Genomic DNA, 288358 nt, shown 5'->3' with positions numbered 1-288358 from the left:
TGCTTTTCTTCTACACCTCTGTCTTTCTTCACATTATTATTTTAACTGCTGCAGATCATGTTGTTGGAGCTATAGTTGCATATTGGTAGACATTGTCCCAAGGCTCAGTCCTGCAGGATGCTGAGGACTCAACTACCCTTGCACTCAAGGGGAGCAGGGTACACCCACTGATTTTCAAGTTCAGACTCTTAGACCATTCATGAGGCTGTGAAAGCAAATGAAAAGTTGCAGGCTATTCAAGCTGCTCATGGGCTGCTGGGGTATAGAAGGGCATGGTGACGGTAGGATCAGATCGCAAGAGTGAAATATCAGGACACACTGGGAGAGCGTGGCGAGGGTGGGAGGGGAGAGAAAGGACAGACAGACATAGGTGCACAGCCCCGACCAGAGCCCTGAGAGGGTGAACATGGGGGTGGGCCCATGCTGCGCCACACAGCTCCCCTGCCCAGTGCCCCCTGGATCCACTATGCCCAGAGCCCCCCCACAACCTTTCCACCACAAATGCACAGTGCTGTGCACACACATCTCTGCCCAGCGCTCTCCTGCCCACAGCCCCACCACAGCTGCCCAGCACCCCACACAGAACCCCCCACTCACTAGTTTCCCAATACACACAGATTTCCCCTCCCTCCCTTCCAGTGCCCTTCCCCACAGCCCCACTGCCACAACTACGCAATGCCGCACACAGACTGCCAGTGCCCTGACACACACAGATCTCCCCCACTGCCCAGCACCCTCCACATACCTCCCAGACACTCACCATCACACCCTGTCCCCTTCCCTGGCTGCACTCACCAGTCCTGCTGGGAGGTCTCTGGCTCCTAGGGTGAGAGTAGCAAGGGGAGACTCCAGACTCTCCATGTGCTGCGCCCAACACAAGCGTGAGCTCCGTGGCTCCCACTGGCTGGGAAAAGCGCCAATGGGAGCTGCTGGAGCCACGGAACAGGACTTGCAGGTGCCGGCAGCACGCAGAGCCCCCACCCTAAGAGCCAGAGGGACCTGCCGGGGTGAAGTGGGGAGTCCTGGCAGTGCTTACCTGGGGCGGCTCCCGTCCCAGGAATCATCCAGCAGGCAGGTTCCTCTGGCTCCTAGGGTCGCGGGTCAGGTTGAGTCGGGTTAGGTGTGGGGGTGGAGGGCTCTCTGCTCGTTCCCGGTGCCTGCAAGCCCCACCCCTGCAGCAAGCGGTGCTCCTGCCAGTGGGCGAGCGCCAGGAGCTGCCCCAAGAAGTGGTGAGCAGTGGCACTGCAGCTGTGGTCCAGACCGTCCTGATATTGGGACAAAGAGCGTCCCGACTGATGTAAGGTCAGGACACAGGACAAATCTTCTAAAATCAGGACTGTCCTGATCATATCGAGACATCTGGTCACCCTAGGCGGTGGTGAGGAGGAGATGTATCAGGTAAGATAAATATGACAGCAATAAGCACCTACAGTGCTAGTGATTTTAAAGGGTCCAGTTAACCGTCCCCACACCACCATAAGGCCCCCCACACATCTATAACCCAGGCCTAGAGAGCTATCAGGCAGCTGGCATCTCTAGGCTGCCTCCCAGCAGCAGATGCAATAAGCTTGTGCTCCACTTCCCATGACCCACTGTGGACACAGGCCATGGGAAGTTCTGCCTCAGGGGTTTGACGAATAGCAGCCTCATGGTTCCTGATTGGCTACCTGCCCTATATAAACCCAACGGGCATTTCAGGAACCATCTAGGCAACAGTGTGGATCTTCCATAGTTGCCATGACAGTTCTTGCCCCCGAGTTCCTGACTTTGACCTTGTCTTGGTCTGGACTTTGCCTCCTGACTTGGACCCAGACCCTTGGGTTCGAACCTGGCCTGGAAACTATGTACTCCTCCACCACTCCCAGCCTCAGGTTTGCCCCTGCTCTGACCCTTGGCTCTGACTGCCCTTGTTGGGATTCTGACAACCAGCAGGAAGCTGCACCAGCCCCTTTAAGGGTTTCCTCCCACTTCTACCCTCTTTCTGTCTCCATATCCCATGATCAACTGTGGCCAGGAGCTCAATCCGAGCACAGTTTTAATGGGGATGTGGGGGTCAGACTCTTTACAGGCACTTCCTCCCCATCTCCAGCAGTGGGCAAGGCAAGGAGCCACTGCAGTAAGGTGGCTTTGGCCTGGCCAACACTCTCCTCCCCAATGAAAGTAAGTGATGGTGATGCCTAAGGCAGCAAGATGTCTATCCTCAGCCATGGGGTTAGTTAATCCTCCAGTACCCTGAGGACCATGCCTCTTGATTAATAGTCACTCTTACTAAATCCATCTGTGACACCCATAATTTTATATTGTGAGCATGGCAAGCATCCATGGAGCTTTTACAGAGCTGTAATACAGCACATTTGTTGTATTCCTGTAAGAACATCCTACTCCTCTAATTACCTTATAAAGCCAAACAAAATAATACAATCTGAAACACAAAGTAAAATGAATGTCTGATGCTGCAAGTTGGTTATTTTTAAACCAATACCCTACATAAATACACTTCATCACTCTTAAGTATCCACATGGAGAGGCAAGAGTTGCACAATACAGCCTTGTGCCTGAGGCCCTGGTGCCTACTGAAGCAAGTCAAAATATTTGCATCAAACCCCAAAACCCACTTGAACAGAGCCTTGGATTTGCTGTGTGTTGCTTTTGTGCACCTCAGCCCTTGGTCATGAAAATCTGGCAAATAGGCTGATGTTGTTCCCCCACCTGGGAGGCCAGTGGTGACCATTCTGCCATGCTGGCCCCTCTTCCTTTCCTCCAATAGCCATTCCTGCCCTATTTCAATTCAAGCACCCTCCTGAAAACATCTGAGCTAAGAGAGGGAATGCAGGGGCCTGTTGGAGAGACAGAGAACACCTTTCTATCTTCCAGGTGTCCAACACCATAGCATTCGAGCAGGTCCCAGGTTGATTAGATTGGCAGTGAACCTTGTGGAGTCTTGGTGCTCCTGCTTATAGGAAACTTGGCTTACTGTGATCTATTTGCTGTTGGTTTTAGATATTCTTGGTGGGGAAGGTTTTGTAGGGAGGTGGTTTAGTGGTAAAATTTAATGCAGTTGGGAGCAGAATCCTTTCTGTACATGCACAGTGCTGCACTCATTCAGGTCAACCTCCTTGTAATAGCAACTGTGGGAGGACTGCGGAATTTAAACCCCTACTCATGCTGTAAAAAGTGGATTCTATCTGGATTGTGGGTGTTTGTTAGTTAACTGGCTGCTACCTGATGCTCCACAGTCAGCATAGGAATTATAAAACTCTGGGCCAACTTAATTCCTGGGATAACCTCCAGGAATTATACCAGGATGAGATGGCCATTTGTAAAATCCACAAAATGAGGGAGTATTGCTTTCTTTCAAACTCTCTGTGATGGGTATAGAGTTTGTTAGTTAACCTTTGCTACAGAGCCTCTGAAGAAGTATGAGCATTGCAATGTCTTTAGGGTCTGCAATGCTGGGGACTATTGCTTTTTTGTTTTGTTTTAATAAATGACTACCATCTGTCTAATGCACATTGAAGCAATAGGACTAAATTTGGGCTCAAACTTGACAATGTTCAATGGTCTATTCACCCTCACTATGGTCTTCAGCCCCAGCTCTAGGTCCTTTAAATTCAGCCCTTTGTTTGGGCTCCCAGATAAACTCTATCACCTTCTCAGGGTTGCCATAGGGTTCCTAATTCCTAATCACACAAAACCCCATGCCTTCCCTGAGGCCCTGCCCCTTCCCCAAGGCCCCACCCACTACATTTTCCCTCCCTCGGTGGCTTGCTCTCCCCCACCCTCACTCACTTTCACTGGGCTGGGGCAGGGGATGAGGGGGTTGGGGTGCAGGAGGGGGCTCCACGTTTGAGGAGGCTTAGGGCTGGGACAGAGGCTCAGGGTTGGGGCATGGGCTTACCTCAGGTGGCTCACAGTCAGTAGCACAGTGGGGCTAAAGCAGGCTCCCTGCCTGTCCCAACTCCACACTATGCCCCGGAAGCAGCTCCATGCAATGCTCTTGCCTGCAGGCACTGCCCCCCCGCAACTCCCAGTGGCTGTGGTTCCCAGCCAGAGGGAGTGCAGAGCCAGTGCTCAGGGCGGGGGCAGCATGCAGAGCCCCATCGCCCCCCCCCCACCTAGGAGCCAGACCTGCTGGTCGCTTCTGGGGCACAGCACAGCACAGTGCCAGGAAAGGTAGGGACTAGCCAGCCTTAACCCTGAAGCACTGCCGACCGACTTTGACGCAACCATCAAAAAGGGTCCCTTTTTGACCGGACATTCTGATTGAAAACCAGATGCCTGGCAACCCTAGGTTGACACTTTACTTGTAGGGGAACCCAGGCTCACCCACTACTCCAGGGTCCAACCCAGGGCCCTTGTACACTGCAGCCACATACTGCTCACCTCAATCTTTCACTGCTGCTACTTGCCTGGGTCTGTTTTATCTCCAGCTCCATCTCAGGGCCACCCTCTACAGGGTCTTCTTTCTCTGCAAGGCCAGTGTAAGTGCAACCAGTCATAAATGCTTCTGTAGCCAGAAAGCAGCACCTACCTTCGCTTCTCTAGGCCCAGCCAGGAAATGACCTGCTAAGACCAGGCTCCTCCTTTTATCTGGACCAACACAGTCCTGACTGGCCTAGTCCTTGGAGGACCAGGTCTCTGTGGTTTCCAAAATGTCTGCTCTGGAGAGTTTTTTCTAAGCAAGCTTGCAGGACTCACCTTCACTGATCTGTTCCTGCCCACTTGCTCCTTCCTGGGACAGGGCGTAGTAGGACCATGTCCCCCACCCCAGGGAGCCACAAAGGTCAAATACACTCCATCACAGGACCAGATATTTAAAGGTAAACATTCAAGTAGGTGCCTGGTAAGATTTTTCAAAAGAGCCTAGGCGCCTAACTCAGATAGGAGCTTAGGTGCTTTTGAAAATTCCACTACATGCCTATCTGCATCTTTAGTGCCTACCTAGCTTTAAAAATCTAGCCCTAAGTCTCTATACTTTGGATCATTGGTGAAATCCTGGCCACAGAAATCAAGGAAGCAACTCCCATAGAATTCAGTGTACCCAGGATTTCACCCTACAACTTCAAAATTTGTCATTGGGCAACTGCCTTTTGTTGAAAAGCTTTGATGGAGGCTAAGAAATGTATGCAAAATAATTTAAAATTACAAGAATTACCAGATCCTTGGACCTCACTAAGTGCCTGTTGCCTGGAGCCAGTGGTGCAAAGTGTTCTTCAAACTACCTCAAGCAGGCAGCTGAGGAGTCTCCCAGAACAGGGGAATCCTTGGATAGCAATAGCACAAAGACAGCTATGCCTTTCTGCCCCTTTCTTGACATGGGAGGTGGGGAGCTGCATGCTAGGGTGGAAGCAGCCAGGGCTGGCCTGTTAACTATAAGTTATTCTAGGAGCTATTTCTGCCTCAGGTTCAGGAAACAGAAACATGGCTTAGAGCCACCTCTCCTCTCCCTCCCCCCAGTTGTGTTGAACATGAACTCAGCACAGCTGAGGATCTAACCCTTAATCTTATTTCTCTAGTCGATTGATGAGGGCTATACATCATTCTTTTCCCTGGTCGCCTTTTACTTCTTCCTGCCGTATTTGTTTCCATTTCAATTTAAGTTCAGTAAGAATTGTCTTGGGCAGAAATGACTTAATAATTCCAAAGAAATGAAAGAGATAATGTGATGCTGCAAATAGGTCTTGGCAACCTGCTAGCTCGGGATGATTGTGGATCAGATTATTATATAATTATTATGCTATTGTATATATTTCTCAGGCATTCGTCATCTTAGTGGCTCAGTGCCACATACTGTAAGTAAATGTTAAGGTACCACAGATACTAAATAGTCCCTTATATTCTGAAGAAAAATATTTTTCAAGACACTCAGTGCATTGTGTTGTGCAAAATCCTCCAAAAAATGGAAAGGCTGTGATATAACTGACTCTTTTAATACTATCCTCTAACCAAACATTCCAAAGGACAATATACTCTGATGTTTAATCTGAGTATATTTATTTTTATTACAGGAGTAACTAGTTTCAGAGTAGCAGCCATGCTAGTCTGTATTCGTAAAAAAGAAAAAGGAGTACTTGTGGCATCTTAGAGACTAACAAATTTATTTGAGCATAAGCTTTCGTGAGCTACAGCTCACTTCATCGGATGCATTCGGTGGAAAATGCATCCGATGAAGTGAGCTGTAGCTCACGAAAGCTTATGCTCAAATAAATTTGTTAGTCTCTAAGATGCCACAAGTACTCCTTTTCTTTTTTTAGGAGTAACTAGAGGCCACAACCAAGATTGGTGCCTCCCTGTGCTAGGCACTCTATAAACATTTAGTAGGAGATAGTCCCTGCCCCAGAGAGCTTACGTTTCAAGTAGACAAGATTGACAAAGGGGGATATGAAATAATTATACAAAGTGATATACTCTCCCAAGGTCAGTGGCTGAGCTAGGGACAGAATGCTGGTCTCCTGCCTCCCAAGCTACTGCTTTACCAGTGAGATCACACTGCCTCTTTTATGGGTCTCAGTAGATTGGCTTGGGTATTAAGTCTTTGTGGGTAAGTCAACACAGCCAGTGAAAGTGAGTGTCCCTGCCCAGGCTGACAAACTTGGGTCAGTGGGGCTCATGCTAACACTGTAAAAATAGCTATGTAAGCAGCATTTTGAAGTTATGGCTCAGGCTGGAGCTCAGGCTCTGAAACCTAGGGAGGGGAATGACCTTCCAAGCCCAAGCTCTAGTCTGAGCCATGACTTCAAAGTGCTGGCTATGCAGTTATTTTTAGAGCACTAGCATGAGCTCTGCTACCACAAGTCTGTTGAGCAGGGCTGGGAGGCTGACTGCCACAGGCTGTGTAGACTTACCCTCTGTGTCAGTTCTCATGCTGTCCCACTTCCATGAATTATTTTTGTTCAATTTTTTTAAATTATGCAAATAACAAATTGTTATCTGCATAATTTAAAAGAATCATTAGAAATACATTCAATTAATATTATGGGATCATCATTCAGCCTCAAACGACATCTTTAACTTATACTTCTGATCCAACTAAAAAGATATTTATCAACATGGATAACCAGGAAGAAGAGGTGGATGACCCTTTTTTTTTTTCAAACAGCTAAAAAAATCATCCAAAGCACAGGACTTGGTGGTGATGGGGGACTTCAAATACCCAGACATCTGTTGGGAAAATAACACAGCAGGTCACAGATTATCCATCAAGTTCTTGGAATTCATTGGAGACATTGTTTATTTCAGAAGGTAGAGAAAGCATCTAGGGGAGAGGCTGTTCTAGATTTAATTTTGACAAATAGGGAGGAACTGGTTGACAGTGGAAGGCAGCTTAGGTGAAAGTGATCATGAAATGATGAATTCATGATTCTAAGGAATGGAAGGAGGAAAAACAGCAGAATAAAGATAATGGATTTCAAGAAGGCAGACTTTAGCAAACTCAGGGAGCTGGTAGGTAAGATTCCATGGGAAGCAAATCAAAGGGGAAAAACAGTTTAAGAGAGTTGGCAGTTTTTCAAAGAGGCATTATTAAGGGCACAAGCAAATTATCCCATTGTGTAGGAAAGATAGGAAGTATGGCTTAACCAGAAGATCTTCAGTTATATGCAACTCAAAAAAGAGTCCTACAAAATGTGGAAATTAAGTCAAATTACAAAAGATGAATATAAACAAACAACACAAGCATGTAGGGACAAAATTAGAAATGCCAAGCCACAAAATGAGATTAAACTAGCTAGAGACATAAAGGCTAGCAAGAAAACATTGTACAAATACATTAGAAGCAAGAGGAAGACCAAAGATGGGGTAAGCGTGTCACTCAATGAGGGGGAAAAGACAATAACAGAAAATAAATGTAATAATAATAAATAAATAAATGTAAATGACAGAAGTGCTAAATGATGTTTTTGTTTCAGTTTTCACCAAAAGGTTAGTAGCGATTGGACATCTAACACAATGAACACCAGTGAAAGTGATGTAGGATCTGAGGCTAAAATAGAGAAAGAACAAGTTAAAGTTAAGTTCTGTTTGCCAGAAGCTGGGAATTGGCGAGAGGAGATGGATCACTTGATGATTACCTGTTCTGTTCATTTCTTCTGGCGCATCTGGCATTGGCCACTGTCAGAAGACAGGATACTGCTCTAGATGGACCTTTGGTCTGACCCAGTATGGCCATTCTTTTGTTCTTATGTAAAAATTACTTAGACAAGTTAGATGTCTGTGCATCGGCAGGACCTGATGAAATATATCCTAGAATACTCAAAGAGCTGACTAAGAAGATATCTGAGCCATTAGTGATTCTCTTTGAAAACTCATGGACGATGGGAGAGATTCCAGAGGACTGGAAGAAAGCAAATATAGTGCCAATCTATGAAAAGGGGAATAAGAACAAGCTGGGGACTTACAGACCAGTCAGCTTAACTTCAGTAACCCGGAAAAATAATGAAGCAAATAATCAAGTAATCAATTTGTAAACATCTAGAAAATAATACAGTGATAGGTAATAGTCAACATGGATCTGTCAAGAACAAATCATGTCTAACCAACCTAATACCTTTCTTTGACAGGGTAAAAAGCCTTGTGGGATGCGGGGGAAGCAGCAGATGTCACATATCTTGACTTTAGTAAGGCTTTTGATACTGTCTCGCATGATCTTCTCATTAACAAACTAGGGAAATAGAACCTAGATGGAGCTACTATAAGGTGGGTGCATACCTAGAGAGTAGTTATCAGTGGTTCACAGTCAAGCTGGAAGGGTATATCCAGTGGGATCCCACAGGGATTGGTCCTGGGTCCGGTTCTGTTCAATATCTTCATCAATGATTTAGATACATAATGGCATAGAGAGTACACTTGTAAAGTTTGCAGACAATACCAAGCTGGGAGGGGTTGCAAGTGATTTGGAGGATAGGATTAAAATTCAAAATGATCTGGACAAACAGGAGAAATGGTGTGAAGTAAACAGGAGGAAATTCTATAAGGACAAATGCAAAGTATCCACTTAGGAAGGGACAATCAATTGCACACATACAAAATAGGAAATGACTGCCTAAGAAGGAGTACACCACAAGCTAAATATGAGTCAACAGTGTAACACTATCGCAGAAAAAGCAAATATCATTCTGGGATGCACTAGCAGGAGTGTTATGAGCAAGACACAAGAAGTAATTCTTCCGCTCTACTCTTCACTGATTAGGCCTCAACTGGTGTATTGTGTCCAGTTCTGGGTGCAACATTTCAGGAAAGATGTGGACAAATTGGAGAAAGTCCAGAGGAGAGCAACCAAAATGATTAAAGGTCTAGAAAACACGACCTATAAGGAAAGATTAAAAAAACTGGGCTTGTTTAGTCTGGAGAAGACAAGACTGACGGAGAACATGATAATAGTTTTCCAGAACATAAAAGGTTGTTACAAGGAGGAGGGTGAAAAAATGTTCTCTTTAACCTCTGAGGATAGGACAAGAAACAATGGGCTTAAATTTCAGCAAGGGAGGTTTAGGTTGGACATTAGGAAAAATTTCCTAACTGTCAGGGTAGTTAAGCACTGGAACAAATTGCCTTCGAGGATTGTGGAGTTTTTAAGAATAGATTAGACAAAAACCTGTCAGGAATCGTCTAGTTATTACATATTGCTATCTTAAGTGCAGGGAACTGGACTAGGTGACCTCTCAAGGTCCCTTCCAGTCCTCACTTCTATGATGTGGCTATCCAGACTATTTCTTTAAAACTGCAGCAAGAAACTGTGCAGGAGTGGTTTAGGGAAGGGTCAGGTCAGGAGCTCTACAGTGAAGACAAGACAGAGCAACTATAGGGATAATACTGTCTTTTATATTCAAATAAAGCCACAAGGAAGTGACTTTCTGTGATTTTTTTACCACTACCACAAGATGTTGTGTCAGACACTGACTCATTTTGAGCGAGCATATATAAGAAGAACAGAAAACACCAACTTGCAGTCCTTGAGGGGACTTTCAGTTTGATAGGTTCATAGGACGGCCTGAGAGGAAGGCCTGCTGCACTGGATTATAAATTGCCATGAAGCATGACACACAGAGTGGAATAGCACAGGCCAGCCGACTCATTTATTCAATGGAGAGTGAAAATGAAAATATTTATAAACCATTTGCCTTCGCTGAGGAAGGAGAGAAGAATAACGAATACATCATTCTGTGAAATGTGGTGTATATCATTCCCGAACATAAAGACAAATGGATGAAGGATGCAGAATGAGGGCCAGAGAAAGCATGGAAGACTTTCAAAGGGCCCTTTATGAACAAGTCACCCATTGTGTTGTTGGTGTCAATAAGGATGAATGCTTAAGGGCTCATCTAGAAGTTGAGATTTAAAACAAGGAATTTTGAGAAGAATTACTGTTAATATCTCAGGTAACTCTGGAACAGGCAGTGCAACTGTCACAGCAGCTGGAGAAAGTGAACACACAAGTCACCCTGCAAGAAAGTGGGAGAGGCATGATGCAAGAAGTAGAAAAGAAAAACTATCCATGGGAAAGAGAAAAGAGCCATGAAAAGGCCTCCTTAAGAGCATGGAGATCTCTGGGTAGAAATGTGGTAGGTTCAGCACAGGAGATCTTAGACCAGATGAGGTCTGGCCACCTGGCAGAAACACATGCAGCAAATGTAAGCAAAAAGTGTGTCTTTTGAAGCAAAAGAACTAGGGAGAGATCCCATTTGTGGGTAGTAAGGCCTATGCAACCCACCCGCCTCCACAGGTGGGAAACTTGATGGGATCAGCAGTGACTGGGGCATCTCCAGTAGAAAGGAGAGAGGAGAACACACACACAGGGGCATGCAGGGATTGCTCTTTTCCTCTGGAAGCTCTACCCATCCATTGGCCAGCTAGAGAAGATGGTTAGCTGATTGGTCCCTCGCTCTCCCATTTCATTAATTTAAACCCAGTCTTGATCCTGAGGAGCCTCTTTTTGCTCCATTTCAGGTATTCGCCCCTCTCTCTGAAACTATATGTCCAGAGTTATGTTTTGCAGATTCTGTGGATCTAACCAATAACCTATTTAGGGGGTTGTCAGGATATAGATATTCAGGCCTGTCTGCAAGGCCTATACATTAAGAATTTAGGTGTATTCTTATCACTTAGCTATTATAGAGGTAAAAAAGAAAGAATCAAATTCACTGTCTGCCTGTGTAAGGGCCTTCTCTCACTATGATAGTCTAAGGCAGGGGTCAGCAACCTTTCAGAAGTGGTGTGCCAAGTCTTCATTTATTCATTTTAATTTAAGGTTTTGTGTGCCAGTAATACATTTTAATGTTTTTTAGAATGTCTCTCTCTCTCTAAGTCTATATATTATATAACTAAACTATTGTCATATGTAAAGTAAACAAGGTTTTCAAAATGTTTAAGAAGCTTCATTTAAAATTAAATTAAAATGCTGATCTTATGCCACTGGCCTGCTCAGCCTGCTGCCAGCCTGGGGTTCCATTCACCTAGGCCAGCAGCAGGCTGAGCAGGGCCTGCGGCTGGGACCCTGGCTGGCAAGGGGCTGGCAGCCAGAACCCCAGACCGGCAGCAGGCTGAGCGGGGCTGGTGGCCAGGACCCCAGACTGACACTCAGCCCGCTGCCAGTCTGGGGTTCAGTCCACTGGCTCCTGCCTGCCGGCCCCACTCAGCCTGCTGCCGGTCTGGGATCCCGGCCCTGCCCACATAGAGTGGGTACCTACCTTCTCCCTGGTTCTAGCCCAGTCTCTTCCTCTCTCTCTGCACTGAGCTGAGGGTGGGAGTGCACGGAGCACAGGGCTGGGGGCGAAGGAGCAGGTTGGGGTATATGGTCTGGCCAGGAGCTAGAATGAGGGAGGGGGCTCAGGGTTGGGGTTTGGGTGTGGAGTGCTTACCTGGGCAGCTCCCATTTGGTGCTAGGGGTGCAGGTGGGAATGTGGGAGGGAGGGTGCAGGAACTCCAGTTTGGTGCTCAGAGTGGGGGTGAAAATGTGGGGGGTACAAGAGTCAGGACATGAGGTCTGAGGGGGCTGGGTATGTGTGGGGGGTGCAGGAGTCATGGCAGGGGGTATGTAAGGGGGGTGCCAGAGTCAAGGCATAGGGTGTGGGGGGGCTGGGTATGTGTGGGGGGTACTGGAGTCAGGGCTGTGATTGTGGGGGGGTGCAGGGGTCAGGGCAGGAGGCTGGGGGGTGTGGGGGTCAGGGCAGGAGGCTGGGTGTTTGTGAAGTGGGTGCAGGGGTCAAGGCAGGGGGCTGGGGGGATGTGGGGGGGTGTAGGGGTCAGGGCTGGGGGTGTGGGCTGGGGGTGTGGGGGTGCTCCAGCCCCTGCCCAGAGCGGCTCACGGCAGGGGGCTGGAGGGGATATGCCCTGATTGCACACCCCTTCCCCAAGGCCCCATTCCCACCTCTTCTTCACCTCCTCCCCAGAGCAGCGAGTGCGCTGCAGCTTGGCTTCTCCCCCTCCCTCACAAGGGCCATCAGCTGATCAGCGGCAGGGAGGGAGAGAGGAGGGGCAGGAATGCAGCACGCTGGGAGAAGAGGCGGGGAGCTTACCTGCCCTGCAGCAGCAGGCGGGACGGGTGGGGCACATGGAGAAGAGCTGGCTGGGCAGGATTTTTAATGGCTCGCTGCTGCCTGCCGGGGTCCCTGGGCTGAGCGGGGCTGGCGGCTGGGACCTGGCAGGCAGCAGTGTGCCGTTAAAAATTGGCTTGCGTGGCGTCTTTGGCATGCGTGCCATAGGTTGCCGACCCCTGGTCTAAGGCCTTGTTCTTAGGCTAAGGCCTTTGGCTAAGCAGCAGAGGCAGCCAGAAGCTGGGAAGCAAATGGTCACATCCTCACATTCCAAACTAGCCACATTGAAATAAGGCAATATGGGGCTGTTAGAAAGGCTATCCGATCTATCACCTCCGGAAAAAGGGAAGAGCCTAAAAGATTTAAAGAAAACTTAGTTTGATAGCATCCTGTCTGGCAAGAACTCACTTATCAACAGCTGGGGTGTAAAATCCTCATTTCTGTGTTGTTCTATCACTGTAGTCTCCACTTCCCTATTTTTTTTCCCTTATTTCCCCATTTTTTCCACCAAATGCATCCGATGAAGTGAGCTGTAGCTCACGAAAGCTTATGCTCTAATAAATTTGTTAGTCTCTAAGGTGCCACAAGTCCTCCTTTTCTTTTTGCGAATACAGACTAACACAGCTGCTACTCTGAAACACTTCCCTATTGTTTGTCTGAAAAATCTCTGTCTGGTTCTGTGATTGTTTCTGTCTGCTGTATAGATAATCATGTTACAATATGTTAGGATTGGATAGTTAAATTTCAGTAAAATGACTGGTTAAGGTATAGCTAAGCAGAACTCAAGTTTCACTATATAGTCTGCAGTCAATCAGGAAGTAAGGGGGTGACTGGGATCAGGGAATTGGGGTGGGGGAATTGGAATCATGTTTCACTATGGGGGGGGAATGGGAACGGGAAAGGGGAATGGGAACAAGGACACAGCAAGGCTCTGTGGTGTCAGAACTGGGAAGGGGAACACTAAGGAAGGAAATTGGAATCATTGCTTGCTGGAAGTCCACCCCAATAAACATCTAATTGATTGCACCTTTGGACTTTGGGTATTGTTGCTCTCTGTTCATGCAAGAAGGACCAGGGAAGTGAGCAGGTGAAGGAATAAGCCAGAGGGCTTATTTAGTAATTAGTGTTAGTACTTGGTAGGGATATTAGCTGATGCAACTTGAGGCCAGTTTCCAGTGCAGTTAAAAGGCTAAAATGACAGTTCCCAGAGGTAAAAACACTTAGGATTTTGCTGATAGGCCTTTTGCCCATGCGATGGGGGAAACCTTGTGGCCTTCAGAGGCCAAGGTCCCCCTTTCTGTACCCTCACTCCCCCTTGCGGGGGGGGGGAGCAAAACCATTCAGAAGAGTGAGCTGAGTCCTAAGGGCTGAGGCTGAGGAGAGTCTACCGCAAATTATGGATTATATTGTAGGATCCCTATAACCTCTGCACTGGAACCACTTAAAATGCCTGGTACGTGAGAGTCTGGGTGTAGCTCCCCTCCCCAGTGTTAAGTACAATAAAATTAGGAACTGTCTCCTAAAATCCATTGCTGTCTGTGTCATTCCTCATTCACAGCTGTGTCCAGATCAATTTCCTGGTATCTGTGTACAGACACAGCATTCATGAAGAGACCTGAATCACCACTGCCTTTCGTCTTGAGTAGTCATTGACACTTGTGCAAAGTGAGTGCAAAATGCTACCTCTTTGCACAGACAGAACTTACTACCCAAGGTACAAGACAATGAAGAATCAGGCCCTTAGTGTCAAGATTTGCAATAGTGTTGATAAATTTAAAATTGATTCAGAAGCAAAAGAGAAACAGTGTAGCTTCAGTGATAATATTGTCTTCCTTATTCTAATAAAGTTCCTTGTTCTCTTACAAGAAAGTCTTCAGTTCTTTACCATTGTCATTTGACAGTATTCACAACCTCCTACTCTATAGTAAAAGGATACAGTCCTCTTTAATTGTCATCAACTTCTACCCTTCTCATAAAAAGAACAAGGAGTACTTGTGGCACTTTAGAGACTAACAAATTTATTTGAGCATAAGCTTTTGTGGGCTAAAACCCACTTCATTGGATGCATGCAGTGGAAAACACAGTAGGAAGATATATATATACATACACACAGAGAATATGAAACAATGCGTGTTGCCATACACACTATAATGAGTTGACAAGAACGTGAGAGTAACAGTGGGGGCGGGGGAAATAAGCATGGAGAAATAGTTTTACTTTGTGTAACTGTTGGAAATGGGCCATCCTGATTATCACTACAAAAGGTTTTTTTCTCCTGCTGATAATAGCCCACCTTAATTGATCACTCTCATTATAGTATGTATGGCAACACCGATTTTTTCATGTTCTCTGTATATATATTGTGGTAAACCCAGGACAAACAGCTATGGGGGAGGGAGGGTAGTAATTAGTCCCAGGGGATTTAAAGGCCCCTCCCTATCCACTGAGGAGAGAGAACCAGGGGGCAATAAGGTTCAGCTGGAAAAGGGGTTGTTAGGGAACCAATTAGGTTCAGCTGACTCCAACTATTTGGGACCTTTTTAAACCCTCCCCTGGGTTGTAGGAGGGGGAGAGTTAAGAGAGCAGGAAAGTTGTTAGTAGGCTGTTTACAGCAAGACCTCAGACCTTCCTAATAGGGAGGCTGCACTTGCTCCCCAGAAGGGAAGGAAAACAAGCACAAGGGACTGACAGAGGAGAGGAGTAGCAGGACCCTGTGCCACCTATAAGGATTTGTCTTGTCCTAAACCTGAGTCTCCAAGGCTAAAAAGGACTGAGCCTACTGAGGTGAACAAGGTATTTTGCCACAATATATATCTGCCTACTGTATTTTCTACTGCATGCATCTGATGAAGTGGGTTTTAGCCCACAAAAGCTTATGCTCAAATAAATTCCTTAGCCTCTAAGGTGCCCCAAGTACTCCTTGTTCTTTCTGCTGATACAGACTAACATGGCTACCACTCTGAAACCTACCCTTCTCACAATAATCCAACTGAAGTCTGATATAACTAAGCATAATCCAAAACAAACAAAGAATACGGTAAGGAACTAATTTTGTGTTGTTTTACAGATTTAGGAGTAGCATCTAGTTGCAAAAAGAATCTGTCTCTCCATGTGATCCATCAGCTCAGCTGGTGGAATGCCTGAATACTAGCCAAAGGAACTTGGATGTATTCCTGCTTCTGTGTGGGGTTTTTTTTTTTCCTCTTTTCATCTAAACATCTGTTTTCCTGTGTTGAGACATGAGCTCAAAGCTCCTGGAACAAAGAGAAACTATTCCTTACAGCAAGTATGTGGAGGTAGCATTAGGTCCTCCCACATAGTTATTAAAAATACCCATTCTCCTCTTCTCCCTTTAGCACAAACCCCTCTATGCCAGCTGCCATTCTGTAAAGAATTGGCAATGGACTTCAATGTGGGCAGAGGCCACTCAAGATGTTCTGCTGTTGTAGGCAAAACTTTAGTGTGCTTTCCCCCCTTCTTCATGGGTCTAGGGATGGCAGATGTGGCCTGGCCATGACAGAAGAACAGCCAGGCCAAATTTAGTGAATGCCATTGAAATATGTGAGCTCAGAATGCCACTCAAATTTGGCCTGGCTGCCCCTCTGTCATGATGGAGGGATTGCTGGGTCAAATCTGCCATCCTAGGCAGTTGGCCAAAAATCTGCCACCTTCGGCAGCTGTCTAGTCTGCCAATAGGTAGGGTGGCCTCTGAAGGTTGGCTGATTTTTTTGAAAGCATATCCAGGGGTTATGGCATGATTTTATGGAAAATATCAGAGAGAAATGTAGTTTTACAAGGAAAACATAATCTTGATAGCAGCTCCATTACAAGTGTCACAGATTATATTTTTATTTATGTATAAAATACACTTTAAAGACTAATAGAACACCCATGTCTTGCCCTGAAGAGCTTACAGTTTAAGGCCCTGATCCTGCAGACTTATACATGTGTTTAACTTTATACATTGTGAGTAGTCCCATTGACACCTCAGTCCTGCAGCCACTTACACAGGGAGTAGTCTTATTGCGGTTACAATCACAACATTCAGTGGCACTATTCCCCCGTGTAAAGTTACTCGCATGTGTGTTTGCAGGTTCAGGGCCTAAATTTAGAAACGACATGAAAGAGAGTGACTGACTAAGGACTACACAGACATGACCATGTGTTGATTTGGGTTGTAATGCATGCTTTTGATAGTCCGCTAATATTAGCGTTTGTTCTTTCACATATTTGTATTGAGACATTAATATACAAGTCCTTTCATCCATATTTTACATATATCGTAAGTGTAGAAGAAGGTGGATCAAGTCAATAGCAGTTATTCAAAATATTTTAAAAGGTCCAACAGTTTCTAATATTTAATTCCAGAACATTTGCTTTCACTAAATCCAACTAATACTTTCTTTATACAGACAGATAATACATACACAGAGCATCAAGCCTGTAATTGTGACATAAAAACAAAATTACATTTTATTTTATTTCTGTTCCTTTTTCTTTGACCAGAACTTGGAGATAAAGAATCAAGAAGTCAGAAGGGTAAAGGGAGACAAAAAGATGGTGAAGGGGGAGTAGGTTGTGGAGGCGAGGGAGTCAGTGAAGGAGAGAACCTGGAGACATGAATAAGAGGATGAACGCTGGTGACCTAGTAATTGAGATTTGGCAGTTGGTTAGTAAGGTGAATCAGGTGGTGATAGAAGCCAATAGATTAGTGTCAACGTGGGCAAATTGATTAGGAAAATCCAGAAGAGTAAAAGCAGTTTTGGATCAGTCTTGAGTCCCCCAAGTTAATGTAAAGAAAATTTGAAAATGTCAGGAGTGCAGAGAACTCCAATGATGAAGTCAAGCTGCAGCTGGAGACTGAACCTTCTGCTGAGAGCTGTCTTTGTTCCTCAAGTATTTTCAGGAGTGTGGTAGGGAGAGTGATCACCTTCATGTTGTCATTGTCCTTCTTTTATATCTTCCCCACTTGCTGGAAAACTTTTTTGCTGTGACCTGGGTCAAATAGATCCCATTGTATAGAGCTATCTGACCTAGGTCAAACAGTTCCCATTGTGTAGAGCTATCTCTGAGATGTTGCTATTGCACACAGTTCCTGGAGTAATTTTTATGCTTGTGTGCATTTCTTCAATAAGCCACTAACATTGTTTAGCCTCATCCAACGTAGCACATTTGAAACACAGAGACATGGTCAATATTCCCAGATTCAGACACAAAAATGATACATGCATACAAACTGGATAAGCACATTCAGTATTTCGTAACCTTACCTGAGCCAGCTTGCATAAAGAACATCTGTTATCATATTCATATCATAAGCATATTTTCATAAAGAATATGGAGTGAAACATCACAGTGGGTCTTGAGAGAATTTGAAGAGAGTCCTGGCCTTGTGGATCGGTGTGGGAAGGACATTCCATGTATAAAGAAGTGGACAGCCATGGCTAACACCATTGGCAGAGCGGGAAGACGAGGGATAAGGCATCCCAGACACGGGTGGCAGAGTATGGAGGTGCAGAGTTGTGAAGGCCCTTGGAGATGAGCACAGAAAACAGCCTCGGCAATCCTTGACAACATTTGCAAAGCTATTTTCACTACGTTTCCACCAGCTGCATTTACACCTAAAGTGGATTTAAGCATCCATTGAAGTTGCCATACAAATTAATTGTTGACATACTGTTTCAGCTATTGGGCTTTGATTTAAAAAAACACAGAAGTAACCAAGGAAGACTGTTCAGTCTATCTATCCTTGTAAGGTCCTCATTACTTCAGTACCTGAGCATCTCACAGGCTTTAATGTATTTATACTCACAATACCCCGGTGAGATAGGGAACTGCTATTACTCCATTTTAGAGATGGGAAACTAAGGCATAGAGAAGCTAAGTGACTTGTTCAAACTCGCATAGGAAGCCTGTAGCACAGTAGGGAACTGAACCCATCTCTCCAGCTAACAATCACTGGACCATCCTTTTTCTTCAGTTGGTGTTGCACTGGATTTAAAATGCATTGTTCATACAATGTGTTTTGTTAGTTTTAGGCCTGTCCCTAAATCCTTACTCCATCCTTCTGCACTATTGTGTGAGTTCTGCCTGTAAGGACTGGGGCCCCTTTTGGAGGTGCTGAGCTTCCTCCACTCCTACTGAAGCCTGAGAGCTGAAGGCTCAATGCATAGCAGGATTCAAGCCTCAGTAAGGAGTTCAGGACTAAGCCAACATTACTTGGCTAAATTCTAGGGGTGTAACTCCAATGTGATGTGACAGTGGTCCATATTATAGCATCTCATATATAGTGGCATAAGTAACACATTGCATATGTGGCTTAGATATACCTTTCTCATTATTATTCATCCTCAAAGTATGACAGTACAATGTTACTGATGGAGGCACAATTAAATACACCATGTTATATTTATTTCACATTGGTGTGAAAGCTGGACTTTGTTCAGAGTTAACAAATTTTTTGTTGGAAATCGTTTATTTCAGTTAATCAGCTTTATGATTATCTAAATTCTAAATGGCTGCTTTTGCATTTACCTAATGGGAAACTCCCTCCTGTAGGGTCAAGTCCTGCAGCCTGTACATGGGTTAACCTTCCTTTGACATTAATAGAAGTTAGTGCGCCATTCAGGCTTATGCTGAAGTACAGCTTAAAGGGGATTTGCAGAGGAAAATTGGGTTTGTAGGGAAAAAAAATCCTTTTGAAGGAAGGCCTGGACATTAATTGGGGATGGATTTCTACTTGTTTTTATTTATATTTTATTTTATTTTACATTAGAAACACCAGGGAAGTCCAATCTGGTTTTATGTGGCTTTACCAGGCAACTTCCCAAATTGTGAGCATTCACACCTTAACTGAAAGGGAAGCAGAAAGCAATCTTTACCTTAAGAGATTTGTTTCTTCCAGTTATTTGTAGAGCATTTTAGTCATAAACTGTTAACCAAAAAAAAAAAGCCACTTCCCATCTCATTTAATCAGGTGCTGCTCTGATCCTACTGGTTCTCAAAGGCTGTCCAGAGCGCACACGAACTGAATTATTATTAATGTAAAAAAACAAACTTTAAAAATGCTTTTAAAAGCCTTTATACACCCAAGAATTCGGGGGTGGGGGGGAGAGCCCAAACCCAAGTTTGTTTTCCTTTGCATGTCATCTTTAAGACCCCAAGCGAGGGTAATTTTGGTCTTCTCAACTGAATTCCTAATGAACAAAAGTCTAGACATCACAATCTCACCCCGCAGAAACTCGAAGTTTCTGCTGAGAAGATGTCAGAGGTTATGAAAATTGAATCTGATGCAATCTCTAAAAAAGATGGCCTTTCCAGGTCCAAGTTGAAATCTGAATAGAACTGTTTGTGTATTTGTATACAGTGTTGTTGTAGCCATGTTGGTTCCAGGATATTAGACAAGCTAGAAGAGGTAATAGCTTTTATTGGACCAACTTTTGTTGGTTAGAGTTGGTCCAATAAAAAGATATTGCTTTATCCACCTTGTCTCTGTATATATTTTGTGGCTGTTCAGGAAGCAATCCCTATTCCTCCCTCTGTCTCCACTATCCAAAACCACAATTTCTCTCTACTTCTTTTCTTCAAATGTAGACATAATAACAGTGAAATCAGGTCTATATTCCAGTTATTACATTTCACACTTCTTACAAAGAAGGGACAAATTAATCCCTGGTTTGGATGACCATACGTCCCATTTTGGCTGGGACAGTCCCTCTTTTTTTTTTTTTTTTTTTTTTTTAAGCTCTGTCCTGGCCATCCCAACATTTTTTTTCAAAAGGAGGCATTTGTCCTGTTTGCTCTTGCTGACTTGATCAGCTGGACCTTTGGGCAGGTCTTCTCCTCTCAGGTAGGTCTTCTGTGCTGGACCTCGTAGTCTCTGCTTGACCTTGTAGTCCACTGTGTGTATGCCCACAACTAATGTGATGTAGCAGTTGTGTACAAGTGACTGTTAATGGGACCAAGGGTCCAAAGTCCTAAAAGTCCTGATCCCTCTAGGGCTCTCCTAGCAGCTTGGCTGATCTTGTGGGACACTGGCTGACACTCCGATGGACAGCCCTAAGGGGTGCACCACCCTTAAGTAACTTGTGGTTACTAGGCAGATTACGGCTGTCACATGACTTAACTGACCTAGCCTTTCCTGCCTTGATTTGAAAAAAGCTGGAAGGACGTCAAATCCTCTGAGAAGAAGGGTGTCCAATATGGAGGCTTAACTGTTCTTTTACAAATCCAAGATGGACATTACATAGAAACAGGTCAGAACAGATTTTACCGAGCATCCCGAGGGGTCCCCTCCGGTAGGGTTCTAGCTGCAGGCAATAACCTCACTGGGTGTGGGGGGGCAGGGTTCCGGCCAGGGGCAAAAACCTCACGTGGGGTGGATGACGGCCCTCAGGCAAGCAGCTAAGGATGTCCCATTTTCTCCTTGAGAAATATGGTCATCCTATCCCTAGTGTTACTCCATTGACTTCAGTGGAGTTACACTAGGAATGAGTTTAGTTCAATGAGTCCAATTTAAGACTAATTACAATAAAAACAGACCAAAGTGCAAGATTTACTGTAAAGTATATCAGGATTTTAAATTTGTGTTTATAGTAGTCAGATTTGTATAAACTGGTCTCCCTGATAAAAGGCTTAGTTCACTTCTTGTCTGGAAGAATTCAGATTCATTAATTCACATTATCAGCAGCAATTAATGTGATTCAGTCCCAGGAAATGTTACTCCACAGATGCCTTGACCACATTTCCAGATAAGAAAAGAACTCCTTGGTTTTTAATCAGCTATATCATTACTTCACATCATTCGTAAGTATTTTTCCAGAAAGGCCTTTTTATAGGAAACCATGCATCTAATGTTTTGTCAGCTATTAAATTGTATAAAGAAATAAGGCAATTTTAATAATACTAATTCTGATTTATGGCAAACATATTACTGGGTATTGTTCAGCTGGTTAGTTCTTGTTCGTATTGCTGTTTCAGGCTCTGTGGTTGAATTATAAATTGAATGATAGGATTTTATTGGATAAGCAATATCTGCCATCTGCTGGAAGTACATAGTGTAGTATCAATGTCAGTGTGGTGTTTTGGCCAACCAGCCCTCCAGTAAACCACAGTCTCGAACTCTGAACTTCCAAGATTTTGGAAGAATCTCTTAAAAGATTCCTATCTTCAGATAACTATCTTAGCTCTAAAAAGTAGCTTTTACCACTGAAAAACTTATCCTCTGTGGTAACAGAGATCCCCTATAATAATGACAACTTGCTCCTAAATAGCACTTTTCATCAGGAGATCTCAAAGCAGGTCACAATCATCAGCCCCATCATACAGATGGAAATATTAAGGCACAGAGAGGTGACTTACACAAAGTCACTGAGCAGGCAAATAGCAGAGGGTCTCCTGAGTCCCACTCCAGTATGCTATGGATTAGGCCATACTGCAAGAAGAGCTTTGATCCTAACTCCCAAAATTGTATGATGTTCTAGGATTTTGACAGAACAGTCTGCCTCTACCAATGATGCAATTGTATGATAAAACCAATGCTAACAACAATGGAGGGGCTGCACTCACATATCTTCATTTATACTATTGTAAATCAAGAGTGAATTAATTGAAACCAAAGGCGTTAACACAAGTGTAAACCCAGTATGAAAGAGAATCATGTTAATTTGGCCATGTAACACATGTAGATTTCTGTATTCATCTTTATATAGGCTTTGAAGTGGGAAGAGTTCACTCCTCAAGCTGATAAACAAGTTGCCTATGCAGTCTTAATTTGCCCCCCTTGTGAGTATGCCTTATGAGACGGTCTTTAATTACATGATTACACTTATTTTTCCACTGAGCACAGGATGGATTTGCTCTGGGGATGAATCAAGGATGTGTTGTGAAGGAGATTGTTGTATGTAGGACTCTGCTTCATTTGTTGCCAAAGTTGGAAGGTGTTTAGTGAACAGAGCTGATTTGGAACATTTGATTTCAGTGAATCATGTTTTGTTGAAACCAAAATGTTTCACGGATACATATTGGTTTCCACAAAATTTGAATCAGGAAGGTTTGATCGGGGTGTGTCTCTGAATCTCTCTTCCTCGGGGAATGGAAGGGGAGACTGCCAAGGGAGAATATAGATGGCCCTCATGCCTCACATCTACACTTACGCAGTGGCTGATTAACGCATGGGTCCATTGGCCCGTGACCAGTGGCCCTGGCCAATTTGGGGGCCCCTGGAAAAATCTCATGATGGTAGGGCAGGATGATTTAGCGGCTGTGCCCTCTGCTCTGCTGGCTGGGCAGCATGTGCTTGTGGCAAGGCTTCTTGGATGAGCCGCTGAGGGGATCAGCCAGTGAGTGAGGGAGCAGCAGCAACCACCCCCTTTTCTTCTCCTGCTTTTTGTTTTCATCACTGCTGCCCATGGCTTCTCCCTCCCGCAGGTGATGGGCTCCCCCTGCAACCTCCCTTGCCTGGCTGGGTAGCTGGGGCCAGGCAGAAAGGAAGATGGGGAACACCACTTCCTGCTGCGTCTCCTCCAGCCCCAAGCTGGGCAGGACTGCCCACTCCCAGCTAAGTCCTACCCCCCCTGAGCTGAGCCGCGAGGACATGGGCTGTAACCTGCAGCACACCAGTGACTGGGAGAACATAGACGGTGGGAGGGTGCTGGGATGGGGAACTTCTGCAGCCAGAGGAGCTAACCCTAACCCACTACCTCAACCCATAGAGGCAACCCCCAGAGAAATGCAACTCCCACAAGCACACAGGAGAGACTCTGCTGTTCTGATCAAAGGGGAAAACACAGAAATCCAAACTGTCCCCCCTCCCACACACACCATGGGAGTCCCCATCATCTCTTCCTTGCCTCTCAGTGTTCAATCACTTCTCTCGCCCTGGTATGACCTATTCTCTCCCCTCCTCTTCCAGTTTTTTTTCCCTATGTCTTTTGGTGATCGCTAAATATATGGTGAGACAAAGGCTTTGGGTTTTTTATGCCTCCATCCACAGTTTCAAGGCCTTTGGATGCCCCTATTTCACAATGCGGCATTATTTATCCCATTCTAATGTCATGATGTAGCCCTTTTTTTACCCCCATCTACACTCCAGAGACCTTTGTGGATCCCACCTCCCCATGCATGTGGCTCACAGACTTGAAATCTTAGTGTAGATTCTTGCCATGTACATTGTGATATGCCATTATTTACCTGCTCAGCTAACATGAGACCTTCCATAGTATGGTTCTCCCACCTTAGCATTGGATGAAAGACACACCTTCAACATGCTGAAAAGGTAAAGAACTATCACCATTCATTCAACTATGGGACAAGAGCATTTGAATGGGCTTGCCATGCTTAATATCAACTGTGCCATTGCACGAAAACTAGATTTTTTTTTTCCTCAGTAATTGGTGCATTTGCACAGAAAGGCTAGAAAAGCATTGAATAAATAAAAAAAATATTCAAATTGTCTTTTTTTTGATGATGATGACAAAATTGTCTTTATCTTTATTAGGGCTGGGGCCTCAAAAGCTGGAAGTTGCCCAGGCCTCTCTGGACCTGTAACTTGGTGGGAAAATGCTATATTGATTCCAGAGATGCTCTAATTACTTTCAGCCTAATAGCCCTTTATTTTTGAATCTTCTTAATCATACTTACAATAGGAGTGGCAATCTTAACTGGAGACTGGCTGCCACCACTTTATGAAAATGGGGGGGCAGAAGGACTAACAAGTAGACAATATAAGAGGCTTTATACTGTTTCCACTGAAGACAATGGTGAAACTCCTATGAACTTTAATAAGAGCAGAAGCAAACCTACAATAAAAATCTGACTAAAAGAATTTTATATTCAGCTGCATGGCATTGTAAATGGGTGGATTTTAAATGTATACCAATTTGGCATGCCACAAAAAATTACATTGAAAATCTCTAAGATCCTTTACATGTTCATGCTCTACTAATGAGTCCAACTGACAACATGAAACAAATATAGGTTCAAATTCTGGAAATATTTCATGTATATTTGGGTAGAATTTTAATAGATTTTTTTCTTAGTAAATCTTCTAGAACTAATCTTCACTGCTTTTGAGATTGGATTTGAGAGAGAAATGAAGGAATAACCCACTTTATTCAGTCTCAGTGGTAGACAAAATGTTCTTTTGAACTAAGCTGGTGATGTGTACACGTGAAGGCCTGCATTGCTCTCTGGTGGCAGACACCAAACTTTTCCTGAGTGGTTGAAAACAGATGTTTTCAACCTCCTCTAAACACTGAGCCTTTTTCTGTAATCTTTTCACTCTGCCACTGTCTGTTCCTGTCTTGGGTTCATGTGAGTGGAAGCAGGGTTTTGTGGTATAACTGCCTAGTGCCCAGAGGAAATAGAGTGCTGTGCAATCACTGCTCTTTCAATCTCTGTGTTGTGTGCTGCTGCTAACTGGTGTCAGGCATAACAGAACTAAATATAAAAACAAATCATAAAACATTTAAAGTACTCTTTTAATTTTATTTTAGGGTCATACAATGATTTCATTTTGCCTACTTACTGTCAGTCATAGTCCAAATAATGGAAATATACCTTGTGGTGGTGGTGTATATTTATTCTTTTAATCTCCATACATCTTCCAGGCTGGCTACATATTTAAATAAATGAGTTCAAGAAAATCTTTGGGACTCACTTTGAGCTTTCTCTTGTTTCTCAGATGCTCCAGCCTCAGTTCACATACACATGCCAATACACAACCCCATCCTGGACTCAATGAGATTGTGACACTTTTCTTCTGAACCCTACTTCCCCTTTCAGCAAATCTTCAAGCTTCTCCTTTTAAGAACTGTTTACATTCCTAGGCTCTGGGTGGACCTCTTTCCCTCCTTTTTTTTTTTTTTAATCCCATTTCTTTCTCAGCTTAGGATGTAAACAAGGGAGCCAGAATTTTCCAAGTTGCATAAGCTCATAAGGGGCATTCTTGCACCATGAAAATTTTCAGAAAGCTGACATAAACATAGGCTGGGGTATGGAGGTTGTATACACTCAGATGTGATACCAATTTTTGTGCATTCTGGATATGGCCAAGAGGTTAGGCATCCAACGTGGATTTTCAAACTAAACAGGGGTTGGGAGAATCGTATAACAGGATTTATTACGGAAATAGTAAGCTCTGTGGGGCAGGGTCTGTGTTGTCCATGACTAGGGCTCCTAGGTGCTATTGCAGTACAAATAATAATGTGCTGTGGAGTTAGAACATCTGAGCATACACCAAAGTGGTTGGGTGCTCACCCACTTTTCTCTTTGGAACCTGCTCAGTGCAGCAGAGGCTGCTCTGGGGAACATCCAAAGATTTGGAGGAAATAGGGCTAGTGGGAGGAGCTACACAAAGGGGTGTGAGGCTAAAGTGAATTTTATTTAAGACTAAGTTGACAAGATGAGAATACACAATTCCTAAATTTTCAGCCTTGTGAAACCAGAGTAAAAGAGCACACCTGCTGCATACTCATCTGATGGCTAATGAGGGTGGTGTAGCAGGCCAGTCCCCCTACGCTGCAGATGACCTCTGGCTGGACTGGAGCACTACAGTCTCCTCCTGGGAGAATGACACTTCTCCCTCACTCTGGCCTGAGCTCCCTTCCCCAGATACTACCTGTTTGACTGGCTTCTTGGCACCATAGTGGAGTGTCCTCCATTTTAATCATTATGTCCTCCAGACGCCTCCCCAGGCCTGCCCCAGCATTCAGCAGCACTAGAAGCAGCTGTTGACATCCTGGTAGAACCTGATACTCTCATCAGCTGAGTACCACTTTGGAATTCCTATTTGCTAAAGCCTCATTATAATATGCTAATGAAAAAGGAACAGAGATCTGCCCAAGTTCCCTGTCGCAAGCAGCCAAATGTAATGCCTTTCTTTTGAAAATCTCACATCTAATTGTGCAAAAATGTCTTTAGGCAGCTCCTCCTGGCTGTCCAAGCTCTACCACACAGTGCCATCCAGTATTGCTCGGTGTCTTATCCAGTGCCCTAAGACTGCAAGCACTAGCCACATTGTTGGTCATAGCAGCATAGTGAATTAGGAGGATCAGTGGCAAGGTTCTGTAAATTGTCTGGGGTTACAGGTCCCTGAATCCACTTGATATTTCATAATCTCCCCCAAATTTGATTTCTTCTGATACTGTAATCCTCTTTGCCTCTTCTTTCCTGAGCATTAACTGTTCCTGTTCTAACAGTCCTTTGGAGAAAGCAATTTCAAAAGCTGCTTTTATGTCTCCTATAACTCCAAGGTTTGGATAGTTATCTGATTATACAGGCTGTTCCACTGAGTCAGAACTGTGCCAGGATTTCCTTGGCAGACAGTGAGGATTTGATTCTATCTAGGACAGAGCCAAAACACAGCTGTAAACAAGATAACGTTTTCTTTCCTTATCTCATGTCTGTCTTCACTTTCTGGGACAATCCACATTCAAGACCTGTAGCATAGGAAGCAACCTTTCACACGTACTCTAACCAAAAGGGCAGCTCCAACTGAATGTTTAGGTCTTTATAATTATTATTAGTCGTAACAATATTACAGTAGTGCCCAAAGCCCCAATCAGGATCACAACCCTATTGTGCTGGACACAGAACAAACCAATGATAAGACACACAGAGGAAAAAAGAAAAGGAGTACTTGTGGCACCTTAGAGACTAACAAATTTATTTGAGCATAAGCTTTCGTGAGCTACAGCTCACTTCATCGGATGCATTCAGTGGAAAATACAGTGGGGAGATATATATATATACATGGAGAACATGAAACAATGGGTGTTACCATACACATTGTAACAAGAGAGTGATCACTTAAGGTGAGCTATTACCAGCAGGAGAGCGGAGGGGGGGAAAACTTTTTGTAGTGATGATCAAGGTGGGACATTTTCAGCAGTTGACAAGAATGTCTGAGGAACTGTGGGGGAGGAATAAACATGGGGAAATAGTTTTACTTTGTGTAATGACCCATCCACTCCCAGTCTCTATTCAAGCCTAAGTTAATTGTATTCAGTTTGCAAATTAATTCCAATTCAGCAGTCTCTTATTGGAGTCTGGTTTTTGAAGTTTTTTTTGTTGAAGAATTGGAACTTTTAGGTCTGTAATCAAGTGACCAAAGAGACTGAAGTGTTCTCCAACTGGTTTTTGAATGTTATAATTCTTGACGTCTGATTTGTGTCCATTTATTCTTTTACGTAGAGACTGTCCAGTTTGACCAATGTACATGGCAGAGGTGCATTGCTGGCACATGATGGCATATATCACATTGGTAGATGCGCAGGTGAAGGAGCCTCTGATAGTGTGGCTGATGTGATTAGGCCCTATGATGGTATCCCCTGAATAGATATGTGGACAGAGTTGGCAACGGGCTTTGTTGCAAGGATAGGTTCCTGGGTTAGTGGTTCTGTTGTGTGGTGTGTGGTTGCTGGTGAGTATTTGCTTCAGGTTGGGGGGCTGTCTGTAAGCAAGGACTAGCCTGTCTCCCAAGATCTGTGAGAGTGATGGGTCATCCTTCAGGATAGGTTGTAGATCCTTGATGATGCATTGGAGAGGTTTTAGTTGGGGGCTGAAGGTGATGGCTAGTGGCATTCTATTACTTTCTTTGTTGGGCCCGTCCTGGAGTAGGTGACTTCTGGGTACTCTTGTGGCTCTGTCAATCTGTTTCTTCATGTCAGCAGGTGGGTATTGTAGTTGTAAGAATGCTTGATAGAGATCTTGTAGGTGTTTGTCTCTGTCTGAGGGGTTAGAGCAAATGCGGTTGTATTGTAGAGCTTGGCTGTAAACAATGGATCGTGTGGTGTGGTCTGGATGAAAGCTGGAGGCATATAGGTAGGAATAGCGGTCAGTAGCTTTCCAGTATAGGATGATGTTTGTGACCATCGCTTATTAGCACCATAGTGTCCAGAAAGTGGATCTCTTGTGTGGACTGGTCCAGGCTGAAGTTGATGGTGGGATGAAAATTGTTGAAATCATGGTGGAATTCCTCAAGGGCTTTTCCATGGGTTCAGATGATGTCATCAGTGTAGTGCAAGTAGAGTAGGGGCATTAGGGGACGAGAGCTGAGGAAGCATTGTTCTAAGGCCAACATAAAAATGTTGGCATGCTGTGGGGCCATGCGGGTACCTATAGCAGTGTTGCTGATTAGAAGGTGTATATTGTCCCCAAATGAGAGATAGTTATGGGTGAGGACAAAGTCACAAAGTTCAGCCACCAGGTTAGCCGTGATGTTATCGGGGATACTGTTCCTGATGGCTTGTAGTCCATCTTTGTGTGGAATGTTGGTGTAGAGGGCTTCTACATCCGTAGTGGCCAGGATGGTGTTTTCAGGAAGATCACCGATGGATTGTAGTTTCCTTAGGAAGTCCAGTGTCTCGAAGATAGCTGGGAGTGCTGGTAGCACAGGGCCTGAGGAGGGAGTCTACATAGCCAGGCAATCCTGCTGTCACAGTGCCAATGCCTGAGATGATGGGGCGTCCAGGATTTTCAGGTTTATGGATCTTGGGTAGCCGATAAATACCCCAGGTCAGGGTTCCAGGAGTGTGTCTGTGTGGATTTGTTCTTGTGCTTTTTTGGGGAGTTTCTTGAGCAAATGGTGTAGTTTCTTTTGGTAACCCACAGTGGGATCAGAGGGTAATGGCTTGATTATCACTACAAAAGGTTCCCCTTCCCCCGCTCTCCTGCTGGTAATAGCTCACCTTAAGTGATCACTCATTAGTGTGTATGGTAACACCCATTGTTTCATGTTCTCTATGTATATAAATCTCCCCACTGTATTTTTCACTGAATGCATCCGATGAAGTGAGCTGTAGCTCACGAAAGCTTATGCTCAAATAAATTTGTTAGTCTCTAAGGTGCCACAAGTACTCCTTTTCTTTCAACATACAAGCAGAGCGATCAGGATGAAAACTGGCAAACATCACGTTAATTACATGTTATTTTACAGTTTGTTCTTTGCTTTGTTCTCATGTATTATATGGAGGATGGGCTTATGGGGAAAGTGTCACAAATGAGTTAATAGGAGCACAGGATTAGGAAAAAGGAAGGAACAGGAGGATGTATATAAGTGGGAGGGATGGTGGGAATTGAGAGAGGTGGGAGGAATGGATAGAAGGGAGTAGATAAATGAGAATTGTGTAGTAGAAGCACAGTTAGGAGGAGAACCAATCAGGAGCAAGGGGAAAAAATGTCCAACTTCCAAAGTGAGGCAGTCTGATTATGTCACTTGTATCCAGGGTGTTCTGAAGGTGATTGAACCATTGCCTTCTCCTAAATTTCAACTCTCAATCACTGTGCAAGTGCTATCTACCTCCTACCCAAAGGTGACAGTATTTCAGTGGGGTTTATATGTATATAGTTTTTGAGAAGCTTCAGTATAAAACATTCTACATAAATGGAAAACATCTTAGAGGATTACCCAAACCTCAGGACCAGAAAGAATGTATGTGCCAATGGGATTTTGGCATCTGCAACAATTCACCTTTTTGATTTTAACAGCATCTTGTTCTCCTGTAAGAATTTTTTAATCAGCAGCTGCCTGCTCCCCCATTACCATGACACTCAGACAATACCGGTATACTATTTATAGTATTCTCGTTAGTCTTCATCCAGAATTCCCCAGTTAACATCTGCACACATCTGGATGGAATCTGGCAGGATGATATTAATGCAGAAACCAGAATGTGCATCTTTTAAACATGGCTAAAAATGGAGTTGCAGTTATTGAAGGATTGTCTCCATGAATGGTACCTAGTAAAACAGATACTCAGAGTTCCTCTTTGGTTTACAACATTTAATATTTTGCTGAATTGCTAAGAGACTTTTTTAAAAAAAAAAAAGGGCAGAAGAAATTCAGAATATTCATTAACTCTATTAAATTCAATGGTATAAGCAACTAAAATGTGCTGATTTCATGAAACCATGTGAACATATAAATGCTGCAATGTTGTGTAGAACATTGCTGTACTTTCTTTATACCTTGTATCATTCCAGTTGGTGCTCATCAGGTGTGTTTTGAATCAGTAGGGTGTGGAATTAGCTCCTTCAATTTTTTTTTAAATGTAATTAAGTGCTTAATGTTTGTACAGCTTTTGGAAGCTGTAAAGTGCTAAATGTTTTACTAATATTTTTTTCAGCCTCTAGTTTCATTTTTTTTCAGCTTATTTTAAACTTTGTGCAGTTTGAGTATTTTGTTTAGGAGTGCTCTGATTCAAAGCAGGACCTTCATGATGGCAAACATGCTTGTACTGATAGAGCATCAGCTTGTAGGTTAACTAAAATAGCTTTGGTAAGAAATGTTGTATGGTCAAGGCACATAACTGCCTAAGAAGACCAAATGGGCTGTTTTCCAGATTCTACCTCAAACTTCTAGTGTGACTTGAGCTAGTCAATAATATGATGTATGGAAAACGGAATTAAAATTGAAGAGATATCACTTAAATGCTATGGGGTTTCCTGGCCCTCCTTGCAGACTAGGGGACTTTGCTGGGAAGTATGCAATCGGAGTCAGTTTTGCAGATAGACAGCCTGGAGTAAAGTGGGCTGAATTGTGACTCTGTTTTAGGGAGAACCTTGTTTTCTCTCCCTGTTCTGGGACTTGTGTGTTGTTCTAATGCTAATGTAATTATTGCGGCTACACCGTACCCCAAAGCCCTACAGTGCCACTAATGTGCCGGGGTACCGTGACTTAGAGGCAAGCACTATAGGAGCCAATGGGTCTCAAAAATAACTTGTGGTAATAACTAAGTGGTGGTATTCCCTTTTTACAGATAGGGTACAAAAGCACAGTGAAGCCAAAATTACCAAAAATGTCAAATAATTTTAGATGCCCAATATGAGACACGCAGGATCACACAGAGGTTTTTCAAAGTACTTCCCATTTTGTAGCACTTCATGTATTCAGAGCACGATCCTCTTGAGCACCTCTTCACAGGAGTGGCCACTCATGATACCCCTTCTTCCTTGGTGCAGTCATTCCTCTTCCTCAGCACAGTCCCTCCTCTTCCACCTCCACACAACCTCCCCCAATCCCTCCTCTTCCTCAGCATGGTCCTTTTTTCCCACCTCTGCATGAACTCCTGTGGCCCCTCTTCCTCTGTGCTTTCCTTTGTAATCCTTCCTCTGCTTGACCACTAGTCATCCCTCCTCCTCTTCCCTGGGCCATCCCTTGTGGATGTTCTTCCGTCTTTTTCCATGCACACTGTCATAATGGCTCCTTCTCTGCAGGGTCCCTCATGCTCCCTGCTGTTCCTTCCTCCATGCAGTCCCTCATGGTTCGTTCCTTCTCTTTCTCCAAATGATCCATCATGAAGGGGCTTTCTTCCTCCACACAATCTCTCATGGCCCCTCCTCTTCCCCCATGTGATCTCTCATGGCCCCTTCATCTCTGCATGTTCCCTCATAATCTTTCCTCTGCAATGTCCCTCATGGCCCCGACTCATCTTCCTCTGCACGACCCCTTGTTGTGGCCCCACACAAACCTTTGTGACTTCCCCCTCCATACAATCCCTCAAGGATCCTTCTCTTCCTCATCCTTGTGGTCTAATCCTCTGCATGATCTCTCAAGGTCCTTTCCCTTTCTCCTCATCAGTGCAATCCTGTACAGCCCCCTCCCCACTTCCTCCTCTGCACAATCCTTTGAGCTGAGCTAGTTGGAAAATTTTAAGAAATAATTCTTACATTACCCCTTACTAGGGGAGTGGATGCCTCAGGGAATTGCTAATAAAATATGGAGCCTTTCATCTGTAGGTCATTGGGTTTTAATCCAGCTCATTTCAGAAGGGATTAAAAATTGCCCCCTCTGATATTTGGTGGCTCCTATTTGAGATGAGTTTCATGGGACTGTTCTAGCTCCACCATTCCAAACTCACAACTTCACTTTGCACTTAATGGTAGACTCAGCAGAGAGGCCAAGAACTGCATAGGGCAATAGAGACTAAACTGTTCCTGTTAGTCTGAGAGGAAGGCCCCCCATAGATCAGGACTGAGGTATGATGACTGGCCAGATTATATGGAAAGCTTGGTGTCTGCTGCTGTGTAGATAAAGAGAACTTCATTCACCATGGCTTTCTAGACAATGCCTTTCACCAGCACTAAATTCCCATAATCTTTGGAAGATGATGTTTTTGATTATATGCTAATTAACCAACTAAAAGTATATAATTTCACACATAGGCCACACAAAACTTGGCAGGTATGCCAACAAAAGAGGGCTTCGGTCTGCCTAGCTAACGTCATTAGAAGACGTGGTGTTCCTATACTGTAGGAACTCCTTGTTCTGTTGGCGTATGCTGCATCTACACTAGGCAGCTACGCCAGCATAGCTATGCTGGCAGAGGCTCTGTGGCCTAGACAATGTTTTAGACCGGAAGAGATGGCAGGAGGCATTCTCTCACAAATGTATTACTAGCTGAGCAAGAGCTACATTTAAGGAACAAAAATTGTCCTTAACATCCAGCCTGAATAGCAGATATGAAAGAGAAAATGGGAAGGCACCTTCCGTCCCCTCCCCCCCCAGCCTATAGAGCAATTGCAGCACTGCTGTGATAAGGCTATCGGTCTACTGGCTGAGGTAGCCATGCACTCTTGTGATGAACCCACCTCCTCATGAAATGGGTATCGGAGGATCCACATAGCAACAGACTCCCTGCTGCCAGTGGCACTGAGCTCCTTGCCAGATGTGCAGTCCCCCAGGAATTTTGCCCCAACTCTTGGTGCACCAGTTCTGTTTCCAGGGGAGCATCTGCAGCCTTGGAAGAGGGAACAGTAAATTGTGAAAAAAATATCTGAGGGGTTGTTTGACAATAATCATGGTGAAACAGAGAACGTCAACAGGGAGAGGAGAGATGATACAGGAGGGAGCAAAGAAATATGTTCATGAGATTCCATGTTTCAATCCTGCTCTTTACTTTAATCGCCTGCTTCTATTTTGGAATGCACAGTCCTGTTTTCTTCTGCTGCATGCCCTGGGGAATGCTATACTGAAGAGGTGAGATTTCCAGGGGACATTTCCATTTTCCCTGAAAAATGCAATTGATATGGGAGATCATCTTAGCAGAAAGAGGCCCAGATCCTCAAAGGTATCTAGGCACCTAACTTGCAAAGATTTTAATGGGAGTTTAGGTGCCAAATCCATTTGAAGATCTGGGCCAGAGTCCTTGAAATAACTTGGGTCAAGCCTATTAACAGCTTTGAAGAATAGTATGAGAATATTACATTGGACTTGGTATTCAGGGGATAATCCAGGTAGTATCTGGAGTTCTGAGGTACTCATTCCACCCTGTAAAGCTGAATGTCACAGACTTGCACTGAAATAACAATCTCAGTTTTAATTCACACCTTTTGTTGTTATCGTGGAAGGCATTGTGTTTTGGAATAAAAATCTCCTATTTTGATTTTTGTTCTTTTATCAATTTAAGAGAACTGAACAAAGACACTCTTCAAATAGGGTTGGCTAGCTAAGGCAGCTAACGTGGCTTTAAAACACTTTTTTTTTTTTAATCCCCTCGAATCTAGATAAATCTATTTCCCAGAACTGTGCTGTTATCATCAGTGCTGCTTGGTGGTGTCAGTGCTGCTTTTAAATAGCTCTGGTCCTTGTCAGGGTTCAATCAGTTATATTTTGGAATTTGGCCTTGGCATGAGTTCTTGCAATCTTTTCCTGCATATGCTAATTATAATAGTACTAATACCTAGCTCTTGTATAAAGTGGACTCCATTTATAAGAATCACTAAATTAAGAATAAAAGAAAAGGAGTACTTGTGGCACCTTAGAGACTAACAAATTTATTTGAGCATAAGCTTTCGTGAGCTACAGCTCACTTCATCGGATGCATTCCAAGTGAAGTGAGCTGTAGCTCACAAAAGCTTATGCTCAAATAAATTTGTTAGTCTCTAAGGTGCCACAAGTACTCCTTTTTCTTTTTTGCAAATACAGACTAACATGGCTGCTACTCTGAAACCTAAATTAAGAATCAACCGCATAGTTATCAAAATCATTCCTATACTAATAAAATACACTGCCTGTAAAAATCAGCCACTTATATGAATCAAATCATCCAGGACAGATGTGACTCTTAAAAAAGGAGTACACTGTAGTTTGTGTGTTGAAAAGTGTGTACATTTTTATTGCCTGAATGGTAACCTCAGAGTCAAAGAAAATACTTTTCTCAAGTAATTACATTGTTTATTTTGTATTTAAAATGTGTGTCACTTCTGCAAGTTAATGATGCACAAATTCCACCATTGTTGGCTGATCATTTTCATGTATAGGGCCCAATTCTGCCACCTTTACACTCAGAGTAGCACTTTAATCAATGGAACTACTCATAGGTCCTACTCATCATGTTAAGGGTGGCTGAACTGAGTCTATAATGAACACTATATAGTATTCATATCAAAGCCTTTCATTAGATGTGTACAGTGTATCCTAAAGCACCCAGGGGCTATATACCGCCAAGCTTTCTCATTTTCAATTAAATCAACATTTACTCATAAAAGCTTACCAAAACTATGTTAAATAGTTACTGGTAAAAAGCCCCAATTTTTCTGCTTGTGATCACCATGAACTCTCTTGGCAATCTGTAAATTACAGATAATGAAGCAGCACTTGGTGCCAGTCTACAGAGTTGGTAACATGGAGCAAGATATTTCACAAAAAAATACTGCCAGAACTTTTATTGCCAATAAATATTTGCAAATGAAATTTTTTTTTGTATTCACAATATAAAAGCAGAGACATCAGTATTCAATGTCATCAGAGCTGTAATTATACTATTAAAATAAATGAAAAGTTTATATTTGTATTATGCCCTAATTTCTTGACTACTGATGTACCCAATGCATTTTTAATAAAAATATGATGAGATGACTGCAGGTAGTATATGATGACTGTAGTTATGAAAACCATTGATAAATAAAGATACAGATGGAAACAGTGGGCCAAATTAATCTGTGGTGTAGCCTCATTGACTTCAAAAGAATTTCATCAGAAAAGAATCTGGCTCATAGACAGTGGAATGCAATTGTCAGCAAAAGCCAGGAGTTAGGATCTGAGGGTTGAAATCCTGTATGAACTCGAGCGTCAGATTTCTCAAGTGTCCAGCAGTCACAACTGGGGTCAGATTTTCAAAAACTCAATTTAGGCACAAAAATAAGGGCCAGATTTTCAAAAGAGTTTAGCACCTGACATGATGACCTTGTTTGACAATTTGGCCGATTGTGGGTGCTGAGTCCTGTTGAAAATCTGGCACTTAGTAACTAATTAGATGTCCCACTAAGTAAAAACATATAGATGTTACTTTTAAACCAAAAAAGCATCATGCACAAATACATTAAGGTGTAAAGAAACCCACCCCAGCACTTAAGAGAGCTGCTGATCTAACCCTTAAAAGTAACGATGGTCTTTCTCACAAAATTCAAGAGATTTAGAAGTATCCATTATTGCTTTCAAAAGTACAGTGTGAAATTACTAAGAGCATAAGAACAGACATACTGGGTTAGACCAAAGGTCCAGCTAGCTTAGTATCCCGTCTTCTGATACGGGCCAATGTCAGGTGCCCCAGAGAGAATGAATAGAACAGGTAATCATTAAGTGATCCATCCTGTCACACATTTCCCAGCTTCTGGCAAACAGAGGCTAGGGATACCACCTCTACCCATCCTGGCTCGTAGCCATTGATGGACTTATCCTCCATGAACTTATCTATTTCTTTTTTTAACCCTATTATAATCTTGGCCTTCACAATGTCCTCTGGCAAAGAGTTCCACAGGTTGATTGTGTGTTTGGAGAAATACTTCCTTTTATTTGTTTTAAACCTGTTGCCTATTAATTTCATTTGGTGACCCCTAGTTCATATGTTATGAGTAAATAATGCTTCCTTATTTACTTTCTCCATACCAGTCATGATTTTATATGCCTCCATCATATCCCCACTTAGTCATCTCTTTTCCAAGCTGAAAAGTTCCAATCTTATTAATTTATTTTCATACGGAAGCTGTTTCATACCCCTTGTATTTTTTTTTTGCCCTTTTCTGAACCTTTTCCAATGCCAATATATCTTTTTGAGATGGGGTGATCACATCTGCATGCAGTATTCAAGATGAAAAACTAATCAAAGTCTGATTTGTCTGTCTTATTTTGCAATTACAACAGATTTTCCCAAGGTCTCGTCTATACACCAAATTCAGCTGCGGGGACAGGAACGAGATGGTTACTACGGTGACTTTGCTCAGGTGTAATTAACTACACAAGATGAAAGGCAATCAAGCTCTACACACAAAACTCCCACAGCTGTTATCCTGAGCTCTGTGTGTACTTGTGTCTGAAAGCAGACTTTGGCCTACTATCTAAGATTATCAACAGAATAGAATACACAGAACTACTAAAAAAAATTCTTAAAATCTGTGAGGTAGTGACTGAATTTTTCCGTGTTCAAGTTGTGCCATCTCTTCCTCATTCAAATGGAGTTTGACAAGTTGCAATCTGAAATAGAGATTACAAGTACAGTACTGTTAACTCACTAATATACATATATTCTTTGCAGCATGAGGGGCCATGATGATCTCTAGCCACTTGCCAGCATAATATACAAGCTGGTACTGCCCATACTGGCAATCTCACCATGTCATTCATTCAGGCACAAAAATTCTTCGTAATGAAGAGCAATGGTCGATAAGAACTTTTGATCTGAGTTGAATTTATCTGGAGAGGAGATATTACTGACAGGCTAGACATCGCCCTCCTTACTTCAACAAAAATTATTTTTCCAGGTTTTGATTAAAACAAAGGCAATTTAACATTTAAGGCCCAACTCTGTCCTCAAAGTCAATGGGAATTGTAGGCTCACAATGAAGGGCAGCAGACAGTTAGCAAAGAGTGTGGCAGGAGGAGGGCTAGTGGAAGAGCCCCTCAAAAAGTAGGGATACATCCTGGCCCCCACAACAGACGGGAGGGGCGGCTGAGAGTCGGCGGGGCACTGTGCTTCCCTCTCGAGCAAGCAAGGGGCTACTGGAGTGCCCCACCCTGTCAGTGTGTAACTCAATGCCAGCCCCTCCTAGCGGCAGCGTGGGCTCCAAGGCTCCTCGGGAAGAAAATGCTTCAGTGGCTCGTGGTCACGCCCCGGGCCCCCGCACCAGCCGGGGCTCGCGGACCCTAGGAGCATGGGGCAGGCGGCAGCCAGAGCTCTCAGTGCCACGTGGAGCTGGCGACTCGCTCCGCCCCGCTGGAGAGGGGGGGGTAGATTGACAGCTCTAGGGAGGGAGCGGCTGGAGCCCTGGCGAGGGGGAGAGCAACAGCGCACGCGCCCGTAACTCCCCGCTAGACGGGACCTGAGGAGGGTGCACGCGCCACTTTCCCGCCCCTACGTCGCCCTGCGCCCCGCGTGCGGCGGGACGTTGCGCGGCCGCCGTCCGCCGACGTTCAGCGGAGCCCGAGAGGTGACGTTGCACTCCAGCCGGGGGCGGGGACAGAGCGAGACGCCGCGGAGCTGAGCGGGCAGCTCCCAGCGACTCCGTCCTGCCCTCAGCCGCAGCGGGCGGCCCGGCTGCGGGTCCCGGCTGTGCCCCTGCGGGCCCGGCAGCGGGAGATGCGCTCGGCTTGAGCAGCCGCCCCGCGCTCGGTTTCGGCCCCTCCAGGGTGGGAGCGGCGATGGCTGCGCGGAGCTGGCAGGAGGCGCTGGCCCAGCAGGCCGAGGAGGCGTCGGCCCGGGTGCGGGACGCGCTGTCGGTCGGGCTGGGCCTGCTGCGCACAGAGCTGGGTCTGGAGCTGGGCCTCGAGCCGCAGGGCCTCCCGAGCTGGCTCGTGCTGCTCACCACAGCCGCCCTGGGGCTGCTGCTGCTGCTGGGGCTGTTCTGGGCTGTGGTTTGCGCAACGGGCTCCCGCAGGAAGCAGCCCCGGAGCCTGGCTGGCCGGGAAGAAGATGACGAGGCGGCAGCCCTGGGCCTGACAGGCGGCGGCGTCCCCAACAAGGCGGCTCCGGCCGCGCTGCTGCTGAAGGCTGAGGAGCAGAAGAAACGGAACAAGAAGAGACTTGTGGAGAAAGGGGCGGCCAGGGTGAGCGAAGGGGCGGCGGTGGGGAGGGGGTCTTGCTGGCGGGGGAGGGGGTACCGGGAGGGGGCTCACTGACGTGGGGGGCTGGCTTCACAGTGGCATTTGGAGGTGGAAAGAAGCATGATCCTTAATTTGAGCAGTTTGTTTCGGATTAAAGTAAAACTGCCACAACATTCTTGTTTTAGATGTTTTGTTTATACCGAGAGTTTGAAAAACTTACCATAGTTCTGCAAGGTAGACGCTGGTGTGAGAGAGGGCTGCTGGTGAAGTCCAGGGGCAAGCAGTCCTAGTGCTGTAGGTTTCCTAAGTAGCTGCAGGGTGAAACTGATTTGGTATTTGCATGTTTCTTTGGATTATGACTAGCTCATGTGAGATTGCCTATTTCTTGTCAATTGCTTTACTACTTGGAAAGCTTTGAGTAGCAGTAAATGCATTGAAGCTTTTTGCCGGGAGATGGGACAGCATTCGTTCATCTTCAGGAATCTTTCTAAGAAACCCTGAGGTCTTGAGATTTAATTACCTTTTAATTTAATAAAGCTTTAACTTTACAGAAGTTAGCGGTTTACCCCTCTTCACTCAACAAGCTTAGGTTTTATTTAGGTTAAGTTTATTACGGAGTCCAAACAAGTGAACTGTAAACAGTGGCAATAAGCAACAAACTTCGAGATTGAGTTGACAACTCAAAATTTTGCACGTCTCATTGAAAAGATAGAGCAAAATCAATAATCCATAGAGGAACACACTTTAATAATCTAAAAGCGATTTCTAAATGAGGAAAGGAGTATTTGTGGCACCTTCGAGACTAACAAATTTATTTGAGCATAAGCTTTTGTGAGCTACAGCTCACTTCATGGGATGCTGTAGCGCACAAAAGCTTATGCTCAAATAAATCTGTTAGTCTGTAAGGTGCCACAAGTACTCCTTTTCTTTTTTCTAAATGAGGGAGACTTGGTGGGTGTGATAAGTACACTAAGGATAATCTCAGGTAAGTAAAGCTGTTTCTTAAGAAACCACTTTAAAGTTCAGGATTCCATTGCATTTTTTTGAGTCTTTAAATATCACAGTGTGTAGGTAACTGTCTGTTTATGATATTGTAAAATAGCTGTAGCCATGTTTCATCCCAGGATATTAGTGACAAAGAGGGTGAGGTAATATCTTTTATTGGACCAACTTCTGTTGGTGAGAAAGACAAGTTTTCAAGTCACACACAGTTCTTCAGGTCTGGGAAAGGTGTTTAGAGTTTCACAGGTAAATGCAAGGTAGAACAGATTGTTTGGTATAAATAGGTAGTTCATATTCTAAAGCACCATTCAAGGTTGAGTGGCCAGTTAACATCTCAGTCATAGGACAAAAAGATGAGGTTAGTGGGTTATGGATTGTTGTAATCAACCATTAATCCAGTGTGTCTGTTCAATCCATGATTTTTAGTGTTTAGCAGAGTTATGAATTTAAGCTCCCAGGCTTGTCTTGTGAAAGTATTGTGCAGATTTCCCTTGAGGATGAGGACTGATAAGTCAAACATAGTGATTGCTTTGTGAAAAGTGTTCATCTACAGGTGTGTTTTGTCTTTTATCATTTTCCTCTGCAAGTTCATTTGAGAGCATAGTGATTATCTGGATTCACCCATGTAATTGTTGAAGCATTTAGTGCACTGGATAAGGTATACAACATGTTGTGATAGGCGTGCGTACAATCCATGGATCTTGAAAGGTGTGTTGATCATTGTAGCAGTGGAGATAGGTCTTCAGGTTTTGCATCTCTTGTGGCAAGGTCTGGTGCTGCTTTGAGTTGGTGTGTCCTGGTTTCTGGGGAGTTTGCTTCAGACAATCCCCCACCATCATCATCAGAAGACCAAAAGTGGGGGTTCAGGAAAGATTTCTTTCAGGATGCGGTCCCCATCAAGTTTGGGTTGTAGTTTGTTACCTACCACCTCAAAATGGAACCCATGTGGTGCATCATCAATCTCCTCCAACCATACACCCCTAGTTATTTCTGTATTGAAGCAAGTTCTCTCTTGGGGTATTGGGGTGGTCTGTTCCTTGAAGTGATCTACTTCTCTGGTGGAGCGTCCTTGTTTCGTGAAGGCAGTTTTAAGTGACGTTTTTCCCAGACCTGAAGAAGAGCTCTCTGGGGCTTGAAAGCTTCTCTCACCAGCAGAAGTTAGTCCAATAAAAGATATTACCTCATCCACCTTGTTTTTGATATTGCTTGCTTTGCTGTACTTTCACCTAGAGAGCAAACTAATCTCATGCATCTAGTTACTGCACACCCTTCTAAAGCTCTTCCTTTTTTGTCAGAGGTTTGGGTCTTAGACAGGTTGGTCTGTAGCTTTCTGCTTTGGCTAAATAGTTTTAATACTGTTTTTGCCAACATAGGATGGAAGAAAGTGGAGTAGATGTCATTTGATCTGTTATAAACTTGCCTTTCAGTTGTCTCTCATAAGATCTAAATAAGTGAGAGTGTAACTGATGATCTGCAAAGTGGAAAATTGGGCTGCTTATACCTTTTTCCGGTTCTTTGCTATGTGAAGAAGAATGGATAAGCGGGTATTCCTCCTTTTTTTAGAATTAGAAATTAAGGTCTTCACTCCTGGAAAACTCTATGGTGACCAAGAACCAGTGAAATTATTACCTTTTAGGAATCCAGAGTGTGAAAGCTGAGAAACTGGAAAGGGAGGGTATTTATTCAGACTGTTTAAAACTTTGATTAATTACCATTTTAGAGAGAGGGTATATTTGTTAATGATTCAAAATCCTGCTTATTCAGTGAAGGCACACGCATCTGAGTCCACCAGGATGTCCCCCAGCAATCAGGAAAGAATAGACTTGACATTCTTTATATATCTAAGGAAAAGCAAAGCAAAAATAATTAACAATGTTTGAGGCCTTCTTCATCAAGAAACAAAAGGGACCAAGCCCACTTACTAATTCAAACACGCATCCTTCCACCGAAGTACTTGAGTTTTTAATAAGTGTATTATCTTCTATTATTTTTAATTCCCGATGAACATACATCATTTGTTAAAGAAAATGCACATACTGAATCCATAAATATATACACACACACAATGATGCATGTAATTAACTATGTTGTTCTTTATTATGCATCTAATCCAGTTAACCCTATTTCTCATGAAAAAAAATCATCAGGATCTGTCCCAGTAGTTTGTTAATCCTTCCAGGGTTGTCAAATTTTAAATAAGGTTAAATATTTTAAACTGTAGTATCATTTTAAAATTTAAATTTAAATTTAAATTTGTTAGTCTCTAAGGTGCCACAAGTACTCCTTTTCTTTTTGCGAATACAGACTAACACGGCTGCTACTCTGAAACCTGTCATTATGCAAGGCACTGAATTTAGCCGTATAGAGTGGAAAAATTTGTTAGTCTCTAAGATGCCACAAGTACTCCTTTTCTTTTTGCAATACTCCTTGCAACTTAAAGGAATAAAACAGTTGTGTACTACTTACCAGTATGCTAGTCAAATAATATCCAATCTAAAGTTTCTAATATAAATTAATGTTAGTTAGTCAAATAGCCAAAACTATTTAGTGAGTATATTTGATTGACAGTAGTAATGTCCAGTAATACCTTTGCTACTAGCCAGAGGACCAAACTTACTAGCCATAGATTCAAAAGATGGGGATAGCTCACTGTTTGGAGTCAACATCCAGTGGAGAAGTCAATCTCTGCCTCTGCCAGGTGCTTGAAAGAGGAGTCTATAGGGATTATTACCAAGGTATGCTGTCCCTGGACCTTGCTTGTGAGGGCTCCATCTTTCGTCTCCTCTGCTTATGAGATGAGTAATAATCCTGAAGCACATGCCTTCTCTTGCTGCTGGCAAGGAGCACAAGCATTCTCTTTATCTCCTCTTAAGACTTATTTTTTTTTCACCTCCGATCCCAGAGCCTCCTGGCTCCTGCAAGGTTCAGTGGGGTTCTTTGCTAACACCGCTCTGCTTTCTAGCTGGTGCAAGGGGAGTGTTACTCACTTTCCCATAGCCTTCAATCTTAAACTCTTTTCTCCACTGAACAAAGCTGGGCTAATAACTGACTTTTCAGTTCACAGGCAGTTTTGAAAAAAAAATTCAGTTTGAATCAAATCCAACAATATTTCAGAAAATTGAAGAAAAAAATTGTCCAAATGAAACACTCTGTTCAACCCAAAAGGAATTTTTTGATTCTTTTTAAAAGGTTAGATTCACAAATCAGCTGGAGGATGAGGAAGTAGTAGTAGTGTCGCCTTCATCAGTGTCCAGTGATTAAGGCACTCCCGTGTGATGTGGAATTCCCCCTGTCTGTCTGATGTTGAACACAAGTCTCCCCCATCTCAGGAGAGTGCCCAAACTACTGGACTGTGGAATTTATTGGTGTGGGTCTCTGTTCCTCCTCCAGAAGCTATTCCACTTTGTATAAATAGTCATTGGATCAGGGACTTCAGCTTGTCTCCCCCATATCCTAGGTCACCAGGTAATAGTCATTCATTGTGGCACTTCATAGGCATTTATAATGACTATTCACTGTTATCCCTTTTTAAATTATTTATACATTGTAGAATAGTTTCAACAGGATACATTGATAGAGACCACCACACCAGAGTATACCATAGGCCGTGACTATACCATAGTCCTGTGGTTTGACCGTGTACCAACCCTAGATGGATGGAGGGGTTTGTTTAGCTAAGTATATGAAATAATGCTGCATATTCTGCTTGTGGGAAGGTTCTAGATGTGTCATGGGCCTGGTGCAGAGGGGAGGCCTTGCGGGAGAGCGGGGATATTGGATAATGAACTTGTCCCACAGCAGTGGCTACTGTCCTCTGCAGGACTAAGTCTAAGGCCATGTCTACATTACCACCAATGTCTGCAAAACTTAGGTTGCTCTAGGGGTGTCATAAATATAAAGGGAAGGGTAAACACCTTTAAGTCCCTCCTGGCCAGAGGAAAAACCTTTTCACCTGTAAAGGGTTAAGAAGCTAGGATACCTTGGGGAAGTTTTAACCTAAGCTGGTAAAAATAAGTTTGGGGGGTTTTATGCAGGTCCCCACATCTGTACCCTAGAGTTCAGAGTGGCGAAGGAACCTTGACATGGTGAAAGGGTTTTTCCTCTGGCCAGGAGGGATTTAAAGGTGTTTACCCTTCCCTTTATGACAAGGGGTATGAAAAAGCCCACTCCTCTGAGTGACACAAGTTTTGCTGGCATAAGCACTCATTTGCATAGCACTGTCAATGGGAGAGCTTCTCCCGCCAACATAGTTTCTTCTACTCATTGAGGTGGTTTTATTATATTGACGGTAGGGATGTAAACTATTAAACAGTTAACCAGTAAGCTTTAATCTTACTGTTAACCCCCTGCCCCGGATTGGTCAGAATGGGCCCCAGAGCAGCTCCCCCCCACAGTGATGCGGCTGCCTCGCCGGAGCTGCTGGTGGTTGGTGTCCCCTTGGGAGGCTGAGGATGATGCTGGTCTCTGGTTTTTGCTCCCCCATGAATTTGGACTGTGGGTGGGACTCAAAAAAAGACAATGCAGTTGATGGGTTGCCTTTAGTTTAAAAATAATAATAGGGAACCACTGTTCTATGCTATAGAAAGTGTCATGGGTTCTGTATAAGAATACTGTAACATAGCAGATTTTGATACTTTTTTACTATTTAAATGAAGGATCAAATGTAGTAATCTTTCATAAGTAGGAGTTGATCCAACCGCAGTCTTGTTCTAAAACAATCATTTAAGACTTGGAAAAGGTTCCACAATTTGAAAACTTAATTGTTGTGATACAGGGCTGAGTTTGAGTATTAGTAGTAAACTATCTCAGAACTGAAAATAATTTTTTTCAGGATGTATTTAAATGTGAAAAATTACAACTATTTTTAAAAATAATTTGAATCCAAAATTCCACCTTTCCATTTGCAGTTAAGGCTGTATACTTCTAGTAACAGTTTTTTCAGAATTTTTTTTTTTTTAATCTGGAAGTTCCCTAAATTGTTCAGCTGACCGTTGGAAACTGAGAGGAAGGCAGGATAGTCTTTAAGCCACCACAAGGCAGAATAGCACTTTTCACTCTTGTCACTTCAGAGCCCACAAAAAATGCACTCTCAACAGTTGGCACCACGTCCTGTGTGCAGACAGTGTGTTCACCCTTGGGCATTAAATCAGTTATAAGGGACAGCAGTTCTATATTTTTGGCTTTCCAAATAGACAATGCCTAACGAATGAAAATCTGAAGAGTATGTATCTAAGTCACTGAGGAGGCAGTGACTTAAAAAGCTACAACAGTGCAGCTGCAGCGCTTTAGTGAAGATGCTGCTATACTGATGGGCGAACCCCCATTGGCATGGTTAATCCACCTCCACAAGAGGCAGTAGTTTTGTCAATGGGAGAAGCTCTCCCATCAGCATAGCTCTGTTCACACCAGTGGTTAGGACTGTATAACTGTGTTGATCAGAAGTGTGGATTTTCACAACCTGAATGACGCAGTTATATCAATGTAAGTTTGTAATGTAGACCTGGCCTTAGAATAATTATGAAGGCAGTGTAATAGCTAGATACACTAAGTACTAATAAGTAGCAGCTCTTCCATCTAACAAATGTTTCTTGTTGAATCTGTCAGCAGGTATTAAAGTAGTATACCATTTAACATACAGTTTGACCTATTCTAAAATTAAATGCAACAACTTTAGTTTTAGCGTTTGAGATTAATATTAAACATGATTTTTAATTCTTAGTTAAAATTGTATCCTGTAAAAGAAAATATATACTCTGTCAAGAGTATATTTGGTACTATCAAATAAAAATGAAGATGCAGCTCCTATCCCATGGAGATGAGTTTAAATAAGATGCCATGCAGACTAAACGCATCATGGAAATGTAACTTAAATGATATATAGGCAGGCGATGAAATCTTCATAAGAATGGCCCTGCTGGGTTAGACCAATGGTTCATCTAGCCCAGTATCTTGTCTTCTGACAGTGGCCAATGGCAGATGCTTCAAAGAGAATGAAAAGACCAGGGAAATCATCAAATGGTCCATCCCCTGTTGTCCAGTCCCAGCATCAGGCAGTCAAAGGCTTAGGGACACCTAGAGCTTGGGATTGCATTCCTGACCATCTTGGCTAATAGCCATTGATGGACCTGTCCTCCATGAACTTATCTCATTATTTTTTTTAATTGTTATAGTTTTGGCCTTCACAACATCCCCTGGCAACTAGTTCCACAAGTTGACTGTTGCATGAAGTACTTCCTTTTGTTTTGTTTTAAACCTTCATGCCCCTTTTTTCTCTCTGTGCCCCATAGGTGGGAGAAGGAGGTTGATGTAGGCTAATAATTATAATAAGTCTCTGGTTCTAAGTGGAAGCAAGAATGTCCTTTATTACTACTTTGTACTAATATAGCACTTAGGAATAACAGTCTGACTGAAGACTGTCAGAAGAGTGGGGAAAAGAGGTAACGGGTATTGCAGAAATATTTTAAATAAAAGTGCAGAGGTCTTTATTTCAGAGTTGGTTTTTTTTTAAAAAAAAATCCAGATTTAAGTGGAGCCTTGCAAATTACAGATTTTTTTTTCAGTTCACTGGTAGTTCCAAAATATTTAAAAAAACAAATAAAAATTCAGGTTGAACCAAATCCAAAAAATTTGAGCACATCAAAAAAGTAGACACAAAATTAGTTTCAAGTCGAAGAAAACGTTTGGGTCAACAAAAACAATATGGCTGTTTAGTTTCTGGGCTTTTTTTTTCCACCTGAAAGCAAAATAAATAAGACTAGATTCCCAAACTGGCTGGAAGCAGGAAGTGGTGTTCCCTTATAACTTTTAGCACGGTGGTTAGGGAAATCACAGACTAACACGGCTGCTGCTCTGAAACCTGTCACTTGTGAACTGGGGTTCATTTCTTCCCTCTGTCTGATGTGGACAAGAGATTTGAATTCGCAGGTGAGTGCTAGCTGTTCGGCCATGGGTTATTCTTATATAGGTCTCTCTCTTTCTCAAGTTGAAGCTGTTCTGCTTTGCATAAAATACTTGAATAGTCGCCAGGTCAGAGTGTGAGATTCCTATAGCCTAGTGATTAGGGTACTTACCTTGGAGGTGGGAGACCCACGTTCATGAGCCTATTCCAATGACTATTTAATTATGTATACACAGTGGAGCAACTTCAACAGGAAAGCTTGAGAGAGACCCACGCCAGAATATCCCATAGCCTGGTTGCTAGGGCGCTCTCCTGTAAGGTAGGAGATCCAAATTCAAATTCCTTCTCCACATAAATGTGACAAAAAGGGTAATTAAAACCCAGGTCTCTCACATCCCAGGCCATAACAAGTAGGCCTAACGTTATATGTGCACCTTCTTCTCCTCTTACCATCTTGTGACTGGTTCATGAGGGGCCCTCCTTCAGAAACATTGGCTAAAATGATTTATTTGAGTCACATTTTGAGAATGGTTTTGGGTTGACCAAAACTGCTTTTTTCAGTGAATAATATCTTAAAAATTTCACCCAGCTTCAGATTTTTAATAGTGTACATATCCATGTGTGTATGTGTGGTTTATTTTTGTTTTTAATTTAAATAGGTAATCCACTACATTTGCAACTTGTAGTTTTAAGAACTTGGTGTCTGACAAAGTTGATGTTTTGAAAAGTAGTCACTGGTTTGAGGGGAAAACATTTCTCCATTTTCTCTCTCCCTTTCTTCCTCCCTCCCCCAAATACATTTGGCAAAACAGAATTGTGGCTGGCGCTCCAGAGGCTTAACTGGAAAGTAGTTTGCTATACTTATGCAATTATTGCATTACAGTGAGATACTGCAGAGGACACTGCTCCAACTGAGTGTTGTGCAGTTGCTCACGTGGACTCTACGTATACTTCTGTGTCTGTACATGTGAGAAAACAAATGCACGTGCCCATTCACTTATGTGTATTAAAGTAATTGCTATCAATATACACAATCCTAAACCTCATCAGGAAGAATTTTTTAAAAAATTGTAATGTTTAGCAAAACTTATTTGGAATCCAAGCTACAGTTGTTTAGATCAGACCTAAAGTTCCTGAAAGTTTTACAGGTACATATTTTGTTGTCTAGGAGCAATTATATATTTAATATCCCTCAATATGAAGATTGATAAAATACTTCAGATGTCCTCCACTTTTACTTCATGTTTGTTTACATTAAAAATAGTAAAGCTGTATAATATTCCACTACATAATTGGTTACAGTGTGGTATAGATATTACTGTAAATGTCATGGCTTTCCTTCACTCTTAATCTACTTGTTTACGATATGTAAGACAGTTGCTGTTCAACAGACTAGCTGTAGAAACTACTAGTCTGATTTTTATCTAGCTGCATTTAGAATATTTACTAGTTCATGTACTTGTTTCTTGACTCCATACAGTATATACAACCACAGTAGCAGACTTCAGAAATTTTGAAAATAAGTTTTGAAAATGTTTCTCATAACACTAAATTGCTTTACATTAAAATGTAATTAAGCTAGCATTTGGGTTCTTTCCCCATAGTGCATAAAACTATAGTTGGCTTCAAAGAAAACTTCTTATGCTGTTTTTGTAATTATGTAACTTACATTCTATGGTTTGCTTCACCTGCCCTCTCAGATTTAATCTGATTTAAATTTTTGATTACATATGCAGCCTAATGGACGGCCTGTTCTTGAAGTGTCTGAGGATGAAATAATTCAGACGGCTCGAAGAGAAAATCCAAAGCAGCCACTGGATGCAGAAAAGAAAAACGAGAAGGTTATTTATGGCTTTGAAACTATAGTAAACATCTTGATGAGATTAATTTTTATATATTTGTATTACGTGAAGGTCTCAACCAGGATTGCATTCCATTCCTATCCAATTTAAATTATTTTAAAAAATAGTAAATTTTCCAACTAATTTTTTTTTGAAAGACAGCTTTAAAGATACCAAGATCCCACATCAAGAATTAAATGTTTGCACTTCCTTTTAAAACAAAGGAATTTAAAATACTGAATAGCAGCTCTTGTACATAACAAGGCCAAATTAGTATTCCATTGTGTGTACTCTCTGTAGGTGCTCAAAAGGTGATCAATGTAATCTTTCAAATAACTTACAATAATTGTATCATCTAACAGCTGAGGGAGTGCTGTTTTAAGGCCAAATCCTACACTTGCAAACTCCCTTTTACTTGACTTAACATGTACCATAAATCACTGAGCAAATATACCCTCAGTTCACCGGACAACTTTTATTTATCTGATTAAAATAGGCATATGACCAAAACTGACTTAATCTTGGCTCTTTTGCTCACAACTTTATGTAATTGAAAATACAGGTTACATCTGCTGGTTGAAATTATAATATGTCAAGTAAATTGCTGTGCAGCGATTCTCTGATTTGGAAATGATTGTCACATTGGTTTTGATTCTAGCTCTAATACGCGTACTCATTCATACAGGGAATTTTTAAAATCTCTCTGTGATGGACAACAAAGTTACTAGGCTAAAACTGTTCTCATGACACTGTTGGGGATTCATTGTGTACTAGCAGAAGATATATTAAACAGCATAAACGGTTAACTAAGTATTACTGAAAAGTTGTTGAACATAGGAAACAATTCGATTAAAAAAACATATCTGGTCCTCATTAATTTCACAGCTATTAATGGTTTTATAGCTTAATTGAGTAAATAAGTTATTAGAAACTCTTGTAGTCTTAGTTAATTCTGCATTTGAATAACAAGAAATGTTCCAATGTTAGATGGAAGCCTGAATTCTAAAGTTTCATAGGTGTTTGTATTTGGAAGTAAAGATAACTTTTTTTTTAAGCTAAGAAATAAACGTATTTATCTCGCTGCTCATTTTTCTCCTTCCCTTCCTCACAAAACAATACCAAGCCTAAACTGCAGTACCAAGTAATTCTAGCCACTAAATGGCTGTTTTTATTAGAGTAGTGTAGTCCGATCATTTTGGGGAAATATAAGGAGAGAATCTAGTAGGGCGCCTCTAAGTAAATCAGTGAAAAGGCTTGATTATTTAAATAATTTTCCCATTTGTACTTCTGTTACTTTCTAAGAGAGGTATATTATTACTGGTTAATATAACCATTAAAACATGTTAATTTACAATTAAATAGAGCTTTTACACAAGATTTGGTACATCTTTTTGCTGCCTGGGGGGTATGCTATAACTGTATATGTTTAATTTAAGCAAATATGCCTCAGTGAAAGGGACTGGAGCTTAGATTCCTACTCACCTAAGTCTACTGAAAACTGAAGACAGCCTTCTAAATTACATAGCCCTGGTCAACACTAGGGGGGTCGACCTAAGATGCGCAACTTCCGATTCGCAAATAGCGTAGCGGAAGTCTGCATATCTTAGGTCGACTTACCTGGCCGTGAGGATGGCGGCGAGTCAACCGCTTCCACTCCCCTGTCGACTCTGCTTCCGCCTCTCACAAACTGGAGTTCCGGAGTCGACGGGGAGTGTGTTTGGGGATCGATTTATCACGTCTAGAGGAGACACGATAAATCGATTCCCGATAGATTGATCACTACCTGCGGATCCAGCGGGTAGTGAAGACCTGCCCTTAGGCTGTTCTTCGTATTTTTCAGACTAGTAGATCTCATCCCTCCCTCCTCATTTTTATTGATAGGCTGGAAGAGAGACAAGTTTTCCTGCTTTTTCAGCTCTCAATTGATTTATCAACTTTGAATGAATTAGTCCAAATGAAGAAAATATTATTTTTGTGCCTGCAGAAGAGGGGATCGTGCTGTCAAAAACTGGTTTCACACGTCAACAAATTCTTGTTCCAGGTGCTTAGCTAGTGACTTCCACCAATTCAGTGGTGTCACTTGATTTTAAATATCAGCAAATGTGTACTGCTTGAATGGTTCACCTTCAGGCCCTGAAATGTATTATGGTTGGCATGATTGATGGGTAATTTAGATGCCCATGTCATAGCAGCATCTTCTTCAGCAGTTAGACATCTACTTAGTACTTTGGGTTGAGAATATTAGAAAAAAATGAGGTGGAGTAACTGCTTGATCCATCTGTTTCTTTACTGCTTGCAGTTTAATTTTGTTGTTGGGTATTTCTTGCTTCAGTGCCTCAAAGTTCTTTCCAAATTTCAACAGCCTCAGCAATACAGCAGCAATCTTGCTGCAGTTTGCCAAATAATGTGGAAATAAGTTTCTGTACATTCAGCATATCTTCTATATTTCTCTTTAGTCTGATTAGGACCACTTTGGCTGGTTATAGTTCCATTTATTTTGTCATGATTCCCTTTGCAAATTATCATCAGAATAGACCAGTTCTTTATAAATGGCTCAGAACAGTCTACCACTGAATTCAAGTGCATGTCTTGGATAGAATTAGTTTGAATCCTTTTTCTCTCTCTAGTGAAACTGAAACAAAGTGGTTGGAGTTGTATTTTAGTCAAATGAGCATTGAATCAATATGTTGTAAGTTTTCAGATTGCCTTTGTTTTCTTCTTCTAGATTTCTTCTCATCTTTGCTACATTTGCAGCTTGTCTGTGAGAAAGGTCTATACTGGAATTTTATTCTGTTACATCCAAAATACAAATTTATGACAATCTAAGTTATCATTTACTAGCATAGTAAGAAATGGTAGGCAGACCTTAAGAATGGTGCAAAAATAAATGTACTAACCAGTTGATCCAGATTGTTCAGACGTGTCCATATCATCTTCAAAGTCATTGCCTTTGAGGAGCATTTGTCATAATCACGTTCATTCTCACAACCAGGACTTGCATTTTTTGTTTCGCAGTTTACATTAGACGTGTTTATTTTTTATCCGGAGGTACAGGAATTTCTTGAAAATATTCCCAAATAGGGTCCTTTTTATGACCTGCAGCCATGGCAGTTTTTCCCTCCAATTCTCAGGTCTTGAAATCAACACTAGAGGCTGCAGTCAGAAGAATGTCGTTCGTTCTTTTCAGTGTCCTGCTTTGACACCAGTGTTGTTCCTTTCTGGTCGAATGCTCAACTCCTCCTTTGTTACATAACTCCACTTTCACCCCCTATCTCTGCTTCCAGGAAAATACAAGAACTAACAGCAATCCATGACTTCTGCTCATGTAACCCACATGCCTTTTGCATTGCAGTATTTTATTTAAAGAAAGAGTGAGGCAGTTGAGAAATTAATGGATTTGTTTGTTTGTATCTCTGTATACACTTGCAAGGAAACGGAACAAGGCCATTTAGTTGAAGTGCCCAGAACTGTCCAGAAACAAGGGCTGGTAGTTCCTGTGCAGATTAGTGCTTTTCTATAAGCTGGAGAGTAAGTTTCCATGGTGGCTGGAGTCATAAATATTTGTAATTTGAGAGCTGAGCCAATCAGAGCTTGGGTAAGGAGAAGCTATAAAGAGGAATATGGGGCCACCCAGATGAGCTCAGTGGATGATCATGATGAGATACGTGATGGTGTCTCCTGGAGTCAGAGGCAGGTCCCATCCCCTGTGATGACTTTGCCAATCTGTTGCACCCAATACCGCAGAGCATAGATCCCCTCCTCTACAGGATCAGGCCCTTAATACAGTACATGATCCACTATGCCATATTTATAAAGCTTGACTTCAAAAGTTATTTTTTTCCCTGATTAATTATTTATATAGAAAAGCAGCCTTTAACTCAAAGTTTATGATTGAGGCTCATGGATTCAGCACATTTATTATTTAAACGTTTTAAGGGATTGTAATAAGTTTAGGCCTTAACATATTTTGTAGTAAATTCATATTTCATTTTAAACAGGTTTATTTTTAAAAAAGAAAGTTATAATTTAAATAAAATCTAAAACAGCTTTTTTAAATTAAAATAGATTTTGAAGTGGATATAAATATGAAGTCTGGGTATAAATTGGTGCCCTTCAGTGTCAACTAAAAACAGCTCCAAGCCTCTCTTTAAACTTAGTGAGGATAGTTAGGCAGCTATGTTAGGTTTTGAAGTGAACTGTAGCTCACGAAAGCTTATGCTCAAATAAATGTGTTAGTCTCTAAGGTGTCACAAGTCCTCCTTTTATTTTTGCAGCTATGTTAGTCACTCTGGGAAATCACCCTCTTTCCATATGCATTGCATTGTTAATAGCTTGAGTGCACGGAGTAGAATCTCCCAAGGCCCTGCGAGAGTGCTCTTTCTTTGTTCGGCTTAGAGAAATAAACTGAGACTACAAGTTAAGTGTTTTTTCCATATCTAAAAATTACCTGGCGTACATTGATTTTTTTTTTTGTATTGGTGCTCCTCTTGTGTTTCTGCGATTCTTTGCTATCTTTCTCTTCAGAGGCCATGAACCTCACTTATTCCTTGAAGATGTTTACAGTTTTCTGTTTGTCATCGCTGTTAGCATCTCCAGTATGGTCTTGTACTGAAGATGCATGTGTACGGTCTGCAATTTTGCCACTTCCCTCTTCATTCTTCTCTGCCTTGTTCAGTTACACAAGAGCAAAAAATAAGTGATTCAACTTAATTTGCCATACATGTCTGCCATTCACTGGAAAGTGACAATCTAGAGCAAATGGAAAACTCCTTAAAACTTCATAGCTAGTTTTATTTGCAAGCTTGAAAAAAGCATGTATCCTCTTGGACCAGTACTTTCTTATGGTGGGGAAGGAAAGCTTATTTTTACATTGTCTTTATTTTCCTCTGTATAGAGGCCCACACATCTGCTTGATTTTAAGGGTTTTTTTGCTAATCTGCCAAGTTCTTAATGTTTCATTCAGCTGATGGTAGAGCCAAGATTGGCAGCCTTCTGTGCACAGAAGGTGATCATTTAGAATGAATAGAACCCGTATTTTGTACAGTCATGCACCTCCTGACAGTTTTAGTCAGTGATATAATTGTAATAGTGACTGATGTTAGAAACCTTGACTGAGCTTGGCAGGTGTGAAAAAAGTAGATATGTACCGTGTTCCAGTAATTGATATTAGGAAAGCAAAGAAGATAAACTTCTGGTTTATTTATTAAATCCTTGTGTACAGCAACATAAATTCCCTATTTGTAAGGCTCTATAAAAAACATTTAATGTGACTTTTTCATAGAAAAGCTGGATGTAAAATTTGGATTTCTAATACTCTAATCAGGTTTTTTAATGGAATTGTAGAATTTGTATGCAAGTTCTTGTGACCGTGTAGGCCTTTTTATTATTAATGTTTGTCATTTAACTTTTCATGCTGTATTTTGAAGGTCAGGGTCAAGCAGAGGGGCAGTTGGGTTTGTGCCCTCTTTTGGAGGTGTGGGGGAATGATGATGGTAGAGAGGGAATAGGGGACTGTTAAAGCAAAGCAGAAAAAAGCCTTTTTTTAAGTGTTTAGGTCCTCTTTTGCCTGGAAGATTTTGTTCTCTAGAGAACTTCTGAAATAATGACCTTACAAAAGCCAGCAGTGGAAGTTGAGCAGTTAAGGGGAATTGGTTTATAGTCTGTTTACTCCCTTTTTTTGGAACACCTGTTGGTGCTCACTAGAACTGGCTAGTCAGAGTTTTCAAGTGTTTGTATTTTTGTTTTTGGTTTTGTTTTTTTTTTTTTGGTTGAAAAGGAATTTTTTTTAAAAGTTGGACATTTTTAAAAGATCCCCTTCTGTCAGATGCAACAAGTTGTAACTCTTTTTTGTTCCTTAGTTATATGCTTTCTTATAAAATAGTAGTTTTTCACTTAAATAGTAGTTTAAGAATATGTACAGTATTCTCAGTTGTGTAGGAACTAGTCCCCTAACCCAGCTGGGTTATTTTTCTCTATACCTAATTTAGTTTAGTTTTAGTTTACTACCGAAGCAAATGCAAAGAAAAAAGAAATGTTTGAAACTTACCCTTGTTCTTTTGTGGGGAGAGGGAGGTTATGGAGAGGAGTCAGTAGCCTGCCCATACTCAGTGCTTGGTGGCCAGTTACTGAACAAGTGATCCTTCTGCCTTATAGTTAAGGCTTTGTTTTTGTCAGGGGTATTTTTAGTATACGTCATGGACAGGTCACTGTCAGTAAACAAAAATTCACTTCCATGACTTCTACTGTATATCTTGGACTTAATCTTGGTGGGGGAGCAGCATGGGCATGCGTGGCTTGGGACCCCCCCCCCACTAGTGCTGTGTGGGTGGTGGCGCGCGGCCCGGGACCCCTGATGGTGTTGGGTGGGAGAGTGGGGTTTGCTGGGGCCAACAGGCTACATACCTGGCTCCGTGCCTCCCCAGAAGTGAGGACATCCCCCCCTCACTCAGCTCCTAGATGGAGGCATGGCCAGGCAGCTCTGTGTGCTGCCTCTGCCTATAGTGCCAGTTTTGCAGCTCCCATTGGCCAGGAACCATGGCCAATGAGAGCTGTGGGGGCGGTGCCTGTACACGGAGGCAGCGCGCAGAGCCTCCTCGCTGAGCTCCTAGACAGAGGTGTGGCCAGGCAGATGTTGCCGCATCTGAGGAGCCCCTTAGGTAAGCGCTGCCCAGAGCCCGCCTCATCCTGTACTGTGCTCCAACCTCCTCCCACACCCAAACTCCTGCTGCTGCTGAGGGAGGGGGGTGCAGTGGCCTGAGACTGGCCCAGCAGCAGCCAGTGGGCCTGGCACAGGGGCTGCTTTAGCTGCCCCCAGGCCAGGCTCCCTAACCACTGAAGAAACCACAGAGGTAACAGAAAGTCACAGAATCTGTGACAGGTTTCAGAGTAGCAGCCGTGTTAGTCTGTATTCGCAAAAAGAAAAGGAGTACTTGTGGCACCTTAGAGACTAACAAATTTATTAGAGCACAAGCTTTTGTGAGCTACATCTCGCTTCATCGGATGCATTTGGTGGAAAAAACAGAGGGGAGATTGATATGCACACACAGAAAACATGAAACAATGGGTTTATCATACACACTGTAAGGAGAGTGATCACTTAAGATAAGCCATCACCAGCAGCGGGGGGGGGAGGAGGAAAACCTTTCATGGTGACAAGCAAGGTAGGCTATTTCCAGCAGTTAACAAGAATATCTGAGGAACAGTGGGGGGGGAGGGTGGCTGTAGACAATGGATCGTGTGCTATGATCTGGGTGAAAGCTAGAGGCATGTAGGTAGGAATAGCGGTCAGTAGGTTTCCGATATAGGGTGGTGTTTATGTGACCATCGCTTATTAGCACCGTAGTGTCCAGGAAGTGGATCTCTTGTATGGACTGGTCCAGGCTGAGGTTGATGGTGGGATGGAAATTGTTGAAATCACGGTGGAATTCCTCAAGGGCTGCTTTTCCATGGGTCCAGATGATGAAGATGTCATCAATGTAGCGCAAGTAGAGTAGGGGCATTAGGAGACGAGAACTGAGGAAACGTTGTTCTAAGTCAGCCGTAAAACTGTTGGCATACTGTGGGGCCATGCGGGTACCCATCGCAGTGCCGCTGACTTGAAGGTATACATTGTCCCCCATTGGTGATCTTCCTAAAAACACCATCCTAGCCACTATGGATGTAGAAGCCCTCTACACCAACATTCCACACAAAGATGGGCTACAAGCCGTCAGGAACAGTATCCCCGATAATGTCAGGGCTAATCTGGTGGCTGAACTTTGTGACTTTGTCCTCACCCATAACTATTTCACATTTGGGGACAATGTATATGGTCACATAAACACCACCCTATATCGGAAACCTACTGACCGCTATTCCTACCTACATGCCTCTAGCTTTCATCCAGATCATACCACTCGATCCATTGTCTACAGCCAAGCTCTACGATATAACCGCATTTGCTCCAACCCCTCAGACAGAGACAAACACCTACAAGATCTCTATCATGCATTCCTACAACTACAATACCTACCTGCTGAAGTGAAGAAACAGATTGACAGAGCCAGAAGAGTACCCAGAAGGTCACCTACTACAGGACAGGCCCAACAAAGAAAAACAACAGAACGCCACTAGCCATCACCTTCAGCCCCCAACTAAAACCTCTCCAACGCATCATCAAGAATGTACAACCTATCCTGAAGGATGACCCATCACTCTCACAGATCTTGGGAGACAGGCCAGTCCTTGCTTACAGACAGCCCCCCAATCTGAAGCAAATACTCGCCAGCAACCACACACCACACAACAGAACCGCCAACCCAGGAACCTATCCTTGCAACAAAGCCCGTTGCCAACTCTGTCCACATATCTATTCAGGGGACACCATCATAGGGCCTAATCACATCAGCCACACTATCAGGCTCGTTCACCTGCGCATCTACCAATGTGATATATGCCATCATGTGCCAGCAATGCCCCTCTGCAATGTACATTGGTCAAACTGGACAGTCTCTACGTAAAAGAATGAATGGACACAAATCAGACGTCAAGAATTATAACATTCAAAAACCAGTTGGAGAACACTTCAGTCTCTCTGGTCACTCGATTACAGACCTAAGAGTGGCTATCCATCAACAAAAAAGCTTCAAAAACAGACTCCAACGAGAGACTGCTGAATTGGAATTAATTTGCAAACTGGATACAATTAACTTAGGCTTGAATAGAGACTGGGAATGGATGAGTCATTACACAAAGTAACACTATTTCCCCATGTTTCTCCCCCACCCCACCCCCCTGTTCCTCAGATATTCTTGTTAACTGCTGGAAATAGCCTACCTTGCTTGTCACCATGAAAGGTTTTCCTCCCCCTCCCCCCCCCCGCTGCTGGTGATGGCTTATCTTAAGTGATCAGTCTCCTTACAGTGTGTATGATAAACCCATTGTTTCATGTTCTCTGTGTGTGTATATCAATCTCCCCTCTGTTTTTTCCACCAAATGCATCCGATGAAGTGAGATGTAGCTCACAGAAGGTTATGCTCTAATAAATTTGTTAGTCTCTAAGGTGCCACAAGTACTCCTTTTCTTTTTGCGAATACAGACTAACACGGCTGCTACTCTGAAACCTTTTCTTTTTTGAGAATCTGTGACCTCCGTGACAAACTTGCAGCCTTACTTATAGTTAGACTTGGCAGGACTCTATTTAAATCCACAGATGTCAGTTAATGTCAATTTCAGCTTACACTGAAATGGATGAAGAAAAAATCCATCAATAACAGTTGATGTGAGTGCAGCTCCCCCTACCCCCTCACCTAGCGCCTGCAGGGATCAGGTGTCAGCAGTCATGAAGGGAGCCCTGCAGTCACAGGAGTGAGGGAGTAGGGCCATGACAATGGAGCTATCAAGGGTTCCCTGTATGGCTAGGGACACTGGATCCCTGCCACCCCAAGGTGAGGGGAAGGCTCTGGCTCTAGCAGAGCAGAGACCCTGGCCAAGACTGCCAGGAGTAGGAGAAGCAGCCTCTGGCTGTGGGGAGGCCACCTTGCTGCTCAATAGCTCCTGCCCAGGGACAGAGCCATTCAGCAGCAGGGTGGCCTTCCCCATGGCAGGGAGCTCATCCTCTTCTTCCTCCACTCTGCTACACCAGAGCCTTCCCCACACCTTGTGCCTGCAGGGATCATGTGTCATCAGCCCGATGGTAATGGAGGGAGCCCTCTGCTGTCATGGCCCTGTCACTCACTCACTCAGCCAGAACTGAGAGAGCCATCCCCAGGCAGGAACTGTACAGCAGTGAGGTGGTCTCCCCTGTGACCAGGGGCTCGTCATCCTCCTTGCAGGTCTGTCTTAGGGGTCTGCTCCTCCCGCCAGGACTGCAGCCTCCCTTGCACCTCACACCCAGGTGTCCTGGGCCTCTCAACCATGCTGAGAGCCCTCTGTAGCCCCACGGTGAGTGCTGCAGTAATCCCAATACTACACTCCTTAATTTTCCACAACTGTAAAAATAAAAATTATTAAATTTAAAAAATCTATATTATTGAAATTGCAAAAAATAAAAATGTAATTCTGCCAAGCCTATATACAGTTTACTTTCTGGACCCATTACGTCTTTGCTCTGATAACAGTGGAAGTTTAGGGCTTCCCTGGTGGAATGCATCAGTTAACTCAAGGTGCTTCTTTGCATAGATTTATATAGTTTGAGGCAAAAAGGGACCATTAAGTGACGTGATCTGACTTTTGTATATCACAGGCCATAAAATTTCATCCAGTTTACATCCAGTTTAAATTGTGTGGCTCAACACAGGTATTTGGCTAATGCATGTTCCAGAAAGTCTCAATTGGAAGACTACAAAAGATGAAGAAAGTGTTTGTCTTGGTAGTGTGTACAGTATTTACTCTTGGGGGAATTCTGCACCACTGTGCAATGCAGAATTTTGCAGAAATTAATGTGTGCGCAGAATTTCCTTTCTCCCACAGAAATGGACTTCAGTGCTGTTGGCCACCACTAGGGGCCGCTGGACCCCACAGAACCCAGCTTGCACATAGAAGACACTGCCAGGGAGAGGGGAAGGGAGCTAGAGTGTTCCTGGCAGCTGCAGTTCCTAGCATGCCCTGAGGGAAGGAGACAGGCTTGCATGGAGTTTCTTTTTTCCCTCTGGATGCCTGGGCTCTGGGGGGGAGATTTGTGTGTATCTGGGCAAGGGGAATCCCACTGCTGGACTCTGGAGGGGAGGGGTTTTGGGTGTATTAGCTGGAGGAGCACCTTGGCTTGGCCCTGAGGGGAGGAGTTGTGGGTGTCTGCCCCTCCGGCTGGGCTCTGCAGGGGGGAGGAGGCAGAGAAACAGGAACTAGGTTGTCATAGGGGTTTCTTTAAATCTATTCCTGGGGGAATTTTTGTGTATGTCTGTATTGTTACAGACAGACATACTTGCTGACAGGTATTTTGAAATAAATTCCCAAAATAATTGAAACTGGTGTGATTTACGTAGTGTTCTGAAAAATAAAATTTGCAGATTTTTAAAATATTGTGTGCAGAATTTTATTTTGCAGAATGACCCCAGGAGTAAGTGTTCCAAAAAAAAATAAAATTGTGTCTGCTTTCTAATTTGAATTTGTCTGGCTTCAGCTTCCAGTAGTTGGTTCCTGTTATGTGTTTCTCTGTGATTAGAGCCCTTTAGTACGTGTCATTTTCTCCCAGTGAAGGTACTTAGACGTAATCAAATGACCTCTGTCTTCTTTGACCAACTAATCACTGTGCTCTTTAAGTCTCTCACTGTAAAGCATTTTCTCCAGCCCTTGAATCATTTGTGCTCCTTCCTGATGGTCCAATTTTTGCAACATTTAAAATGAGGGACAGAAGATGCACGGGATTCCAGTATCGGTCTCACTAATGCCATATCAGAAGTAAAATCACTTTTCTGCTTCTGCTGACTATGTCCCTTGTGTGGTTATCTGAGAAAGTGTTAGACCTTTTGGTCACTGGTTACACGGGAGCCCATTTTGAGTTGCTATGCACGTGACCCCTAAATCAGGGTGTTCCAGGATACAGTCCCCCATTTGTGAGGTAGGGCCTGCACTCCTTTTTCTGGTGTAAAACTTTGCATTTAACTGCATATTAAAATGCATTTTGTTTTAATGGGTCGTCTTACAAGCAGTCCAGATTGATCTGTATGACTGGCCTATCCTCACTTGCCATTCCTCCAGTCTTTGTCATTCAAGATTTTGTCAGCAATGGTTGGGGGCTTTTGCTCTATGTAAATATAAAAAATTTAGAGCAAAAAAACAATTCTTCCCCCCTCCGCTCTTCATACAGAAGAATGTTTCAAAGCCACTACTTGGAAACTAAAAATAGGGTAATAGTGCAAAGTAGATTTTCCATTCTAATTATTAAATATCTTTAAATTCTACATTTGTATAAACAATATATTCTTAATACCTGTAATAAAACATTTAGTCTCTTTAATAACAAGACGGAATTTTGCTTTTTAGTTTAGTCAAAAAAGAATAAAAAGAAATCAAAGGGAGATGCTAAAACAGTTCAGGACCTGTCACGTCTGAGTGGTAAGAAGCAGATGAAGGTACTAAGAACAGCATTGATAAGGCAATGCAGTAGGCTAAAAAGCTCAACAGAGATAAGATTACGTGCTTAAATAATATGTAACAAATTAATTAGCTGATGTCTAATCTTAAATTGGATATGGGGGAAGGTAGGGGTAAGACTACCTGGTGAAATGTTCTTAGATAAAAGTGTTTGCATGCTGAAATATGAAAAATCCAGGATTGGACAGAAAAGTTAAAGGAAAAAGTAGCTTCAGAAATGGGGTTTGGCAATTTGATCTGTGAATGCTGATATAAGGGTTGACAAATACGAAAATGTTCATCGAGGCAATCAGCCTACATTTTGATCGACCTGAAGTGTTGTGGGTCAGGGTGTTGAGTGGTTGTAAAAAACAAAATACTACTACTTTCACATCTGGAAAAGGAGATACTGACTTTCAAGCATGCCGTTCAAATTCTAACATGTAAACGTTCAGTCATCTTACCGTTGTCTCACCTTTACCTGTTGGTTTCAATCGATTAATTACTAACTCTTAAAAAGAAAAACTTGGTAGTTACATTGTGTGGGTGATTATTACCATTGTAGTATTCACTTAATGCCATTTTGATTTATGGGAATATTTTAGGAGCTTGGGAAATAAAATCAGAACGTGAGAAAAGGCAGCAGGTAAGCGTGACAAGGTGACTGACTGATGCTGGGTCCAATAGAAACCAAATCCGGGGAGGGAAAAAAGTTACAGTAGCATGAAAAAAATACCTACTCTATCTTTTCCACTTGGTCCCAGAAAAAATAAAGGTATGATGTTGAGAAAGAAAAACTGAAAAGTAAGCAGTGTTCACTTTAGAAATGCATTAGAATAAGGAGGAGGATATTGTAATACTTTGTGTGGATTTAAGTAAAGGGTGAAGGAAAAAGAAAAACAGCATTTAACAGAAGCTTGGGTCGTGCTTTCAGCTGGAGCAAAGTGAGAACTATAAAGCCTTGTGCCTCTTGGAACTATGAAGCATCCCTCAATCGGTACCTAGACTGGCCCCTTTCCACCATTATCTGTGTTCTTTTCAGACTGTATTGGGGAAGGTTTTCCTTGTTTCACAGATCATCCTGATTTTTTTTTTGACAGATCCCAATGGTTTTTGAGCAAACCTCTTCTCACCCTTTTCCCTTCCCGGTCAGTTTGTTTCCTATTAAACTGAAACACAAACTTTTTTTTTCTTTTTCCCCCCATGCCAGTTCCACTTTGTTTGGGCATTGTTTGTATAACTGATGGTACCACAGTTTCATCAGTTTCCCCAGCCTCACAAGAAGAGCGGAAGGGCATCAACTTTTTTAGCCAACTAGATAACAGATTTCCTCTAGGCAGTCTGGTACTGTTGATGCACTGAGTGCCTAATTAAACAAGAAACAATGCATCAAGTGTTTGACATAGCAGCAGAAAGCTTGAGCCTAGGTGCTCTCTAGTGTTTGCTACATTACATTCACATTCTGACTTCGACTCCTTAAATCGTTGATGCCTCAGATCCTGTTCTTCTTTGATCAGAGTTTGTTTCCATCCTGACTGAATGCACTGTCATTGCCCTTAAGTACTATGTCAGTTGTTTTCACTTTTTCACTGCAGTCATGTAGGAAGTAAGGCAGCCAAGCAACTTCAAGAAATGTTGACTGTAATTGTATTGTGATCTTTATGGACATAGATTACAGCAGTCATTAATCTGAGCAGGGACCATGGCAGTGTGTAGTGCACCATCAATTCTCAGATGTCACCTTGCACCAAGTTAATTTGAAAGGAGTTCAGCTGCATCTACGGTGCTGCCTGGGTTAGGTAAAATGTAGAAACAGCTGTTTCCTTTTGTAGTAATGTCTGGAAGAGGCTAGTGGAGGGTTTGCAATGAAATGACCTCTTCCATGGTCTGGACATGGCACTCATGGGCACTGGAAAAACAGCTGGGCTCCTTTCAAATTAACTCTTTCTTAAACTGAATTAAAAGCTGATTAGGGTTCCTTGATTAAATTTAGGTATCTAAACTGGCTATAAATCAAATAGCCTTTGAGGTTAAATGCCCATATTTTTGGTTTTAAGATGGTGTCTAAAAACTTGCTGTATTTGCAAATTTCTCCTTTGGTTTAGGATGTAGATATTTTTGCCTGTTAATGATTGTTCAAGAGCTGATCTGAAGTATAATTTGACACTTGGTAACAAATACTTACTATAGATGCATGTAATGAGATGTACAATGGTTTGTAAAGACTTTCTCTTTAATCAGGTGATACAATTCTGAATGTTCAAGTTAGCAGCTCTAAATCTGCAAAGGGAGATTCAACAATTCAGCAAGGTAAAAGGATTTATGACTAGTGTGCATGCTAACGTTAATTGAGTAATAGTTTCCTAATACAGAACTAGAACTCCACCTGGTCAGAGAGCAGGATGCTGTGCAGTTCATGATTTAGAACTTTTTTCTCAGTTATGCAATTGCTTGCTCTTCAGTTGTGGGTGTCTGATTTGCACAATCATTGTACAGTTATTTCTCAATAACCGTACATTGGCTATACGGACTCTTTACCCCTAGTTACTCTAATATTGCTGTACTGTACCTAGAATTTTTACTGTTTATACCTAGTATAAAAATGACTACTGAGTAAACCACAAACATGCGTGTCTTGGAACAATATTTGGGGACTGCCCAGACTAGCCTTAACAGTGTTCACTTTCTCAAGTTAACAAGTTTCCTAAAGTAAATAAATAAATTAAAATATAAGCCTCAACATATTTGCTTTGAGTTAGACACACAGGTCCTGATTCTAAGGAAATCTGATATGCAGTTTGGCACAAATAGGTCATTTGACACCTAAATACCACAATAGTGGGCATATGTAGATTTTGCACATGCAAATACCTGTTGGTGCATGGAATTACTATAATTTTAGCCCAACTCTCTGAAAATTAGGCTCAAATGAAGCCTAAACACTCAAACACAAGATTTTATGTAGTTAGTCTCTCTGGTAAGAGAAGATGATCCAAGAACATTTGGGAAACTGTTTGGCATTGTCAAATCCCGATGGTAACTATTTAAGTCTGTAGTATAACTGACTACATTTACAGGAGAATGTGAAGCTAGCTGGAGGATGTAGCTGTGACCAAATATAGTCCATGTAGTTTGGCAGATCAACATTATGTTGAATTATAAGAAATGTCATCCAGCAGAAAGCAGTTCTGTTGCTGTCAATCCTTCAGAGCTTTGCTTCACAAGCAAACTGCTGCTGCTGTGCAGCACTGCTAGAGAAGAAGATATATATGGGATAAAAAATTATTTGATTAAGGTTCTGTACTATATGCATTACTGTCCACCTTCTTGGCACCCATAGCTTTCCAGAAGGGCAGCCTGTTGCAGTAGTGACTGTGGTCATCTTCAGGGCTATGGTATTTCAAAAAGCTGTGGATATTTTTATGCTGTACTAGACAGGGAAGAAAACAAAGTTTAAGGGGCAGAACATGAAATATTTGTCCCTAAGTTTTCAGATTTGATGAGACCAATACTTATTTGCCCTTTTCAATTTGGAAAGCTCCTGACTATTCATATGGGATTTTTTTCACGAGGCTTACTTGCTGAATAAAATGGAAACCTTCCTCCATCCAGCTCTGAACTTCCAGAAGGGGCTTCTCACAGCTCTCTCAATTGCTGCTTCCCTGGTGGAAGGGGCAAGGGAGATGACATGTTGTTGTTTTTCTCAGAGACACAGCTCTTGACAGGGCTAGAGGTCCCCTTTTTTAATGTATGAGGGACAAGAAATAGTGGGCAGGAAGTAGCAGCCGTTTAAGGGAGCGAAGAGCACAGGAAGGGAGGCACAGCCTTCTGATGTTGCCTCCTATTTCTCCAGCTATGAGAGTGAAGGGGCAGTAGTCATCAGAACCAGAGGACCAAGAGAGACAGAGTAGCTGCCCCTCTTCCATGCCCCATGTAGAGAAGCTGCCTCAATGTCCTATTTTGGCTCTCCATGCATGTCCCTCCTGGCTCCTGCAGTGGTTCCTGACATCAGTACTCCCTCCTCTCTCATTCCTTTTTCAAAAAGAAAGAGTACTTGTGGCACCTTAGAGACTAACAAATTTATCTGAGCATAAGCTTTCGTGAGCTACAGTTCGTTTCATCGGATGCATCCAATGAAGCGAACTGTAGCTCACGAAAGCTTATGCTCAGATAAATTTGTTAGTCTCTAAGGTGCCACAAGTACTCTTTTTTTTTTTCTTTTTGCGAATACAGATTAACATGGCTGCTACTCTGATTCCTTTTCAGTATTCTTTTGATCGCAAACAGTGTTGCAGCATTGTTTAAAAAGTTCATTTTTCTGCTGTCAGCAGTTCATCCAGAATATAGTTCCTTTTCAGTTGTGTACATGCAGGTTAGGATGTTTCTGCTTTACTGGTTTTATTCTTATGAGCAAGCAAGAGTATTTAAATACTCAAGAATTGGGCCGGTTCATAGATTTGCAACTAACCTTGTTAGAATCTAAACACTTAATACCCAGGATTCTCATTTGTTTAGCATACTTTGTTGTAAAGTGCCATTTTTGCTTATGGCAATATGTAAATATCACAACACTGCCATATTGGGATCAGAGTTCTACACCTGGGCCTGTTAGAACTATGCACTGCTGTCTCTTGTGCCCCAAAAGCTGCCTGAAAGAATGATATTGATTGACTTTGGAGAGAGCAGTGTTTAGCCACCTCCGCTAGGAAGAAAATGAAGCAAAAGAATGGCATGGAGCAAAAAAGGATATACAAGAGGCCCACTAGCCAGGAAGGGGGGGAGGGGAAAAAAGGGCAAAAAAATAGAATCCTGTTCTCTAACATTTCAGGAGGAAGGCAGAATGTTAAAACATTTCCGTTTCTTCACAGGAATGGAGCATACAGGCAGAGGTGAGGGACACATGATAGAAGTGTTAATATATGAAACATGAGTGGTACTGTAGATCTAACTTTAGATGTTTCAGCCTTAACAAGTTCACCTCTTTTAGAGGCTAAGAGATTTATTGTAACAATTCGTAACTTGTGTTAAAACGGTCTTGCAACTACATATGATTCTGGTATCTAATATTTAGTTGTTCCTGACCTAAATTCAATAATGAACTTGATTTCTTTATTTTCAAGTAATATTTTAGCTCTTCATCCAGTTACTTTTTTTAATCATGTTTTTATTTTTTAAGTTTCTTCAGGGTTGAATGAAAGCCCTACTGTAAATGGAGGAAATTGGAATGAGAAGTCTGGAAAAATCTCCTCAGAGATCAGTGCAGGTGAGGAGAAATGGACATCTGTTCCATCAACTACAGCAGGGAAGAGGAAGACTGAGACATCTGCTTGGGGTCAGGACACTGGAGATGCTAGTGGAAATGGAAAAGACTGGAGTGTATCCCTTGTGAGCAGGTCCTGGGGAGAGCGTACTTTGTTCCCTAGCATTGGTAAGTATTGCTCCATGCGAGCATTCTTGCACCTTTTAGTAAAGGTAAAACAATGCTAGGATTCTTACAAAATGACAATTGTTTTTAATCTTGTTGCTGTTTAGTATAAAGTTATTTCCATGGTTAATGATTGAGTCCTGGTGTTTAGGAAAATAATCTGGTTCAGCTGCTTTGAACTGCTATATTTTATATTTGTAACACATTTAATTTGTTACAGGTTAATTATGGGGAAATGTGTTTTCTGTACAGTCATGTAGAAAACTGCCTACCCTACCCCAAAGTAGAACTAAAAATATGTAGTGTAAAAATGTAGAAGTACTTGGTTGAGAACCCTGTGGATATATTTTATTTTCAGTCATTCATATTTTTTAAAGTGGTGTCTAATGAATTCCGAATCCAAGGCATTTTTCAACTTGATCACAAAGAAATTCCAATTTCATTTATGTAAACATTTGTTTACTAACGTTCATTAAATGTTTGTCTTTACTGGGATTTGTTGAGACTTGTATTTGAGGTAAATATTGAAGACTCTTTTTCTAAGAAATAAACACTGTAGGCAATTCAGCACCAGTGAGCAACTCTATGGCAAAAGCATTTTTTAGAAAAGTCTGAATTTGGAAGGCACGGGGGAGCAAGCCTCTCAAAATTGGCTGGATATTGCAAGCTGATGGAGCGAGATGAGATAATGCTTCAATACAGAAACACCCCATGCCTCTAATAGTCACCTACCAACCTATACTGGAACCTATATAGGGTATAGTTAAATAATTACAATCCATACTCAGTGAGGACAACATCCTGAAAGAGAGAGCTTTCCTAAGCCCCCCTTTCTGGTGTTCAAACAACCCCCGTATCCTTACCAAACTGATGATCAGAATCGCCACAGACCAGACCCTGCCAACTCAAAGCAGCACCGGACTCTGCCATAACAGATGCAAAACCTGCAGACATATTTCCACTGCCACGATGATTAACACCTCCCAACACAAAATCTTTCAAGATCTATGCCTATCACATGTGGTGTACCTCATCCAGTGCATTAAATGCCCCAGTAACAACTATGTGGGTGAAACCAGACAATCACTAAGCTCTCAAATGAACTCATACAGAAATATAAGACAAAAACATCTTGTCACTGTAGACTAACACTTTTCATAAAAGGATCACTTCATATTTGACATCTCAGACCTTGTCCTCAAAGGAAACCTGCCAACAACTTTGGTCAGGTGTATACTACAGACTTGTATTGGTATAATTGTGTCGCTTGGGGGTGGATAAGTGACATAGTTATAATGACCTAACCCCTTGTGTAGCGAGCATTATGTTGTTGGGAGAGCTTCTAATACAGCATTTTAAGTGTATATCTGCCCTTCAAAAGATGAACCTGGGAACTTAAATTCATAATTTTGCTAGACATTAAAAATATGGTCTCAATAAAGACACTGGATTATTACAACAATCTGTAACCCCTAACCCTCCCCACTTTGTTCTATGATTGCAGAGGTGTTAACGGGCCATTTCACCTTCAATTGTTCCTTAGAATAGAGGTTCTCGACCATTTTCTTTCTGAGGCTCCCCACAACATGCTATTAGAAACTCCACGGCCCAGCTGTGCCACAACTCCTCTTTTTCTGCATATAAAAGCCACGGCCGGCATTAAGGGATAGCACCCTGGCAATTACCCAGGGCCCCATGCCACAGGAAGCACCACAAAGCTAAGTTGCTCAGGCTTCGGCTTCATACCCAGGTGGCGAGGCTCAGGACCCTGGGCTGCAGTCCTGTGTGGCAGCGCTTTGGCTTTCTGCCCTGGACCCTAGCAATGCTAATGCCTGCCATCCTTGGCTGACCCCCTGAAACCTGCTTGCGGCTCCCTAAGGGGCCCCGGACCTCCAGTTGAGAACCACTGCCTTAGAATATGTTATCATGCTAAACAATCTTTTCCATCTTGTATTTACCTGTGACCCAGAGGCCACATCTAAACTTAAATCAGTATAACTATGTTGCTGGTGTCTCGCAGAGGTGGATTAAATACGCTAATGGGAGAAGCTGAGCCACTGAGGCATTTTAAGCTAGACCTGCCCTGAGTACCTTTCCCAGGCCTGAAGAAGAGTGCTGTGTAGCTTGAAAGCTTGTCTTTCACCAGCAGAAGCTGGTCCAAGTAAAAAATATTACCTCACCCAGTTAGTCTTATAGTTCTCAGTAAGCAAGAGTAAACTTAAAGCCACAGGTAATATCTTACTAGGATGGGACTTTGTCTTGTGGTTGGAATTTCTTTTGATTTTTTTGACCCTATTCCTACAGCTTTAGACAACTGATTTTAGATGCCTTCAACATGGCAAAATAAAGTGTGACATTATCAAGCTTTTTCACTTTTTTTTTTTTTTCAAGCTGCCTGGAATGTAGATGGAAGGATCAAGGCCTCCACCTTTTTTTTTTTTTTTCAAGCTGCCTGGAATGTAGATGGAAGGATCAAGGCCTCTGAACAAAATTCTGCTTCTTTCACTTCCTTAGGACTAAATCCTGCAATTTCTGGTATGTTAAACTTTTCAAAGCTTTTTCTACAAGTGGAAATAGATCATCCTAACTATACTTAAATTATAGGCAATAATCATTCTGCAGAAATGTTATAGTTTGTGCGTTCAAGACTGAGGGCTTGTCTACACTTAAAAGGCTGCAGCAGTACGGCTGCAGTTGCACTGCTATAGTGCTTCAATGAAGGCGCTACGTATGCCAATGGGAGGGCTTCTCTCATCGGCATAGATAATCCACCTCCCCAGGAGGCAGTAATTATGTCAACGCTCCCATCAGCATAGCACTGTCTACATCGAAAGCTAGGTCAGTATTACTGTTGCTCAGGGGGTGTGGATTTTCCTCATCCCTGAGCAACGTAGTTATACCGATGTAAATTGCTAGTGTAGACTAAGCCTAAGTTGTAGAAAAAGAACTTGCCACATCTTTAAGCGTAGAATTATGTATGTATTATACATGTAAGTGTTATGCAATTAGAATAAATACCTCATTCTCCAAAATGATAAATAAAAACCCCAAAGCTAGACTAAATGAGATTGTCGCCTCAATGTCTTTTCCAGATCCTTCCTGATCTGCTTATCATTCATCAGAAACAATCTGCGTTTAGGAACACTTGGCCATTGCTGTAGATGTAAATTTCAGACTTCTGATGAAGGAGCATAAACGTAATTTCCTAAAGATGCCATATATCATAGAATATCAGGGTTGGAAGGGACCCCAGAAGGTCATCTAGTCCAACCCCCTGCTCAAAGCAGGACCAAGTCCCAGTTAAATCATCCTAGCCAGGGCTTTGTCAAGCCTGACCTTAAAAACCTCTAAGGAAGGAGATTCTACCACCTCCCTAGGTAACGCATTCCAGTGTTTCACCACCCTCTTAGTGAAAAAGTTTTTCCTAATATCCAATCTAAACCTCCCCCATTGCAACTTGAGACCATTACTCCTCGTTCTGTCATCTGCTACCATTGAGAACAGTCTAGAGCCATCCTTTTTGAAACCCCCTTTCAGGTAGTTGAAAGCAGCTATCAAATCCCCCCTCATTCTTCTCTTCTGCAGACTAAATGTATGTAGGATTGTAAATCCTATGTTTTAGCTCCTTAGTGTGAGACTGGAATAACTCCCTTAATTCTTAAGGTATTTTCTACCCTAGAAAGGTGCAGTAGCAGAGAAGATTACAAGTTAGACCTCCTAATAACTCTTGTATGCTACCTCTGCCAAGTATAAATACTGCTTTCTAAACACTTCATCACTTCCTAGAAGACTGTCAGCAAAGCAGAAGCGACATGTTGGAGACTGCACTTTTGTCTCGTTCCAGTTCTGAGTTCCTTTGTTGCATATTTATTTACCCATTCCTCCAGTCAGTTTGACATATTTACCTACATTTTTTGTGAAGCAGTTGCATTAAGTGTTTGTGAAAGTTCTGTGATGCATCTCGACTATTTCTTTTTTTCTAAAAAAAAAAAAAAAGAGTACGTGTGGCACCTTAGAGACTAACAAATTTATTAGAGCATAAGCTTTCGTGAGCTACAGCTCACTTCATCGGATGCATTTGGTGGAAAAAACAGAGGAGAGATTTATATACACACACACAGAGAACATGAAACAATGGGTTTATCATACACACTGTAAGGAGAGTGATCACTTAAGATAAGCCATCACCAACAGCAGGGGGGGGAAGGAGGAAAACCTTTCATGGTGACAAGCAGGTAGGCTAATGATGGCTTATCTTAAGTGATCACTCTCCTTACAGTGTGTATGATAAACCCATTGTTTCATGTTCTCTGTGTGTGTGTATATAAATCTCTCCTCTGTTTTTTCCACCAAATGCATCCGATGAAGTGAGCTGTAGCTCACGAAAGCTTATGCTCTAATAAATTTGTTAGTCTCTAAGGTGCCACACGTACTCCTTTTCTTTTTGCGAATACAGACTAACACGGCTGCTACTCTGAAATCTTTTTTTCTAGTGTTTCTACCTTTTCTGTGGCACTTTCCCCCCCACCCCTCCCTTTTTCACTGTTCCACTGATTATCTGACCTCCATTATCCGGCTCTTCGTATTAACTGAACGACCAGTGTGCACAGCTCCGGAAGTGGGGATCTTTCCTACGGCCGGTAGACGGTGCTGCAGCCTCAGTCTCCCGCATTCTCTGGATTATCTGAATTTTTGATTATCCAATCTAGCCCTGGTCTCAATTAGATCTGATAAACAGGGTTATGCTGTACTTAGGTGTGTCTACACCTGGATATGTCTCTTATCTGGCACTGTTGTGTGTGCCTCAGTGCTTCATCACCATATTCTTTACACTCAGTATTTTGGCACTCCAACACCTGAGTTAGGTGCTCCAGTATCTAATTTCATAGAATTTAAGGCCAGAAAGTACCTTTAGATGTAGTCGGACCTCACGGGATATTAAATTTCCCACAAATACTCCTATATGGAGCCCAATGACTTTAGTTGGACTAAAACATATTCACTCTCAGTAGATTAAACTGTTGGGCTACAGACAGAGATTAGGCATTGCTACCACTACGGGGATTTAAATCTCTCCTAAAGTTCCAGCTATGATAGGAAATTAATTACATGAGATTAAAAGGTAATCAATATTCCATGCTGTAGAGGAAGCCATAAACCCCCTCCAGGTCTCTGCCAATCTCACTTGGGGAGAAATTTCTAGATTTTGAGTCCGAAATGAATCAGTTTGACCCTGATTGTGTGATCAAGACATATCAGTCAGGCATCTAATGAACAAGATTCTCTGTACCACCTCAAAGCACTGATCTCCCCAATCTGGTGTCACATTCCCCATTCTGGCCAATCTCCGCTTTAGAGAAAGATGGGGGTGGGAAAACCAGAGCAGAATAAACCCAGCCAGTTGTGCATCAGGAAAAAATTCCTTCCCAACCTCTGCAGACAATTGGCTGAAGCCCTGAAGCATGAGATTTGATGTAGCTGCAAAGGTTATGAACATGTTGAGAGAAGTTCAGGCAATCCTTTTATCCTAGTGGACCATGAAGGAAGGAAATGAATAAAAGGATTCATAGATTTCTCAGACCTGTCAGGGCACTGCCACCTATTGTCTCTTCTGAGTGCTGGAAAACTTTGCTAGCATTCTTTCAATGCACCACCAGTATTGATTTATCTTGGGAACTTTGCCTCCTGCACAATCAAGATAGCTGACTGTAACACTTGGAGGACAGCATCTGTACTCAGCAGGGTATTGCATATAACAGCCAGCAGTGATTGCTCTTACTCTGTCCTGCTACACTGCACTCAATGGTGAAACCTTTAAACCTTAAGAACTAGTATAGTTAAGAGCCGGGAGCCCCTCCCCCAAGCGTGCTCTGTCCCCACTCCTTCCCTTCTCTCCCAGTGCCTCCAGAAAGCCACGGAACAGTGTACAGGAGGTGCTGGGAGAGTGGAGGAGGAGTTGATCAGTGGGGCCAGCGGCCCTGGACATGATTCTCAGATTCCCTGGGGTACCCTCCGTGGACCCCAGTTTGAGAACCACTGCTATAAATATCTTCAGAAAAGCAGAATTTCATAAGAATCTGATCGTTGTACCTTCAATATATAATCAACAATAAACAAGGTTCAGTGGAATGTTGTGTAGTCAGTGTTTCTCTTTCCCCATAGCCTGTGACCCCTTCATTTTGTCTTTTTGTTTCAGTATTTCTATCCTTTTATTTTACTTTTTTTTTCCCCCTCCTTTTACTGGGATCTCTGAGTTCCTGCTCTTCTCTCTGAATATGCCTCATTTTAGAGGCAGTCTGTGACTGAATGTTGTGTACACTCTGCAGTGTTCCCCTCTCTTGGCTTGAAAAAAAGAGATTAAATTTGGTTAAATTAGGCCAGCCTGCTGCATAGAGAGAACTTCTAGAAGACTTTTATGTCTGTCCTTCTGAATGTAGAACTTCAAATTGCAAGAAATGTCATAGTGAATCTAATGAGTTTTTTGAAATCCTGATATTTGCTCTTGCTCCTTCTGACTTAAAATATGCACAGGAGGAGGGGAGAGAGCAGATTTCCTGCTCACTCAGAATTCTCTAAGTTTTCTTTTGTTTGCTGGATTCTCCTTTTTTTTTTTTTTTTCTTACCTCACCTTGTTACTTCCTTTTATTTTTTAAATAAGAAAATTCAGCACCACAGACCCAAGTTTATAAGCTAACAAAAATTCCAAAGCTTTCATAAGTGTATTCCTTCTGCTCTCTTTCAGGATCCAGCAATGAACCAGTTACTCAGCCTGGTACTTCTGATTTTCAGTGGGATTTAAGCCGCAGTCAGCCCCATGTTGATGATGAATGGTCTGGGTTAAGTATGTTCCTCTAAAATTCTTGTGATTTTTTTTTTTTTAATTTTTTCAGCCACAGTCTGAACATTTACATCAACTGGCTTCTGGTTTTATATTCTGTTGCTTTTGCTTTGTTTCATTTCTGTAATATTAAATGTAAATTTAAGGCACAGATATCAGGAAACTTACAGCTGAAATTCATAGTTTTAATGATTATGTAAATATAAAATAGTCCTCAAATAGTTATTTTTAAGCTAAAACACTTGGTTAAGGAAATTAACATGTATCAGATGTGGAAGAAAACTGTATCCAGTTTCTTCTGGTTTTTACTAGAAATAGTCTTAAGTAATTGAATCCCATAGTGAACTGTACTGGCTTGATATTACAGAGATACTGCTATGGGATCCAATAGAGTGGATTGATACTCCAGCACATGAGTACATAACAAGCCTCTGAGTTCAGATTATGTATTGGTCATAGCGCACTGTATGCTTTGAGTATTGGAAGACATTTGAATTCAGCCTGTTTTCTGTGAACCATCTAATAATAGTAAAAGCACACAATTATTGACTATATAAAAGTCCCCCAGAGTGAATACCCCTGAAATCATTTAAGAACTGGTATATAAAGCTGTTTCATCATCAACTCTTGAATTTTTCTTGTAAATTTGAAATATGATTTTGTAGTTCCTCAACACAGATAAGTCTTTCCAAATGTGAAGAGTATAAAATATTATAACTGCATATTTAAATCTTAGTCCCTACTATTTATACTATACTTGTAAAGAAAGCTTACTGTCTAGCTTCAGATTTTTTTCACATTAAGCTGCTTAATATATGTGCATTTTATTTCCATGGTCAAATCTAATCAGATAACTTTCCATATCAATCTAGTGCATATCCATTGGCTGATTAGTCTAGGAAACAGTACCTATAATGTTACTGGCTAGTAAGTTTTATCCTGTCAAGTAAACAATTACTTAAACAATTACTAAATTGCTTGTAGAAAGATAGTATCTTTAAGAGCAGCAAGGAAATAATATATGAAAATAATGTAGATTCTGTGAAACCAGTTTGACACCACTAGTCCAGCACTCAGTCTTTTTATTTTTTCATCCAATTTTAATCATACAAACTTATTTTTTTACAGCTCTTAGAATCATCTTCGGGTCAATCACTTGTCTGTATTCTAAAGGGTATTGTTCAAATTCCTGAGCACGTTGAGCCTTTGGGAATGGTTATGCTTGCATAGTTTAATGATGTCCTGGATATCAAGTAACGGAAGCACAAATGTGAGAGAAGTGGGAAATACGTAAAGCGTACATATTTGTGTACATTATCCCGTTTCAGGTTGGATACAAATAAAAGTAGTACTCAGATGCAGGGGTAGCTCCAGAATCAGATTGAATAGAAAAGAATGGACAACTTTGGGACCCTCAAGTGAGAAGCCAGTATTTTGCTAAGGATTTTAGATGTTAGGCTATAATTGGACCGTATCAGTCTGTCTTACTACCTTGTACACTAACTTCACCCCAAGGTGGGAGGGAATTCAGTTTTGGCAGTATTTTAAAGGATTGGAGCAGGCAATGCATGGATGAAAGGGATGCAAATTATAAATATTCTGAATTCAGACTATTCATCATTGGTAAACAAGCTGGTTTGTTTTTTCCTGTTCTCCCTTTACCTTAATTTCTTTAGTCTCCTCTCATATTTATGGTGTATGGCATAAGATGTTAACTTTGAAAACAACTTTGCTGTCACTCTGTACAAAAGTGTTTCCACCTTTCTTCATAATTCCCTCTAATCAGTATTTCTATTCTATGAAATAAGAATTGACTTATTAAATCGGTCACATTCATCAATGACAACTTATTTGCACAGTCCTCAGTGAGATAAACAAGCTAGTGGAAAAATGGATGGAGCAAAGACCTGCAAAACTTGAAGAAAAATATAGTATGCAAAAACTCAGTAAATTAACTTTTAAGTTCAAGATTGACATCAAATCAACAGAATGCATTTATATACCCGTCTGTTTACAAAGCGGCATCTTGACTGCTCATACCATGGTTTGAAGAGCTGGGCTAACTGTTGAAAATGAGAACTAATATCCTTTTTGTACCAATTTATGTAATAAAGTATCTTTCTTCCAAGATTTTAATTTGTCAGTAAATGTGGGTGCAGTTCATAAAGAATTCGTACTGATAGCAATTTTGGCCAAGAAAATTAATTCTCCAGAAATTTAAATCTTCGTGAACTTTTAGTATTTTGTACTGTTATTGAAGTAACCGTATTGCACATCTAGGAAAAAAAAATCACTTTAGAAATTTAAAATATTGTAATATTTTAAATATTTAAATTGGTCCTTCTGTTATGCATTCCATTGGAGGATCTCAAAGCAATTAGGTCTTGTTTTCTGGTACTGTATGACTGACCAGCCAGCAATTCAGTTGCTTTATCAACAGTTTCACTGTTTAAATGAAAGCTACGTAACCAATTACAAGTAAATGTATTCTATTTGGTTTTCTGTTTTACTTATCTCAAGCTCTCATCAAGCTTCTTCCACTCATTAAATAAAACTATAACAGTACAAATGTTTTATTATTTTTAATATCTTAACAGCAAGAAAATGTAGCGTTTATCACAGGATTGACTTTTGAAGTGCTTTTGGCATTTTTCTGAAAACTGGCAATCGTATTGTAGAGTAAGTAAGTTTTCCTGAAGTTATCATTATTTTTAACCTTTGTAGATGGTCTTTCTTCTGCTGATCCCAGCTCTGATTGGAATGCACCAGCAGAAGAGTGGGGGAACTGGGTAGATGAAGAAAAGGCTTCTTCTATTCCACAGCCTGAGGAACCATTATCTGATATTCAGAAGGTAGATAAACTCACTTAATGCATACTAAATTCCCTACCTTATTCTTTACTACCTTTTTTGGATTATTGTAGTGCATGGTAGCAATAAACAAACAATTTCATTCCCACATTACATTGATTTTTCATTGAACATGTATAGTGATGCCATTATTGTTACAATAATGTTAAAAGCACAACAGTCAAGAAGGAAAACATTTAATTTTTTCAGTAATGGAGTGTTTCGCTCCTGATTGCCCAAATTAGAATTGGTATGGGGCAGCAATTCCTTGAAATGAACATTTTTCTCAGTGCTTGCATTTTGCTCATCAGCCCTCCCATACAATTTCCGGTGGATGAAATTTTTTCAAAGTATCTTTAATATAGCTTATCCTAGCACTGGCTCTATCTCTATGCTCTGGAGTAATTTTACAAATGAAGGGCTAGAAGTGTAGACTAAAAATTTCAAGCTATTACGCTAGTATTGAGAGCAAAGCTCTTGTGCCTAGCATGACTTTGGTATTTTGATTACGCAAAGCAAATATGTCATTATCTTGGAGATTTGATATTCAAGTTGCTGCTGACAGTATTTGTCTAAATAGCATGAAAAGAATGTTTTCTGTTACCAGAATACTTTTAATTTTACCAGTTCAATCTATCTGGCCACTTGCAGCTTTAAGAATTTAAATACAAACGATACAAAGGATTGACATGCGTACTATCTTTAGAAGGTCAGCGAAAAGCAGTGAGAGATGATACTTTCTTTGGACTCAGTCTTGTACTTCTAATACTCAGGCTTCAGATGATGAGAGAGAAAAAGCAGAGCCAACTCTCCAGAGCTGTACTAGTGGCAAATCCAAAAAGAAGAAGAAGAAGAAAAAGAAGCAAAGTGAAGAAGCTAGCTCTCCTGCACAGGTAAAATAAAATAAGAACATGTATTATTGATCTATCTGGAGCAAAGTCCTTGATTAATTTTAAAAGATGCACTTGATTTTTCAGTACTTTTGAATTACATTCTGTTTCTGCTTGTCAAGAATTAACATGATTCTTTGAATACTTGACTGATTTAATGCCAGTTATAAATAGCTTCCTGACTCTTGGTGAACATGATTCCATTTTTTGAATCCTCAGATTCATTCAACATCAAATATTTAATTATTGATCAACAGAGAAGTCATGAAACATGATGGAAAATGTGGGTCTTCTTCCCAAACCAGTTCAGTTTTGCTTATCCTGAACTATTTATCATCCTCGGTAAAATAAGGTTTCTGATTTTCACTAAGGGTGCATCTAGCAACCATTGTTGTTTTTCCTCTGCAGCAGGAGTCCTGTCTTTCAGAAGAGACTGCTTGGACATTGTATTACATAGTGGAATAACTGTCAGACTTTAAGGCCAGACTGGACCATCATAATCATCTACTCTGACCTCCTGTATATTGCACGCCACAGAATCCTACTTACCCATTCCTGTAATAAGATCATAATCTCTGGCTGAGCTACTGAAGTCCTTGAAGCCTGATTTAAAGTCTTCAGGTTACAGAGAATCCACAATTTACACTAGTTTAGACCAGTAACTTACCCATGCTGCAGAGGAAGGCAAAAAATTCTCCAGAGTCTCTGTCAATCTGATGTAGGGAAAAATTTCTTCCTGATCCTAAACATGGCAATCAGACCCTGAGCATGTGGGCTAGACCCAACAGCCAGACACCTGGTAAAGAATTCTCTGTAGTAACTCAGGACACAAGATGGGGAAGGGCTCTATCTTCAGCCACTGGAGATATTTCCTAAGAGCAGTCATGGATAGGTCATATCTGTTTATAGGCCACCTCATCATGCAATCCCCTCTGTAAAGCTAAGTCTTGAAACAAGTTAGGCTTTTTGCCCCCACTACTCCACTTGTAAGGCTGTTTCAGAGCTCCAGTCCTCTAACGGTTAGAACGTTTGTCTAATTTCAAACCTAAACTTGATTGCCAGTTTGTTCTTGTGCTAATATTGGCCCTTAAATAATTCCTCTCCATCCCTGGTGGTGTCCCTCTGTATTTATAGAAATCAATCTCCCCTCAGCCTTCATTTTGTTAGGCTAAACAAGCCAAGCTCTTTGAGTCTCATTGTGTAAGATAGGTTCTGCATTCCTCTGATCTCCTAGTAGCCCTTCTCTGCACCTGTTCCACTTTGAATTCATTTTTCTGAAACATTGTACACCAGAATTACACACAGTATTCCAGATGAGGTCTCGCCAGGACCTTGTATAATGGTAATAAACCTTCCTATCTCAGTGGAAATACTTCCTGATGCATCCTAGGATTGCATAGCCTTTTTCACTGCCACATTACACTGCAGCTCATAGTCATCCTGTGGTTGACCAGTAACCCATGTCTGCTCTCTCTCTGTTGCTTCCAACTGATATGTCCCCAATTTATAGCAAAAATTCTGTGTTATTCCCTAAGTGCATGACTTTGCACTATTAAATTTCATTTTTACTTCATTCTATTACTCAGTATTCAAGGTCATCCAGGTCTTCCTGTATGATATGCTAGTCTTCCTTCATATTGGCAATACTTCCCAACTTTGTCATCTGCAAATTTTATTAGCACACTCCCACTCTTTGTGCCGAGGTCATTAATGAAAACGTTAAATAAGATGGTCCCAAGACAGGGTGAGCTCCTTCTACTGGGAGAGTAACTACTTTAGGTGCTGTGCTCAAATGTGTATCAACTGCAGGGCTGCCTTTCACAATTCACGTAGACTTTTTACAAATCATTACTGTCTCAAATCTGGAGTCATTACTGGATGTTTTGGGGGGAAAGCAGTCCTTTGGTCTTTTTTTTTAATTGGTCTCGCTCCTTGGGACTGGTAGTACTTGCCAGACACTCACTTACAGTGAGACTCTGCAGAGGCAGTTTCATGAAAAGATTTAACCAGTAACTGAGATTTGTAACTAATGCATTTGGAGAGAGGGAGAGGCAATGTAGATTTGCAGTATCTTACTTGCATTAAAGAAGAAACGAGGGTTCTAAAGGAGCAGAGCTTCTAAAACCACAGCGTTGGAATGCTCAAATTCCATACTCAGGTTTGTGGATTTCTGTCTCTTCTGTATAATGGCCTGTGGCTTGCAAGAAACAATCCTCCTCCAACAGGGTCTGCAGAGGCAATAGAGTCTGAATTCCAGGTACTATAGTTGCATGTAACCTACTTGTCAATTATCCTGTCGAATTGATTCCGAGCCAAGGAATCAAGTACTATCTACACTCTAATTTCATTTAATTTTGCATCTGCAGGTATGTTTCATAAAGTCCTTGTTAGTTCTGATTCTCTGTTTAAGAAAGCGACCTTTTTTGGATTAGTATATCAGCCTAAATATACAAAAGGGAGAATAACTTCTTACCATCCACAGAGTTTATAAACAGGATTAAAAAACTTAAATTGTTTAAATCTCTTGCTTGATGGGTGCATATAGAACTGTCAGTATGAGAGCCTATTGTAAGGTTAGACTGCTATTGTGGTAGGACAAACTAGTTTACAGTTTAAATGCAGAACATTAAAGTAGGCCTGACAATGATTTTCTCATCTGAAAAGTGATTGCGTACAGATGGGGAATTCCTTACTCAGTGGATATACTTCCAGTGTGGTCAGTCATATCTGCTGATTTGAGTGACCAAAAGTAAGTTTTATTTTCATTTTTGTTTGTGTTTTTTACTGCCTTTGATGTCTGTTAACTAAAAATGAATGAGCTGAATTCTATTCCTCCTTGTTCACCAACAGAATTGTTATGGTCTGATTGGTTTCACCTGTGCATGTCGAAGGGAACATGTGGAGAAGGAATCGTCCAGTGGTTAGAGCATAGCTTTGGTCTTGGGACACTTGGGTTCAATTTCCTGCTCTGCCACAGACTCTGTGACCTTCAGCAAGTCACTAGGCCTCTGTCTCCGTTCCCCATCTGCAAAACGGGGATAAAAGTACTTTCTTAATTTGCAGAGGTGGTGATAGGATAAGTACATTAAAGGTTATGAGGTGCTCGGATATTGTTGTGGTTGGGGCCTTATATACACCTAAAATAGAATAGAAAGATTTCTCTGTAGACCTAATTTGAAGACAGTGAAGTTGCATATATATCACTGAGGGCCTAGCTTTTTCTGCAAAACCTTCATTAATAGTATTGACGTGTGAAATAAACTGAGTTCAGGTTTAGTCTACAGGGCTCATAGTTAGAAACGTCTTTTTACTTGTAAACTGAGCGTGTAATTAACAAATCAAACCCTAAATGACATTTTTACACAATTGCTTTTCAGAATAGAACTTCACTTTAAATTTCACTCACTTTGTACATACATTTGAAGTGCTTCATAATTTAAAACACACTTAATTATTTTGTTTGATAAGTAATTGACATGTATAGGTTATTGCCTTCAGGACATCACTGATTTATCTTACCTCAATAGATAGTTTCGTGTTACATTCTAGAAACTAGAAAAGGAGTACTTGTGGCACCTTAGACTAACAAATTTATTAGAGCATAAGCTTTCGTGAGCTACAGCTCACTTGTCGGATGCATCCGATGAAGTGAGCTGTAGCTCACGAAAGCTTATGCTCTAATGAATTTTAGTCTCTAAGGTGCCACAAGTACTCCTTTTCTTTTTGCGAATACAGACTAACACGGCTGCTACTCTGAAACCTGTCATTCTAGAAACTATTTGTAATAATCCTGGCCTATACTGCATGTCCAGTTGAATTAATCTAATACTTCTTTACATTGTTTACTCTCAATGTCACTCATGCCGCCTAGTTGAGATAGTATTACAACAGAACCAAGACTTAACAGGAAAAGGATAAATGGAATTCTCTGCAGCAGTTGGCTCATTCCTTCTTTTTTTCTGTAGGATGCTGAAGACCTGGATAGAGAGGGTTGGAGAGGAATTTCAGGAGGATACTGCAAAAGCTCAACCACAACAGGAAATCGCTTTTTCTTTGAAGACCATAAGCACTAGTGAACCAGCTGAGGTATGAATTAGTTTAAAAAAAAAAAATTTTAGTTCCTATTTTGAAATACTCAAGATGAAAAACTGCATTTGAAACATTTTTTTAACTTGTCTACATCCTTAACATTACCATCACTTCAGGCTATGTGCTTTCAATATGAAATAGGCTTGGAATGTTGATTAGGTGCACTTCTGCCTCCTTAATTTAAAGGGACTCAGTAGACCTTTACCCTGTGTTTGTTGTTCAAGTAAGCGTATAACTGAATAAAGTATGCTTTGTATTAACTAGAGGTTTACAAAGTAATCAGACCTGATAGAAGAATGGGAGTGAGACCTGGATTATATTTTATTCTGGCATCCACATTAACAGAATTGTTAAATTTCAGTTACAAAATCTTTATTATTCTGGCTCTCTGTGAGCTATGTTGGCCCTTCAGATTCCAGGCAGAGTTCATTGTTGGTAGATGGAAAAAACATCTTTAGACTTGTAAACTGAGCAGATTTGATGTGGGGAAGTAACTGTAACAAATAAGATTCATTTTTGAAATCTGTACTTTCAGGGAATTTAATCTTGTATCTGTTACATAATCAATCTTAAAATGCACTCCCATCTTAAGAATTGAAAAATTGGAGGAAAATTGCATGTGGAAGTTGCATGTAACAGGTGTGAAAAGAACTGTTTGTCATCTAAGTCTGTAGATGCTCTGGCAGCCAGTTTCATATCTCCGAAACAGCAAGAGATCTTTTGGTTGTGGGGGAAGAGAGGAGAAAGGAGGCAGACTTCCCCCCCCCCTCCCCCCCCCAAGCAGCAGGATCTTTAGATATTGTCATTTAATGATCCTCATCCTCCAGAACAGGATCTCTGCTTCTGGTAATAGGCTGGAATCATGTTCAGTGTAGATGGCATTTATATATAAACTGAAAACATCTGGCACAGTTAACAAAATGGTGTTACATGTAAATGAAATATGATTTAAAAGTTAAGTCCATTAAAACTACGTAGTATTGTTGGTTTTGTCAATTTCTGTGAGTAAAAGATTCTTGTAGGTATGTAATGGCTAAAACTAAGTCTCACTGAAATTGCTGTTTGAGTGGTACAATTTCTTGTATGGGTATATGATGTTTAGCTTAGGTTTCAACTGTGGCATGTAAAATTAGAATTTTTTTAAAACATTCCTCTAACAAATACAAAACGTCATCGATTTACCACAGATAACAAGGTCTAAATTTCAATAGTTATTTGAGTAACTTTGTAGCAAAGATCACAGATCACCAAAGGAAACAGATATAGTAAGATTTTTATAAGAATCTGATTTATATTTTAATGTAAAATATATTCTGAAAATTATATTCAGGCACTAAAGCTACCTAAAATATCATCCTTTTATGTAATTTTTTAAATACATTTGAATGGTAAATATGCAGATTAAAAGATGACTTACCATTAAAAGGTCATTTAGTCTATTTTGCCTGAAACAGAACTGCACACACAACTGAATGATTGATTTGAAAACTCGGCCTGAAGAACTAAAAACTTTAAGTCAGTGACTTTTTTCTGGAGAATTTTGACCTCTTTTTTTTTTTTCTATTTGTCATTTAATTTTATATGCACTATGATTTGCTCATGTTTCCGTTTGGGCCCAGAGTTGCAAGTAATTTAGTAGAGAAGACTGGAATAATTTGAGAATTTAATTGAGATACAAAAGATTTCTAGATTGAGATCTGGAAAGTAGGGTTCATAGGTACTTAAAAAAAAATCTAATACATTTTTTCCCAAAAGCCTATCCATATTAGAAGTTCAGAATTCTCTTACTACTGGATTTCACATTTTTTTCACAAAACTAAAACCAGTGCACTAAAAATTTTATTTAATCAAAACTCTAGTTAAAGATTTGTCTTTCATTTTCTCTTATAAATTGATAACCTTGTCAGAATCTGACTGTTTTTAGCAGATTTTGTTCATTGCTCATGATTCTTCATTTTTAAAAGTTAACTCTAGTTTTGATATGAATGTGACAGGCAGACTGTGTCCCACATAGAACCCTTATATGGATTGATTGGTGCACACTATTGTCTGGAGACTTAAGTTGCGCCTATTGCTGTGAACCTTCAATTAGATCTGTGCAGGTAGGCCCATATGCCTTCATGGAGTCCCATTGTATATGTGTTCCACGTGGGAAACAGTCTGCCTGCCTGTATAAGATTGCAGGATCAGGCCTACATACACAAATTTTAAGAAAGTAATTCTTTTCTATAACTATTTCCCCCTTGAAGTTACAGCTAGGTAGCCTAGAGCTAGCACTGAGTCAGCTGGACAGAATTAAACACAGCTGTCCATGAGTGCCAAATTGTCTAATATACTTTTAGTCACCAAGATTCCTCGGGGTGAGGTTCTATCATAGTGTAATTTTCCAATGTTGACAATGCAAGAGATAAGCCTCCTTGCATTTTCAATTTTCTTGGCCATCTCTGAAGATTTAATAGGTACAGAGCAACTCTCATATTCTTTTGCTTCAAGATGAAAATTTCTGAAAAGTTTTTGAAACAGTGAAGGTGGTCTCCTTTGGTAGTCAGTATTGAGTAAATGTCCATAAAATTAGAAAATCAAAAGTAAGATAGAAAACTGAAACATAAGGTGTGCTTCCTGAGTGCCCAACAGCAGGAGAGAGCAGGGTTTGAGCACCTTCCTCTCCTACATGACATTACCAGCATCATGTAGTGGGTAGGTCCTGGTGGGAAGAACTCCTGGAATCTGTCCTAGTCACTAATGGGAATTCATAAATACACACCCTTCAAAACTGAAGTGGTGAGTTTCAGAAAATCCCAGTGCTACTAGTTATGTATTAAGTCAAATCAGGCACTAGTGTAATTATTCTCCTTTGAGTGATTGCGCATGTTCATTCCACTCATGGTGTCTGTGCACTCAGTGCTCTCCCTGCTACCATGCACCACTGTGTGCAGATATAAATGGTAGAGATGCTCCTACCCCGCTCAGTTCCTTCTTATCACCCGTTCAGTGATCTCCAAAACAGCATGCAGTATTTGAATTTGCTTCTTTGAAATGTAGCTAATGGGATAACGCTATAAAGTATCTTTCTATCAGGCCCTTATACAATGGTCACCATTAAAATCTTACAAATTTTGCAACTATATAATGTTATAGTACTACTAGTAGTATATGACTGTACAGACATGGTATTATGAATACTTAAGCAACATTAATAACTAGACACACTTTCTGATTACTGTAGAATGTGTGATCTTATGAACCATGCAGTATTGGAGTTGTGCATAGTCTTGCTTCAATGATCAATTGTATTACTATGAAATGAAATAGTGTGCAATATTTCAGTGCGCTAAGCAGCTGTAATAAATACGTTCCTGAAAACTAGATCAAATTCTTTCTTTTGGGTTATTTTTCCATTCTCCTCACCCCAGTTACTTTGACTAGAGGAATGAAATGGCCTAGTATCCCCTTAAACTTTTAGTCAGACTAATTCAGTTTTTTCACTAGAGGGCAGCAATGATCTTATGTCTGTTAGTAAAATTTGACAAGACACTGAACGTAGTTTAAATTTCTTTTCAGTACTATCCTTTCAAAAGACACAAGTATTCAACCAGGAATGCCAGTACTTAAACCATTCTTAATGTTATATAATCTATACTTACCAAATTAATCCAAAAAATATTTGTTTCAAAATAGCTTGAGGAGTCTCCTCCACTTGCTGTTTCTACTGAGCCATCTGTAATTGTATCAGAGTGTGATTCTGACAAGATCTCTTCCCAAGTGCCACAGATGTTACAAGAGACAGATGTTTCCAGTCCCAATATTAAGCAAAACAGTGTGCCTCCTCCACAAAGTAAGTAACGCTCAATATGAAGATCATACTGACTTTTTCTGTTAAATTTACATGCTTAATAACTGGACTAATATTTAACCATCTGCTGGGTGCGGGGAGGAGAGAAGGAAGACCTGTATTTGGCAAATTCATTAGCGTTTTGCTGTATGGAAACCTGGATTCAAATTTTTTTGTATCACAAATGAAACTGGTGTTTAGTGTTTTCAGAGTCCCTACTGGACACTTGTATTGTGCTGTGGAATATGAACAAATCAGCATACTTGGTAAATTTTGCTTACTAAAGTCAGAACTGGAGATTCGTGTTATGACTAAGATGCTTTGGCAGACTTGTATGAAAAGCCTGTAAAACACCTACCTGTCTTCTTACTAACTGTAAGAAGTGCTATTAGTCTTGACTATCTTTTCTGTTTTGGAATTTGTAAGGGGCCAATCACTATAGTGTTTAAGGACCAGCCTTGTTGAAAAACATTAACAGTTGAATATTTTTTTCTTTGGATTGAGCAAATTTGAGTATTTATTCATCAGTGATAGATTGTAGTTCAGAATGTTTCAGTGAATTGTAGTAGTCATGAAAGAGCAAGTGATAACATGGGAGTAGCTGGGTACTGGGCAGGTGGATGTGGCATATGGCTTTCTGTCATATGCACCTCAGCCTAAACTATTGGTGGTGGTATGGTTTTTTTTTTGCATTGTGCTAATTAGTACCTAGTGGCCCCAAACCAGGGATCAGGAACCTGTTCCACTGGGTACTGTACTCATATGTAACAAAAAGATGGTGTCTACCTCAAGGAGTTTACAATGTAAGTATATGAGGGGAGCTGACAGATGGATACAACAAATGCAGAGGGGGAGAGTGGGATTTGTGTATTTAAAGTGTCTAAAAAAGAACAAGCTTGTACACTAGACCACTGTCACTTGAGTACTAAAAATTTAGAGAATCCTAACTTCTTAGCTACAAAAGGGCTGAAAAGATTACTGTTGTGTAATAATTTGAAAGATTCCTAAATGTTTTAAAGCACAAAACCAGAGCCCATCATGCGAGAGGAATTTAAGCAACATACTATTTTAAATTTAGGTTGTCTTTTGCATGGCTGGTCAAATTCTACTCCCGCCCCACATGGCAAGTACAACTTTGCAAAAACTGCTTGAACAGTACATGCTATATTTCTGCATAACTTCATCTTTTGTATTAATGTGAAATATACTGAATTAATATTTTTGAAGTGAATTGTGCATAAATGTCCTGAACCTTTACAGTAGGTTTCATTTTGTTTTTTGTTAAACTTTTTTAGCCAAGTCTGAAGATAGCTGGGAGTCCCCAAAACAAGTTAAAAAGAAGAAAAAAGCAAGAAGGGAAACGTGAATTTCCTGAGATGGACGTGTGTTGATGAAACGCTGTCATGAAGATTATGCTGTTTATGCAATAATTTGTGAACATGTACAGAATTTTATATATTTCAACTGATTTTTAAAACAAAACTGCTGTGAACACAACCATCTTTAAAAAGGAATCAAAGGAAATTGTGATAGAGAGAACAGCAGAAAATGCTACAATGCTGGAAGATGCTTTGAAGAGTCCTTTTTTTTCCACTGTAAGGGAAAGATCTTAAAAAAATAAAAAACACCTGGTTTTACAACACAGTGCCCTGTTTACAACAGATTATGCCCTATCTCATCTGCAGCTGGGAATAAAGTATTGATTTTTTTTTTAAGAAAGGGTTGTTTGTAAAATAGTTGTCTATAAAACAGGTGGTGTTTCTTGCATCTTTTGAGTGATGCATAAGAAACTCAGAATGCCTACCATTCGATTTTGCGTCATGCCTAAATCAAAGTGCTTTGATTAAATACATAATCTGCCATATTTTTACAATATGCTGGTTAGCCAAGCATACTAACCATTAAAGGAATCACAAGTGCAAATAAAATAATAAATAAAAATCCATTTGTACAGTTCAACCTTCATGGTTTATTATAAAAAGTTAAAGAAAATAAAAATTGGTGGGCTAAAAGGCTGAGAATGTGATTGCTGAAACTTGAGTAGGTTCATGAAGTTATTTTTGATGGCCTCTATTACATTACTTGAATTGTTCAAAGTAACAATATATTTTAATTAAAAATGTGGCAATGTGCATAAAATCACTTCTATTGTTTTCTACTTTATCCTTTATAGTCTTTTTTTTTTTTTTTTTTGTTGGTTGGTAGTTTGACTCATTTAAAACTCATCCCTGATCATTTTTAAACTCTTAAAATAAAATTAATTCATATTTTCCTTTCCCCTTATTTTATTAATTTTCCCTTTGCTAATTTTTTTTAAAGCAAGATCAGCTGTTTTCATTCACTAACAGTACAGGACTTTAAGGATTTGGTGGAGAATGAAAGAATGGCTACAGACAGCTTTAATTGACATTGTCAAGACCACCAGTTATCAGGAATACATTTTTTTTTTTTTACTGCCTTAACCTGTAGTATGTAGAATATGCATCTAGACTTCTTGAAGGGGTTAATGTTTTTATAAGAAATTCCATGCAAGTGTAGCAGTTGTAAAATAAAGAATGTTTCCCAATTGAAACTGTTGATTAAAATGGTGTTTGAGAATTGTCATTATTTTCAGGCACTGTAATTGCATCCTATCAAACTGGCAGGTTTCTTTGTATCTATAAATGTGCATGCTCAGCCATGTACACTGTAAATAGCCTTTCCAAACTTTTGTTTGATAAGGACCATAATTAACATCACTTACTGAATTCTGGTAAAGAGCCATGATTTATTTCATGTGACTGACTTTGTTGGTTTTTGTGTGGCAAAAAAATGAAGCTGTAACCAATGGTACTGATCAGCCATCCGATATTATCTTATACAGGACTGCAGTTTGATAGTATTTACTTGCAAGACAAGAATAGCTAAAGAAACAAGCCGATTTTAATTGTACTGAAGACATGCCTTACTAATTGACAGACTTCCTAATAAATGATACTAACTTATACAGGTATCAGTACCTATGTCAAGAACATGGCAAATATGTTTATATGTTCAGAAGTTTTGTTTAATTCAATGACATTTCTAAGTTTGTTTAAAATAAATTGAGCAAATTGATAACATTTTATTTACTGGAAGGGAGTAACGGTTAAGCCTTGATGCCTATCTAGGATTCCATGTAAACTGAACTGAAATACAGTTTTCCACAGGGATTTTTGAAAGGGGAATGTTAAATGAAATCATGTAAAGTACTATTGCTTGTTGTAAATAACATTTCCATTTTGCTTGCTTTTTTTAGTAAGTGTGACAAATACTTTACCTATTTTAAATTTAGGTTTATAGTGAATGTCCAAAATTGTTTTGCATGGTTTCCTGTCTCTACACTTGGCTAGAAGTGGCATTCTGAGGAGGGGTCTGAGGGCCTTAAGTAATGTTTCCCAAAAAAGCTTTAAAAATTAGATGACTTAAGTGTTTTTTTTCTCTCTTGACAGAGGGAGTTGACTGCTTACGGTTGCCAATAAGTCTTTGAATCACTTGACGTATTAATAAAACTTTTTGCAAATAAAGCAGACTTGCTGCTAAACAAACTGCTGTTCCTAATTTATGCACATTAATTTTCTCCTGCCTAGTATTCCCTTCAGAATGCCGTCCATTTAGCAGCACTCCCAGTCATTTTTTCACTAGAAAGTATATGGATTGATTGTCTTGGAAAATTGGACACTGATTTTATTTGACAAAAATGGCCCCAAAGGAAGATGAAATTAATGCAATTTATCTATGAATGGAGATTTTAAAATACCTTAGTGCTTTTCTTTTACGCAAGTAATGGATAGTCTTAATGATAAACTGTACACCTGGAGCAGAAAGAGGCAACAATACAGTTTAAAGAAATTAAGATTCTCATTTTGCTGAATGCATGGAATGTTTTCATAATTGAATCTAATATATTGTTCTTTATAATAGTTCCCAAATTGTTTATATACACACCTTTACAGAAATTGTGGTTGTGAAGTATAAGTGGATAGTTGTTGCACGGTTTAATTTCTTTTGTTTTTCTTTTGGGAAAATGTACAGAATTCCTAGTGCTTTGTTACAAAGCTAGCAATCTGCAAGTTGGTTCAAGGTGGATGAAAACTGTATTTCTGATATCTCCTTTCATAAACTTAAAAGAACTTACAGTAGAAAAACATTATGAAAATATTTACTGAAGAATGTATACATTAAAAATGAGTTTTCAAAACTGTTTATAGAAATGCCATTAGTATCACTATTTCTATCACAGAATTTTCTCTTGGAATTTTCTCATTGGAAGCTGCCATTTTACTAACAGTTCCCATCTAAAAGCCTAACCTGAGGAATAGGTTTTGAGTGAATGCATGACTAAATGAGACTTTCAAAGTTGTTAAACTGCTTTATGGCTAATGTAAATGGCAAGTAATTAAATTACTTGGAAGGTTCCCAGTTAAATAAGGTAATGTAAAACATCATTGGAATTCTTGTAGTCATGTATTCAAGTTTCATTTATATTCCACATCCTAATCTGCATACTACTGTCAAGAGGACAGATGTATGTTTGGGGGGGGGGTAATTTTTTCTCTTCAGTCCAGATATACCAGTCTAAAGAGTGGACAGTATGATGAAGATAGGAAAACAAAACTTTGTTCACTATACAACATGGATTAGCCCAACAGTTCATACCAGCTGAGTTCCTGTCTTCAGGTGAATAATTTGCACCTCCATTTGAGCTGTGAAGTTCTGATTTTCAGTTTTTTAGCTGTGGATTTAGTCATTATTAGTTAAGGGTTCACTTGTGAGAGCCCCTTGAACTTTCTGTACAGTGTCATTCACCTATTTTTCTTGCTACCTTCTAGAGGCAGTGATTACTGTCCAAGTGGAGCTCCCACTTTTTAGTGGCCTGGAGCTAAAGGAACCTTGGGAAAATGACAGGCAGCATGTGGATCCTTGGATGTTGCTAGATCCTCTCTGTTAACAGAACACTAAGTCCAGCAGTTTTTAATTTCCTGTTGTGAACACACTCATACAGTGGAAAAAATAAATCCTTTTTCAGGAGCAGCCTTCTGAATATTATCCTAGTCTAGTTTCTATTCAGAAACACCAGATGCCATTTGGCCTAAACACGGGGGGTGGAAACCTGGCCCTATTGAAGTCAACAGGAGCTTTGCCATGGACTTTAACAGGCACAGAATATTGATTTGCACAAGCACAGAACCCCCAAAACCCAATTTCTGGTCAGTCTGCCAGTTCACTTTAAATCTGCTCATGTTCAATCATAGCTATACTTGCTAATGCTATAACTCATTTTAACAAAGATAGCCTAACCATATAAAGGGTCTCTCAACTTGCATACCTGTTGACAACTTCAGTTTTTAAATACTTCCTCATTGTACTAGCCTATTTTTCTAGTGAATTGAAGTACTTTTGCTTCTCCAGTGGAACCAGGATATGTTCACTGTTTCAGGCTAAACTTCTAGTACAACAATGTACAGTGTTCTGAAATCCTTTAAAACAAAACAAAGCAGTTTCAGCTAACTAGTGTTTTTGCTACTCATGGCTCAATTATGGATCAAAACTCTCTGGCAATCTCATGAGAATTTGTGCAGCTCAAGCAATTGTAGCCAGTAGTCTCTTACCCTAAATTTACTCAGTATGTCACTTTCAGCACATGCTGGGGCAAAAGGTACAGTTCAGTAAGGACTCAGCCACTTGCATCGAACTCTTAAGGGAAGCTAGGACCTAAAGGGGCTCCAGGTGTTTGCCCAGGCATGGACTCCCTTGGTCAGACTTTGCTGCTGAATGTTTCACTTAGCTACTCCATGAAATTTTCCTTGGTGCAATTATATTTGTTCCTTCCCATTTCAAAATTCTAATTTTGCAAGTCGCTGTGTTACTTGGGCACCATGATTCCCATATGCTTCTCTTGACTGGAAGAGGGTGTCAGTCCTCTTAAGGTGCCAATAGAGAACAGCACAGGAGCAGACAGCTGTTCGGGACAATGGGTTTGGGGGTCACTGTGGCACTTTGTCAGTTTAAAGTGGTCAGTGGGCTATCAAATTGTGTTTTATGCTTCTATCCAAAGGGTAGCACTTATGGCCATCCATATCTAGACAGCTAGCTAATACAAGCTAAATCATTTGCAGGTATCTCCCAAATTGTCAATGCAGTGTGGTCCTTCCTGGAAGCTCATGCTGGGTTATAAAGGCAGCCAAAAGTGAGCCATCCCATCTCATGTGCTGCTGTAACTGGAAACTAGGCTACATTCTTGAGCACCCATCACCAGTCTTGTGATGAAGTGTCTGTCATTTTGCTATAATTACAGAACTATTGAACATAAGGGTCTGGACAGTCTGAGCCTCAGCCAGAGTGACTTAAAGAGTGGAGACTGTCTCATGTGGTGAGCTTCCTTGAAAATGATGGGAAATGTAGGTGCAAGTGATGTAGTGGTCACCCAGGTCAGTGCTCTCTGTGGTTGTCCATGCCTTCACCGATGTGATATCAAACAGGCATATGTCATTTCCATCTGATGAATAGAGAAGGTCCTCCAGAAAACACCCACATCAATGGATAAAGATTGCGCTGAATGTTCCAAAGTGGTCCAGGAGACATCTCTATCTAGTTCTCATAAACCTGACCCTCAGTTTATCCCATCCATCTTCCTCAGGCAGGATCTGTTTTCTTGTGACCCGCGTTCCCACTAGAGCTTTTGTCACCAAATGCTACATCCCCTACAGCTTTGGGGGGGAGAATGTTATTTTGGAGTAGGAAATGTACACTGTGCTACACATGTGATAAGTTTACTATTTGTGCTGAAGTGCTTTCAGGTGTTTTGGGGGCCTACTGCACAAAGACTCTTGTATTTGTTTAATCTTGAAATTCTTAACCTACCTCCAAAATAGGCAAGAAGTTTGCTAGTTGCCTGTAGGTTCAAGCTGTGGCCATCTGATGGGTAAAAACATCCCTCTGGCTGAGTACCACTGAAGAATTATCCCAATTTCTTAACAAAGTTGACAAGCTCAAACCACACTTATAGCTCCTTACATGCCTTACCTTATGCTGAATGTTTTCATGGTTTCTTCTTTTCAGTCCTTACACTAGATACTGGAAAGATTTCTCATTCTCAAATGATCTTTTAGTGGCCATCTCCTCAACCATGTGAGTTGAATAGTTAAAGTATGTCTACAGTGCTGCTGGGAGTGAGCCTCCCAGCCTAGGTAGACAGACTCATGCTAGCGGGTCTCAAGCTAGTGCATTAAAAATAGTGTGTGGACATTGGTTCCAGCAGAGGCTTGGGCTAGCTACCCAAACTCCAACTCAGTTGGCAGGAGTTGGGGAGGAGCATGAGCCCTTGAGCTGCTGCACAAGCCACAATGTCTATTGCTGGTGTTAGCATACTAGCTCAAACAGTGCTAATGTGAGTGTGTCTGCCTGCACTAGGAGGCTTGATCCCAGCTGCAATGTACATGTACCCCCATAGAGCCCCTTCTCCCTGCAGGTACTTAACTAACTTCACCACCTGGTGAAGACTATACCTCCCCTTCTGTCTTAGCTAAATGGAACCATCTTCTTTCTCCCAGAAACAAAACTGAGATATTAATCCACACTAAACATGAGGGCTATGCATTTGAATGAAAATACTGGTTTTCTAAAAGAGCTGGAAGACTTCTATAGTTTCTATAACCAGATCTGATTATCCATAACCATCAGGGATACCTATGTTGCCAAGACTATACCCAGGCAGGAGGTTCTAAACAAACAAAAGGAAGTATTTCTTCACACAATGCACTGTCAACCTGTGGAACTCCTTGCCAGAGGATGTTGTGAAGGCCAAGACTATAACAGGGTTCAAAAAAGAACTAGATAAATTCATGGAGAATAGGTCCATCAATGGCATCCCTAGCCCGTTTGCCAGAGGCAACGGGATGGATCACTTGATGACTACCTGTTCAGTTCATTCCCTGTGGGGCACCTGGCATTGGTCACTATCTGGAGACAGGATACCGAGCTAGATGAACATTTGGTCTTACCCAGTATGGCCATTCTTATGTTCACCAGCATGCTCTGTACCAGGGCAGTGGCTACCTTCATGGGCAGAAAGAAGGCTTCTCGAAAACTGTGGGGCTGCTATCGGGCTTTGCATGTATTTTTTTTTTTCCTTCTGTTGCTACAACTTTTATATATCTCACAGTAGATGCTGTGGTCGGCAGATCCTCCAACACTCATTTTATGTACTCACCCTATGTCTGTTCTGGCCTTATGTACTTCTAGGGCAGTTCCCTGGGGTCTGGACTGGCTTACTTGGATATGGGTCACACTTATTTCCCCTTAGGCTAATCCAGATATCAAGTTTGTTCTGATGTTGCAGAATGCGGTTAGTTGGGAGCACCCTCTGTGGTCAAAGGTATTTAATATTTTATTTAAAAATAGTTTCATATGTTGCTTTCTCGTGGTTTTAGTGTGAGCAGCTTGGATGATGAATGTATTCAGGTTTGTGTGTCTGCCTTCTAGCCTTTTACTTTAGAATTTTCATTTTTGAGGGGGTTTTTTTCTTCCTTTTCATGGTATTCCCTGTTTGACAGCTTTCAAAAGCATTTATTCATCTAGGGCAGTTCATATTGTAAAGGGATGGTTTCCCAAAGTTTTGCTTTTTATTTTTTCCACCTGCTACTAGGAAAATGTATTACCAGGCATCTTGAGTGGTGTATTATTGGACCAAGAGAACCTACATTAAGAAGTATGTATATGTATGTATTTAAAATGGTTGAGGATATTTACAGTATCTTGGACTATAGACTTGATTATTGGAATATCTCAATACCACATTGCAGTTTCCCTTTTCTGATTACCAGAGAGTTCTACAAACTATTGTAAGAATTAAACACTTATTATATCAGAATATACCTTAAGACATTTTGCATTCCAATAAGAAATGGACAGAAAAGCCTCCTAATAAAAGTAGATGAAATCTTGGTCCCATTAAAGTCTATTTTGTAGGGCAAGTTGCTTTGAATATTGATTTGCACAAGCACAGAATCTAGACTAGTTTTTAATTTTCTTTTTAAAAAAATCTGGCAATATTAAGAATATTGAATATTTTCTTCCTTTTTTGCCTGAGGTCTTTCTTGGAGGACCCAGACATGTAGGTTCAAAGCTTTCTCAGCCTTTAATTGAAGTGATAGTGGTAGGAAGCTGAATATTTAATAAACTTTTCTTCCAACTGTGCACTTTGAGTTTGACTTACTTAGACCTGTGGTTTGTGTTTAAGAGTTTTTCTTAAATAGTCTTGCACCATGTGCAATTTTGAAATTGCACACCGAATAATTTTTTCACTAAAACTTATTTCATTAAAGGAAGTTAAAATCTCAACCACAGTATTGTATTTAATTTATTGCATTTAAAGGAACTCTCCACTTAAAGCATATTTTTAAAGCTTTCTTTAATACCAAGAGTACTAAAATGTAACATTTTTTAAAAACAACTTTACTTTTCATCATTTGTCATTTATTTTATACAGTTCACTCAGAGTGGATAGTGAAAACTGAAGTTTCACCTTTTCTAGTGTGTTGCAAACATTACCAGTAAATGTTAGTCTAAACAGTTTTTATTGAAATTACACTTACGAAAACATTTTTAGATTTTGTGAAAACCTTTGAATTCCTTGAAGGATGTTTAAAGGAACATTGTCAATTTGTCCAAAATTTGTTAGGTTTCCCCAGCAAGTATAACTTGCTTGCATGGGCAATGACATGTCCTGGAATTTTACACCATCAAGATAGTCCATTTCTTTAGATCTGTGATAAGTTTCTCAGGGCCACCAGTCCAGGGAGGAGGGTTTGGTCTGTGGCAGCTGGGGGACAGTGCTAAATCAGGACTGCTGGGCAAAGCCATTCCCAATGAGCATGTGTACACACACACCCATCTCTACCTGTGTGTGAAACTTGTCTTGCCTACTTCTGCTACCACTGCTTGCAAAAAAGTGGTGAAAGCCTAAGGTCTGGCATGGATTTGCGTCTGGCTACGTGCCATAAAAAAAAGAGGCCAAGTGAAACACACCTTGGTGGGTGAGAATGTAAGAAGCAATGCCTGTGGTGAGATGTACATTGGTAGATGGAAGCCTGCTGACCTGTTCCTTCTTTTCTTTTCTCATTCCCTCCTGCAAACAATTCTCAAAAGAGGCCTTTGCAATCCTCCAGCCTCTGGGTGGAGTGGAAAAACTGCTGATGGCTCATTTTGTATTTTCTTGTGCTTTTACTCTGGTTCCCTCTACCTTTTGCCGCCAGAGATGGCTGTTGTTTCACTGTCCTAGAAACAAAGCCTTGTTTCTATGCCCAATATTTGCTGAAGGCCATCTGTGGCTGTGGGAGCCACATAGCCCGTCTTTACGTCATGGATGCTGTAGGCCAGTTTACTCAGGAGAAATGTCTGGTACCTGGAACCCACCCACCTCACATGTTGCCTACAGCCTAGGGATGTGTAACTGTTTGTAGAGGAAAGAGCGTCTCTTCTTGTGCCTCTGCTTCCTGTCCCTCCCCTACCAGTGGATCCACTCTTGTTGTGAGAGTTTCTACACAAAAGGAGTATGTATCTGTCTGTCGGATAAAATGACACCACTGTTGAAGAGTAGGGGCCATGTGTCAATTTGCCTAGAAGCCACTTACAATAGCAACAGCATTGTGGTTTCCTCCCCCTTATCTGCTTACATAAAGAGAGGCTTTGTCCCCAGACGGGAGGGTGGAAAGGGGTATGACACTTCTCAGTATACACACGCAATAGCCAATTTCACTGTTTCGGTGTGTTTGTCACTTTATCAAAGAATTTCAGTTTGCACCAGCTACAATGACCAAAAAATACTCTTCCCTGGCTATAGAAGAGGTATGTAACTCAAAGGTTCACAAAGTGACAGTGTTCATGACCATATGTGTGAGGCTTTTACTGTATCATGATTACTACATTTCCCTGACTTCAGTCATGGCAGCAGTATATGAATTGTTGGTAGGGCAAATGTGAGGCAAAAAGTTGTGCATATCATGTAAGCTGTGATATATGGAGGTAGAAAGTTAGCAAGCAAAAAAGCTAACTAGCCAGAAGTGAACTATGCCTCAGCAGCATAAGCCATAACATAGAAACATGATAGCATGTGCTACATTTTGTGCAATAACAGATTTCCATTGCTAAGAACTGGTTAGCACAGATACACCCTGCTGGGTTATGATTTAGTGTCCTTAAAGATCATCTTTAGAGAGCGAGATCTCTTCCACTAACACCTAATGCAACATAAAGGCTCCATGAGATTGACCCATCCAAATTCTCTTTCACAAGGAAGTATCTCATATCTATTTCTCCTCTCTACTGAGCACCTGATAAATGTGTGTTTTGAGCGGTTACTATTTTATGTTCAGTTTTGAGGTATAGACCTGAAAAAGCTAATTTAAAGAACACACAAGCCCTAAATGACGGGGGGGGGGTTAGGAGGTGGGGGGGTTGTTTTGTGTGTGTGTTCATTATGCTGCACTGCTGCTAACTCACCAGTATTCTCTTAGGGAAGCACAAGCTGTTCAGCCACTCACCCCTCTGCTCCGCCTGTATTTTAGGGTCTGGTATCTCCATGCATCATGTGTAGTCTACCTTCTAATATCATGAGTTCCGAGATGGTTCTTTCTCCCTGCATATTCTGAAGAGGAATCTCTGCCACTTTGTCATTAGGATTGAGACAAGTGAAGAACGAAATCTTGTATGATCGGAGAAGTGGTTGGCAGTGCTGTCCAATTTTGGGATGATGATGCCTGCTTGAAAAAACATTGATATCTGAGACAATCCCATTTCTTGTCTTGGATACAGGTACTCTGCCTTGCATCCATGTATCTCCTGGTCAATCCACCACAAAGACAATGTTCTGTGATTTTAAAAATGGGAAGAATCATGGGCATACTAATAAGAAAAGCTCCAAAACAGGAGCTCTAGGAAAACATCTGCTTTGTCTTGTGGCAAACTTCTGCCCTACTCCACTGTTTTACACAAAGTGAGACGTGGGGGGGGGTGCGCGCGCGTGCGTGCACGCACGTGCCTGCACACACACACCCCCACACACACACGGGCGTGCACGCGCGCGCCTGCACACACACGCATGCGCACGAGCGTTAGCATCTTGCCCAAAAAGCAGTGAAGAAAAGTCAGCATCCTTTACTGGCAATCTCTTGCAAGTCTTAAGGCCATATGTGGCTAGACACTACTGCAATGAGCATTAAAGATACCAAGTGTAAAGAGGAAGTAGAAATACCTTGACCAAGCTCACCACCTATGACTCTGACTTTTAGAAACCAAGTATCAGGATGGTCATGATCTTTATATTATGAGAAAGGAGTTTACACGCAAGTGGATGGCGCTGGGAGCCAGAGTACAGCATCCTTAGGTAGCTTTATACAAAAGAACCTAATAATGAAATAGCAAAACATGAAAAAATAGAATTTAACTGTTATGATACAACTTTCACAGTGCACCCATGACACTAGTATAATAGGCGCACACAAGCTACAATTCAGTTTTATTGCACCTTGCGCATGTCTCGGTTCTATTGCATATTAAATAGTGCTTCATCAAATAAGAATTAAATTCAGTCTTAGCATAAAAAGGTGCAAATCCTGTTGAGCCCATATTTGATCTCCATTTACAAATCAGGGGTACAGTGGTGTGAAATTGGGCCTCTTTGGGGAGGGAGGGGGAGGAAAGGGATGTGCTTGCTTATCCCAAGGCTGAATTTGGCTTAAATGCTACTGTGTATTGTAACTTACGTTGTCACCTCACAGACAAATCAAAATGGATTGAGATATCAGGCTAACCTCAAATAGGAGGGGACGTCACTCTTCAAAGTCACAAAGATGTATTGAGAGAACATCCTTTTCCACACAGGAAAGAGACTTTCACCTATCTTACTTTCTAACACTACTCAAGTTTACAGTGCCAGCTTTAAAGGTGTTGCTGTGATCTTCAAGTTTCAATATACATGTTTTGACCATCTTAGTCTCTATTCTCTCCTGTAAACTGCCAATAAAGATTACAATTGTTTAATCTGAGCTGTGCTCTGTTTGACTGCTACTGAGGAAAGCTGGATGATGATCTTGAAGGAAGGATGAGAAAAATGAACGTGACAAACTACACTGGTCGGGGCACTGTTGTCCAGGCCCTCATAACTTCCCTCCCCTGATTACTGCAACTTCCTTTTTCTGATCCCCTTAACCCCTACAGTGTACCCTCCTCACGTCATCCAACATGCAGTCACTAAGACTTCCTTTCTTGCCACTCCTCTCACTTTGAATTGCTCTGATAACTCTCTCTTCTCCACAGTCTCAAATTCAAGCTTCTTTTAATTGCACTAAAATCCCTATAGAATTGTCCCTCCCTACTCTCATACACTTGTGTGACTTACTTCCTTGGTATTCTGCTCATGTCAGCCTTGACATCCTGCTGATGTGCTTCTCTCAAAGCCGTCCCTCTGCTTCCTTCCGTGCTGCCCTTTTGTATGGAATGGCCCTTCCTGAGCTGCTCTGCAAAGCCAATTACCTTCCTCAACACTGTCTACTTGAACAGTAGCTACAGGAAACTATAACACCAACCTGGTCTTATCAGAGTCACATCTCAAGAGGCCATGTTGTGAGCAATATGGCTTTTATTTAGGAAGAAGTATGGATTGGAAGAATAGACTATAAGGTGGATAGAAAGCTGGCTAGATTGTCGTGCTCAACATCAATGGCTCGATGTCTAGTTGGCAGCCAGTATCAAGCGGAGTGCCCCAGGGGTCAGTCCTGGGGCAGGTTTTGTTCAACATCTTCATTAATGATCTGGATGATGGGATGGATTGCACCCTCAGCAAGTTCACAGATGACACTAAACTTGAGGGGAGAGGTAGATATGCGGGAGGGTTAGGGTCCAGAGTGACCTAGACAAATTGGAGGATTGGGCCAAAAGAAATCTGATGTGGTTCAACATGGACAAGTGCAGAGTCCTGTACTTAGGATGGAAGAATCCCATGCACCACTATAGGCTGAGGACCAACTGGCTAAGCAGCAGTTCCACAGAAAAGGACGTGGGGCCTACAGTGAATGAGAAGCTGGATATGAGTCAGCAGTGTGCCCTTGTTGCCAAGAAGGCTAACTTCATATTTGGCTGCATTAGTAGGAGCATTGCCAGCAGATCGAAGGAAGTGATTATTCCCCTGTATTTGGTGCTAGTGAGGCCACATATGGAGTATTGCGTCCAGTTTTGGGTCCCCACTGCAGAAAGGACGTGGACAAATTGGAGAGAGTCCAGCAAAAATGATCAGGGGCTGGGGCATGTGACTTATGAGGACAGGCTGAGGGAACTGGACTTGTTTATTCTGCAGAAGAGAAGAGTAAGGTGGGATTTTATAGCAGCCTCAAATTACCTGAAGGGAGGGTTCCAAAGAGGATGGAGCTCAGCTATTCTCAGTGGTGGCAGATGACAGAACAAGGAGCAATAGTCTCAAGTTGCAGTGGCGGAGGTCTGGGCTGGATATTAGGAAACACTATTTCACTAGGAGGGTGGTGAAACACTGGAATGGGTTACCTAGGGAGGTGGTGGAATCTCCATCCTTAGAGGTTTTTAAGGCCTGGCTTGACAAAACCCTGGCTGGGATTATTTAGTTGGGGTTGGACTAGATGCCCTCCTGAGGTCTCTTCCAACCCTAATCTTCTATGATTCTCTATGATCCATCTCAAGAGGCAAAACACATTGTTAATTAAAACAATGCATGTGTTACCAAGTTATACTTTATGATATATTATGGAAGTAATGTTTATAATGGACTTGGATAAGAGTTGCCAATAAAATGTGTTTTCAGTAGAATTATAACAGAATTTATTATCACAGCTTGCTATATATTTTAAAATGTGAGGGATGAAAAATTAGACATTTTATTTGTCATCAATCTTTCTTCTGGCATAAGGTATAAGGAAGCGTTAGAGGTGAATTGGCGTATGGTGGACAGAAGCCAAGAGTTTCTTCTATTTCTGTATTCAGAAGAGCAGCATTAGTGGCCCAATCAATTTCTTCCCAGGAGGGGAGGAAGAGAATATGAAGATACAAAATAAAGACTTCAATCTTTTCTTGCGTCAGAGTTGGAAGCGGTCAGCTGTCACTTGCTGCTTTTGACCTTTTATTCCTGTCTGCTTTTCCTGATATGCCATAAAGGGTTTCAAAGACTAAGCAAACTTGATCGTTAGCTTTATATGCTGTTAACATCAGAAATTACTTCCTTGTTTCATTACAAACTAAGTAAAGAATCCGTAAGAGATGTAGCTCAAGTGCTCAGTGAGGGAGAAACCATGGCCTGTAATGTACACACCCTTGCAGAGCCATAAATTGCTACCTGCATTGCAGGCTACAGGACTAAGAACACCTGGTGTGGCTGATACTTCCCCCAGTACAGACAGGCAGGCAGCATATGGGAGTCATAGCTCTGAGAAGTCAGGGTAGCTGAGCCAGCATGGTGGAAGAAGAAAGCTGTGCCAGGTGAAGGGCTGGTACACCTTATTTCTTTACCTTGCCAGCCCTGGAAGCAGAGGAAACCAGGGACTCCCTCTGTAAGTCCCAGGAGCTAATCTGCTAGTGTGGCAAGGCAACTACACTCAGGGGCTGTGCTAACTCCATGATTTAGCCTCAAAGGAAAATATATCTGCTATTAGCCCTGGTCTGGGTTCTATCTACAGAGCAGGAACTGAGGATTCATTTGCTAACAGATACTGTTATCACTATCAGTCTAGCTTACTATTACAAGCTTGTGACTAAGGAGTACAAGGATTTTGCTAGCATAACTTTAGCGCCCTCGTGGCCAAGACGGAGTCTGCGCTGCAGGCAGCTCGGGCCAAGAGACAGCGCGTGCAGGAATGCAGCAGGAAAAATTCCTTCCACCCCAGGGGCACCTGTTCCAAACCCCCCAGAGTGAACACATCCACCCACGGAGATAACAGAGGGAGATAGTTATTTACAGAGGGATGAGAGGAGAAAAATAACCAGGGGAAATGTAGGGGGAGCAGTAGCACAGGATTGCCCAGGGGTAGCACAGTCTGAAAGGGCAGACACCCAGCAATGTGTCTGCACGCAGAGTTCAGGAGTCCTGAGCAGAGTTCCAGTTCAATGGTGAGTCTTGGGTGCTCCTGGTCGTCTTCGGTGCCAGTGAATTTTCCCCAACAAACCCCTCCGATGCCCTCTTCTGCTGCTCTCTGCAAAGCCACACAGAGCAACCACCTCCTCACTTAACTAACTAGCAGCCTCCCCCCTTATTCCCAATGAAGAGTCACAAGCCCCAGTACTCACAGCCCCATGCAGTTCCAGGCAGCAGTGATACTGGGTCCAGCTCCAGCCTGTCCTTCTTGGGCAATTCCTCTCTGGCACAGTGCTCCTTCTGGCTCCGGTCCTGGGGTGTCCCCGATCAGCCGCCCTGTCCTTCCCAGGCTTCAAGCAGGTTCTCTCTCCTTCACTTTGTCCAGGGCCTCCCGCTGCAGCCCTTCTCTCCCCGGACTCCAGACCCACACCCCCAAGTTTCCCTCCTTTCTCTCACTGCTCCCACTCCCCAATAGGAAAAAGATTTAAAGGGGCCATGCTCTCTAGATCCCAAGGGATTACAACTAGGATTAACTAGCTGTTTTGTAATTAACAGCTATTGCCTTTCTCTCCCTCTCTGTGTTGCTGTATTGTCTCTCTCCCCCTCCCGCTTACATCATATGTTTACATGTTTATATTAGAAATTCCAGTGTTGGGAGAACTTTGTTTTATGTATTCCATACCAGCTAGAAGCCCAACGGAGATCAGGGTGCCATTGTGTTAGGCGCAGAAAAGACACATACTAAGGGTATGCCTACACAGCAATACAAGCCAAGGGTTAGTGGAATTAAAGTCATCTGACCCATCTCAGGGATCCCTGGATTTGTGCATCTACACTGTATTTTAACCCTAGAATAAGGACTTTCTGACCTGTGCTCAACCCTAGGGCTCTGGCATCCACACAGCAGTTCACAGACCCAAGTCAAAGTAACCATATCCCAGAGCGCCTAGCCCTTTCCCCACAGCATCTACACTCTACCCTTATCCATACATTGAAGTGTGGGAAAACACTATTGCCACCCTGTTCCTACTGATGGGACACAGCTGTCCATAAGGAGCGCATGAACTGCATAATTAGCTCCTTTGGGGCTCTCTCAGTAAAATGACAGCAGTTTGAGAAGGTTTTATACTGAACTACCATCTAATGTGAGAATTGGGCTCTCAGCTCTGGGCTAAATCACATTGGCAGGTAAATGCCCATGTGCACCTGTTGTGAGGATAATTAGGACATCAGTCTCCAGGGCTGTCAAACTATTAAAATGAAACTTTGCAATTCTTAATTTTTAAAATGGGTTGTTCAATGAAGGGGATTTTGTTTGGTTGATTTTTTATTTATTTTTGTTTGTTTGGAAATTTGACATAAATGTAGGTTTCAGAGAAAACCCCTTCTGGCCAAGGCCTGCACCTTCCCCCGCCAGAGCCCTGAGCCCAGCCCTCTTCCCCCTGAGCCGCAGCCCCAGCCCCAGCCCCAGCCCCAGAGTGCGAGGCAGCCCCAGCACCTCCAGGAGCACTGGGCAGCATGGCCCCAGCACCCAGGGCCCCCCAGCACTGGGTGGCCTCAGCCAACCCAAGTTCTGGCCACAGCCTGGCCCACCCTAACCCCAGCCTGCTTCCAGGAAGGGGAGCAGCCTGCCTGGCTGGGGCCAAGGGAGAAGCGGCAAGCAGGAGTGAGCATCTGGGTGGAGTGTGTGCAGGGCCGTGCAGGGCTGTTTGGGGAGGCCTGGGACAAGGAACAGAGAGCAGAGTGAGACCAATCAGCTGCCTTGCAGGGAAAGGCAGAGCTTCTGGCTCAGCACAGCCAGGGAAGAGATGACTCCCAACATGCTGGCAGCTGAGAGCTGCCTCCTACCTGTCAGCTTTGCTCCCAGCTCTGGGCAAGCTCTGTGCAGTAGTGAGGAGGAGCTGGAGCCAGAGCCACTGCTACAGGAGGCTACAGAGAGGTTTTGGGATTGGCTCCTATGCACCATCCTGACAGTGCAGGCTTCTATTTGCAATGCAGCACAATAGACTGCACCACAGATTGTGGGCATAGAGAGGACTAAGGAAGTTGCCCCAGTGAACTCTGGGATACATATGGAGAACTTCTGGGACCCGTGTCAAGGGGGGATGGCATGCACACAGAGAAGCAATAGGCTTGGACCCTAAATCCCAGCTTAACATGGGCTCGGACCCTCCTGCCCTACAGAGACCTGGGACCCTAGGTTCAAGCCCTAGATTAGTGCAATTAGTGTGTGGACACAAGGGGAGTTAGACTTGAGCTTGCTGTGTAGACATACCCTAAGAAGCAGCACTGCTCTGCAGAGTTTACACACTGAACGAAGAAGACTGAAAAAAAGTGGGAAGGAACCAAGACATAGAAACATGAAGTGACTTGGGCAAGGTCAAACAGCACATCAGTGGCAAATCTGGGAATAGAACACAGGTCTCCTGACTACAGGCCAGGGCTTTAATACTGGTCAACTGTTTCAAGCAGGGATAAGCCACACTGCTGAAAACAGTGGCTTTGCCTGACCACATCAGGGCTTTTCATCACTTCAGCTACACCAATGGCAATGTAATCAGGGCAAATCCTCAGTGGAGACAAGGGTTAGGGTTAGGGTTAGGGAAAGGACAAAGGGTATGCAGATGAGCTGAGGAAAGTCATACCATGGATAGCAACAGTGTGGAGTAAGATATAGAGCTATACTCTTAATTACATAGCGGAGACTCTACCTTCTGCAAAATTCAGCTACTAAAAGTAACAATTGCTCTTCCCCCACCCCTAGAATTTTTTCAAATGACAGTGTGTCAGCCAGTCTTCAAGTATTTATAATAACAACAGGTTACCAACTTCAAGAGGCAAATACTTCAGGAATAAAAGTCAATAAGAGCCTGACCCTGAAGGATCACTCCCAGTACATGTTTCCAGACTGCAAGTCTGCTGCCTGGCAAATAATTAGGTGCTGACTAAAACCATTGTTGCGGGTTCTAGTAAATGCAACACAGATGGGTTCTTCTCATCTACAATTTTGAAACTGTCCCAGTGGGTGGGGCTGCAAGGAGAAAGGATCTCCATAAAACATTTTAGGGCTCAGCAGGATTTATGAGCCACACCCTGAGAGCAAAGTTAAATGTCTCCCCAGTCAAGGAAGACTGGGAAGGAAACAGCATGGTGAACTCTGGGAGTTTCCAATAGTCTTCTTTTCTAGACAATTGGTATTTCCATGGGAGAGAACACCTGGGGCCTGAGTTATTTAGTTTTATGCTTTTTAAACCAGTAAAGTGATATATTATTAAAATGGGCTTTTCGATCTGCTGGGTTTAAAAACCAGACTACGCAAAGAGCAGGAGGCAGCTGGGGCATCCAACATGCAGTTTGCCACCAGGGAAGGAAATATGTTATCAGGTTTCAGAGCAAACAGGCCCCATCCTGTAACTCAGTCACATCAGTATCCTTAATCAAGAGGGTAATTCCATTAACTTCAGTGAGGCAGGCTACTCAGGAATAATAACCAGCCCAAAGAGTACGGTGAGAGATGGAGAACAAATCACTTCTCCTGACATCTTTTTCAAAGGAGAAGAGAGAACTTGAAAATCCCCTCATTTTATTATATCCTTCAGCGTTGGCTGCTGAAATGTGAGAATTTGACATATCAGTTATATGTGGACTTCATTGTGTCTATCTGGCTGTGGTGTTCATAGGTCAAGAAGTACTGAACTGTTTCATTGTGGTAAATCTGGCATGAGCTGCTTACAGATCCTCTCTCAGAGTTCAGAGAAAATGTTATTCTCACCTTGAGATTTTTGGTACAAAGCCAGGGAATTGCTGACCTTGGAATCCATTGTGAAATGTGGCAATAATAAAACTATATTGCATGCTGGTTATTCACTGTAGCAGAGCAATGCTCCAAGCAATGCAATAATCATTAAAAAGGTAACAATTTATAGAACAGCTTTTAAAAAAGCCTCACTGTATTAACCATGTAAATATGTAATTCAAAGCCATGTTTCAGCACGATAAAGTGCTATGTAGCCAGAGATTAACTTGCTTTAAATACAGTTTGCCCAGTCATAACCATATTTAAGCACAGTTCAGAAAGAGTGTCCTAATGTCACAATCCACGAACCTTAGTCTGCAAGGTTTATAGGAGTAGTCATGGTCCAACCCTCCACCTGGCAGCCTGCTAATGCATGCTTACTTGGGACCCAGGAAGCCTAGCCCCAGTTTGAGGATCCACACCTGCAGTTCTATTAGTGGAGTCCCGGAGCAGCTGATGGGCCTGCTGAACCTACTTAAGCCAGCAGCAGGAACAGGAAGCTGTCTGAACAACTAGGATCCACCCTTTTCTGGGCTGTGTGCTTCCTTTTCCTGTGGTTTGATTTCTTTGCATCCTGACCCTACATGACTTCTGGCATCTAATTTGTGGCTCTGACCTCCAGTTTGTCTCCTGACTCTAACCTCCTGGTATCCTGACTTGTGATTCTCATCACTAGTTTGTCTCCTGCTCTCACCTTCTGGTATCCTGACTCAGTTGACTCCTGTCTTGTGACTGCAGATTCTGGCTTTGACTACTGGACACCTACAACTTGGCCAAGACAGCTTGTTCGGACAACAGTTACCCTGAGGGCTGAGCCTGGTGTGAGAAGGATGGACCCAGCAGCACCAGTGCAGTCACTAGAAGTAGCACGTTCTCCCAAGTGGGCGTTCAGGCGGATAATCAAACACTGTAGGCCCAAGTCATGCAGCTGACCTTGGACAAACAGCGTCTTCAGGAGCAAATGAGGCAGCTCGAAATTGAGAACACCGTGCTGCGAACACAGTCTGCAATACCCTGGCCTCAGTAGTTTGATAGGAACCACCAGCAGTTTCAGGTCTTCATGCGCCAATGTCACCTTCTGTTTCTGTGCCTCTGACAAGGCCAAGGTGGCCCTGGTAATCAGCCTGCTGACAGGAGATGCATTATACTGGACATCCCACTTGCTGGAAGGCCAGAGCTCAGTGCTGTCAGACTGGGAAGCTTTTCTTCAATCAACATCCACCCTCTTTCAATACCTGCCCAGAGCACAAACTGCAAAGATTGTCCTGAGGGGACTCCAGCAGGGGCAAGGCACAGTGGCTTTCTATGCAGCACACTTCTGTTACCCTACAATTTGGGCCCAAGACACTCCAGTGCTGGCTTGCCTATAACCATAAATTGATTACCAGTTTAGTCAGCCCAAATGTGTAAAAGGTGATGGCCCGCCCTACAGGAATTTCCAGGATATTACCAGGGGTTTGTCTCCAACCCGCAGAGGACTCCCCAGAGCAGGCTAATCCTGCTAACCCCTGGGAGGGAACAGATACAGCCCTCCACTCAAAGGATTGACAAACAAGCAGTTATTCTTTGAAAACAGAATCTTGTTTATTGAAGAGAAATAAGTAGGTACAGTATATTTAATAAAGCAGGAAAGAAAGCATTATAGTGTATAATAGATAGTAAGACACAATAATATTGTCTTTAGAGATTATACATTAAAGCAGTTTAGTAGAATAGACATCATAGTTGCTACAATGTTGCAATATTGGTACACACTGACCCTTTTATACACGTGCATAAGGCCTTCAATGATATAACATTAGGCGTGTTACAATGTAACATATAAACTCCCCATGCATAGATACCAAACAGTATTACAGTGTAACACTTAAAAACCACCATAAGCAACATAGCATAATAGAATAAATAGGAGACAGATTATCAGCTATTTAAAATACACATACACACGGAGCTTTCAATATGCTGTTACAGTCTACAATGATAGACTATACAGATATGAATACACATACATATGAATTAGAAAACATTACAATATTACTGTGATGAAGTGGGACTGATCTTAATGTTTCCTCTGAATACTGTAGGAGTGCCTCAGTCTCCCCTATGCATTTCTTAAGTCTCTAGGTGGAGGGATAAGGAGGTGTAATTGTTGCAGAGCAAAGGGCTAGTGTACGTAAATGGCTGACACTCCTGGCAACTGATGGCCTGGGCCCTTCCCCCCTGCAAGGTGATAGCTAAAGGGTTGGAGAACAAAGGAATCAGGTGACCTCCTGGCCCGAGAAAGGGACAAAGCCCAGAGGGAGTTTGGGGCTGGCTGGGGATGTGGCATGAAGTGCAGACATGGTTGGTTGGCTCACTGCCCCCCAAAATGGACTCAGCTGAGGGGTCCTGGTCTCTGTACCTACAACTCTGTTTTAGACAGTGATCCTGTCATCTAATAAACCTCTTTTATTGGCTGGCTAAGAGTCACGTCTGACTGCAAAATTGGGGTGCAGGACCCTCTGGCTTCCCCAGGACCCCGCCTGGGTGGGCTCGCTGTGGGAAGTGCGCAGAGGGGCAGAGGATGCTGAATACTCTGAGGTCAGACCCAGGAACGTGGAAGCTGTGTGAGCTTTTTGCCCTGAAGACAGTCTGCTCATAGAGAGGAGGCTTCCCCAGAGTCCTGACTAGCTTCGTAGGAAGCAGTCCCAGAGCATTGCTCGGGGACTCCGTGACAACTACATATTAAGAAAAACATCTACTTCTTAATACTGATACTCTGAGTATTGGCCAGACAATCACAGAATGGGTGGGGTGGATCGCACTCAATCGCAGACATCCAGATTTATTAGCAGACACACCCAAGCAGTCTTTTAAGATAGAAAGGAAATTACACTCCTTCACCAATTCCTCTGCCTTGTCTCAGGTCCTTGTGCTCTTTCTGCCTTTGCTCTGATCTTTTCTTCTCGCTTGCTGCTGCTTCTGCCTGGTTGATCTTCTCCTGGTCACTCCCACTCCCACACACATACACCAGGCTGTCAAAGCCTCCTTATATTCAGTTTCTGGCCACCTCTGATTGGTTGACCTTTCAGGCTTGGATTAGCAGAGCCTCTTCTGCTCCTCCCTACATGGGTGGAAACTGTCCAGCCAATCAGCTTTGCCTATTGCTCAGGTGGCTGCTTCTCCTACCCCTCCCTTCAGGTATTCTGGAGTGAGTTGGTCATGACTTATTGAACTTTGTTTCACCCCTATCTCTTATCTGCTATTGGTCAGTTCACTCTGTGTCCTCCCATCTTTGATATCTTCTAATAGAGAATCAGTGTGTCCACCATTTTGGATTTTTAGCTCTAAACTGTCATTATTTATAGCATCTGGTCTAGAATTAACTACTGTTTTCTGCAAACTAAAGCACTCTGATGCTATCACTACCTTTGTAATGCTAATTGAGAGAGGTGAATTGTTCATGGTGTTTCTCACTCTTCTCCCCCCACCCCACTAACTGTCAGGATCTCTGTCCAGGGTGCTGCAATGTATACACAAAAAGAAAAGGAGTACTTGTGGCACCTTAGAGACTAACAAATTTATTAGAGCATAAGCTTTCGTGAGCTACAGCTCACTTCATCGGATGCATTTGGTGGAAAAAACAGAGGAGAGATTTATATACACACACACAGAGAACATGAAACAATGGGTTTATCATACACACTGTAAGGAGAGTGATCACTTAAGATAAGCCATCACCAACAGCAGGGGGGGGAAGGAGGAAAACCTTTCATGGTGACAAGCAGGTAGGCTAATTCCAGCAGTTAACAAGAATATCAGAGGAACAGTGGGGGGTGGGGTGGGAGGGAGAAATACCATGGGGAAATAGTTTTACTTTGTGTAATGACTCATCCATTCCCAGTCTCTATTCAAGCCTAAGTTAATTGTATCCAGTTTGCAAATTAATTCCAATTCAGCAGTCTCTCGTTGGAGTCTGTTTTTGAAGCTTTTTTGTTGAAGTATAGCCACTCTTAGGTCTGTGATCGAGTGACCAGAGAGATTGAAGTGTTCTCCAACTGGTTTTTGAATGTTATAATTCTTGACGTCTGATTTGTGTCCATTCATTCTTTTACGTAGAGACTGTCCAGTTTGGCCAATGTACATGGCAGAGGGGCATTGCTGGCACATGATGGCATATATCACATTGGTAGATGCACAGGTGAACGAGCCTCTGATGGTGTGGCTGATGTGATTAGGCCCTATGATGGTATCCCCTGAATAGATATGTGGACAGAGTTGGCAACGGGCTTTGTTGCAAGGATAGGTTCCTGGGTTAGTGGTTCTGTTGTGTGGTGTGTGGTTGCTGGTGAGTATTTGCTTCAGATTGGGGGGCTGTCTGTAAGCAAGGACTGGTCTGTCTCCCAAGATCTGAGAGAGCGATGGCTCGTCCTTCAGGATAGGTTGTAGATCCTTGATGATGCGTTGGAGGGGTTTTAGTTGGGGGCTGAAGGTGATGGCTAGTGGCGTTCTGTTGTTTTCTTTGTTGGGCCTGTCCTGTAGTAGGTGACTTCTGGGTACTCTTCTGGCTCTGTCAATCTGTTTCTTCACTTCAGCAGGTGGGTACTGTAGTTGTAGGAATGCATGATAGAGATCTTGTAGGTGTTTGTCTCTGTCTGAGGGGTTGGAGCAAATGCGGTTATATCGTAGCGCTTGGCTGTAGACAATGGATCGAGTGGTATGATCTGGATGAAAGCTAGAGGCATGTAGGTAGGAATAGCGGTCAGTAGGTTTCCGATATAGGGTGGTGTTTATGTGACCATCGCTTATTAGCACCGTAGTGTCCAGGAAGTGGATCTCTTGTGTGGACTGGTCCAGGCTGAGGTTGATGGTGGGATGGAAATTGTTGAAATCATGGTGGAATTCCTCAAGAGCTTCTTTTCCATGGGTCCAGATGATGAAGATGTCATCAATGTAGCGCAAGTAGAGTAGGGGCATTAGGGAACGAGAGCTGAGGAAGCGTTGTTCTAAGTCAGCCATAAAAATGTTGGCATACTGTGGGGCCATGCGGGTACCCATCGCAGTGCCGCTGATTTGAAGGTATACATTGTCACCAAATGTGAAACAGTTATGGGTCAGGACAAAGTCACAAAGTTCTGCCACCAGGTTAGCCGTGACAGTATCGGGGATACTGTTCCTGACGGCTTGTAGTCCATCTTTGTGTGGAATGTTGGTGTAGAGGGCTTCTACATCCATAGTGGCTAGGATGGTGTTTTTAGGAAGATCACCAATGGACTGTAGTTTCCTCAGGAAATCGGTGGTGTCTCGAAGATAGCTGGGAGTGCTGGTAACGAAGGGCCTGAGGAGGGAGTCTACATAGCCAGACAATCCTGCTGTCAGGGTGCCAATGCCTGAGATGATGGGGCGTCCAGGATTTCCAGGTTTATGGATCTTGGGTAGCAGATAGAATACCCCAGGTCCGGGCTCCAGGGGTGTGTCTGTGCGGATTTGTTCTTGTGCTTTTTCAGGGAGTTTCTTGAGCAAATGCTGTAGTTTCTTTTGGTAACTCTCAGTGGGATCAGAGGGTAATGGCTTGTAGAAAGTGGTGTTGGAGAGCTGCCTAGTAGCCTCTTGTTCATACTCTGACCTATTCATGATGACGACAGCACCTCCTTTGTCAGCCTTTTTGATTATGATGTCAGAGTTGTTTCTGAGGCTGTGGATGGCACTGTGTTCTGCATGGCTGAGGTTATGGGGTAAGCGATGCTGCTTTTCCACAATTTCAGCTCGTGCACGTCGGCGGAAGCAGTCTATGTAGAAATCCAGGCTGCTGTTTCGACCTTCAGGAGGAGTCTACCTAGAATCCTTCTTTTTGTAGTGATGGCAGGAAGGTCTCTGTGGGTTAATATGTTGGTCAGAGGTGTGTTGGAAATATTCCTTGAGTCTGAGACGTCGAAAATAGGATTCTAGGTCACCACAGAACTGTATCATGTTCGTGGGGGTGGAGGGGCAAAAGGAGAGGCCCCGAGATAGGACAGATTCTTCCGCTGGGCTAAGAGTATAGTTGGATAGATTAACAATATTGCTGGGTGGGTTACGGGAACCATTGTTGTGGCCCCTTGTGGCATATAGTAGTTTAGATAGCTTAGTGTCCTTTTTCTTTTGTAGAGAATCAAAGTGTGCTTTGTAAATGGCTTAACTGCTGGAATTAGCCTACCTGCTTGTCACCATGAAAGGTTTTCCTCCTTCCCCCCCCTGCTGTTGGTGATGGCTTATCTTAAGTGATCACTCTCCTTACAGTGTGTATGATAAACCCATTGTTTCATGTTCTCTGTGTGTGTGTATATAAATCTCTCCTCTGTTTTTTCCACCAAATGCATCCGATGAAGTGAGCTGTAGCTCACGAAAGCTTATGCTCTAATAAATTTGTTAGTCTCTAAGGTGCCACAAGTACTCCTTTTCTTTTTGCGAATACAGACTAACACGGCTGCTACTCTGAAAGCAATGTATACAGGATCCTAAAGCAGGTGAAAATCTCTAGTAACACTTCCACTGCCTCACTGTGGATACAGAGTAGAACACAGCAGCACATCTGTACCAGTTCTGATGGGGCTTATGGGACAAAATCAAAGAGGAACTGTCCCTCATAGAGATGCCTACAGGCCTAGCCACCTTTGTGGACCTTACAATCCACACAGATAATCAGCTGTGGGAATGAGGGAGGAGAAGGGATTATGCCTGCAGCCTCCCTACCCGCTTACCATGATCTCAGCTTCTGTATTGCCGGCTGAATCTACACAAGCTGGTCTGGCTCATCAACAATTCACAACTGAAGAAAAGGAATGGTGCTGTCAGTGCCACTTGTATTTCTACTGTGGTGAATCTGGCTGTCATCTGGCCTGCCCAATACAAATGCTGAAGAGCTTGCAGGCATGGTGGGGAGGAACTAGCATGGGCCTTAGGAGAAGAGAACTTCCCCGTATGCTAGTCATTACTGAGAAGCATCCCAAGCCCCTTCTCATTTGCAAATTCCTATCCAGCTGCACATCCTGGGATACCCCTGACAGATTCCCCTGCAACAGGCCTTCATCAACTCAGGAGCAATGGGCAATTTCATGGAGGCAGCTACAGCTTGGGCCCAACAAATTCCCCTCCTACTCAGGGTCATGCCCAATATGTTCAAAAGTACTAACAGCTCCCCACTGTCCTCAGGTCCAGTTGTAGAGGAGCCTGTCCCTCTGGAGGCCATTATTGAGGAGCATGGAGAAATAATACAATTCAGTGCAATCCATTCTCCACATTTTCCTCTCATCCTTGGTATCTCCTGAGTGACCCTTCATGACCCCTTCATTCACTGATGAGAGCAGAAAGTCAAGTTCCCATCAGAATTCTGCTGACAGCATGACCAGGGAGCCGGGAGCATTGCATCCAGAGCCAAGAAGCAGGGGTAGTTGCCTGCACTGAATCACCCACTGGGGGAACTATGGAACTTCCCCCCCAAGTACTCACTGACATCTTTGAGATGAAGAATGCAGAAAACCTCCCCTCACATTGGGACTATGACTGCCCCATAGAACTTCAGCCAGAGGTTAAAGTACCATTTGGATGGATATATGCAATGTCAGAACCTGAACTGGCAGCATTGCAATCTCTCCAAGAGAACCTGGCTCAGGGTTTCTGCTGCAAATCAACTTCACCAGCTGGCGCCTCAGTCCTTTTTGTAAAAAAAGTTGGCAGTCTCTGCCTATGTGCCAATTACCAAGCCCTAAATCAGATAACAATCTGCGTTTGTTACCCACTACCCATAGTCCCTGAGTTGTTGAATCACATGGGGGGGTGCCCACATATTCATGAAACTGGATCTCCGGGGAATTTATAATCTCATTCATATTGGAGAAGGTGACAAATGGAAAACTGCCTTTCGGACTCACTATGACCACTTTGAATATTTAGTTATTCCATTTGGACTGACTAATGCTCCAGCAATGTTCCAACATTTCATTAACAATGTGCTATGAGACCTACTGGACAAGTTTGTTGTAATTCAGCTGAAGACGGACCTCTGCAGCAGTGGTTACACTTTTCCCATACCTTTAGAAATAGTAGTTTAAATAGTTAATCAGTTAGAAAGTTCTTTTTAGTGTTAGTTTTTAGTCCCGGTTTCCCCTCCCCGTAGTTTCCCCACAGCAGGGTTGGTTAACCGTTAAAGATGCCTGGCTCCCCAGGCTTTAAGCGATGCAGCTCCTGCCATGAAGCAATACCTGTTTCTGACAGGCACTCATCGTGTGTCTCCTGCCTCAGTGAAGTGCATATACCACAGAAATGTGCCCACTCTAGCAGCCTGAAGGTAAGAGCCCAGTATGGCTGGGATTTCTGACTAAAAATGATCCTAATGGAGAAATCTCTCCAACCAGAGACCGACCAACGTAGCACCTCTCCAGGCACCCCCCCTCAGGGAAAGGAGACATGCCTTCCTCTAAAAGACCGAAGAAGAAGGCATACGTCTCCACAGATAGCAATGCAGAAACAATGGTGGTCTCCTGCCAGGTCACTATCCCTGATGCCAACACATGCTCGGATGAGCACCTTTGACACTCCAGGTACCTCCAGCACCGCCAAGTCCCGAATAAAGGAGACAGCGTCGAGGCACATACCTCCTCCATGGCACTGACCTCACCTTGAGGGACTTGGTACCAAGCATCTCCTCAGGCACCATGTCTCCGCCCCCAGCACTGACATCGCAGTTGACACTGGTAGAGAAAGCCAAATCGGTACCGACCGCGCTGCATAAACTGCCACAACGTCTGACGGCACTGGCACTGGCGCCAGCACTGATGAGGGCGCCCCCATCACCACCGACAGTACCAACAACTGAAACGCCACAGTATCTGCTGCAACAGAGTGATTTGGCTATCTATTCAGCACCACAGTCCCCCTTACTTGATATTGAGGGCTCCCCCAAAAGTTATAGCTGTGATCCCCACACTCTTCATGTTGCTTTGCATTCATCCAGCAAAGACGAGGATGATGATAGGCAGGTGCCATGCACCTTCTCACTGAACCACTCATCACCAAAAGATCAAAGACCACCCTGGATCCATATGGGGTCCAAACACCCTTATAACAGACTGTCATGGATTTACCCACCAATGGCCTTCCCAATGCAGTGGGCTCATTGGGAACCCTGGGCAGCTACAGGGGCCCGCCAGGCCACCCATGGCTCACAGAGGCGAGCTGAGATCTCACCTCACTTCCCCCACCCTGCAGATGACAGAAGCTCATGGTGTCGGGTATGACACTGAGATGGGCATGGATCAGGAAGCTACATCTCCCGCACACAATTCTCCATGAAGGCGATCATGCCACCATCGCCTATCTCAGTGGATGACTCCAAGCAGTTCCAGGAATTGTTTAAGCAGGTTGCCGAAAGCCAGGGCATCCCATTGGAAGAAGTGCAGACAAACCATCACAAGCTGGCACAAATTCTACAACCTTAATCTACATCCAAAATCGCTCTGACCATCAACAATGCAATTTTGGAACCAGGAAAGACAGTCTGGCAGACACCAGCCTCAATTCCACCAACATGCAAAAAGGTTAATAGGAAATATTATGTCCCTGCCAATGGGGTGGACTTCCTCTTCTCATGCCCATCTCCTAATGCTTTGGTAGTCAACACCACTAATCAACGTGGTAAACAACAACAGTTTAGATCGACCCCACAAGATAAGGAACACAAGACGCTCAACCTCTTCAGATGCAAAGTCTACTCCTCGGCGACATTACAATTCTGAGTCACCAACTATTCAGACTTGCTGGCTAAATACGATTATGATAATTATTGGAAACTTAGCTTGTTCACTGAGGAGCTTCCCAAGGAGAAACAATCACAATTTCAGGCCATTGTAAACAAGGGTCAACTCATTGCTAAAACAGCCCTCCAAGCATCTCTGGATGTCAAGGACATCTCGGCCATTGTGATGCACCGGGCATCCTGGTTGCAATCATCAGGCATTCCTAAAGAATTCCAAACCAAGGTTGAAGACTTACCTTTTGACCAAGAAAAGCTGTTCTCTGATAAGATGGACGAAGTGCTCCATTCGATGAAAGACTCTCGAGCCACTCTTTGTATTCTAGGAATCTACACACCACCTGCAAAGAGAAGGCAGAGGTCCGAGATTCCTCTTCTAACCAGCAACAGCAATGACCATATGAGCACCAAAGACAACGCCAACATTCACAGCGACGGAGAGCACCTCAATCTCAACCATCATGTTCTCAATCGGCTCTGTTCAAGCCACATTTTTGAAGTTTTGGTCGAGGGTCTGAACGATCTCCCTCACCAGGAAGTGCTTATATCCAGTCCATCCACATGCTTTGGTCATCGCCTTCACCCTTTCTAACATATCTGGCATCAATAACCACAGACTAATGGATGTTGTACGATTGGGATATACCATCTCTTTTATCTCCCGACCACCTATCCTACCCTCTACCCTGCCCCTCTTCAGGGACCCTTCTCACAAGCACCTATTATGACCAGAAATCAATCATCTTCTACACTGGGGGCCATGGCATGTACCTTTGAAATACAAGGTGAAGGGGTTCTACTCCCACTACTTCTTGACCCAGAAGAAGAATGATGGATGGAGACCTATCTTGGATCTCAGGAAGCTCAACAAGTTCATACACACTCAAAAGTTCAAGATGGTCACAGTGGGCATGATGCTTCCAGTACTGCAAATGGGACACTGGTTTTCAGCCCTCGACTTCCAAGATGCTTATTTTCATATGGTAACACATCATGCACCCTGCTCACAGGAAATTCCTGCAGTTCAGAGTTTGACTGAACACTTCCAGTACAGAGTACTATTATTCGGTCTGTCCACTATACAAGAGTTTTCTCCAAAACCTTAGCGGTAGTAGCAGCACATCTATGCAAACGAGGAATAATGTTCTTCCCATACTTGGACAATTGCCTTCTCAAAGAAGCACGGGACACAGTCCAGACAATGATCACACTATTCAGGGATCTAGGGCTACAAATAAACTTGTCTTGGACTCTCTACGCTGGTGGACAAGAGCAGAAAATATCTATCCCATTCCAACAGGAACCACCCTCAATAGTAATCATGACAAGCACCTCGCTGCTAGGTTGGGGCACTCATATGCATCAGCACATGGTTCAAGGCAAATGATCTCTTGCGGAGACTCAGTTACACATCAATCTACTAGACCTACATGTGGTCTGCAATGCCTGCAAATATTTCCTACCTCACATACAGAACGAATAAATTCGTATAATGACTGACAACATTGCCTGCATGTTTCACATCAATCAACAAGGAGGCGCTCAATCACACTCGCTATGCACCAAAGCCATGAAATTGTGAAACTGGTGCATACACCAAAACATAAACATTTCAGCCTCCTACCTTCCTGGCTGTCAGAATGCAATGGCAGACACGCTAAGCAGGTACTTCTCCCAAGACCATGAATGAGAAATGAACTGGGGAATCCTGCAATCCATATTCCACCAGTGGGACACTCCCCTCATCGACTTGTGTGCATCCCCAACAAACCACAAATGTGCAATGTTCCACTTGAGAGCAGGAATGGGACCATGGTCACTGGGGGACGCCTTCCTCATCACATGGGATGCACAACCCATGTACGCATTCTCATCGTTCCCGATATCACACGTGATTCACAAGATATGAATGGACAAGGCTAGGGTCCTCCTCATAGTTCCAACATGGACCAGATAAGCAAGGTACCCTTACTTAATGCGCATGGCGTTATGCACCCCTCGAGTTCTCCCTCACTGTCTGGATCTGCTGTCTCAGAACAACAGTCGCACTCTTCACCCCAATTTGGAGAAACTCCACCTTCAAGCATGGTTTCTGCATGGAGCTAGCCTGCTCGGAACAAGTTAAACACATATTACTGAACAGCAGAAAAGTGACCACAAGTAATAATTATCTTCAAAAATGGAAGAGATTCTCCTCCTGGTGTCAAGAAAAACACGTGACAGCCTCCATTACAATACTGCCATTAGTATTGGATTACCTACTGGAGCTGAAATGCTCCAGTTTAGCAATGTGTTCAATCAAAGTCCATCTCGCAGCCATTACAGCATTCCATCATAAGATTGATGGGACTTCGATCTTTGCACACCCCATTACTAAACACTTCCTTGCGGGCCTTCAGCACACTTACCCTGAGGTTCACCAACTTATTCCAGCCTGGGACCTCAATATGGTATTGAAATGCCTCACCAGACCACAACTTGACCCTCTAGCCATCTGTTCCCTCCTACACTTATCCATGAAAGTGGCCTTTTTGATTGCTATTACTTCAGCCAGATGGATAAGTGAGAGGGTCCATGTGTCCATCCTCCCTACACAATATTCTTCAAAGACAAGATGACGCTATGTCCACACCCAAAATTTCTATCAGAGGTAACATCATTCTTCCATATGAACCAACCAATCCACCTTCCTATATTCTATCCCAAGCTCCACGGAACTCCAACAGAGACAGCCTTGCATACATTGGACCTCAGGCGGGCATTAGCGTTTTACTTGGAAAGGACCAAACCTTTCCAGAAATCTCCTAAACTTTTCATTTCAACTACCCAGCATTCAAAAGGATGCACAATATCCACTAGGAGACTGTCTAAATGGATTTCCACCTGCATCCAAACTTGCTATCGTATTCAGAAAATGGATCCTCCTGCGCACATCAAAGCGCATTCTATGCGATCAGTTTCAACCTCTATAGCGTTCCTAAACAATGTTCCGATATTAGAGATTTGCAGAGCGGCAACGTGGGCCTTTGTCCACACATTCACTATGCACTATGCAATCATTCCAGCACTATATAATCACTGAAGACTCCAGGCTGATGCCGTAGTTGGCCTAACCATACTTACCTCTACGATTCAAATGAACCTGAAGTCCCTCCTGCCTTCCAAGAGGCACTGTTCTACAACCACCTGGAGTGGAGCACCCACAAGGACCGCACTCGAAGAAGAAGAAGAGAAAGTTACTCACCTTGAGCAGTAACTGAGGTTCTTCGAGATGTGTCCCCCTGTGGGTGCTCCACTACGCACCCTCCTCCCCTCTACTTCGGAGTTTGCAGAAAGGACTCTGCGGTAGAGAAGGAACTGGAGGGCTTGGGTTGTGTGCGTGTTAGATGCAGCACCATCTACTATAACTGCATCTACCGCGGACACTGCTACCATAAATCTCTGATTGACCGCGCTGGGACGCATCGACACCTGAAGTCAAGCACCCACAGGGACACATCTCAAAAAACCTCAGTTACTGCACAAGGTGAGTAACTGTCTCTTTTCTAAGATAGCTCACTTTATTCCCTGCATAAGTTTACCCTCTGTAGATGAAGCCACCCAGCTCTGGATAAATAATGTATTCCATCTTCATGACATCCCAGATCATATCACCAGGGACTGCCTGTTTCTGGCACAAGGCCCTATATTTATTAGAAGTTCACATGCACCTAACCTCTGCCTACTATCTGCAGTCAAAAAGCCATGGAAAGAATCAGCAAGATCCTTGAAAAACACTTATTGGTTTTAGTTGAATAGATAGTTAGAATTGGTTCTAAATTAGGGCTGAAATTCGGACCTTAACTTAGGCACCGATTCTGAGGGTGCACTGAGGCTGGAGCACACACAGGGAAAAAATAGTGGGTGCTTAGCACCCGCTGGTGGCCCTGCCAATCAGTTCTTCCCCCTCCCCCCAACCATCTCCTACCTGTCGGTGATCAGCTGTTCAGTGGTGTGCAAGAGGTACTGGAGGGAGGGGAAGGAGTGGGAACAGAAAGAGGTGGAGTGAAGGTGGGGCATGCTCAGGAGAGGAGACAGAGTGGGGCGGGAAGAGGCAGAGATGGGGCGGAGTGGGGATGGAAAGAGGCGGGGGTGGGGGGGGGCTTGGGGGAAGGGATGGAGTGGGTTTGAGTGCGAGTCAAGCACCCCCGGGGAAACCAGAAAGTTGGCACCTCTGAATCTTAATGTCTCCTGAAACAAGGTTGACATTTCTTGTCAAACTTTTTGAATGGGAAGACATGTTTTAATGAAGCTTAGACGAAGTATAGAATTCAACTTTAATTTTTTCTTCCTAGTATATTTTTTATTGTTTGTTGTAAATAGGATTTTCAAATTAAAGCCCTTTGGTGGAGATCATTGAGCATGCAGAGTAATTCAGTTTAGTTTTTTTTCTTTCATATACAGCTGAGATAGAAATTTACGACAAATTAGCTGGAGAAAATAATGCAAGGCAGAGAAACTGGATTTTTGTTTTGTCTCTCACTTGTTTGTGTTTGGCATGTAGATCAATAAGAAAGGCTCACATTACTGAAATATATATTTTAGGTCCATTTCTTAGAAAAGTCATATTTGCATATGCAAATAAATATTTATTCATTGTAAGACAATTAGTGCCAAGAATGCTGGACTAGAACAGGCTAAAAACACGGAGATCATGTAAAAGTCCCTAATTATTTATGGAAAACTATATTTAAAGAAGTTGACCATAGTGGATGTACAAGCAGAAATTAAAGTTAGATAGCAGTTCTCTGTGCCAAGTTTGCTTCTTATTTGAAAGTCCCTATCCTGTACAGATATATGCAGTCAAGATGTAGCCCAAGGCAATTTGCATCTGGAAATTCCTAGGTACCTTTCAGTTTGACATGCGTGTTGTAAACTGTAGAATTTGGTTCCCTGACAAGACTGATAGCAATAAAGAAAGTATTTTAGAGTCAGGCTAAAAATGCATAATGTAAAGATATGTTCATTATCCTCTCTCTGGCATGATACAGCTCTGAGTGAATAAGTTTTAATCTTTCTCTCACATAAAAGTTTAGAAATGTAAATATGGGGTGTGAATACCAAGGTCCTATACTAGAGGCTAACTTTAGTCTATGTGTGAGTTAGTACAGTAAAAAGACAATTTCAGTCTCCTCTATACTCTGAGTTGTGGGATGGGGGCAAGGGTAGCATGAGAGAATAAACATTCATAGATTTAAAAATTCAGATTTGGAAAATCCTGATCCATTGAATCCCATGTTCCTGTTTTACAATATTTTACTATAATTGAAGATCTATTTTCACTCTAGTAGTCTGTCAGTGAGTAACTGTTGTACAAACTAGAAGAAACATTGAAAGTATTTAACTCACAGATTTGCCTTATTTCACTCATTTTAGAGTCACTAACATCTGAACAGGAAACCATAGGATCAAATGAGAAATCCTGAGACTAACTGTAATTATTTGTATCCCACGCATGAATAAAATAAATGAGGCATGCTGACTAGAACCTACCTGTGAACTACCTCAAATTACTGTACTGTAAAAAAAATTATTTGCAGCCCTTTATTTAAAACTAATTCAGTACTCTGCAATGATGGCACCAATACAATGGTAATACTTTTATAAGGTGGGATCTTTAATCATTACAGTAAAATACTATATTATTTCTTACGTTTTTTTCAGGTATGGAGAAAGGCAACAGGGGCAGAACCATGGTCTAGAGAGAGCTATAGCATTGTTTTACCTGATCTATTGATTATATATTTATCATATTACTATTTAGTTTCCCTTGTTAGCACTCTGAAATTTGGTAGATTCTTGTCCCAAGACCAAGCCCAGTATTATCAGAATTACTGTTCACTTAGGAGGCCCAATGTGCATTGTTGCAACACTCACACTTAGGAAAATAACACAATATTTATAATAGTTATATTAACACAGCAAAGTCACAAACACTCCAGTACAGCAAGGCAGGTAGAGAGAACACAGAATGTGCTGAGCATCCGTGTACTTATATCACTCCTTGCACAACAACCTGAAGTGTTTGTTAGTTAGTTATCACCTTCCCCCTGACCTTCACCAATGGTTGTCATCCTGACATCTTCCCAGACTTTTATAATGTGTTGTGCTAATGCCACTGTGCCTAATACATATTCAATAGGGGTTTCAGCCCCTTCTCCTTATTTGTAGTTCTGTGCCCTCCTCCCATAAAAAGAAGTATTTGTGGCACCTTAGAGACTAACAAATTTATTTGAGCATAAGCTTTCATGAGCTACAGCTCACTTCATCCGAAAGCTTATGCTCAAATAAATTTGTTAGTCTCTAAGGTGCCACAAGTCCTCCTTTTCTTTTTGCAAATACAGACTAACACGGCTGCTACTCTGAAATCTTCTCCCATAAGTTATTAATCTTTTTACCTCAAGCTTATTAGCATATATATCAATTAGTTACCATGGCATTCTTGTGGTCCCTAACTAAAAATATCCCAAGCTGTTATAAACCAGCATCTTGTGATTACCTACCAGCAATTTGCAACACTGCTGATTATTACAAAACAATAAACAAAGCCTTATGCCATCTTGTGACTTCAGTTCACTGTTAGTTTACTTACTTATGCTAACTTATTGAGCAACTATTCCTATTCAGGCTATAAGGCATTATACTCATGCTTATATGCTACTTAAGTTATTCTTATAGGTCTAGCCCTGTAAGTCTCTTGTGTTTCTAGATCAGTTCCTTACCCCTTTATCATTAACTTACGATATATCTATACTCAGTGCATGGACTGGGAATCAGGAGAACTGGGTTCAATTTCTAGCTCTGTCTGACACTCCTGTGTTACCATGGACAAATCACTTAGTGTCTCAATTGCCCATCTGTAAAACGTATTGAATAATATTTCCTTGGTTCTGTGGATTTAAATCCTAAGAGGAACTATCTCTTACTTACATGTATGCACAGCACTTAGTACAATAGGACTCTCATATGGGGCCTCTAAGCACTCTTGTAAAACAAATACTAGTAATCTAGTTGAAATAGGAATGGGAATCAGGAATTCTGAATTCTATTCCTGCTTTGATATTGCTTTGCTCTCATTTATTCTCTGTGTCTACAAAATTAGAATAATACCCCTCATCTATAGAGGAGGTGCTTTGTAGTGTCAGGCATTTGGGATCCATGGATAAAGGTTGCTACAGAAGTGCAAAATACAGCATATATTATAAAAGCACTGAAATTTAGAAATATAATGTTATTAAGGCAAAATGGACTCAAACCACAAAAATTGGATTCTGAATCAGCTTTTTATCACACCAAAGTTCAGCGGCATTATGGTACTCTTATACCTGACAAAAGCTGAGTACTGTGAAGATTAATGCACTTTTCAACTTCAGCAAAATATACTGCACCAATAAAAACTTCTGGAGAATCTCTTTCTCTCTCTTAGCATGAAACACTAAATATTTTTTCTAAAACCAAGGCCATGCCTTGCAAAATAGGGATAGCTGGCATGTATATATTCTTATTTCATACAATAATATAAATCTGCCTGTATCTCAAAGATTGAGTGCTATTTACAGCTTCCTTTAAGAAACTGAAATAAATTGTGGTAGCGTATCACTGATCATCTGTTTTTGCCAGTACTTAAATGCCTGTGAAAATTCAATGCATCATCATAAAAACTTAAATAAACTTAATCTTGTTGCAGTATGTAAAGGATCAGCTTGTGTGTGTACCTTTATGGAATATTCCCCATCAATTAAGTATGTACAGTAACACAACTATTTAACATATCCAGGCACAATCCAGAGTAGTAGGGGTCTGCATCACCCCTGCCCTGCAACCTTGGGTGCCTTACAATGCCTTGCTGTAATAGCTCTCACCTGGGCTGCTCACAAACAACCTTCCAGCATGCAAGCCATACGCAGACTGTCTGTGTGTAACTGCAGCCTGTCAGCTATTCCATCGCTCTCACCAGCCTTTGTTATTCTGCAGGATGAGAGCACACCACCAGTCCTGGATCTTCCCCCAGTAGAATCATAGAATATCAGGGTTCGAAGGGACCTCAGGAGGTCATCTAGTCCAACCCCCTGCTCAAAGCAGGATCAATCCCCAACTAAATCATCCCAGCCAGGACTTTGTCAAGCCTGACCTTAAAAATTTCTAAGGAAGGAGATTCCACCACCTCTCTAGGTAACACATTACACTGCTTCACCACCCTCCTAGTGAAATAGTTTTTCCTAATATCCAACCTAAACCTCCCGCACTGCAACTTGAGACCATTATTCCTTGTTCTGTCATCTGCTACCACTGAGAACAGTCTAGATCGGGGTCCCCAACGCGGTGCCTGTGGGTGCAATGGCGCTGCTGGGGCAGTTGTGTGCACCTGCAGGACACCGCACCAGCGAAATGCCGCCGCCATGCGCGGCTGGCAAAGAACCACCTGCCGAAATACCGCCGAGAAGCGTTGCTGTTTCTCGGTGGCATTTCGGCGGCAGCACTTCTTTCCGCTGCCACTTCTCAGCGGCATTTTGACGGCGGGGTGTCTGGCGTCGCCACAGTCTTCTGGGAATAGGAATGTGCTATTCCAACAGAAAGGTTGGGGACCACTGGTGTAGATCCATCCTCTTTGGAACCCTCTTTCAGGTAGTTGAAAGTAGCTATCAAATTCCCCCTCATTCTTCTCTTCCGCAGACTAAACAATGCCAGTTCCCTCAGCCTCTCCTCATAGGTCATGTGTTCCAGTCCCCTAATCACTTTTGTTGCCCTCCACTGGATGTTTTCCAATTTTTTCACATCCTTCTTGTAGTGGGGGGCCCAAAACTGGACACAGTACTCCAGATGAGGCCTCACCAATGTCGAATAGAGGGGAATGATCACATCCCTCAATCTGCTGGCAATGCTCCTACTTATACATCCCAAAATGCATTGGCCTTCTTGGCAACAAGGACACGCTGTTGACTCATATCCAGCTTCTCGTCCACTGTAACCCCAGGTCCTTTTCTGCAGAACTGCTGCCTAGCCATTCGGTCCCTAGTCTGTAACGATGCATGGGATTCTTCCATCCTAAGTGCAGGACTCTGCACTTGTCCTTGTTGAACCTCATCAGATTTCTTTTGGCCCAATCCTCTAATTTGTCTAGGGCCCTCTGTATCCTATCCCTACCCTCCAGTGTATCTACTTCTCCTCCCAGTTTAGTGTCATCTGCAAACTTGCTGAGACTGCAATCCATGCCATCCTCCAGATCATCCCAGCCAGGGCTTTGTCCAATTTTTCACACTTGCTCTCTTCACACTGGACACTGCAGCGGTTTCTCTGTTGTTACACTGACTTCATACAACGTGTTTTTTCAAGGCAGATGACTTGCTGGGGAGCATCACTGAGGGCTTTGGTCACGTCCCCTGGCCTGGCACTTCGAGCTGTCACAGCAATTGAATGGCAGGTATAAGGAGAGAGAGAGAGACTGGAGTCAATGGCCGTTGGCTGCCAGTGTAATGTAGGATACTGCTCTAGTAGGAATGTGCTACTTATGTGTACTGAGCATGCTCAGTACATCCGCTGAAGCCACTGCCCTTCACCCTGCCCTTATACCTGTAGGATTCTGCTGATTGCTATTTGCAGGGGTTAAAAAGGAGCCAAGGGGGCGAATCGGAGCAAGGGGGTGCCCAGGGTCGGAGCAGGGGGCGGAAATTGACTAATCAAGGGGGTCAAGCAGCTGGAGGCAGGATTAGGAGAGGGGCTAAAGGGCAAAATCAGGGCTGGGGAGGGAGAAGCGGGAATTCAGCTCGGGGTGAGGCGCTGGCAGAGGGTGTCAGAGGGCAAAACCCGGCATGGGCAGGGGCACAGGAGGTAACAGCGACCCCAGTGGGATTGAGACACCGGTGTTTGCCAAAATGGTGGGGGCAAAGGGGCTTTTTTATTTCCCCTCTCACAGACAGCACCTCTCTGCATCGGCTTCCCAGGGCTGGGTTCTTAAAGGCACAGGCATCCCAATGCCTAGTCAATACAACTCCTCTTTGTCTGATCTAACCTACTGAGGCTATGTCTACACTACAAATTTCAAAGCACTCTTGCGGGTGCCAGTGCTCCTGGTAATCCACCTCAACGAGGGGATTAGCTCCGAACACTGGGAGCCAAGCCTGTCCACATTAGCACTTTAAAGCATTCAAACTTGTGCTCGGGGGCGGGGGGTGATTTTTCTCACCCCTGAACCAGCAAGTTAGAGCGCTTTAACTTGCCAGTGTAGATAATCCCTGAGACTTAATTCAATGAAATATTTTACATATATCCCCTCAGAAACAAAGAATCCCTTATCACTGTATCTGAATGCATAGACTCTCCAAGCAGTTTCCCAAGTTGTCTTATCTGCTGCTGAGATTCCCTGAATTCCCTGAATTTTTAATTCTAATTTTTTCTTCTCATTTTTAGAGCAGATGTTTATTCTGTTGGATCATCTGACTTCCACTCTGACTGAATTTCTGGCCTATTGTCAAAACTTTGTTTTGAGTCAATCCACCAATGGTGTAAATATTGATGGTCAGACCAATAGTCTGCCTAATCTAGTATCCTGTCTTGTGACAGTGGCCAATGCTAGGTGCTTCTAAGGGAATGATCAGACCAAGCAATGACTCATTGAACCATCCCATTGTCCGCGACCAGCATCTGGCAGTCAAAGGATGGTTTAGGGACATGCAGAGCATGGGCCTGCATCCCTGATTATTGTGACGAAGTGGGAATGTTCTTAATGTTTCCTTTGAATACTGTAGGGGTGCCTCAGTTTCCCCTTGTGGGGGCAATTGCTGTAGACCTAACCCCTCCCCCCTTTCTGTGGCTCCATCTCTGAATTATATGCAACATATGCAAGGGCTGTAATGCAAGAGGCCTACAGGCCTGTATTCTGTAAGACTTGGCTTGAACTAAAGCATTGACATATGCTAGGCTGTGGCACTTGACACAAATAATGGACTAGGCCAATTTCTAACTAAATAAGAACCAAAGGGCCTCCAAAAAGTCCCTAGCTGTCCCTTGTATGCACCCTCCACCCTGCAAAAAGTCCCTAGTCAAAATGCTGCCACAGCAAACCGCAGATCTTGATAATGACAATGTGCACTGTGCTAATTATGAAGCTGTTTTTCTATTTTCCTTATAAGGCTTTATTAATAATGCTTAAGTAATGGAAAATTATTAATCAGTTTGGCTTGAACATGGACCTATATAAGACTGGTGTTGTAGGGGCAGGGCAAAGAGAAATCAGGCTGGCACCTGCGCGTGACCATCTCTGATTCTCTCTCCCTGCATGCTTGTATAAATGTCAATAAAAGGCCTCAGACTGTTTGAACCATAGAGAGAGTGTGACTCGTTTTCCACAACACCCTATGCATTTCTTAAGTCACTAGGGGTGGGATAAGGGGGTGTAATTGTTGCAGAGCAAAGGGCCAGTGTACATAAATGGCTGACAGTCAGTCTTCTGGCAACTGATGGCCTGGGCCCTTCCCCGCTGCAAGATGATAGCTAAAGGTGTTGGAGAACAAAGGAATCAGGTGACCTCATGGCCCAGGAAAGGGACAAAGCCCAGAGGAGAAGGGGCTGGAGAGTGAGTCAGTTTGGGGATGGTGGGGATGTGGAGTGAAGTGCAGACGTGGTTGTCTGACTCACTGCCCCCCAAAATGGACCCGGCTGAGGGGTCCTGTTCTCTGTACTTACAACTCTGTTTTAGACCATGTTCCTGTCATCTAATAAACCTGTATTTTACTGACTGGCTGAGAGTCACGTCTGACTGCGAAGTTGGGGTGCAGGAAGGACCCTCTGGCTTCGCCAGGACCCTGCCTGGGTGGACTTGCTGTGGGAAGTGCACGGAGGGGAAGAGGAATGCTGAATGCTCTGAGGTCAGGACCAGGAAGGTGGAAGCTGTGTGAGCTTTTTGCCCTGAAGACAGTCTGCTGACAGAGAGGAGACTTCACCAGAGTCCTGACTGGCTTCGTAGGGAGCAGTTCCAGAGCATTGCCCGGGGACTGTGACAATTATCTTGGCTAATAGCCAATCTACTTAACCTGAGGGACTGATCTAATTCTTTGTTCAACTCATTCATAGTTTTTCCTTTCAAAATATAATAAACACATATCTACAACCCCAAGATACCTTTACAACCAGGAAAATTCTAAATTCATGAGTTATACACCCTCAAGAAATTTTAATAAAGAAATTGTATCTTTTTTGTGTGTGCCTCTTTGTTCCTGAGCCTGTAGAGTGCAGTAAGCCAGTTCCAATGCCTTGAGCCTAAACACCTGAATGAATCTTAGTCTACCCTCATATGATTCTGTTACCTCTCCCAAACATTTCATATACCTAAGGCCATATCTACACTTTAAGTGTGGTTTCAGAGTAGCAGCCGTGTTAGTCTGTATTTGCAAAAAGAAAAAGGAGTACTTGTGGCACCTTAGAGACTAACAAATTTATTTGAGCATAAGCTTTCGTGAGCTACAGCTCACTTCATCGGATGCATTCGGTGGAAAATACAGTGTGCATCCGATGACGTGAGCTGTAGCTCACGAAAGCTTATGCTCAAATAAATTTGTTAGTCTCTAAGGTGCCACAAGTACTCCTTTTCTTTTTTACTTTAAGTGTGGGTTAACTCAAGTTATGGCAGCATAGTCACTACGATTACTATGTCACTTGTGTGCATGCCTCCTGGACTCCTTGCCTCAGCAGTTGAGGTACTCACCAGAAGCAACTGTATAGATTCAGAGTGAGGTGCACCATGAATAGATATCCCACTGTCCACCCACGGTATTTTGGGAAGCTTTGGTTTTGCAGTGTATGCTGAGTACCAAACACGTCAGACAGGGGTAGTTGAGGCCTTAGGATCAAACTTCTTATAATGCATTGTTAACCATCCACTAATTTTATATGTATCCCATACATAAACGTATACATAATGTTTACACCTTTTTTTATAAACCCACTAACCTGCCTGGCCCTTCTCACTGTCTGCCATCTCACACTGAATCATGGGGCTTGCGTGGCTCTGCACTAGTGTCATGAGTGTTTTCACCCAAAGGTGTATGCTCCTTTAGTATTTGCAGATCAGCAAACATACATGTGGGGTGTGACATTATACTCTACATTCTTTATGAAAATATGCTCACTTCATTGGATGCATACAGTGGAAAATAAAGTGGGGTGATTTTATATACACAGAGAACATGACAAAACTATTTCCCCTTGTTTATTTCCCCCCCCCCCCCCACTGTTCCTCACTCATTCTTGTCAACTCCTGGAAATGGCCCACCTTGACGATCACTACAAGATGTCCCCCCCCGTGCTGGTAACAGCTCACCTTACCTGATCACTCTCCTTACAGCGCGCATGGTAACACCCATTGTTTCATATTCTCTGTGTATATAAAATCTCCCCCCTGTATTTTCCACTGCATGCATCCGATGAAGTGAGCTGTAGCTCACGAAAGCTGATGCTCAAATCAATGTGTTCGTCTCTACGGTGCCACAAGTCCTCCTTTTCTTTTTTGCGGCTACAGACTAACACGGCTGCGACTCTGAAACTTTACAAACGCTGGTTTTTACAATCTCTATGTATTGCTAACTGCTGCAGCTAGCACGTTTCTACATGTAGCAATTTCACATACCCTACAGTGCCAGAAACGGCCGTCTGTAGGCATTTTGCTACGTCAGGCCGCAGTTTACTACAGTAGCAGTTTCTTACAATCGGTACGTACCGGTCAGCGCTACCGCTAGCACACTCCTACACGGAGCAATACCCGTCCCTGCCCCGGCACGTGTCGTGCCCGCTTTATCCACGTAGGAAACATCCCCCGACCGCCGCCTGGGGCGCGCGCGGCCCGACGGGTCTCTGCCTCCCTCCCAGGGCTAGCGATCTGGTGACGTCATGGAACTGGGGCGGGGCGGGGCGGGGCGGGGGGCCGCTGATGGCACGCGCTGCCCAGGTGGCGTCCTTCCCTCCCGCGCTCGCTGCTCAGCCGCCGCAGGGCTCGCGCTGCGCCCCGGCCCCCTCGGGCGGCCCCAGCGGGAAGCGGAGCTGAGTGCAGGGCGGCCGCGAGGCGATGAGGACGATGAGCTCCCCGTGGGCTCGGTTCTACTCCAGCAGCTGCTGCCTGTGCTGCCATGTGCGCACCGGGACCATCATCCTCGGCGTCTGGTACCTGGTGAGCGAAGCCGGCCGGCAGGGAGCGGCCATGTAGAGCCCCCCCAGGGGCTGGCGTGGGGGTGGGTGCCCGGCGGCGGGAGCTGCCCCCCCGCCCCCTCCTGAGGCTTGCTCTCTGGGGGTGGGGTGCAGGAGACGCTCCTGGGAGAAACGGGGCGCGGGGTGTGTGGAGAGGAGGGGGGGGAGCGGCGGCTCAGAGGCCCCCTGTGAAAATGCGCTTCCTTCCCTTGGGTTTGTCCTAAGAGTCCGCAGTGTTAGAAGTCGAACAGCTAAAGCTGGACTTGGGCCCTTGTCCTCTATGGGGCACGTGAAAGGGGCCATCACGTGGGTCTGGGAGGGGGGCATGGTTGAAAGCTAGACCCTGCCAGTTTTGGGCCCTAGCACCTTAAATTCCAGAACTGGGCAGGATCCAGATCCCAATGTTTGTGTCGCGGTTGGTCGCAGGCACATCAGATTTTTGAAGTGCACTAGGAGACGCTGAATAGGTTCTCTATTTAGCCAGGGAATTTTCAGAGTAAGGGACAAAAATTTGCTGATGCAGGGGCCAGATAGAGGTCTTTGCAGTGCTGTTGTGGCAGGATGCATGGGGGATTTGGTGCGAAAGCAGCAGCTTAATTTGACAGGAGCTCTGTTTAGACAGCAGAATTTGGGGGGGCTGGGGCCAAAAATTGTCAGGGCCCAGATTTTCTCTCTTTGTCATGGTGGGGTCTTCACCAATGTCCAATGGGAGTACCTATGGAAAAAGCTAGGCAGAGTGGTCATTGTGGTTGCTTGGAAAAGGGCATTCACAAAGTCCCTCAATGTCTCAAACTTATTGGCTTTCCTTTGGTCCGAGACTTCTTGGAGGCTGGCAAGTCAAAGCCCCTTTTTATGCTTTGAATAGACAATGCGCATTTGGGCCTGATTCTCTTCTCAGTTACACTGGTGTAAAGCAGGAGTAACTCCATTGAAGCCAATGGGTCCTGATGGTGTAGGTGAGAGAGGAAGTGAGCTCAAAGATTTCAGTGCATGCTAATACAACAATGTGTGATGCTGTCTAGTGGAAATATCAGTAAAATAAATAAATGTCATTTTCATGTAAAAATAGCTCCTGAAATTGTGCCTATTACCAACAACCTTTTGCTTTGGACAGCATAACACACAAGTTTCCAGAAAACACCGTCCAAAGGGAAAACCTAACTGTTGTTCCCCTGTGAGGCAGTCAATATTTGTATAAAATAATTTCCATTATATTGAAATGGAAGGTGATTCCATTGATTGTCAAAATAAACTGTTATAGTATCATAATCGGCTAACCATTAATGGCTTGACAGAGGGCTAGATAGGGATAACCGATCATTTAAAATTTACAAATTCTCCATTGTGTGGGTTTCCTCTCCCCCATCCTTTCATTTGTTGTTTGTGTCTTAGATTTTAAACTCTAATTTGGGCTAGGGATTGTGTGTCTTTCTGGGTTACATCTTGCTACTGATTTTTAAGCAGCGACTTCAATGAGGAGTTCTGCTTCAAAATGTCCAGAAAGGACCTTGTTCATTGTGAGCATTGCTGTAACACAAATAATAAGAATCCCCAATCTCCTACCTCAGTCCACATTTATTTCCAGTGCTTTCATACTTTACCTTTTATAATTATGGTTCTGCATCTTTGATTGTTGCTGGTAGCTGGTGTGGAATACTGATTTCAGCTGCTAATGCTGCTTTTCAGGAGAGTGGCTATTTCTGGAGATAAAGCCTCTAAAGGGTTGTATTATTAGCAACATAATCCTTATAAAATACAGTAATTCCCTCCAGGCTGCCACAATCTGTAAATCTGCAAGCAGTTTCCTTCCTAGACAGACCATAATGAACTCCGAGAATAGCATTGAGATGCTACCTAAGTTAGAAAATAAACAATGTTCAGGACATGAAAAAGTGTGCTTTTAAACGTTACATATTAAATTGGCGTTTAAGTGATTCCCTGTTTTAATTTGAGGCTGGGGTGAATGGTCACATAGCACTAAACTAATGACTAGAGTAACATTAAACAAAAAGTTGCCCTGCTTTGCAATGAAATTATGATAGCTAAAAGACTCTACACTTGCACATTTTTAAATAAATTTCCAAAAACAATGGTGAATGTAGGGGTAGCAAATGGTAAATTACAACATTAGCCAAATCAAAGTTTATTTTATTGATGGTATATATTAAAGATATACTGGTGTTAGGCTGGAAATCTTTCTGACATCCATGGTTAGTGTTCATATGAGGGATGTGAAAGGTTTTTATAGTCATTAATAGTATTGCAGTTCTTTATTTGCCAGATAATTGAGTACTTGGACTTTTTGTATGTTTGATAAATAAATTTAAAAAATACATGAGTGTTGTATATGAGAAAAGGTTCTTCATCCCTACTGCTTTTATAGGAAATTAGTGAGGCAAACTGCACTAGAGGCATGAATCCACCACTTTCTGACTATCATGTCTCCACTCCTTGGGTAGCAATGCAGGGAAATCAGCTCTGCAGAGGTCAGTGCTGACGTTGCAGGATTTGCAAACATGTTGTTATAATAAAGAAATCTTGTTCATTGCTTCAGACTGTGCAGATATATTTCATGCCATGTTTTGTCTTCTCCAGCTCTTAATACAAGAGACCAGAGTCTGAATGTGACTCCAAGGCTATCCATTGTTTTTCTGATAAATGGTATTGCAGATTAGACCCAGGCTTATTTACTAACCCCTGAAATTTCCCTTGGAAACAAGTGGAAATTGCAAGGCTGTAGTTGATGTAGGGCATCTTGTTAAATAAACTCATCAGAATAATTAGAAGGCTAAGTTGACATTGATCTGTTAGAAGTTATAAAACGGTCCACATCCTATAAAACAGATGTTACACTGCGAGTAAATTATGCATTGATTTAGGTATTTATTGCTTTTACTTTAATATAGTTAAATGAAACCATTTTCAGGCATGTACCATGATATCTGGGATATTTATAGTGCTGAAGGAGAGTTCCTTTTTCATAGTGGTCATGTGTTTTAATCTCATGTCCTAAAAGCTTTTGAGCATGTCTTCCAGGAGGTGTGGCTTTATTAACTCGGTCTGTCTTCAGTGTGCAGGGTTGGATGAAACCTCTCTATTTTGGCTCAAGAAAAGCTAGGTGAAAGACATTTCGGCTTTCAAATAATTTTTTAAAAGAACATTTTAGATAAGAAATGGGAACTAAAGGCAACAGTTAAACCTACATATGAATAAATATATACTTGTCAGTATTTCTTACACATTGTCTCAATTAAAATATCTCCATACTATTGCCCTCGTTCAGCAAAGCACCTAAAGCATATGCTTAAGTCCATCCCCATTCAGAAAAGTATTTAAATACATTTCTAATTTTAAGCATGTGCTCAAGTCCTATTGACTTCAATTAGTTATAAGCCTGTGCTTAAAGTTAGACAGGTACTTGAGTGCGTTGCTGAATCACAGCCTGTATTATCTAATTCTCTCAGTTAGTAAAACTTGTTTGGCAACTCTTTTCAGCAACAACTTTAGTTTTAATTTTATATTTTCTTGAAATCTAGTTAGGGAAAATGTAGTTTCAAATTAACTAGTTCTTCTTAAAACTCACTAAATCATCATTTGTATGCTGTTAAAATGTTCTGTTTTCTATTTTGTCTATAAAACATTCCATAACTTATATTATATCTCTTTGCACAAATATCCTTCAGAGTGAATTTGAGTTATTCAGACTGATAATTAAATCATGACATTCATGGAGGGCAGATTGCCCATACACATACATACATACATGCCATATGGTTGTAGATCATTTTAAATTAAAGTTGGAAGGCTGTGAATGCAATAGAAATTCTTGATGAATGTGGATAAGAGTTCAGGAAGAAATTTACAACTAGCAAATATACAGACACAAAGTATGAAATAAATCAGGGCTGTATTTCTTAAGTAATCCGCTAAAGAAAGAAAACAAGACACAGATATGCACGCTCATGTATGAAAAGCTTTTTGTATCTCAGGATATCAACTGTGACTTTGTAATGCTTAGAATGGTGGGTATAATTATAAAACCGACCATCATCTATTTATTTACCTGATATTGAGACAGTTGTATTATTCATGAATAGCAAAGCCACACGTGAATTAGGTAGATTATCTCAAATAAACACCAAAAAATGTTGTTTCCCACATCACTATGCAGGACAATATTTTATGGAAAACGGCTGGGGAAATATTTCAGAGAGCTGTAAAAATGTTTTTGCTGTCACTGTTTTTAATATCCCTGACCAGTAAAGGCAGGCTGCCTTAATATCCTGAGTGCAGTTGTACAGATCTCTGAGAGAGAGAAATAACTAATACACTTTCGAAAGCTCTTAAAATAACATTTTGATTCATAAAGTATCATGAGCCTTGAGCTGGGATAATCTCAGGGTCCAAAATTTCACATTTGGGAAGGTGATGGACGGAAGGACACATTTCTGTGGTACATTTTCTTTGGCTGCTTGAAGCCGTTCAGCAGTTTGGGATACTGGAAGCACCACTGGCAGAGAGTTTAGTGAGCAGAGTGCAAGTGATGTAATTAAAGCGGCATGATCAGAGCATTTTGTTACATAGATATTGCTAGAGCCTCTGGCATTCTTTTTAATAAATTTTCATTTTATTTTTGGGTCATATATTATTTTGTTTAATCCATTAAAATGTTTTATTTCTTTTATTACATTATTTTCATTTATTACATTACATATTACATTAATAAAATACACCAGATGACTGTATATAAATGAAAACAGTGTATAAATCCAGCTAATTCATAGATACTAAGGTCAGAAGGGACCATTCTGATCATCTAGTCCGACCTCCTGCACAGCGCAGGCCACAGAATCTCACCCACCCACTCCTATGAAAAACCTCACCCATGTCTGAGCTATTGAAGTCCTTAAATCATGGTTCAAAGACTTCAAGGAGCAGAGAAGCCTCCCTCAAGTCAACCATGCCCCATGCTACAGAGGAAGGCGAAAAACCTCCAGGGCCTCTCCAATCTTCCCTGGAGGAAAATTCCTTCCCGACCCCAAATATGGCAATCAGATAAACCCTGAGCATATGGGCAAGATTCACCAGCCAGATACCCAGGAAAGAATTTTCTGTAGTAACTCAGATCCCATCCATCTAATATCCCATCTCAGGGGATTTGGCCTATTTACCCTGAATATTTAAAGATCAATTATTTACCAAAATCCCATTATCCCATCATACCATCTCCTCCATAAACTTATCAAGTAGAATCTTAAAGCCAGATAGATCTTTTGCCCCCACTGCTTCCCTTGGAAGGCTATTCCAAAACTTCACTCCTCTGATGGTTAAAAACCTTCGTCTGATTTCAAGTCTAAACTTCCTGGTGGCCAGTTTATACCCATTTGTTCTTGTGTCCACATTGGTGCTGAGGTTAAATAATTCCTCTCCCTCTCCTGTATTTATCCCTCTGATATATTTATAGAGAGCAATCATATCTCCCCTCAACCTTCTTTTGGTTAGGCTAAACAAGCCAAGCTCCTTGAGTCTCCTTTCATAAGACAAGTTTTCCATTCCTCGGATCATCCTAGTAGCCCTTCTCTGTACCTGCTCCAGTTTGAATTCATCCTTTTTAAACATGGGAGACCAGAACTGCACACAGTATTCTAGGTGAGGTCTCACCAGTGCCTTGTATAACGGTACTAAAACCTCCTTATCCCTACTGGAAATGCCTCTCCTGATGCATCCCAAAACCGCATTAGCTTTTTTCACAGCCATCTCACATTGGCAGTTCATAGTCATCCTATGATCAACCAATACTCCAAGGTCCTTCTCCTCTTCCGTTACTTCTAATTGATGCGTCCCCAACTTATAGCTAAAATTCTTGTTATTAATCCCTAAATGCATAACCTTACACTTCTCACTATTAAATTTCATCCTATTACTATTACTCCAGTTTATAAGGTAATCCAGATCCTCCTGTATAATATCCCGATCCTTCTCCGAATTGGCAATACCTCCCAGCTTTGTATCATCTGCAAACTTTATTAGCACACTCCCACTTTTTGTGCCAAGGTCAGTAATAAAAAGATTAAATAAGATTGGTCCCAAAACCGATCCCTGAGGAACTCCACTGGTAACCTCCCTCCAACCTGACAGTTCGCCTTTCAGTAGGACCCGTTGCAGTCTCCCCTTTAACCAATTCCTTATCCACCTTTTGATGTTCATATTGATCCCCATCTTCTCCAATTAAACTAATAATTCCCCATGTGGTACGGTATCAAATGCCTTACTGAAATCTAGGTAAATTAGATCCACTGCATTTCCTTTATCTAAAAAATCTGTTACTTTTTCAAAAAAGGAGATTAGGTTGGTTTGGCACAATCTACCTTTTATAAAACCATGTTGTATTTTGTCCCATTTACCATTGACTTCAATGTCCTTAACTAATTTCTCCTTCAACATTTTTTCCAGGACCTTGCATACTACAGATGTCAAACTAACTGGCCTGTAGTTACCCGGATCACTTTTTTTTCCTTTCTTAAAAATAGGAACTATATTAGCAATTCTCCAATCATTCGGTACTATTCCTGAGTTTACAGATTCATTAAAAATTCTTGCTAATGGGCTTGCAATTTCAGGTGCCAATTCCTTTAATATTCTTGGATGAAGATTATCTGGGCCCCCTGATTTAGTCCCATTAAGCTGTTTCAGTTTCGCTTCTACCTCTGATATGGTAATATCTACCTCTATATCCTCCTTCCCATTTGTCATGCTACCATTATCCCCAAGATCCTCTTTAGCCTTATTAAAGACTGAGGCAAAGTATTTGTTTAGATATTGGGCCATGCCTAGATTATCTTTAACCTCCACTCCATCCTCAGTGTTAAGCGGCCCCACTTCTTCCTTTTTAGTTTTCTTCTTATTTATATGGCTATAGAACCTTTTACTATTGGTTTTAATTCCCTTTGCAAGGTCCAACTCTACTCGACTTTTAGCCTGTCTCACTTTATCCCTACATGTTATGACCTCAATTAGGTAGCTTTCCTTGCTGATCCCTCCCATCTTCCACTCCCTGTATGCTTTCTGCTTCTTTATAATCACCTCTCTAAGATGCTTGCTCATCCAGCTTGGTCTACAACTCCTTCCTATGAATTTTTTCCCCTTTCTTGGGATACAGGCTTCGGATAGCTTCTGCAGTTTTGATTTAAAGTAATCCCAGGCCTCCTCTACCTTTAGATCCATAAGTTCTTCAGTCCAATCCACTTCCCTAACTAATTTCCTTAATTTTTGAAAGTCAGTCCTTTTGAAATCAAAAACCCTAGTTGCAGATTTATTTTTGTTAATCCTTCCATTTAGTTTGAACTGAACTAGCTCATGATCACTTGAGCCAAGATTGTCCCCTACAACCATTTCTTCTATGAGGTCCTCACTACTCACCAAAATTAAATCTAAAATGGCATCCCCTCTAGTCGGTTCAGCAACTACTTGATGAAGGAATCCATCAGCTATCGCATCTAGGAAAATCTGAGCCCTATTATTATTACTAGCACTGGTCCTCCAGTCTATATCTGGGAAGTTAGTCTCCCATGATCACGCAGTTTCCATTAGTATTTACTTGATTAAAGACATTAAAAAGGGCTGTATCCATATCCAAATTAGATCCCGGAGGTCCATAGCACACCCCAAGCACTATCGTAGGAGAGGCTTTACTAGTTTTCTTCCCCAATGTAATTTTTGCCCACACGGACTCTGTCTTATCCATTGCATCGCTTCTTATTTCTTTACATTCTACCTCATCATTGATATACAATGCTACTCCACCCCGTTTACCTTTGTTTCTGTCTTTCCTAAACAGCACATACCCTTCAATACCTGTAGTCCAGTCATGACTACTATTCCACCATGTTTCTGTTATCCCTATAATATCTGGTTTCACTTCCTGCACCAGTAGCTCTAGTTCCTCCATTTTGTTACCTAGACTCCTCGCATTGGTGTATAAACATCTTAATTTTTGCTGTTTGGCCTCGCTCACATTTTGTACCCTATTAGGCACAGTCATTCTACATCCAGTATAACCTATTAGACTAGTATCCACACCGCCCTCCCTCCTTATATACATTCTCCTACCCACGGCTGTATCCATTCTTACTTCATCTTCTTCCCTCTCAATGCTAAAATCTGGCGTGGAGATTTTCTGGACATCTCCCATCCATCTCCCCCCAATTCCTAGTTTAAAGCTCTCTTTATCAGTTGTGCCAGCCTCGATCCTAGAAGCCTATTTCCTTCCCTACTGAGATGAAGTCCATCCCGAGAGAACTGTCCTCTGTCCATGAATGCCTCCCAGTGGCCATATATCCCAAAGCCCTCCTTATAGCACCACTGCCTAAGCCATCTGTTGACAGTCATAATCTTGTCAGACCTTTGTTGCCCTTCTCTAGGAACAGGAAGGATCCCGCTAAAGATCACCTGAGCCTCAATTTCCTTAAGTGTCTTCCCCAGCCTAGCATAGTCTCCCTTAATACTTTCCAGCAAGAATCTAGCCGTATCATTTGTTCCCACATGAAGGATAATTAGGGGAATCTTTCCCGCTCCCTTTAGGATCCTTTTCAACCTCAGGTCTACATCCCGTATCTTAGCACCCGGAAGACAGCACACCCTTCTATTCTCAGGATCAGCTCTAGTTACAGGCCTGTCTATTCTTCTCAATGAAGAGTCCCCGATCACATAGACCTGCCTTTTCCTGGTGACAGTGCTATTCTCCAGTGTCTCCCCTGTTCTCTCTGGCTGCAAGTTCTTTCCATTCCTATTTTCCCTTACAATCTTCTTCAACCCATCCTGTATCCTCCTGGGGCTCATATTTGGTGTAGTCTCCCTTGACTCTTCCCCTTTTTCTATAGGGCTAGCCTCTCTTCTCTTCTTCCTTACCCTTCCACCTTCAGCAACTACCTGCTGAGCCCCTTCTTCATTTTCCAACTCTGCAAACCTGTTCCTAAGCTCTATTTCTCCTTCACTAGCCCGTCTTTTTCTCTGCCTGGTTCTTTGAGTCACATGTTTCCACTGACCACTTTCCTCATCCAGTCTCCCCTCAAAATTCCCCAGCCCTGCTTCCATCTGTGAGTCTGAGCTTTTCCCTTCAGATACCTCACATCTTTGCTCCATCATCTGCTCAAACCCCTTCCTAAACTCAACCAGACTTTCCACCTGCATCTCCAAACCTCGGATCTTTTCCCCCATCAGCTCTATCAGACGGCATTTCATGCAGACAAAACTCTTACCGGTTCCCCCCTCCAGGATCATGTACATACCACAGCTTCCACATCCAGTCATCCTCAATGTCTCTCTCACTGCAGGAGTCACTCCCACAGCTGCCTCTGTATCTGTCATCTCCTTCCCACCTAAATCCTGTTAATCTGGGAAACACAAGCCACACCAAAAAGACCATACACCCCCCAGCAAAAGCAAACCCCAAACAAGCACCACAATACAAACCCCCTTTTCAAACTCCCACTCAAACTCCCCTGTTTAGAGCTCTGTTTGCTAGCTCCTGTGCCGCTGCAGCTGTCTGTGCCGCTGGCTACCTTTATCTAATCTATGCTACATCATTTTATTAAGTATAATGTATTATTCTACGCATTAAGTTGTTTACCAACCCCCACCACAGTTACCAACCCAGACAGCTACTTAGGTTTCCCCACTTGAAATGTACCTAGTTCTGCAGCCCCCAGTTAATCCGTACTTCTCCATCCCACTCATGGAACACCATGGGTCTTCCCAACCCCTACTGCTTCCTTTTGTAGGTCCCACCCCACCCCCGTCTCTGTTTCCCCAGGAACCCCTTACTGGGCCTTCTTACTTCCCTTAAGTTGCCTCCTCCCTCACTGAGCCCAAGCCTCCCCATTAGACCCAGGGACCCCTTCCCTATCCCCTTTCCTTGGCAGGATGGGAATCCCTGGTGGAGGCGGGGGGGGGGAGCATTGCAGCGTGAGACCACTTCAGAGTGGCAGCTTCTGTCCCACAGGGCTGGGCCCCGCTTTGGGCGTAGCTACCTGTCAATGAGGTTGCAGTGCCGTTAAGATGTGGCCTACCCACCCCCTTCATCATGACTGGAGAGGGGAGGGCAGGCCAAATGTGAGTGGTTCTGCAAATCTGTGAGCCTGCAGTGAGGAGCCAGGCCCAGCCCCGCTGGACAGGAGGAGCTGCTGCTGCTGGGAGAGTTTTTCATTTTATGTAGTTTGTTCTTTTTCATATTATTTTGTGTTATTTCGCATTTGTGAAATTCAGAGGATATTACTGTCACATGTGGGAAGGGGCAGTGTCTGTGCATGCTCCCAACATGCACACAATGTACAGAATACTTAACATAGTTTCATATAATAGGATTAGCAATGAAACATATATGTAAGATTGCCTTCTCAAATTAGAATATGATGGATCAGAGAAGTATTATTTGTGTTACTGTCATGGACCAGAGTCCCATTGTGCTTAGTGCTGTACAAACCCAGAACAAAAAGACAGTCCTTCTATGTTTCTACAGCTGTGTCTCAATTTCCTTCTGGTAAAATAATATGCTGTATAGGGAGAAACAAGGTACTTTAATGTAAAAGGTAACTTGCAGGGAGTGGAGTGGAGTGGTTAAATATAGTGGGATGAATATCAGAAAAACTTCTTGACAGCATGGTGCATTAGGCTGATGTTGAATAGATTCTATTTAATTAATAATTCTGAGTACATGTTATTTCCAGGACTGAATCATGTGCTGAGAGGGGAAAAGGCTTGTGGGAGGAGTTGGGATGTTCAGTGCAAACATTCACTTTTGTAATCATGAGGATGATTGTTTGGCTGTCTGAGCAGAGGGGAAGGGAGTAATGGCTATTCATAATGTTAGCAACCAGTTCAATTCAGACATTTATTTTAGTGTTTTTGCATTACATGGTGGCTTTAAATTTTTCCTGTAATATCAGACATGAAATATGAGGTTAAATATAATCTTCAATCAACGTTTATCATGTGTGCAAACTAGCTGCAAGTATGATGAATTAAAAATGAAATGGGGATTATGAGAAAACAACTTCTGGGTAATTATTCCTAATTAAATTGTTATGATAGAGAGCTGTCCGAAACAGCATTGTGACTGAAACCAATAGATTTCTATTTTGAAATTATCATAGCATTTTAAAAACTTAAGAAATTATGCTTATAGAGTCCTAGTTGTCCAGTTAATGTTGACTAATCAGTAATAATATCCTCTTTGCAAAGCTCTGTAACAGCAATTATTAATGCAAGCTATCAGTAATCTGACTGTTCCTTTTTTGTTTTTTAAATAACTAAAACAGAGTCGGATGTACTGCCATTCTCTCTGAAGGATTTTCCATTACCTAGATGCATAGTGAGGGATGTTTATGTAAGCACGAAGGACTTGATCCTGCACCATTCAAGACAGTGAGAATTTTTCCATTGCGTCAAATTGAAACAGGATCAAGCCACAAGACGAAAATATTAAGCATGTGTTTAATTTTAAATTCAGTGGAGTTAAGTGTGTGCTTAAGTGTTTTAGGTCTTGATTTAAAAAAAAAAGTCTATATTGAAACATAGATTCTAAAGGGATAAGAGGCATGTGTTTCCCTCCCCCACCCCACCTTTTTGCTATCCTGTATATGCCATGCCCCTCCATGTAGCTCTAACACTAATGAATTCTCATTCCTGGTCTCCTTTTGACCCCACCCCAAAGCTTTCTTTAATGTGGTTGCTTCACTGTGTTGAAGGGAGCTGTCCAACAATTCAGCATCAATCTTTTCTTTTTCCTGAAGGTGTGGCGCTTGCCAGAGGTCTGTTCCATTTTTGAACAGGGGTTCTGAGAGGAAAATATAAAAGGAAAATATAATTTTTTAAAATCTATAGTATTTTGTGAAAAGCTAGCTATTAAGTAGCACAACTAAGTAGTGAGGGTCATGGCATAAGAACATAGAACAAATCTCTGAGTTTGTAGCTTTGCCTTGTACTTGAATCTGTTATTTGGGAGAGAGACTTGTTAAGATTGAAAATTCATATTTTGATTCTTGATTTTTATTGCAGTTTATCATTAGTAGGAAGCTTGAGGCAGTTCAGTCTAGTTCAGCATCAATTTTTTCACAGCAAAGCACAGTACTAATGTTCTGAATTTTAATGGCACTAATATTTTTGTAGTTGGAAGGCAAAACAGGGTACTTCTCACGATAGACACATTGTGCCATTGATTTTTAGGTGGAGCACTCCCCATTGAAGTCAATGGGATAGAAATCAAAGCCGGAATAGATGCAAAATATTTTCTTTGGGAGTGTATCATGTCACTTTCATTCTCTCTCCATTTTTCAAGTCCAGTAGAAAAATAGCATGAATGATCCTGCACTTAAATACCTATTTAAAGAGTACTGTTGTCCTCATAGCTTAAGAAATTGATTGTATTTAAGTCATAACAATATTACAGCAAGGAGTTCAGATAGATATGATCAATACTGAAGCTCTATCCTGCGTTGGAGAACCTTCCAAGCAGCTATGGCCTGATCCTGCAGGTCTTATGTGGCAAATTTTTACTTATGAGTAGTCCTGTTAACTTTAATGGAACTATTCACACGGTGAAGGTTTGCAGGATGAAAGAGACTTTTGTGAAAAACAGATAGGAGATTCCAAAATGAAAATGTCAATAGAATTAGTTTTTCTTAAATACAAATAAATAAATATATTTAAAACTTGTAAAATGGGGGGATATGCTGAATATAAGCAACGACCACAATAAAGTCAATTGTGCTGTATTAGAAAAAGGGGAATAACAGCACCCAGTGCTAGTTCATGAGAGTTCCAGGTGCATAGTAAATGCAGTATCGGGGGGGAGGGTATTGTTTGTTACAAACCACAAGATTTCCATGTTTTATATCAAGAAAATGGATTCTAGGATGGCCCTCCAGCTTCTCTCAGTTTTTATAAGCTTCTTTTGATAACTATTGTGTGATGATAAAGAGCTGGATTCCTGCCTTCTGTAATCAGATCCATTGAAGGGAGCCAAGGGGAGGTAGCCTCAGGAAGGGTTGCCCATGGAGTTTCTCCTCATATTGTGGTGTTGGGGTTTCTTTGCCCTTGCTGAATGAGCTGTCTGTCTGGCCCGCTGGGATTTGTAGGACACAAAGCCAATCCCTGTGGATGTTCTGCCAGCCGTGAAGACCCAATATTTCTTCATACTTCTTGGCAGTCTGATGCCAAGAGAGCCTCACTGTTAGGTCCCCCCCTCCCCCCCGGTCACAGCAGCCTCCAACAACTCCCCTAAGGCGGTCTCTGCACCCCAGAGGGAGCCTGTGGATAAGCTAAGAGAGCCTGGGGCTGTATTACTTTTCTCTGAGGAAAGTTCACAGGACTAAAGCAGTTTGGGCCCACAAAGTGGCTGCCTCTCCCTAATGTATGGTAGCCCAAAACCCAAGGTGAGCCCTCTGCATGATCTTGGGAAGAGTGGAATGGAGCCAGAGAGGTGGCCCATTCAGTGTGTGATGTGGTCCACAGGCAGATCCATGGGTCATGGTTTGGTCTGATGGTATTTGTCTTTCCTCCTAATTGTAATGATGATGGTCACAATGACCAAATATTTGTCTTTAAAATTCTGTGTACATTTAAGCAACTTTATAATAATCTCTTCTGCTAAGAACATAATTTACAAAATGAACACTAGATTCTTCAGAAAACTGGAAAATCCACAAAGACCCTCAGTCCATGGGGTTTGCTTGTTTTCTGTGAATGCTGAATTCCGTTTTCCCGATGTGTATTTTTTTTTGAGAGAGAGAATTAAATGAGTACACCTAGGCCTCCCTATTAGCACTGTAGAGAAATATTTTAAAATACAATGATTCATTACTTGCTTCATGAATTGCTTTCCTGTGGAAAGACTTAAGAAAACCACCGGAACACCAGGGCTGAGACTTGTCACTTAAGGTCATATTCTGCTTCTCTTAATTCAAGCTGGATAGTACCTAATCAAGGGAACTACCCACAAAATGAGGTTCAACTCTACAAGAATTGAGGCTATACAATCAATGACGTTGCTTGTCAGGGAGGTACTGGTTACTGAGCCAGAGGTGACAGGAGCAGGCCTTGACAGTCTGAGAATAATCATAGTGAAGTAGGTTGAACTCATGCAAGGACAGTTTAAAAACGTCCCCAGGCATTCTTTCGTACAATTTCCCCAAACATGATTTCCATTTTTAGAGCAAATAACCAGGCTAGCACATGTGCTATGCTAAATTTGAACATGGGAGCTGTCATAGTGGAAACTGATTTTTAGTCCTAGCCAACTCTCACTATTAAAAATATACATTATATATATTTTTTTAAAAAAAAGTCAGTGATGACTCCATAACCTCTTAAGGAAATGGGGGACTGAAAGTTAGCCTGTAACACACTGTAAGGATTTCTGTGTTGTTTTTTAAGCTCTGACCCTCTCATCTACTCGTACGCAAACATCAGACAGCTGCAGCGGCACAGGAGCTAGCAAACAGAGCTCTAAACAGGGGAGTTTGAGTGGGAGTTCTGTTGGAGGAGAAGGTAGTTGTACTTGGTTTTGTATTTTTAGTATTTGTGTGTTTGTGTAGGGGTCTTGTGCTGGGAGAGCAGCTGAGCCTGCTTAGGGGGTGGGGCTTTGTGCTGAGAGAGCAGCTGAGCCCTGCTTAGGGGGTGGGGCTTCTGACTAGGGGCCCTATAAAGGTAGCCAGCCAGTCAGGCAGCGGCACAGGAGCTAGCAAACAGAGCTCTAAACAGGGGAGTTTGGCTTGTGGTGCTTGTTTGGGGTTTGCTTTTGCTGGGGGGTGTGTGGTCTTTTTGGTGTGGCTTGTGTTTCCCAGATTAACAGGATTTAGGTGGGAAGGAGATGACAGATACAGAGGCAGCTGTGGGAGTGACTCATGTAGTGGAAGACACATTGAGGATGACTGGATGTGGAAGCTGTGGTATGTACATGATCCTGGAGGGGGGAACCGGTAAGAGTTTTGTCTGCATGAAATGCCGTCTGATAGAGCTGATGGAGGAAAAGATCCGAGGTTTGGAGATGCAGGTGGAAAGTCTGGTTGAGTTTAGGAAGGGGTTTGAGCAGATGATGGAGCAAAGATGTGAGGTATCTGAAGGGAAAAGCTCAGACTCACAGATGGAAGCAAGGCTGGGGAATTTTGAGGAGAGACTGGATGAGGAAAGTGGTCAGTGGAAACATGTGACTCAAAGAACCAGGCAGAGAAAAAGACGGGCTAGTGAAGGAGAAATAGAGCTTAGGAACAGGTTTGCAGAGTTGGAAAATGAAGAAGGGGCTCAGCAGGTAGTTGTTGAAGGTGGAAGGGTAAGGAAGAAGAGAAGAGAGGCTAGTCCTATAGGAAAAGGGGAAGAGTCAAGGGAGACTACACCAAATATGAGCCCCAGGAGGATGCAGGATGGGTTGAAGAAGATTGTAAGGGAAAATAGGAATGGAAAGAACTTGCAGCCAGAGGGAACAGGGGAGAGACTGGAGAATAGCACTGTCACCAGGAAAAGGCAGGTCTATGTGATCGGGGACTCTTTATTGAGAAGAATAGATAGGCCTGTAACTAGAGCTGATCCTGAGAATAGAAGGGTGTGCTGTCTTCCGGGTGCTAAGATACGGGATGTAGACCTGAGGTTGAAAAGGATCCTAAAGGGAGCGGGAAAGAATCCCCTAATTATCCTTCATGTGGGAACACATGATACAGCCAGATTCTCGCTGGAAAGTATCAAGGGAGACTATGCTAGGCTGGGGAAGACACTTAAGGAAATTGAGGCTCAGGTGATCTTTAGCGGGATCCTTCCTGTTCCTAGAGAAGGGCAACAAAGGTCTGACAAGATTATGACTGTCAACAGATGGCTTAGGCAGTGGTGCTATAAGGAGGGCTTTGGGATATATGGCCACTGGGAGGCATTCACGGACAGAGGTCAGTTCTCTCGGGATGGACTTCATCTGAGTAGGGAAGGAAATGGACTTCTAGGATCGAGGCTGGCACAACTGATAAAGAGAGCTTTAAACTAGGAATTGGGGGGAGATGGATGGGAGATGTCCAGAAAATCTCCACGCCAGATTTTAGCATTGAGAGGGAAGAAGATGAAGTAAGAAAGGATACAGCCATGGGTAGGAGAATGTATATAAGGAGGGAGGGCGGTGTGGATACTAGTCTAATAGGTTATACTGGATGTAGAATGACTGTGCCTAATAGGGTACAAAATGTGAGCGAGGCCAAACAGCAAAAATTAAGATGTTTGTACACCAATGCGAGGAGTCTAGATAACAAAATGGAGGAACTAGAGCTACTGGTGCAGGAAGTGAAACCAGATATTATAGGGATAACAGAAACATGGTGGAATAGTAGTCATGACTGGACTACAGGTATTGAAGGGTATGTGCTGTTTAGGAAAGACAGAAACAAAGGTAAAAGGGGTGGAGTAGCATTGTATATCAATGATGAGGTAGAATGTAAAGAAATAAGAAGCGATGCAATGGATAAGACAGAGTCCGTGTGGGCAAAAATTACATTGGGGAAGAAAACTAGTAAAGCCTCTCCTACGATAGTGCTTGGGGTGTGCTATGGACCTCCGGGATCTAATTTGGATATGGATACAGCCCTTTTTAATGTCTTTAATCAAGTAAATACTAATGGAAACTGCGTGATCATGGGAGACTTTAACTTCCCAGATATAGACTGGAGGACCAGTGCTAGTAATAATAATAGGGCTCAGATTTTCCTAGATGCGATAGCTGATGGATTCCTTCATCAAGTAGTTGCTGAACCGACTAGAGGGAATGCCATTTTAGATTTAATTTTGGTGAGTAGCGAGGACCTCATAGAAGAAATGGTTGTAGGGGACAATCTTGGCTCAAGTGATCATGAGCTAATTCAGTTCAAACTAAATGGAAGGATTAACAAAAATAAATCTGCAACTAGGGTTTTTGATTTCAAAAGGGCTGACTTTCAAAAATTAAGGAAATTAGTTAGGGAAGTGGATTGGACTGAAGAACTTATGGATCTAAAGGTAGAGGAGGCCTGGGATTACTTTAAATCAAAACTGCAGAAGCTATCGGAAGCCTGTATCCCAAGAAAGGGGAAAAAATTCATAGGAAGGAGTTGTAGACCAAGCTGGATGAGCAAGCATCTTAGAGAGGTGATTATGAAGAAGCAGAAAGCATACAGGGAGTGGAAGATGGGAGGGATCAGCAAGGAAAGTTACCTAATTGAGGTCAGAAGATGTAGGGATAAAGTGAGACAGGCTAAAAGTCGAGTAGAGTTGGACCTTGCAAAGGGAATTAAAACCAATAGTAAAAGGTTCTATAGCCATATAAATAAGAAGAAAACTAAGAAGGAAGAAGTGGGGCCGCTTAACACTGAGGATGGAGCGGAGGTTAAAGATAATCTAGGCATGGCCCAATATCTAAACAAATACTTTGCCTCAGTCTAAAATTAATAAGGCTAAAGAGGATCTTGGGGATAATGGTAGCATGACAAATGGGAAGGAGGATATAGAGGTAGATATTACCATATCAGAGGTAGAAGCGAAACTGAAACAGCTTAATGGGACTAAATCGGGGGGCCCAGATAATCTTCATCCAAGAATATTAAAGGAATTGGCACCTGAAATTGCAAGCCCATTAGCAAGAATTTTTAATGAATCTGTAAACTCAGGAATAGTACCGAATGATTGGAGAATTGCTAATATAGTTCCTATTTTTAAGAAAGGAAAAAAAAGTGATCCGGGTAAATACAGGCCAGTTAGTTTGACATGTGTAGTATGCAAGGTCCTGGAAAAAATTTTGAAGGAGAAATTAGTTAAGGACATTGAAGTAAATGGGACAAAATACAACATGGTTTTACAAAGGTAGATCGTGCCAAACCAACCTAATCTCTTTTTTTGAAAGAGTAACAGATTTTTTAGATAAAGGAGATGCAGTGGATCTAATTTACCTAGATTTCAGTAAGGCGTTTGATACCGTGCCACATGGGGAATTATTAGTTAAATTGGAGAAGATGGGGATCAATATGAACATCAAAAGGTGGATAAGGAATTGGTTAAAGGGGAGACTGCAACGGGTCCTACTGAAAGGCGAACTGTCAGGTTGGAGGGAGGTTACCTGTGGAGTTCCTCAGGGATCGGTTTTGGGACCAATCTTATTTAATCTTTTTATTACTGACCTTGGCACAAAAAGTGGGAGTGTGCTAATAAAGTCTGCAGATGATACAAAGCTGGGAGGTATTGCCAATTCGGAGAAGGATCGGGATATTATACAGGAGGATCTGGATAACCTTGTAAACTGGAGTAATAGTAATAGGATGAAATTTAATAGTGAGAAGTGTAAGGTTATGCATTTAGGGATTAATAACAAGAATTTTAGTTATAAGTTGGGGACGCATCAATTAGAAGTAACGGAAGAGGAGAAGGACCTTGGAGTATTGGTTGATCATAGGATGACTATGAGCTGCCAATGTGATATGGCTGTGAAAAAAGCTAATGCGGTTTTGGGATGCATGAGGAGAGGCATTTCCAGTAGGGATAAGGAGGTTTTAGTACCGTTATACAAGGCACTGGTGAGACCTCACCTAGAATACTGTGTGCAGTTCTGGTCTCCCATGTTTAAAAAGGATGAATTCAAACTGGAGCAGGTACAGAGAAGGGCTACTAGGATGATCCGAGGAATGGAAAACCTGTCTTATGAAAGGAGACTCAAGGAGCTTGGCTTGTTTAGCCTAACTAAAAGAAGGTTGAGGGGAGATATGATTGCTCTCTATAAATATATCAGAGGGATAAATATAGGATAGGGAGAGGAATTATTTCAGCTCAGCACCAATGTGGACACAAGAACAAATGGGTATAAACTGGCCACCAGGAAGTTTAGACTTGAAATCACACGAAGGTTTTTAACCATCAGAGGAGTGAAGTTTTGGAATAGCCTTCCAAGGGAAGCAGTGGGGGCAAAAGATCTATCTGGTTTTAAGATTCTACTCAATAAGTTTATGGAGGAGATGGTATGATGGGATAATGGGATTTTGGTAAGTAATTCATCTTTAAATATTCAGGGTAAATAGGCCAAATCCCCTGAGATGGGATATTAGATGGATGGGATCTGATTTATATAGAAAATTCTTTCCTGGGTATCTGGCTGGTGAATCTTGCCCATGTGCTCAGGGTTTAGCTGATTGCCATATTTGGAGTCGGGAAGGAATTTTCCTCCAGGGCAGATTGGAGAGGCCCTGGAGGTTTTTTTGCCTTCCTCTGTAGCATGGGGCATGGTTGACTGGAGGGAGGCTTCTCTGCTCCTTGAAGTCTTTGAACCATGATTTAAGGACTTCAATAGCTCAGACATGGGTGAGGTTTTTCATAGGAGTGGGTGGGTGACGTTCTGTGGCCTGCGCTGTGCAGGAGGTCGGACTAGATGATCAGAATGGTCCCTTCTGACCTTAGTATCTATGAATCTCCGAAATGTCAAGCCATGATTTTTTTTTTTTTTTTTTTTTTTTTTTAAACTCTGTATGGGTCATCAAAAAGGATTACTGATGCAACAGAGTTCCAGGTTACCTTTTAATAAGCATGGTGAGACAAAGACTTTTATATAATTGTTGATTTTTAAACTTCTACCAATGAATAATCTTAAAAGTTTCCATTTTCAAAAAGAGGCCTTTTAAATCTGTAGTAAAGCCATTGGGATTATTTTGAATAATTTGATCCTTTTTATGAGAAAATAGATGGCTGATTGTGAGAGTGACAAAGTTTACATACATTTGCGAGGGAGGCAAAGATGGATTTAGAGTATAACAAACATGGATCTTTACATTTGTTTTACATAAAAATGTAAGATCTTGTATAATAATCTTGTCCGCACTTATAGCAAGGAGTCAATGTATTATATTAATCAAGTGAAGTATGTTTAGAGGTTCTAATTAAAGGTTGTTGTTGATCTGCATTTGATGGTGAACCAGAGATTAACATGTTAAGCTTTGTAAATTTACCATTGGCAATACTGATGTCGGGCAAAATACAGTTGCTGTCTCATCCTGATGTATGGAGTTTGTGAAATAACAAAAGATGTAATTTACAGTATTTCTTTCTGTTCCTCATTTTATTGCCTGAGCCATATTATGACTGCAAAGATCCTGGAAGTTTAAATTAGACTCTTTAATTATTTCTCTAGGTCACGCATGTATTCTAAGTTTGGCCTGGCAAAGCTTGTAAATGGCCTGGCTACTGGCAAAGCGAGAACGCTTTCTGGTAAGTGGGTGAGTGCTGGCAAGTATCTGGGGTTGGATTCACTGCTGCACCCTGAGCTTCAATGCTTGAAAGCTCCCATTTAACCTGGAAACCAGGAGTAGGGGGATAGATATCAGAGCCAAGCTCCTTCTCACTCACTTGACAATAGAAGGAGGGTGCTCCAAATTGATCAGACATTTAGGAATCCTAGCAGGGTCTAAAGGTAGTGCTTTGCTGGCAGGTGAACAGTGACCCCCTTCCTAGCAAGTTCTGGGTAAGGAACGCACTGGGCTTCTAACTAGTGCACTGCTCTGGTCCCTGCCATCGGTCTCCTATTTTTCTTATGGTTACAGCGGGGTTAGTCCTCTAACTAAAAGAGGGCTGTTGGTAACGTTTTCAAGCCCTAGAGCTCTCTTCCATTTTGCTTCTGGTTTTTATTGAACAAGTTCTTGTTTTATCAGGAGATACTTTCAACCATTTTTAAATACTCAGGACAAAAGTGTTCAGTTGAAATTCGGCTCTGCAGAAATATTTTTGTTTTTGCAAAGTTTCATGTTTCATTTCCAAGGTAATTGCAGCTGACCTAGGGCCTGTCAGATTAATGTGGGTTTGTCATTTACTAAGTTAAGGATTATCAGGTTCAGCTACTGTACCATACAGTCTGCTGTGCTCAGTTTCCTTATATAATTCATTTAGTACAGCGGGTTGACCAGTGATGCTAGGATAGGCTTCTTTCCTACCAATAGTAGTACCACTGGCATGTCACAGGGCTTTCATAGGGATTGCATATCTTTTTTGATTGTACAAAATAATTGATGCAAATTTTTGGATTAATAAAGTTTACATTGTTTAATGTCAAACTTTGTGTGCATGTGTCTCACTGGAGTAGTAATGCATAGTGTAAATAAGAAAAAGGCCAAGGTAGGGAATTAAATTTTAGTGCAAAAAGCCATAGCTTGGACTTTTTCAGACAGAAAATTTAGCTGTCCCATCCACCACCCTGATTTCTGATGCATGCATTACTTTAAACGCATGTTCTTGGGATTCCGATAGATGTCAGAGGAAAAAACAACTTTTTCCAAAGACTTCAAATAATATAAAAATGATCAGAATGAAATTGTTATATAAACCAGAAGTCCCGGGAATGGAAAACTGAAGGACTGGTGGTAGAATACCACATTTTTCTTTTCCCTGATGCCATTTTGAGTCAAGTCCAGACAAGCAGTGATCTTTCAGTGGCCTTCTGTGAAATTAGTTGATTATCTTCAAACAGTTACTATGTGTCCACATCACAAACCCCATAATCACATATTATACTAGTTGGTGCTGTTTGTCCTCGGTCATAGCAGAGAGGCTAAGGACTGAATGATACCTACATGATAGTGTGATGGATGGTTTAGAAATGCTGATGGATTTGATATATGGACAACTAGTCACTCTTGCTAAAGAAGACGGGAGAGATTCCAGAGGACTGGAAAAGGGCAAATATAGTGCCCATCTATAAAAAGGGAAATAAAGACAACCTGCAGAATTACAGACCAGTCAGTTTAACTTCAGTACTTGGAGAGATAATGGAGCAAATAGTTAAGCAATCAATCTACAAATACCTAGAAGATAAGAAGGTGATAAGTAAAATTCAGCATGGATTCGTCAAGGAACAGATCACATCAAAGCAACCTAATAGCTTTCTTTGACAGGGCACCAAGCCTTGTGGATAGCAGGGAAGCGGCAGATTTGGTATATCTTGACTTTAGTAAGGCTTTTGATATTGTCTCTCATGATCTTCTCATAAACAAACTTTGGAAATATAGTAGCTCCATCTAGGTGGGGTACATAACTGGTTGGAAAACTGTTCCCAAAGAGTAGGTATCAGTGGTTCACAATCAAGCTGGAAGGGCATATTGAGTGGGGTCCAGCAGGGATTAGTTCTGGGTCCAGTTCTGTTCAATATCTTCATCAATGATTTAGATAATGGCACAGAGTACACTTATAAAGTTTGCAGACGATACTAAGCTGGGAGGGATTGCAAGTGCTTTGGCGGGTAAGATTAAAATTCAAAGTGATCTGGGCAAACTGGAAAAATGGTCTGAAGAAAATAGGATGAAATTCAGTAAGGATAAATGCAAAGTACTCCATTTAGGCAGGAACAAACAATTGCACGCATACAAAATGGAAAATGACTGCCTAGGAAGAGTACTGCAGAAAGGGATCTCGGGGTCATAGCAGATCACAAGCTAAATATGAATAGTTAACTCGTGTTACACTGTTGTGGGGGGAAAAAAGTAGCAAACATCATTCTGGGATATATTAGCAGGAGTGTTGTAAGCAAAACACAAGAAGTAATTCTTCCCTTCTATTCCGTACTGATTAGGCCTGAATTGGAGTATTGTGTCCAGTTCTGGGCACTGCATTTCAGGAAAGATATGGAAAACTGAAGAAAGTCCAGAGGAGAGCAACAAAAATGCTAAAGGTCTAGAAAACATGACTTATGGGGGAAGATTGGAAAAAAAAAAATGGGTTTAGGCTGGAGAAGAAGACTGAGGGGGGACATAACCGTTTTCAAGTACGTAAAACGTTGTTACAAGGAGGAGGGTGAAAAAATATTCTCCTTAACGTCTGAGGATAGGACAAGAAGCAATGGGCTTAAATTGCAGCAAGGGCAGTTTAGGTTGGACATTAGGAAAAAACTTCTTAACTGTCAGGGTGGTTAAACACTAGAATAAATTGCCCAGGGAAGTTGTGGAATCTCCATCATTGGAGATTTTTAAGAGCAGGTTAGACAAACACCTGTCAGGGATGGTCTAGGTAATTTTTAGTCATGCCATGTGTTCAGGGGACTGGACTAGATGACCTCTTGAGGTCCCTTCCGGTCCTCTGATTCTATGATCACCGGTCACTCCAGAACAGAATTGGGGAAGGGCACCGTAGTAATAACACACTTCCACTAACTGTGTTGTACATGTTCTGTGGACAACTTAAAGGCCTTTGTTACAAGTTTTACAACTTTTCCTGAAATGAACTTGGTCTCTGTTCATCCCTGTTTGGTCTAACTCATTTGTTTGCATCACAAAAACACCACAGTTGGCAGCCTTTGCTGAAAAGAGGTGTCAGGATTGAAACAGAATAGGAGTGTATTTGCTGAACAGTATGTTGAAGTCTGCAAAGCACTTTCAGGTCTTGGTATGAATGAGGAAACAAATTTTAAATTCTGTACATTTTATAACTGAATTTTTCAATTAATCTTTTCCCTGTAATTTTATTTCTATTGCAAAGCAATCTTTGTTTCCAATAGCTTTGAACAAAAGAAAGGGTCATAAAGTGCCTTATGTTGTGAAGTGTGTTTAAATTAGTGGGAAGTCTAGTTTTCTTTGAATGCTTTTGCATATTTTATTGTCTGTCTCAAATGGATCAGGTTCTTTTATCACGTAAGGTCATACCGTACCCTCAGTCTGTGTTTCTCTCATTAACATTTTTCTACTCAAAGACTGAGAGTAAAAATTCCCCTTACATGTTTTTATCATGCTTATTTAAGAATCACTTGTAGGGTTCATCAGTCCATTTTTGGAAGCTGAGAACTACAATGGGAGAATCAAACCATTCATCATTGTCCACTTAAACAACTAACCCATGTTGAATATGGATTTAATAGACATCAGTTCTTTATATAGCTGGCTTCTCTGTCTAACTTTATGAAGTCTCTTTGATTAGATATCTTTAAACAGGAATTCTAGCTTGTCAGAACAATATTCTAATTGAACACACACTACATAATGGAATGCATTATACTTCTCAGATCCCAGTCCACTGAATAGATTCTTGGTAGCAGCCATCCATCAGTGGTAATTTTCAGGTCCCTGCCCAAGTACAGACATGTACAGCTCTTTCCAAGTACAGTTTAAAAAAAAAATAACACAGAACCCATTAATACATTTACATATGAATATTCTATTTATCAAAATGCAAAGGATTAACATTATGCTTAACTGTCATGCTTACCAAATTAAACTGATATCCCAAGGGAGGTAGAAAGATATTTAGTGTGCACCTTGCATCCATCTAAATTTTCTTGTACAAATTCCGTAATTTCTGTTTTTCATTTGGGACGGGTCTGTTGTGGGTTAGACTTCAAGGCCTCTTAAAAGGCTGCCAACAGGCAATAGCAGAGTCATTTGCAAAGAAGAGTGGTTGTAAATCATGCTAGCTTTCCACTATCAGTTTATTCGGCATAGACTTAAAGTTCAATACTTAGTGTCATTATAATAATCAAAGTTGAGATGTATTTAAAGAATAACTAAAATATTTTCTGCACCTCTAATATGCCAGTTTGAATCTGCTGGACCATTTGCTGTCATCACACTGACAAGTTGAAGTAACAACCTGGCAATTCTTAACAATTTGTCTTAAGAGACAAGAATTCCAGTTTCCGGTGTTTTCTCCAAATCCCCTGTCCCATAAGAGTGGCCACATCTGATCAGACTAATGTTCTATCTAATCCACTTAGACAGTGGCCAGAACCAGATGCTGTAAGCAACCCCGTAGTGAAGTACAGAATAACTTTTGTATGGGGAAAGTCTTGTCCAAACCCCGTTAGTTAAAGGTTGGCAAGCATGAGCGTTAATATGGCTTTTAAAAAATGCTATGTAATGTAACTAAATGTATAGTTTATCCATGTATATAGCTAATCCTTTTTTGAATCCTACTAAGCCAGCGGCTTTGAAACTTTTTGAGCTAATCCCCCCCCAACTCCTTTGTGTTACAATTTTTGGTTGTGTCTCCCCTGACCCAAACAAAAAGAGGGGAGTTGGGGTGGATGTGGCACTCCCTTGTCGAGCCCTGCCATGTGGAGCTGAAGGCTGAGCTTCCTGGCATCATTGCTTGTCCCCCTGACCTCCTCCATGCCCCCCTAGGGGGAGCATGCCCCACAGTTTGAAAACCTCTGTGCTAAGCCCTTGGCTTCAGCCCTTGTGGTGATGAGTTTCACAGGCTAACTGTCATGGAGGAAAAGGGTTTTCCTTTTAATCCATCTTTAAATTACTGCCTTTCCATTTTTTAAATTACTGTTCTTTGTTGTGAGAGTGGATATGGGCTGACTTAGATGAACAGTTAGTGCATGGCAATCTGGGGTGTAAAGCTACAGCACATTTGTGTGCCATGTACTAACTGTTCATCTAGATGAGCCCTAAGTAAGAGGACCTGGTCTGCCTTCTCTATACAGTTCATTAGTTTGTATATCACTACCATATCTGCCTTGCTGTGTAGTCAGTCCTGAACAGCAGCTCCAGCTACTTTGGTCCAAAGAGGATATATGTTTTATTCAGCATGAACCAGATGGCTTGTATACAGGGAAAGAACAACAAGAAATATCTACTCTGACAGTCAGGCCAACATATGGGTTATATTGCGGCTGCTTTTCCCAGAACTTCCAACCGTTGAGTGACACATTCTCTGATATACTTATTATCTCTGAGCCGTCCACCTCCCATTAGTTCTGACAAACCTATTTTGATTGCATAAACCTCAGTGGAAAACATAGGAAAATCCTCTGAGTCCATCTTTCTCAGAGGGAGAGGTAATCTTGCTGGATCCGGTTTCTCTAATAGTAAAATGTATTAGAGGCATAGTACCAGCTAGCTCTTCAATTCTCCTTCCTCCACCAAACAGATTTGTTGTGGCTAATAACAATTACTTTGTAGGTCTATGGAAGGCTTCCACTCTCCCCTAACACCAAAGGTCAGGCCTTCTACCTCATTTTAGTCCTCTGATCACTTTCTGAAAATATTAACCTCAACCCCCTCGAAAACTATGAAGGGAGACTGTTAGCCAGACCCTTTCTCTTCCTACAGTCTTATTCCCTGTTGTCTGGTGTGCTGACAAGCCCCCTTCTCCTTCACTAACTCAGTTGATAACATGGATGCATAGTTCTCCCTGGCAAAGAAAAATCCCAGAGGAAGGGTTTGATGCTTCTTGACACTATCAGATAGTGCTTAATGACCTATCTTGTTCCCACCTGCTACTTAACTCTAGCCCATTGCTACTTTAGCCAGCTTCCCACCCCCCGGTTCCATGTCCTCTAATGACCCTTAAATTACTCTTCTTTCTTGCGATAGTTTCTGTGAAGAGGGTCAGACAATTGGCGAGCACCCCCGCAACAATTAGGTTGGTTCAAGAACTAAAATGGCCTCTTGCTTTCACTTGAATCAGAATATGAAATTACTTAGTTCTCCTTTCCCCTTCTAGTGACAAAGAATGTACCTAAAATTCTACCTGTAAAGGATAAAGAACTTTAGGTCTCCTGACCCATTGTTAATTCCGTGAAGGAGCCAAAGAGTATATAAATCAAACTTAAAATTAAAAGCTCTGTTCTGCTGAAGTGGTCAGGTGTCCTCTCAATGTACAAACTCTCCTCTTTCAAATTCTCATTAAAACCTTCTGTGCCAAAAGCTGCACAGAACGTGTGGGGTGGAAGGGTAGAGAGAACAGGGTCAGAATTAAGATAGTTCAGGTGATCTGTATGGTTGTGTTTTCTGACTTTCTCCAAGTGTCACAATAACTTTGAATATCAAGGTGTTATAAAATATGATTGGACTTTTTAATTAGTTTTTTTGGGCGTTCTTTCTTTTTAGAAAGAACTACGGAGTTCAAAAGTGTAGTTCAATCAGTTCTTAACTGTTCTATAGATATTTTCCACCATAACATCATCTTAACTCAGTTTTTTTTGTTTGCCTGAAAATGTCCTCTGCTTTATTAAAATGTTTATATTTAGGGAAGCTCATTTCAACAATTACTATAGATAGATGCTAAATTAAGCCCTTTGGGTTATGTTAGCTATTGTTATGTATAAAGTAATTTTGCTTCCTTTTAAAAAAAAGTAATGTTCAGAACATGTAGCACAATGGTTTGTCTGACACACGCAATTCAAATAGTATTTCACTATTAATCATTGCTCAGCCAGAACCATCTTCATTCATAAATGTCTTCTTTCATCTGGTAGATTAGTATTGTATGAGGCACAACATTCTAAGATTTCCTGAACTGCAGGAGTGTCTTATGTACTTATACCCTTTTATCAATGCTTTTTTTAAAAAAAAAATTCTTAAAAAAGATTGTGTGGATTATAATGTGAAAGCTAAAATCAAGATTACTGTTGCTTAGTTTTCTACCTGCCTCCTCCATCCAGATTAATGTAGTTTATTTTTTATAAACTTAGGGGCTCATCGCTGTAGTACCTGCATAACTCGCAACACCCTTCTGAAGCAAGGAAAAATCCCCATTTGGTAGGGAAAGTGAGGCAAGAGTATAAACCCCAGTTTAATAAAACATTTTTAAGCAAGTGCTTAAGTGAATCTCTGGTGGCTTAAGTACATGCTCAAAGTTAAGGATGTGCTTATGTGCTTCGCTGAATAGAGAGAGACTGCTGAATCAGGGCCTACGTCATTTGTTCCAGCTCATGAGGTGAGTCTGTGGTAGAGTCAAGAATACAATGTACTTTTCCTGATTCTTAGTGCTATGCCTTAATTTTCCATTATGCACAATCACAGGGCTGTATCTTAGCTGTGTGCTGTGACACTTTTGTATTTTTTATGCCTGATTTTGCAAGCAAGTAGATTTTAAGTGAGGTGAAACTTGGGGGGTACACAAGACAAATCAGACTCCCGAAAGGCATACAGTAGTCTAGAAAGGTTGAGAGCCAATGGCTTAGCATACGTTGTATAACCTCATCAGAATCAGACATATTTTGTTTTGCATACAGAGATGGATACAGTTAACAGTCTTGCACTACAAATCATCCCCTTTTAATCTATTTCATGATAATAGTGTGTGTCATGATGCTTTGCTTGTTTACTTAGGTGTTAATAGATTAAGTTTTTGCCTCCTATTGGTATATTTACTATTTCTTTCTGATCCCTGGAATTGATCCCATCTTCCACTGGAATTTTATCATCTCAATTAATATCTTATTTGATAAGGTTCATATATATTGAAACAACATCAAACTGTACATAGAATAGTGAGGAACAAAAAAGGTGACACACAATCCAAGGAGTCCTTTTTTATGTAGTCCTGGAGGTTCAGATATTTGAACAACTGTGGGTATGTGGGTATTCATACCTTGTTCCTGAAGGCAGGGTGATTTTTGCATGTCCTAAAACTTCCTATTTACCCACTCTCTTGGAATAGAGTCTGACAGGCAACTCAACTAGTGGTGGGCAAATAACTGACTTTTCAGTTCACTGGCAGTTCTGGGAGGAAAAGAGTTCGGTTTGGGTCGAGCCGAAAATTCTGAAGAAATTTGGCAAATCAAAAAAGTTGACAAAAGTGTTTTGTTCAATGCGAAACAAAATGTTTTGTTTAATTTCTGAGCATTTTTAAAATAAAAAGCAAAGGCAAGGAAAGTAGAGTCACAAAGTACCCAGAGCAGAAGGTAGCAGCTCCTTTATAACCTTAGCCCTGTGATTAGGAAATTCACCTGGGATGTGGGAGATCTGGGTTCAGTTCCTCCCGCTGCATGATACGGAGTAGGGATTTGAACTTGCATTTCCCCTATTGCAATAGAGCACTCTAACCTCTGGGCTAGGGGATGTTCTGGGATGGATCTCCATCTCTCCTGTTGAAGTGGTTCCACTTTGTATAAAATAACTTGAATAGTTATTGGGCCAGAGACATTGAGTGAAAATGACTTAATAGGTACCTCCGTCCTTTCCTCTGGCTGTTTTGTGAATGGTGCCTAAGTCCCAGTGCGAATCCAGCCTGGGAGGGGGAAAAAATTTTGGCTGAAATTATTCAGTGAATTTTAGTCAAATTCCCAAAAAGCTCTTGGTCTGCTAAAACTGCATTTTTTGACAAACTGTTTTCTGCAAATAATTTCACCCACCTCTGAACTCAAGCTTTCCCAATTATAAGTCTTTCTGGAGCAATATCACTTTTTGGCTATTGATAGTGCATTGTTAATCATTACTTTTATTCTTCAAACCTAAGTTGTGCATAGAATTTCTTTGGTTAGCATATCTGATAATGAGTTTCTGATCAAAGATAAGCAAATCTATATTTATATTAAAAAAAATTCACTATTGGTTTCTTTTTTTAATAATGCCAGAATGTCTGAATAAGAAAAAGTAGCCAAACAATCTCACGTTTTTTTACATGCTGTGTGTTGGGCTGTATTTCAGCATTTTCACTTTGACTTCCTTGACTAACTCGTAGGCCACTGGCTATTGGCCATATCTGCTCCATTCTTCTATTGAAATATTTCTTCCTAAATCCGCCTGTCATTTATATAGTTTATCTAAGGCATAGATCACCCGGGGGGGGGGGAGCAGTTTTGGTTTTTCCTCCTGACTTTTTGTAACAACTGCTATATCTTTATCACCCTCCAATTTAATCTCCTCGGGGAAAAATACAACTACATATCAGATTTTCAAACAAGAATACAATATGTATGGTAGGTTATTGTACACATGGGTTCAAGCATAAAAATGGCACTGAAAGCGTACAGGGCTCGTTATTTATCTCCTTATGTGTAAGCAATTCCCATTAGCCATGTCAGTGGGACTTGGGCATATAAGGGGAGAGACCCCCAAAGAATTTAACAGAAAGATGGAAGGACATTTTGTGTATTAGATCTAGTAATTTTACCTTAGAGTATACATTGAACCAAGATTTCCTCTCCTGACTTCCTTTATCAGTACCTTTGTATTAAATGAGGGTCTGTGGGAACAATTGTAGGGGCTGGAACTGGAAGCTAACATAAAGAATATTGGACATAAGTATTCCCATATTTAAAAGCGATTTATTTTACTATATGAATGTTTCAGTATTGACTATAACTGGTGGAGGAGTGTGTATGAAGAATGTTATTTAGCCATTATAATCCTAGACAATTTTAATATTCATGGCTTCCAGTGTTTAACTCATGGACTGATCATTAGCTCTTTTGGTTTTGAGCTAGGGGTGCTCCGTTCCTATCAGGACTAAAGACATGTTTTAATGGTCTCGCCTCAGAGGCCAATGGAAACTAGTTTAGTTTCCGATGATTGGGGAAGAATTCTATGCAGCCAACAGGCAATTATATCAGTGGTCTGGTATGTCATTGTCATAGTCTTTTTTTTTTTTTTTTTTTTTTTTTTTGTCCTCACCTGTTGATACAACAGTTCCTAAACACTGTTTTTCCCAGTATAACTCTTCCTAGTCACCATGGGTCATGGATGAACTATGACAAATAGCTCATCAGTGAGAGAACTCCTATATCAAGTCTGATTGCAACAAAGAGTTTGTAAAATCTACATGCAGGGTCTGTGAGGAAGTGAAGAAAATTTTGGCTTATTTAACTTCCATCCTAGAAGCTTCATAAGCTTCCATTTTGCAGAATTGCATCAGTCATGCACAAACTGGTTAACCCTGATTCTTCTTATAGTTTATTTGTAATGCATAGAGATCCCAATCAGATCCTCATTGTGCTTACAGATATATAACTATGAGTAGTCAAAGCACTTTTAATCAAACCTTTTTTTGATGAAAAATGCCTTTTTGATGTAAACAAAACCTTCCCATTAACATTTTTGTTTTGTTTGAAAGTTTTCATATTTTCAGTGAAAATTTTTTGAAACAAGTGAAACTAAATTTGTCAGTTTGTTTAAATGAAAAATTTCATTTGTGGTTTTTGGGTTTTTTTTTTTTTTAAATGTTTAGTTTCAAGCTAAAATTTTTGGTTGTTTTTTTCCTTCCCTCTCTCCCGTGTTTACGTTCCTTCCTTTTCTCAGGTTATAACCTCTTATTGAGATATTTTGATTGGTTAGAACTCTCAGTACTGCACTGGAAACAAGGGGGTGGAGAAGGAAACAAGGGAGATAAAGTGGTGGGGGAAAAAAGTGTGGGGGAGATTATTTTAGAGGGGGGAAGAAAGGAGGTGAGAAGCAAACTTAAAAACTTAAATTTTGTTTTTCAATTTATTCAGTTTTCAAAAAAACAAAAAAATTTGTCAATTGGAAACAAAATTTTTCAATTTTTTTCATTACAAAAATGAAAAAAATCATGTCATTTTGATTTTTTTGGTGAAAATTTTGTTTTTGAAAAATGTTGTGAAATAGTATATTGAAATACTGTTTTTTTTTTTTGTTTTTTTTTTTTTTTTTTAATTAGCTCTGCATACAACAATATGATGCCCCTGCTCCCAAGAGCTGGTAACGACACTGAATGTTTTTTTTTATGAGGAGTTCTCAAGTTTATCTGCAGATAAGATCAGTTGGGTTTAGGCCAAGATGTCTGCTTCCATAGTTGCAGTATCATCTATGGAGGAGGAGGAGAAAACCAGCTTTCTCTGCTTGAATTTCAGATGGTGTCACTCCCTGAGACATGAGGAGCTGGACTTGGTTAGAGCTATGGCCTCTGCATTAGAATGTGTTTTCTCTGGCTAGAGAAATCTAGCAGGAAGATGTTGAGGATGTTTTTAGAGTTGACTGTCCTTTCTTTGGAAGGCAAGTTGCTTGCTATAAGTGATTACTGGACCCCCACATAAGAAACCATATAGGAACTGACAAACTCTCCAGTTGTCACTGTCTAAAATTTCCCATATTTAGGAAAGATTATTGAAGAGGTTGTGGTGAGGTAGCTATAGTAATATCTGCATTCCTCAGATGGTTTCAGTCCTTCTCAGTTTGAGGTTTGGCCTTTTTATGTTAGGGGGATTGCACTAGTTAATAATCTCCTTCTGGCAATAGATGTCTGTTCTGATTCTTTTAGATCTGTCCTTTGATTCCGTTGACTGTGGGTGTTGTGGACCTGCCTATGGAGCCCTGCATGGATTGAAGATCAATTCTTTTTTCTTTTTATGAGGAGATGCTAGGGAAATTGCTATCTTTCCCCAAAGGCAGTTTGTAACATTTCCATTCTTTGGCTCCTTCTCTTCTGCATGAGGAGAAACAAGTGGAAGAGATGACAGAGATTATTTTTGTTCTTCAGTTGTGGGTGTGTGCCAGTTGTTCATTTTTGCTGGATCACAACTCGGGTGTCACATCTGTTGGATCTCTAGCTGTATCTGGATGGCCAGCTAACAGCCGTGGTCAAGATTTTTTTGGGGGGAGGGTTGTTTTTCCCTATCTGCACATGGGTAAGAGGATACAACCTTTTTATTAAAGTTGTGGGTTCCCTACAGTTATCTATATGTCATTTCCTTGAGAGTGGATTGCTTTAATGTGGTCTACATAGGGCTATATCTATTCTGAACATTCAGCCTGTGCACAATACAGTTCCTAATGTTGCTTCACACCACTAACACAGTATATGTGCACTCAGATCAGCACTGCCTTCTGATTGCTTGCCTTGGCTTCCAAAGCACTCACAGGAGCAACACGTAAATCCATTTAAATATCTGGGCCTCAGATACTATGGTGATGGCCATACAAGTATCTAAATAGGTGCTTTGCAACTTCATTTAGAAGCTTTAGTTTTGACCTATAAGGCCATAGGGTATTTTGGTCCTGGCTAACACCACCTTTCTCCTTGTGTGATACAAAGCTGTCTGATATTGGCGGAGGTCATTGAGCTAATTGCTGCCTGGTTTAAATGGGAGAGGGCTGGTGGTGGGGCATTTTTAGTGGTAGGACCTTTATTCTGGGACTTGCTTCCCTTTGCTGTGACAGCTCCCACGTCTGTATTACATTAGGATAAGTTGCAATGCCTGTCTATTTTCCCAGGTTTTACAGAAGGGTATATTAGAGTTTAGCGAGTGACTATTGAGAGTCCTGATCCTTCAGTTAAGAAGGTACAACCTCTTTCTTACATCAGTGTATTTGATAAGATCTGTAATTGTTCTGACTGTCCTCTATCTCATCTTTCTATCTAATTAGTCTAAGATATTTCTAGGGTATCCATTGCAATAGTATCCTAGTATCTGGCTGTCTAACCATATGGTTAAGGGGCAAAGGTTTTATTACTCTAAATTAGCTGGAGTCAAATCAAGGCCACCCCTTCTGCCAGAGCAGAATGGGCAGCTTAGCGGAGCCCACGTTTTATTCCCCACTCCTCAAAAACTCACCTAATTCATACTGTACAAATCATCCAGAGCCACAAAGGAGTGTGCCATGGCAGGATGTAGATTTAGGGGAATGGTCTATATGTTCAGTGGTCTACCTATGGCATTTTGGAGGCAAAAGCAAAGAGGGCTGAATTTGGCCCCTTAAAGTGTGTTTCCATCTTCCTACCTTCTTCCCAGCAGTTGCTGGGTAGGGCTGTATTCATAAGAAGCAGTGTAGTCTAATTGCTAAAGCACTGGCATCATAGTCAGAGACTTGGGTTCTAAGCCTAGTTCCTGACACTGACTTGCTTTGACTTCAAACATTTCACATAACCTTTCTATAGCTCTTTCTCCATGTGTAAAATGAGGATAATATGCCTCGCTGGGGTAACATGAGGCTTAGTTACTTAATGTTTGTGAAACAGTTTGAGGAAAAAATGCTATCTAAGTATTTTTGTTGTTCATTACACTATGCATTAGCTGGACAGTATGAAACACCTTGGGTGAAATTCTGGCCCCATGGAGGTGAATGACAAAATTCCTATTGGCTTTCATGGGATGAGGATTTCTCTCCACATGCTCGTTACCAGCCTGGTGTTTGCCAATCCAGCGAAGTGGTGTAATCTTCTCTTACTCTTTTACTAGATCATGCTGTGACATTACGCCCCATAGTCTTCCTAGAAATATTGTTATGATATGAATATGGGATAATTAAGATGTTTGATGCAAGATGGGTCATGTGAGGTATCATTTGAAAGGTTATGATTTACTGAATGTAATTAATTATCCAGTTTGTATGGATGTACCACTCCTGTATCTGAAGTTAGGAATATTGACTGTGTAACAATTACAACTGTGTGTACACTTGGGGAATGCCCGCCAGACAGTATGCAATCAGCCTGGAAGGGCCATTAGGAAGGACAATAGGACTTTGAAGATACTAATATCTCTCCTTCCTGAGAAGTTTCCTGGGATGCTGCTTTGACACTGCAGGGTCATGTGATAATGTTACCTGGTACAGGATACCATCTTGAAATGCTGATACTTTTCCACGGGAAGGGTGTCAAAACTGGGAAACAAAGGATTCCCACCATCTGCAAATCCTATTTAAGGCTGGGGAGTGAGTTAATCTGGGCTCTTCTCCACTGCCTTCCTGCCCAAGAAGAAGACTGCTGAAAACATCTGAAGAAACAAAGGAACTAAGCTTGGGGAAGGGGGCGGCAGGGGCTGAGACTGAGCCTAGGTGAGAAAGGTCAGCCTGTAAAAGGAATCCGTGGAGATTTATGCTGCAAGCAGTGCAGTTTACCTTCAAGAAACTCTGCAACCTGCTTGAAACAATATTTAGGGTGAGAAATTATTTGTAGCCAGTAAAAAAAAAAAAAAAAAATTACCTTTTGTAGTTAATAAATTCTAAAACAGTTTGTGCAATTAATAATGGGGGATGGCAGGGGTGAGAAGTTGTGCATATCTTCCTCCACATTGAGGGAAGGAGTGAATTTCATGAGCTTACGCCAGGGGTTCTCAAACTGGGGGTCGGGATGTTATTACATGGGGGGGGTCGCGAGCTGTCAGCCTCCACCCCAAACCCCACTTTGCCTCCAACATTTATAATGGTGTTAAATATGTAAAGAAGTGTTTTAATTTAAAAGAGTGGGGGTCTCACACAGAGGCTTGCTATGTGAAAGGGGTCACCAGTACAATAGTTTGAGAACCACTGGCTTACGCTGTATAGCTCTCTTTATAGCAAAGACAATATAATTTTGTATTTACACTCCAGAGGGTATGTGCACCAGAGTTCTGGACAATTCCCTCAGCTGAATCTTCCCACACGGAGCTGATTGCAGACTGTGTGATTCTGCCACTGGGTGTGTCCCTACCTGTGTGTGCGCGGGCGCGGGCGCAGCAGGACAGAGAGGGGGAGCCCAGGCTGATTGAACAGGTGGGTTCAGTGGGACCCTGGAAAGGGGGGTCCAACTCATCACACGTGTTTTTGGAAGGTATTTCAAAAATCAGTTAGACATGTATATTAAATTTCAGTATCAGACAACCTAATCTTTGCACCTGATTCAAAGCTCATTGAAGTCAATGGAAAGATTCTCACTGAGTTAAATAGACTTTTGATTAGGCAATTAACCATGTGTTGATTGGTACCTACAATGCTGTGTTAGGGAGTCACAAAGGGTTGTTCCATCATATGTGAAATCTGAATGTTTCCAAATGGAAAAAAGAGTGCTCTCTAACAGCATTCCAAAAATCTTTGAGTACATCCATACAAAAGGATGATGCTTTCATACTTTTAAATAGCATACCACATGCATCTTAAATTCATTTTTTTCTCCTCTTGAGTGGTATATATATTTGTTTCTATTATCTGTTCTCTACCCTTCTGTGAGAGAGCATGAAGCAAATATGTGAATTCCATTATACTGTTAAAATAACTAAGTTTAAAAAAAGTAGGTCATTGACCATTTGTCTCCTTAATACTAGAAAAGAATCATGCTTTCTCTATCTTATAATTTTTTACACTCTTCATTTGGGGGCCAGGTTGTGATGCTCTTACTCACTTTTCTCCACAAGAAGTACCCCTCACTTTAAAGCGGTGTCTAAGGTGCTGTTCGTCACATGTACAGGTATAACAATCTGGCCCTTGGTAGTCTTTTTAGTTATCTAATACTTGATGTTTCATACCCTGCATACAACCATTTCTTCCTCCCTTTGCTTATGTTGGCCTTGTGTTGTTACACCTAGTTTAAGTGTTACTGTTCACAGAACTCTTCAGCATACATGAACTGATCTCTCAAAGTCACATGGGACAGAAGCACATGCAGCAGCAAATATCACAATCTGTCCCTGCCCTGGGCCCCCTCCTAAGGCTTCGGCTTTAGCAGCCAGTGCGAATCAGCTTGAATGTTAGCCTCATTTAGAATTTAGCCTCTTTCAGTGGACGAACACATCTACAGCCATCCATCAATTTGCCAGGAAGTGATCTCATCACTCATCAACTTCAGCTTACTATCATTATCCATATTAGTAATTTGTGACTGGAGACTGTTCAGTTATAAGGATCTCAGGATTTTAAAAATAATTGTAATTCCGGGAACTGAATGAACTATAAATAGATTATCATGTTTTATAATCCAAAAGAACAGGATCAGTGAGGTAAATGGAGTGGCCTTGTCAGGGGTGACTTGTTTTTCTTTTTCTTTTTCTTTTTAAAGGAACAGGCAGGCAAATGGAAAAGGGGTTGATTGGATTTTGTGTCTATCCTGTAATTTGGGGCTCTGGTACAAAGAAAAACTATACAATCTATTCAAATGGGGAGAAAGTATTTATAGTGGCAATTAAATGCATTTCACAGTAGGAACACGGTCTCTGCAGCAGTTAGCATATCCTACTCTATGGTATTTTCACTAAGAAATTACACATCCTGACCTTTCCCTTTCTCCTCTCTGTAGATCATCAATTCAGTGGTACTGCTGATCCTGCTGAGTGCCCTGACTGATCCTGACCAGTACCACTTACCAAGTGCTGAAATAGGGGGCGAATTTGAATTTATGGATGATGCCAGTAAGTATATAGCATTTAATTATCAGTATTTCATTTCTGTTTCTGAAGCACTAGTATTTTTTAGGCAGTCTGGTAATGGTTATGTCTCCTAAATATTGCTTCACTACAGTATCCTAGCAGTTTGGCTTTTATTGCAAAAGGCATATCTATGGCACAAAACCACCACCACACTGAAACTAACTGTTTATATTTTTAATAGTCTCATCCAATTGCCTGTTAACTGATGGGCACAGAGACCAACTACCTCTTCACATCTAGCAGAGATCCCTCCAGAATAGTGGTGTGGCTTATTGGCAGGGCGTGTGGAAAAGCCTGCACTACCATTGGCTGTGGTGTAGCTGCTCTGAGGTGAACAGAGAGAGGAATAGAGTCAATAGAGCTGCAAATCAGCATGTTCATTAGCACAAAAAAAAGAGTAAATAAATAAGGATATGAATAGTATTGGTTCTGAAATTATTATATTTATAATACATTTGCGTGGAGCTACAGAAGCAGGAGTCCTTTTCTTTTCTCAGAAACTTTTAGTATCTCTCTCATGGCTAATAAATGGCACAAAATTCATTGATTAGTGATAACTTAGAGCTTTCTTTCTCCCACTAAAGGTTATGGCAAAACTTCCATTGAATTCAGGATCCTGTAGGGACTGGGGTATGGGTGGTCATATCTAATGGTTAGAATCAGAAGCCTGGGATCACATTCAGGATCAGGTGCCACATCAAAGATTAGAGCCGGAGGCAGGAACAGGTACCTGGAGCCAGGCAGGAAAGCCGAACAGACAGGGGTCTGGGATAAGGAGGACAGGAACCAGGAACAGACTGGGAGGCAGGAAGCCAGGGCTCTGGAGTCAGGAAAGGTCCATAGTAGCAGCCAGCCAAGAAATCCTCTAGTTGTTCAGAGAACTTCCTGTGACTCTTTCTGGTTTAAGTACAGCTTCTCAGCAAAGTGGTGGGGCTGGACATCTCCCCAAATGAGGAGCTTTGTGGATGGGGGCCATGTGCAAGCTAGAGCTTTGCTGGCCCCCTTCAGCCATTCATGTGAGCTGCTGAGTGGTGGCCATGGTCTGAGCACTGCCTGGGGAACTGTGAGCCTGGGTTTGAGGTCCATGGTCCCTCACATTAGCTCCTCCTCAGGGAAGTAGTGGGCTAGGTTTTTCAGGGTGGCTTTCATGGAAGGCATTTACCAGGTCAGCAACATGGACATTCTCTGCCAGTTCCCAGGAGCATTCTTAAGGACTGTAGCCTTCCCACTTCACAAGATACCAGAGTCTATCCCATCTGATTCTGGCATCAAGGATTTCATGGACAATATACTCATCATGGTCTTGAACATGTAACAGTAGGGTGGTGGTGGGTGGGAGCGGTGAGGGAATGGGTCCTGAATGCAGGACTTCAGGAGTGATATATCAATACCTGGGTGTATGCAGAGAGAACGGGGTGAATAGAATTCAAAAGTGATTGGGCTAATTTGCCAGCAAACTCAGTAGGAGCCAAGGAACTGATAGTCCAATTCATAGATGGCCTCTTCACATGTAGATTTTTTGTTGAGAGCCATACCTTCCGGCCTAGTGAAAGGGCAGGCCCCTCCTGTTGTCGATGGTCTACGTATGGTTTGTAGCTCTTTTTGGCATCCTCCAAGTAAACTTTCAGGTAGTATTGGGTTCGATGCATCTGTTTATATCTAGTCCAGGGCTGGTGGTTGTGGGAAGTGGTTGGTAGCTCCAGGGAAAACCAAGGTGGAACCCATAGTTCAAGAGAAAAGGGCTTTGCCCTGTAGATGCATGTTATGAGTTATTGTATGCAAACTCTGCCTGATACAGAAGCAAGAATCGATCGTAGTGGTGGAAGTTTATGGAGCATCGAAGATAGCACTACAGGATCATCTTGGTTCTCTCCTCTTGACAGTTTGTCTGAGGGCGATAGGTGGAGGAGAGGCAGAAGCAGATGCCAAACATCCGGAAAGCTTCTTTCCGAAAGCAGGAAATAAATTGTGCACCGCAGTCAGAAACTATTTACTCTGAAGGCCATAGTGGTGGACAACTTCGTTCACCCAGTGCCAGGGAATTTCTTGAGATGAGGGTAGTTGTGAACTTGGACAACTGGACTTGGGTAGTTCTTCTACAAAATCTAAGGTGATGACTCTCCAAGGGCCCGATGGAGTCTAAAGGGAATGCAGGAGTCCAAGGGATTTATTGCGCGACTCCTTGGAGCAGGCACATGCTTTGCAAGAGGCCATGTAGGCCTGAACTGTAGCCTGCACATGAGGCCACCAGAAGAGACAAGTACTGAGTTTTAAAGGAGCCAAAATGTTCTGCCACGGGGGAAGGGGGAGAGGTCATGACATACTTGTAGGGCTGTAGTTCTTGGAAGCCCGGGGAGGAACATACGCCTTTTATGAAAGTTACCCTATCTTGGACATTGGGGTTCCCTACTTATGGCTTCCTGTTTGACTACAGGGATCTTGTGTTCTGAGGCTGATTATATAATGAACAGAACTTGACAGGGAGCCATACTCAGAAAGTTATGAGGCTTGAGGATACAAACGTCTTTAGTCCTTAGGTTTAGAGTCCTTTAGGCCAATGTAATATTCACCCTTCCTGGACAAAGCATTAGCTTTGCTATTTTTGGTTCCTGGATGACAGGCGATTGCGAAACCAAAGAGCAAAAAGAGTAAGGCCCATTGAAGTTGTTGCTGGTTAAGGGCCTTGGCCTTACACAGATATTCAAGGTTCTTATCGGTGTATACCTGGACAGGATACTGGGACCCTTCTAGACAGTGGCAACAAGGTGGTCTTAATTTGTTCTTCAGGTGTGTTTTTCCTGGAAGAGAAGGCACACAAGTGTAGCAGTTGTTGAGCACCATGCTTTGGGGATAGCACTCTGATTGCCCAGCTGGAAGTCTCCACTTCAGTGATAAAGATGTGTGAGGTGTTGGGGTGGACCAATATGGGAATGGTGGAAAATGTTAGTTTTAATTGCTTGAAGGCCTGATATACCTAGGGAGAGCAGAGGAACTTGGTGGTTTTGTGGCGCATGGCAGCAAAAGGGGCAGTCTGAGAACTTGGGGATGAACTCCGAGAACTTGGGGATGAACCACCGATAGAAGTTTGCGAACCTCAGAAGACTTAGTTTGCAAACGTTCCACGACGCTATCTACTCAAGGACTGCCTTTACCTTGCACAGGTCCATTTCGATACTGGTAGAATTCTTAGGGTTCATCCTATGGAGAACTGATCAAAGGCACATTTTTCTAGCTTAGCATAGAGGCCTTGTTGGCATAGCTGCTTCAGGATGGAACGGATGTGCATGTTTCGTTCGGCACAGTCTGAATAAGTAAATCATCCAGTTATGCTAGCATGTATTGGTCCAGAATGTCCTAGAATACCTCATTAGTTGCTGGAATGTTGTGGGTACATTCATCAAACCAAATGGCATCATGAAAGATTTGAAGTGACCGTAATATGTTTGAAAGGCTGTCTTCCATTTGTCTCCAGCTCCAACATGTACTAAGTTGTATATCCTCTGGAGGTCTAGTTTTGTGGATACTTAGATGGTGCTCATGTGGTCCATTGGCTCAGAGATTAGTGATAATGGGTCTCTGTTTTTGTTAGTGCCCTGATGTAGGGTCCTATAGTCTACATGTAGTCAGAGGCTTCCATCCTTTTATAACAAGGAAGACTGACGCCTCCACAGGCAAAGGGAATTTATGAATAAAGTCCTGGGCAAGGTTCTCCAGAAAGTAGGTGCACAGCTTGGCTGGTTTGGGCTCTGACATGGCATATATCCACTCAAATGGAGTGTTGACCCCTGGTTATAGCTTGATTGGCAATCATAGCCCCTGTGCAGGGGCAAGGTGTTTGTGTTCTTTTTTTTGAAGACGTTCGTAGTCACTGTATTTGGATGGAAGTCAAGGACTGGAATTAGCCAGCAGCTCTGCTGGGCCAGCTACCCCGTGTGACCCTTGGACAAGCAGTGCTGGGGGCAGAATTCTGAGAGAAATTCAATTTTTAGTTTGATAAGGGGGTTGTGGCGGGACAACCACAGGATACCCAGGATCAGAGGGAAGTGCAGGGAATGGCTGGCACTGAACTGTAGGGTCATTTCATGCCCTTGGATAGTAACTTTGAGAGGAACAGTTTCTGTGGCCACTGGTGTGGAGGATAAAAGCGGCTCATCAATAGTCTGTACCAGGTCTGGAATGGCCTTGGGCCACAGGAATCTGTAGTGCCCAGGCTGCTTCTGCATTGTTAAAGTTGTTTGCTGCATGAGAGTCGGTAAAGGTCTGCTGCAGAGGGGATGGTTGGAGAGGCTCCAGGATTCATAACTTGACTGGTACTTGCAGGTGCAGTGCCAGTCGACGGGAGCCAGTGTGTGCTTCCATGGGGACCTCAGTTTGGGTTTCAGGGGGATACTCTGTCAGGATGCCCAGGCTAGCCCCCTTAACCAGCCCTGGACTGTTTCCTGGGTTCCTTGTGGGGCAACTGGAGATAGCGTGGCCCAGCTCCCCGTAGTAGTAACACATATTAAGGCTTTGCCAGCATGCGCTCTCTCCAGGGGCGAAATGCTGGTGGGTCAGGTCTGTCTGCAACTGGTGAAGCAGTTGACACCCCTCTCATTTCTTTCTGTCGTTCATGTAGGCGATTGTCAATATGGATAACAAGATATGTGAAGATGTCCAGACCTGCTAGGGTCTCAAGTTCATTAACCTTGTCCTGCAAGCTCCATTGAAACTGACATAACTGGGCCCCATCATTCCATTCCATATCCAATCCAAGCTGCTGGAAGTGAGCTATGTAGAAGGTTTCTGTGCCCTACCCCTGTCGAGTTTCAGTGGGGGGGGGGCATGGTTGGGGTCGCTGAAGACTGTGGATATTGCCCCTAGAAGGCATGGCATCCTAGTTAGATAGAACTGGACTGTTGGCCTCCAACAGGAGAGAGGCCCAGTTCAACACCTCCCCTTCAGCAGGCTGACTACCAAGCTTAACTTGGTATGGCCAGGAGCATACATTTGTGGTTGAAGCAAAAACAAGAGCCGGCGCGGTTTCATGAAGCCTCTAAATTTGGAGTGGTTCCCATCAGAACACTTTGGCAGATGGATATCGGGTCCCAGCTTGGGTGAAAGCACAGCCAGACAGGCTCACAGCGTTTTCCATGTGACGTTGATGGTCTTGCTCCCACAACGCCTGATCCTCAGTGGCCAGCTGCGTGTTCTGCACCTGCAGTGCTCAGTTATCTACCTGCACATGCAGGGTATGGCAAATACCACTGGGTCCAACCTCTGGTGGGCTGACTTAGAAGTTGGTATGAGCAAGCTGTAGGGACTGGGTGTGGGTGGTCATGCCTAATGGCTAGAGTCCAGCACCTGGGACCAGAGCTGGGGTCAGAGTCAGGTGCCAAGCCAAAGATCAGAGCTGGAGACAGAGTTAGATGCCAAGCCAGGGATTGGGGAAGGGCACAGAAACAGGGACCTGGAGCATGGCAGGAACCAGGAATACAGAGGTCTGGGATAAGGAGGACAGGAACCAGGCACAGGCAGAAAAGACTCAGAGTATGGCAAGTACGCAGGGTCTGTAGTAGCAACCAGCCAAGGATTCCTCTAGTTTCTCAGACAACTTCCTGTGATGCTTTCTGGTTTAAGTAGAGCTTCCCAGCTAATCAGTGGGACTGGACATTTCATTCTATCAGGAACTTTATGGGTGGGGCCCTTTGCGTGCTAGAGCATTGGTCTGAGTACTGCTGGGCTACCCACAGGCCCAGGTTTGAGGCCCATGATCCCTCACAGTTCCAGATCCATTTTTTACCAAAACCTTCTATCCTCTTATGGGATGTAACAGGGCTCACTCACCTCTTGCGAGCATCCCCTTGGCCAAGTGCATATACCTGCGCACACCCCCCCCCGTGGTGTATCTTCAGTGACTCAGCCCTCCAGCTGAGTCTCGCGCTGTGTGATGAAAGCAAAACCGCATCCAGGGTACAAGTTCAACAAGGGTGTCTCTCAGTGCCCTCTGTAACATCTCCCACAAGTTCTCCCTGCTCCAGGATAGAGCAGTGCCCCTTGGCTCCCTCCCTGGTGACGGTCTTCGTCCTCTTGGGGCCTTTCTGGCTGCAGCTCTCCAGTTGGGCCGCTGTAGTTCAGTTCTTCCTCTAGGGTGCCTCAATGTCCAGGCCCCTTCCCCCAGTGGCTAAAGGAGATTGGGGGGAATCTGGGACCTCCCATTACTCTGGATCCCGGCCCAGGGACCCTGTAGATAGCAACCGCCCACTGTGTCCCTTTATCTAAGTTGCACTGCTGCTCTAATTCCCTGGGCCTCTTCCCTGTGGTACTGTGCCATCTTCACCTTTACCTCAGGGCCTTGTCCTGATCGAGTCCCCGCAACCAGCTCAGAGATCCTTCTTGCTCTCCCTGGTTTCTGGCAGCAGTACCTCGTTGGAGGTCCTGCAGCTCCCTCAGCCAGCTACGCACCATCCATGATCCTCCAGCTCTAGCAAGGAACTGGAACTTACTCTGGCCCTGTAGTTCTTTTTATACTGACCTTCTGGGCCCTGGTTGGCTGTGTCCCACACAGCTACTCTAAGCAGCTTAGAGGACCCTCTCCACTGCCCTTTTCTGGGGTGGGGTGTGGCAGGGCCACCAGGCCTCTAGCAGGGGGCCTCAGGGGATCTGATATACCCTGGCACATGGGGGAAAATACTTTTTCCCCTCCATTACTATTTGTGAGTTTTTAAAAATTACTTTTTAAATAGTTGATAGGAAATCTTAAATGATGATTTTAAAACTAAGATCTATGTATCCATATTTCTGTAGCTACTTTCCTGCTGATTTATAAAACAATATTCTGGATCTAAGTGATTGACTATTACAATAAACACTTTACTGGAATGTGGAGGAAGCTGTTTTCATACATTAAGCAGATGAGACAATGTGTATATATTGTAACACAAGTGCTTATAGTAAAAGACCTAGGCCCTTGCATTGCATTGCTCTGGTTGAATTCCACAGGAATTTTCCCATTGACTTCAGTGTCTCTGAATGTGAAAAAGAGAGAGCTTGCATCAGAGCCTCTATTGTTTCACTTCAAATGACATATCAAAATGTTTATTTTCACACATTCTTTAAGATTCATATGCCAAAAAGTTAAATATATGGGACTTATTACTTTTTAATGTGTTTTGATTGGAAAAAATCTTATCTATCAATCTTTTTATATGATTGAGTGTAAGATAGTAAGGGCTATAACAGATTCAAATGAAACCTAGCTGAAATTACAGGTTTCAGAGTAGCAGCCGTGTTAGTCTGTATTCGCAAAAAGAAAAGGAGTACTTGTGGCACCTTAGAGACTAACAAATTTATTAGAGCATAAGCTTTCGTGAGCTACAGCTCACTTCATCGGATGCATTTGGTGGAAAAAACAGAGGAGAGATTTATATACACACACACAGAGAACATGAAACAATGGGTTTATCATACACACTGTAAGGAGAGTGATCACTTAAGATAAGCCATCACCAACAGCAGGGGGGGGGAAAAGGAGGAAAACCTTTCATGGTGACAAGCAGGTAGGCTAATTCCAGCAGTTAACAAGAATATCAGAGGAACAGTGGGGGGTGGGGTGGGAGGGAGAAATACCATGGGGAAATAGTTTTACTTTGTGTAATGACTCATCCATTCCCAGTCTCTATTCAAGCCTAAGTTAATTGTATCCAGTTTGCAAATTAATTCCAATTCAGCAGTCTCTCGTTGGAGTCTGTTTTTGAAGCTTTTTTGTTGAAGGATAGCCACTCTTAGGTCTGTGATCGAGTGACCAGAGAGATTGAAGTGTTCTCCAACTGGTTTTTGAATGTTATAATTCTTGACGTCTGATTTGTGTCCATTCATTCTTTTACGTAGAGACTGTCCAGTTTGGCCAATGTACATGGCAGAGGGGCATTGCTGGCACATGATGGCATATATCACATTGGTAGATGCGCAGGTGAATGAGCCTCTGATTGTGTGGCTGATGTGATTAGGCCCTATGATGGTATCCCCTGAATAGATATGTGGACAGAGTTGGCAACGGGCTTTGTTGCAAGGATAGGTTCCTGGGTTAGTGGTTCTGTTGTGCGGTGTGTGGTTGCTGGTGGGTATTTGCTTCAGATTGGGGGGCTGTCTGTAAGCAAGGACTGGTCTGTCTCCCAAGATCTGAGAGAGCGATGGCTCGTCCTTCAGGATAGGTTGTAGATCCTTGATGATGCGTTGGAGGGGTTTTAGTTGGGGGCTGAAGGTGATGGCTAGTGGCGTTCTGTTGTTTTCTTTGTTGGGCCTGTCCTGTAGTAGGTGACTTCTGGGTACTCTTCTGGCTCTGTCAATCTGTTTCTTCACTTCAGCAGGTGGGTATTGTAGTTGTAGGAATGCATGATAGAGATCTTGTAGGTGTTTGTCTCTGTCTGAGGGGTTGGAGCAAATGCGGTTATATCGTAGCGCTTGGCTGTAGACAATGGATCGAGTGGTATGATCTGGATGAAAGCTATCTCGGGGCCTCTCCTTTTGCCCCTCCACCCCCACGAACATGATACAGTTCTGTGGTGACCTAGAATCCTATTTTCGACGTCTCAGACTCAAGGAATATTTCCAACACACCTCTGACCAACATATTAACCCACAGAGACCTTCCTGCCAACACTACAAAAAGAAGGATTCTGGGTGGACTCCTCCTGAAAGTCGAAACAGCAGCCTGGATTTCTACATAGACTGCTTCCGCCGACGTGCACGAGCTGAAATTGTGGAAAAGCAGCATCGCTTACCCCATAACCTCAGCCATGCAGAACACAGTGCCATCCACAGCCTCAGAAACAACTCTGACATCATAATCAAAAAGGCTGACAAAGGAGGTGCTGTCGTCATCATGAATAGGTCGGAGTATGAACAAGAGGCTACTAGGCAGCTCTCCAACACCACTTTCTACAAGCCATTACCCTCTGATCCCACTGAGAGTTACCAAAAGAAACTCCGTGAAAAAGCACAAGAACAAATCCGCACAGACACACCCCTGGAGCCCCGACCTGGGGTATTCTATCTGCTACCCAAGATCCATAAACCTGGAAATCCTGGACGCCCCATCATCTCAGGCATTGGCACCCTGACAGCAGGATTGTCTGGCTATGTAGACTCCCTCCTCAGGCCCTTCATTACCAGCACTCCCAGCTATCTTCGAGACACCACCGATTTCCTGAGGAAACTACAGTCCATTGGTGATCTTCCTAAAAACACCATCCTAGCCACTATGGATGTAGAAGCCCTCTACACCAACATTCCACACAAAGATGGACTACAAGCCGTCAGGAACAGTATCCCCGATACTGTCACGGCTAACCTGGTGGCAGAACTTTGTGACTTTGTCCTGACCCATAACTATTTCACATTTGGTGACAATGTATACCTTCAAATCAGCTGGCACTGCGATGGGTACCCGCATGGCCCCACAGTATGCCAACATTTTTATGGCTGACTTAGAACAACGCTTCCTCAGCTCTCGTCCCCTAATGCCCCTACTCTACTTGCGCTACATTGATGACATCTTCATCATCTGGACCCATGGAAAAGAAGCTCTTGAGGAATTCCACCATGATTTCAACAATTTCCATCCCACCATCAACCTCAGCCTGGACCAGTCCACACAAGAGATCCACTTCCTGGACACTACGGTGCTAATAAGCGATGGTCACATAAACACCACCCTATATCGGAAACCTACTGACCGCTATTCCTACCTACATGCCTCTAGCTTTCATCCAGATCATACCACTCGATCCATTGTCTACAGCCAAGCGCTACGATATAACCGCATTTGCTCCAACCCCTCAGACAGAGACAAACACCTACAAGATCTCTATCATGCATTCCTACAACTACAATACCCACCTGCTGAAGTGAAGAAACAGATTGACAGAGCCAGAAGAGTACCCAGAAGTCACCTACTACAGGACAGGCCCAACAAAGAAAACAACAGAACGCCACTAGCCATCACCTTCAGCCCCCAACTAAAACCTCTCCAACGCATCATCAAGGATCTACAACCTATCCTGAAAGACGAGCCATCGCTCTCTCAGATCTTGGGAGACAGACCAGTCCTTGCTTACAGACAGCCCCCCAATCTGAAGCAAATACTCACCAGCAACCACACACCACACAACAGAACCACTAACCCAGGAACCTATCCTTGCAACAAAGCCCGTTGCCAACTCTGTCCACATATCTATTCAGGGGATACCATCATAGGGCCTAATCACATCAGCCACACTATCAGAGGCTCGTTCACCTGCGCATCTACCAATGTGATATATGCCATCATGTGCCAGCAATGCCCCTCTGCCATGTACATTGGCCAAACTGGACAGTCTCTACGTAAAAGAATGAATGGACACAAATCAGACGTCAAGAATTATAACATTCAAAAACCAGTTGGAGAACACTTCAATCTCTCTGGTCACTCGATCACAGACCTAAGAGTGGCTATCCTTCAACAAAAAAGCTTCAAAAACAGACTCCAATGAGAGACTGCTGAATTGGAATTAATTTGCAAACTGGATACAATTAACTTAGGCTTGAATAGAGACTGGGAATGGATGAGTCATTACACAAAGTAAAACTATTTCCCCATGGTATTTCTCCCTCCCACCCCACCCCACCCCCCACTGTTCCTCTGATATTCTTGTTAACTGCTGGAATTAGCCTACCTGCTTGTCACCATGAAAGGTTTTCCTCCTTTTCCCCCCCCTGCTGCTGGTGATGGCTTATCTTAAGTGATCACTCTCCTTACAGTGTGTATGATAAACCCATTGTTTCATGTTCTCTGTGTGTGTGTATATAAATCTCTCCTCTGTTTTTTCCACCAAATGCATCCGATGAAGTGAGCTGTAGCTCACGAAAGCTTATGCTCTAATAAATTTGTTAGTCTCTAAGGTGCCACAAGTACTCCTTTTCTTCTAGCTGAAATTGACATACTAAAACTGACTGTCCTGTCCCAATTCTTAGAGATTAGCCTTGCAATGTTTGCTATCAGTGTGGGTTTTATATAGCTGACATTAGAGGTCTGCCAGTGCTGGAGGCTTTAAAATAGTAATTCTGTTTTGTAATACTGTAGCTGTCAGACCAAGTACATTTGGGATTTCTGTCTTGATTTGAAAATCCTGTTTTCTTTGTGGCCTTCAGAGATGAAGTCTAAAAGAGTAAAGGATGGCTTGTAAGCTGAGTAACCTCACATCCATTTGAGAATAACTGAACGTGAAATGCTTCCTAATTAAGAATGGACCTTGAGAATTCTCTTTTTCATTCTGATCATTTGCTTGCTTGGTTTTCATGCTTTATGAAGTACAGGCGGCTAATCTAATTAATTTGCTCTTCAAATTACTTTCAATCTCTGTTCAGAGAGAGGGTTTTTTAAATTTGACTAGGATTGTTTAAACATTGGCATTTTCTGTTTGAGATAAAGTACGCAAGCGAATGTTCACATTAATATTCTCATCACACCTTGCCCTTTTTTTACTGGTCTTGTTCAAAAGAAACGTTTTATATATTTTTTGCATGTTTCATATGAAAAACATGCACAATACATAATATGTTTGAAAACTACAAAATTCATCAATTGTCATGTTTTTTAGGGCCTTATGTTCTGTTGTGTTTCAACCAACCTGTTTTTTGAGTAAAATTTTGCATTCCAAAATCATGTCTACTTGGGTGGGGTGTTTTTTTTGTTTGTTCTTTTTTTGCTGGCAGTGAATTCTATATAGAAGTATAATAGACATCTAATTATTAGCATTTGAGACCACATTCTATTGCAGGCACAAGTTGTGGGTGCAAAATTATTGTTCCACGCCTCCCAAAACAGAAACCAAGTCACTGAAAATCAGGCCTTAAAGTTTCAGGTAGATACAAACCTATCCATGAGTAGTCATGATGGCTGAAATCCTGGCCATATTGAAGACGGGGAGTGTTTTGTCATTGAAGTTAATGAGGCTAGGATTGTATCTTTTTGTATTTGTAGGTGGGAGTAAGTGTGGCTTATGGAGCACTTTCAAACTTGCTTTAACAGTAGTTAAGGAAATTCCCATCGCACTCAGGACACAGTTTCTTCAAACGTTCTAACTTTATAAACATCAGCATGACATGGGTGCTCCCAATGAATAGAGGAAACATTTAAAAACTGCAGGATTGTGAAGGACTACTGCGTTCTGGAGGGTTTGAAGTGAATGGGGGGAAGGTGGGGGTTTACATGGCTAATTGAAGGTGATATTTCTCCTTTCCATTTTGGAGACAGGAAAGGGACATGATGGCAAAGGAACTGCCAAGGCAGGCATGTTGCGAAGATACCAGAGCACGTAACTTGGCAATTTGTATCTCTCACGCACACCCCCGAACTAAAGGTGCCTGAGGGAAAACTTGAAGTCTCCTATTTGCACTTGAAATTGGCTCTGCTGGGTTCAGTAGACTGAGCCCTTGAAAGAAGCACCCCTATTTTTAGGGACCCTGTGAACAGATAAGAATTTGCAAACTAGATCAGTGAGTGCTGGAGACGTGAGAGCTGCCCTGTGTACTTGTTTGGGTTTTTCAAGTCTGATACGCTACATAAAGGGAATGGAAATAACTGTAAATAAACCTGAAATTCCAGAGGGTTTTGTTGGCTTAACTTGAGACTCCTGCTCAGTTTGTCTATTTCCATAGACCCTGACCCTGACATGTTAATAGTGCAACAATTATGTTGCTTCTCCTGTCTGGTTACTAGTATTGTCTAACTGTTGTTTTTATTTATAACTGTTATTTATGTATTTGTTACTTGTACAGTGCCATATATGTACATGATACTTTACAAAGTCAATGAAGATGGAGGGTGAAATCCAGGCTCAATAGAAGTAAATGGGAATTTTGCCATTGACTTCAGTGGGGCCATGACTTCACCCATGTCTCTGCCCCAAAATGCTTACATGTCTAAGTTAAGATGAGAACAGCAGAAAACTGTTTAAATGGCTTCAAAATAGTAATATTAGCTGAAGTAAATAACCAGATTTGGTTTAAAGAAAAAAACCAACATCCCTATCCTTCATGTTCCCTCTCTATTTTTTCTTCCTTCTTTCAGTGGTGCTCTGTGCATAACCTTGGGCAACTTCCAAGCAGTGGGTCTGTCATGATAAAGAGCAGCAGTGCAGGAGATGCACACTGTTCACCCTGAGAGCTTGGAAGAAAGGGATACTGCTTTTGATGTCTGGAGTCACCCTTAGCTGTGAGCCAGGGATGAGGTCTAGGACTCCAGCAGGTGAAAAGACAGTAAATTAAAGTACTCAGTGGCTGTGTTGGATCGAAGCTCAAGGACTTGAGATTTTTCATGTTAGCTGCCATCATCTATTTACTTCTCCCTCTTCCCTGCACCTGTAGCACTATCTGCCACTCTCGGGCCTTTTCACCCATCTTCAGGGTAAACAATCCTGTGAGTGAGATACGTAGTAAGACCAGGAGAGCAAGTGGGATGATTATTGCATTCAGGACCCTGAAAGAAGCTCTAGTCTTAGGGGGAGCTCCTGCCTGTGCTTCCTGCAGGTGCTGTCCTCCCAATTTCTTTCTAATTTCCACTCCTGGTCTCAATCCCAGGACTGATCATGTTGCAGACTCTCTGGATGAATTAGGCTGAATATGTGCCAGCAGTCCTCAATAACATCAGCTATGTCTTCTCCCTAAAGCAGGAAGTAAAGACAATCAGAAAAATACGATCTAACTTCAAAAATTAAGGAGATTTCCTTTAAAATGCACTGATTGGGTCTCTTACTGCTTGTATACAAAAGTGCTTCAAAAATCTATTTTAGGCAATAATAAATATGACACAAACAGTACGAGTACATCTCAGCTGATAGTCAGTAACACAATAGAATGCATTGCATGATTAGTTACTATGAAAGAGCACTCAAGGGTACTTGTTAGTATGCTAAATATCTAGTTTCAGTTCTAATTAATTTAAGCTGACAACTCAAAAGAGCTGATGGGCATTTGAATAAAAAAGAGCCTGCATGAGCCAACTAGGGCTTGATGTAGCTAGAGAGAGAGCACAAGCACATCAGATCAAAGCAGAAGTGTCACATTTTATAGCAGTTTCTGAGACTCTGGCATTGAAATGACACTGATGTCACTAGTAGAACAAGTCCTATCACAGTGCTATGTCAGTCATAAATTAAAACTAAAAACAATTTCTGCTCAAAACAATGAATGAGTGATTGGTCTTTGTGATGGGGTTTACAGGCCCCACAATGAACCTGGGCTGGGAGTAGAGCAATACTGGGCAAGGATGACCCCACCCCTCAACAGGTGCAGGGCATGCTCCCAGTGAAGGGACAGTTTAAAAGGACCCTGGTTGGCCCGGGAAGGGGAAGGTGCTGTTTTGCTGCACCAGGAAGCAAGGCTGATGCTGAGAGCTATGTCAGAAGTGGCAGCAGCTTTGTGAAGGTTGCTCTAAGATTTGGATTCTCCATTCTTTGGGAGCTAAAAGCACTAAAAGAGATTGAACAGGAGGCTGAGACTCCTAAGCCAGCGACCGTCCTGCCCCAAACTGAGGAGCTCCAGACTGGTAGGAAGCGACCCAGGGGAAAACATAATTTGGGGTAGCTCAATAACTGGGCCAGATGTTTTGATAAACCCTTAGGGCCTTGGGTCAGAACCCAATAGAATGTGTAGGATTGGGTCCACCTCTGGGGGAGCAATCTGAACACGTGCGGGGGAGGGGGGTTAAGGCTGCAGCCGGGGCACCCTCTGGGATGACTAGGCTCGCAGAAACAGTACGACCTTTGGTCATTGGACCTTCCTGCAACAGTCTTGAAAATGATAAAGTGAATGGGCAGGGGATGAGTAAGAGCTTGTCCTGGGAGATGGACATTGCTGGACTCAGATTGAAGAATTTCAGTAACAAAAGTTTGCGACTGATCTAATTCTTCTTTGATCATCACAGGTGAGGAGCACTAATGCCACCAAGTCTAAACCAATCCCTTTCCTTAGTTAGTGTACTCATACCAAGTTTGCTCAAAGTCATTTTTAGTTTTAAAGTGATGTATTCACTGTCATGGTACTGAGCAGTGTGTGTAAATGAGCAAAGGTAACGGCAAAAGGAGGAATGCAGGGTTGTGGTTCCTACTTAACATAGCCGTGTTTTGCTGGGTGCTTTTTTCTTCTTGAGTTAATCAGCATATCTATAAATAAAATATACCCCATGGATGAGTCAAGATCTCTAGGTATTGGGTTCTCTGCATATCATATTCCCTCTCCTTTCTTTCCAACCTTTGCTAATGCCTCAGAAAAATGGATGCGATATCCACACATTCCCCATCTTACATTTAAACTTTCTGTATTAAAGGTGGGCAAGTGAAAAAGTGAATCAAAATGTCTGGGGTTAGGGAAGCAAAAGACAGATATCCTCTTGCAACTCCCATCAAAACCTTAAAATATGTCAAGTTTAACAATTCTACTTCTGCCGCCTTTTCCGTTGCGCGTGCGTGCGCGCGCACACAGTTTTTTTGGGGGGGTAGTTTCTTCCCAAACTTCTGCTATTCATAAGAGAGATATCAGATACATATACATCTTAGTTTTTTTTTATACATCCAACATGTTCTCTGTGTGTGTGTGTGTGTGTGTGTGTGTGTGTGTATATATAAATCTCTCCTCTGTTTTTTCCACCAAATGCATCCGATGAAGTGAGCTGTAGCTCACGAAAGCTTATGCTCTAATAAATTTGTTAGTCTCTAAGGTGCCACAAGTACTCCTTTTCTTTTTGCGAATACAGACTAACACGGCTGCTACTCTGAAACCTAAAGCACTATAACAGTCTTACCATGGAGTCGCAGACAGTCCACTTGAGCCTCTTGCTTGCCACCCAGGAAAGCTGTACTTGATGATAGTTGGTTGCTATATACCAAAGATCACAAGATACTCGGGTTGCTTCCAGGCCTAAGAAACCAGTCACTTACCCCAGGTCAATTTATACCTTACATCTCTCACCAAAGACAATGCTTGTAGCCAGTCCTGTAATAAATGAGTTAAAGATTTATTAACTAGGTCATAAATTATTATTTATTACAATTTATTAGTTATTATAAGGTTAAAGCAGGCAAGCATATGTACACAAATGACTTAGTCTATGATTTTAAAAGGTGACAGTGATAGTAATCTGTCAGCTCTGAATGTCTATTAGGGATAACCCAGGTTGACTCTGGAGATCTCTGCTTCTGTTTCGTAGCTTGAGCCCTGAGAGAGTCCAAACAGCCAAAGAGATGAAAAATTTTGTCAGGTATTTTTATTTCCTTCTTCCAGAATTCAGGCTGATGGGACGAGCCCTTTTGCACGTAGTCTCTTCATGGGCTCTAAGGTGTAATTAACCAAGTTTTTTGTGATGTCCCACAGTGGTCCCTTTAGTGTTTTGATAGCCTTCTTGATGGGCAGGAGACGATCCCTCCTAACTGGGTGCACAGTTTCAGAGCAAACTTTTTTTTTTTTACAGTTATAAAGCAAAAACATAAATATTACCTTTATAGCAAGTGATAAAGATATAAGTGAGATTAATGTATGCAGCGATTTACATGCATTTCATAAAGTCTAACACTAAACACTTTGTTATAGGTCCAGTACCTATCTTAAACCTACCAACACACAGGTGAAACAGACTGGTTTCCAGCAATGAATTCGTTAGTGCTTGGCCAAGGTCTAAAGCCTTGAAAAGAGCTGGCACTTGGTCTGCCACATCACGAAGTGGACTCTGGATTGTGCAGAAAAAGCCCAAAGATTCATGGGAAGTCCTTGGGCTGGATGAAATTGTTCTGTGGGCAGGATCCTGCCAGAAGGTGCTACATTTGACACCCCAAGCTAAAGACGTGCTTTTTAAAAAAAAAAAAAAAGCCTGAAACAGGGTACTCGTGTGTCAACACCACCTGCCTTCCCACCTAGTCTTTTGTCCACAGGGGCATGCGGTACACTGGGAAATGCTGCATTAGACAGTTGACAAAACAGCAACACAGAGCTGCATATTTACCTGCAATCACTTTAATTTATCTATTTCAGATATGTGCATTGCCACTGCAATTTCTCTCCTTATGATTCTGATCTGTGCGATGGCTACATATGGAGCATATAAGGTAATAGATACGATTAAACAAAAAGTTGATCTTCATCCACCTGAATCATAGGCAGAATGAAACTCCTAACAAGCAGAAATTTAAAACCCTGTCTCCTAACATATTTTTTTGTTTGTTGTATAACAAGTTCATTTATTCTATGAGATTATAGGAAACCCTTACGTTTGTTGAGATCTAATTGTGTCAAGTGATGCCATGCTGATTGGGGGGAATGCAAGACGAAGGCTATCTCTACATCATGGAAATTACAGTGGCTCAGTTGTACCGATGCAGCTGTGCCACTGTAAGGTCTCCCCATGTAGCTGCCCTGTGCCAGCAGGAGAGCTCTCCTGCCGTCATAATTAAACCACCCCTAATGAGTGGCGGTAGCTATGATGGCAGGAGAGCAGCTCTCACCGACATAGCGCTGTTCACGCTGGTGCTTTTATCAGTGAAACTTTTGTCGGTCAGGGGTGTGGTTTTTTTCACACCCCGACTGACAAAAGTTTTACCTACAAAAGTGCTAATGTAGTCATAGCCTAAGGTTGTCTAACTGTATTCTTGTCTGCAGCTTCAAATGTGGGATCTTTAGGTACAATATGGGCAAACTTTAAATGGAAATGGCCAAATCTTGGTTTTTATAAAAGTGAATGGACTTTTTTCCCATTTACTTCCCTGGGACTGGGATTTGTCCCCAAGAATGTATTTATATTAATCCCACTCAAAAGTCTGGTATTTTAGGAAGCCAAGTCAGTACTGTGGTTGTGGGTGGTTTTAAAACCTGTTCCTGTATAAGGTTTCAGTAGACTCATACACTTTAATTTATCTCAGCTTTGCTGCCCAGCATCTTTGGCTGCATATCATAATTTTTAGCAGATTTAACAAGTAATTTTCCCCCTGAGAAACACAATTAAAGAATGCTTCATTGCATTGTTAGTTCCACTGTGGATTTTTGAAACATAAGGAAATAATAGTTATGCTTTAACCTGCAACTATTCTTCTTTTTTTCTATTTTTATAGCAACATGCAGCCTGGATCATCCCTTTCTTCTGTTACCAGATCTTTGACTTCGCTCTCAACACGCTGGTTGCCATCAGTGTGCTTGTTTATCCAAACACAATTCAAGACTATCTACGACAGCTGGTAAATCACTTGAAGTGAACAGTCATTTTCATGATCTAGAGAAAACTTTGGAAACACATTTCATCCTGCATTCTAATCCAAGGCTTTTCCACTGACTTTCAGGGCAGCCTTTGGCAAGTCACGCCCCCTCTTAGCCTTACTTTGCCAATTTGTAAAATGGGGTACTCATTTACAGAGCCGCTGCTAGGCATAAGCAGACTAAACAATTGCTTAGGGCCCCAAGCAGCTCAAGGGAACCCCTTGTTTGTTTTTTATTATGTGTTTGGGGGTGGGTCAAAATGAGCTAGCATTGGGCTAGGGCCCCAATGGGCTAGCACTACCTCTGCTCATTTAATTACCTCACAGGAATGTTGGAAGGACTAATTAGTTAAAATATTTGTATACTGTTTTGAAGTTTTACAGGGCTATATAAGTGTGAACGTGATTAAAAGGCAGGGTCGCCTGCTATAGCAGGTGACTGGATTTGATGATGGAAGCCACGAGCCAAATAGGGAGATCTCTCTAGATCTCTTACAGAGATAAGTGGGTAAGAGGAACGAGTGGTGTCTGGGTCGTTGTTAGGCTGATGCACAATTACCATTCCTCACCCAGAAGTTTCTGGAGGGCATGGTAGTTTTGGGCATGCTCAATAGGTTCCCTATAGCTGGACTCCTAGACACCATGGTAGCTGCTTTATAAAAGTATATGTGACCTGCGTGGGTTGGGAGAAGCAAAGCAGATTTTCTCTAACTCTGAATCATTTTGCAGCTGTTGGTTAACTTTCTAACGCAAAGAAGCACTGGCAGTGTTATAGAAAATTTTCCCTCCCAATTTCCTCTAACGTCTTTCATTTTAATTGTATACCTTCAGTGTTGCTTGATTTTATCCAAATTGTCTTAGTTAAATTGTTTTCACCAATATAGTTCACCAACTCTTTTTTTATATATATAAATATTTAACTGTGATGATGGGGAAAGGGTCATCTATATTTTGCTAGACTCAGTTTTGTATTTTTCTTGTAACAGGGCTTTTCATATATATACTTAATACTGACTGGTGTGTTAATTAGTTAGCTAACTAGCTAATTGAGTAGTTCCACAGTCCAGCAGATGAGGAGAAAAAGTCTGCATGGATTATAGTTGGAGATTTCTGCAAGCAAGAGGAGAGATATTGTTGCAGTGCTTTTGACACAGCAGACTGTATAGAGTTGGTGAATAAAGACTAATTTGGGGGAACTCAATCTAAGCTTTTGGAACTCTGAGTTACTTCTCACTGTTTGTGTGGGTTAACCTTTTTAGATTTACTAAAAAAAAAAAAGAGGAGGACTTGTGGCACCTTAGAAACTAACAAATTTGAGCATAAACTTTTGTGAGCTACAGCTCACTTCATCGGAAGCATTCGGTGGAAAAACATCTGATGAAGTGAGCTGTAGCTCACGAAAGCTTATGCTCTAATAAATTTGTTAGTCTCTAAGGTGCCACAAGTACTCCTTTTCTTTTTGCGAATACAGACTAACACAGCTGCCTACTCTGAAACCTGTCTTTAGATTTACCGTTTCTTTTGTTTATATTTATGTATAACTGTGAAGATAATGTTTGTGGAAGATCAAATAGCCTGGTTCTGTAGTAGAAATTAAGCCTCTATTATTATTATTATTATTTATCATTGTAAGATCTTATGAAGTTGGTACTTAATTCTTAAGTTCATTCCTTTTTTTTGTTTTTGGACTTGATTGTGGGGAGGTTGACCTTGTGCAATCTTTGCTGAAAACCCTCAATTACTGTATTCTGAGTCACCATGTACTTTTCTATAGGAGTTGTGTTTAAGCACTAGGACATTGGTTCTCAAATTTTTGTACTGGTGACCCCTTTCACATAGCAAGCCTCTGACTGCGATCCCCACCCCTTATAAATTAAAAACACTTTTTAAAATATGTTTAACACCATTATAAATGCTGGCGGCAAAGCCACGTTTGGGGTGGAAGCTGACAGCTTGCGACCCCCCCCATGTAATTACCTCATGACCCCCTGAGGGGTCCCGACCCCCAGTTTGAGAATCCCTGCACTAGGAGAAGGGCAGTGAAGTAAACTCTAGCCACTGAAAGGTTACAGGACTGGAAGGGGCACCTTGTGTCATTATGTTCCTAAACATCATTAGCATTATTTTATGTTGGAGAAGGAGTATATTGAGAGAAGCAGATGGTTAGAGGATTGATATTGGATTCAGAATCATTGGTTGAAATCATCCCAGCTTGGTGGTTATTTCATGACTATTTGGTTGCCTGTGTGAATGGACTTGGTGGTTTCAGCCCAGATTCTAGTGGGCAAGAGTTTGCATCACAAAAAGCAACTATTCCATTTGGCACCTTCATTGTTGGGTGTCTCAGGAGAAAGTCCAGGTGCAGAGAGTTTATTTGTTACTAGAAAACGTTGTTGCAAAATTTAACTGGCTGAACACTGTTTGCCCTGATCTATGCAAGACAGCCAATCAGCCAGCATCACATGAGCCAATGTGCTTTTCAAACCCTTATATTTTCTTGTGATGACAAGCCTTGAATGGGCTGACCTATCCTCATCCCAAGAGTTGGCCCCTCCAGGTCAGGGTTGAGACAGAGTTACAGAGCACTGAGGGGAAACTTAATTTGCAGCTGTATCACAAAATTTACCTGGAAAAATTGAATTCAAATTGGCTTGGATATGAATTCAGTCATGTAGATGGAAAACTAGCTAGAGAACTGTAAATAAAGAGTAATGAGAAGCAGCAGGCGGAGTAATGATGAACACTAATGTACCAAGTCATGGGAGGTGGCATTCTATCAAGTCAATGAGAGTGGGGTATCACAGGAATCTTGGTTTCAGAGTAGCAGCCGTGTTAGTCTGTATTCGCAAAAAGAAAAGGAGTACTTGTGGCACCTTAGAGACTAACAAATTTATTAGAGCATAAGCTTTCGTGAGCTACAGCTCACTTCATCGGATGCATTTGGTGGAAAAAGCAGAGGAGAGATTTATATACACACACACAGAGAACATGAAACAATGGGTTTATCATACACACTGTAAGGAGAGTGATCACTTAAGATAAGCCATCACCAGCAGCAGGGGGGGGGGAAGGAGGAAAACCTTTCATGGTGACAAGCAAGGTAGGCTAATTCCAGCAGTTAACAAGAATATCAGAGGAAACAGTGGGGGGGGGGGGGGGGGGGGGGGGAAGGGAGAAATACCATGGGGAAATAGTTTTACTTTGTGTAATGACTCATCCATTCCCAGTCTCTATTCAAGCCTAAGTTAATTGTATCCAGTTTGCAAATTAATTCCAATTCAGCAGTCTCTCGTTGGAGTCTGTTTTTGAAGCTTTTTTGTCGAAGGATAGCCACTCTTAGGTCTGTGATCGAGTGACCAGAGAGATTGAAGTGTTCTCCAATTGGTTTTTGAATGTTATAATTCTTGACGTCTGATTTGTGTCCATTCATTCTTTTATGTAGAGACTGTCCAGTTTGGCCAATGGACATGGCAGAGGGGCATTGCTGGCACATGATGGCATATATCACATTGGTAGATGCGCAGGTGAACGAGCCTCTGATATTGTGGCTGATGTGATTAGGCCCTATGATGGTATCCCCTGAATAGATATGTGGACAGAGTTGGCAACGGGCTTTGTTGCAAGGATAGGTTCCTGGGTTAGTGGTTCTGTTGTGTGGTGTGTGGTTGCTGGTGAGTATTTGCTTCAGATTGGGGGGCTGTCTGTAAGCAAGGACTGGTCTGTTTCCCAAGATCTGAGAGAGCGATGGCTCGTCTTTCAGGATAGGTTGTAGATCCTTGATGATGCGTTGGAGAGGTTTTAGTTGGGGGCTGAAGGTGATGGCTAGTGGCGTTCTGTTGTTTTCTTTGTTGGGCCTGTCCTGTAGTAGGTGACTTCTGGGTACTCTTCTGGCTCTGTCAATCTGTTTCTTCACTTCAGCAGGTGGGTATTGTAGTTGTAGGAATGCATGATAGAGATCTTGTAGGTGTTTGTCTCTGTCTGAGGGGTTGGAGCAAATGCGGTTATATCGTAGCGCTTGGCTGTAGACAATGGATCGAGTGGTATGATCTGGATGAAAGCTAGAGGCATGTAGGTAGGAATAGCGGTCAGTAGGTTTCCGATATAGGGTGGTGTTTATGTGACCATCGCTTATTAGCACCGTAGTGTCCAGGAAGTGGATCTCTTGTGTGGACTGGTCCAGGCTGAGGTTGATGGTGGGATGGAAATTGTTGAAATCATGGTGGAATTCCTCAAGAGCTTCTTTTCCATGGGTCCAGATGATGAAGATGTCATCATGTAGCGCAAGTAGAGTAGGGGCATTAGGGGACGAGAGCTGAGGAAGCGTTGTTCTAAGTCAGCCATAAAAATGTTGGCATACTGTGGGGCCATGCGGGTACCCATCGCAGTGCCGCTGATTTGAAGGTATACATTGTCACCAAATGTGAAATAGTTATGGGTCAGGACAAAGTCACAAAGTTCTGCCACCAGGTTAGCCGTGACAGTATCGGGGATACTGTTCCTGACGGCTTGTAGTCCATCTTTGTGTGGAATGTTGGTGTAGAGGGCTTCTACATCCATAGTGGCTAGGATGGTGTTTTTAGGAAGATCACCAATGGACTGTAGTTTCCTCAGGAAATCGGTGGTGTCTCGAAGATAGCTGGGAGTGCTGGTAACGAAGGGCCTGAGGAGGGAGTCTACATAGCCAGACAATCCTGCTGTCAGGGTGCCAATGCCTGAGATGATGGGGCGTCCAGGATTTCCAGGTTTATGGATCTTGGGTAGCAGATAGAATACCCCAGGTCGGGGCTCCAGGGGTGTGTCTGTGTGGATTTGTTCTTGTGCTTTTTCAGGGAGTTTCTTGAGCAAATGCTGTAGTTTCTTTTGGTAACTCTCAGTGGGATCAGAGGGTAATGGCTTGTAGAAAGTGGTGTTGGAGAGCTGCCTAGTAGCCTCTTGTTCATACTCCGACCTATTCATGATGACGACACGTAAAAGAATGAATGGACACAAATCAGACGTCAAGAATTATAACATTCAAAAACCAATTGGAGAACACTTCAATCTCTCTGGTCACTCGATCACAGACCTAAGAGTGGCTATACTTCGACAAAAAAGCTTCAAAAACAGACTCCAACGAGAGACTGCTGAATTGGAATTAATTTGCAAACTGGATACAATTAACTTAGGCTTGAATAGAGACTGGGAATGGATGAGTCATTACACAAAGTAACACTATTTCCCCATGGTATTTCTCCCTTCCCCCCCCCCCCCCCCCACTGTTCCTCTGATATTCTTGTTAACTGCTGGAATTAGCCTACCTTGCTTGTCACCATGAAAGGTTTTCCTCCCCCCCCCCCCCCCCCCCCCCCCCCCCCCCCCCCCGCTGCTGGTGATGGCTTATCTTAAGTGATCACTCTCCTTACAGTGTGTATGATAAACCCATTGTTTCATGTTCTCTGTGTGTGTGTGTGTGTGTGTGTGTGTGTGTGTGTGTATATAAATCTCTCCTCTGCTTTTTCCACCAAATGCATCCGATGAAGTGAGCTGTAGCTCACGAAAGCTTATGCTCTAATAAATTTGTTAGTCTCTAAGGTGCCACAAATACTCCTTTTCTTCTTACAGGAATCTTGCTCTCCTAAATATCCTCTGTAGTGATCTGGATGCAGGAGTAAACAGGCCATTTTAAAGAAATTCACAGATGAAATTACACTTGGAAGTGAAGGCAGAGGGAATAAGTCAAAGGACAAATAGATTACAAACGTGGGTGGGAAATAACAAAATAAGATTCAGCTTGGAAAAATTTAAGTCAGTGCATGTATGATAGAAGAAAAAATAATCCAAACCACAGATGCAATGGAGGGGAAGTACCTGGAGAGAGACTTAATGATTGAGAGAAAAGACTGTCAAAGAGAGAAGGAAAGAGAACTTCTATCTCCCCCTCTTCTATTTGAGACAAAGCTATTAATTGTATAGGTTATTTTACAGAAAAATGGATGCCAAAGTGTTACAAACAATACTGGTATATGCGATATATTTGTCTTTTAATATTATGTATCGGGGATGTGATTTTTTTTTTTTATATTGTGTGTGTGGATTGAGAGGGCTTGGCAACCATGGTTAGGAGAAGGGGCATAGGAGTCCCAGCTTTGCATGTGTAGGGAATGGGAATAGCTTGTTTAATCTGTTTTTTTTGTTAGTGTTGATTTTTGTCTCTGAATATTTTCATATCTGTTTTTGTGCATGTCTGGGTGAAATGCAAGCGAACCCTGTGGTCTTGGTGCGTGCTTAATAGTATTAGAGATGTAATTTGCCATGCTGGGAAATTATTAGGTTGCCATGCTGGCAAATTATTCTCTCACAGAATTCCAGAAAACTAGCAGGGAACATACATGTGCTTTTGCTGTTTTCATCACCTTTTAGTTACAAAAGGATTTATTTGTCTACATTCTTGGAAATAAGAAAAAGGAGTACTTGTGGCACCTTAGAGACTAACAAATTTATTTGAGCATAAGCTTTCGTGAGCTACAGCTCACTTCGTTGGAGTGAGCTGTAGCTCATGAAATCTTATGCTCAAATAAATTTGTTAGTCTCTAAGGTGCCACAAGTACTCCTTTTTCTTTTTGCGAATACAGACTAACTCAGCTACTACTCTGAAACCTGATTCTTGGAAACGACACTAATATTTTCAAAAAAAAAAAAAAAAAACTTGGAGAGAATTTTCAGACTCCCTCCCCTCCTGAAGCATCTAGTGCTGCTCTTGGAGAGACAATGCTGGACTAGATGGATGATGGGTGTTATACAGTGTGGCAATTACTACCTTTTACTCCACCTCCCAGCCACAAGAACTTCGTCTCTCTCTCTTACTTGACTGGCTACAGGTCTGACTGTGGATAAAAGTGATTGGATTAAAAAAAAAAAAGCTACATCATTTTTTAATCAAGCAGTCATGCCGTCCAACAGACTACATTCAGTGGCTGTACCTCTATTTGTATTACTCTGGTGAATTGAAAGGTGTGGAACCTGCAGGTGCACAGGACCCACTTCTGTGAGGTTCTTAGGGCTCCAAGTTGCCACTTCCCTCAGATGAGGTCCAAAGTTTGTAGCTGGTTTGTGGGATTCTTCCCTGGCATCCCCCTCTGTGCCATTACCTGTGGACAGTGCTTGCTTTTTAGGTTGCATTCAGTTTGACACATATATTCTCATCCTGATTCTCATTTACGGTAAGGCCTCTCTCATAACTGCTCTGGCAGCATAAAGGGTGACCTTAAAGTGGCAGTGAATTCATGTTCACTTTAAGGTCCCTTTACACAGCCAGAGCAGAGAACAAGTACCTTAATATAAATGAGAATTAGGTTGCCTGTCGTATTCCTGCACTAGATATAGACTGCATACAGAGCTTGCTTCTTAGCCCTGGTCTACACTACGAGTTTAGGTCGAATTTAGCAGCATTAGATCAATTTAACTCTGCACCCGTCCACATGACGAAGCCATTTTTGTCGACTTAAAGGGCTCTTAAAATCTATTTCTGTACTCCTGCCCGGCAAGAGGAGTAGCGCTAAAATCGACCTCACTGGATTTGGGGTAGTGTGGATGTAATTCGACGGTATTGGCCTCTGGGAGCTATCCCAGAGTGCTCCATTGTGACCACTCTGGACAGCACTTTCAACTCAGATGCACTAGCCAGATACACAGGAAATGCCCCGGGAACTTTTGAATTTAATTTCCTGTTTGGCCAGCGTGGCAAGCTCATCAGCACAGGTGACCATGCAGTCCCAGAATCGCAAAAGCGCTCCAGCACAGACCGAACGGGAGACACTGGAGCTGATCGCTGTATGGGGAGACGAATCTGTGCTATCAAAACTCTGTTCCAAAAGACGAAATGTCAAAATATTTGAAAAAAATCTCCAAGGGCATGATGGACAGAGGCTACAACAGGGACCCACAGCAGTGCTGCGTAAAAATTAAGGAGCTCAGGGAAGCCTACCAAAGAGACAAACGGCAACTCCAGGTCAGAGCCCCAGACATGCCACTTCTGTGATGAGCTGCATGCAATTCTAGGGGGTGCTCCTACCACTACCCAACCCCTGTACGTGGACTCCTGCAAGGGGGGGGGAAGTCTCACGCAACAGGGATGAGGATTTTGGGGATGAGGAAGATGAGGCGGAGGATGAAACCGTTCTCCCCGATAGCCAGGAACTGTTTATCAGCCTGGAGCCAATACCCTCCCAACCCAGGTTCACGGAGCATGAAGCCAGAAAAGGCGCCTCTGGTGAGTGTACCCTTGTAAATATAATACATGGTTTAAAAGCAAGCGTGTTTAATGATTAATTTGCCCTGAAGACTTGGGATGCATTCGTGGCCAGTACAGCTACTGGAAAAGTCTGTTAACATGTCTGGGGATGGAGCGGAAATCCTCCAGGGACATCTCCAGGAGAGCTTCATGGAGGTACTCTCAAAGCCTTTGCAAAAGGTTTCTGGGGAGGGAGCCTTATTCAATCCTCCATGGTAGTAGGACACTTTACCACTCTAGGCCAGTAGCACATAGTCTGGAATCCTTGCATAACAAAGCATGACAGCGTATGGTCCCGGTGTTTGCTGGCATTCAAGCAACATCTGTTCTTTATCTCTGTGTTATCCTCAGGAGAGTGATATCATTCATGGTCACCTGGTTGAAATAGAGGAATTTTATTAAGGGGACATTCAGAGGTGGCCGTTCCTACTGGGCTGTTTACCTATGGCTGAAAAGAAATCATCCCTGCCATTAGCTACATGGTGGGGGGAGGGTTGAAGCAATCATCCCAGAGAATTGCGTGCGTGTGTGTGTGTGTGTGTGGGGGGGGGGGGGGTTAGTTGGTTTTGTGCTGCACCTTAACCCGAAAACCTCAGCCCCTCATTTTAAATTGCCAACCCATTTTAAATGGCCAACCCAATGGGTGCTTGGTATGGGAAAGGAGGGTGCTGCTGTTTGAAACCATTCCCACGTTATGAAGGTTGGAGAAGCCAAAAGACTGGCTTACCATGGCTGCATGCATGCCGAATTCTATTGCCTAGCCCTGCATGTGTAATCTCTCACACCAAACCAGCAGGCCCTCCAATATAAGGGACAAAATGTGACCTTGTACCAAAAGCACATGTGCTATGTACTGTTAACAGCTTGGTTCACCGTGAAAGAGTCTACCCATTGTTCTCTAAAATGTCTTTTTAAATACTACTCTCCCTTTTTTTCCCTCCCACAGCTGCAAATGTTTCAACGCTTCCCTTGTCTCTGTCCCAGAGGCTAGCGCAGATAAGAAGGCGAAAAAAATGCACTCGCGATGAAATGTTCTCTGAGCTCATGCAGTCCTCCCGCACTGAAAGAGCTCAGTAGAATGTGTGGAGGCAGACAATGTCAGAGTCCAGGAAAGCAGGAAACGAACGCGAGGACAGGAGGGATGAGCAAGAGGAGAGGTGGCGGCAGCGTGATGAGGAGGCAGGATGCAATGCTGAGGCTACTGGAGGATCAAACTGATAAGCTCTGGCATATGGTTGAGCTGCAGGAAAGGCAGCAGGAGCACTGACTGCCACTGCAGCCCCTGTGTAATTGCCCTCCCTCCTCCCCAAGTTCCATAGCCTCCTCACCCAGATGCCCAAGAACGGGTGAGGGGGCTCCAGGCACCCAGTCACTCCACCCCAGAGGACTGCCCAAGCAACAGAAGACTGGCATTCAATAAGTTTTGAAGTGCAGTGTGGCCTTGTTCTCCCCTCCTCCCCCACCCCATCCTTCCTGGGCTACATTGGCAGTTATCCCCCTATTTGTGTGATGAATTAATAAAGAATGCATGAATTTGAAACAACACTGATTTTATTGCCCCTGCAAACGGTGATCAAAGCGGGGAGGGGAGGGTGCTTAGATTACAGGAAAGAACCCTGGGGGGTTCTATCAAGGAGAAACAAACATAACTTTCACACCGTAGCTTGGCCAGTCATGAAACTGGTTTTCAAAGCTTCTCTGATGCGCAGCATGCCCTGCTGTGTTCTTCTAACCGCTCTGGTGTCTGGCTGCACGAAATAAGTGGCCAGGCGATTTGCCTCAACCTCCCATCCTGCTATAAACATCTCTCCCTTATTCTCACAGATATTGTGGAGCACACAGCAAGCAGCAATAACAATGGGAATATTGGTTTCGCTGAGGTCTAACAGAGTCAGTAAATTGTGCCAGCATGCTTTTAAACGTCCAAATGCACATTCTACCACCATTCTGCACTTGCTCAGCCTATAGTTGTACTGCTCCTTACTACTGTCCAGGGTGCTTGTGTATGGCTTCATGAGTCATGGCATTAAAGGGTAGGCTGGGTCCCCAAGGATAACTAGGCATTTCAGCATCCCCCAATGGTTATTTTCTGGTCTGGAAAGTAAGTCCCTTGCTGCAGTTGTTGAAACAGACCAGAGTTCCTGAAGATGCGAGCATCATGTACCTTTTCCCGGCCATCCCACTTTGATGTCAGTGAAATGTCCCTTGTGATCCATGAGTGCTTGCAGCACCATTGAAAAGTACTCCTTGCGGTTTATGTACTGGCTACCAAGATGGTCCGGGGCCAAGATAGGGTTATGGGTTCCGTCTATTGCCCCACCACAGTTTGGGAATCCCATTGCAGCAAAGCCATCCACTATGACTTTAACGTTTCCCAGGGTCATTACCCTTGATAGCAGCAGCTCAGTGATTGCACTGGCTACTTGCATCACAGCAGCCCCCACAGTAGATTTGCCCACTCCAAATTGATTCTCAACTAACTGGTAGCTGTTTGGCATTGCAAGCTTCCAGAGGGCTATCGCCACTCGCTTGTGAACTGTGAGAGCTGCTCTCATCTTGGTATTCTTGTGCTTCAGGGCAGGGAAAAGCAAGTCACAAAGTTCCATGAAAGTGCCCTTATGCATGTGGAAGTTTTGCAGCCACTGAGAATCATCCCAGACCCGCAACACTATGCGGTCTCCCAGGCCCAGAATCTCTGTGTTTCACGGCATGAGCATACCCTATTGCCACAAGGATGTCCAAATTGCTGGGGCTCGTACTTTGAGAGAAGTCTGTGTCCATGTCTTCATCACTCTTGTCACCGCACTGCTGTCGCCTCCTCACCTGCTTTTGCTGGTTCTGCACGTACTGCAGAATAATTGCTGCGGTGATCTCCATGCTTGCCGTGGTATGGTGATTGCAGGAGAGCAGAGTTGCAGCAGAAGTGGTGGCTGACGACAATGCCACGAGAATAGATATTTATAGAGAATGACGAGAGGACCTGCGAGGTGGGTTCAGGAGAGCAGAGTTGCAGCAGAAGCAGTGGAGGATGACGGTTAGCACAGTGCATGTTTCCCGAGGAAGAACACACATAACCGGGACCCCATAACAGACAACATGGAGAAATTCGCTATTGAGACAATAGCAGCAGAGCAGAGTTGCAGCGGAATCAGTGCATGATGACGGTTAGCAGTCCTACTACACTGTCTGTCTGCTGAAAACCATATTGCATCGGCATGGGGGGAAAAGGCGCAAAACCATTGTCTGCTGTTGCTTTCATGGAGGGAGGGGCGACTGATGACATGTACCCAAAACCACCCGCGACAATGTTTTTGCCCCATTAAGCATTGGGAGCTTAACCCAGAGTTCCAATGGGCAGCAGAGACTGTGGGATAGCTACCCACAGTGCAATGCTCCGAAAGTCAATGCTAGCCACGGTACTGTGGATGCACTCTGCTGACTTAATGCGCTTAGTGGGGACACACACAATCGACTGTGTAAAATCACTTCTATAAAAATCGACTTCTATAAATTCAACCTAATTTCATAGTGTAGACATATCCTTAGTAAGATACCACATGTGTTCATCATAAGATCCTTAACCACTGTCAGGTTTGGCTGAGGTTAGCTTAAGGTATTTTTACACACTGCCACCTAGTGGCTGAACAGTATAATACAGTTTAGCATTGCATCACATCTCTGCTTAAGTTTTACATCCCTACCATTTACGGTTTCATGTTCTTTGTCTGTTAAGTGTCTCTGAATCATACTAGCTTTCTAGTTATATGACTTGAACACACAACTTGATTATCTGGCTATCCATTATTTACAACAGGCTGTGGTTGGTTTGGAATCTTTGAGTCGTCTTATTCTGATCCACCATCTTCAGAGTTGGCTCTGATAGCTAGTTTGTTCCTCAAAGAACAATCAGCTGTTTCTGTTGAATTCTCTGCTGTTGGTCTCAGCCGCCTATGATATGGGCGTTTAATTCTTTTTCTCCATGACAGCTGGAGTTGTCCATCCTTTCTTTGTCCAGTTTGACACACACACAGTCACCAGGTTCTAGACCTGGCAGTTTGCTAACTAAGCGATGTCTGTTGTAAAAGCAGGAGTGGGAGGGGCGGGGATGGAGCATGCTCGGGGGAGGGGGCAGAAAGAGGTGGGGTGGGAAGAGGCAGGGGTAAGGGTTTGGGGGGAAGAGATGGAGTGGGGGCAGGGCCTGAGCACCCCTGGACAAAGGAAAAAGCCAGTACCTATGTGCTGGACTATATCCAGTACAGGGCTGGCCGTACCATGAGGCAAACTGAGGTGGCTGCCTTAGTTGCCAGACTCTGGGGAGGTGGGGGGGGCACCACTAGGACCCAGAGCGTAGAAAATTGTGTCTGCTGCTGGTGCATATGTATTCTCTCTGCTCTGGATGCACAGAGATTGAGTGCTGGGCTGGAGGAAGGAGGGCACAAGAGACATGACAGGCAGGCAGGAGAAAAGGTGAGAGGGAATAATAGAAAACAGCAGGAGCTACAGGGAGAGATAGGAGGAGGAGGAGCCTATTATGTACCTCTCTAGCACCAAGAACCTGGACTGATTAACACCAGCTTCTCAGGGAGCTTCCCATTTCCTGCTGCTTCCCTGAACCCACTTGAGGAGAACAGTCAGTCAACTGAAGTAGTAGGAGCCCGTTAAGCCCTTAAGATGCTGATATCTTCCCTTATTCAGGTCCTGCTACCAGCCTGCTTATTTGTCCCCTTCAATTGTGTGTTGAGAGCCACTATAGCTGGCACAGAACAGCAGTCATGAGTGAAAGAAGAAAAGGCCCCTCTGGGGCAGCATTCAGGAAAAAGCAAGCAAGCAAAGGAAGCTTTTCTGTCTAAGCAGGAAGGAGCTCTCCAGAGATACATAGACACAAATGTTCATGGTGAGCCTTCTGGCCCCAGTGAGGATGTAAGTGGTGAGGAGATGCCTGATCTTCCAGTTAGTCAGAGTGCAGGTGACCTGGCAGCTACTGCAACATCCAAATCTCCATCTGAAATGGATGTAACCAGGCACATTCCTGAAGAAAAGCGTAGATCAGAGAAGAGTGTGGTGGAGGCACAAGAAACAGCTGCTGCTGAGTTTAGTTCCTTAAGTCTAGATGATCCAGGACTGTGGACCCATTTGAGCAGTAGCCTGAGGAACTTCCTTGTACTGCATGGGCCACAGCAAGTGGAAAAACTTCATGTTCCCCAAAGACAATGAAAATAGAAGTTTCCATCCAACACATTACTGGCATAAAATCCACAATGGTGACAAAGTGAAGAGGCCATGTCTTTTATGTACTCAAAACCCCAGAATGCTCCATACTATTTTTGTTGCAAACTCTTCCAGTCTAATGTTCCAACCACATTGGGTTCTACAGGAACAAAGGACTGGAAAAATCTGGCTAGAAATCTGGCATGCCTTGAGAAGGCAGCAAATCACCAGAGAGCATTCCATAGGTGGAAAGAGCTTGAGATGAGACTAAGGTTAAAGGCCACCATAGATGATCAGCATCAAGAGAAGATTGCATCAGAATCTCTTTACTTGCAAAATGTTCTGACAAGGCTCATTGCTATTGTGAGAATGCTTGCTACCCAAAAGCTAGCACTGTGTGGCACTTCAGATCAGCTGTATGTGCCAAACAATGGAAACTTCCTTAAAATTGTGGAGCTGATGGCTGAGTTTGATGCTGTACTCCAAGAGCATCTAAGAGTCACCACCCAAGAAATGTACACACCCCACTACCTTGGAAAAACAATTCAAAATGAGATCATACTATGACGGTGCACCCCATAAGGCTTTATGGAAATATGCTTATGAATGTATATATGACATAACTAGAATATGTTTTACGCTACATATACCATGTAACATATCTCTGTAAAGATTCTACTGAATCTATTAATCCTATTTGTATGGATGTATCATTTTTGTATTCAAAGTTATGCATATTGGCTGTGTACTTGCTTGCTTTTTAAGTAGCCTTAATAAAGCATTTGGTCAGTTTCTTGAGAAAGGAATGTGCAAATTAAGTACCTAGTCAAGAAGCAATTAACGAACAATGGATCTTGAAAGGCTCCAATCCACAGAAGAAGTCTACATGAGGACGTTCAAGGTAGCATGTGAACAATGGCTGCTGCCTGTAAAAACTGAGTCATGCATGGTCATGTGACTTGCCCAGGTGACTCCAAAACTCCATCTTGGAGCTGGACTTTGCATAGGAGGAGGGGGTATCCACCCACAAGAGAGAGTCTATTTAAACCCCTGGGAGACCCCTCCATTTTGTCTTCAGTGGCTCAAGTGATAGCCTCTCCACCCCCCAAGGATACCTGAAAGAAACTGGAACAAAGGACAGTAACTACAGGGGGTGCGAGTGATTGATTGCCGGACCTAGACTAGAAGGAGACTAGTCTATAAAAAGGAAGCTTACAGGAATTCCTCTGTGGGTGAGGTTTTATCGGTATTCAGTTTTCTTACGATATTAGACATAAACTTGCATATTCTATTTTATTTTGCTTGGTAATTCATGTTCTGTCTCCTATTACTTGGAACCACTTTCTGTATTTAATAAAATCACTTTTTACGTATTAATTAACCTGGAGTATGTATTAATACTTGGGGGGGGGTGGCAAACAGCTGTGCATACCTCTCTATCAGTGTTATAGAGGGTGAGCAATTTATGAGTTTACCCTGTATGAGCTTTATACAGGGTAAAACAGATTTATTTGGGGTTTGGACCTCATTGGGAGTTGGGCATCTGAGTGTTAAAGACAGGAATGCTACTTAAGCTGCTTTCAGTTTATGCCTACAGCTGTTAGGGGATGTGGTTCAGATCTGGGTCTGGGTTTGCAGCAGGCCAGCGGGCCTGGCCAGACCAGGCAGGGCACTGAAGTCCCAAGCTGGGAGGGCAGAGAAAGCGGGGCAGAAATAGTCTTGGCATGTCAGTTGGCAGCCCCAAAGGGGTTTCTGTGATCCAACCCGTCACACATACAGTTACTGGCAGCAAAAGTCAAACAGAAGATCGTGGCAGATCTGAAGTCAGCAAGATATTACTCTGTTATTCTGGACTGCACACCTGCGTCTAGTGAGGCTGCTGAAGTTTTTAATGTAATTCAAAGCAATACAAATTCAAATACAATTCTATGTATTTTTCTCTGCATCAACTCATCGATGGCAAATTTTGAAGCAACTTCTGGGAACACCCTCTCTGACACTGAAACCATTGAGTGCCACATGATGGGAAAGTCGAATGGCGTCGATAAAGCCTATCAAACACCAAATTGGGAAGATAGATGATGCCATAGTTGTCATTATGGAGGATAATGCTATGACAGGAACTGTTCATGGGAGAACAGTGGCAGAAGGAAATGGAATCACCAGAAACGTACATAACTTCAAATTTCTATGTGGCTTAGTGTTGGGGCATGAAATACCATTTGAAATAAATGTTGTAAGCAAGAGACTCCAAGGTGTTATCTGGATCAATGGAACAACTGGACAAAGCAAAGTCATACCTACAGTCTTACCGGTCAGATGAGGGATTTAAAAACGTTCTGAAGAGTGCACAGAAGTTGGCAGAGGAACTTCACACTGAAGCTATTTTCCCACCCATTCAAGACTACAAGAGTCACTGAAGAAGACATTTTGATTACGAGGTACGGGATAATCCCATAAGAGACCCCCAAACAGCAATTCAAAATGGAATTCTTTAACCAGGTGCTAGATTGTTTGTTTCATGCAGATCAAGGAACATAGCAGTATATTTGGGATGTTGTATGATATTCTAAAACTCCTCATGATATCCGAAGAAGACCTACACCAGAAATGCAGGGCACTAGAGATAGTGTTGACACATGATGACATGCGCGATATTGATGCGAGTGATTTAGGTGATGAACTGAAATCCCTTTCAAGATAAATTTCAGCAGGATCAACTCCAAAGGCTCTTCTGGAATATATGTGCACAAATAAGATGACCACCCTCTTTCCAAATGCTTTTGTTGCTCTGCGCATACTTCTAACGCTTCCTGTAACAGTTGCCAGTGGAGAACGCAGCTTCTTCAAGATGAAGTTAATAAAAACACATCTACGCTCCCCAATGACACAGGAGAGGCTGGTCGGCCTTGCAACCATCTCAACAGAGCATGAGCTGGCCCAGACTGTGGACCTTCAGGAAGCAGTTCAAATCTTTGCAGCCAAGAAGGCACAGAAAGCATCACTTTGATTATTCAAACAGATAAAAATGCCAGTGTTTACAGTTACAGTGCAGACAAGAAAAGTTACATTTGCTGTTTGCTGTTCAGGCATTTGAAAGTTAAGTGTTTCTTAAAATTTTTGAACAGGCATTTTAAATTGTTCTCCTTTATTGGGGTAGGTAGCAGAGCAGTACCATGAGAGGAGTAGAACAGGAAGAAGGGAGAATTGAGACCTTTCAAAGTTTTGGCCCAAGCAAGGGGACATGGGGGTGTCATTTGAACTCCCCACCTCATGTGCCAAAATGTTGTAGGCCGGCCCTGATCCAGTAGCTTCTATTGGCATTGATCTCTAATTCAGAAGGGCAAAGAATGGATTTTCCTGATGCAAGATTTTCTTGGCTGTCTGTACAGCTCTCTCAGCCTCTTGTGGGTAATGTGGGCTACTAGTAAGATGATTAAAATTATATTTGTTTGGAATGACTTAAATTTTGCTGCAGTGAATTGTGGTCCGTTGTCCATCACTGGTTGTTCTGAAATACCAGAGTGAGCAAAAGTGCACTTCAGTTTCTTGATAATACTGTGACATGTTATGTCTTTCAGGTACATTATTTCTATATACCTGCAAGAATAGTCCACGATGACTAGGTAATGATGTCCTCTGAATTCACAAATCTGTAGTTAGCCTCTTCCAAGGTCTCTCTGGTAGTGATGTTTATTAAAGATTCTTTGTGTTTATCTTTTAGCTCTGCAACATTCACACGTGTACATACTTTATTCTTTGTCCTTGATGATGCCCAGCCACTACACTGACTTGACTGGCCTGTTCACAGTATTTAGTTAATTCTTGATATCCTTCATGGATGAAATTTAGGATTTCTCCTCTCATTTAATTTAGAATTAGGCTCCAGTTACCTTTAATCATGAGCCCATTTGACTCACGTAATTGTCCACACACCGCAAACTAGTCTCTTGTAACTTCCTTAGTGTCCTTCAGATACTTGGGCCAGCTGGCCATAATGTACTTTGAACTTCATGAAGTTGCATGTCAGTTGATGTTGCTTTTTTGTAGCTGGAGTAGTCTCTTTTCTGACACTTGTCTGTATGCATCCATATATACTTTTGTCATCTTTGAGCTCAAGGGTAGTTGAGAGTGAATAAGGGTTCCTTGGCTGTCTGCTACTACCACTTTTTTTTCTCAGGAACGTATTTAGCAATTGGGTTAAAGCACATTAACCTTATCAATAGATCTTGAGCTGAGGTTTTTTTTTTTTTTTTTCAATTGATGAGGGTTACAAGCATCTTATGGTCTGTTATCAGTAAAAAGTGAATTCAGTCCACACAGAGATTTGTCAAAGTTCTGACATGTCCACATGCTTGCCAGGCACTCCTTTTTTCTCTCTGTGCATATTGGGTTTTTGTGTGTATGTGTAAGCAAAATGCAGTTGACTTTCACTGAGAGCCATGCTGTTGCAGCAGTACACCACCTACGTCATAGCTACATGCATCTGCACTGACCATTGCGGGTTTGTTCACAACATAGTAGTTGAGAACTGGAGCTGTTGCGATCATTTATCTTACCTTTTTGAAGGCAGTGAAGTGACTTGGCTCCCATAGCCAAGATGAGTTGGACTTTAACAATTCATTCAGTAGTTCTGTCACTGAAGAATGGTCCTGTAGGTATTGACCAAGGTAATTTACCATCCCCAGTACACATCTCCGTTCTGGTACATTAACTGGTACATTCAATTCTCAAATTGCTTTTACTTTTTCAGGACTAGGCCTGATTTTATTTTTGTGTCTATCCCAAAATCTCAATTTGGGGTAAGTTTAAAAAAATCAGTTTTTTCCTTGGTTAGTTTCAGTCCAGACTGAATGATTAGGCTTAGGACTTTCAGGATTGTGTTGCATTCTTCTTTTGAAAATCCATGTCAGAATATCATCCGTGAAAACTACAACTCCACTTGTGTGTGTGTGTGTGTGTGTGTGTGTGTTAACAATTCCACTGTTTTTCTTCGGAAAATTTCACGTGAACTGGTAATCCCAAAGGGTAGTTTCAAAAGTAAAATCTCCCGAAAGATGTGATAAATGTAGTCAGTTTAGCACTTTCTTTGGCTAAAGGAATTTGCCAGAATCTGCAAATCCATCTTAAAGTATATTGTAGCTCCTTTTGCTCTGGGGAGGAAGTAATCCTGTGTTGGGAGGTTATATTTTTCTCACAACTGTTTCATTAAGTCTTCTAAGAGCCACACAGATTCATATTTTCCCATTTTTATTTATAACTGGTACCATTGGGGCACACTGTGCTGTTGGCTCAGAGATTTTCTTGATTATGCCAATTGTCTCTATTCTCTTTAACTCCATTTCCACTTTATGAAGTAATGGGATAGAAATCCTGTGACGGGTATGTATGCTATATAGTTCACCATTGTCTCTTAAGGTTTTTTGTACTGGATCTCCTTTCAAAAGTCCAATTTCAGTAAATATGCCATTGAGTTCTTTTACCTTTCTCACTAGGCCCAACATGGCTGTCGCCCTGTGGATGAGAAGCTTTTTGGTCTGTTGTCCTTTGAACACATACACTCTGAATACAGAGCTTTTTGTCTTTGTAAGTTGTATCTGTGGTGAACAGGTCTATATAGTTGAGAATACCTCCAGGGCTAGTCAGAGCTATCAGGTGACTTCAGCTCTGGGAGGAGTTGAATGTGATTGTAAATTCCTTCTGAGATGACTCTGATATCAGTGCCTGAGTCAATTTTAAAGTGAATTGTTTTGCCATGAATACTAAATTTCATTCTCTAGGCAGGAACTGTGTCGTCACAAGTACTAGATTCCAGATCCTTGACAGTCTGTAATATGAGTCAATTCCCTGACCACTTTGGTGCTGCAAACAGATTCAAAATATTCATATTTTGCGCATTTATTACACCTTTTTCTTCTGGCTGAACATGCATCATCTCTTGGGATCTGACTTTTTCTACACCTTGTGTATGCATGGTGGAATTTTTCCCTTGGAATCTGGGAGTTCTCTCTTCTTGCCTCAGTGGCTTTTATGATCATGACACTTTTAACACTCAAGTGTCTGTTTATAGCATTGAAGCTAGCTTAAGGTTTTTTAACTTGCTCCTGCCTTTGGTTTGTGGTTTGACAAGTTCAGATTGCTTTGCTTTCTGTGTAGAGGTGGCGAGGGTTAGGTCTGTCTTCAGTTGTAGCTGCTGTGAAAGATTATCTGTTCTCCCAGTAACCACCCTGTCTCTATTTTCATGTTTTGCAGTCCCCAAATCAGTTTCAGCCAATGTATGCGGCAGAGCTCTTATAAAATATTCAACATTTTCCCCTGGTTCATGAATTCTTTCGTGAAAACATGCTCTTTCATAAACACATTTCTCTGAGATATATAGTTTGCATCAAACATAGCCAAAACCCTTTCATAATCATCGTTGTGACTATCTTTGGTAAAGTCAAAGGGCTTAAAGATATGCTCTGTTTGCTTCTCCGTCACATAAATTAAAGAAGATACCTGTATGTCTCCAGTTTCCTTGTGGAATTTGTTTGCAATGTGAAATCTTGCAAAATACTGCTTCCAATCTGTCCACTGTGAAGGTTTATCAAAGCTGAAGTTCTGTGGGGCATTGAAGAGTGGCATGTTGATGGCAAACCTTTGTTGCTTTATTTTTGTTCCTTCTGTTTGCATCCTTTGTTGCTGTTTTTGCTTCTCCTTCCTATTTCTTCTGGCACTAGTTTGCTTTTGAGACCATGTCATGTTCCTGTACCAGCTATGGACTGGCTACAGAGCTTGTTTCTGAGTGACACACACACCAGATTTCAAAGTAGCAGCCGTGTTAGTCTGTATTCGCAAAAAGAAAAGGAGTACTTGTGGCACCTTAGCCACAAGTACTCCTTTTCTTTTTACACACCAGATGTGTGCATAATAAGATGCTTTAATGTATAAACAAGGTAGTTTACAGTGCCTCTTAGTGGCTGAACAATATAATACAGTTTAAGCATTCCGCTACACGGTCCGTAGCCACACGGGAGCTGGGCTGAACAATTTCCCCGCAATATAGGTTTCCCAGTCACTTTGAGTCCCCTTGGCCTGCCATCAGAAGCATTTCTGCAGTTTGAACTGCACAGTGGGCTGCCTTGGTAGAAGCAGCAACCTTCTTTCTGTAGTCTACTCTTCATTTCTAAAGCACCTATATAGTGCCCATGTGTCATACAAGGATATAAACACAGTAAGAACCATCAAGGAGGACAGACAATGTCTCCCTCCTGCTCTTGGTCTGATCATTGGCTGCTTCCTGAACACAGCTGGATTTTTTCCTACTCTGGCTCTCTAGGGTATGCTGTGGCAAAGCGGTAAGTCTTACAGTGTGACCTGAAAATGGGAAGAACTGAATACTTCCTGATCTCCTCTGAGAGCCTTGGTCTGCGGTTGAGGAGATTTAACCTCTGGCTACCTCAGGTTTATATTGGGGCTCTGTTAAACCTAGTGTGCTAGACAGTTATTGCCTTTGCAGTGCCGTGACATAGCAGGGGTCTAGCCTATGGGCTATAAAACCAATATCAGGACTTTGAAGATGATCAGGGTATCAGTGCGAGTAGCAGATTACTGGCATACTGTGCTCTCTGGAGCACTCCCACAAAGCATACAGGCACAGCAATAGGATTTTGAAAGTAACTCCACTCTAGTTGTTAACATTGTCTGCTCTTTGCAAGGGAGACCATGGACCGTTTTTAGCTGATGGACCTGCTGGCAAAATATTGATGCAATTTTTTAGAAAAGGTGGATACAAAGTCTTTAAAACAGGTTCTGGCTCAAACATTACATTGTGGTGTTAATGGTAGGTATTATCAATGGGAAGTGCTGGTTTATAGTTGCACCTAATTCTGTGAGTAGTTTCACTGAAATTAACTGGAGTACTTGCTTAGTGAAGTTCAGTGTACGTAAGGCTGGCAGATTTGTGCCCAAACTGAATGGATTAAATAATCCTATCTGACCATGCAGAAGCAAATGGGAGAGGTGAAGGTTACCTTATCAAAGGTTTTTATTCTCCTTCATATTTTTACTAGACAAATTTTGTATTTTTTTAGCATTATGGTTAGAATAAAACTGTAAGTAATACCTTTGTCTCCTGGAGGTGAGAGTGAGAGTCATGCTGCACAGTGTGATCCCTCAACATAATTGATAAATAAGCCCTGAAGGGATCTTGGCCAGGTCCCTTTGTCCAAAAGCCTGGGTAGACCTCAGGGTGGGAGGAGGGTGAAGGATTAGACCAGTGGTTCTCAAACTTTTGTAGTGGTGACCCTTTTCACATAACTAGCCTCTGAGTGCAACCGTGACCTCCCCCCCCCCCCCCCCCCGTAAATTAAAAACACTTTTAAAATATATTTAACATCATTATAAATGATGGATGCAAAGCGAGGTTTGGGGTGAAGGCTGACAGCTCACGCCCTCCCATGTAATAACTGCGCTACCCCCAGTTTGAGAACCCCTGGATTAGACTTTGTGTATTTACTTCTAGGCATCTTTATGGCATTTATCACTGTGGTGTCATTGTAAATGTAGGGAGTGATGCTGCTAGGAATTCAGCTCTTTCAGGGAGATGGACAACTCTCAGGAGAAAGGTTTTAGTAATAGTCTGACTCTAAGAACTAGCCCTTCAATGCCAACTGGCAAAGGGGTTCCAAGAATATCCTGATTCTGGTACGTACATTCTGGTTCACCAAAGAATGCCATGTGAGGTCTTAAATGAAAACCAGGGTCACGCTGATTGTTAGTATTGCTGTGAAAGTATGAACAGATAATATACAAGAAGTTGTGTATTTATACTGAAAATATGCTCCTGAAGATTTTATCAAGGCAGAGTTAACAAACAGGCCTTCTGTTAGACTAAAGATGTCTTTTTTTCACCAGCCTCTCGGTCGACACGTAAATAAGCAGTGGAAGCCCCATGTACATACAAACTCAACTAATGGATGTGAAATCAACAGGGAAGCAGCACACTGGAGAGGGGGTTATCCTGACTGAGGTAGAAACCATGAACTTTGGGAAATATAAGTAGAAAGCAAGAAAAACACTCCTTTATCCTGCACCTAGGCAGTAGTTGGGCAGTGCAATTACAGCTATGAAAATGGAATCACAACCAGGCTTCGTTGATATGCCACAAAGGACATTTGGGGTGAGAAACTTCTTTAGGCAGGAGTTTAGCCTGTTAAGTTTTAGTCTCTACAAAGCATGTTATACTTTTGTTTTATATGTAACATTTTTTTCCATTAGCCTTGAATCTTTGGTAATAATCTTATCCTTGTTTTCAGTATCAACAGATAAGTGCTATGATATTAAGCTAGGAGCTGATCCTGACCACTGGCAGCAGAACTGGTATTTCTTTCAGTGTTCAGGGAAGAAGGGGTTGGATATCACAGAGGAACATTTCAAAGGGCTTGGGGATTAGGGTGCACCTGTTTTTAACCTGCAAGACAAGGGCTGGCATAGCCCAGAGGAGAGTGCTTGGGTGGCTAATATGCTGGTGGTGTCAGGGATCTGACACCCAGCTAAGCACAAGCAAGTCTCCCTCTCATCAGAGACAGGGGAGGAATAACAAGGTGACTCACAGTTCTGGGTACCCTAAGAACTGTCCCTCAGGATAACTTATAAATAAGCCCAGAATGGATCTTGGCCAGATCCCTTTGGCCAAAGCCTGGGAAGACCTCAGGGTGGAAGAAGGGTGAAGGACTAGGGTTTGTGTATTTACTTCTAGGCATTTTTATGGCACTTGTCACTATGGTGTCACTGTAAAGGGATGGGGGAGTGATGCTGTGTGAAACACAGCTCTTTCAGGGACAATCCTTGGAGAGACATTAGTAATAGACATCTGGAAAAATGTACACATCTGCTAATAGAATTTTTGGCAATAACCCAAGGACATTATTAAAATGGCACTCCTAATTCTCTGCTGCCCATGGTCACTGGTAGATCAAAAACCAGCCCATCTGAGCTTCACCTCTTCCCTTGCTTCTTTCTGAACATGCAGGATTGTTAAATCTGCTTGCGTTGGGCATAGATCTACCAGCCTTATGCACATTGAATTGGACCTTACTATATAATTGCTCCAAATAATTTCCATGGAATTATGCATGGAATAAGGCACCATTTGACATAGGAGGTGACAGAAGTGGGTCCTTTGTTAACATCACCATGTATCTGAAACATGTGACATTGTTTCCACATGTACTTTGCAATTTTCTGATGTCAACCTGTACTGAATGTTGCTTTTTAGCAGTTTGGGTACCTTTGGAAACCTGTTGTCATTCACATATACTTGCACACAAATATATCCTTTAAAATATTCCATAAATTGCAAGAGCATCACAGCACAAAGAATTATGTAAAATAAGTAGTTAGTCTAACCACAAATCTAATGATTTAAAATGTTCTATGGTGGTGGTCAGCCTTAAACTGATGGTTCTAACCTACATTAGACACCCTGATCATTAGCACTGTAATTATTTAATAGAGACTATTTTAATTGATATTAAATTTGTACTTGTATTGACTTTTAAAACAAACAGCACCCTATTTCTTGTAATAATAATTATTTAAAATAGTTTGACTTAATGCATACTCCTTTTCTTTATCCTCACTAAAGCTTTGATGCATGTACTTTCTAAAACCTTAGAAGATTGAGTTTAATTTTATCATCTCATACAGTATACGTAATAAATTAAGCCACAGGCACGGAAACATGCTATTCTGAAAACAACATATCCAAGCTTGGTTTTTACTAATGTATAGAAATGGTAAAGCTCATCAGCTAATTTAATAGTACATTTCAAATCAAGTGTGTTACATAGTTTCACTGTTGCTTTGTGACACTTCAGTTAAGGCTGTCAGCTTTTATTATAGGTTTCAGAGTAGCAGCCGTGTTAGTCTGTATTCGCAAAAAGAAAAGGAGTACCCATGGCACCTTATTATAAATCCTTACAGGAAAGTCCTATAGGATATAATAGGGATGAAAACAATAGATAGAATTTACTCTTAAAAACCTTTAAATCAAATAGAAAATATCTTAGATTTTTTTTTAGTCATCTTATAGAATTCTAAAGTAGGGATGTAATTATCTATTGAAATCATTGCACGACTTTAAAAAACCCTATAAAAACCTGTTTTTTTTCTGTTAAATTCGAATGGACTTTTATACTTCAAGGTTTATAGCTGTTCAAGAAGAATTGACTCCATATTTAAACATGGGAGTTCTTGAGTTATAAAATTGGGGGCAAATATAAAAGTTTGGCTCTGTAAGGGATTTGGGGGAGATGGAAGGGAGGTTGTTGCAATTGTAGTTTATAAAATAAATTTTAAATCATTAGTTCTTAAAATACGCTTATCACCTAACTTCTTCATCCTTAAAGTGAGTACTGCTTACAGATGCCAAAGCTATCAATGCCCACGGTGCTATATAAATAAAACATCATTATGCTTTTAACATGCAAACACTTCTCACAGGCCACATTTTAATTAATGCACAAATAGAATATCCAGCTGCAAATTCACTTGTGAATTAATTTTTGCTACAGACAAGTCAAACCTTGTATAACATTTGACATTTTTCTTCCCCGGAGTTCTACCCTATCAGTTGTGCACCCACCAAGCTCTTATTCTGAAACTTGTCTCCCAGGCCTTTTCTGTACTGGGTTTTCAATTACTGGTGTAGCTGCACCACTAGAAAGCCCTAGTGTGGATATGTATTGCATATATATGGCTTACCCTGCCAGTGCAAATTGCACTGTGGTGGTAAGGAACTGGCAATGGTAAAATCCCAGTGTGGACAACAGGAAAGGTAACATTAGTCAAAGTGATAGGCTGAATTTCTTTTGAGTCTCATCATGTTTCTGCTTTCTATCTCATTACTGAGCATAAAAATATGGCCCTCTGGTCTTTTCACATATTAATTCAGTCTTTAACTGTATCACCTGTATAACATGCTTCATCAGTGTCATGATTCTAGCTGAGAATAATGCCGTTCAACATACAAATATCTCTCTTCCCCATACCTGCCTTCCGTACATGGAGACCTTGGTGCTATCTGTAGTCTTGTTGCAACACAATATTTTTCTCCCAGGTTGACCTGTTGATCTTGTGCTATCTGTCAGCCTTCAAATAGCCTTTTCATCATAGGGAGCATGTGGGACTACCAAGTGGGGGCATTGCTTGAGCTTTTTCACTAATCGGGAGGTGTTGAAAAAGAGCTGACTACACAGTACTGCTGCCAAAGAGCTCAAATTTACCTGTATGAGGCGTAGTAGTGTTGCAGGCACCAAGTGCCCGAGGCAGGCAACAGCTGGATTCATTGCCTGGTGTGCGTCGCCCAATAATCACAACGGGGTGGAGAAGTAGAAAAGTTTATTTGAAGCTTCAAGCGGTACAGGAAGACAACAATCTCAAATCCTGCACACCAGTGCAAGCAGTTACACATATTTTATACATTTGTTCTTTAGCATACTTATCCAATAGCAAGCTGCCCTGAGTATCCATATAGCCAATCCGGTATACCAGCCAGTTCCCCTTTTTCCTCTTCTCATCTATTCCTCCATATATGGAGTTGTTTGTTCAGCATTATCTAACATTCCTGTCCTGCTTGACCTAATCTTGCTCCAGTAAGTCTGTGCCTGCAATACACAGTCGCAAACTTCTCAGCGTGACTGCTGTGAGTATCTCCGGGCAGAAAAGGGAAGGGGGGGCCATCTGGGCCTAGAGCAAGGGGGCTTCGACACTCGTGGTCTTCCATCCCCTTGAGTTACCTCGCAGCCATGCCCGGTGTCCCTAACAGTAGCTCACGTGGAAGGAGACTTACGGAAGTCCATCCTGAGGCTTTATAGTCAAAACAATGGGAAAAATGTCATCTGAGAAGAAATTATCCTGACTCATTTTGTAGCATTCCCATTAGATTCAGCTCTTCAAAAAATCACCTATTCTATACTTATTGATGCTTATTGTAGCTTGCTCTGTTAATTCCATAGAATCTGAAATTTCTATTGACTGAAACTCAGACTAGCCTGGACCTGATGAATAGCACCTGCTGCTGTTGAACTTGGCTAGCTAATGGTTCATGGCTCTAGCAGATGTTCCTGCTCTTTAAACAAGTAGGAACTTTATTGGTCGTTTCCTTTTTCCCACCTCCCTACCCTCTCTCTTTCCTTCAGAGGAACAAATTCCAGCCCTGCTGAATTCTGGATATATGCCATTTGGGTTTGAACAAAATATGGACTTGACACACATCCAATTTCAGAACTGTGACAGAGGTTCTCTGATATCAGAGAGATTAACATGACAGAAGTGTCCTCAGTCTGAGTCTTCACTTCAGTTACAAATTGATTCTAGTTTTTGTTTTGTTTTTAGTACAAGTTCAGTAGCGAAGAAATTATATTCAGGAAGTTTTATTGTAACTGTTCATAAGTCTGTCTTCAGCAGCCAATAAGGGTTAGACTATCTAACAAAGTACAAGACCCCACAGTTGTAGTCCTGAAGTACATACCATGGCATGAAATCTTTTAAGTTTCTGCATTATTTTAATTTATTTATTTATTTATTTATTTGTAAGGTTTCTTTGTTTTTCATCAGGTTTCTTATCAACACACTTCTAGCTCCTTTTGGGTCTCTGAGTAACTACAGTAGAATCTCAGAGTTACAAACACCTCAGGAATGGAGGTTGTTCCTAACTCTGAAATGTTTGTAACTCTGAACAAAACATTATGGCTGTTCTTCCAAAAGTTTACAACTGAACAGTAACTGAATACAGCTTTGAAACTTTACTATGCAGAAGAAAAATGCCAGTTTTAACCAACTTATCGGTAATTCAAATGAAATAATCACAGATAGTTTCCTTACCTTGTCAAATCTTTTTTTAAACTTTCCCTTTATTATTTTTAGTCATTTTTGCTTCATATAGTGCTGTACTCTATACGTTTTTTGTCCCTGCTGCCTGATTGTGTACTCCCAGTTCCAAATGAGGTGTGTGGTTGATCAGTCAGTTTGTAACTGGTGTTCATAACTCCTGAGGTTCTACTGTACTTTCATTGTGTTTGCGATAAGGATATTGTGTGAAACAGCATATTGTTTAGTAAATTCTTCTGCAGGCAATGAATCAATTAATTTTAGATTTAGCTAGACTTCTGCAAGAAACAGGAAATTTTATAATGAAAATAGGGTGATCAAAACATTAGTTATGAAATTCTATGAAAGAATAAAAACACATCTCTCAAGGAGTTGAAAATATATTTCTGTAGCACTTACTTCCAATCTGTTGTACCATCTGATGATCTTAAGCATTACAAACATTTCATGGACATTCTAAATAAAGAAAACTTTTCACAAACAGCTGATGACAAAAAAGAAATTCCTCAGACACAGGGCTAAATTCTGCTCTAAGTAACAACAAGGAGTTACGCTGGTGTAAATCCAGATTAATTGACAGAACAATTTGGTTCATTTAATGCCTCGGGGAAGGACAGGGCTAATGAAAATGTAAATAGAAGGGTATTCAAAACTGTTGTGTACAAGAAGAGGTTTACAGTGAAGTCCTCTGAGTGAAGTTCTTTTGTAAAGAATGATTTCATTTGTAAGTAGAGACTTACTCCAACTGCAGTTGCAAATTGCACATTGCAATGCTTCAGAATAATTTGATGCTTTCCACTTTTTTTATGTTAAAACAATGCAGCAGATAATAAAAATACTCTAACTTCTTTTGTCCAATGATCTTAAAGTGCCTTTCAAATGTAAGATTTTATTCATTAACAGCAGTTTTCCTATGAAGTAAGAAGAGTATTTTTATCTGATTGTATGGATGAGGAAACTGAGGTATAGCGAATAGATGCTATCACTGTGAGATTTATTCTTTGCAAACCTTGCTCTGACTTTGGGAAGTTTAGAGAATGCCAGTGATGGCAGACTGTCAAAGTTCTGTCCATTCTCCCTTGGGTTAGTTATAAGGCAAACAGGCCAAAAAAACAAAGAAACCCCAAACCTGAAACAGCCCTCCACTTTTCTCTTCATTAAGATGTGCATGTTACATTGAATTGTCCTGTCTTCTGAAGTATGAAGATATCATTATAGTTCTTATTGTATCCAGATGTGCCAGAAACTAAAATACAGGTCCAAAGAAGAGCTATCAGATTTAACTGGCTTCTCATAAGCTGTTAATTAAAGAGCCTGGGGAATGGCTCCCTAATCTTTCAAGAGATTTATAATGTTTTATTTATGTTTTTGTTTCTGCAGCCTGCTAATTTTCCCTACAAGGAAGAGATCATGGCAGTAAATCCTACTTGTCTAGTTGTGATTATTCTACTCTTTATAAGCATCATTCTGGGTTTCAAGGTGAGCACATGTGTATAAAGTTCATCTTCTATATATGGAATGTCTTTGGAATAGCCCTCCCCCTTTCTCTGCAGAACAACTGTATTTTGTTGACTTAACAAGGCTCAATGACCAGTGGGACATTACTTACAACTGCTTAAGGGGTGGGGCTTTGTGCTGGGAGAGCAGCTGAGCCCTGCTTAGGGGGTGGGGCTTTGTGCTGGGAGAGCAGCTGAGCCCTGCTTAGGGGGTGGGGCTTCTGACTAGGGGCCCTATAAAGGTAGCCAGCCAGTCAGGCAGCGGCACAGGAGCTAGCAAACAGAGCTCTAAACAGGGGAGTTTGGCTTGTGGTGCTTGTTTGGGGTTTGCTTTTGCTGGGGTGTGTGTGGTCTTTTTGGTGTGGCTTCCCAGATTAACAGGATTTAGGTGGGAAGGAGATGACAGATACAGAGGCAGCTGTGGGAGTGACTCATGTAGTGAAAGACACATTGAGGATGACTGGATGTGGAAGCTGTGGTATGTACACGATCCTGGAGGGGGGAACCGGTAAGAGTTTTTTCTGCATGAAATGTCGTCTGATAGAGCTGATGGAGGAAAAGATCCGATGTTTGGAGATGCAGGTGGAAAGTCTGGTTGAGTTTAGGAAGGGGTTTGAGCAGATGATGGAGCAAAGATATGAGGTATCTGAAGGGAAAAGCTCAGACTCACAGATGGAAGCAGGGCTGGGGAATTTTGAGGAGAGACTGGGTGAGGAAAGTGGTCAGTGGAAACATGTGACTCAAAGAACTAGGCAGAGGAAAAGACGGGCTAGTGAAGGAGAAATAGAGCTTAGGAACAGGTTTGCAGAGTTGGAAAATGAAGAAGGGGCTCAGCAGGTACTTGTTGAAGGTGGAAGGGTAAGGAAGAAGAGAAGAGAGGCTAGTCCTATAGGAAAAGGGGAAGAGTCAAGGGAGACTACACCAAATATGAGCCCCAGGAGGATACAGGATGGGTTGAAGAAGATTATAAGGGAAAATAGGAATGGAAAGAACTTGCAGCCAGAGGGAACAGGGGAGAGACTGGAGAATAGGACTGTCACCAGGAAAAGGCAGGTCTATGTGATCGGGGACTCTTTATTGAGAAGAATAGACAGGCCTGTAACTAGAGCTGATCCAGAGAATAGAAGGGTGTGCTGTCTTCCGGGTGCTCAGATACGGGATGTAGACCTGAGGTTGAAAAGGATCCTAAAGGGAGCGGGAAAGAATCCCCTAATTATCCTTCATGTGGGAACAAATGATACGGCTAGATTCTTGCTGGAAAGTATTAAGGGAGACTATGCTAGGCTGGGGAAGACACTTAAGGAAATTGAGGCTCAGGTGATCTTTAGCGGGATCCTTCCTGTTCCTAGAGAAGGCCAAGAAAGGTGTGACAAGATTATGACTGTCAACAGATGACTTAGGCAGTGGTGCTATAAGGAGGGCTTTGGGATGTATGGCCACTGGGAGGCATTCATGGACAGAGGACAGTTCTCTCGGGATGGACTTCATCTGAGTAGGGAAGGAAATAGACTTCTAGGATCGAGGCTGGCACAACTGATAAAGAGAGCTTTAAACTAGGAATTAGGGGGAGATGGATGGGAGATGCCCAGAAAATCTCCACGCCAGATTTTAGCATTAAGAGGGAAGAAGATGAAGTAAGAAAGGATACAGCAATGGGTAGGAGAATGTATATAAGGAGCGAGGGCGGTGTGGATACTAGTTTAATAGGTTATACTGGCTGTAGAATGACTGTGCCTAATAGGGTACAAAATGTGAGCGAGGCCAAACAGCAAAAATTAAGATGTTTATACACCAATGCGAGGAGCCTAGGTAACAAAATGGAGGAACTAGAGCTACTGCTGCAGGAAGTGAAACCAGATATTATAGGAATAACAGAAACATGGTAGAATAGTAGTCATGACTGGACTACAGGTATTGAAGGGTATGTGCTGTTTAGGAAAGACAGAAACAAAGGTAAAGGGGGTGGAGTAGCATTGTATATCAATGGTGAGGTAGAATGTAAAGAAATAAGAAGCGATGCAATGGATAAGACAGAGTCCGTGTGGGCAAAAATTACATTGGGGAAGAAAACTAGTAAAGCCTCTCCTACGATAGTGCTTGGGGTGTGCTATGGACCTCCGGGATCTAATTTGGATATGGATAGAGCCCTTTTTAATGTCTTTAATGAAGTAAATACTAATGGAAACTGCGTGATCATGGGAGACTTTAACTTCCCAGATATAGACTGGAGGACCAGTGCTAGTAATAATAATAGGGCTCAGATTTTCCTAGATGCGATAGCTGATGGATTCCTTCATCAAGTAGTTGCTGAACCGACTAGAGGGGATGCCATTTTAGATTTAATTTTGGTGAGTAGCGAGGACCTCATAGAAGAAATGGTTGTAGGGGACAATCTTGGCTCAAGTGATCATGAGCTAATTCAGTTCAAACTAAATGGAAGGATTAACAAAAATAAATCTGCGACTAGGGTTTTTGATTTCAAAAGGGCTGACTTTCAAAAATTAAGGAAATTAGTTAGGGAAGTGGATTGGATTGAAGAATTTATGAATCTAAAGGTAGAGGAGGCCTAGGATTACTTTAAATCAAAGCTGCAGAAGCTATCAGAAGCCTGTATCCCAAGAAAGGGGAAAAAATTCATAGGAAGAAGTTGTAGACCAAGCTGGATGAGCAAGAATCTTAGAGAGGTGATTAAGAAGAAGCAGAAAGCATACAGGGAGTGGAAGATGGGAGGGATCAGCAAGGAAAGTTACCTAATTGAGGTCAGAACATGTAGGGATAAAGTGAGACAGGCTAAAAGTCGAGTAGAGTTGGACCTTGCAAGGGAATTAAAACCAATAGTAAAAGGTTCTATAGCCATATAAATAAGAAGAAAACTAAGAAAGAAGAAGTGGGGCTGCTTAACTCTGAGGATGGAGTGGAGGTTAAAGATAATCTAGGCATGGCCCAATATCTAAACAAATACTTTGCCTCAGTCTTTAATAAGGCTAAAGAGGATCTTGGGGATAATGGTAGCATGACAAATGGGAAGGAGGATATAGAGGCAGATATTACCATATCTGAGGTAGAAGCAAAACTGAAACAGCTTAATAGGACTAAATTGGGGGGCCCAGATAATTTTCATCCAAGAATATTAAAGGAATTGGCACCTGAAATTGCAAGCCCCTTAGCAAGAATTTTTAATGAATCTGTAAACTCAGGAGTAGTACCAAATGATTGGAGAATTGCTAATATAATTCCTATTTTTAAGAAAGGAAAAAAAAGTGATCCGGGTAACTACAGGCCAGTTAGTTTGACATCTATAGTGTGCAAGGTCCTGGAAAAAATGTTGAAGGAGAAATTAGTTAAGGAGATTGAAGTCAGTGGTAAATGGGACAAAATACAAGGTGGTTTTACAAAAGGTAGATCGTGCCAAACCAACCTAATCTCCTTTTTTGAAAAAGTAACAGATTTTTTTAGATAAAGGAAATGCAGTGGATCTAATTTACCTAGATTTCAGTAAGGCATTTGATACCGTACCACATGGGGAATTATTAGTTTAATTGGAGAAGATGGGGATCAATATGAACATCAAAAGGTGGATAAGGAATTGGTTAAAGGGGAGACTGCAACGGGTCCTACTGAAAGGCGAACTGTCAGGTTGGAGGGAGGTTACCAGTGGAGTTCCTCAGGGATCGGTTTTGGGACCAATCTTATTTAATCTTTTTGTTACTGACCTTGGCACAAAAAGTGGGAGTGTGCTAATAAAGTTTGCAGATGATACAAAGCTGGGAGGTATTGCCAATTCGGAGAAGGATCGGGGATATTATACAGGAGGATCTGGATGACCTTGTAAACTGGAGCAATAGTAATAGGATGAAATTTAATAGTGAGAAGTGTAAGGTTATGCATTTAGGGATTAATAACAAGAATTTTAGTTATAAATTGGGGACGCATCAATTAGAAGTAACGGAAGAGGAGAAGGACCTTGGAGTATTGGTTGATCATAGGATGACTATGAGCTGCCAATGTGATATGGCTGTGAAAAAAGCTAATGCGGTTTTGGGATGCATCAGGAGAAGCATTTCCAGTAGGGATAAGGAGGTTTTAGTACCGTTATACAAGGCACTGGTGAGACCTCACCTAGAATACTGTGTGCAGTTTTGGTCTCTCATGTTTAAAAAGGATGAATTCAAACTGGAGCAGGTACAGAGAAGGGCTACTAGGATGATCCGAGGAATGGAAAACTTGTCTTATGAAAGGAGACTTAAGGAGCTTGGCTTGTTTAGCCTAACTAAAAGAAGGTTGAGGGGAGATATGATTGCTCTCTATAAATATATCAGAGGGATAAATACAGGAGAGGGAGAGGAATTATTTCAGCTCAGCACCAATGTGGACACAAGAACAAATGGGTATAAACTGGCCACCAGGATGTTTAGATTTGAAATCAGACTAAGGTTTTTAACCATCAGAGGAGTGACATTTTGGAATAGCCTTCCAAGGGAAGCAGTGGGGGCAAAAGATCTATCTGGTTTTAAGATTCTACTTGATAAGTTTATGGAGGAGATGGTATGATGGGATAATGGGATTTTGGTAAGTAATTGATCTTTAAATATTCAGGGTAAATAGGCCAAATCCCCTGAGATGGGATATTAGATGGATGGGATCTGAGTTACCCAGGAAAGAATTTTCTGCAGTATGTGGCTGGTGAATCTTGCCCATATGCTCAGGGTTTAGCTGATCGCCATATTTGGGGTCGGGAAGGAATTTTCCTCCAGGGCAGATTGGAGAGGTCCTGGAGGTTTTTTGCCTTCCTGTAGCATGGGGCATGGTTGACTTGAGGGAGGCTTCTCTGCTCCTTGAAGTCTTTGAACCATGATTTGAGGACTTCAATAGCTCAGACATGGGTGAGGTTTTTCATAGGAGTGGGTGGGTGAGATTCTGTGGCCTGCACTGTGCAGGAGGTCAGACTAGATGATCAAAATGGTCCCTTCTGACCTTAGTATCTATGAATCTATAAACTAGCATAGATTTGACAGCAACCCAACAACCCCAAAGCAATAGTCTTTTTGGCTTTCAGTTTTCACCAGAAATGTACTACTTCAGATGTTTAATCTCTCCAAACAGAGAACCAGCTTTAGGGCAAATAGACACTTGAAGCGCTGCATTGGCACAGCCTCACTGATGTGGCTATGCCATTGTAGCACGTAAGTGAATATGCTCCTATGCCAATGGGAGAACTGCTCCCGTCGGTGTAGTTAATCCACCTCCCCAAGAAGCTCTCCTGTCGACATAGCGCTGTCTACATGGGGTGGGTCAGGTCGGTATAACGTCGCTTAGGGTGTGGATTTTTCACATTCCTGAGCAATGTAGTTATACAAATATAAGTCTGTAGTGGAGACCAGGCTTTAGACACCACAAAATTATAGGAGTTTCCCATCTGGCCAAGGGAAGGCATCCAGCACCATATGTGTATTTATTAGAGGTGTGCTAATAACTGACTTTTATTTTTTTTTTTCCCCTGTTTGCTGGCAGTTCTGAAAAATTGGGGGAAAAAATGGATTTAGAGTCAAATTAAACATACCATTCAACATGAAATGAAACATTTTTGTTTCAATTCTGAGCTTTTTAAAAATCTCTAAATGAAGTTGAAAGAAATTTGGAAACAAAAGTTTCACATCTAAAGTTGACATTTCAAAAATGCCATAATGGAACTTTTGACTTCTTTTTTTTTTTTTTTGGGTGGAGGGTGGGAGAAGTTTAATTGAAACAGTTCGCAAAGAAAATTTCAGCCGAAAGTTTCGCCTGGCACTAGTATTTATACATTAATGATTAAACATTAGTTTTGACATTTGAGTGTACTACAGCAACAAAATACCACTGTATCCTGCATGAAGACCCAAGCCCAGATTCTCGCCTGTGTTTGGGTTACTCTGCACATTATTATTATTATTAAGCTGGCACACTCATCTGAGTATGGAGGGAATCTCCCATGGCATAGAATCATGGCTTCTAAAACACACTCTTCCCTTCAGCTGGCTTAGAGAATGTGGCCATGGCTTCCTGGCAATGTCCAGCTGCCATGATGAACTCTATGGGAAAATCATTCAGACTGCTTTAACTTCCATTGGGGGGCTGGCTTGGTGTACTACTGAGCCAGGTGAGCACAAAGGTAGCAGAAAACCACCTTTCCAACCCCTCTTCCTATGATGCACTGAGTGCTCTTCAGCTGCCTGGGCTCTAGTTTTCTTTTTTTGCAAATGAGACAACAGAAAAGATATTCTGCAAAATATGCAAAAATTAGAATAAGCTGATCTCAGCACTAGGGAGTATTCCTGTAAGTTACATGTATACATCCCTGAGCCCTGATATGAAACTCTTCTCTATATCTTCGTACCCTAGGAGAACTCTAGGGAGGGTGACCAGACAGCAAATGTGAAAAATCGGGATGGGGGTGAGGGGTAATAGGAGCCTATATAAGAAAAAGACCCAAAAATCGGGACTGTCCCTATAAAATCAGGACATCTGGTCACCCTAACTCTGGAGGGTGGGGTTGACAGGGCTTGCAGGAAGAGGTTTAATGAGATTTCTAATTGCTAAGTTTGCTAACCCACAGACATTTCTGGGTGTACTGCAGTGGGAACACGAGGCGTGCAGAGCCTCTCTAAAGCATGGGAAGTTACTTTCATTAAAGATAAATTCAGATTTTAATTATGTAGGCATTTTTGGGCCAACAGATGAAGCCCTTTTTCATGTCAAATGCAACTGAAACCTTGTAAAACCCAACCACTGGATCATATTAATCCTTTGCAGTCAGCACAGCTTTGCTTTGTGATTTTTTGGTTATGGAGTGTTTGGCCACCTTACTGTCTGAAAATGTGTATTTATATTGTGCTCACAAGATAGATATAAGTGCAGATTGTATTTGGCCCTTTCAGGGTACATCTTCACAGTAACTGGCAGCCCATTGCAGCGAATCTCAGAGCCCAGGTGACAAACTCAGGTTTGTGGGACTCGCACTACACCACTGAAAATAGCTGTGTAGACATTTGGGCTCGGGCTCTGAAGCCTAGGGAACAGGATGGGCTTCAGAGCCTGAGCTCCAGCTTGAACCCCAGTTACCACACAACTGTCTCTAGCACCATAGCTCAAACCCAGGTCAGTCAACCCAGGCTCTGAGACTTGCTGCCCTGGGCTGCGTATAGGTACCCATTAAGTCTGTTGTATTTCTTCCTATGGCACTGAAACAGTTAAGAAATAGGAATTGCTAATCTTTTATGCTGCCTAGTACCATGGTGGTATTGTGATTTGTGTTGCTTAGCAAATAGAAATTAATGTGGGGGTTTATTAAAGTTTTATGAAGATGGAATTTAATGAATTTTGATGTTCTTGAAATGGAGATCATCGGGCAGTGTGCAAGTTTTCACACTCAGGATAAAGGTGCATGGGAAGAACTATCTTGCCATACCCTTGTGACTTGACTCTTGTACCTCTTCTGAGGAAAGGTTACCATTGCTACTGGATGGGGGTGCATGCATGTGTGCAGCTTGGTATGTGATGTGCATAAATACCATTAAGGATGGGCTAGATTGAGATCATTGAATTCCTTTCACGTGGGTCTCCAGAGATGAGACTAATGTCTTAATTCACTATGCTGTCCAGTGACATTTCTTAAAGCTCTGTTTGAAAGCTCAGTCCAGGTTTTTTTTCAGGGGGCGAGGAGGGAAGAATTAGTAAATAGGTCAGTGACTCCATCTAATGATGCTTCAGCATAAATATTAAATGAGTTTTTAAGAACAAATCTAAAGAAAAGTTGCTGGACTTTCAGTGTACTGTGGGCAAAATGAATTTCCATTACTAATGCTGAGCTGGCCAAGAATGTGTGTGTCCAAATCTCTTGGCCAGTAAAATGACGCCAGCTGCTTATATTCTCAAATGAGTGTGGGTTAACATTCCAGTAGCCAATTGCTTGCTGTATGCTAGCTGGTGACCCCTTTAATTACGGCACTCCCATCAGCCTGAGAAACAGCTCCTGCTTTAAACAAGTAAAAATTAGCAGAGCTGACTTGAGTAAGTGATTAACACCCTACAGAATAATATCAAACATATACTGTAATTTTAAACACATTTTTATTAACCAGGTCAAAACCAGCTTTGCTTAAAACTCCAAAAAAACTTTCATCTGTGAAAAAGTAGTGTATTGTTTGATATTATGGAATCAAGAGAGGATACCTGTGAATTTGGATTTTGACAGCAGAAATTAAAAAATAGAGTTCCAAATGAATAGTCTGTACAGACAACACTCTTTTATAAGCAAGAATAAGTGTTTAGAGGTCTATAAAATCATGACTGGTATGGGGAAAAGTGATCAGAGAATTATTTACCCTTTCCCACAATACAAAAAGTATGGGTCATGCAATGAAACTAATAGACAGCAGATTTGATACAAACAAAAGGGAGTACTTTTTCACACAATGTACAGTTAACCTGTGGAACTCATTGCCATGGGATGTTGTGATGGCCAAAAGTATAACACTGTTTAAAAAAAAACAAACAAACAACAACCTAGATAAGTTCATGGAGGACGGGTCTATCAATGGCTATTAGCCAAGATGGTCAGGGATGCAAACCCATGCTTGGGGTAGCCCTAATCCTCTGACTGCCAGAGGGTGGGAGTGGAAGGTGGTGGATTACCCCAAGGTTGCCCTGTTCTCCACACACTCCCAGTAGCTCTGGTACTGGCCATTGTTGGAGACCGTATACTGGGCTAGATGGATTATTGGTCTGAACCAGTATGTCAGCTCTTAAATTTGTATAGCTTTACAGAACTTCTGTTCTGTGTTCTGTATAGAGTCTTATACTGCACTCATTATCATAGTATCTGAATTCTGAAACCATAAAACCTACAGTTAAACCATGCAAAGCTACTGAAATACTTAGTATTTAATCATCGGAAAGATCAAATTCCTCAGTATATACTTTGATATCTCTAGAGCATCTTTTGTTTTGCTTTATTCAAATAACAGGAGGCTGCTGCTTCTTTACAAGGCAGTGATCCATATTCTCACCTTCATAAACTCCAAGGGCAAAAGCAAGAAGCTTATTAGCTCAGGATACAATTATTAGTGAGTTAATATTAGGCTTTTATTATACTGAAAAATATATAAATATCTGTAAGAATAATTGAAACCACATAGAAACTATTATTCTGTTAAATGAAGTATATTGTTTAATCTGTAATATTATAACAAATTAATATTTTCAGTAATAAAGGTTAACTAATTTGGGCCAGATTCTGAATAAGAACCCTTCCAATATGCATCGTGAAAAAAAATCATTTAGAATCTTGTGAAATGACCACTTCCAACCCCACAAGAGATGTAAAGAATGTGTGGCAGAGGGACACAATAAAGACAGAAGTAGTTTAAAATATTTTTAAAGCAAAAGTGACATTTTATTGATTTTTTTAACATGATTTTAACTTTTTTTTGTGGTCTTTTCTTTCCTTTCCTTTTTCTCATGTAAAGTTTAGCAATTATGTATCCTGTGTTCTGATTGGTTGAGGACCATTTTTAGCCAATCAGAGTTCAGGGATTTTCATAACTATATATATATATATATATATATATATATATATTTCAAAAAATGTATATTTCCTATTTTCTGTATGTAATAACAAGCACATTCTCTTTGCAGGGTTATCTGATTAGCTGCGTGTGGAACTGTTACCGGTACATTAATGGCAAAAACAACTCTGATATGCTGGTGTACATTGCCACCAATGACACTGCGGTAAGCATGTCTCTCAACGTTTTGTTTTACCATTCCTCAGTGTTACTGACAGCTTCTTAACCTTTTAATGCAAAATTCTCAATTATCGTCTTTGTCCACTAAACACATATTATCAACGTCCTTGTATCGAAATTCCAACTCATGGTGAAGCAGATCAGTCTGTTGAGGAGAGTGTTTGTTACATAGCTCCGAGCGATGTATGTGTGTATCTACACCACTGCAAAATACTATAGTTGTGATTTGGTGCTCAGCAACTGAGAATTAGGTATGACATTTGTATGACTTGAATGTTGTTTTTGAATTGTAAGAACACTGAGTAGAATGAAGACTATGTTGAAATAAATTAGCAGACAAGTCTGGACTATAAAGGACAGGAAGTTGTCAGTTCTTTCTGCAATAATTTAGTGCTACATTTATAAGATATGAAGCACTCCATGTGCTGTTTATTCATTCAGTTATGTTTACAATGAGCAAAAAAAAATGGGTAACTCGACACTGCTGATTCTGCATAGTATGACATTTTTGTGGTGATACTGCACACCTGGAACCCAATTCTGCTTTGTTACACCCAAGCTATCCCACTGAGGTCAATAGATCAAAGTCATCTCTGATGTAACTCCACGGACTTTTAAGTGAAGTGGGATTGCAATTTAATCCTTGAAATTACACCAGGATGAGTTTGGCCTGTTTAGGCTTGCATGGGTGGAAGGGAGGGCAGATCCAGCTAATGAAATTTCAATATTGCCAACCTCAAATATTCAAAGATCATAATACAGGCTCCCAAAATTGAGTGGTTTAAATATTGTGAGACTTAAAAATAAAATAAAATAAAGTTGGAGCTGAGGGGTTGTCATTTGGTTTCAGAACCTTTAGGATGAACTTGAGTTACATTTTTCAAGCTTTCCTGTGCAGCCATGAGGACTTGAACCTTACTATTTATCTAAAACGGAAGCTGAGATTCTCACATAATTCATTGTCTTCAAGAGCTAGGACTTAAAAAAACAAAAACAAAACCTCAATATTGCAAGACCCAGATAAAATCATGAGTTGACAACACTGAATTTTGAACATTTCAGTTATGGGTTTATTGAAAGCTAAATGAAAGTGGGAGGAATGCATTTGGAACCTACATTGGGTAAAACCAGAAGCTCTGCATGGAAGAAAAATTGATAGCTTTTATGAAGTCCTTAGGTAGTTGTAACTCAACTTAAAATGCTGCAAAATATATAATTCACCACATTGAAAGTCTTGGTTGCAAGATTCTGCAAACTGAATTAACATTGAAACTCTAGTCACACCGGCTTTATATAACTTACATTGAAACCATCTGCTTCATCACTGGTCCCGGGAAGCAGAGGAGTTCAGTTTCCAGGGCTACCTTTTTCTATTGAAATGATTTACCAATAACTTCTCAAGGGAAAAGGACAAGAAAACGGCATGTTCTGAATCTGCCGTGAAAGCAGGATAAAAATGTAAATCGTGTCAACGAACGAAGTTGTAATTTAATGTAAATTTCATACAATACATCAGTAGGGTTTAAATCTTAGATGCTTCGGTAATGGGGTTGATTAGAGTCAGGGAGAGAACTACCTTCCCTCCTGTCTGGAAGAAAACCTGTTTCTTCCTGTGTTTGGTTACTGATATTATGCTTTTAAGAATTTAAAGTGTCCATAATTCTTCATGTAGTGTTAATACATACATTTCACTGTGGTATTAGTGACAAGTGTGTCACCGGCTTTCATTTGATACCTTACAAGACACTTTTTGGATAAACACTAGTACAGCAAAGTGTTAGGTGTAGTGAGTTTGTCAGGCTTGCTGACCTAGGGTTGTGAACCACCAGTGGACCTCTGTGTCACAGCTCCCTCACAGCTACAGGGCCAGGGACACTGGATCCCTGCAGATGCAAGGTGTGGGGAAGGCTGTGGCCCTGGCAGGGCAGGGTAGAGACTCCTGGCCAGGGCCATGAGGAGGAGATTGAGCCCTGGCCCCGGGGGGAGGCACACTGCTACTGAATGGCTCCTGTTTGAGGACCAAGCATTTAGAAGCAGGGTGATCTCCCCTGTAGTGCGGACCTTGTTCTCGTCCTTGCAGCCTTGTGGGAGTCTCTGGTCTGCCAGGCCAGGACTGCAGCGTCCCCTGCTCCTTGCACCCAGTTTTCGAACTACATATTAAGTCACCTACGTTGTCTCTTGTATCCTGGGACCAATATGGCTACAGTACTGCAAACAACAATGTTAATTTTATATCTTCCTAGTTTTTTAATCAAAATGTCTTGTGGTATCATGTGAAAAGCTTTACAGAAGTCTAAGTATATTGCATCAACACTGCTACTTTTCTCAAACTTGTAATCTCATCAAAAAAATATCAGGTTAGTTTGACAGAACCTATTTTCCATGAACCCAGGATGATTGGCATTAATTATATTACCCTACTTTAATTCTTTATTAATCGAGTCCTGTATCAGCAGTGCCATTAGCTTGCCCAGGATGACAGACTGACAGACCTATAATTACCTGCCTCATCCCATTTAATATTCTTTAAATACTGGCACAACATTAGCTTTCTTCCAGCTTCTGGAATGTCCCCAGTGTTAAAATATCCCTTAGTATAGAAGAATAAATCATCAAAAAGGAGAGAGTATTGTGCTTGACCTACAGTTGTCATGATTGCTTATTATTATGCTTACCATTTTAAAAAAAGAGGTTTATATTTTAGAGAGAGTAAGAAAGATTGAGACAAAGGAGTATGGTTTGTTCTAACCAGTTCAAATATTGGCAAAACTGAGTTTTTTTTAGATGTCTCATTGATAGAAGTGGGTAAATTACCCATAAATTTATCCTCATCTTTATCTATCCTCTAAGACTTGGACCAAAGATTTCAGAAAATATTTTGCCTTCTCTGAATTCTGGAAAATCTGTCTGAGACTTGCAGTTTAATGACATATATTTCCATTTAATGACAATGTTCTTGAGTACTTCCTGGGGAAGACAGTTATTCCATCCATATCAAGGTGACAATAGGGAGACAATAGGGATCCAGAGATACTCACTGGCTGAAGTGCCTATAAACCCTGTTCAAACAAACTCTAGTCATAAGTCCCTTTTAAAATACACTCTAGCTAGGTTTGAATTCAGAAGAAAGGCCATGATTGTATGTGGGGTCACCAAAACCAGAATATGACCCCCAAATGTACAAATCAAATTATTAATTGATTTTTTGGCATACATTGGTTTAGCACTGGAAAGGTGCATATGCACAGTTAAATATCATATACAAAGCAGATTAGGAAAATGACAATTCCTCAAGCTCTATTTTCATTACAGTTACATTTGTCTAATTTTCCTCACTTAATAAAAAATGTTTAAATCCGTACCTTTACAAGCTTTGCCAGCTGGTACAAATGAACTTCCTATTCATCATGGACAATGAATGGGATGTGCCAGATGCACACATTGGGGCATATTGTTTCCATATCTGCAGTCTTTGATTTATTTTTCCCCTTCTAGTTCCTTTGAGCGCATTGTAGACAAAAGAGCAGTATTCTACATCAGGTAGGAAATGCAAGGCAGTGTAATGGAAACAATTTTGCAGGCTGGATTAATCTATCTCCTTTGCCAACCTGGACAATATCTCAAGTTAGTGTTGTTCAGAGCAAAATGTCTAAGGTCCCAATTATAGTCTTGAACACTTAGAGCATCTCATTTTGTTTATTGTTAACTCTTAAATTTCACTGTAGCTAATGAGATGGAGGCTTCATCCACAGTCCTGCTGTCATTGAAAATAAACTGTGAAGTAATGAATCTCTTTTCTAAATGAGATTTAGAACCTTACACATTTTATCAAGAAACTCCAGTGGGGCCATGTGACATCAAATTTGGCCATAGCTAACCATGACTTTTATATAAGAGTAATGGGGTTTCCAAAAGGGTAAGTGTTTTTTTGTTTTTGTTTTGTTTTTTTTAAGAAGAACTGGTGCATGAATGTATAGATACTATATCATACATACAATGTTGTCTGTTAATCAGACAATTACTTTTTTTTGGGCCATATTGTCCTCTATTCACGTTATTTGTGTATAATAGCTAAAACGTCTGTAGATCTGCTCTAGCAGAGTTTATTTCATCATTCCACAAGAATTGGAGTTTGTTCCGTGAACTGGACTGGGTTTTGGTCCCTGGAAACCACAGATTCTATTTGTCCCCTTCCCTGGCCCCTCCCACTCCCCTTCCCCCCCACAAAGCCAGGGCCACCTGCAGAGAGGTCCTCTGTCTCTCTGCTGTTTCTCAGCCCTCTGCAGCAATGCCCCACTTCCCCCCTTCATTTTGGATCCAAAGTCCTACAGGGATTTATACAATGGAAAGATTGATTAAACCACAGATTTTTTTCCCTATCCACCTCGATAGACAAAGAGGGCAGTTTGGCCTCTGTCTAGTTTTTTGGCATGAAATGTTGCTCAGAGGAATAACGTGCTCCTTAAATTAAATTCCTTTATGGTGCCTTTTCTCCCATCCCTGCACTATTTAATGATTTGCACCCAGTGCACTGAGTTTAGATTTTAGACCACATGCCAAATTTGCAACAGGTGTGGATCATTTGGGCATGGATCATAACAGCTACCAAAATCCTGATTTGAAATGTTCTGCGTAATTTAACATAATCCCAGATATGTGACAGCCCCCACAGTATCTTGGTGCATACAGTACTGCCACTAAGCCAGCAAATCAGAGGTGTCACTTTCTAATGAAATAATAGCAGTCATGGGCCAGGACCCCATTGTGTTAGGTGCTGTACAAACACAACAAAAAGACAGTCTCTTTTGCACAGCGCTCTCAATCTAAGTATAAGATGAGAAAATAGATGGATACATACAGATGACTGCCAAATTCAAGAAAATAATGAGCTGTTGGTCAGCATGGTAGGCAGTGGTCTTAGCACTTCAGCAGCCTAACCGTTTTTTATAGGCATCAAAGTAGAGTTGTGAGGAGGGTTTAAACACAAAAAACTAATACCCACTCATTGCCTCTCTCTGTCTTTGCCCTCTTAAAAGCAGCAGGTGCCAGAGACATTGGACTCCCTTGTGACTTGTGGGGTAACAGAGAACAATCCAACAGAAAGGGGGAAAGGCAGACAAAATAGCGGGCAGAGAACTAGTGGCAGCGACAGCAAAACGGCAGTTACGTGATGCAGGAGCCTGGACTAAAGACCACTTGAGGTCCCTTCCAGTCCTACGATTCTGGTGATGTAAGCAGAACTGTGCAGCATGTGTGGTAAAAGGATGATTACGAGCAGCCACATAATCTAAGTACATTGTGCAGCAACCTGTGTGGAATTTGAAGGTGGTTCTCTAGGGTTAGATCTGTTTCTGTGAACCATCTCTTCCATACACTGGAATCATGTGTCCCACAAATTTATCCTTTCTTTAATTAGGGAATCTTTAATGGCTCCTGTGTTACTGTAACTACTGCCAGGAGCTTCGAAAAACACGGGGGGGCAGTGGATAGCCAAAGGGTAGTACCTTGTATTGAAAACGTGTCAAGCCGAGGGGTAAAACAAAGGAAGCTTTGTCTGTGGGCTGGATGTATTGTCACATGAAAATAGGCGTCCTGTAGGTCGAGGGCTGAAAAACAATTGCCCTGCTCCACCTCAGGAAACCTCCTCAAAGTCTCAATGCTTGACGAAGCACTTCGATTCATGCAACTCACCGTTGATTGTTTCCTATCCCTCGGCTACAAATAAACAACGACAAATCCACATTAATTCCTACACAGCACCTGGAGTTCATTGGAGCACACCTCGATTCCTGGACGGGAATAGCATCTCTCCCGTCCGATCACTTCAACACCATAAAGCAGTTGGCAACAAAACTTTGCAACAGTCCTCAAGTGACCACTCGAGACTGTTTGTTTACAGCTACTAGGTCACATGGCCTTGTGCACTTTTGTGGTCCAAAATGCAAGACTCTACATGAGGTGCTTCCAAGCTTGGTTGGCCACGGTTTACAAACCTAATGTGCATGCCTTAAACAAACCCCTATCCATACCTTTCCGAGTCAAAGACTGTCTCCTATGGTGCACAGTTCCCTCCAACCTCTGCTCTGGAATCCTCTTTCTCCAGGAGGCTTCATCCATCATAATGACTGCCGACGCATCCCTCACAGGCTGGGGTGCTCACATGTTACATCACACAACCCAGGGGCTATAGTCTCCAACGGAAACCTCCCTGCACATAAACGTCCTGGAACTTCGAGCGATAAGCAATGCCTGCCGTCACTTCCTTCCGTTAATCCGGAACCAACATGTCCGGATAATGACGGACAACATCGCCTGCATGTTCTATGTAAACAGGCAGGGAGGAGCTCGCTCTCATTCGCTTTGCACAGAAGCTATGAAACTCTGGAATTGATGCCTTGTGAAGAATATCTGGATATCAGCTGCCTACCTTCCCGGGGCTATGAATACCGCAGCAGACTAATTAAGCAGATGCTTTCCCTGGGATCATGAATGCGAGATAAATGTAACGATCATCACCAATGTATTCCGCATTTGGGGCTACCGAACCATAGACCTCTTTGCAACTGTGAAAAACACGAAATGCCCCGAATTTTGCTCCGGAGCAGGACTGGGCAAACACTCCCTGGGAGGTGCATTTATGATTCCATGGCACTGGAACTTACTCTATGCTTTTCCCCCGATCCTGATTCTCCACAGAGTTCTGACAAAAATAGGAACAGATCATGCCAAGGTGACCCTGATTTGCCCAAGCATGGCCCAGACAACGGTGGTTCCCATTCCCATCCCACTCGACCACTAATCTCATTGCCTCTCATTCCGAACCTCCTATTGCAGCAACACAGCTGATTTCTCCACCCCAAGCTGTCCGTGCTTTACCTCAAAGCTTGGTTCCTACATGGTTCTCCCAAAACGAACTAGCATGCTCTGACGAAGTTCAAAGAGTGCTCCTACATAGCAGAACACAATCTACTCGCACCACCTATCTCCAAAAGTGGAAGCGATTTACACAATGGTGCTCAACTAAACAACTGCCTCTTATGTCTGCACCTCTTCCTCTTCTCTTCGACTACCTGTTGGACCCCAAACAATCTGGCCTTTCTTTTAGCTCCATCAAAGTTCACCTAGCTGCTATTACAACTTTCCACAATAAAATTGACCGTACCTCTGTGTTTGCTCATCTGATCGCTGAATGTTTTCTCAAAGAACTTTAATCCCTATACCCAGACATTAGACCTCCTATCCCTCCATGGGACCTTCACTTAGTATTATCTTGCTTAACTCAACAACCATTCAAACCCCTATCCACTTGCTCCCTCTTACACCTTTCTATGAAAACAACATTCTTAGTGGCAATCACTTCTGCCAGATGGGCAGGAGAAATAGCTCTCATGGCAGACCCACCGTATACTCTATTTTTTAAGGACAAGGTTACCCTTCGATTACATCCCAAATTTTTTCCACAGGTCCATTTGACATTCCACATCAATGAACAGATACATCTGCTGACCTTCTTTCCTAAACCACATGCAAACTCTTTTGAATCCACAATGCATACCCTAGATATACGCAGGGCTTTGTCCTTCTATTTGGATAAAACCAAGCCCTTTAGGAATTCTTCTAAACTCTGTCTCTATCGCGGAACGATCTAGAGGGACACCTATTTTGACCCAGATACTTTCAAAATGGATTTCTGACTGTATCCAACTCTCATCAGATACGGAAAGTTACGCCTCCAGCAGACATCTGAACTCGCTCCACTAGATGGATGGCTACCTCCGTGGCTTTTCTATGCAAAGTTCCCCTGATTGACATCTGTAAAGCAGCCACTTGGTCTTCTGAACACACTTTTGTTAAGCACTATGCCCTTACTCAGGGCCCCCTCTCGGATACACGATTAGGCAGAGCTGTTTTATTTACTGCATTTCTACCCAATCCGAAGTCCCTACCTCCTTGAGATACACTGCTTTTAAGTCACCTGGAGTGGAGAACCCACAGGGACAGCTCTCGAAGAGGAGGAGGTTACTCACCCTGAGCAGTAACTGATGTTCTTCGAGATGAGTGTCCCTGTGGGTGCTCTACTACCCACCCTCCTCCCCTCTACTTCGGAGTTGGGGTAGCCTCCGTTGTAGAGAAGGAACTGAGGAGACTGATTGCGCACTATTAAGGTACACTCAGAGCGGGGGGGGGGCAAGCTCTGTGTGTGCAAGAACGGTACAAGGTACTGCTGTAAAAAATCTCCAAGTGAAGGTGCAGGGATGCACCAACACCTTGAGTGGAGCACCCACAGGGACACTCATCTCAAAGAACATCAGTTACTGCACAAGGTGAGTAACCTCCTCGCCCTGCTTCCACTGCAGTCTGTGGTAGTTTTGTCATTAAATTCAGTTGGAGCAGATCTTTCTTTACTTGCCAGTGAAATGCAGCCATTCCTGGGGATGGAAGATCCAAACCTTAAACTCTACAGAGTTTAAGACAGAAAGTGGAGAATGCCTTCACACTCTGGCTACCTTCTGTATTTCCATTTGAAGACTTGCTCATTTAGAATTTGTTCATGACACCAGAGCTAACATAGAAAGCACTATGGGTCTGATCCAAAGACCACTAAATTCATTAGAAAGAGTCCCATTGACTTTACTGAGCTTTGGATCAGGCCTTATGAGATCTTTAATGACCAGTACAGTATTCAAGGTTCTTCAAGTGCTTGTTCATGTCCATTCCACATTAGGTATACGCGCACGCTGCGTGCACGAGTGTCGGAAACTTTTTCTCTTAGCAGCTCTCGGCGGGCCCCCCGCGTGGCACCACTGTACCCCGCATATATACCCCCGCCAACCCGACCCCCTCCAGTTCCTTTTTACTGTTGGTGGTGGCGCTGGAACAATCTCTCTCATAGAAGAACAGTCCCTTAGCCTTTAGAGTAGCTATTATCAGATCGTTTACATATAGATTGTGAACACTTAAGTGATTAGGTGCTTGGAGGCCTCCAGCACTGGGCCTGTGACGCGGGGCATGCTGCAGGCCCGTGGCTTCAAGGCTTGCACCACGTGCCGCAAACCTATGCCAGTTAGTGACCCCCACAACTCATGTCTACGTTGCCTGGGGGACGGACATCAAACTGAAAGGTTTGCAAGGCATTCAAGCCAAGGACAAGGAAAGAAAGAGATTGTTGATGGAGGCTGCATTGTAGCTGCCAGGCCCGGAGTGCCCGACGCCAGCTCAGGCTTCCTCAGTGCGTAGTGCCCCAGAGCTGTCGGGAAACCCGGCATCGGCGAAGCACGGTAAACTGTCAGTCCTGGAGTGCCAGGCTAGGCCCCAGCACCGATCGTCCTCCCTGGTGCAGCCCCTAGCGCAGCCTAAAGGAAGATGTGGTTGTTCCTCACACAAGAGACTGGCGCCTCCCAAGGCACCGAGCACCGACAAGAGTGAGAAGGCCGCGGTACCAGCGCTGACACTGGCGGTCCCGGCGGCACAAGCCCCACAGAGCCCAGACTTAAGTGAGCTCAGTGCGGATGATGGGCTCGAGGGCATAACAGATCAGCCCTCTACCCCTGGTACCTTTCAGGCTTCAAAGGACCTCACTGAGCTGTCGGCGGCGAGCCCCCACCCATATGGGGAGAACCCTCCAGCGCACAGGCCTTGGGTGCTGTCGAGGGGTAAGCTGGCAATAGTGTGCCACTCAAACATATCGTCCAGCACGGCTCCCAGAGTTGGTCCCGGTTGAGCTCCGACTCCCCAGACTAGCACTTATCAGTGGCCCAAAAGGAGGATGCGGCACTAGGTCGACACGAAGAAGCGCCAGGAAGGGCACACTGCTTTCTGGCACTGCCCAGAGACCAGGACCAGGAGGAGTTGAGACGGCCCACACCAGAGGTCTCCTGTAGATGGTCCCGGTCCAGGGAACGCCGGTACCAGTCCCGGTCCAGATCCCGGTCCTGTTACCGCTCCCGGTCCTGCTCAGCCAGGAGCTGCTCGTTCTCCCACCGGCGCAGATCATTGGCACTGCCATGGCCTTTGCGATCGGCATCGCTGCAGTCTGGCACCGGCTCCAGCCGCTATAGCTACCCGCACCGGGGTCCGGACAGCAGGGACCCTCAGGGGAGCTGGTAATTTCAATGGGGGCTGCCAGGCCATTTGCTCTTCTGGACCCCCTGGACCTCTCAGGAGCGCCAAGGGGCCCTGTCCAGGGCAAGTTACTGAGTGCACCGGTCCTGGTCCCCGCACCGACGCCAGACAGTGCTGGAGGCAACAGTATCCAGGCCTCCAGCATCCCCCCAGCATACACCGGAGAGCCCGGGCACTGAGCCCGGTGCCGTCCCATGGACTCCCACCCCGGCCTGAGCCGGGAGCCCCTATCATGGGAGATGGGGAACAGGAGGACCAACCAGAGGGGGTCGAGCAGCAGCTAACCTCCTCGTCTTTCCTCGATGAGGCGGTGGCGGGTACAGAGGTATTTGGTCCTCCACCAATAGACCATAGAGCCCACCAGGAACTGCTGCGCAGAGTTGCCCAAAATTTGGGGTTGCAGGCCGAGGAGATGGTTGAGCAGGAGGACCCCATGGTGGACATTTTGAGCCCCGAAGTTCCATCCAGAATAGCGCTCCTGCTCATTAAGACCAGTCAGTCTAATATGGCAGACCCCGGCCTCCAGCGCTCCAACGGCTAAAGGAGTGGAGCGTAAATACTGTGCCCCATCTAAGGGCTATGAGTTCCTATTCTGCCACCCGAGTCCATGCTCCCTAGTGGTTTTGGCGGTGAACAAAAGGGAGTACCATGGACAGCAGGCCCTGGCCCCTAAGGCCAAGGAGGCGAAACGCCTGGACCTTTTTGATAGAAAGGTGTACTCATCTGGGGGCCTTCAGTTGAGGATTGCTAACCAGTAGGCATCCTCAACAGGCACAATTTCAACTCCTCGGAAGTTTAAGGACAACCTCCCGCAAGGTTCCCAACAGGAGTTCACGGCCCTGGTGGACGAGGGCAAGGTAGTAGCCAAGAGCTCTCTCCAGGCCTCCCTGGATTCGGCAGACGCGGCGCTAGAACAATCTTGTTGGTGTGGTCATGAGGCACTTGGCATGGCTCCATGAGTCAGGCCTGCCTCCCGAGGTCCAGAATACGCTCCAGGACCTCCCGTTCGAAGGGTCCGGGCTCTTCTCTGACCAGACAGACACGAGGCTGCATAGCCTCAAGGACTTGCGGGCTACGCTCAAATCGCTGGGTATGCACACTCCGGCAACCCAGAGGAAGCCCTTTAAGCTGCAGCCTCCCCCTCAACGCCAGTACCAGCCTCGCCATAGACATGAGCCTTACCGTAGGCAAGGCAGGGATAATGGGCAATGGCACAACAACAACAATAATGCGCCGGGCCAGAACCAAGGCCAGCACAAACCCTCGCACTAAGCCAGGCTTTTGAAGGTTCGCTGAAGGACAGCGTACCAGACCAGTCACCGGATCCGTCCTTTTGTTTCCTGAACCGCCTGTCCCGTTTCTCCCATGCATGGTCCACCATTACGTCGGACCATTGGGTCTTATGCATGGTGCGGAACGGGTACTCGCTGCAGTTCGCCTCCCTCCCCCCTCCCACCTCACTTCCCTGTCCTTCTTCAGGGACCCGTCTCATGAGCATCTCCTAGAGGAGGAAGTGCACTTGCTGCTACGGGTGGGGGCAGTAGAGGCGGTGCCTCACGGCCTAAGGGGAAAAGGGTTCTATTCCCGGTACTTCTTCATCCCCAAGGTCAAAGGGGGCCTTTGCCCAATCCTAGACCTGCGCGGGCTCAACAAATTCCTGGTCAAGGCTAGGTTCCGCATGGTCTCTGGGCACCAACATCCCTTCCCTGGATCTGGGGACTGGTACGTCACCCTCGACATGAAGGACGCATACTTTCATATTGCCATTTTCCCAGCACATCGGTGGTTGCTGTACTTCACCATGGGCCGAGAACATTCTCAGTTTACGGTTCTCCCATTCGGTCTAGCCGTGGCCCCAAGGATGTTCACAAAGTTCATGGCTGTGGTGGTGGCCTTCTTACAGAGGCAGAGAATCCGGATGTACCCGTACCTCGATGACTGGCTCCTGGTGGGCTGATCCGAGGCGGAGGTGTGGGGCCATGTGGAGGTAGCCCTGAGATTGTTCCGCGAGCTGGGGCTCCTGGTCAACGTCCCCAAGTCCACACTCTTACCCATGCAGAGAGTGGAATTCATAGGGGCGGTCCTGGACACGGTGCAGGACAGGGCAAGCCTTCCGGTATCCTGATTCCGGGCTATCCAACAAGCAGTGGCTTCCCTGCTCCAGTTTCCAACAACAATGGCCAGGTGCTGCCTGTGGCTGCTGGGCCACATGGCAGCATGCATGCATGTGGTCAGGCATGCCAGATTGAGACTCAGGACTCTGCAGGCCTGGCTTGCTCAGGTGTACCGCCCACGCAGGGACCCCCTGGACTTGGTAGTGACAGCCCCACCGGATATGCTGGACTCCCTGCTGTGGTGGCAGTCCCAGCATGTGGTTTGCGAAGGCATCCCCTTTGCCACCCCACTTCCGCACTTGACGCTGGTGGCAGATGTGTCAGACCATGGATGGGGGACTCATCTGGGGGACCTCATGATGCAGGGGTTGTGGTCTGGAGCAGAGGGTCGCTCCATATCAACGTGAAGGAGCTCAAAGCATCTCGCCTGCCAGACCTTTCAAGCCACTCTGAGTGGTCACCACGTGACAGTTCTGACAGACAACACTACTGCCATATTTTATATAAACAAGCAGGGTGGGGCTCGTTCCTCACCACTCTGTTGCGAGGATCTCCTCTTTTGGGACCTTTGCATATCCCATGTGATTCACCTCGAGCCATTCTATCTCCCAGGGGTGTGGAATGAGCTGGCGGACTCCCTCAGCAGGTCGTACTGCATGCATAAGTGGACGCTCAGGGCGGACGTCGTGCTTTCGCTCTTCTGCAGGTGGGGGTTTCCCCGGATAGATCTGTTTGCCACCATGGCCAACGCCCAGTGCCCGCGGTTCTGCTCGTTCCAGTACCTCAGCCCGGGCTCACTCACGGACGCCTTTGCTATCCTGTGGAGAGGGGGCTTGATGTGTGCCTTCCCTCCGCTCCCCTTGGTGCACAAGGTCCTGCTCAAGGTGTGCAGAGACAGGGCGGTGGTGATCCTCATTGTCCCAGCCTGGGCCCGCCAACATTGGTACACATAGCTCCTAGAGCTGTTGGTGGAGGCCCCAGTAGTCCTGCCCCTACACTGGGACCTCATTACACAGGACTGCGGGCAGCTTCTCCACCCTGACCTGCAGTCACTGCACCTGACGGTGTGGAGGCTCTGTGGCTAAACACCCTGGAGAGCCACAGCAGATTCTGCTTGGCAGTAGAAAGCCTTCTACTTGGGTGGCCTATATGGCCAAGTGGAAAAGTTTCTTGTGATGGTGTGAACCACAACAGGTGTGGCCGGGCCAGGCCCCGGTGCAAGCCATTCTGGAGTACCTCCTGCACCTCAAGCAGGAAGGGCCAGCCCTCTCCTCACTCAGAGTGCACTTGGTGGCCATCTCCACCTTCCATCCGGGGTTCTCGGGGGCTTGGTGTTTTCCCACCCAATGGTGGGGCTGTTCCTTAAAGGGTTGGAGAGGGTGTTCCCTAACTCCCACCCCCCCAGTCCCTCCATGGAACCTTAACCTGGTTCTTTCTTAACTCATGGGACCCCCTTTTGAGCTCCTCGCTACCTGTTCTCTCATCCACCTTTCCTGGAAGGTGGCATTTCTGGTTGCCATTACCTCGGTCAGAAGGGTGTCCGAACTGAGGGCCCTCACCTCTGAGACACCATACACAATATTTCACAAGGACAAGGTGCAGCTCTGGCTGCACCCCAAGTTCCTCCCGAAGGTGGTGTCCCAATTCTATCTGGGCCAGGACATTTGTCTGCCGGTGTTCTTCCCGAAACCCCATACAGACCCGAGTCACCGCAGCTTGCAAACCTGGGATGTGTGTCGAGCGCTGGCGTTCTATTTGGAGCACACAAAGCCCTTTCGCAAATCCGTGCAGCTGTTTCTGGCTGCGGCCAAGAGGTTAAAAGGCCTCCCGGTGTCGGCACAGCGGATTTAGTCTTGGATTACCAGCTACATCCAGGCGTGCTATGAGCTCGCAGGTGTTCCGGCCTCGGTGCTCACGGCTCACTTGACCAGGGCGCAGGTGACTTCCATGGCGTTCCTGGCACAGGTCCCGATCCAGGAGATCTGCAGAGCAGCCACCTGGTCCTCAGTGCACACCTTCACAACCCACTATGCAGTCAACCAGCAGGCCAGAGAGGACATGGCAGTTGGCAGAGCGATCCTTGGAGCAGTTGTTCCGTGACTCCTACCCTCCTCCAGAGGTAAGCTTGTAAATAACCTAATGTGGAATGGACGTGAACAAGCACTCGAAGAAAAAACGGTTACTTTGAGATGTGTTCACATCCATTCCACCACCCCCCCTCCTACCCTTCTGTCGGAGTCGCTGGCAAGAAGGAACTGGAGGGGGTCGGGCTGGTGGGGGTATATATGTGGGGTGCAGTAGCGCCACTCGGGGGGCCTGCCGGCCCGCCAGAAGCTGCGAAGGGAAAAAGTTTCCGATGGTCGTGCACACGGCGCGTGTGCACACCTAATGTGGAATGGATGTGAACAACACATCTCGAAGAACAACAATTACAAGAAAGTAGGTAACCATTTTTTTTTGGCTTTGTTATATCCTACAGAAGGCCTCCAGTTGCAAACTTCTCCTTAACATCATGCTGAACATTAGTTTAGAACAGACTCAGAGAAACAGTGTCCTGTATTGAATCACCAACAGCAACATTTTCCTTTAGTCTCCCGTCCAAGTTATGACCAATGTCATTCTATCCTTGCTTACTTTGATATCAGGTGTGGTCAGATACCTAGGTATGGGGTTATAGGATTTCAGGTGCACCAAGTCCAAAGTTGTTGGGGGTTTTTTTTTTGTTTTTTTTTCCCCCCCTGCACGGTAATGCCAAAATGATTTAAACCTGACCTGGGCAGAGCGTGTGGGGAAGGCAGTTTAATCTTTATGCCCATTTTAGCCATGGCAACTCTGCTGAGCCTACCAACCAGGATGCATGTTGTCAATGGTTTTGTTGTACAGACACTAGGAATCAGACTGAAATCTTCACTCACTTTTTAAGACCATAGAACTGCTGCTATCATTGGGTAACAAACAAGCCCTGTCAGAAAAAAGATGATTTAAAGGATTGCTGCCACTTTACAAATACTATATTTTTCTTTTCCTGTGTTGTGACACTTTAAATTACTGAAATCAAAGGATTTGAAAGATGTAATTTACTTGTCACTACTGTATGACAATATTCTATTTTTTGTATTTATCTCATTTAATCTTTTCAAATGCATCACAAGTCAATATTTAGATTGTTCAGTCATCTTGTTGCTGCATCAAGGGTAGTGTTGCAGTCCACACTCTAGTTTTCTAATTGTGCATGCCTCCACCATTTCTACTGCCTTCTTGTGGTGTCCCTGAGAATAGCATAAAGTGAAACAAAAGTAGACAAAATACAGAATACACTCTTACATTCTTGTTTAATGAGAACAGATAGAATCACTTTCAGGTTTTCATGTACTGAGATAATTTGACAATCTTTGGGTTGCAAAAAGTGCAGGAGAATGTCTGTGTGTTTTTAAAAAAAAAATTTTTATTGTAGGTTTCCCATGAATAGTTTCTATCTTTTGATCCAAATTTGACATCACGGTAAAATGTAAATAGGATGACTCCAGTTACAAATGAAAATGACCCTAAAAGTCTCATTCCTAGGTCTTAGTGGATATTTGCCCAGAACTGACATAATTAGCAGTCTCTACCAGTGTTCCCTCTAATTTTTTCCATGCATGTGCTGAATCAATTTTATGTGCACCAATATGGAGGTGATGTGTAAGACCGAACAAAATTCATGTGGCAGGGATGGGGCTGAAGGGTTCGGAGTGTGGGAGGGGGCTCAGGGCTGGGGCGGGGGGTGAGGGCTCTGGCTGGGGGTGCGGGCTCTGAGGTTGGGCCGGGGATGAGGGCCTCAGGGCTGGGACAGAGGATTGAGGTGCGGGGGGTGGTGAGGGCTCTGGCTGGGGGTGTGGGCTCTAGGTTGGAGCTAGGGATGAGGAGTTTGGGGTGCAGGCTGCCCTGGGGCTACGACGGAGAGAGGACTCCCTGCAGAAACACCTGGGCTGGAGGGGAGAGGCCTCTCTCGCTGCTGCAGCAGCTCTGGGTCTGAGGCCGCAGGATAGGCGCCTCTCCCCCAGATTTGGCAGGTCTGGGGCTGGGGGAGAGGCATCTCTTCCCACTGCAGCCCTGAGCACCTGTGTGGTGCTTAATAGGCTACTGTGTGGCTTAGAGGGAACTTAGGTCTCTACCCAAAACAGTACAACTGGGTTCAAGCAGCGGTCAGTCTGGTGAGATCTACAGCAAGAAAGAGTGTGATTAACAGGCAAACAAAGCAGCATCTAGAAATGAAACGAAACAAACAGTAATCATGGAGGGACTTTGATTACTGGGGGTTCTGGGTTTTGAGACAAAAAAACTTTGCAGAAGCTTGGAAGCGGTAGCAAGAACAATTGTGTACAGAACTGATTGTGGGGATAAATATGAGAAAATGAGGACAAGAAGTGACACTTGCCAGGAATAATGCCCTGAACACTGGACCAGCTGATAAACGTGTTTGGTGAATACTATGACCCCTGACAGAACATTCCTTTTTAAAGTGTGCACTCCCTCCGTACCAGGTGGTAATGCAGCACTGAGAGCAAAGAAGTGGAGTGAGACCCTGGCCAAGGTGTGATTCACCTCAGATTGCACTAGCCTTCCCTGTCGCTCCACTCCTTTGCATGCAGAGTGTAATTGCTTCATTATTGTGGCTGACTTCTGTCCAGGTGCACATGGGGGGGGCGGGGGGGAATAAATTAGTGCAGGAAACTTTCTTCTACTTGAGTAGCCATAATCTGATCCTAAATATGGCAGTGTCCTTGTAATATATATGCTTATGCATGTGCCTGGAATGGTGAATAAATTGTGTTTACTTCATGGAACTTCATGTCTGTTGTGACAGAAATTCATAAATCTTATGCTATTTTCTTAAAACAAATCTTTCTGTTCTAGAAATGGTTAATAAATGGTGATCATTGTCAAAAAAATAAATAATATGCATTAACGTGCCTTGGCACATTTTGCATCAAGGAGGCCTAATTTTTCATTCCCTTTGGTTATAAATGATCTCTGAGCCATGCTGCTTCCAGTTATTCCATCTGCAATCATTCCCATGTGATTTCTAATGGAAGTGTGTGCATATAAACACTGGGAGGTTTCCTGTCTGTGTAGTGAGGGAGGCTCCCTGGAATTTGTTTGACAGATACTATATCGTGAAATGCTTAACCAAATGGTACTTAAACAATGAGGTTCAGCCAGACTGTTCAAACAAAGTCCTCTCTGAACAGAGCACAGAGGAACATTTCATTTTAACAAATGTAAGGTAGTTCTGAAGTGAAGCCTCAAGCCCATAGTGGGTTTACTAGGAGATGAGGTTCTTCTGTTTTGAATAAAAAGAATTTCCTTTCAAGATTTCTCTTAACCTCCTTAGAAGGAGACCTGCTCTGTCTGTAATGTGTTTTTAACATGCCTGCTCTTGGAGCCCTCCCTTTGCTATAGGCCCAAGGCACTCTCAGATAAGATCATTCCAATTTTGGGGGGAGGAAAAGAGGGGATGCAAAGTGTGCAATGTGTTGCGCAACAAATGGTTTATGTCCAGGAATCACTTGTGGAACAACACAAAGATCTGTTATGCCTAGGGCAGCAGTACATAAGCAGTTTGACTCATTTGTTTGGAGTTGCTAAAGTCATTATTCTTATGATTATCTTGGCCCCCTCCAATTCCTCTCTTGTCCAACTTTCAGGCCTTTCCCAGGCTTTGGACTGACCTCATCCACCAGCACCAGATAGGGGTAGACAAACCCCCTCTCTCTTTTTCTACCCTCCCCTATCTCCACCCGCTCAGTGTCTTAGGCCTAAAACCTGACTGGGCATGACTTCTCCTAAGAGGCCAAAAGATAGTTTACCTCTCCTTGGAATGAACCCCAGTGAATTAATCCCCAAATAATTCAAGACTATAAGGGTGTTAAATAAAGAAAAGTATATTTAGGAAACTGCAAGGAAGTCAAATTAAGCCAACAATAAATGGTACAAAAATACTTGCATGCGACCTCACTTAGGTGGGCCTTACAACCTTTTAAATAAACTAAAAAGCGGTCCCCTCTTTAGATGTCTTGACTTATATCAGGTCCTTTAGACTTGTTACTGTGCTCATTTGTGTCACTAACATTTTAGCCTCTCTGATGTAGCATGCTCACCACCCTGTCCATCTACTTCCTTTTATGTTCAGTCACTCCTGGTTTATACTTGGTAGTCAAGGAGTGAATTTGTATTGCCAAATTAGCCATGGAGTTCTATGCACACGTTTGTAATAGTCACACACTGGTTTAGGTCCAATATAGTGAGAAGAGAAATATTCTCCATCGCTTTTCCCAGTTTTACTTCAGGCAGCACATTTTAGTGGATTCTCCCCACTCCAAAATAAGCTTATTTTCCCCATTCCTTCTCTATATGTGAAAAGTTCCCTTTTCCCAAAAAGCTGGTAACGTTCATATCCCTTCTTTGTATATAGTATAAAATTTGTATGCATGTTTGGGTCTCTCCCTAGAAGGATCAGTGTCCTGAAGTTTGCGGTTTCTTGAAGTATTAAGCAATAGATAGAGCCTTAAAAGTTCCTACATTTTCCAGTCAGTTCCTGTTTCTTAGGAACTCCAGTCTGTGTCATAGACATTATCGAGTCTTTCAAAATTATGTATTAAAAGATGAGGGTGTTCAGTGCTAAAAACACAGTCCTCTCTCAAGACTCTTACAATTTATAGCATACATTTTCAAAAGTGACTAATGATTTTGGGTGTCTTAGGTTTTGGGTGCCTAACTTGAATCATATGGGAGGGCCCTACCCTCTTGAAAGACCTTTAAAGGACTGGATTGGCAATGAATTAAAGAATGCATTGGCAAACTTGTCTGGGGAAAAATATCAGAGCGAGAGAATAATTCTCTGCCTTCCCTATACATAAAGTGAATCAATTGTTAAGAGGTTTTTATTTGTGATATAGTTGCTCATGGTCCTGCTGTAATGTCTAATCATCCCTGGGTGGTCTTAAAAATGTGTAGTCAAGAACACAATATTATGAGAGGACTATTGGGACAGTTTTAAGCAGGTGGTCAATACCATGACCTTCCCTTCAGAGCCATTCCTGGGCTACTTCTTCGTTTATTGCAGTGTTTGGCTGAATATAGTTTGTTACAGCTAGTAACTTCTAACACCACCACAGCTGTGGAAGGAAACTCCATTAGTTCTGTCTAAACGAATGACATGAGGGCAGAGAAATAAATGTGATTAATAAAACCTGTATATTGATAGATCAAACTATGAGGAACCTCTAAAACACATTTGGCAGTGCTGCAAGTTAAAATGAAAGGGGTATTTGGTTAATCTGTCACTGAAATGGCAAATGACTGAAGGTGAAAGTAACTCCTGTGTAGAGCGGTTAGTGCAAACACTATGCACCACTTAAATCCTTAGATTAGATCTCGAGTAGTGCGTAGGCTCAGTGCTGGCTCTCTGCTAAAGAGTGAATTTCATCCTGAATTAGCAACAAGTTCCAGACACAAGTAAGGTGGGAAGTAGTAACCCTGTCATGAATTTAAAGGGTCTGTGCTAAGCCCTGGCCTTTAAACAGTCTCCTGGAAGCACTACTTCAGTGTGCCAGACCCCAAAGGGGTCACACTTTTTTCCATAAGAGCAGTCCATGCGTCCTCAACACATCTGAGAGAGAACCTTCAGACTATAGCACTCCTGTTTCTCACGTGAGACCTGCCTAGTGAGTTGAACTGCTGTAGATTCCTGTTCAGAGACTTTTACTCCTTTAGGGATCAATGAACCTCAGCAAGTATTTACAGGCAGCCTTTTCAAAACAGAGGTAGTTTCAATAGTCAAGTGGAATACAAACTTTGGAAGTCTTTAGGTTGACGTGCAGAAGCAAAAGTTAAGATGGTGTTCAGACTGGCCAAAGCCAGAGCTCTATCAAACTATGTGGCTGTAGGGTCAGTCTTGAGTTTCCCTCTCTGTCCCTTTGTCTCCCAGCCTCAAGTGAGAGCCCAGTGTCTCTGAGCACAGTTCATAACACCTCTGTCCATTGTTCTTCTACAGTAAAACCATGCTGTGTTCACATTTTCAGCCTGCTAGAGCTCCTGACGTGTTAACGTTCAGTCATTGGGGTTCCCCTGGTCTTTCCAGATCCTCCATTGATATGTATTGATTCCAGCCAGCCCTTGGATGCCAATTCATGCCACCCCAGACAGCTGTGGGACCCAAAACACCTCAAGTCTCCTGCTCTGTCCCGGGGGAAGCATTTAGCTCTTCTGTACGTAGTGGGCAGCCATACCAAGCTAAATAGGTCAGCCCAGTCATATCATTCATAAAAGTAGTACAGAAAATTCCCATTATTGTCACACGTAATTGTAGGCTATAGATATATAAGTATTCTTTACTAGGGTGCAGTTGAAAACTCAAAAGAAAGTGCTAGGTTCTGGCTCTTTCAGCCAGAGGGCTCCTATTGAAATTCAGGCTGGCTCAGAATTCCTCTTAAGGCTACCAGGGAGCAGCAGCACCTCCACTACCCTTGTCATGCATACAGCATGTGTCCCTCTCTGTGATTGGCCAGGCCTGCTCACTTCATAGCTCCCCACCCATTTTAGGTAAGAGCAATAGCAGGAAGCAGGCTGCTACATTGGCTGTAAGGAGTTGAAGCTGCTTCTGCCCTCCTTCTCTCCCACTTCCCAGCACATCTGCACAGGGCTACCTGGCCCCGATTAAACATTACTGAAGCTTGTTTGACTATCTGGTTTAGTAAAAGTAATTACTAAAATAATAATCTATAATTTGTAATGTTTGGGGTGAAGTTTAACATTTGTAAGTATATACAGTGTATGCTACAAAATTATGTTAAGCTTGTAAATATGCTTCCAGAATTTGGTGTCTATCTTGGTAAATAATCATTTGCACACTTCATCCCAAAGCACTTTACAAACATAATTTTATGCAGGGAAATAATGTACCTGTTTTACAGATGGGTAAAGGAGGCATCGTCAGGTGACTTGCCAAAGTCATACAGTGCGTCAGTGGCAAGGCTAGGATTAAAACATAAATCTCAACTCCTAATTCCATGCTCATCATCACTTGACTGCATTACAGTGGTCAACTCCCATCATTTAAGTAGTGTATTACTAAGATTTGTGTCCTTTAGCTTATATTTTTACTCAGAAACTGTAAGGTAGATGTGTTTACTGAGACACTCTAAAATTAGTTCCCAGCTGCTCAGTGGATTCTTCAGCAGTAAAGTCAGGGATTACCACACAATTGAAATGTTCCTTCAGATATAGATGGCTCATAAATAAGAGATCATCTTCCTACTAGTTGAGTTCAAGGATGCACTCCTCCCAAATTCCTCAGGGAGGAATACATTCTGTTAAGGGAGGTTGATTCCAGAGCACACAGTTGTTCAAATGTAAAACATTCATTAGACTGTAGGTTGAACCTCTCTAATCCGGCACTCCCTGGTCCGGCAACGTCTGTGGTCCGGCATAAGCGCCAACTCCGTGGGTGCTTCGGGGCCGGAGCACTCACGGGGAAAAATTAGTGGGTGTTGAGCATCCACTGGCACCAAGCTCCCCCCTCTGGCCCCCTTCCCCCTGTGTCTCTACTAACTCCTCCTCCTCCCTCCCAGTGTTTCTGGAGCATCGCAAACAGCTGATTCACAGCATTCAAGCTCCAGGAGGGAGGGGGATGACCCCGGGCAAGGGGCCAACGGCCGGGACCCTGGGTGGCAGCGGGGCCTCTGCGTGGGGGGTGCTGCAGCACCCCCTGCAGCCCTACTTCCCACACCTATGGAGACCCACTAGCACTCTGCATTGACCTCCCATGGTTCGGCAAATTCTCTGGTTTGGGACCGGTCAGGTCCCAAGGATGCTGGACTAGAGAGGTTCAACCTGTAGTCCCGGAATAAACTGTATTGGGAATGTGGTCCGGTTCAGGTTTTTAGGCAGACTCCTGGAATTTCATGCTGAGTGTTTTGTTTTTCATTTGTCAAAATTAGTTTTAATTATTTTATTATAAATAAAATTGGTATTGGTCTTATGATTTAGTCTGTTTTTAAAAAATCCAACTGTGTCAAACTTATTCCAAGCAAGGGGAACTTATGGCTGTCTTTCTCAACAGATGATTGAAGAGCTGCTGCCATAGGGTCTCTTGGAAAGGAAAAAATGATAAAGCAAACCGGATAATGCTTACTACTAACAGCTCTACAATGACAGGTTTCAGAGTAGCAGCCGTGTTAGTCTGTATTCGCAAAAAGAAAAGCAGTACTTGTGGCACCTTAGAGACTAACAAATTTATTAGAGCATAAGCTTTCGTAAGCTACAAAGCTTATGCTCTAATAAATTTGTTAGTCTCTAATAAATGTGTTAGTCTCTAAGGTGCCACAAGTACAGCTCTACAATGGAGATCTTTAATCCGTAGCTTCATTCTTGTCTACTGCAAAGTGTTCCAGAAAATATTTTCTTTAGACCTGGACCAAGTAATGTTTTGGCTGACATGTCTTTTGCCATGGGAACCACAAAGGTTCAAGATGATGGCATGCATTCTTGCATGCCAAAACAGTCCAAATCTAAATAAGCTTTTCTGGTTCAATGCACCTTTTACCATTCAATGCACTTAGGGCCCGATGCAAAGACTACTGAAGTCAGTAGAAAGATCCTTTAATGATGCAAGAATAAAGTCATTCATTAAACATTTCTTCATTATATGAATTGGTTTACTTTACAGCTGGTTTACTTTATTAAGCTTACCCACAGTTGGATAGAGCACCATTTGTGCTTTAAAAATTAACTGTAAACTGAAGAGAATTGGGGCCTTATGTTCACTAGGGAGTAAATGCAGTAATATAAGAGTAAGCATATGTGGTAGGGAAGGAATGTGTTCTACTGGAAGTTCAGGTAAATGTGGAAACTGCTCCATAGATGTGGGAGGATCCTTGCAATGGTGCAATCCCCAAGTAGACATGTCGAGAGCCAAGATTAATACTAAAATGTTTGAATAATAAACATTTGCCTTAGTGTTTGCAGAGATGTCTGAATAGAAACAATCTTAAGGAAGTCATCTAGCATCCCCAAGAATTTGTTATCTAGGAGTGGAAAAGTAGGAAATGGCATATGGTTCTTGTTAGTTAATACACAATATAGCTAATAAGGAACTAATGTTGTAATTGCAGCCTTCCTGGGAAGAAATACTGTGTGATGTGGTTTGTGTTTATAAAAGGTTTCTCTATAGGCTTGGCAGAATTTGATTTTTTTTTCTAACTTTGACACTTTTTATCGATTAATTTTTTTTATTTGTAGCTTTTAGTTGTTTTTACATTTGCGGGGGGCAGTGCTAACAGCAGGGCTCCCTGTCTAGCTAAGGGGCCCAAGACCCCAGGGCTACAGGGTGTAAAGGAGGCTGCAGCTGTCCTGGTTCAACAGAGCAGGGACCGTTGGCCAGGACTGTAAGGAGGATGAGCACCATCCTGCTGTGGAGAAAGTCACCAGACTACTGAACAGTTCCTGCCTGGAGATGGCACCCACGCTCCTGGCTGGTAAGTGAGCAAGCAGGACTGTCATAGTGAAGCTGCAGAGAGCTCCTTGCATGGCTGTGAGGCACAAGGTATGGGGAAGGCTGCAGTCTTGGCCAGGCAGAGCAGAGGTCCTTGGCTGTGGGGGAGGCCATCCCCCTGCTGAATGGCTCTTGCATGGGGATGGAGTCATACAGCACTGGTTGGCCTCCTCCATGGCAGAGGATGACGACTCCTCACAGCCCTTGCCAGGAGTCTCTGCTCTGCCAGGCCAGGCCTGCAGCCTCACTCCCACACCTTATGCCTACAGAAATTGGATGTCCCAGGAGTGAGGGAGCCCTCTGCAGCTCTACTCTTGTGGCCCTCACTCTGTGCATGGCCCCAGGGCTGGTGACCTGATCCTGCAGCCACCAGGAAGACTGTAGTCCTGGCAGGGCAGAGCAGAGATCCCCAGCACTGCCAGCTGGTGAGTGAGAGAGCAAATCCATGACAGAGGGACTGCAGAGGCTCCCTGCACAGCCACTGGAGCCATTCAACAGTGGAGTGGCCTCCCCTATGGCCAGGGTCTTGTCCTCCTCCTCCTTGTCTTTCTGGCCAGAAGTCTCTGCTCTGCCCCACCAGGACCATAGCCTCCCCCCAATACCTTATGCTGAAGGGATTGGGTGTCATTGGCCCTGAGGCCACACATAGAGCCCTCTGTCGCCCTCCTTTCAGGACCTGCTTCCCCCCTCCTGTGTCAGTAAGGCTGCAGAGGGCTCTCTGCAGGGCCAGTGATATTTGATCCCTATAAGTGCAAAGTGTATTCCTGGGGGAGTTCTGTGTCAAAAAATTAAAAATTCTGTGCATAATATTAAAAATTCTACAAAATTTTGTATATTTTATTTGTCAAAATTACACTATATAATCTCACCAGTTTCAATTATTTTGATAATTTATTTAAAAATACCTGTCAGCAAGTATGTCTGTAACAATACACACAATGAAAAAGATTCAAGAAATGTTTTTTGACAGATAGTTTCCTTGGTAGGCATATAAATACAAAACTTGGAGTAATTCATTTAAACTACAATATAGAACCATATTTCCCGCCCCCCTCAGAAGCAGAGCAAAGACATGGGGAAATCAGGGGTAACGAAGGAGCTGAGGGAGAGGGAAGGAGCCTGGGAGTGAACATGGAGGGTTGTTGGATGTGGGTGGGAGAAATATGGAACAGGCTTTTTTTGGGGGTGGAGAGGGATTGTTAGGGAGCTTCCCCCATTCAGACCCTGGTTGACCCCTAGCCTTTCCTGTTCAGTCGGGCATATCTTCCTCTATCCCCATGTGTCCCTGCACCCCTTCCCCCATCCCTATGTGTCTCTGTACCCCCACACAGCCACCCTCTTCCCCATGTGGCCCTGTGCCTCCACTCCAATTCAGCCCCTGCCCCAGTCTGTCCTCCCCCACTAGCCCTTATGAACCCCTGTCTGTGACCTAGCCCCATGTGCCCCACAGTGTTTGTGTCTCCCCCGCCCCCCCCCCATATCCTCTGTCTCCTGACCTGGCCCACCAGCAGGGCACTACTTTCAGGATGGCAGCCTCTTCTCTTCCCTATCACAGCTGGGGAAGGCCCAGGAGCGGCTGCTCTGTTCTAGGTCCACAGCAGCCCCTGTGGCCAAAAGGCATAACTGTGGAAACTTTCCGGCAAGAAGTTATTTTCTGTGGGGGGAAAAACTACACAGTGCACATGAATTATGCACTTGCGCAGTGGTGCAGAATTTCCCCAGGAGTAAAGATGCAAACTCTTACCGATTAAAATTAATAAAAAAAATACCAATGAGTCAGCTGAAATTGACATTGATTGATAGTTATCAATTACAATTTAAGTCTGCCAAGGCTATTTATATAATACAGTAGAATCCAAGTTACCCAAATAACTAGGGTGACACGAGTTAGGATAATCAGAAGCTTGGCGATTAGGAGTTTTCAAGTGTCAGTTTTGTGTAGCTCCTACATTTTGCTGGACTGAAGTTTCTTATCTTAGAAGTTCTGCAGGAATTTAGACCAGAATTTTCAAAATGATTCAGCACCCGCAATGGGGGCCAGAGCTCAGCTCCCATCTAGGCACTTCAGTAAGCACCCAATGTGATGGGCTCTTTTCAAAATATTGCCATTAGTGTCAACCATGAAGATGTTAAGAGCTCCACAGGCTAAAGCTAAATCCATGTGGAGCTCTTTTAGGCATTTTTTCAGGAACTGAGGAGCTTCATTCCTGTGGATATTAAGAACTCTGCAGGTTGGAACCTTCAGAACTCCAATCTTCTAAACTCATGTATTGGCCCACCAACAGGGAGAGGCGGGGTTCATTAAAATGGGATTCTACTTTGCATTTACACTCATCTTTCATATAAGGATCTCAAAGTGCTTTACAAACATGAATTCAGCCCCAGTTCTTCCCTGAGAGATAAGTAGGCATTCTATTCACTTCACAGATAAACAAAGAGCAAGTAAATGACCTGCCCAAGGAGGGCACAGAGTAAATCAGTGGTCTAAATGTTTATTCTGGGTGCATGATTGAAGGAGGTGTGTATCTGTTTGTTCATTTATTTGTGTTACCATAGTGCCTAAGAAGCCTAGTCATGGCTAGGACCCCATTGTGCTAGGCACTGTACAAACACAGAAGGAAAAGTTGGTCCCTGCCCCAAGGATCTTACAATCTAAGAATCTCACTAAACTGTGCACATATTTATTCTGTCCTTCATGGTCCCCGGTAGGAAATATCTATTCTATTAGATGCTCAAATGGTGTAATACTAAGGATATGTCTACACTAGACGTGCTACTGTGTATAGCTGTAGTATAGACACTGACTACAGCAATGAAAGGGGTGGTTCTGTGGTTGTAATAAATCCACTTCTCTGAGAGGTGATGGATAGATTACCAGAAGAAATCTTTAATTCACCTAACTGTGTCTACACAGGTATGGGCGCCAGCTTTTTTACAATCCTGAGTGATATAGTTAAGCCAACTTAACTTTGCAGTGTAGACCAGCTGTGAGTGGTGAGCTTCCATCTATTTCTCCAGTAGCTGAATTCATTGATGAGTGAAGTAAATCGCAGCTTCTTGTATAACAGCCTCTAGGGGTCGTAAGGAATTTCTTGAGTAACAATACAGTTTTGTGTCCAAGGCATTTATCCATTTCCATTAAAATGGATCAGAATTTAAGATGAACACAAAAGTAAGAAACAAATATTTATGGGCCAGATTCAGATCTCAGCTACACTGGTGTAAATCCATTGGTTTTAATTCTAACAACCAGAATCTGACCCCCTCTTCTTTTTTTTTTTTTTTGAGATCTCGTAATTTATTCTATAGATAGTTAAATACTGCACTATTGTCCCCTTTGACTGAAATAGACTTAATCTTTCAGCTTTTCCTCAATTATTATGGGCAGTGAAAGCCTCCCCATAGTTTAGGTTGAATTTCTGTCTCCATCATAAGTCTATAATTATTAAATTATTATTGGTAGCATTATTTATTATTATCATTGTGCCTTAAAATGTTAAGTAGGCTTTGTGGAAAGAATGATGAATTCTAATCTTAATTTATAATTATCCTATTTTGACAATTTTCATTGGTTGGGGTGTGTTTTTTTTAGTTATTTATTTATTGCAATGCTACAGAATTGTTAGGTTTGTAACATTAGAGTAGTTGATGGATACTCAGAACTTTAAGTGGAGCTTATTGATATTTTGTTTACTGATTGTTCAAACAGCACCATAACCTGCTGAAGTGACTGGTAGCAAAACAGTTAAAGTAATATAAAGAATTTTTTGTGTATTACTGTAAAAGAGGAAGTTATGAAGTTACCCTTAAAACCCCAAGCGACCCAGCTGTTCTGGCTTTTATTGCTTTCTTCCAGGTGTTGTCCATCATCCTCATTCTTATTTTTCATTAATGCATAACATCCTCTGATACTTAACATCCTTGTGATATTGTAATATTGAATTATGGTTCTGAATGGTTTGTCTGACTTTTCTGCCCCATGGGAAAGAATTGCCACAACTTGTACTCGAACTAAAAAGCAGTTGGGGGGAGGGGATGATTAAGGTCATTCACTGAGACTAAACAAGTCCAGAGAAGTTCCACCCCCCTGGGGTAGTGTGCATATACTGGCTCAGGCTGGGTTTTCCAGAGACTAAGAAACAAAGAAAGGGCTTTTGGTTTAAAAGGGTGAGCTTGAACTGACTTGTGGCCGCCTTTCTGATCCAGCAAAATGGACATTCTGTCCAATGGGGGTCCCAATCCCTGGGGAAGGGCTGGAAATACTTAAGCCTACTAAGGCCCCATGAGATTGATGGCTGACTCCTGGTATGTTTAGCCCATGTTTAAATCTGTTAAGTGTTGGCATTCAAGAAAAAATAGAATACATTTACCTTAAGAATAAATGTGCTTGCTTGGAAAGAGCTGTGTGGAAACTTGGAACTGGTGGCAGTATGCTGGTCATAGCCCTTGGAGAGAGAACAAAGCACAGATGCTGGCCTTTAGATAGATTGGCTTGTTGGGGTATCCGTGTAAGGCAGGGAGCTGTGCAGCCTTAAAACTCCCAGTCAAAAGGGAAAGATTCAGGTCTTCACCCAAAAGAGGTGACAGCTGGAAACCAGAAAACTTAAGCGCGTTCACTCAGGGATCGAGGAGTGAGGAATACAGGTGCAGTTGCCCTGAAACTGTGACAGTCCTGTCTGTTTTCCTTGTCTGTTTGGTTACTAGTTGGACACGCATTGTAATTTTACATCCTCCTCATTCTAGACCTACTAAATTTGTAAAGCTTCCTACCTGTTCACATCAGCAGTATGCAAGATCAGGATTTCTGAATAATCAATCTATGAAGGGAATAACTTGTAAACTCATCATTGATACAACTCACCAGTTACAGTTTAGATAACTTCTGATAATAAATTAACTCTAGTCCATGAACATGCATAACTTTTTGTGATTCATTTTGTATTAATTTTCATAAACAATAAATACATAAAGCTCAACAATTTACAGATTGTATATATCATCAGATACCACACATCATAGCCTATCCAATAGAATTATGCAATTATACAATTGTACAGCTTGTCAAAGTTACAAGAACAGACAGTACCAAATCGGACAGTATCACACAGATGTAACATGTTAGGGTGGGGATAATAAAAGATATACACAAATAGGCAAAAAAGGGAAGGAGGGGATGGGACAGCAGATGTGAGGAGGAAGGGAAAAAGCAGAGAGGTCAGGCGGAATGCAATTCTGGCATTTGAGCTATCTCACCATTCTTTATCCAAATGTACCGAGAAACAGCATCTACATTTCTTCAAATTCATGTCATTTCTCTCTACATTGATAAGCTATTCTTTCTTTTGGTGCTAACTCAGATGGATCCGAATACCAGTGCTCTATTCTGGGCGTGTGCCTACTCCTTCATTTTTGTAAAATCATGCGCTGTTAATCATTGCAGCCCTCAAGAACCAAAGTCTTTGTGGTGGAGTTAAACCTAGCAGAGTAGGTACGTAATCTAGGATATAATTTTCAGATGAGGTTTAATTGCTGAAGCCAAATACTACAGTAACTCCTCACTTAACATTGTAGTTATGTTCCTGAAAAATGCAACTTTAAGTGAAAGGATGTTAAATAAATCCAGTTTCCCGTAAGATTTAATGTAAATATGGGGGGTTAGGTTCCAAGGAAAAAATTTTGGGGCAGACAAAAGGCATTATATACTGTACAGTACTGTACTGTGGTTGGGAGGTGCCCCGGCTTACCCCAGACAGGCATAGCCCGCTGCAGGGAAGGACACTAGGAAGCACCTTGTGCAGCAGCAGCTTCCCTCCAGAAGAACAGGCGCTGACTTTGCCGCGGGATACTCCAGGCCCACCTCTTCCCGTCCCCTCTCCATTCCAGACCCACCTCTGGATGAGGGGGGATTTGATAGCTACTTTCAACTACCTGAAAGGGGTTCCAAAGAGGATGGATCTAGACTGTTCTCAGTGGTAGCAGATGACAGAACAAGGAGTAATGGTCTCAAGTTGCAGTGGGGGAGGTTTAGGTTGGATATTAGGAAAAACTTTTTCACTAGGAGGGTAGTGAAACACTGGAATGTGTTACCTAGGGAGGTGGTGGAATCTCCTTCCTTAGAAGTTTTTAAGGTCAGGCTTGACAAAGCCCTGGCTGTGATGATTTAGTTGGGGATTGGTCCTGCTTTGAGCAGGGGGTTGGACTAGATGACCTCCTGAGGTCCCTTCCAACCCTGATATTCTATGATTCTCTTCTCACCCCCACTTCACCTCCTCTCCGGAGCACGCCATGTCCCCGCTCCTCTCCCTCCCTCCCAGCGCTTCCCTGCCGCCAAACAGTTGTTTGGTGCCGCTTAGGACTTTCTGGGAGGGAGGGGGAGAAATGGAGAAGCGACCCTTCCCCACTCCTCCCCCTCCCTCCCAGAAAGTACTGAGCACTGCCAAACAGCTGTTTCGTGGCGGGGGAGGAGGCGGAGAAGAGGAACTTGTGCAATGCTCCCTTGTAAAGTTGCTGCTCTTCCACAGAATCTTACAAGCAGTGGACAGAGCAGGCAGCCACATGACTTTATAAGGGAGCATTGCACAATTTTAAATGAGCACATTCCCTAATGGAGCAGCAACGTAACTTCAAAACAACGTTAAGTGGGAGGACATTAAGTGAGGAGTTACTGTATTTCACTCTTGTGTCCACCTCTTTCCATAGTTGCCTGGCTGTCGGACAGACCCTACAGCAGATGTATCGGGTTCCTTTTTCTTTATTACAGCGCCAACAAACATCAGAGGAAAAGGCCCCTGTCTTGCACAACCTTTGTGGCGTCCAATACATTTTGAATAGACTTTTGCTGTTTCAGGCATAGCCTGAGATCCACAGAAGCATTTTTATTATTCCATAATATGCTTTTCCATTGGGGTTCTTTTAAGTGCTATATTAACTCTCCTTCTCAGATTTTCACAAAGAACTCCAGACCAATGGAGTTCCTCTTTATTAGGCATACATAGTGGACATGTGCCTGGGGAGTTTATGAAGCATTTTCAAGGTTCCAGATAGCTTTGCGGTCTCTGGACCAAATTGTTGTTTTAGCACTGGTTTCAGTTGTAAGCACTGCCACTCCGCTGAGGGTGTTAGGTCATATAGTTGATTTAATGTTAGAAAAGAGACAAAGCCCTCATCCTTCACCATTGGGAAATCCATATGATGCCCTTGCTCAGCCAGTTCTTCTAAATTACAGGGTTTTCACCAATTCGCAAGTCTGGGTTATCCCAGATAGGTGTTTTTGCATGGTGGTGAGGATACAATTGTTCCCTGTTAGCTGGGATAGTCCAGACCCTTTGCACAGCCACCACTGTAGGCCCCTTATTTTTCTCCATTGGACAAAAAGAGTAACTCATCAGATCCACAGGGAGAATTGGATGCATTAATACCCATTCAGTTTCCACAGTTGCAGGGATAAAGGTGCATGCTAGAAACGAATGAGATCTGTGACATGATAAAAACATAATAGTAATTTTGTAGGTCTGAGAGCCCAAACTGTCCTGTGGCTATAGGAGCTAGAAATTTTTCAATGATAGTCATGGGCATTGACTGACTGACTGGCGATCCCTCAATTCGAGGATGATCTCTACCATGGATTTACATATGGGTCCTGAGATGACTCAGAAGTCCAATCCTGGAACCACAAATCCACCCGCAGTAGGCACAGACATTTTGTGGCAGGCCAGTGGCCTGCTGGGAGAAAGTTATTTCTTTTTCCTTCCTCCTCTCTCTCCAGCTTCGAGAGCAAGGCGCTTCTCCTTGAAGCAGGCCACTGCTTGATGGAGGATGGGGCGCCATTGGGGTTGGTTGATAGGTTGCTCTTTCCAGCTTGTAATGTCCACATCAGTTTTCTTATGATACGCTTTGTGTGTCTTTGTAGCATTTCCTCTGACCACCACGGAATCTCTGACCATCAGTGAGCTAAGAGTAGAGGGCTTGTTTTGGGAGGCGAGAGTCTGGCATCCGCACACAATGTCCAGCCCAGCAAAGTTGGTGCATGAGAATCATTGCTTCAATGCTGGTGACATTGGCTTCAGCGAGGATGCTGGTGTTAGTGTGGCAATCTTGCCACTTGACATGAACGACCTTCTGGAGACATTGTTGGTGATACCTCTCCAAACTCTTGAGGTGCTGTCAATAGGTTATTCAGGTTTCGCATCCATAGAGGAGTATAGGAACAACAATTGTCTTTTAGACCTGGATCTTGGTGTTCTGCCATAGGTCAAGGTCTGTGAAAATGGGTCAGAGCAATTTCCCAAAGAAAGCACTTGCACGCTAGATTCTGTGCTGGATCTCACTTTCAGTTTTTGCATTGTGAGAAAGTGGGCTACCGAGGTAGCAAAAGTGCTCAACTGTCTCCAAAGTTTGACCCTTGATGGTGATTTGTGGTGGGTCATGTACAAGGCCTGAGGCAGGTTGATAGAGCACTTTAGTCTTCTCAATATTGAGTGAGAGTCCTAGGTTTTGGTAAGCTTGTGCAAGAAAATCCAGTATGGACTGAAGGTCATCCTTAGTGTGCGCTATGATGACACAAACATCAGCATACTGAAGAACAGTAATGTATGCCATGAAAACTTGGGACTTCGAGCGGAGACATTGAAGATTAAAGAGCCGCCCATCCATTCTATATTGAGGAGCTGATCATTAGCGAGGACCAAAATGACTGTTAAATAGATGGAAAACAGGGTTGGGGCAACAACGCATCCTTGCTTAACCCCAGTTTTGATGATGAAAGGTTCCATCTCAAGGCCATTAGAGAACAGTGGCAGTCAACTGATCATGGAGAAGCCTGAGGACCTTAATAAATTTTGGAGGGCAGTCAAATCTGGCCAGCACCTTCCACAGGGTTTCACAATTGACAGAGTCAAAGGCCTTTGTCAATGGATGAAAGCCATGTACAGCTGCTGATTTTGCTCCTGAGATTTTTTTCTGGGTTTGGCGGGCAACAAAGATCATGTCGGTTGTCCCTTGGGATGGTATAAAACCACACTGACATTCTGGCAATATTTATTCCAGGGGAAGGTAATTGGTTTAAGAGGATACAGGCAAGAATTTTCCCTGCTGTTGATAGAAAGGCAATGCCTTGATAGTTTCCACGCTCCAGCTTATCTCTTTTCTTAATGATTGTAACAATGTTAGCGTTTCTCAAGTCTTCTGGAATCTTCTCATTATACCAGATATGAAGAAAAGTTTGTGGAGCTTCCCTACCAGTTCCTCACCTCCAAACTTGTAGACTTCAGTTAGTATGCCATCTGGCCCTGCTGCCTTGTTCTTAGTTTGCATAATGGCTCGTTACTTTTTTGAGGGTGTGGAGGTCAGCAAGAGATTCTTTCATGTCGTTGAGGTATAGATTTGATAGTGGCATCAGAGATGGTTGACTCACGGTTCAGGAGTAACTCAAAATGCTCCTTCCATCTGGCTTTGGTGGCTTCACTGTCCTTAAAATATGTTGACCCGTCTTCGGCTCGGAGTGGTGTGGGTCCGTGGGAGCATGGGCCATAAATGGCCCTTATTGCCTGAAAGAAACTCCTCATGTTGTGTTTATCAGCATAAAGCTCAATCTCCTTGGCCTTTTTTCGTCACCACTTATTTTTGATGTCACAGATTTTTCTTTGGGCTTCAACCTTGAGTTGCTTGTAAGACTTCTTTTTTTTTTTTTTTTTTTTTTTTTTTTTTTTTTTTTTTTTTTTGCTGGTGTGGTATGTCGTTTTGCCACATGCAATGCGCTTTTCTTTTCTGGGCGAGCAGGCCCTGAATCTCTGCATCATTCTCATCAAACCAATCTTGGTGATGGTGGGTGACATAGCCGGTGGACTCGGCATATGCCAAGAGAATGGCAGTCTTTTAATCCCTTTCAGAGATTTTCATTATCATCATCAGCTGTAGGCATAGCAGCAAACTTCTTTTGGAGATGCTGCTGAAGTTTCTCCCAAGTCACTATATCTTCAAGGGACTTGACATTGAAATTCTTTTGTACTGATTTTGCCTTCTTGCAGTGCCTTGAGATGATCTGCAAATTCATGATTGATCTAACAAGGCAATGGTCCGTCCAACAGTCATCAGTTCCATGCGTGGCCCTCGTGATGCGGACATCTTTCTAATCTCGAGCTCTAACAATAACGTAGTCAAGAAGCTTTCAGAGTAGCAGCCGTGTTAATCTGTATTCGCAAAAAGTCTCTAAGGTGCCACAAGTACTCCTTCTCTTTTTGTGTAGTCAAGAAGGTGCCAGTGCCTGGAGCGAGGATGTCTCCCGGTGGTCTTATACTTCTCACTTTGTCTAAAGAGGGTGTTTATGATGACAGGCCATGTTCTACGCATTTGCTCAGGAGGAGGATGCCGTTGGAGTTAGCCTTTTCTACTCCTTTTCCAATAGTGTCGTTCCAGAGATCTGACTCCCGCCTGACGCTAGCGTTAAAATCTCCGAGGAGAATGATCTTGTCCTCGTTGGGAATGTTGGTCAAGACTCTGTCAAGATCTATATAGAATTGTTCCATGATATCCTCGGTAGAATCAAGGGTTGGGCATATGCACTGACGGCAGCAGACTGGTTGTTGCTGAGCTCAAGACGAAGAGTCATAAGATGTTCATTGATTCCTACAGGAAATTCTGTAAGCTGACTGACAAACTTATTCCTATTTGCAAAACTGACACAATGAATGCGCCTGCCCTCTTCAGATTTTCCTTTCCAGAAAAAGGTGTAGTCTCCACCTTCTTCTCTCAGTTGACCTTCATCTGGGCACCTTGTCTCACTCAGGGAAGCGACGTCGATGTTGTATCTCAAGTTCCCTGGTGATGATAGCAGTTCTTTGTGGCCATACATTATCTTTGTTGTTTATCAGGGTGCTAACATTCCATGTAGCAAAATACATTCTTTTTATAGCTTTGACCGCAGGCAGAGTGATCCCAGTGGACACGGTAATCCAGCCAGGAGTGTATGAGACAGCCTAGGTTTAGGGCACCTTTTCTAGCCCTTTCCCCATGCAGGGTGAGAAGAGGGGATCCTAAAGAGTCAGTCGCAATAGTAGCTGCTGAATTGCTCCTCTGTCTCAGTCTAGGTGTCAGGCAACCATCTAATTACCACTGCCTAAGTGCAGATGCATGGGTAGGGACTGCCAGATTCACTAATCCTGTCCCTGTTACCACTAGTCCATCACCACAGGGCTTGGAAGGTTGGAAAGATATTTCCCATGGTAGAAGCCTGTGTGTGATTTCTTTTAATGTGGGGAAGCTGGTGCGGCTACAGCAACCACACAATCATGACAAGTTGGAGGTCTGGAGCCCAGTGGCAGGGAAAATCCAAGACGACTGGACAACTTGCTGCAGCCTTCATGCGCTTTCACAGCCTTTGAGATTCGATGACCCTCTTCCACCTGATCCACCATTGAGGACTTGGGGGATTGGACAGTGATTTGTCTGGGACCTCCCCTCAGATCTGTTCACCTTGGGAGATGCTACCAGGAACACAAAGCTCCCGACAACTTAGCTCTGAGGATCATTGGAACACACAAGCCCCTTCACCACAACAAGGTGACAGTCCCCAAAGAGGGGGCATTGACTAGGGTCCCACAGAAAGGCTCTAATAATGCTATTAAATTTTCTAAAATAAGAATGAGGGATATATACAGGTAGACCGCTTAGAATATAAAGGAGCCTAGGTGAAATATTCATTTTAATGGTATTAACCCTTACTCACTGGCTCAGGGAGAGAGGATGTCACCTATTTGTATCATTAGTTATTTGACAGAGTACAGGATGAAAATTTTTCTTCACTACTTTGGTAATGTTTCTTAGTATTTTTGTGCCTAGGTACTTAATTGAAAAAAGCCCACTACAGGACATCCAGGAGATTTCCAATAGTTCTTATTTTTTCCAGTTTATTTTGTAACTAGATATTGCTGAGTTGTTTTTTTTGTTTGTTTTTTTTTGTTTTTTTTTTTTTTTTGAATTAGTGGTAGGAGGGCTGGAATAGTGATTTCTGGTTTGGGAGTAGCTGCAACACATCCATGTTGGGGGTGACAATACGGTTGCATGCGTGGCTGGCTAGAGCTTCCCCATCCTCGCTAGGTGAGCAGTGCTTGCTTTGAACAAAAGAGCATCGTCTGCATACAACAGTAATTTGTATTCCATGGAACCAAGTTGTATGTCTCGAATACCTGAATGACTCCTTTTAGCTATTGCCAGAGCTCATGAGCCAAACCAAAAAGTAATGGAGACAGTGAGCTCCTTTGCCGAGTACCCCTGAAGAAGCTGAACAAATTTGAGGTCACATTGGTGGCTTTGATTGAAGAGATTGGGTGAGAATGTAATAGTTGGATCCAGGAACTAAATAAGGGTACAAATCCAGATTTGTGCTGGATATAAAATGTATATCTCCAATTCACTCTATCAAAAGCCTTTCCTGCATCTAAGGCTAATATTTTCTGTGCTTCAGGGTTATTATATTTCACTGCTGTAATATCGGTAAGTTGTCAAAGGTTATCAGAGCCATGACAGCCTCTGACAAACCCAATGTGGTTTGAGTATATGATAGAACCCAAAACATTCTCCAATTTCATTGCCAGAATTTTTGCCAGTATTTTGACTTCACTGTTAATAAGTGTAGTTGGCCTGGAATTGGACCATAGTGTGGAATTTCTTCCTGGTTTAGAAATAACTGTTATTAAGGGTATGTCTACACTATGAAATTAGGTCGAATTTATAGAATTAAGAAAGCTTTTTTTATACAGTCGATAATGTGTCCCCACCCCCCAACATAAATGCTCTAAGTGCATTTAGTTGGGGGCGTGCGTCCACAGTACCGAGGCAACCGTCAACTTCTGGAGCGTTGCACTGTGGGTAGCTAGCCCACAGTTCCCGCAGTCTCCACCGCCCATTTGAATTTTGGGTTGAAATCCCAATGCCTGATGGGGCAAAAACATTGTTGCGGGTGGTTCTGGGTACATATCAGGCCCCCTCCTTCCCTCCCTCCCTCCCTCCGTGAAAGCAACGGCAGACAATCATTTCGCGCCTTTTTTCCTGGGTTACCCGTGCAGATGCCATACCATGGCAAGCATGGAGCTCACTCAGCTCACCGTCACCATATGTCTCCTGGGTGCTGGCAGACGCGGTACTGCATTGCTACACAGCAGCAGCTCATTGCCTTTTGGCAGCAGATGGTACATTATTACTGGTAGCCATTGTCGTCATACTCCTGGGTGCTCTTTTAGCCGACCTTTGTGAGTTCAGTCAGGGGCGCCTGGACAGACATGGGAGTGACTCAGCCAGGTTATTTGCCTTTTTAAGTTTCATCTCATGGAGATTCAGTCCTGCTGGCAGTCGTACTGCACCATCTTCTGGTGAGCAGCCAGGAGATGACGATGGCCAGCAGTTGTACTGAACCGTCTGCTGCCAGCCTAAGATCTATAAAGATAGATTAAGTGGATCAAAATAAGAAATAGACCAGATTTGTTTTGTATTCATTTGTATTCATTTTCTCCCCCCTCCTTCCCTCCCTCCCTCCCTCTGTGAAATCAACGGCCTACTAAACCCAGGGTTTTGAGTTCTATCCTTGAGGGGGCCATTCTGTTTCTCCTTGATGCAAAGCCAACCCCTTCGTTGATTTTAATTCCCTGTAAGCCAAACCTGTAAGCCATGTTGTCAGTCGCCCCTCCCTCCATCAGAGCAACGGCAGACAATCGTTTCGCGCTTTTTTCAGCGCAGATGCCATAGCACTGGGAACATGGAGCCCGCTCAGATCACCGCGGCAATTATGAGCACTATAAACACCGCACGCATTATCCAGCAGGATATGCAGAACCATAACCTGCAACAAAAGCGAAACCAAGCAAGGAGGCGACTGCAGCATGGTGACGAGAGTGATGAGGACAAGGACATAGACTTCTCACAAAGTACAGGCCCCTGCAATGTGCATATCATGGTGTCAGTTGGGCGGGTTCATGGCGTGGAACATTGATTCTGGGCCCGGAAAACGAGCACAGACTGGTGGGACCGCATAGTATTGCAGGTCTGGGACAATTCCCAGTGGCTGCAAAACATTCGCATGCGTAAGGGCACTTTCATGGAACTTTGTGACTTGCTTTCCCCTGCCATGAACTGCAAGAATACCAAGATGAGAGCAGCCCTCACAGTTGAGAAGCGAGTGGCGATAGCCCTGTGGAAGCTTGCAATGCCAGACAGCAGTCGGGAATCAATTTGGAGTGGGCAAATCTACTGTGGGAGCTGCTGTGATACAAGTAGCCAGTGCAATCACTGAGCTGCTGCTATCAAGGATAGTGACTCTGGGAAATGTGCAAGTCATAGTGGATGGCTTCCTGCAATGAGATTCCCTAATTGTGGTGGGGCGATAGATGGAACCCATATCTCTATCTTGGCACCGGAGCACCAAGGCCGTGAGAACCTAAACCGCAAGGGGTACTTTCAATGGTGCTGCAAGCACTGATGGATCACAAGGGACGTTTCACCAACATCAATGTGTGATGGCCGGGAAAGGTACACGACGCTTGCATCTTCTGGAACTCTGGTCTGTTCCAACAGCTGCAGGAAGGAACTTACTTTCCAGACCAGAAAATAACCGTTGGGGATGTTGAAATGCCTATAATTATCCTTGGGGACCCAGCCTACCCCTTAGTGCCATGGCTCATGAAGCCATACACAGGCAGCCTGGACAGTGGTCAGGAGCTATTCAACTATAGGCTGAGCAAGTGCAGAATGGTGGTAGAATGTGCATTTGGGTGTTTAAAAGCATGCTGGTGCAGTTTACGGAGTCGTTTAGACCTCAGCGAAACCAATATTCCCATTGTTACTACTGCTTGCTGTGCACTCCACAATATCTGTGAGAGTAAGGGGGAGACGTATATGGTGGGGTGGGAGCTTGAGGCAAATCGCCTGGCCTCTGATTATGTGCAACCAGACACCAGAGTGGTTAGAAGAGCACAGAAGGGCACGCTGCGAATCAGAGAAGCTTTGAAAACCAGTGTCATGACAGGCCAGGCTACAGTGTGAAAGTTCTGTTTGTTTCTCCTTGATGGAATCCCCCGCCCCACCCCCCACCGCCGCCCCTGGGTTCACTCTACTTTCCTGTAAGCTAAGCACCCTCCCCTCCCCCGTTCGATCACCACTTGCAGAGGCAATAGTCATTGTTGCTTCACATTCATGCATTCTTTATTTATTCATCACATAAATAGGGGGATAACTGCCAAGGTAGCCCAGGAGGGATGGTGGAGGAGGGAAGTACTGGGTGGGGTAGTGGAGGGGGAAGGAGAAGGCCACACAGCACTTTAAAACTTATTGAATGCCAGCCTTCTGTTGCTTGGGCAATCCTCTGGGGTGGAGTGGCTGGATGGCCAGATGCCCCCCCCCCCACGTTCTAGAGCATCTGGGTGAGGAGGCTATGGAACTTGGGGAAGAGGGTGGTTGGTTACACAGGGGCTGTAGCAGTGGTCTGTGGTCCTGCTGCCTTTCCTGCAGCTCAGTCATACGCTGGAGCATATGAGTTTGATTCTCCAGCAGCCTCAGCATTGACTCCTGCCTTCTTTCAGCAAGCTGACACCACCTACCATCTTCAGCCCGCCACCTTTCCTCGCGTTCATATTGTGCTTTCCTGCAATCTGAGATTGTCTGCCTCCATGTATTTTGCTGTGCTCTGTAAATGTGGGAGGACAGCATGAAGTCAGAGAACATTTCTTCGTGAGTGCTTTTTTTGGCCTTCTAATCTTCGCTAGCCTCTGGGAAGGAGAAACATTTTATAGAACAATGGGTACACTCTTTCACGGTAAATGATGCTGTTAACATTACATAGGACATGTGCTTTCATTACAAGGTCACATTTTGCCTCTTATTGAGGGTATGCCAGTTTCGTGTGAGAGATCACTCACGTAGAGCTGGGCAACAGAATTCGGCTTGCAGACAGCCATCGTAAGCCAAGCCTTTTGGCTTCTTTAACCTTCATAACATGTGGGAATGGTTTCAAACAGCAGCGCCCTCATTTCCCATACAAAGTAGCCATTGGGTTTGTCATTTAAAATGGGTTGGCAATTTAAAAGGAGGGGCTGCGGTTTCCGAGTTAACGTGCAGCAGAAACCCAACTAACCCCTTCCCCCCCCCCACACACACACTTACTTCTCTGGGATGATGGCTTCACCCCTCCCCCACCACGTGGCTAACAGCGGGGAAGATTTCTTTTCATCCACAGGCAAACAGCCCAGCAGGAAGGGGCACCTCTGAATGTCCCTTAATAAAATTCCCCTATTTCAATCAGGTGACCCTGAATGATATCACTATCCTGAGAGTAACACAGAGAGATTAAGAATGGATGTTGTTTGAATGCCAGCAAACACCGGGACCATACGCTGCAATGCTTTGTGGCCTTCAGGGTCTGGGAGCCTGCCTTGGGTGAGTTTCGGGAGTACTGGCTCCAGGTCCAGGGTGATAAACAGATCCTGGCTCTTGGGGAAACCAGTTTCTCCTCTTCCTTGCTGTGAGCTAACTACAACTTCCTCATCATCATCTTCCTCGCCCCCAAAACCCACTTCCGTGTTGCCTCCCACTCCTTGGATGGAGTCAAAGCACAGGGTTGGGGTAGTGGTGGCTGCACCCCCTAGAATGGCATGCAGCTGATCATACAAGCAGCATATCTGGGGCTCTGAACCGGAGCGGCCGTTTGCTTCTCCAGTTTTTTGGTAGGCTTGCCTGAGCTACTTAATTTTGACGTGGCACTGCTGCAGGTCCCCTGTTATAGCCTCTGTCCTTCATGCCATTGGAGATTTTTTTCAAGTATTTTGGCATTTCATCTTTTCAAATGGAGTTCTGCCAGCACAAATTCGTCTCCCCATATAGCGATCAGATCCCGTACCTCCGTTCGGTCCATGCTGGAGCTCTTCGACGATTCTGGGACTGTATGGTTTCCTGTGTTGCTGGGCTCTGCATGGTGACAGGTGCAGGTGAGCTCACCATGCTGGCCAAACAGGAAATGAGATTCAAAAGTTTATGGGCCTTTTCCTGTCTATCTGGCCAGTGCATCTGAGTTGAGAGTGCTGTCCAGAGCGGTCACAATTAAGCACTCTGGGATAGTTCCTGGAGGCCAATACCGTCAAATTGCGTCCACGCTACCCCAAATTCGACCCGGCAAGGCTGATTTCAGCGCTAATCCCCTTGTCGGGGGTGGAGTAAAGAAATCAATTTTAAGAGCCCTTTAAGTCAGAAAAAAAGGGCTTAGTTGTGCGGACGGGTGCAGGGTTAAATCGAGGTAACGCTGCTAAATTCTATCTAAACTCATAGTGTAGACCAGGCCTAAGGTCTGGGAGGACTGCCTGCTAGGAGTGACTTATTAAACATTTTAGGCATCTTTTCAGACAGGAGGTCAAGGAACTATCTATTGAATTTGGCAGGGAAGCCATCTATTCCATGGGGCCATGGTCCATATTGGTGGTAATATATTATAATTTTGAAAAATTAATACAAAGCGTCCGTGCAGCAGTTTGTGTCCTGTTCAGGGCTGGCCTTATCATGAGGCGAACTGAGGTGGCCACCTCAGATGCCAGGCTGTGGGGGCGCCACTAGGAACCAGAGAGTAGAAAATTGTCTGCTGCTGGTGCATATGTATTCTCTCTGCTCTAGATGCACAGAGATGGCGGAGTGCTGGGCTGGAGGAAGGAGGGCACAAGAGACATGACAGGCAGGCAGGAGAAAAGGTGAGAGGGAATAATAGAAAACAGCAGGAACTGCAGGGAGAGGGAGGAGAAGGAGCATCTTATGTACCTCTCTAGCACCCCCAGGAGCCTGGACTGATTAACACCAGCTTCTCAGGGAGCTTCCTATTTCCTGCTGCTTCCCTGAACCCACTTGAGGAGAACAGTCAGTCAACTGAAGTAGTCGGAGCCAGTTAGGCCTTTAAGACGCTGATATCTTCCTTCACTCAGGCCTTGCTACCAGCCTGCTTATTTGTCCCCTTCAATTGAGTGTTGAGAGCCACTATAGCTGGCACAGAACAGCAGTCATGAGTGAAAGAAGAAAAGGCCCCTCTGGGGCAGCATTCAGGAAAAAGCAAGCAAGCAAAGGAAGCTTTTCTGGAAGGAGCTCTCCAGAGATACATAGACACAAATGTTCATGGTGAGCCTTCTGGCCCCAGTGAGGATGTAAGTGGTGAGGAGATGCCTGATCTTCCAGTTCGTCAGAGTGCAGGTGATCTGGCAGCTACTGCAGCATCCATATCTCCATCTCGGACCATGCACATTCCTGAAGAAAAGTGTAGATCAGAGAAGAGCGTGGTGGAGGCACAAGAAACAGCTGCTGTTGAGTTTAGTTCCTTAAGTCTAGATGATCCAGGACTGTGGACCCACTTGAGCAGTGGCCTGAGGGATTTCCTTGTACTGCATGGGCCACAGCAGGTGGAAAAACTTCATGTTCCCCAAAGACAATGAAAATAGAAGTTTCCATCCAACACATTACTGGCATGAAATCCCCAATGGGGACAAAGTGGAGAGGCCCTGGCTTATGTACTCAAAACCCCAGAATGCTGCATACTGTTTTTGTTGCAAACTCTTCCAGTCTAATATTCCAGCCACATTGGGTTCTACAGGAACAAAGGACTGGAAAAATCTGGCTAGAAATCTGGCATGCCTTGAGAAGGCAGCAAATCACCAGAGAGCATTCCATAGGTGGAAAGAGCTTGAGATGAGACTAAGGTTAAAGGCCACCATATGATCAGCATCAAGAGAAGATTGCATCAGAGTCTCTTTACTGGCAAAAAGTTCTGAAAAGGCTCATTGCCATTGTGAGAATGCTTGCTACCCAAAACCTAGCACTGCATGGCACTTCAGATCAGCTGTATGTGCCAAACAATGGAAACTTCCTTAAAATTGTGTAACTGATGGCTGAGTCTGATGCTGTACTCCAAGAGCATCTAAGAGTCACCACCCAAGAAATGTGCACACACCACTACTTTGGGGGAAAAAAATTAAAAATGAGATCATACAGTTACTAGCAACAAAAGTCAAACAGAAGATTGTGGCAGATCTGAAGTCAGCAAGATATTACTCTGTTATTCTGGACTGCACACAAATTACTTTAATGGTGCATTTTATAACAACAGAACCAAGTGAAAATGTCCCTGCAATGGTGACTGTCAGAGCATTTTCTAGAATTTATTGACATTGATGATACTACAGGAGCTGGTATGACAAATGTGCTTCTTAAAAAGCTGACTTTATCATAACATTTATCTAATGTCCTATTTGTTGTATATAATTTCGGTACACGTGTATTCCACTATATTTAGCTGTACATTTTAAAGCAGACATAAAATATTCAATGCTTTTTTGATTAATGCAAAGCTTTTGAGAACTTGCGCTTGTTTGGAAGCATATATGGGATATTGCACTCACAAGCACAGACCCATGGCGTTAATAACCCTGGAGTCATGTCCTTGTCAAATGTGTTAGAATTTTAAAGCACTCTGCGTCTCTTTTAGGTGCAGGACTGAAGATCCTACTGTGTCTGTTTTCTAATTCAGCAAATGTGCATAGAAGCACACACAGATATAGAAGTGTGTAAGCTCGCATATGTATAATATTGTAACCGTTCTGCCAGGTGGAGCCAGCAGCAACCAGGTCCAGGTTCAATATCTAGGGGTTCCTTTCCATTGATGCAACACAGAACTGGCTCGAGCCCCACCCAGTAATCTGGGAAAAATACACACCACCCCCGAGCACCTCTGAGAGGCAATATTTCCCCACTCGCAAGCATAGAGTCTGAGTGTAGAAAAAGAAACTTTTAATAAAAGGAGAGAACTAACTTGCAGTTAATTTGGGAAAACACCGCAAACAGGGTTCATAAACATAAACTATGGGTAAAAGACCACCTCCGAAGTAGGATGGTTAATGTCCTTTTCTCCTCAGGTTCTTAAGTCCAGCAACCCAAAAGTCCCTTTTACATGCCCGATCCTTCTCTGCTGCTGTCCTTGGTCGGTGCAGACCCAGAGTTCAGAGGTGCATCTGCAGAGTTCACCTCCCACCCTGGGTGGAGAGTAAAGAGGCATCTTATTCACTCTGCTGGCCCCTCACCAGCCACCTGCTCACCGCTTTCATCGCGCCTCTCTGGCGCCGCCTTGCTGGCTGTCAGTCACCTTCTGCTTCTCTTCTGTGACCTCTGCACATCAATCTCTCAGTGATTTTTCTGCCCTTTTGCAGGCTGGGCAGAAGCGCTGCCTCATCTCAAGTGATTTCCGCTCTCAGTGATAGTAGCTTTTAGCAGGCAAGGCAGAAACACAGTCCTACCACAACTGGTTTCAGCTCTGATCAAGCAGTTAAAGTAACAGGCTCCTAATGAAGCCTATTTAGCCCTGTTCTTCAAACAGTGGGGAAGAAAAGTTTAAGCCAGTCTAGAGAGGCGGGGGGGGGTGTGGCATGTAGCCACCTGACTAGAACTCCTGTTCCCCCCCCCCCCTTACTTTCACAGGGCTCTGACATTCAAGCCCCTGGTTAATGACATTCTTTCAAATGAGGGTGCACTCCCTCCCCTCATTTGGGACAGGGTAAGCACAGTCCTGCTCTCCTGTATTGCTATAATAATTACAACATTGGTAACCATATTTCACTATCCCTGCATTCAGTACTAAGGTCATTAGTTCCCAACACTAGCCAAAGTTGATCCTTTGACACAGCTATAAATGATGAATATGTAAACAGAGCAGGAGCAACCTGTATTTACATAAACACACCCATAGTCTCTTCCCCTCTCAACTATCTGTCAGGGAAGCATTCATTTAGACCCTGATTACATCATGAATCATTCTTGGAATTGTTCTGTGAAGGTCTGGTTCAAAGTTTATTGAAGTCAGTGAAGAGACCCATTGATTTCAATGTGCTTTTGATCAGGTCCTAAATGGAAAATAACACTTGTTTTTCTTTAGGAAAGCAAGTTATTGACTTCCTTAAGAATAAGGGTGAAATTCTGGCCCCGTTGAAGCCAATGGCAAAACTCTCATTGACTTCCGTGTGGTCAGGATATCCCCTTACGTGTATTTAGTTGTTCAGCTTTACATTTCAAGATCAGATCATGACTGAGAGGTCATGTGGGCAACATCTGGGAATTACACCATGGTCTCAATCTACATCCAATACCTCTGTAAGTGGACCAAACACAATATCCATATACTGGTATATTTTAGGAAATATGCAGACATTTATCATTTAAGTATTAGTATTTTCTCTCCAGTCTGGCTATCTCCAATAGCAGTAGAGCACTTTGAAGTTTTACTGTACAGCTGCTATATAATCAGTCACGGATACTGTGCAAATTTGATCAGTAAATTTATGGTCAAAATCATCTTCTGGGACCGTCATGTTTAGATTAGGGTTGTGATTAGAGATTGTAAGAAGTTACAAGAAATTCAGTTGCACTTCATAATGGAAACACACAATAAAATTGCAATGGCCTGTGTATTTCATTAATATTTTATTTGCTAACTGCTAATCTTGAGGCAGTTTTTATTTTATTTAGTCATTTAATTATTTTGCAGAACAAGGTCCTAAATTCCTGTTTTATAATTTTAGCCAGCTGATTTAGTGATTATTTTTTTTCCCTTTTCCTCAGGTGCTGTTGCCACCTTATGAAGATGTTGCAAATGCAGCTAGTAAAGACCCACCACCACCTTATGTGTCAGCATAAGCAAGAATGTGAAGTGTACCTAAGAACAATAGCTTTACTTCTCAAACATTTGAGCAACAGTTTGTTTATTTCACTTCCAGGATGTAACTCTAAAGATTTGTGTTGCTGTTTAGCTGAAATTTTGAAATGTAGATTTTGTGTTCAAAATGCTGTAGATAGTTTTAATAATGTGCTTCAACTGAAACAGTGTGTTGAATTGGTTTCAGGAACCTTTTTTTGGGAGGGGGGGTTAGTGTTAAGGTGACAAGAATCATTCAGTAGCTTTTATTCACCTCCATTTTGACATGCAGTGCTAGAGAATTTAGAACTTTTGCATATAAAGCAGGTGTAAATTTCCTTTTTTATCTATAAATCTTCCAGATCAGTAGAAACAAGTTTCTGAAATGCCCATTTTCCACCTTTAGAATGTATTGTACAAAATGTAGTCTGTCAGTCCCAAAAAAGTGACATTCCACTTTACTCCAAAAAAGCTAATAAAATATTGTGCTGAAGCGAATGGTCTCTAAAGGAACAGGTGTACAGTATAGTGTTCTCACTAATCAGGTTAATCACAAACATTTAATGGGGGGGAACGAGCATGGGAAAGCAAGGGTGCTTAGCTCCCAAAACTGTGGCAAGTCAGGTCCCTGTTCTAACATATACCTGCTCTGTCCCCTGTAGCCACTCTTCTCTTCAAAATAAATAAGTAAACATTGCTGCCACCATTCTGCTGATATTCCCTTCCTGCCTATACCGCTCCTCCCCTTTTAGCAACCTCAAAAAATACCTGCTTTTAAAATCACATGGCTTGGTGATTAAAAGATTCCTCCTTAGTATCCTAAATGTGAAAGTTTCTATGGGAGTGTGCCTGTAAATAGAGCAAAGTTTTGGACTGTGAATTAAGTTATACCAATACGGCTGAACAATGACCAAATAGCCCCTGTTCAGAGACCGCTATTTTGATCTGTCCTGTGCAAGCCATGAAATGAGGAAAAGGCTTTTTAAAATGACCCTTCCCACACACTTGTGCAAGAGCAGATTCCAGTCTAGCCTTGTTTTGTTTCATGGTTCAATCACTCTAAGATCAGACCAGGCAATACCTTGACTGTACCAGTTGCTGATACTGATATATAGAAAAATCTCATTGTTTTCTGCAGGGTAACTCTAATGTTTTCCAGTGTAGGCCTCATAACCATTTACATTCCAGAACTGAATTTATTTTTGAGGTCGGCTGTCTGGACTTCTGATCCTCCTGGCTGTTCACTTTCTTTTAATTCTTGACTGATTTTGAAGAATTTTTAATCATTCATCTGTTTGACAATAAGCCGATTGTACATACTTCTAATTGAATCTACTCTGTATATTAGCTAGCCTCTCTATAATAAAAGAGATGTTTCCTTGTGCCTATGGCAATTTCTTTTGCATCGCTTCACTAACATAACATCCGTACAAATCTAGTATTGTCAATCAAATGTGACAGGTTTATGTGTAAATAAGAAATAAAAACTACAACTTCTGTTTCATGCAGTCAATAACCACATCTTCCTTCTTCCGGCCTCGTACAAATGCAGAAAAGAATAGTTATTAGGCTCAGAATATTTGTTACAGAGCAATGGAAATTAGAGATGGAACAGACTTATTTTGTTAGCATCCAGAAATGTTTTCTGAGTTTGGTCTCCAAAGTGCCCAATAAAGGACTGCTATCTCTGGTCTGTTCCATGATACTTCCGTAGCCAGGTGGTGGCTTTTGTTTTGTTTTGTGTTTTGTTTTTTTACCATTATATTGTATAAATTCATATCTAGTTTGCTGTAGGTTTTTCTTAGCTGTACTTTTCTCTCAGGTATCTCTCGTCCATGTATACATTTTGTTTCTGTTGGTTCCCGTCCTCCTCCTCCTCTCCCCCTCCCGCTCCCCCGCAGACATCAGCATATTATTTTTCCAGGTTGCATCTCATTTTATTTTTTATATTAGTTCTATATTATGTGGGATCATTATTAATAATTGCCAGATCATCAAAGACTGGAATGAAAAATATTAAAAAGGTGCACTCAAGTCAGACATACAGGTCCAGATCTACCAGCTAAGGATCTGGGCCTTGGTTTTACCAGATGGGTAAAGATATACTTGGCTGAAACTTTATGAATCTTTTCATGTCAACAGAATTTTGCAGGCTTCTTAAACTCAACAGCTACTGAGTTTAAACCCCCAATTTTCTCTTCCTCAACTGCAGCTCCGTTATTACTGCAGTATTTACATAAGAACTGTAGAAAATAGTATTCTTCCACATACAAAAATATTGCCCTGTAGAGGGTGAGCAGAAAAGCTTTCGTGGTGGTCTGATAAGTACATGTGCTTTTGATGCATCTCAGTGCTTCTAACATATTGCAACAGTTATTAACAACCACAGTTTTGAGTGATGCACTGTTCAAACTGATATTCCTTTAGGAAAATCTCTGATTTGTAAATATAACCAAAATGCTCTAATATACGCCTCTAGATCGTATTCCTAACCACAGATCTATTGTCTAGAGAATGCCAAGCTGGTGCAGTGCCCAGAACTGTTAAGGTGTTTTGCCAATGTTAAAATAAGGTCTTTTCTAAGTCCACGATGTGGGGAAATAGTTATGAGTAGGAGCAGAAGACAAGAGATGAAGTGGTGATGATAGAACGGGTGAGGGAAGGTTCATTAATCTCACTGGACGGCACAAAGACTAATATTTTTACATTCATAAGAATCAGTGTTATAAGAATAAAGGAAATTAATTTTCATGCTTCCTTTCTCCTGTACCACAGTCAGACCAGAGCAAACGTATGTAAGTTCTATCTTCAAGTCTTAAGCAAATTATCAGCTGTATCCCAGAACTTGAAATAGATGACACTTTGGTCTCACCTATTGTAAGATTGCCTGAGACCCAGCAGACCTCTGCCGTCCATATCTAAAGAAGAGTTGGTTAAACTCCAGCCTGGTGGTCAAGGTTGCTGGAAGACTCGGAGCATAGTATCCCTATTTCTAAGGAGATCTATTTGAAATCATATTTACATTTTTATTAGAGGCTGGATTTGCAATCGTGTATACTGTAATAGCTTTCCCTGCAAAGATTCTACACCTAAAGTTTCAGCTTACAGCAACACTGTTTTAGCTCGCAGCTCTGAGAAACCAAAAATAGCATCCATAACTGTAAATGGAGGATTGGCTCTGATAAATCAGGCTTAATGTTCTCTCAGGGAAGGAGAGTGGCATCTATAAAGATGTCTCCACATCCAGGGATTTGACCCACAGTGATTCTGCAACCTGGCCAAGTTTTCAGATGAATAACTCAGCTGAATGTGGAAGCCAGATCTCTGACCTTCTGCCTACAAGCCCATATCTATCTCCTGCAGAATAGGATATTGAAGCAGCAGGAACATAGAACTTTGTCACCCATCCAATGAATATAAAGTTACTTCAAAGCAAAAGACTATTTTACAAACGTACATTTGATATTGGACAATTAATCAGAACAGCTGCTTATTTTAAATGAGCAAGCAAAGTGCAATGTAAAGCAGTTGGAGATTTTTATTTTTTTTTTCTTCACCGTATCCAGACTTTTCAAACAGCAAAACAATATAACCAGGGCTGGGTTATGTAAGAGTATGTCTTATACTGGAAATGAAGGTGGAGCTGTAGAATGGGAAGGCATTGTTTTAATCACTAGCACAACAGGATGGTATGGGCTAACAACATGAATATATACTTAGGGCATGGCCTGGGCTAACAACCTGCGTGATGTACCCAAGGTCCACAGTGGGCTTGTACTCGCATGGCTAGCCCCTGTTGAAGCCTGTGCTGTTACATCTTCTCTACTGTTCCCCATGCTAGTTACATTAAAGCCATCTTGGGTATGCCTATACATGCTACAATCAGACCTCCACTTGCAGTGTAAACATACCCTAACAGGCATGAGACTAGGGCACAGTGATTTTGGCTTGTCATTTGGGAGCATGGGTAAGCATGGTAAAGATATGAGTCAGTCTCCTCACTGGCCTGTGGGAGGAGTTATATATGAGCAAGTGAGGGTGGGCACTGCAAAGCTACACTCAGAGTCCACTCGGAAAAGAGAGATTGCAACATGGAGCGTTTGCAGCCATTGGAGAGGTTTCCCAGCTCCCACTTTGGTTCTAAGTGTTCAAGAATAGTGGAACTGGCAGACGCACAACTTTAAGACCTATAGATACTCATTGCGTTGAGCTCTCTGATTATAGCAATGCAGAGACTTTCTGTGGCACTGTCATATCAGTCTGAGACTCTGGATATTTGGCTTCCATAGCAATAGAGAGAGAAAAGCGCCTGTCAGGGTGCAACAAAGTTTTGTCAGGCTACCATCTTATTCCTGTTCTGTGTCCCACTAGATTTCCAGTATTAGCTGTGCCTTGAAGAAAATTAATTACAGACGTATGGTACTGCTCCGGTGTGACAAATATTTAAGAACAATATGTTGGCTAATGTAATACAAAAATCTAATTTAGCCAATAGGAAAAGGCAATCATTTTATTTATTTATTTAGAGTCTACCACAGCCACCAGACTTGTCCTTTGGTTCCTTTCCTGGCTTTGGACGAAGGGGGGATTTGCCATCAAGTTTGTCATGGCTCTTCTTTATAGCAAAGCCCCTTGAGCAAATCTTTTAGAATTTAGCAAGAAATAAGATTCTGTTCCAGCATGGATGGGGAAACCTAAATCCATTTCATTTTATCCTGCTAATAAATCTAAGAAGTGGTTTTCTTCTTCTTCTTCTTCTTCTTACGCTTCCAGAGTAGGTATTGCTATCATTCCAGCCACTTTTGTTAGTCTACCTCCTGCTTGCAGCAGGCATCAAGGACCCCAGACCTGCCTTTTCTGAGGGCAGATCTACTCTAGAAGCACATCAGTGCAGCTGTAGCATGTTCGGTGAAGACACTCTTCCGTCAGCATAATTATTCCACCTCAGCAAGAGGCAGAAGCTATGTTGGCGGGAGAGCCTCTCCCACTGACATAGTGCCGGTGTGGACAACTCTTAGGTCACTGTAACTTGTGTTGCTCTGGGTGGCCTTTTTCACACATCTGAGTGACGCAAGTTAAATTGACTTAAGGAGTAGTGTAGACCTGCCCTGAGATTCCTTCCCACTACACTCCAAAACCAGAAACTCAAGGGATGGGGCAAGCTTCTAGATTTCTACATCCGTTTTCCCTTTAAAATTTCCAAAGTCACTACCACGAGTTTATGGTTGAGCTTCCCCAAGGGCAACAATGGTACAAGCGCTATTGTAGCCAGAGCTCCAGGCATTTGCCAGTTCTTTAGCACCATGACATCTAACCATGTTCAGAGCAGGACTGGACAGCACCGTGGTTAAAGTATCAGTGAATGCCAACCCTTATCTACATTATGGGCTCTCACTTTGGCTACTACCCTCTGAACTGAACTGAACTGAACTGTGGTAGCTATAGTGGGAAATCTCTGAGGGGATAAAACTGGACAATTAGTTACTCTTATTTGTCTTCTGCCAGTTTGTGAATTCTGCTCACCACAGTACCATTTGAAAATGGAATGGCTTTCATTTCCTTTGCTTTAAAGAAGATATTAACTTTATCTGTGGCACAGATAAATTTAAATTTCCTGCTATTATGTGTGGGTGTTTTGCCTTTGCTAAGCGGAGAGCAACTAAATAAGAGGCATTGAACACTTCCAGTGAAATTGTTAGAGTAGCTGATGTAGCAATTTGTTGTTTTTAAAAAATAAGTTGCAATTTACAATTTAAAAAAAAATCAAATGAGCTATGGATGTTTAATCCAAGGTTCTTGAGCCAAAATGTCATCTGAGGATGTGGTCTGGTTTCAAAGTTTTCATACTAATTTTTGCTAGTATTTCAAAACATACAACAAACTGTAGTTGCTGGTTATCTCCTGATTGTTTTCACAACAGCGTGTAATTCAAATTTTACTATTGACAGTAGTAAATGGCATCTAAATTAATATTTGTAGCATGCCTTTGAACACATAGTGTTATAAAATATATTTTATATATCAACTGATGAGTGTAACAGCACCTGTCATTCAGGATAAATGTAAGGAACAATAGGAGACTCCACCCAAAACACGTCATTACCAAAAATAAATTAGAACTGTGTAGGTGGGTAGGGGTTCACTGAGTATTGCTTGGTGGGAGAGGTTTGTTTGGACGGAGGTATGTATGTGTAAGTGAGAAAGAAGTAGGAGAGAGACCAGAAAAGCAGCAAAAAGTCAAGGAAACAGTCTGAACAAGCACTGGGAGCATGGGCCTGAGAAAAACGCAGAGAGAGAGAGAGAACTTTGGGGCTGAGTGCTGGCTAAAAGAGGCTTGAAACATTCAAACAAAGAAGATATCTCTTGTAGTTGTTTGATTCCTTCTGTTTTCAGAGAAACAGGACTTGGTACATTCTTTGTAAATAAACAGGATTGTTGCATCCTCAATTTCTTCTCCTAATCGAAACAACCTGAAGAACTTCAAATTTTGTCTAACTGCTTGCCTGAAAAAGGGATAACTTCTTCACCATAAACTGTGCAAACAGTTCAGGAACAAAGTAGTCCTGCAAAACATTAAAATGGACACTAAGCAGTTGTAACCGTGAGAATCCTAAGGATGCGTCTATACTGGAACTGGAAGGTGTAATTTCCAGCTTAAGAAGACATACCTGCGTTAGCTTTGATCAAGCTAACATGCTAAAAATAGAGAAGCACAGTGGCACAAGGGATTAGCCACACAAGTAAGGACCTAGCATCTTGGATGGGCTCATACTTAGGCACTTAACCCCTCTTACTGCTCATACCGTCACTCAATCAAAGCTAGCGTGGGTATCCCTTCTCGAGCTGGAAATTACCTCTGTCCCTCCCCGCTCAAGTGTTTGGATTTCACATAACCAAAAGTTTTGTGTGTTGATACATATCCATAGCCCTCATATGACAGGATCATGGGGCACTACCTGGTCACCAATTAAAAAAAAAAAGGGGGGGTTTTCTCAGATCAGCTCACCCATCTCCTTCCACAGGTTATCAAAGGAAGGGCTATAGGAGCTGGTGTTTGGGAAGGGGAAGAATGCCTTTGAGAGAGTTAGGCTTCACACCCAGAGGTCATATGATTGGATTGAATCACAGTCTGGGATGTTTCGAGTTGAGATATGATCTCTGATCAAAGAGCTGTGCTTATGACATTATCTGAATTCATCCATCATTATGTGTCAATTTTGGCTTCATCTTTCAGACAACTGACCTTTCTGTGTTGTTTGTGCTTATCACAGATAATAGAATGCATGCTTGATTCAGATTTGCTTTTGAAATAGCAGGAATTTATTTTTTGTCTATGATCTTATTTTTGGTCTCTAATAATAGAAGTTTTAAGGCTCACATTGCTATTTTTCCAATTTTAGTGGACTAATTCAGTTTTTATCAACCTTTTTTGTGCTTGCAACTCCCTTTATATTTAAAAAAACAACAAAACTGTGACTCCCCTCCCCATACTAAGACTTGAAAATTTGTGACTCCCTACCTTAAATATCAAGTAAATTATGAATAATACCAGCCCACCAGCATTAATAAACTAATATTTCAAACATATATAAATAAGTAAAGGTAAGAAAAAAAAATGTATGTGCCAAATGAAAGTTTGTTTTTGCATAGAAACAAACTATAGATTCACTTTTTTACAGATTGAGTTTTATAGAGTCCTTCAATGAGACACTTGTGCTTGTTTTGTACCAGTTAATTTTTTTATGTTGGGTTGAATTAAAGAAACACTCAGCAGGACATTCTCCACAGATAATTTATTTTATTGCTTTGTTTTTATTGCAACTATCTATGAAAATCCCAATTCTAATAAGTATGACATTGTTAACAGGATTGAAACTTCCAAAGCTTCAGTTACAAGTTCGGGATACTCATGCTTCTGTGCCATCCAAAATATGCACATGTCTTCTGAAGGAAATGAACACTGGAGCATTTTATCAGATGAAAGCTCTATCAGTTTATCTTGCAGGCTTCCTGTAAGTTTGGCAGACTCGACTACTCTTTTGTTGACCGGATTAATTATCCACCTCTTGCCAAGTTCTACGTCGTCAGGCAGCAAATAATCCTGGAGCTGCTTAAATGTAAGTATATGTTCAATCATAATGCTTTTTAATTGTTCAATGTCCACTTCTTGTCCATTGGCAATCGATTTCATGAACTCACAACTCAGAGGAAATGAGTCAAAGTTTCCACTCTGAAGCCAAGCAGACCAGGTTCCAAACTTCTTTCCAAAGGCTCTCACTTTGTCTCCCAATACAATTATGTTTTTGTGTCATCCTTGAAAACTCGTATTCAACTCATTCAGATGACTGAAGATGTCTGCTAAGTAAGCTAACTGAAGAAGCCACGATGGGTCACTGAACAATTTAGCAAAAGGAGACCCCTGTTCCTGTAGGAACATAAGTACTTCAGCTCGCAATTCAAAAAGTCCGCTTAATACTTTTCCCCATGAGAGCCACCTAACTTCAGTGTACAAGAGAAGACTTTTATAAAGTGTTCCCATTTCATCACATAAAACTGCAAACAGGCGAGCTGATAGAAGCCAGATTTTTATGAAATTCACAACTTTTACAGACTCATCAAGCACCTGATGCAACTCAGAAGGCATTCCTTTTGCAGCAAGTGCTTGTCCATGTAAAAAGCAATGGGTCCAGATTAAATGTGGCATATTGGTTTTTAATCTTGCAATAAGCCCGCTGTTCTTGCTAGTCATTGTTTTGGCACCGTCACTGCATAAAGCAATACATTTTTCCCAATTGATTTGAAAATATTTGGTAGCTTCAACAAATATATAAAATAGACATTCGCCAGTCGTGGGCTAGGTAGCACTTTACAGAAGAGCATGTTTTCCTCAACAGTAGCATCTTAATTATGTTGAATGAAAACTAAGAAGTTGTTGTTATCTTGTCCTTCAATAATCATATCAACCCATGAAACTCAAAAATGAATTTGACAACTTTTACAAGGTCCTCTGTAAGTGCTTGATCCAAGGTGTCAAATCTTAAGAGCATCACTTTCCTTACAATATTACATTCAAAAGCAGCACATCTTGCAGAGTGGATTTATCTTAGTCTCATCTGTATTGATTTTCATACCTGAAGTGTGTTCTGTCTGCACTGTCATGATAGTGGATGTTATTTTTCAAGATGCTTTAAAGTCAGTCAGAAGATTTTATCTTTCAACCACTTATTTTAGCTAATATTTTCCTTGTTAGGGTGTCAGTATCCTCAAACATCATCATTCCAACCTGAGTTTCCGATTTTCCAACTTTGGACAGTCCATGATGAAAAAAGAAACAGAATAAACCTACAGTCTCCAAAACAGTCCAGGCTCACTCTGCTGTTTCTAGTATGGCCAAATGTAAATATCTAGGAACAAAGGTAGGCCATATTTACAGAATATGGACAGCTCCCACCTTCGTCAGGAAGGTTAAAGAGCTCCTCTGGGCTCACTCAGCCCCAGCCTGGCGCACCTGTGAGGCCTCTTGCATCTGGAGAGGGACAGCTCCTTAAAAGGAGGATCTAAGCCCAGTGTAGGATGGCAGAGGGAATGAGAGAGGTGCCCATCCTTACCTCATAGGGGCTACCTACAGGTACAGCCTGTGACAGGGATGGTATCTTGGGATGTGGTGACTCTCTGGGAAAGACTTGAGTCACACTGGATAATTGAGTGAACATGAGCTCCCAGTAAAATACTGCGTCCAAAAGGGCTAATGCGATCCTTGGATTTATAAATGGGCAGCTCAAGAAAGAGTAGAGAGGTTATGTGACCACTTTTATTTGGCACTGGTGTGAATGCTACTGGAATATTGTGACTAGTTCTGGTATCCACAATTCAAAAAGGATGTTGATAAATTGGAGAGGGTTCAGAGAAGAGTGACAAGAATGCCTTATAGAGTTAGATACAAGGAGTTCAATCTATTTAGCTTATCAATAAGAAGATTGAGGGATGACTTGATCACAGTCTAAGATTAAGTAAGGCTAAGGTTTTATCACAGTTATTTTTAGTAAAAGTCACAGATGGGCGATAAACAAAAATTCACAGAGTCTATGACTTGTTTGTGACTTTACTAAAAAATTAACCTGGGGGCAGGCTATGTAGGGGGAATGAATGGAGTCCCATGGGGATGGGGGACAGGGACTGAGAGGCTGAGCCCTACGCCAGCCGCCATGGGGGGCACACAGCCCCACTCCAGAGCTGGCCGAAGCTGCGGGACAGGAGTGTGCAGCCCCAGCTGCAGCCGGGGTAGGGGGAGACGCATGGCCCTGGGAAGTCCCAAGGGAGGCATATGGCCCCTAGTGCAGCTGCCGGGCAGGGGTGCGCAGCCCCAGCTGCAGTCCCTGGTGAAAGCGGCAGGGCTGGGGCGCACTGCCCTGGCTGCAGCCCCTACCAAGCCCAGGACGCCATGGGGCTAGAGGCCACGGCCCCAGCTTCATCCCTAGGTGGAAGCCACGGGGCCGGGGCATGTGGCCCTGGCTGCAGCCCCTGGCGGAAGCCACAGGGCTGGAGTGCGTGGCCCTGGCGGAAGCCCCAGGTGGAAGCCATGGGGCTGGGCCATGTGGCCCCGGTGGAAGCTGCAGGGCTAGGGCTGCAGGGTCCTAGTTCCAGCCAGCCCCAGTTGCAGGGCAGGGGTGCATAATCCTGCCTCTGCCTCCCGAAGCCCTAGAAGTCACAGAGGTCCAGTAAAGTCATGGAATCTGTGACTGCCATGACTTCCATGACTAAATCGTAGCCTTATCTATAAATACCAACATGTGGAACCGAAATTTGATAGTTGAAGGCACTGTAATCTAGCAAACAAAGGTATAACAATATCCAATGTCAGATCAATTCAGACTAGAAATAAGGTGCAAATTGTTAATGATGAGGGTAAATAATGATTGGAACAATTTACCAAGGGTTGTCATGGAATCTCTATCGCTGGAAATTTTTTTAATGAAGATCAGATCTTTTTCTAAAAGATATGTTCTACTTCAAACAGGAATGAATTCCGGACTGGGGCCTTTGATGGGATCCCCGTGGTGCAACCTGGAACTGGGGTAGCGTTGTGCCCACATAACTCTTTAGCCTGGGCTTTCTTTCACAATACTTTGCTAGTGACAAGCAGCAAATCCCTCCAGGCACTGTTATCACTCAGCACAACAGCATGTGGAGCCCCACACCCAGCTAGGTTGCATGAATGCTCCCTGAGCCACTCACAAATCAGACCGAGAAAGGCTCCAGCCAGTTCCCCTCCTCCCCGCATCTCCCCAGCCTTGCACCCCAGAACTGTACTGTCTTGCCCTAGTCAGAAGCCTTACCAGTGTAAGTTTATTATCCAGTCTGCCTCTCTCTAGGTGTGGAGTGGACACACACTAGCCTTTGTAACCTGAGCTGAGATTTCCCAAGCACTTCAACCAAAATACACTATTTTAGGTAAAATACAGAACAAATTTATTACCTACAGAAAGATCAATTTTAAGTGATTATAAGTGGTAGGCACAAAAAGTCAGAGATAGTTACCAAAGACAATAAAAGGTAAGTGCACAGTCTAAATTTTAAACCTTATTACACTAGGCAGTATTTGGATTAAGCAATTTTCTCACCCCACTGGATGTTACAGTTCTCAGTTCAAGTCTTTGTCTTCCCAGTGTTCTTGTTGCTTCCAGCGTAAGTGAGGGAGGAGAAAGGCCAAGGCACGATGCCACTGTCCCTTATTTTATACACTCAGTCCATGTGTCTGGAAAATACTAACCCAGACACGTCCTGGTGGGCTTTGCTGAATCACAGGGTTGAGCAATCCCCCATTGTGTGAAGCTTGTGCAGCCATCTTACAGTATTGTAAATCCCATGTTTACAATTCCCCTGCTGATTAATGGTCACTTAACACCTGCCTGGGAGTGGACCACCACCTAACAGTAGAGACTCTAAAACTTACAATCAGACAGCAAAATCTCAACTTCATACATACTAATGATATACATATTTGGACAGAACAATGGATTTCAGGAGATCATGACCTTTCATATGCAATCTTACATGATGTGCTTTGTATGAAATATATCATAATTATATGATGGGTGAATATGGGATTTCAAGGTGCTGCCTTGAGGTACAGAGTGCCACAGGGCCACAGTGGGCAGATGGAGACTGAAATACTCTTATCATCTCAAAGTGGTACTCCAATCAGACTTCATTTGAGGGCAATGTTGTAGCTATTCTGTGGATAGTTGGAGGGCTTCTGCTTTCAGCCTGGCACATTTAATTAGTTTAATGATGACCGCTAACTGCACTTCCACCAATAGATGGTGCTTAGTCTTAGTGCTTTGTTGTTGTATCTGATCCAGGGGGAGGAGTGTAGGGGGAGTAGTAGTAGGAAGTTCGTGTCCTCCCTGCTTGTGCCAGAGTTATTTGCAATGTTCCAACAAATCTTTGGAGTTCTATTAGAAACTATTACAGCCCAGAAGGATGCCTGTGGAGGTGGATTCACAAACTCTCTGAAGTTTGAACTCTCTATAGTTCGCTATAAACCTGGAAAGCAAAATGTGGTGGCAGATGCCCTCACCCAGTGAGAATAGACTCAGCCTGGTCTTGCGACAACATCTGGCAGGAACAGGATTGTCATGCCAGGAAGCTTAGGGAGAACAGTGCTGGAGTGTCTTCGTGATAATGAAGCAGCAGGTCACCTGTGGTATGAAAAGACGTCGAGCCAGGTATCTGATAGATATTTTTTGCTAGGCGTGGCTGCAGCTGTAAAGGACTGTGGGCTTTTCTATCTTATCTGTCAAGAAAGGAAAGCAGCAGCAAGGAGAGGCAGAAATCCTTTAGTAGAAATGCCCGATGTTAGTAGGTCATGGGACTGGGAGTTCATTCTGCTTGATTTGAAAGAGACACTACCAGAAATGCCATCTGGAAACTTGTATTTGCTGGTAGTGTATGACTCCTCCTCAGAATACATGGTGGTGCAGCTTTTAACAGATAAAAGGACAGAGACATTTTCAAAAGCATTGATGAAATATGTAGTGTTGCATTCAGCTCACCAACCTGCATCTGCAGCAATCAGAAGAAGGAATTTGAATCACTTTTTATGTGAGGATTGCCAACAATTCCAGAAAACTAAGATGAGGACCAGTGTTGCCCATCCTGTGAGAAATGAGGGAGTAGAGACAGTAAACTGCACCATTGGTTCCATGCTTAGAGTCTAAGTCAGTGAATACCAACGAGACTGGGATGCTGAGACACCTTTTGTTGTATTTGCATATAAGAGCAGCTGGCATTCAACTATTCATTATTCTCCTTATGAGATTATATTTGGACTCCACAAAACCATGCTTTCCTATGATTTGAGGTTCAGGCAGTAAGACACAGTAAACCTCCTTGAACCTACCCAGGTTTCTGACACCACAGAGTCTTATGTAAGTGATCTGATGGCAGCATTCCAGAAGGTAGAGAAACAAAAGAGCTGAAAAATCACATGCCAAGAACAAGATGCCAGGAAAAAGGAGAATTCTGTGCTCAGTCAAGAAGAAATGTTGTGGATATTCAACTGGAAAAAGCCCCAGGCTGGAAAAAATTCCAAACTTACTCATTTTTGGAGGGGACCTTACACATTATTGAAGAAAATAAACCATTTATCTTCACTGGTGCAAAAAGTGAGAATTCACTCCTTTGCAGTGCACAGAGAACTGAACTGATTCATTGAAAGAAAGGAGAATGCAAATACTGAGGATGCTCAATAACCATCCTAAAAAGTTGCAGAGGAGGATTAGGAGGTACCTCGGCAGGTTTCTGTGGCCTGTGGTGAGGGACTGGTTGTGAAGAATTGTCGGGGTGTCCTTGAGATCTCACTATTCTAAAGTCTTCAACAGGTAGTCTGTCCACAACAGATAGGCCTAACCTGTAGGACATGAACCGTGTATTCACTGATAGCCTAGATCCAACTATGAATCGTGTCTCCATGACTGAATATAGGACTCAAACAGGCAGAACAATCAGGAAACTTTTGCGGATGGCAGACTTCCTGGATTCCTATGAGTTACAACAATATTAAAATTTTAGTTTAAAATTCTTACTCAGCTAGAGGAATGAAACTGGTAATGATCATGATAGACTGTACTGTCACCAATAGATGATGCTGTATCTTTATCTTAGTGTTAAGTTGTTGTCTTGTATCTGATGGGGGGAAAGGAGTTGGTGGGAAGTTTGAGTCCTGCCTGTGTGCGCTGCAGTTGATACCTGCAGTGTTCCATTAAATTATTTCAGTTCTATACATAAGTATTATACTAGAACTAAAATAACTTATAACAGCTATATGGGAAACAGGATATGTTCATCAAATGGCTATACTGGATAGACATGGTTCATGTATACATTTTTAACAAATTATGTTTCTATTTGTTAATTAAAAGCAGATAAGTTTTAATAACTTTTCTATGTTTACAGAAGTAACCAAGTATAAAGTAGCAAAATAAATTTTCTTTGGTAGGCCCTTGTAACATCATAATATTACTCCTTCCATTAAAGAAGCAATATAGCCAATTAATCTCAGTAAAAAATAAAACCTAGCAGCACACTAGCCCTGGTCAAGGACAACGTTCAGACACTGAACCATAACACATAAGGGCCAATCTTGTCCTATTGAAGCACCAAGGGAAAACATTGGATTAACTATTTGCCTGCACAGCCAGCAGGTTTTGAGTCTAAATCAGCATAATTTAAGTTTTGCTGTAATTTAATCTTTTAAAAACTTATTTAATTAAAGAATTCTGTGCACCATCATTAGATATTATGGGTCACTAAAGGCCTATGTGAAAATATTTTCTACCATTCCTTCTGGTCCAAGGTGAAATTATTTCAGTGGATTCTAAAGTGGGAACACACCACTTTCAAGTTACCTAGGAAAAGTACATAATGTTCAATTTTCACAGCACCAGTGAAGTTCTGTGAATGAATTTAACATAGTGACATTTCCCAATACATTTGTTCTGCATGAAAATAGGTAGCGTACAATCTCCAGAACAGTTCATGGCACTCATTATATTGAAATCACTGATTTAAATCATCTCTCAAACTTGTTTCACCAATAAACATGAAATGTCTCCTTGGCAATCTGGATAGTGATCATAAACCACTCTATGGCTCTCTATGGCTTGCCTGAATCCTGACTAGGTATATTTACCAATGCACTAGATATCTATAAATATGGAAATGTAGTCATTAACACTAAATAATATATTTAGCTAATTATAAACTGTAAGGAATGGAAATGCCATTTGTGAGAACCATATGGTTTTTTAAAGTTTCACCCTCATTCCTTTGCTGAAGCTACATTTTAAGAGTGTAAAATGCTGGGTAAGCGTTATCAGTCATGTAAGCAAACTCAGAAAGAACTTCTTTACACAAAGGATGGATTAACTGGAATAAACTACCAAAAATAGGAAAAGAATTTTGAGTTCGGGGGGGGATTGGGCATAGAGGGAAGTAGAAGGGAAGCTCTGCACGTAGCCAAAAGGTAAGTCCTTAAACTAGGATGATGAGATGTAGGATGTGCTATACATCCATCAGCTCAGTAATAAAAGAACAGTATTATCAAATTTGTTTTTTAAAGGTTATATTCTTATTGCTTATTCTGAAAGATGTGTCCCAGCTGATATTAGTGAAGGCACTATCCAGCATGGAAAAAGTGACATCCGGTATAGTTTGTATCATGCCTGCCTTAAATGACATTAGTTTTTAACTCCCATGAACAACTAATATTCATGAACAAAACTCTCTCAACAGGGGAAAAAAAATAAAAGCATCCTTATTGTTTTTTTTAAATCACCTTATCTGTTTGGAAATCTCATCATAGCTTGAAGGAACTAATGCTAAGCTGTTTTTAAAGGCATCATACATTTGCATCTAATGTCCATTGATGCCAATGCAAACTCTTTAATTTAAATAAGCAATGGACCACGTCCTAAAGAACGAGTGTAGTCTCGCTAGCCAAGCGAAGTTAGGCCCTCCCCTCAACTTGATGGTATTTCTCTGTCAGTAAGTAACAATTCTAGCTTTTGAATACTGATTCCAATTAAGGAGCTTGGTCTACAGCAACAATAGTCAGTGGCGATTACCACACAGGCCCAGTTGGTAAGAGCCGCTCAGGTGGGGGGACCTGGCTCTAAGCCTGGCAGAACCTTCAGGGAGCAGCAACTGTGGGTGAGGGCACCCTTCCCTGGCACACAGCTCCTAGTTATCTCCTCCCTGCACCCTGAGCTACATCCCTGTCTGCACACAGCCCCTAGCTACACCCTCCCTTTATCCTGAGCTACACCCCTGCCTGCACCCTGAGCAGTTTTCAAACTTTTTGAGCTGAGCCCCATCCCCACCTTTGATTTATAATTTTTGGTTGTGGCCCTCCCCATAACCCCAACAGGCTGGGTAGCCTGCAGAAATTAATCAGGGAGTAGAGGTAGCGCTCCCTTCATGGGCCCCACTGTGCGGAGCTGGCCTTAGCCCTGCTGGGCACTGCCCCCTCAAATATAGAAGTCAAACTTCTATGCTTACCAAGAATATATCAACATGTTATCTGAAGGTTTTAGTGATGTATCTACAGCTGAACACCCCAAAGCACAAATACAGCTACCTATGGAAAAAACAGTTGTTCCACAACCTAAAGGTAATTCCTGGTGTTTGTTGGTCAAACTTTTTTTCCATTTATTGAAGTTCCAAAAGATAACTACTAGTGCATCTCTTGCAAAAAAAAAACTTACAAAGAAGGAAAGCTTCCCATTGCTTCAACTGGTAAAACTGGAGGAGCTTGGTTTGCCAGACCAATCAGCAAAGCCAGTGCTGACAAACTATATGAAAAGACTGCAAAACACCAAACCTCTGGACTGCTTTATAAGCCAGGCACTGGCAAAGCCAATATTAGAAGTACTTATTGAGGCTGTTAAGAATGCTGGAGACACAAGTTTATGCACCAAACATGGCTGTAGCAACATACTTCCTATTTAAGCAAGAGATACCACACACTACAAACTGGAGGGCTATGTTAAGTGCATTGTCACTTGTTATCCCTGAAGTTGGACATTGGTTCCAAACAAGACCAGCAAGTGGTCACTATCTTTCTACAAGAAACTCAGCTGACTGGTTAGAAGCATGTGGTGTAACAGTGACAGACTCCGCAGTGAAAAAAGTGAAGAACTCTCTCTCCAGATTCAAAAAATTCACATACATGGCTGATGAATGCACTGATGCAAATGGACATCAACTATTAAATCAATGCAAACATTATCTTGATATCAGTAGTAGGCCAGTAGATGCATTTCTAGATGTTCAGGTTATTGAAGACACATCAGCTGCATCTGTGACAGCTCACATCTTAGAAGAGTTAAATGCTTGTAAATTGGACAAACAGATGGCCACTTGTGCATTTGATGGAGCTGCAAACTTCTTTGAAAGACCCACTTTTTTCTGAGAAAAACATAATCCTAATCTCTCCTATACACACTGCAGAGGCCATTTTAATTTAAGTACCCAGAAAGATAATGGAGCAAATAATTAAACAATCAATTTGCAAACACCTAGATGATGATAAAGTGATAAGTAACAGTAGGCATGGATTTGTCAAGAACAAATCATGTCAAATCAACCTAATAGCTTTCTTTGATAGGATAATAAGCCTTGTGGATGGGTGGAAGCTGTACATGTGGTATATCTTGACTTTATTAAGGCTTTTGATACTTTCTTGCATGACCTTCTCAAACCAAACTAGGGAAATAGAACCTCCCAGAGAGTAGGTATCAGTGGTTCACAGTCAAGCTGGAAGGGCATATCGAGTGGGATCCCGCAGGAATTGGTCCTAGGTCCAGTTCTGTTCAATATCTTCATCAATGATTTAGATAGATAATGGCACAGAGAGTACACTTACAAAGTTTGCAGACAATACCAAGCTGGGAGGGTTTGCAAGTGCTTTGGAGGATAGGATGAAATTCAATAAGGATAAATGAAAAGTACTCTATTTAGAAAGCAACAATCAATTGCACACATACAAAATGGGAAATGATTGCTAAGGAAGGAGTACTGCAGAAAGGTATCTGGGAGTCATAGAGGATCACAAGCTAAATACAAATCAAGAGTGGAATGCTTGCAAAAAAAAAAGCAAATATCATTCTGGGATGTATTTGCAGGAGTGTTGTAAGCAAGACACAAGAAGTAATTCTCCTCTATTCTGCGGTGATACAGCCTCAACTGGAGTATTGTGTCCAATTCTGAGTGCCACATTTCAGAAAAGATGTGGACAAATGGAGAAAGTCCAAAGGAGAGCAACAAAAATGATTAAAGGTCTACAAAACATGACCTTTGAGGGAAAAGATTTGGGTTTGTTTAACCTGAAGAAGAGAAGACTGAGTGGTGACACAACAGTTCAAGTACATAAAAGGTTGTTACAAGGAAGAGGGAGAAAAATTGTTCTTGTTAACCTCTGATGATAGAACAAAAAGCAATGGTCTTAAATTGCAGCAAGGGAGGTTTAGATTGGACATTAGGAAAAACTTCCTGTCAGGGTAGTTAAGCACTGGAATAAATTGCCTAGGGAGGCTGTGGATTCTATGTCATTGGAGGTTTTTAAGAGCAGATTAGACAATCACATCTCAGGGATACTCTAGAATAATACTTAGTCCTTCCTTAAGTTCAGGGGACTGGACTAGAACAGTGGTTCTCAACCAGGGGTCTGGGGGCCCCCTAGGGGGCCACAAGCAGGTTTCAGGGGGTCTGACAAACATGGTTGGCATTAGACTTGCTAGGGCCCAAGGCAGAAAGCTGAAGTCCTGCCACATGGGACTGTAGCCCAGGGCCCTGAACCCCACCCCCTGAGGCTGAAGCTGAAGTCTGAACAACTTAGTTTCATGGTGCACCCTATGGTGTGGGGCCCCGGACAATTGCACTGTTTGCTACCACCTAACACTGGCCCTGGCTTTTATACTCAGAAAAACAGTTGTGGCACGGCTGGGCCATGGAGTTTTTATAGCGGGGTGGGGGTGGGGGTGAGAGAGGGGCTCAGAAAGAAAAAGGTTGAGAACCTCTGGACTAGAAGACCTCTCAAGGTCCCTTCTAGTCCTGTGATTCTATGATCTATTCAACTAGCACTAGTATGAACTGCAGAATCTTCAAAAGACATTTAAAAAGCCATAAATTTAATGTCTTTGGGTTTTTTTTTTTCAACAGGAGTCCAAAAAACCTGAATGTCGTGGAAAAAATAAAAGATGCTCTGGGACTGATGTTCAAATTAGTCCAACCTGGGAAAACCCGCTGGCTTTCTCATGAGTGATCCTTGGATGTTGTCTTATAATTTATTGCAACTGTTATTAATGGCTTTGGAAAGTATCTACCAAGATGGAATAGATCTAAGTAGTGAGGCTGGTGGACTACTTTTGCTACTACATTCAGAGAAGATAATCGCCATTCTCTCTCATGTAAGTCTAGTATTGAAACCACTTGGGTCATTAAACAATGCCATCAAGGCATCTGTAATAACAGTAGTAGATGTTTGTCCAGCAATGGAAGCTACACTTGGATCAGAGATCTATCCATTGAAAACATACTGGAAGAATCAAAGACTTCAGTTCAGAAGTTGACTAATGAAGGCACTTGTATTGAATCCTTAAGCAAAGAGAACAAGAAGTGTTTGTTAAACCAGCTGAAAAAGTACACAGACTTGATTCTTACAAATCTACAGCAGTGACAGTTGAGTGGAGTGAGGCTTTATCAGCAATGGAGCTGCCATGTGATCAGGACAGAATAGAGAATTTGAACACAGAGTGCAATATCATACAACCAATGAATGAATGAAGACTTGACTTCATCTTTTTTTTTTTATCATCACTAGAGCGTTGACCCGATCTTTGTGCTGTTTCCTGGGATGAAAAAAGTAGGAAATCATTTCTTGCTACTTCCAGTCATAACAGCTATAGTTGAGTGTTCGTTTTTCATCCTGGAATAGAATTTTGTGTTCTGAAAGAAATTGCCTTCTGCCTGATCATGTGAATGAACTAATTAGCATATCAATTGAAGGAGTGGAAGAACTGGACACACAAGAAGTCACCAAAGATGAATGCACTACATTTGAAAAGTTCATGAACAGAGCTGTGAAAAATTACAGCAAGAAACCAGCAAGAATGTAGATGTAGTACTTCATAGAAGGCTTGAGTATCCAACTTTTAATTTGTATGATGATTTTAAAACGTCAGTTAAATCTAATGAAAGGGTCCTGAAACTTTTTTCAGTTTTTACTATGGTGTCATACATCCTACTTTCACCCTCATGTTCTCACCTCTCAACCATCACCTGTCCTGTAAATTCAAACTCCCTTCCTCCCCAATTTTAATTCCTGGGAAAATACTGGTGCAAATAAATACTGACTGTAATGAAACAGAACTCAATAGTAACTGTTCAGAATTTATTTTTAAAGTGATGAGATTGATCCACTATTACTTTAAATATTCACTTTTATTGTGTTGTTCCCTGTGGATAGAGGAAAGACTAAAGACCCTGTGATTTAAATCTCCTCTTCAGTTTGAGACTTACAGCTAGTTTGTGCCCTATTTCTATAGATCAGGGTCTTGTTTTCTCAGTTCCATTTGTTACTGGGTCTATCGCAACAGCCCACTTTGAAAGAAAGATATTTCTTTTCATGTTTTCATATTAGAGTCTCCCAGTTGTAGTTCCTGGGTGCAGAGTGATGCACTTAGGATCCAATTCCTTTGCATACCTTACAGGCTGAGAGTTGTTTCTCCTACAAATCTTGCACTGAAAATAATTTTATGAATAAAAACACATGTGCCTCCCCTTAAGTAACTGTTGAAAGCACAGACAATTTTTCCAAGTGTTTGAATTCAACAATTCATATATGTGTTTTCTGTAACCTAAACTTGCAGCGCTCTGCTTCGAGCTTCCGCCCTGGCAGTGGCAGAAGGGCTAGCTTGCCCTGTTGCCAATTGGACTTGAGCCCCTTAGCCCCGCTGTTTGCCA

General features: G+C 42.6%; 2 protein-coding genes and 1 long non-coding RNA gene across 5 annotated transcripts in view; 2 read left to right on the top strand and 1 right to left on the bottom strand.

Moving 5' to 3' along the window:
• LOC119851798 overlaps positions 1 to 13008 on the bottom strand; it is a 13954-nt gene extending 946 nt beyond the window's left edge. Inside the window, exons 1-3 of one of the 2 annotated variants that reach the window (XR_006278483.1) lie at positions 12939 to 13008; positions 1037 to 1368; positions 1 to 205 (exon numbers count right to left, since the gene is read on the bottom strand). The exon at positions 1 to 205 is cut by the window's left edge and continues 87 nt beyond it. This is a non-coding gene — a long non-coding RNA (uncharacterized LOC119851798). Of the gene's footprint in view, positions 206 to 1036; positions 1369 to 4383; positions 4543 to 12938 lie in introns of those variants that run through there. The other variant, XR_005291403.2, reaches the window with a different exon arrangement.
• A 24859-nt stretch (positions 13009 to 37867) lies between these two features.
• Positions 37868 to 87479, top strand: MTDH (metadherin). Its single transcript, XM_038390168.2, is given in 16 exon segments — positions 37868 to 38571; positions 48205 to 48309; positions 60276 to 60359; position 60638; positions 60966 to 61082; positions 61085 to 61135; positions 62602 to 62670; positions 65537 to 65788; positions 68234 to 68320; positions 72528 to 72626; positions 75348 to 75475; positions 76246 to 76365; positions 80328 to 80351; positions 80353 to 80448; positions 84130 to 84286; positions 85579 to 87479. Coding segments are annotated over 16 exon segments (1866 nt in total). The 5' UTR covers positions 37868 to 38166; the 3' UTR covers positions 85650 to 87479.
• A 40404-nt stretch (positions 87480 to 127883) lies between these two features.
• On the top strand, positions 127884 to 268718 carry LAPTM4B (lysosomal protein transmembrane 4 beta). 2 transcript variants are annotated; one of them, XM_038390751.1, is made up of 8 exons: positions 127898 to 128156; positions 163186 to 163347; positions 164864 to 164975; positions 182034 to 182107; positions 183107 to 183229; positions 211977 to 212075; positions 221765 to 221860; positions 267262 to 268718. In XM_038390751.1, the coding sequence occupies exons 1-8, from the start codon at positions 128055 to 128057 to the stop codon at positions 267334 to 267336; spliced, it is 843 nt and encodes a 280-aa protein (XP_038246679.1). In that variant the 5' UTR covers positions 127898 to 128054; the 3' UTR covers positions 267337 to 268718. The 2 variants fall into 2 exon arrangements, with proteins under 2 accessions (XP_038246681.1, XP_038246679.1); XM_038390753.1 differs by lacking the exon at positions 163186 to 163347 and having other exon boundaries at positions 127884 to 128156.
• The last annotated feature ends 19640 nt before the right edge of the window (positions 268719 to 288358 follow it).

The sequence above is a fragment of the Dermochelys coriacea genome, chromosome 2 (assembly GCF_009764565.3).
Source record: "Dermochelys coriacea isolate rDerCor1 chromosome 2, rDerCor1.pri.v4, whole genome shotgun sequence".
NCBI lineage: Eukaryota > Metazoa > Chordata > Testudines > Dermochelyidae > Dermochelys > Dermochelys coriacea.
The sequence above is the reverse complement of the archived record's forward strand: the minus strand, read 5'-3'. Positions and strand labels throughout refer to the sequence as shown.

Bases quoted from the DNA above. Each gene is read 5' to 3' on its own strand.
- LAPTM4B (XM_038390751.1), top strand. From the start codon at position 128,055: ATGAGGACGATGAGCTCCCCGTGGGCTCGGTTCTACTCCAGCAGCTGC. The intron at 164,976-182,033 runs GTAAGTATATAG...TATCTATTTCAG, and splicing joins TGAATTTATGGATGATGCCA to ATATGTGCATTGCCACTGCA. The intron at 212,076-221,764 runs GTGAGCACATGT...TTCTCTTTGCAG, and splicing joins GCATCATTCTGGGTTTCAAG to GGTTATCTGATTAGCTGCGT.